Genomic DNA, 246,309 nt, shown 5'->3' on the forward strand with positions numbered 1-246,309 from the left:
CCTGCCCGCGGGCACGGCTGGAGCTCCTCCACCGCCGCTCCGCCAGCAGCATCCCCGCAGCGCAGCCGGCCGGGAGCCGGCCCCGGGAGCGCCGGAGCCGGCCCCTGTGGCCGCGGCCCAGCTAAGAGGCCTTGCTCTGTTTTACCCAAGGGAGCATCTCCGCTCGCCCAGCCCTGCTCTCACGCTTGGAGGGGCTGCTGACTAATTTCCACGTCCCGCATGCTACGCTTGTGAAACGGAGAGAGACCTGTTCTTTACCTTGCCCTTTCTGTATCCGCTGAAATGCGTTGTGCTCACAGATCGAGACCTGAGCCCTGGCTGAATTTAAACTTGTTATTTTGGTCTGCTTATTTAGTCTGCCGTTTTCCTATCCATTTACCATCTTTTTTCCTACCTGGCCATGCCTGCGAGAGGGAGGTTTGGCTGAAGGTCGTTTACACGGGAGCTGGTGAGCTTGTCCGAACCCAGCCCCACGTCACATCCCCCACCAGCAGCTTCCAGGCGACTCTGCAACATCCCCATCACAGCGCTGTGCAAAACCGGCTGCTGGGGGGGCTTCCCCCCCACCCCGGGCAGTCAACCACCAGCTATATCAACGTGCAGTGGGAAGATTAATATATGGAGGAGGCACTTCTAAGGGTAAAATAAGAACTGTCACAGTCAGTGTTGCGGCTCTTACACAGCAAAACTCTCCACTGATGAAGGCTGAGGAAGCAAAGCGTAGGACGTGACTCTTAGCAGAGGAGACTCTTTAAAAAAAAGTCAGATCTAATTGAAACCCTCAGATGCCCTTAATTTTTGAGAAGTGGGCCACATCTTTCTAACACTGAAAACAAGAGCTATGTAGTGGAAGCATGAAATTTAACACTCAAAAGAAGGACTGTAATATATAGTAACTTCAAGCAGACACTGAATTCCTTGGAAAAGCCAGACCAGAAGGATGATTTCCTCCGGGAGCGCTTCCTCCAGACCGCCTGATTGATCCGATACTTGTGACTTAAACGGCTACGGTTTCTGGATGTTACTAGGACTCACACCAAGTGGTTCAAACACGATATGGTTCACAAACAAGTATAAAATATTCAGCTGGACCAAGGCATTTTTGTGGGGGAAATAAAATGTTTAGGGTCGAAAACCACAGAAGGGAACAGGGATAGGAAAAACCTACCTGGCCTCAGGGCTTCCATAGCACAAAGTAATTGTTGGCCAAATTAGAGATGAGATGTCTTTGGTCAAAACACCTTGAGAAAGCTGTTTCTTCTGCAGGAAGCAGTCATGGGAGGGCACTGTGGTTCGTGCAGCCATCGCGGGCGCAGTCAAATCTGGGTTTTGCTATCAGCTTCCTCATGAGTTCACATAATGATTCCACCTGAGGGACACAGACGAGCAAGGACGGCTGGTCACTAGCTACCCCAACTGCTCCCACGGCATTTCCTTGTCGGTGCTGGAAAACAGCATAAATATGAGGTTATTCTGTTTGGGATTGGCACAGCCCAATTTCATCCCACGCACACTGTCCACATCTAGTGTTTCTCTGTTCTCACCTGTATTTGGAGCAACGTATCCCGCATCACTCCATTGCTGCCGCTTTTCGGACTCTTGGCACCTTGAGGCAATGACTTTTTCCATGTGCCGACCAAGACGGGGCCCAGCTTGGCTCTCCTCCAGCCTTTAACATAACGCGGAGGAGTTCAATAAAAATCAACCTCCTCCAGTAAAACGCCATTGCCCACAAATACCCCAGTGCCTCACGCCCCCGTGCACAAGCAGTCAAAAAAGAAACGCAAACAAAAAGCTTTACAGCAGGACAAACCACGTCCCATATACTTTGAATGTGCTTCATATTATAAATCACCCATGAAGGTGATAAATGTGTGCACTTAAAACAAAACACAGGCTCTGCTCAACGGGGCTGTTCAGCATAACAAAGCTGCCTGAGGGCAGCTACGCTAAAATAAGTGTATTGCTCTTATTGGCATTTTTTGTGGTCTAGACGAGTGCACAGCAGTGGGGTTTCCCAACCCACTGCTCGGTTTCTGCTTTACCCTGCAAGGTCTCCGACCAAAGGCCGGGAGCGAGCGGCCAGGCAGGTGCTGCGCGCGCGGCGGGACGGGGCGGCTGCACGCGGCGGGACGGGCTCGCCGCCCCGGCAGGCTCCGCAGTGCCTATTCCAGGCAGCTGGTGACACTTGTCCTTCTGTTACACTGACTCCCTCCCGAGCACCTTCATCTCATTACCTGGAAGGTTACGTTTTACAGGGAAGATAATTACCTGATTCTGTCAGCTGCCGTTTGATTTCTGTATTCCGTTCCAACGCGATTTTTCTTGTAACGATGTCTTTGCTAATGGACTGTCCTCCGTGCTGCCCATTTATAACACCTTTGCTATTATACCTGCTGGACGAGGTCTGACACCGCACAACAAACATTACTGAATTAAACCTTAGCTGTAAAGTAAGCAAGCCTTATTATACCCAATTTTACAGTTGGGTAAACTTACATACTGGAGACATTTAAATGACTTTCCACATTACAGAACGAGTCAGTGAAGGCACAGAGCCTAGAAGGTCCGGCGCTCAGTCACTCACTCCAGAACCCCCTTCGAGAAAGCAAATTTATTAAGGATGTGGTTAATGTTAAGCTTATGAGCGAGGGGGCATTAAGCCGTTACAAAGCTCCCTTCCTCCAACATGCCAAAAACCTGCCGCCAGCCTGCAACAACAGATATTAATCATGCCTTCCACCATCCCCACAGTCAGGAGGCAGCGGTGATTTATCACTTTGCAACAAAAGGATGTGATATTCACGGCTTCTGACCCAGAAGTGGAGGAAAGCACACTGGGTCAGGGGACGTCTGGGGCCTGCTTGACCCCAAAACGTGAAGGAAAGCTACAGTAAAGCGAGCAAAGTGATAAAAAGTCATACTGCTGTCAGAAGCAGCACAGAACATTTTGCAAAATCCAGATGTCCCTTAGAGGGACGCCAGCCGCCCCAGGATTTGCTTTCCTTTAAAAAGCATCGGTCTCCGACAGTTAGCTAGCAGGCACCGATGGAGTCAGAGGCTCGGAGGTGACAGTCATGCCCACGGTGGCCACGGACACACCACCGGCCACTGGGCCGCCAGGGACCCGCTGGGCGGTGGAACCCAGCCTGAAACTGCAGCGCAGCCCGGCAGCAGGGCACCGGCACGCGCTTTTCCATACCCTGCAAGACCGTTAAAAATCCCAACGTTGTCGTCACCAGCCTTTCTGATCAGCTGGCTGGCTGTAAACAGACCCATTTTCCCTTCGAAGTGCCCAATTCTCCCTCTTTGTTTCGTTCAACAGTGCCGCAGTCGCGTCTTTTTGGCATCCCAGGGCACGGACGTTGCCGTCGCGTCACAACCGTCGGAACGCCGTTGTTGGCAGAACGACGCCGAAGGAGCTGGTGGCGAAGAGAAGAGCCAGGCTTTATTCAGTAATAGCCAAAGGAAATGAATAACTCCAGAGGGAATTGCACTAAGTGCAGGTGCTGCAACGGCGGGACGCAGGGTCTTGGGGGGTGTAATACGTGATTGTCAGGATTTTGGGGGGCAGAGCCTGCAGGCTGGTTAGAAAGGCAGATGAGGAAAATAGCGGGAAATTGTAAACTGAAATTATTCCAAACCCAAGAAACGGAGTCACTGGTGTGTTTGGAAACTCCTTCTTGAAATGGGAATTCAGCTTCACCTGGAATCTGCCACCAGACAACAGATGAGGAGCCATGCTCTCACACCTCGTTTTATTAATAGTTAATAACTTGAGAAATTGGGAAAACAAGAACTAATTAAATACTAAGAGAAGGGAGGCCACTGTATAGTTGGAGTAGGAATGCCAGGCCACACTAGAAAGGGAGTTGGCACTTGGTAACAAATCCATCCCTCAAGACGTCCCCTCTACGCCAGATCCCAAACTCAACCTCTCACCTGTAAAGCACTTGAAAAGAGGTCGTGGCCCAGGAGCAGCATTCCTTCCCCCTGGCTCGAGCTTTCTTTTGCTGTCCTAATTGAGTTTTTGTGCTGAAAATACATTTCTTCCGGAGGAACAAGAAAAGGGTAGGACAAATCCTGGCTGCCTTCCATGAATCTCTACTCATTTCAACATCATCCTGAGATTCAGACCCTAAAATGAATTATAAATGGACCAGTTTTGCACTGCTTAATGGAGGCTTGTACAAGGTGGAGTGGGGATTCGGGGTGCAAGGCTGGGACAAAAGCCTTACAGGTACCGCACGTTTCATAACTTGGGAAAAACTCATTTGGGATTCCTTACCAAGAAAGTCAAGGTGCCCGCAAGCCAGATAGTCCTCTTTCTTACACTGGATTAAGCCCAAAATGCATCCACTAACCCATGTGGAGGGAGGGAAAGCAGAAACCAGGTCGCAGTGAGAACTTTGGGGGTCTGCAGAGAGGGGCTGTGCTGAACCCCACTTTGATTTTTAACCAAACCCAAATGTAGACAGGCAAAGGAGGCTTATGCAAACACTGGCTTGGAGCTTGAGCTCTCTTTCCATGACACTTGCTGAGCTGGGTTTAACTAACACCCCCAGAGTTTTGTCGCCCAACAGGACCATTCGGGATGGCTGAGGGCACTGGCCATATGCTAAACAGGGCTGCATCTTTTGTCTGAATCCCTCAGCACTCGCCGTTCCCACAAAATTCTGCCGGATCTGTGAGACCCGCACTTGGGAAACAACCATTCAAGAAATAAACACTCAGGCCAAGGAGAGCTGCCCATCACGCAGGACTGGCTCCTTTTCCCCCCAGTTCAGCAGCCGCTGAGGAAGGACAAGCACCAACACGCTCCTTGCTCACCGAAACGCCCAGGGAAAGCCCTCCCTGCTCAGTCCAGAGGACATTGCACCCCACGTCAGCGTTGTCACACCAAAACTTTCTCAATGCATATCACATAGAGACAACGGAATGAGCTGTATTTCATCACGTGAACTTTACAACCAGAAAAATCAAGCACGTGTCGGTGCCGCTGCAATTTCACCCGCTCTCTGGTCTCCACAGCATATGGTCTGACGGTGCTATTCCATTTGCTGTCCCTGGGAGAGCAGTTTGAAACGGAGAGAAATAGCATGGTACATTTGAGTTTATGGGGTATTAAAAGGGCTACAGTGAATGGTAGCCAAGGCACCAAAGTGAATTATTTATAATGCAATTGCACTTTCTCCTAAACTACCCTTCAGACGGGTCAGGCCTCGGACATTCACATTAAGGTCTTGTTAAATCCAAAGAAGCCAAGGCTGTACCCAGCAATGCAGATATCCCAGTTTTACATTAAATTGTGTTCAAGTAAAATTCCTTCAAAGTAGCACTCTGAGAATGACATTACTCAGTTCTCTGGTTAGGGGCAGACAGAGACTTTACATAAACCTCCCTTCACCTAATTTTTCCCCTTCTTTGGGTGGGATCTCCTAATGTGCCATGATCTCTATATTTTCAAAATCTTAGGACAAAACCAGACTCCATTTTTTTTCCCCGGCAATACCACATATAAGAGTTAGCCAAGGGATCTCTTTGAGGTCAGGTACGAGCTAGGTCCGTGAAAATCTAATTTGCACACAAAAATGGCACCAGTTCTGCACTGCAGAGCGCTGCAGTGATTTGCTGCATCATTTTTGTGCTGTTGCAATGTAGACCTTGTGGTTTGCAGGAAAAAGCGTTAGCCTTCCCAGGCTGGCAATGGAGTTTCTCAGGTAGAGGAGACCTTCCCGAACTGATGCAGAACCAGGACACTGCTCAGCAGCCTGCGGAGCCCTCTTCTTTTGTGGGTAGAGTTTGCTTTAGCTGGGCTGGGAGAAAAAAACAAAACCTAAGCAGCCTAGCAAATTAATCAGGGCTCTTCATGACAGAGGTACTACAGAAAAGGGATTGGAACAAAGCCTTAAGTGTAGTCAGGCCACAGTTCTCCAGGAAACACTAATATTAAGGACTGACTTAGCCTACGTTTTCTATCCACCCGTGGCTGGTGACAGCTCGTCTCGCAGCCCTGCGGGCAGGTGCTTCGGATCTTTTCTTCGGGGCACAGTTTTGTGGTTAGAAGAGGTTAGGTTGTATGGTTAGATCTTGTAGCAGGGCTGGAAATCACCGCTTGCCCTGGCCTCCCAGGCGTCCTGCACAAAACCCATCCCAGCTGATCGACGCTCCGCTTGAAGGATGCGAGCCGGACCTTGGCCACCCGGGCTCCCGCGCTATGGGAAGAGAGTACCCCGGTGCTCCCGGTGGTGAGCAGCCCACACGCTGCTCCTCTGCTTGGACGCAGGCAAGTAGAGCAGAAATACTGTCTCAGCAGCAAACTAATGGGTACAGATTTTTATGAGACTCGATAGCACTTTAATTGATTTTATTGTAATTTATGGCATTTGCATAACGATGTGAGTCAATATGAAGATAGTGAAGCAGGAGGTGATAAAAAGCATTTCAGACTCTCATTCTCAGGGACCTGTATTTTAAGATTTCAGTTTTCTTATTTTTGGTAATGCAGTTGTTTTGCATAATCCTGAAGCAAGTAGCAGCATTATGACAATACACTGACTGGCAACAGCATCTGACAGCGCTACCTAGGAAATACCCGCTATCACCAACTGATGGAATTAAACCTCTAATTACAGGATTTTTAAACCAAGAAATCAAATTTACCTTGTTAAGTGCCTCTGTAAAGGGCTTCTCCAGCAAACCATAACCAGTGCCACCGTACTGCTCCAGCCAAGCCACACGCCTCCACCAGCTCTGCCCTGCAACTCGTGCTCTTGCACCGGGGACGCGGGCCATCTGACCGTCCAAAGCACAAGACATGAAGATAATTAACAGCACAATATTATGGCTTAGATGCAACTAACGAAGTTCTCATCTGTGAGCAATCCCTTCGCTCAAACAGTATGCAAGAGCTTATATGTTGAATCAATGCAATTGGAGTCCATTCGAATGGTAGACTTGCAGGTAGGTAAATACAAGATTATCGTCGTTATTAGAGGGTTTTTTCCAGCACTGATGGCACAGCAGCCACGATCTATAACTGCATTAAGAGCAGCACTCAGTAAACAAAGCTTGGCCAGCTTCATGCAAAATGACTGCTGTAAATGGGAGCGTTGCCCACAGACACCTCATCCGACGGACCTTTCTACCTTGGCAAAAATCAAACAGCCCCAAGAAGGATCGCTTTCCATCGCGCCGTACAATCTGCTGGCTTCATTCCATTTGCTGTCAACACGGCTAAACCTGGAGGTTTTTCATGTTCTCCTAATGGACTCTAACAAATGTGAATTGCTGGAATGAGAATTCTAGTTATAACAAATAACAACAACAACAAAAAAGGTTTAATTAATGCTTGTTAACAAACTTGTGGAAGTTATTAGACAACCTTTCAGCAGAAAACATTACATCTTGTTTTCGTTGTTGCTGTCGTCGTCGTCGTTGTTGTTAGTAATAATAGTAATAGCAATAGCAATTATAATTATAAATATAAACCTTGCTAGACCCTCCTGCTTCTCTGGATCTCTGGATCCTGTCCCACGTACAAACATCCAACAGGCCAGATTTTTAGTAAACTCACACAGTACTTCAAGGCCACATTACAGCCCAGGAATTGCTATTTTAACACCAGCAACTAAAGCAATTAAAGTAACAAAACATGAAAGAAGACATAGGAATTAATCAAGTCTAAATCAAACGCAAGTACTTGTTTATCCAAACACATAAATACTGGTTTGGTGCTAAGAGCAACCTGGTAGCAGCTACAATACGGGATTCTTTGAAAATAAAAGAAGCAAAACCAATCCTTTTACGGTAGGGTCTTTTGTTAGTTCCCCGTAGCTAGAACGACACCGGATGCGACCGCTAACGGTGGTTTGCTCTAACGGCAAAACACCACGTTACCGCCGGGCCCGGCGCTGCAACGGCGCGAAGCGGGACTCTCGGCGTCGGCGGGGCAGAGGCGGGGCAGAGGCGGGGCAGAGGCGGGGCAGAGGCGGGGCAGAGGGGGGACGGGGGGCAGAGGGGGCAGAGGCGGGGCAGAGGCGGGGCGGGGGGCAGAGGCGGGGCAGAGGCGGGGCAGAGGCGGGGCAGAGGCGGGGCAGAGGCGGGGCAGAGGGGGGACGGGGGGCAGAGGGGGCAGAGGCGGGGCAGAGGCGGGGCGGGGGGCAGAGGCGGGGCAGAGGCGGGGCAGAGGCGGGGCAGAGGCGGGGCAGAGGCGGGGCGGGGGGCAGAGGCGGGGCAGAGGCGGGGCAGAGGCGGGGCAGGGAGGGCGGGGGCGGGGGCAGAGGCGGGGCAGAGGCGGGGCAGAGGCGGGGCAGAGGCGGGGCGGGGGGCAGAGGCGGGGCAGAGGCGGGGCAGAGGCGGGGCAGAGGCGGGGCGGGGGGCAGAGGCGGGGCAGAGGCGGGGCAGAGGCGGGGCAGGGAGGGCGGGGGGCGGGGGCAGAGGCGGGGCAGAGGCGGGGCAGAGGCGGGGCAGAGGCGGGGCAGAGGCGGGGCAGAAGGGGCGGGGGGGCAGAGGCGGGGCAGAGGGAGGCCGCGCCTCCCCTGCGGGAGCCGGTGCGGGGCACAGCACAGCCCCGCAGCCCTGCGGCTCCGGCAACGCCCGGACAACCCACCGGCTGAAGCCGAGCAGGGGCGCGAAGACGCGTCCATCTCCCGCGCAGCCGCTCGTGCGTGGCCCGTAGGGACAGGGCAGAGGCACAAATACGCGATACCTCCGTCCTGGCCCGCTCACCCGCTTCTGTTCTCGCAGCTTCCTGTGATCAAAAGCCGTCCCAAAGAAAGTTGCAGAATTAATTACAGAAATTGAGTAAAGCCCGGAACGAATACTGGTCAATCCTTGGACTTTCTTTCAACTAACAGTCCAAAACAGGTTCTAATCTAATAATCCTCCCGGCAGCCGTGTGATCTAGATGGCTTTCATTACACTCCTTTTCCAGACGGAAGGTGCGCAGGCATTAAAATAAAGTCAGAATCCCCCAGGAGCCTGTCTTCGGGTTAGGCCACCCGGCGGAAGGGTAGCTGGGGTGGAAAGCAGAAACCCTGACCAAGAGGGACGGAAAATCCCACCCGCAGCTCCGAGATGGCAGCGATTCTCCTTCCCGGCCCCTCGGAGGGGCCGAGAGTTCAAGCCCTTCCGTGCGACGCTTGGGCGTGCTTGTACTCTGCAAGATAAAGTTACAACTACAGATGGTCGAGACAAAAAAGCAGAGCTAATTTTAGCTTAGACAGAACCTCGTGTACGTAGCTGGGGGAATAACAGTAGATGCACTTTATGTACTTCCTAAATTATCAAGAGCAGCTTACTCTGTAAATAAATATCAGCCAAAATGTAATCCTATGCTCTATACGATGCAGTGTAGGTTTTGCATGAAATATCAGAAATAGCAAAAAGCATATTTCCTTCTGTACATCTACACAGACACATTTAGAGCCGGGTACATTTTTGTCTGTGTTGTGAAATCCCATTATCACACAGTAAGGTGTCCCTAGTACCCTTTATAGATTATTTTTCTGCTTTTCCAATTCTGTTAAATAATTAGTGGTAATTGCCCTAAGCACATGGTTACCAAGCAATCCAATACCGCCAGTAAGCAATTTGTGCTTTTGAGATGCCCTTGTCTTCACAGGCTTGTGTCAGTGGAGCCCAGAAGAGAACAGCCAACACAAACACCTACGGCACCGCTCCCAAGGTCCATGGAGGCAATTAGCGGGAGGGTTTGCATCGATGCCTGTATGTTTTGGCATAGGTGGCACTGGAGGAAACGGGGTCAGGAGGGTTGGGGTGAAGGACGGGGCTGCCCAGCTCTGCGCCGGGCGCTGCCGGGCCAGGCGAGAGGCAGGAGCAGGGGGTTGTGGCTTGTGCTCCATCCCCAAACTTGCTCCTGGTGTGCTCGGACAAGTCAACAAGTCTGTGGACAGGAGGGTAGAAAAGACCATGCTCTTGGGAAGCAGGTCCAAAATCAGCATCTGCAGGAGAGCATCTCCAGCGGGGCCAGCGAGGAGGAGAGCGGGAAGAGGCTGTATCTGGAGAGAGATCCTTCACAACCTTCAGCACGAGCAGCGGCTGAATTTTGTGAAGCAACTGTGAAAGCTTCCAGCCTAGGTACTTATTTCTCAAGACACCAGATTCCCTGTTAATACCTGAAAAAGCAGTGTTGTGGTTCTCCTCTGCATACCTCTCTCTTGCTAGTCTGAAATTTTTTGTTTTAACATTTTATAGTACTGGCGCAAGCTAAAAAATAAAAAAAAAGTTGGTGAGAGTCCAAATGTGCTGTGCTTACCCCAAACACACTGGACCACCAAAACATGGTACGTGAAAAGAAAATCAGAGATTTATTACGCCTGTGGCTTTGCCATTCTGCACGTGGGACATCGGCCCCCGCTTACGCAGCCCGGGACGGACTGCGTTGGCTGCTTTAAAGAGCCCAAAACGTTCAGCGTCGAACACCGAAGATTTTCAAGTAACACCAGAAAAATAACGTTAAAGACTATCGAGTCTTTATGCCATTGCATACAATGAAAGAAATCCAGGCTTACCTGGAATACCCCTTCTCTGGGATTAATTATTTTTATTATGGACGGTGATCTTCAAGTTGACTCTCAGCAGTCAGCGGGTGTGAACGCTAATTACAGCCTGTTACACTCCAGACAAAAGGCAATTTGCAGCTTTTGCACAGTGGTATGCAGAATAATGCTACTGTTTACGCTGTTCGGTACCTTTCATATGAAGAATTGGAAGTTCTTTCCAAACAGTAACTCTTAAAAATCCCTCGTGTGGGACATTTTACCTTCTCTTTCCAGATAAGGGAGGCAAAAGCTGTATTCAACTCCTTTGGACAAGGCTGTCAACAGCGATGGTGTCTCTGCTGTGATGCGAAGTTGTCATGCCAAATTGTGGCTCAGGCTCCCAGGACTATTTTTAAAATAATGCATATCCTTCATTTGTCACTGTCATTTTATTACGTAATTCCTCCACACTACTCACTTATTTCATGATCACTTTTTACAGGTGTATGAATTCTCTATTTCATGCAACACCTTTTAACAGTTTACTAAAACATATTAACGCTATTAGTACTTATATAGCCTGGGTTTTCTGTACTGCCACGTGCTACTCTCATTTCTGTTTTGACCCTTCAGCTCTTCAGAGATGAAAATAAAAGCTTTCTAAATCTACTGAATATACTACCTTCTTTAAAATAAAGATATGGCTAATACAATCCTACTCAATTCAGAATATTCTGAAGTATTGCTCATGGCACTGCTTTCTGGATAAAAATAAATGTTCAAACAATTTCATACTTCAGCATAGTGATATCTCTGTGATGCATCATCCCGGATCCACATAATTATGAAGTAAAACTAAAGTGTATTTTAAAAGACCTTTTTCTCATTTCTCATATATGTAAATGTCTCATCACTCATGCATGCACGATCCCTGTAATTGCAGAAGTGGCCTTGTAGCATTGGTTCTTTGACAGCATATTCTAAGCAATTTTTCATTCTCAGGAAGATTATTTTTTCTTTCTTTCTCTTTTTTTTTTTTTTTAATAAAGTAAGACAAATCTAATAACCCATCATGCATTGCTGGTAGCAACATCCAAAATACTCAGGAACGATTAAAGGGAAGCGCTCTCCCAGCGTCGCCGGGGCTTTCACCAAAGCCGGGCGCTGCCGCCCGGGGAGGCTTCATAGCCCACCTCAAGGGCAAAGCAACCGCAGTGCTGACCAAGGCAAAAAAACACACCCCCAAAAAACCCCCAAACCAACCAAAACCAACCAAAAAAACCCCACCCCAGAAATAAGGAGGTGGCCAGGCAGCGGGAGGCTGCCCCCGGAGCCCACCGGGGTGGCTGGGCAAGGCCACCACGGCTCTCCCACCGCAGCCCTCTCCCCCAGCTCTTCTTGTCCCTTGCTGCACGCCAGCACGTTCTGCCTTTGCCACCTGCCGTGGAGTACAGAGCCCCAAAAACCGGGGGGCACGGAGCAGAAGCACCCACCTCTCCAGAGCTGGTGAAAATCAAGGCACAAATGACTGTTCCCAGCGATGCCGGACCAAGGCCAGAGCACCCAAGAGCCCCGAGCATCCTCGCTAGCCCAGACCCGGCGCTGGAGGGGTATCAGGATTTGGCCACAGTGCCACTCTGATACAGGTTAACTGCCTACCAAAGCCACCCATCTGGATAGGTATCACCAACTACGCGGCACATAAGGCACAGAAAGTGGGCATTATCTCACGCTGATAAGTATTTTACAGCTATATGTCCAATCTCTCTTTTGGATTTCAGTAAAATCTTATCAAAATAAATAAGTCATTTATATGCAGGATCGTATAAACACTCTCCACTCTGTCTTTGTCTTCCTGAGAAACCGGCAGGCTACATTTGCCTCTCAGTTACCTGGATAACCAGATTGCTAATATAACCAATATATGTGATAATATTCCTAAAGCATCGTTTTACAAAAGGGCAAAATTATTTGACCCAAACAATTCCCAGTATGCTTTATGTGTTACTGCTGATAGAAATCTCTCCTGCCTCTCACTTTAGCATAAATGAAAAAACAACGACAACAAAAGCCCTTCAAAATACATTTTAAAAAAATAAAAATCTGCAAATCTCCAGAAATTACTTTCTCACTGGCATGAGCAATTTTGACCTCATCACAGGCCTGAGAAGTTCTGGCTCTCATTTTAGAAACTGCTCAGATCTAGAAACATCTGTTTTATCTGAAGTTTGCTGTACCAGATCCGTCCCCAGCTCACAAAGCACTAAGAGGGATATTTGCAGAAGTATTTAGGTGCCTAAAAATGAAGATAGGCACCCCATGGGATTTGAAATGAACGGGCTATTTTTGTCAGCCTCTGTAAGAAATTCATCTGGGCTTCATAGCAGCCAGCACCACAACCGACATCTCCATCAGGCTCCAGCTCAGGTAGTCCAACACCCACCCCTGGCTGCACACCCGCGTGTTCAGCACAGTCCATGCCTCCGAGCTGGTCCTTCAGCTATGGGGCTCGAGGACAGAGCGGAAAACCATGAGCGTGGCACATAGCCAGTAGAGTCCCTGAGCTCTATCGTGCCTACAGGAGAAGCCCCGAGAGGCCACTGCCGTTGCAAAACGGAAACCCTTGGAGATGCGCGTTGCACACAAGAGCCATCACCTTCAGTGGGTACTTCATTAACGGGTCCTGTAAGCTGATAGCACGTTAATCTCTTGACCAAAGACTGGGGCTCGTTTCACTTCATCCACAGACATGTAGATAGATTTTAACAAGTCAAGATGGACCAGGACGTTGGCTTTGCTTCCAATCATCCTTGATCTGCTACCTCACCCCGCTTTCGAAGCTCTCCTGCCAGCACAGGCTCCCTCTCGCACACCAGTTAATACAGAAGCCGACTCCAGTGCTGTATGAGGCCTGAAAAATCCCACTGCAGCTTCATGTGCGAGTCAACTCTAAGAAAATGCTGTCCAGGTCTTTGGCAGGAATTATGTACTTGGTAATCCTAAAAATGCTCGCTGCTGGCTCGTGGTCTCATTATTGGCTTGGGTTGGAGTTCATGTAGCAACAAGCCATAAGCCCTTTGCTGGCTTTCTACTCCGGCACATCGGTGGGGCATTGTCAATCAAAATCAGCCTAAAATAATGAAACGCCTCACTTGCGTTAGGAATACAAACTCATCGTAGGAAGAGGTGAGGCTACGCAATGAAGCCATGGGTCAGGGAGAGCACACGGGCACCGGTCAGTGCGGTGCTACCCCAGCTAGTGGGGCACAGTCCCCCTTAGTTCAGGGTGTGCAACACAGACTTGTCCTACGAAATTTGGCCTTCCCCCCCCCCCAGATCTTATTTAGATTTCACGCTGGAGGATGCCAGCTCACTTTCGGCTCAGCCCAGACACCGCGAGCAGACTAAGCCGCATCTCATTTATTTCCCACCAGCTTTGTTCCTCGCTCTCCGTGCCCAAGAACAGCCTTGCAATACCTAGCTTGCTTTTAGGAAACGTCCACATCCACAACCCAAAACCCTTCTCCTTTTTCTAATTGTTGACAACAGGTTTGTGCCTAAGTGTAGGGCCTGTGCCAAACGGCTCCGAGTTTGCATTTCGATCAGCTGGCCGAAAGATCTTTATTTCTGTTTCATCTTCCTCGCAATGTGTGCCACAGTCCAGAGACAGAAGACGGGCGGCGAGGAGCGCTGCATCCCAATCAGGGGTCTGGCACGCAGCGGCTATGTGGGGAGAATCCTGAACATGAAAACCATAGAAAGGCTAAGTGTGATTAACCTTCCCTTTCCCTACCCTGCAGCCTCCACCGAGGCAAATTTGTACATGCTTAATTTTCATTAATAAAATCAATATGTATGCACTTGCACATGTACCACTGCAAATTAGCATTAAAAAAAATAAAAAAGAAAGAAAAGTCTGTGTGTGAGTGTCTTCTCCACAAATGGACTCTTGGAAAATATTTTCACTAGCTGTGGTTTTCTGGAGTTATTAGATCACCCAAGGTCTTGGCTGAAATGTTCAAATTCAGGTGCTAAGCAGAGACAGTTCAATTTCAGATTTATGTTCAAATAAATGACCTCATTTTTTAAAAGCTAAAGCCAAAAGATCTGAGAGTTATGTTAAAAGGTAGCATTTAAGTGAGAGAGCAGTTTCTCTTAGCATTTCTTTTCGTTGTTGGGAGCATTTGGTGAGGTGTTTTGTCCTTGGCATAATGGCATTTAATAAACCATTACATCACTAATTTGCTCATGTTTCAGGCCAGCCTTGTTCAAAAAGCTCTATTCCTTTCTTTCTGCATTTTGTTAATGAAATAAACTTTGTTCTCATCCTGTCACCTTTGCTGGGGTCTTTCATCTGCTGTTCAGCTACTCTTGAGCTTTTCAGCCCATTATATAAGCTGCAATATAGACGTTGCCAGATCAAAAAATGCTGCATTCACAGAATCACTAAGGTTGGAAAAGACCTTTAAGATCACCAAGTCCAATCGTCAACCCAACACCCCCATGCCCACTAAACCATGTCCCCAAGTGCCACGTCTACATGTTTTTTGAACACCCCAGAGATGGTGACTCCACCACTTCCCTGGGCAGCCTGTTCCAATGCCTGACCACTCTCTCCATAAAGAAATTTCCCCCAATACCCAACCTAAGCCTCCCCTGGTGCAACTGGAGGCCATTTCCTCTTGTCCTATGGCTGGTTACTTGGGAGAAGAGACCAACACTCATTATCACCCCCCAATTAAGCAACCGGGCTAAGTGAACTCACCAAGGGATAGGAGCGTCTTTAGCTCACTCAACCTGGCGTCTCTGCTCCTTTCGGCTCTCAATTTTCCTTTCTTGGGTTGCCACAAGCAGTTGTGGGGACATTATACCGGGCAGAAACACTGCCATGGGTGGTCCCAGCCAGCTGCAAGGGCAGGGGGGATTTCACAGCCCTGCGAGGCCAGCCCAGCTGCTCTGGAGGAAACCCACAGCATGTCACAGCTGCTTCTCCAAAAACCCCACGCAACCAGACCATCCCCGTCCTCCACCGATGCATACGAAACTAAAGCCGCGGAGCTTTGTGTGTGCGGCACTGAGCTTGGTCCGAAATATTAAGCCACGCCGGAGCAGCTCGGTGGGATGCAGAGCGACGGGGAAAGGCGAAGCCTTTTTGGAGATGATCGCTGGTCTCCAAAGGTCTCCAGCCACCGGGCAGCTGCCGACCCCTCCAGCAGCAGGAGAGGGCTTCTGGGCAGGGTCAGAGCTGGCAACAAGCAGCCAGAAAGCGCATTATTCCAGTACTTCACAGCTCATTTGTAAAACGGCCTTCAAAAGGGACCTGCTTTCCGGGGACTCGCGCTCCGCGGACGCCCAAGGGGGTCCCGCTCCGGCCAGACGCCGCGCCCCGGCTGCCTCCATGGGAAGGAAAAGGGCAGCCAAAGTGTAGTAGGAAAGACAACTGTAGCACGCTGTGATCGAGTGTTCAAATCGTATTCCAACCCTAAATAATCCATCGGGCTCAGAGCTGGGTAGGTGCCGCGGGACCGGTCCCCAGCGCCGGGGAAGCCCTTGCACTGTGCAGCAGGAACCTCCTACGGCGGCCGGAGGGTTGGAGCCCTCTCCCTGCAGCGAGACCTAATCTCCACCTGCGCTAATACCTGAATTTCTTTATGTTACGGGCTCACAGGGCTAAAGCCGGAGGTGCTCCCACCCGGGTGGGAGCACCCCAAACGCACCCCGTGCTTTGCCCTCCTCTCCCCAAGGATGGCAGCACCCATCCCGCTCTCGTGGCGTACAACTTCCCTTCTTTAATATTAGCAGGGGTTTTAAATATTCCAGGGCTTTTCTTTGTAAAATTTATAAAATGCCAGCTGAAGTGCCATTCATGTCGAAAAGCTGCCTCTCTCCGTCAAGGCTTCGTGGGCTAAACACAACAATATAACAAACATTGGCCATTAATAATTGAGAAAAACTCCCTTCCTGCATGTTATTTTTCACCGGAATGATGTGTTATTAGTTTATAGATATATATTTTTTAGCTGAAGGCTTTTTTGGCAGCAATTTGGCCTTCACAATAATGGACTTCACTGTATGTAAAGCCTTGGAAAAATAATGTTTTAGAGGGAGGCTTAATAGTGAATGAATCTGGCTTGAAGAGGGAATTTGCTTTACAGTGAAATAGAAAAATAGTGCCATCTTTTGGGCTCTGCCAGCACCCTGGCTGGGTGTCCAGGCGCCCAAAACCGCTTCCCACCTGAACACCTGGGTTTAGGTCTGGCTATTGCTGTCTCAAAAAGTCCGATTTTTCCTAAAACCACAGTAACTTCTGAATTCGGCACACAAGAAAAGAACGTTCGTCCCGGAGGTCAGGACTCTGCGCTTCACCCTCCCTGCCATGCCCAGTCCCATCCACACTTACACCTTACACACACGCGTGTTCGTGCTCCTGAAAAGCGCCGCAACAACGGGACATCGAACTTTTTCCCTGGGATCTCACTTAACTGAGGTTCCAGCTGTAAACCAAAAGGGTTTTGAGCTCCTGAGCAGCATGGAAAGACTTACAGATGTTTTACAAGTGTTTTCAGCAAAAACCACTTATATTAAATACAGTCCGAAGTTTTTTCCTCTCCCTCCCTCTCTAGATATCATATGCATCTCCATCAACCCAGCCAGGTGCTCTGTCATCTTTTTGCCGATAGCAGCAACTGAGAATTTAGCCAGCAGAAGGGTATTTAGCCGTCAGCCCCCCGAGTCGTCCCTGCAGAGCTGCTCCCGCCCCTCGCTCCCTCTGCGAAGAAAACTGCTGATTTTCAGGCCTGGTTTGACAAATTGCCAGGATTAATTCCAGTGCAGGGCTCTGAAAATCAGGGGAGAGAATTTGAGCTTCAGCTCTACATTCAATTGCCCACTGATTAAGGATAGTAGTAGGGCGATAATCAGCTACATAAAGAGGTTACACACCCGAAGCGCAACACATGATACCGAGATATTTTGCATTCCTCACATAAGGATAAGTGTCGTTTTTAATCAGTATTTTTACCTATACATCACCTTTTCCTTTCTGGTGTCACAAATGAGAATGTCCAAATACTTTCCTTTTTATTCTATGAAACTTACTCATTGGAACAGTTTGGTAAATGTTTATTGTACTGAGAAAAGGACCTGCTTTGGAGCTCTTTCTCTGGACCAATGAACATTACTCTACAGCACTGCATTTCACAATGTTATTTTTGTTTCCTAGGGTCATAGAGAAAGCAATATTCTAGTTTTGTTCCAAAGATCGGGAGTTATTTGACACAGAAAAAATCATAGGTGAGCCAGCATCCAGACTTGTCCTGCAATTAAGTTCTTGAGTTATTGACTTTACATTGACATCAGGAAGTCTATTAAATGCTGCCATGGGCAATATGTATTTGACATTGTACAGGTGCACAACACACTGGCAAAGCATCCAAATGAATGACAAAACCCTACAGAGCTGCAAAAATACCCTCCAGCTATAAGAACAGGACAAAACTACATCTTGATTAGTCAGCAAAAGCTGCTAATGGCAGTGGTGGAGAGTCATCACCAGGGAAAATCACCGTGCAAAGACAGATGACATCTATTAAAAAGCCGCAAGAACCCAAACAAATAAATATGTATTGAATTATACGTAGATATATATATAGATATGGCTTAAAGACAAAACAATTGAAGGACAAAAGTCAACATGTATTTAATAGAGTCATTCCAACTGCTGAGCTTGGTAGAGACGTTCATATTCCATGGGGGGAAAGATATTTTCCTTCACAATTTAACTATCCAAATCTTCCCTTTTAATGCAGGCTTTTATTACGTTGTTTCTTTAGACATCAAGGTGAGTTTGGCTTTTTGGTGGGGTGTTTTTCCTTTTACACAGATAAGCTCTTACGGGGAGTTTCCTCTGACCTTGGTGACATTATGACTAGCTTAGCAATCATCTCAGATTTTATTCAAGCTTTAAAAGTGAGCAGGAGTGTTTGCGCAGACATCACCGGGATATAGCGCCGACTTCTGAAATGTTTGTCCTATAAAGGCTCTAATGACATTGTGCTGGTTTTACTACTGCTACAACACTAAACCGTATCACAACTGACAACAGACTTTTATATCTTAATGACTGTCATCTGCCAGCTCTACCCCGCGCCTGATTATCTTGCTTAACCTTCACTTCCCAGCAATTACAAAAAGCAATATTAAAATTCCTCCCTAGGCATTTGCTTCCCAAAGACAACAATCTGAAGCTTCAAAACTGCCGGTAGCTTTAAAAAAAAGAGAAATCAAAAAACCTAAAATGCAAAAGGAGAGAGAGGAAACCCAAGCTGCATCACCCATTTAACCATTTCAGGTATTGCACTGTTTATTTGTTCTTTGGCTAGAACGTCTGAGATTTTTTTTTTAAATACCTACCAGAAGAGGCAGCATTTAAAAACCAACTACACCGAATTAAATGCATCATCTGGAATAAAACCGTAAACAATTCCCCTGTAAGCTCTACACAAACTTTGTGCCACAGAATCTTTTTGCTCAATTCACTGCTCGTTTGAATTTCATGAACATGAATGTAAAAGGTGTGTCTTCTGGGGGATAAAAAAGCCCCAGATAGAGATCAAATATTGTTCTGATGCATGGCAAATACCATCAGCCTAAGTGGAAAAGGAGCTTACTGCGGATCCTGTCCATAAGGCAAGCAAATTCCCTGCAGCTCACAGAAGATATCGCAATGCAGAAGGATTGCATTCTCTACCCAGGGCTTATTTCTCTAGGAATAGAAAAGAAACTCCCAGCAGCTGCCGAGGCCCTCCACACTTTCCAATCTCAGACTTAGAGCTCTCACCCGCACGACCATGGACAACCGGCAGCAGGGACTGTCATTTCAGCCCAGCGCCAGCTCGTCGCAGCTCTCTGCCCCTTCAGTTCAGGAAGCCTCTTGGCCGGTGGCGGACGATGCTGCACGCAAAGCTCAGCGCCGAGCTGCCGCAGCAATCGGGCTCTTGTGTTACGCTCTCATTCTCGTTTAAAAAAATCCTGCTTATCAAGAGAAATTCTAGGAATAGGGTAACAAACACATCTAAGTGGCTTTAGGAACCTCAATTCCCATCTTCAGATGTGGCTTAGTCTTTCAGACCAGAAGTGTTGATGTGCCTTAGGATGCAGATAAGCAACTACGGGGATGCAGAAACCACCGTGCTCCCACCAAAATCGAACACAGGCAGCTACCACGACCAAGTACATTTTGGAAACCCACTGCATGTCCCAAAAGAGCTGACAGGCGTTTACCCTGATTTGACTCTGGCCTTTGGGAGCCTACACTGACTTGAACACCATGGAGAAACCCAAGTTGCTTGTTGCCCTGGGAAATTCCTCTGACACCTGAACCTTAACCACCAGCCGCGTGCCTCCCAGGAGCCTGGCCAGGCTTGACACCGAAGCGACGTCAGTTCAGGATTGGCATCCCCCAGTCCCAAAATCCCCATCAAAACACAGCAAGGCACGCGCAACGGGAAGGGCTTTCACCTTTTGCTGTGCCATTTACCGACTTATCACCCTCCCCGACTGATGTCTGAAATCGAGACAACAAAATCAAAGCGGGAGGATACAACCCAAAACCCTGAAGTGTGTCGAAACAGATTTTACTTTGCCATTGAAACACTTGATTTTTGTGAGAAGCAGAAACAGGATTTAAGGATAGCGCTCCACGATGGCGAACTGCGCTAGTTCTCCTTGACAACTTAGCTAAGCACACTACGGCCTCGCCAGAAACTGGTGCAATTCAGCTGCCCCTCCCTGCCCCTTCCAAAGCGGAGCTGAATCAGGAAAACCTTGACATACTTGCACCTTGCATTTCGGGTTAAGCAGTAGTGAGTATCTGGAGCGAAGCTACCCACAAAGCATCCAGGAGGTGCTGCTGTTCTTCCAGAAGGTGCAAAATGATGGAAAAAAAAAGGGGGGGGGAAGTGGAAGGGGATGAAGATTAGAATCCTCTTAATTTTGTGAGAAGTGGCTTTTCATCCTTCCTCCGGCTGTTCGGGGAAGGATCGCGGATGGGCCCGGGGACCCGCGGCACCGCGGCGGAAGGCAGCCCCATCTCCCTACCCATTCACCAGCGGCTGGCAGGTCCAAGGGGTCAGCGTCTCCTCCTGGCTCGTCAGAGGGGCCACGGGCGCACGTGGCCCCTTCTCCCACAGCACTGAATGGTCACACTTGTGGTACTGACACGGTGACAGAGCTCAGCAACTCAGGCTCCGGTGCTTCTTCGATCCTTTACAATAAGCAGAACAACTCTGTGGGGCTTAATGCTATTCCCAAGCGCTCGAGCTGCCTGTCACTGGGTTATTGATCTGAAGAACCCAAGCTGGCCACACATCATTTGCCCATTGAAAAGATCTGGCACGCTGTCGATACCGCCTGCAGTCCTGGCTGCCCGCGGCGGTGGCGGAGCGGACGCCCCTGCCCGGTGCCCAGCTGCCTTACAAAGAGGAGCCGAAACCGAAGTCAGCGGCAGCGCCACAGGTAGTCCTGGGTTCACACGCACCGGGGGTCTTCCTCCCACAGCCGCTTTTCTTGCTCGACAAGGCTCGATGAAGGGTTGAACGGCGCCTGCAAGTCATTCGTGTTTGCGTTACTCATCCACGCACATGCTGTGTAAATACCTGGCGTCAAACGCGGGCACACAGACCGCAGCACTGAAATTCTTAAACTTCCAGGCTAGCTGTCTGTGGAATAACAATTCAGATTTAAAAAGTTACACCGGAGCATTTCCAAGTCCTCCCCAGCCTTTGCTGTGGCTGGTTAGCTGTGGACTTTCCGCAGGGGCACGGCTGTCCATCACGGAGCTGCGCGGCGCCAGACCACAGGTTGGGCTCCTTTATTCCCATGCGACACCAAATCCTGCAAATAAAGTTTTGAAAGCCGGGGCTGCGCTGCACGTCTAATTCCCCGCGAGGGTCCAGCTCACACCTTCTGGGGCAACATTCAAGCAACCGAGGGCACTTGACAGCAAGCGCCAGCGCCGCGGTCCCCGTCCCCGCTCGCCGCCCGGGCTCCTGCTGGCACGGGTCGGCTGCCTCGGGCCACAGGGGACGTTTCCACGTGGCAGGAAGGGGCACAGGTAATGGAAGCAGCAGTTACTGAAATTTTTGGTCCGTATTTTCCCTCAGCTTGAGGAGAGCCAGTGCCACATTTAGTCTTTTTAATTGGCTAATTTCTAATTGAGCAGGTTTCTGCACTTCTTAAAACCACACTGTCACCAAAGGCCTGATTTTTAGCTTTAAACTGTATAATTGGCTGACAGTTATGTTCTTTTTAATGTGTGCTTCAGTCACTGAGGACCCTTCCAAGTAGCAAAGGTTTTACAGCAGAGTCGGTCGACCACGCGCCTGCCCCTCGGTCCCTCTGCAGGGAGAACAGCCTCCTCCAGAGGAAGGGCAGCAGAAACGCAAGAAATTTCTGAGCTGTCGCTGCTGTTATTTTTAAAAACATTGTTTTGCTGATGATACACAAGGTACTCCAACACCAGCGGGTTTCTCCCACCCGTCACTGGCCAGAAGCACCATTTAATCAAGCTGGCGCAGAGGCACGCTTCCCCTGCGGTGGATGACAGAGACGGCGTAAAACAGCAGCTCCGCTCCGCGCACTCCTCCTCCTTCAAACATCCTGGTTGTTCGTTTGTTCTTCCTGATGCCAAACACACTGTGGGAAAAAACGTACGGCCTTGTTTAGAAGTCACATCTCCAATTACGTTTAATTACTACTGCTGTAAAATCGAGGGTGGCTTCTACTAAATCTAATTACTTCCCTCTGCAGACGGCAGAGGCGGACGGCCGAGCTGTGCCCCCCGGGCACCGCGGCTACTCGGTGAGAGGCGCTGAGCCGCGGCACGGGCACGGTGCCTCTCGTCGGGCGAGCTCAGAGGCGGGACGCGATGCCGCAGCCCCGGGGGGTGAGGGAAGGACGCGCTTCGGGTGAAAAGCCCTTGCAGAGAGCACGAGAGCCTGCCCAGGCGCCGCTGCCCGGCACGAAGCCGCGGAAGCAAGAAGAGCTTTCAGCATCCCACCAGGCGACGGCTGGGAAATAGCACGGGCTAAACGACCTGCGCAGCACCCACAGGGTGCCGGGGCAGCTACGCACAGGGTGCTGCTGCTCCCCAAAACCTCCGTCGCTGGCAGGAGCGGCCCAGAGAGCCGGCGCTGGGATGGGCGTCCGCACAGCCCCTCCGGGGCACCAGCAGGCACCAGTCCCAGCTGAAACCTCCCCCACCACCCCTCTGGTCCTCCAAGCAGGAGCCCAGCACGAGACTCCCCCCCGCATCAGATTTACTGCTAATAGAGAAAATAAAATGCGAGAAAGCAAAGGAGGCATCGCGTCGCGGCCACGCGCTAGTGCTGTGTTCCCAAACACACGATACACCGAGGTGGAGACGAGGCGTGCTCGTAATCCTGGGCCAGCAGCTCACGAAGGTCTCCCTCAACCTCTGCTTTCCAAGAACTGTTCCCAGGTTTGCGGCAGGCTTCCCCGATGCTCTCTAGCCATAATTCCCAGAGGACAGTAAAACACTGGCACCTCGCCGGGAGGGCTGGCGCTGTCGGCTGCCCTCTCCCTTGGGGAGCTGCGAGTTTTGCCGTGTACCAGCGTCCTGCTGAACGGCGCAGCGGGCTGCTGCCGCTCCAAGCGCGCTTACCGTCCCCAGTCGTGCTGCGGCGTTGTTCAACACAAGTCGTGTTTACTAATAAATGAGTTTAAATTTATAACAAACTTGATGGTGCCTAACTGAGAGGTCTAAAAAAAAGCCAATTATCTGACACTCTCGGCTACGATCCTAAAACAGATGTTTGAGTATATAAAATCATGTCGTGAGGTTTGAAATTGCAGATACAATTACAACCTTCATCTTTATTGCTGCTCATAAGTGTTAAATGCAACTACATCTACATTTGAAATTCAGTTATTACCATTTTTCTTCGTCTCTCCCAAGCCAAGATTGACTTGCAGCATTGTCACACTGGTAATTACTCTCCTTCTCTGATGAATGCAGGGGAATGAACAGAAATGGTTGTGGAACCCATTTAACATTCATCTTGTACAAATAACTCGTTTCTTCCTGCGTTTCCAGGAGCGTTGGCTCACACAGAAAAACAAAAGTCTTTGGGGCAATACCCTCGGGAAAGACGCTGCGCTTTTAGGCTGCCAGGGAAGCAGAAAGCCAGCGCCGGGAGCCAGCAGCCCAACAAGAGCCAGGGGGAGGTTAAATAAATACGGGTCTTCGTTTCCTTCCCACTTTTAAGAATACTTTCTATCGTTTGCATTTTCAAGGTTTTCTTCATAGCTACAGGAGCTGCTTTAAGCACCAAAAAACCCGTCATCGGTTCATGTCGTCACATGCCTCCAGGACCCAGATCTTCGAGGAAGCTAAAAATACTGCCAGTTCTGGGACAAGCCACAAGAGCTGATGCCACAGCCTTAAAGCACACAGAGAAATACCACGGGCTCTAAGTGCTCCTGCAGAATCGAGGTCGGATGAGCAGAAATGCTTTTTCTCCAGCCCCAAAAGTGCAAGAATTTGACAGAGAAGAGCACGGTGCAGGGGCGAGGGTGCCCGCTTCCTGTTTAAAGTAATTTTAGATAAACACAGCAACAAATTGTGCTGTGCCAAATCGCTTTTAGAGCCACTAAAAGAGGAGGGGAAAAAAAAAAGTTAGAAGAAAAGCCCGAAATCAAAATAACTCATTAAACAGGAATGCTCGCTAATGAACCTGCTGCTTCTTGATTTGATTTTACACAACAAATTGCTCACCCCTGAGGGTGACGGGTGCTGGCTGAGCATCGCAGGGACCAACCTGCTCCAGCCCGGCCTCGGCACTGGGGATTTCGCAAAGGCGCTGGTAAAAACTCAGGCAATGCTGTCCTCTTGTGGCAGTTTTCTTTTCCCTTTTTTTTTTTTTTTTTTTTTTTTTTAAGAAGGGTAATTTTCAGAAGTTTAAAAGGATTTTAGGAAAATCTAACCACCCCCCAGAAACTGCCTGAAAACAGAGATGCGCAGGCGCAGCCCCACGCACAGGGCAGGGAAAGGGGCTGCACGGGGCGCGAAGAAAACGCCATTCGGACTGGGGAAGCGAACAAGAAGCTGCGGGCTTTGCCCGCCAGCGTGCAGGCCTTACGGGAGTGCCGTGCGCCCTAAGAAAAAAATTTTAAAATGTATTTATGCATACGGCTCCCACGCAGCTTACCTTTTGGATGATCAGTAAATAAATAGAGGGGAAAATGAAGTTACAAGCTGGCCCTGCCAGCTGGGGCGGGGGGTCCCGGCGCAGCTCCTGCTCCCCGTGCCCGTCCCACCCGCAGCACCGTGCCGGGGCTGCCAGGGGCCCCGGGCCACTCTGCAAAAACGAGGGGGAAAAAAAGAGAAAAAAAAAATAGCGTTTTCAGCTCTGTGGTTCCACCCTCACTCCCCGCACACAGCTGTATTTGTATTTTACAGGGTGCAGGGCGCGTTACGCGGCCTGACGGCGCTTCTGCCTCGGCCTTCGTCTGGCTCCGGTCTTTCCGGGGCCGCCGCGGAGGCGGCAGCACTGGGGCAGGGCCGCGGGTTGATGGCAGGCGTCCCTGTGAGCTGAGCCTCCCCCGGGGGCCCACGGGGCCCTCGGTGACCCCGAGGCGACTCCCTGCGCCACATCCCGGCGCCCTGCCGGGACGGATGGAGCTGCAGCCAGGCAGGAACGGGGCCCGGAGGGAAGCGGGGACGGGGCTGCCGCAGAGCGCCCGCGCAGGCAGCGAGAGGGTAGGAAGGGGAGGGACAAGCTGCTCTGGGGTGCGGGACAGGCAGGGAGGGTGGCCAGGGGCCATGGCAGAGAAGCGCCAAGCACCGAGCACCCCGAGGCAGGGAACTGGCCCCAGCACCGCGAGGGAGAGCAGCAGGGCCAGAGGCCACCAATGCTGCAGCAGTGGCTCCTTCCTCACTGCCCTCCGCGTGCCCAGAGGCCATTTCCCTGACTGAGGGAGGCCGTTGTCACCAGCAGGCTGTGTGTCCCCACTCCAGTGTCCCCAGCCACTGCACAGCCAAGGGGACAAACCCCAAACTCGTCTGGACCGCGTCCGACGCCGGTTTTGGAGAGGGAGCCAGGAGCGCGCGGCAACCACCGCCGCGGCGGCCATCACCTCCTGCAGGGCTGCGGGCTCTGACACGACCGGGGCCGCAAAGCCGAAACCTCGCTGCGAGGACAAATAAAGAATAAGAAACCACTGGACGGCTGCTCCTCGCCGAGGCCGGGATGAGCAACATTCCCGCCAGGCTCTCCCCAGCTCCGCAGCACCACGGCTCCCGTCCGCCGCCGGCTGCCAGAAAAGCTCTGCTGAAAACAATTAATATATGTAGATTGTTTATTGATTCCAACATATTAATAGATTGGATAATAAACAGTACTTTTAAACATTCTCTTAACCAAAAATATAACAAATATTTACAATCACTCAGTAAAAATACAAAAAGCATACAGAGGCACTGTCTTTCTAAAAGACATAAGTGTTAAGAGGTATCAAAAAATAGGAGACAAACATTGCTTGTTACAGAATACTTTACAATCACTGACTTGTGCAGTACAATTGCTATTGGAATATCATTACATCTGTGCAGTTTTGCCAATATGCTCACATATTTAGAATTAATACCAAGCTAAACTGCATTCCAGGTATATCAAAAATAAAGATAAAACAATTAAAAGCACAACATAAGCAAAAGCTGGGCTGGGAATCCAAGGTAGATTGCCCCCTATACAAGCGTTCTAAAATATAATGTGTAAAGCTTTTCTAAAGAGAGAGTATCCCTTTTTTCTTCTGTTTTTGCAAAGGCAGTGGTAAGTTTATCCTTTTAAAAAAACTCTAATTCTTATGTTTTTATAAAAACTTAAATGGCAGGTTCGTACTTCCACTGTTGCCTGCAACGAAATGACGTGGGAGATGATGACAGAGCGTTTTGCAGGCTCCTTCTGCAAGTGGCATCGCCGACAGGTTCAGCCCTCAGGGATCAGGGACACCCTCTGCCTCCGGCGGGCACAGGCAGGGTGCAGGCAGGGCGCAGGCAGCCCTCAGCGCACTGTGCACCCCATCCCGAGCAACGGGCTCTGACCAACTCCCAGCTAAACATCGCTCACCTCTGTGAAACTCCTTCTGCGAGTACAGGCAGAGCAAACGAGCCAGGAAGGCAACACGTTGCTCGTCATTAGCAAACACCCCCCGTTCTGCGCGTGCGGATTGCACCAGAGCGTACTGTAAATACCTGCAGACGCTGCCTCTCCATCCCTTTGTACACTCGGGAGATGAAACCAGTACTCAGAGGCTCAGTGATCTCATTTCCCCCCTTCTGCAGCTGGAGGCCAATTCAAGTTTACAAAACCGGACTGCCTTTTCGGGGATTACTTGGAAGTTGAGGATTTCTAAAGCGTAATGAAGACCTGTATGGTTACATCACAAACAGCTGAAACAGAGCTTCCACCCGCAAGCCAAGAGCAAAAAAACGGCAGAAAGCGAAGAAAGCGAGGTACGGCAGCGGAAGAACGCGACACGAGGCGTTTTAATTGTTCATCGAAATCAGAGCCTGAGTCCGAGGAACCCGGCGGAGGTACCGAGTCAGGAATCTGCACTCCAGAAGACATCACTTCAAGAAAGCAGTGGGCAACAGGTACTAGCCACCACCTTACTTCCATTTGAATTACTGAAAAAAGGGATAATGTCTCTTCAAATCCATACCAGACACACTACATTTGGCTATCAGCCCCGATCAATGTGATCGGTTGATTTAAAAACAAATAAACAAACCAACCCCCCAGCAAGGACCAGCAGAGGCAAGCCACACTGCGCGAGGCAGGAGAAGCAGAAGTAGTAGGTCGTTTGTCCATAGTTTATGCATCGCTTATTTACACCAGCTGTATTGGATACTAAGGAAATACGATTAGCAAGACTTTCACTCACTTTAAAAACTTTCCAGTGTCCTGAAAAGCCCTGCAGAACAGACGGATGCTGTTGATGTGCAAACACCACGTTTCAACGGTGTGATTTATTCAACTGCTCTTTCTGGCTGCCAGAGAGGACCCCAACCCCGCTCCCCGGAGGAGCTTTACCGTATCCCCAAAGCCAGCGCTACTGGGTTTTTGGGGAAAAAGGAAGCCACTTTAGCAACAACCCCTCATCCCTTCTGCTTTTGTTCAACGGGCTGAAATAAACTGCAGCTCAACAGCCGAGGGCACGGGAACCGTATGATTTAATTCACCTGGCACAACACAGATTTTCTGATGAAGCACGAAGCCTGCTGCGCACTCCACGTAGAAGTTAACAAGCAACTACAGCTGACGGTGGGATTGCGAGGACTTGGATTTATATCCCACAAAAATATCAATTTAACAGTTATATTACCAACATTACATGTGCTGAAAATAATCGCTCTGCCCTGCATTGCTTCGACACTTATATTAATCTTTATTCATTAAGGCCTGTGCAGCTTCATTATATTCATTAAGGCCTCAAAAAAGCAAAATGCATTTATTATGATATACCTCAACTGATTTTTAATGTATTTTTTCAACCACTTGCTCCTCAGATACTTGTGCCAAAAATTCACACAGCCGACCAATTAGTTATGAATTAGGCATCCCTTCCTCAGCATCGCTGTTCGTTTCCATCTCCCGAATTCCAATCGACCCGGGTAAGTTCCAGCCACACGGTGATACTGAACCGGGCACCGCCACGAACACGGACACAGGCCGGGCCGTACACGTTCACCCAGCAGCATCGGTCCCAAGCTGCTATGGGGAAAGCACATCAAAGGCTTTGGGTTGTTTTTGGTACTTGTGTCATTTTCAGAAAATGTTGCTTTCGCCTCGCACCCCCTGCACACATACGGAAAAAAACCCAAACCTTAAAGCTCTTCACAACTATGGATATAGAAATCATTTCTGAGGCACTGTAAAAATGACCAACATCATCTTTCTAGCTTAGGCTGTAAACATCACAACAAAGATTTACAATTAAATGTTTAAATACATATTCACACATTCATGTCCAATTTTAACACTAGAACGGGGCATCATGTGCTAGAAGAAAGAAAGAAAGAAACTGCAGGTATTTCCAGTTTTACCCCTCTGCGCTCTGGCTGGCTAAGGAAAATCAAACAAGCCATTTATCTGACCATAGTCCAACTGGAGATCGCGTGTTAACACTGGCCGGCTGTAAGTCAAAACTGCACTGACATCAACACCACCAGGATTTTTACCTAGGATTTAAAATAAAATGTTTTGAGATCATCTGTGTTTTCCGGATGAACACAACAGGGTTCGTTAACCCATCATAAAATGCGTTATACTCTTACATAAGCATTATGCCATTTAATAATCAGTTTCACTAATTTTACTGCAAAATTAAAGGTGATTTATAAATTTTTTTTTTTTTCAAGATAACCTTTGCCCCTAAATCCTGTACAACTCTGGTAAAAGGCCAGAACACGTGGGATGATCTTAAAACCCACAACACACGGTTTAGTTTTGGTTTCTAGCAACACGCTTTGCATGCTGAACTCTGCAGGGCAAAACCTGGTTAAAGCTCTTTTGGGAAAGCTTCAGACTCCCCTAACACTCCCATATTTCAAACGGTTACTTACTAGGGGAGGAGAGCACCAACTATCGCCTTAGTTGGCTGGCAGCTAAAAAATTTCCAAAAATACTTCAAGGGCAGAGGGGTTTTGCTGTGTCCGTGTAGAAGGGGAGCAGCGGACAGCAGGGCTGCCTGCCCGACACATGCTGCTCTGCAGTGCTTTGTGCTGTATTTATATTTCATCTAAAACCGCTCTAAATTCCATGTATTTCTGCACCTGATCATGTCCCATTTCTAGTTTTCTGTGTTTATTTTGAGAGCACAACAGTTTACGTGTAGCTAATTTACTATCACTTTGACTAAACATTTATATTAGCCAACCAGAGCACTCCCAACACAAATAAAGGAAATTCCCATTTAAAAAAAAATTAAATTAATAAATTATTTTCAGATACTTCAGCAACATCCTTCGCTTTTGCCAACATTTTGATATATATTTCTTTTAAAGTTCATAAAATAACATTCTTAGGCTTGTAATGGTCATGTAGAAAATAACGACGATGGAAAACTACCAAAGGATTATATGGTATCATACAGAAGAATGCTTCCAATTTTCAAGTGGTGGTGACAAATGGTCCTCCCAAATGCATGAAGCCTGGTCCATCTCCGGATACCAGTGTCAGTATCCAGCTAGTCAGTACGCTCCTTGAAAACGGTTTTCTATTTTACAGGCAGAAATAGCTTTCCTAGGCGGTGGTAGAGTGAAGTAAGGTAGAGAGACGTGATCCAACCCGTCCCGTCTCGTCCGTGTCGGAGGCAGACGCAACGGCTGAGGTTAGTAGCAGCAAGTTGTTAGCGTTTGCTAACAGAATCATGCGGTCCTTCTCTCCACATCCCTTGTGTTGTGAAGCGGCTCACAAAAATAGCCCAATGGTTAGACTGCTGATACTTGTTCATCTTCTGCAAAACAAGAGGAAAAAAAAAAGTAAATTATTCCATCGGTCCCCTGCCTCGGACACAGAGGGTACAGAACAGTACCCAAGCATTCGATTACAGTGGTTCGGTGAAGACTTCACCACTTCATTGTGATGTTCTCACTGTCTTAATTATTGACCACAATATATTCAGTATCACCATTTATCAAATCCTCAAGAAGTCTCAGGTATTGTAGCCATACAATAAAGCTGTATTGCAAAACAGAAAACCCCAGATCCTCCAGAAATTATTAGCATGCAGCCCCCAATATCCCAAAAGCTACTGATTTGCGAAAAAAGCCAGTAAAATACTTTCCAACATGCAGTGAGCACTGTCTCCCAAATAAAACTAACCAGGCACTTCAAAAATAGTAAAATACTTGTATCTAAAAGCGTATGGTTAAATTTAGTTTAGAAAAATTGATATTAAAATGTTTGAAGCAATTAGTTCCTTATTCTTACATCAAAAACATTTAATATCACAACTGAATTAATGCTGGGCAACTTTATGTTTTACTGTAAGTTTGCACTGCAGCACTAATATATATGTTAAATACTGTTTACATATTTTAAAGGGCCAAGATAAGATCATTTTGCATCAGAAATTGTTTTAATCTAAATCCACGCTCATTTTATGAAACTGAAGGAAGCAACCACAACATTCTAATAAAAAAAAATGAGTTCACTAGCAAAGGGGACAGAGAGATCACATCAGTGCATAGGTATTGAAAGCAAATCAGCAGATAAACAATTAAGTAGAAATTCCCCTAACTTGAAGTTAGTTTTGACACAATATAAGAGCAGTCTTTTTCAGAAAAATCTCTTGCGTTTTGGTCACCCGATACATGCCATGCTCGGCAGCATTGGCTGTTGCTTCAAACAAGGTCATGAAGAATTTAGCTAGAAGAGACACTGTCAGGCCACGGTGAGCTGAGAAGTCAGGTTTTATCAAACGCACGTTTCAGAAGACCAGAAATTCACTGTTATTTTGTTCAACATTTTTTAAACCCCATCTCCAGAAATCTCTGTTGAGGAATAAGGCAGCTTTATGCTAGCACGTGAGAATACAAATCTGAAACTAGTCAAGAGTTGTCCAACACCCTTCCAAATTCAAAATACCTGGTTTACGTCATCATCCCGACAACATCCTGAAACAGTGGGGCATCAGTTAATCAACCCCGAGAGGCTGGAGTTTTTCTGCATGGAATTTATAGCCTGACAGTGTCCCTTAAAATCAACATCACCACTGGGAGGGGACAGATTTTAAAGAAAAAAAGATAGTATCTACATGCTCTTAAGTATCTCAGTGTGCTTTGGGAGATCTCATATGTATATTCATATATACATATATATTTATACATAATTTAAAGTCTGTTTGGTGTCAACATGCTTTTTCTAAAGGGAAGGCATTCTTTTTTTTTCCCCCCAACGTGTATATACCTGCATACACATATGCATGTGTATACAGCCATATGTATTTGTATATTTAGAGATTAATCAAGTTTTAATCTCTAGGAATGACCAAGAGAAAGCCCAGAACAACGTTGTGAAGTAAACACTGCACAGACCAGATTCACACAGCAGTTCACTTAACATCTACCGAGTCAGGTGTTGCACATACCATCCTCTTCACTATCTGCGTCAGTCATATCTGCTAGCTTGGGGTTGGACGGCTGTCGACTATGCCACTGAGGCATCTTCGATGAAATACAGGCCACCGGTTCACTACCGAGAGAAGCTGATGAAAGTCTAGAGAGGTCACTGTGCAGCATCTTTGACCTCTGCACTGCCACACTATAGTCTGGAGGTTTTAGGTGTGGGTGGTGGGGCGATCCTTCCTTTATGTCCGCTAAAGAAATCCCCATATATCCCGGAGGGGTGGGCGGTGGCTCCCTATACCTATCGTCCTTCTTAGGTGAGGTGACACAGTACACTGGCACAAGAAATAAGCAATGGAAATGTTAAAGAAGAAAACAAAGGAAACAAAACGTTAAAAAATCATGAAATGTTACAATGGCAAAACAGAAACTGATAACAAAACGCAAATGCAGAAACACTGGTTATAACGAGAGCAGCAGATAATTACGCTTTCATTTATGTTTTCTATTTATTTTAAGGAATCAGAGTAGCAACAGAACCCATGAACTCGTTAGGCAAGACGCCAATCGAGTGGAAACAAGTCTGTAACTTTCTTCTCTACATTCAGTGTGCAATCGCAGTGCTCATCATACGCCCCACTCCTGCGGCACTGCTGCGCCGCGGGATGCCAAGGAGCTCTACTGGATGGCTGGAGAGCCAGCACAGCAACGCTGCCGGCCGAGGCTGCTGCCACTCTCTGTTACAGGCTGGGAAACCGAAACAAAAGAAATTAAGGCAACTAGCCCGAAGTTACTCTGCACAGCATGCTAGAGACTGATAGCAAGAACTGTTGGTTGACTTCAACAACATGCAATTCATCACCCATCAGTGGCTTAATGGAAATTCATTATAATAAAATAACTCTGTATCAATTCACAGGTAATAAGACATTAAACCACCCAATCAGCTGTGCTATAGGAAGAAAAAACCCCTAGTATCACGTGAAACTGCTCCTAGGAGGCAAACTGTATATAAAGCCTGCACTCATTATTTTGCATCTTCTAAAAGTAAACAATGGCTTATCACATCCATAGTTTCCTTCCCCATTCATGGGCAGTTCAGGCGACACAGGCTCTCAAACTAAAGCTTAAGTTTCTTTAAGTTCCCTCCCCTCGCACCCACCCCCAGGTCTGGGGCTCAATGTGCATGTTAAACTGGGCTTTTTCCACGTACATGTTGCAGCAGGAGAATTTCAAAGCTAGGGTAATTTTAAAAATCTGTTAGTTGGGTGAATTTGCATTCTTCTTGTGGATACATTTTAAACAGTGCATGTTCATTACAGTTTCATTTATTTCAGCAACTGTAATATTTTCTTATCTTACAGGAATGTGAAAGGATGAAAATGAAGGAGTATTTCTTATTGTGTTGTGGACTTGTGAGATTCCAGGTGTTGGTATTGGGAACAAGAGCCAGTTCATACCTGATGCCCTCAGTTCATGCTTGGGCTTATAGTAAAATAAACAACACCAATTCATAGCCTGGGTTTTAGCAGATACACATGGGTAAAGGCAGAGATTTATACTGCTGCTTTAGAGGAATCATTTTCATTTAACTGGCCCCTATGAGCAAGCAGAGGAAGCGAAGAGGCTTTCTTCTCCCTGAAGGGTTGGGGAAGGGCTGGATCCTCTGAGCAAACCCCCACCTTCGGTCTCCGTTGATTTTGCAGGAGGACTGACCAGGGGGGATATACTCTCTGTGAAAGGAGAAAGCTACAGGATTCCTAGAGCTGAGATCTAGCCTACTGTAACAACAAAAGGAGGAATAAGGTGCCCTTTTGTAAAGTTCTAATTCATAGTATTTTACAAATTCTATTAAAATAAAATATTCTAAGAGCATTTAATGTCCACAGCATTAAGTGTCCATAACTTCTGCCACCCACTCACAGCCTCAGGAGGTTACAAAACCCTTCCACAACGAACCCTCCTTCCCAAGCAGCTGATTACTTGAATATTTGCTTCATAAAGAAAATGCGGTGAAATTCCACACGGTGGTTAAGGGAAACATAACTAAAAGGCAGCAATATAAATTTTGATGTCTACCGTAGGGAAAAGCCATGAAAAAGGTAAGCTTTTCCCTTTGGATATACAGCAACGGCACACTGCCATTCCACACCTTCTCTGCTGGTAAAGCAAAGGTTCAGCAGGAAATGTCCGAGGCTGCAGAGGGCAGAGACACGCATGAAGTTGTGAAGCCACTGCATTTACGGATTCTGCCAAGACCACATGCTGCCATTAGCATGCAGGCAGTGCCTTTCTAGCTCTGCTTTAAAGGTTTCGGGCAAGAAAGCTTGTGCCAATTCTTCTGGGGGACTATTCAACACCAGCACTCATTAAGCAAATGAACTGAAGATTCTGGTTTTGTTTACAATATTCTGAATTCATGCAGTCAGTACAGACTCTGGCAACAAGCTGTTCGTAGAGAATAAGCAAATGGCAAAATGAAGTGAAAGTATCTTTGGTATATTGTATGATGGTGAATAGCTAACAGATTTGCCTTTGCAAACCAGAAATTATATCCACCTATATCAGATCTTTGCTTAAGTAGACGTATGCATGCTCTACTGAAGCACGTTGCCAAGTGTTTCTTAGAGGGTGCTATGACTGCACAAAGGAGGCAATCTACATGGTGCAGTCTGCAAGCAGAATGAAAAAGGGGAAGAGCTGTGAGCAAAGATAGCATGTACCGAATGGCTAACAGGCCCTCTCCCAAAACAGCTCAGAGGCTCGTGAGCAGCTCTGAAAAGCTACGCGGGCAGCGCACATACCCAGGAGTAAGCTACGAGCAAGTTTTCTGCAAGGCTCCACCATGCTGCCTTTCTTCTACAAAGCCAAGGAGGAGGAACGCAATCCAAGACCTCCACCATATGTGCAATGTTTACTCAGGCAATTACCTTTGATAACATAATCGCCTCTAGCAAACTACTCAGTAATTAAATTGCGTTTCAGCTGCACCCTTGACTTACAGTCTAGAAAGCTTTGCACTCCATGTTTTATCTTGTTTCTAACCCAGTTCCTTTAGTTTTAGCTGCTAAACTCACTAGGACGGGGAAGGAACATCTTGCTTAGTAGAAGTATGCATCTTCGAAAAGACAGAAGTTTTTCTCCTTTCATACTTAGCCAAACTGCAGTTGTATAACCAAATAAATGGCAGTTTAACACAGCAAAGATAAGAAGGGAATCTGCTTTGCCCTTGAGCTTCCAGAGACCAAAGCCCTGTGGATGAAAGGTGCCCCAGCTCCAGAGGGGTGGGAGAGCTGTGTAGCACTCAGCTGTCATGCTCTTCCCTCTCGGGTTCACGGAAAGTCTGTGTTATACGGACTTCAAGAAGCCATGCTCGTTGCTCCTTGCCAGAGGAATGTCTGCAGTTATGAGTGTTTCCAAAATCATCTAAAAAAATAAAAGGTCTTACTACCAAGAGGAACTGCCTGACGTTTTCATGAAGACAGTTCTCCTGCAGACCCATACAGTGACTGGGAAGTGTGCTGGTTTATTATTTCAATTTTCCTAATGCAAAAGAAGGTGGCTTGAAAACATGCTGTCTGTGTAGTGTGCTGATTAAAGCCACATGTAAAGCTGAATTCAACATGCCATCCAGCCCCCAGACCTGCTGATGTCATTTCTTAACAACTTAATATCAAAATGAAAAACAGATGCAGAAGCTTCCATAAGCTGTTGGCTTGGCTTACCTATCAGGCCTTTTTCTGTACTCGAAGTAACAGTTTTGTAAGTTGTATCAGTGCCTGGTTTAGAGTCCAAAACCTCCGTCTGCTCTGCTGTAGAGTTCTCCAGCCCCCTCCGCTTAATTGTCCCGTAGTTTGTTTCGTAGGTGTCTGACAGTGAGCTGGAGGAGGCCCAGCTCTGCCGAGACTGATCGAGCTCCATGCTGGCTTTCGACTGCCTGTTGGTTTTGGAAAAGGCTTCAGAATACAAATAAGCCTCCTCAGAGTAACAGTTTGTAGGATCAACTTCAGCTATAGGTCCATCCAGCTGGGTGTGACGGTAAGAATTGAGGAGATCCCAGCTCTTCGGGTTTGGGATATTCTGGAAGTTGTCATGAGAACTACTTGAGCATGAAGTCCAGCTTCCCCGGCCGCTGTCTGCTGCCTCTACCGTGATATGTTCATGGGAGATCTCCTCGTTGCTCATGGAGGATGTGAAAGCCATCCCTCTGATGAGAGCAGGCCTAGTGATGGACCAGCTACATTTGAAAACAACAGAAAGCAGGAAAAAAACAAACTCATAAGCTTTTAAAATAAGAGTGGCATACTCAGACATAATTATTTGGTTTTAAAGGCAACTAATCTCTGGTTTTAAAACAGGTACACAGCAAGGTTAAGGCACACGGAAGTACTGACAAGAGACACCGTTACACTACACGCAGCAGCTGGGCAGTTATTCCAACGGGATTAACAAGTCTGCAACAGGCATTTACAAGATTGACCCCAAACTCTGGTCCACAGAAGCTTTCCTCTATCAACCACAGCAAGACAGTGCCTGACAGAAATTAGAGGAGAAACTACCCCTTAGCTTCAGGCTACTACCATCTTCTTCTTTCCATTTATAAACTAAAACCAAAATAAATATTTAGAATAAAAACCAACCCCTTCAGTGACAGCAGTATAAAGTTGTTTAGAATGGAGACACTTCTATTTCAAGGACATTTGGAAAGATTGGGCATAAATAACGTTTGTGGAAACGATCTGGAGTGACAGATTCTGAAAGCCAAGCACAAAATTTCTTGTTTAAAGAAATGGCTGCTAAAGGTTCTAACCACTGTCAATACATAATTAAGGGGGGAAAAAATAAAGCCAGGTTTGCATGAATTTAGAATACATGAAGTTACAATTGTTGGACTCTATTCAAGTCTCTTAGCTATTTCTGGTTACGTTAACAAATGCATGGACAGCACAACATTAAAATTCAACACTACCCCTCAGCAGTTTAATGACATGTTGTGAAATCGAGGAACTTTCTCAGATACGTGCAAACAACTTTTTTCCCCTTGTTTTTCTATTCCATAAGTTCTAGCATAAAAACTGCTTTCTGCCCTCCAAAACCCACTGAAACTAAGGCATAAAGGAACAACCATAAACCACGAACAATCTGCTTTTAATTTGCAAAGAGAATAGCGAGTTTGGGCAGCAGCAGCAACAGTCGTCGTTGCAATTCACTGAACTTCAGCCCCTACCAAAGGTAACCCACAGTAACCTGGTCCAAAGGGGTATTTTGCTCAGCACACCCAGACTGCTCTGACTAAACATCTTCTCAGCGCGTGTTATGCCTCTTAGAAAAGGGAATTATTTCGGTTTATGAAGCACATCTTTAACTTCCCATTTCAGCACAATGAAATAAACCAAATCACTCATTTCTTAAGACCTACATCACTTTAGCAAAGCATGCACTAAACCCCTTTTTTACAGGGGAAAGAATACCACAGAATTAAAATCAATTATACAGAAACAACACACATCTCCTTCCAGACTTCAATTATTTAAAAAATTATATTGCTTTAGAGATGAGCTGTAAAGATTATAAATGCAAGGAGCATCTCTCATTGACTTGAATCCACAACATCTGAGGACAGAATACACTATCTCAATTAGATTCCCATGTATTAAATCCTGTGGATCAAGGCTTAACATTTAGTAAGACAAAACCAACAAGTTCCAGTTCAAAGGCTCATCTCAGGACAAGTTCTCAGTGCGCTAAAGTAGCAAGACCTCTTGTGTGGAAACTCTCAGGAAGACAGTGGCAGAAAGTTTCCGGTCTGCCTAAGCAACAAATGACAGTAATAAAAATCCTTAAAAAAAAATCACATTAGAGTATGTTAAGTGACCGGTACTTCTGACTCGGAGAGAACTGATCATATCCTGTTCTTGTTCTGCTGTCTCTTACTACTGCGCTGATTTGTTAAGTACCATCCCAGCTTTTAACAGACTTGCAGTCTCCTGCAAGAGATGTCCATCTGAACCCCACCGATGGGAACCAGCCTTTGTCTACTCAAGTAATACTCTAAGTTTCTGGGGGAAAAAAAGGCTCTTCCCACACAGAGCAGCCAATACTGCAGCTTCTAGCAAGAGCTTAATTACCAGAGTACAGTTCATAACTGTGTCCTGACCAAACCTTTGTTACCCCTTCTGACACCAGGACACCAAGCCCAACCAAAACCAGTTGCATCTTACCCCGGGCACGGCTGGCCGTAATCAGCCAGCGGCTGAGGATTCTCTTTTCTCTCTGCTCCCCCCGAATCCACCACAATGAGAGACTGGGACAAACTCCTCTCGTCCTGCAGCGCTGCCGACATCGAGTCCACTGAGCAGTTGCTCACGATGCTGGACCGGGATGAAATCTCACTGTGACTGGAGTCCGAGAAATTATCAGATTTAGTGGAAGGTATGAGGGCGTAGCCTAAAGGAGAGAAGAGACAGTCTTGGTCAAAGAGCAATTCAAGTTTATGAGGTATGACAACGAAGTATTGACACACACATTTCAGCAGGAGTATTTAAAAGAAAAAACAATCCAACCCTGTTTGCATACAATTGGTCCACTGAAGTTTTTAGGGTACTAAAGCTTTTATCGTCTCTCAGCATCTAACACTAATCTATTAATGCAGGTCTGGTGACACCAATAACCCACCTGCCACTCCACTACTCTCCAGACAAGAAGATTACATCTGCATAAACAGGATCAACAGTTGCAGCATAAATAGTGGGGGGATAGATTAGGTCTCTCCAGTTTTGCAAGCGCTGAGTCCTCCAGTATAACTGCAGTGCATTTCCCACTATCCCTCTGCCCTACTGTCACGTGGGACTCAAAAGAGATTTTGGCAGTGGATGAGGAGATGCTGACTAAGGTAAAAGCCAGCTATTAGCACTCAGGGATTAACCATATGGTCCATTTCAGTTTTATTATCTGTTCCAAAATAACAGAGAAGGAAGCAAAAGCGGGAAATACAACTTTGGCAGGAGCTGGACCAGATGCCAGCGTTGCTCCCGCAGAAGGGAAACAGCTGAAGACTTCACCAGTTTCAGAGCAGCGTTTTTTCTGCGTGGCTTACCCTTACCCTCAAATAACTTCTTTCAAACACAAATAATGTACATAGCCCCACATATCCAACACCTCCTCTTCCTAGTACCTAGAGTGAACATAAAAGAGACTCCTACATTGGGGACTTCCATAGGCTCTGGCTACATATATCCTGTAGACACTTCTGCCAGTATAGCTAAAGTGATGCCTGATGGGATACCTGTCCCCACGCTGCATCAGAAAAAAACCCTTAGTATGGACAATTTACCTAAATAATTTATTCTGATGATCTTAGAGAATCAGGGAAAGAATTGAAATGAACTGAAGTCGGCAGAGTGCATCTGGGCAGGTCAGAAGGAAACCACACTCAGGTCCTTCAAGTTTAGCAGCTGGTCTCCCTCCACACAGGGAAGCCTCAAAGTTGAGGCATGTATCTAAGAGCATCATCTGAACACTTCTTGAACACCCCCCCATGGTTTGGGGCCATGACCACTTCCCTGGGGTGCTTGTTTCAGTGCTTGACCAGACTCTCAGTGAAGAACTTCTTCCCTAATATCCAATCTGTGCTTCCAGCTTTAAGCCATTCCCAGGTGTCCCATCACCACACACCAGAGAGGTTCGATCAGCACCTCCTTCTCCACTCCCCCTTGTGAGGAAGTTGTAGACAGCAATGAAGGCATCCTTCAGCCTCCTCTGGCCTAAGCTGAACAGACCAAGTGACCTTAGCCGCTCCTCTTAAGTCATGACCTCTAGTCCTCTCACCATCTTTATTACCCTCATTTGGACACATTTCAATACTTTGGTCAAGCATTGGAACAGCCTGCCCACACAGGAGGTGGTGGAGTCACCACCTCTGGAAGTATTCAAAATACATGTGGATGTTGCGCTTCAGGACATGGTTTAGGGGGTTTGGTGGCGTTGGGTTAAACGGTTGGACTTGATGATCTTGAAGGCCCTTTCCAACCCTAGTGATTCTGTGTGATTTTTATACCCTTCTTATATTGTGGAGCCCAAAACTACAAACAGCACCCAAGGCCTCATTGATGCTGAATATAGTGGGACAACCTCTTCTTTCCAACAGTTAACTACACATCCAGAATTACATTGTCCCAGGTGCAGAATCCAGTATTTGTTTTTGTTATATTTCGTAGAGTTGGTGACTACTCAGCACTCTCATCTATCAAGATATCTCTGTAAGGCCTCTCTACCCTGGAACAAATCGACGGCTGCTCCTAATTTAGCATTGTCAGCAAACTTACTTCTATGCACTCAATGCCCTGTGTCCTGGTCATCAATAAAAACACTGAAGAGCACTGGCCCTACAATTAAGTCCCGGGGAGCAACACTAGTGACTGGCTGCCAGCCAGATGGTACCCCATTTACTACAGCTCCTTGGGACCGACTCTTCAAGCCAACTGTTCACCCAAAGTATTGTCTATGTGCTAGACATTTTGTCCAGAAAGATACTGTGAGAGACAGTATCAAAAGCTAACTAAAATGCATAAAATCACAAAATTAGAGCCTTTATTTGAACATACTGGATCATCTGCTTCATGTATAGATAAATGAGCATCTTTAAATTAATCAAAACATGGTCTTTCTTTACAGGAGACCATATTAATACACTGTTGACACAGTCCTCAGACAACCATTTTTTCCCAAATTCCTGCCAATCACTCGATTTCTCACTTCATTTCTACCTATATGTGCCTTTGAGCTGGACTGCCATATATTTACATCCATTAGGTGAAAATGTGAAATGACCAGGCAGCGTAAAAGCCATGCCAGTGATACACACAACTTAATACAGAAGATTGATGCCATTAAGTCCGTAAAATATACAGAGGTCTTATAATATGGCATCTGGAGCCACTGGCATACATGCCACTGAGCATACAGCTCATAATTTGAGATTTCACAGCTTAAGCTTGATTGCTTGATTTTAAAAGCAAGTATGAGCATTAAATATCAATATTCTCAAACGAAAGAACTGAACCTTATGAATGAAAAAAAAAAGCGCAGCATTCAAGACCTGCAGTTTTGAGATTAAATTTCAGTTTCCTTTCCTTTGGCAATAATTAATACCTCATATGCTTTACTTTGTCTAGTAGACTCCTTAAAATCAACACAACTGTACTGCAGTAAGAAATATTCTCGCAGTACATCTTCATTTTAAGATGGTCTTCTTCGAGAGCTTCAAAGATCTGGAGAACAAAAGGTCTCTTCTTCATTAAAGAGACTAACACTCTCTGAAAGCTGAGTCATTAAACAACAGCACATGTATATAAACAGACTAAATGCAAGTCTTCGCTGGGCTGAAAAGGTTGGCAGAAGAAAATGCGACCAACGCAAGCAGACACCAATGTTGGAAGTGAGCATTTCATTTACATCATATGACTGACTATCTGGAGACTAATTAGGAGAATGTTGCAGAACTTACTGTTTCGTTGGCATTTGCGAAACACTAACAGAACTGCCACTGTACCTGTTCCTTCATTTTCTAAACTTCACTTTATTGTCTTCACTGCACTGTAAAGGTGATTAGCTATAAATAACTGATACAAGTATCTGGAAGGGAAGCACATTAAACAGCTTAAACACGTAAATGAGTAATGGTAAAATAACTTAGATAAAGTCAATATGTTTGACAGAAAGTGGACATCACGGTCTTCCTTCTAAAAATACATCATGTAGTTTTCCTTCTCTTTCTAGACTTCACGCATAGGCTGTTCCTACAGGTACTTGCTGTACTCAGAGCATCACTGTCTTTCTCCTTTTGGTTTTCACTCCCTTCCGAGGCTTCAACATGCTCCGCTTCCCTTTTTGCAGTAAAAGCTGTTCTTTCCCTGAAGAAGCTTCGTTCCCTAAGTCTTCTAAACCAGGATCCCTTTGTTTTCCTGTGCTCACACTCAGCTTCTGCCTGTTCACTCTCATCCTCTCTTTCTCCCTTTTCCCTTATGTCAGAATGGTCTCTTGCTTTGATAATCATCCAAATTTTCTTTTGCAAATAAGCCCCACCTATTCCATAGCTGCGTTGTCCACTGTTCTTGTTGCTGGTTTCACTGGCGAGTGATGAGGAAGAGCCAGAGAGATTCATCTGACTGCAGTTATCTGACCTTTGGATGTTACCAACTACAATAAAGAACACACAGGCAGATCTCAGTAAGTGATGAGAGAAATAAGAGCAAAAATAGTCCTGATTTTAAAACATTTTTGTTTCAATCCTATTTGCATATCACTTGGGTACAGCTCAAAAGAAAATGATATCTAAGATTAAGTGGAATGTGTTCATGCCTAAAATTATGTCTTTCCGCTGTCTGTGAAGCATCTAATTTTAGTTCAATGATCTGTTAGCACTACACATACAACAGGGTATGGATCACTACAATCAAATTAGATCAGTGCTAAAAATATGCTGAAAGCAAGTTGAATTAATTAATCCCAAAGAAACAAAATATTATTTTCAAAGACCAGATGAAAGATAACAAAAAAACCCAAGTTTATAAGCGATGCTCAAAAAATCTCAGTGGAGCTGCGTTTGGCAACACAAGTAATTAAGCTCCTTATACATATGTTGTGTTTAAGTAAAATTAAGTGGCATTCTCCTAAAGGAAACAGTATCTTGTGAAGGCAGAAGTGGACGGACCAGCACGATCTCCCACTGAAAAGTGTGAGAAGATGCAGTAAGTCGCCATGCCATGCCATGCTAATCCAGTGGCTTCGGGCTGTCAGTGAGTCAAAAGCAGCACAAAAGGGAAGGAGAAATGCCTTACACCATTCAACACTGACCACACTGGCTGACTACAAAGGGGTGTTAAGAGATTTCAAATGAATTCCCATCCAAGGGTGACTAATGATGAAGTGATGCAGGTCTTTTAAGATGAAGACATCAAAAATAAAGGGATTCTCAGGGCATCATGATAGACAGGGATGTATACAAAGCCCTGTGCACAAAAACAAAAAATATGAATAGTGACTTGAGGATTTAGATAGATGCAGTACTTTTGCAGCTATGAAAACCATCTGTTCTGGAGAACTATGACACCATTTTATCTCCAGCTCCACCTAATCACCTGATATTCCAGCTACCTTAGGCAAAAACATAAGACTTCAACAGCCGCAGTTTCTGTGCAACGCTGTCATCTTCAAGAAATCCCCAGGTTTGTGAATCCCATTCATATAACCGGCCACCTAAATCTGAACTGGCGCACTGGTGGGCGTCAGCACTTAAGATCTATTTGGAATTCTGTAAGAAGCATTTAAGCAGTTTTTAAGAAAACAATTATTCCCCTTTTTAAAAAGTAGGTGACTCTTAAGGCTGAAACACATAAATACATTGAAAAGTTACGTCTATTCATAGAAAGACGTGATTCTATTCTTGACATGAATACTCTAAAGTACTATTTTTCTTACATGCCATTAGCAACAAATATTCCTGCCCCAGCCCACCCTGGTTTTAGGACAACACAGGTGCAAGTTCCTGAGACGGACGCTGACGTGCGCACCCTGAACATTCACGCAGCACGCATACCTTTGCGTGGAGAGCCCTGAGGAGAAGCAGGTGGGCTGGAGTGCAAAGAAGATGCCATGGACATAGTGTCATCTGTTTGTTTCTTACTACTGACTTCCTCAGACAAGCTTAATGACTTCTGGGGGGAGCCTGTACCTAAGAAAACAACGGAATCATTTACTGCATATGATTCTTTCAAGTTAATGATACCTGTTTAAACTGCGACAAGCACCATGTTGAACAACCACTGGAGTATTCAGCAAAGAGAGAAGCAGATGCTCAGATGAATTCAGCATGTGGAGGCAGTCTCCATTTCAAATTTAGATCAGATCAGCAGTGGCCACTGCTACTGCTGGCTGCTCATCTGAAGAGTGTTGAAACACCCAGCTCATAACCGGAACCATTGCAACAGATACACTAGCTGTGGTTTTGGCAAAAGGACTAAAAAACGTGTAACGTATAAAGCTTGGAGGAAACCCTTGCCCATGACATTGTTGGGTGAGCGTTAAAACCAATTTACGTCCTAGCCAACAAGTCAGTTCAAGATCTACACAGTCAGGAGTTTTCAGATCGGCGCTCACGGGCACTATACACAACTTAGCAAGTTTAGCAAAATCAGTGTACCACTGTACTTCGCCAACTGATGATTTGCTATTTCTTGTGCACTATTGGAGAACCTTGCAGAGGACGCAGGGCTGAGGAGTTGAGTTCTCAATAGCTTCTTAGATCAACACTGAACACTTAACACGGCGGAATGAAGCAGCACCGCTCAGCAAAGCTTCTAGAACGTATCAAGTTGCACAGGCTTTTAAGAGAAGACTTGAAATAAATACTAACTGGAAACACTATTTTATATGCTGCAATATACTGTTTTCTGAAGCTATTTTAATGGATATTGATGCTCGATGTATCATAGAATCATTTCAGATCGTTCACTGACTGCAACTAACTTCATTTAATAACCCACAGCTGTAGCTTTCAAATGATACAAGTTATACAAATAGGTCAAAAGCATTTTAACACATAGTAATGCTTTGCAACCAGCAAAACAGCATTTTAACACATAGTAATGCTTTGCAAACAGAAAAAAACTGATGCTCACTAGGAGTGACTGATAACATATGTTGCTCCATTTGACAATAATGATGTTGTAATGGTGTTCCAAAGGTTAAAAATATTAGAAGTCTGTGATTTGTTTTAATTATTTCACCTAAATATATTCTACTTCATTTTGTCAATGAAATGAAACAAACAATGTTGTTCTGCTCCATTTGTGCAAGATCCCTTCAGAATGCAGAAATACACAGTAAAAGACTGAACACTGTACATCTGACCTGTTCAAAGAGACATATTAAGATCGCTTTAGTTAGAACATGTTCTTTAGTTCAAGGGGGGAAAAAAAGTGACAATACATGCACTTACTTGGTGACGGCACCTTACCATTAACTGTTTTAAGAAAAGTTATTAAAGACTGTGCAAACGGCTCAGTTAACAGTACACTCTCTTTAAAACACAGTAATATGCTTCAGCTGTTTTAAAGTGAATGAAGTAGATGATGCACAATGGTATCCCAAATAATCCACCCAGCTACAAGCAGCTCCTCCCTCTATTTACTTAGTCTATAAAACTCTCCAGACAGGTGAACTGAAGCTACTCACTGAATGTGACATGATCCTTTGTCAGTCCCTTTTTCCTACTTGGGTATAAATTCACAGTTGGAACCTGAAGAACTTGACTCATCCTGTTTTGTTGATGCTGATGGGCTTTAGTGGTTTGGCCAATTGATCTCATGGGTACTGGAGACATTTCTGAGGATTTCGCTCCTCTTCTCTCACTTAAATTCTTTGTCACTGTTACAGAAAAATTCCATATAAATATCTCGCACTTTGAATTGCAGGATTATTACAGTCATTCTGAGTACAACCATCCAGACAAAGCAACCATGAAGCAAACAAAACATATTTGAAAGCATTTCTATTCCAAACATGTCTAACTCGTCATACTGAAGACGCTGTTAGACAAAAAATGTGATATATTTCTAACTCAATTAAAGTCCGTATTTTAGATGTTTGTACATAAGGTGCAAAAGCATAACAGCATCTCCTTCAAAATTACATAATGCCACCAAAGGAAGAAGGAACAGTTTTGCAATTGGCATCAAACCCTTCACTAGGTGGCACAATTGATTTACAACACAGGGCACTGATTCAGTTTCTATGTTAACCACACAGCAATTAATAAACTCTGAAGTTAAGGCCATCTGACTTCTCCTTACATTCCCTTGGAAAAGTCTGGATTGCAGCATTACTGCTGCTCATTCCTCCTGCAAGCAAAGCCAGGAGAACCCTACTACTGAGGTAAGAGACCGGGGAGCTGTACCTCCTACTCTTCCGGGCACGTGCAAAGAGCCTACCTGCGAAAAAAAATCGTACCAGGCTCCCTGATTCAAAGCTACTTGGTCAGAAGTTAAATGGGGGTAAAGGCACCAAGTGCGGAGGAACTCCTCCGGGAGCGGTTCAGGGCTCCCACTCCACTGGAACAAAAACCACAGGGGGGCTGGCAGCTCCCTCGTGCTCTGCATCGCTCCCCCATCCTTTCTGCTAGCTCTGCAAACTACGAGTATAAACTCAACCAGAATGATTACCGGTGGTTTTTGGTGGGTTTTCCCCCCTGCCCAGATTTTAAAAACGAGTACTTTAATAATACTATATTCTACTATACTCCACTCTACTATATATATATATGTATATCCACTTAACCTTCATTTTCCATTTTTGAAATTAAAGAAAATAAAAGGACGTAATTTGCTTATATGTAATTATACATATAAAACATATATATTTATGATATATATTATAAAATATAAAACCTTATAATTAATTATACTTATACTATATAATTTGCTTATATGTAACTACATGGAGTAAAACAGTCAGTATATACTCCCTATTTTTACTTCCAAAAACCTACGGCTAGCATTGTGCAAACAGAATTTTAAATTATTTATCTCAAACAATTGAAAAACAACCTCATAACATTGATGTTTGTCTCCCGAGCATAGTACAGCCACCTGTTACATTTGCACATAGACCATCTAGCAAGAGTTCATCCTGACATGCTTTAATTTATTGTTTCGGTGGGGGCAGGTGCGTACAACGTAAAACCCACAATGGTGTTAACCTCCAAGTAGAGGCACACTCTGCGATTACCCATCTGGCTGGCCACAGCACAAGCAGAACACCGCTACCAGCAATGCACAATGCCGCGCATGTTTCTGTTCAGAGCTACCCGTGTTTTCCCGTGACCTCAGGCACAAGGCCAGACTGAATATACAGAATTTAGCATTGTTAAAAAAGGAATCAAGTATGGCCACTTCCAGAATTCCTACAGCAGTGCTATTTAAAAAGGAAATGTTAAAAAAATTTGCATAGGAAGGCACCTTATGGAATAACAAGGGTTTGCATTCTTAATGCTGAATAATGGAAAGGGCTTAAAATTTTATCTTCAAGATGCCATCCCCTAGTCATGCTTTTAACTTAACTTGTCAAGAGACAAAATGGTACTTGAGGACCAAAAAAAAAAAAAAAAAAAAAAGGTCTTAAAATGTTGCATTTGGAAAACAGACAAGCATGAAACATTATTTCGATTAGCAAGTTTGCTACTCTTCCACTTTGAAACGAACCTACCTTTCAAGCAAATGAAAATTTCTAAGGATCAAAATAAAATGCAATTACCATTTCTCATTTTTAAATAAGAATTTACTGAACTGTGCAAGACAGCAGGTCAGGTAACAGTTTTAGTTAGACAGTTGCACAGGAGTTCAAATTATGGAAACTGTCCTGCTGTCGCCATCGTTTTTTGACTGTCAAGCCACGTCAATCACATCAGTCAATATTGACCTAACTTCTCCTTCTCAACAATTTTGCTTTATTCTAAGCTGTAATCCATCGCAGTTTCTACATTGATTTTTGTCACTCTTCATTTTCTTGCTGTTCATACGGTAAACGTTACTTTTATCCTTCCTAATTCTGTACAAGGACAGCAGGGCAAGAATAGAGCTAATGTACTATTGCATTTCCTTCCAGACTGATTAAAAGGCACACAGTTTAAGAACTATAGGTCAAAACAGAAAACATTACTGAAGTTTTCGGAGCTCAACCAAGATCAGAAGACAAACGCTGGCTTGCTGAAATTGTTAGTACATGAACTGACAAACAAGCACTTTACTGGAGTATTTTTTCTTGAATGGACAAGAGAAAGATCTTAAATGAATATTTCTAGGGAAGGAACAAGATTTTTCTCAATATTATAGATCACGCCACCGTTCTAGATCACCGTACTTACAAGTGCTATACGCAGGCTCACACTGGAGTGACAATATTTGGATCTTTTCTTCGTCTGTCTCTACATTCAGGTTGGACAAGTACTGCTTCACCTTCCTCGCCATCTGGGCATCCTCGTACAGCTTCTTGGCATTCAGAAGCGAGCTGCGTCGGGCACGTTTTTTGTGAGCACCTCCCTGCACATCCAGCATGTTCGAGTTTGTGCTACCCTGGCTCAGAGACCTATAAAAGAAAAGAGCAAAGCAGTAAATGTTTAGTTCTCAGCAGCAAGGAGGAGCTACAGTAGCACACGCCAAAGCAGATTAATACCAATAATCTTCAGTTAGGGCTAGTGCATGCTGATGCAACGAGTTAAAAAGATGAACAGCATTAAAACAACACTTGTCTTAAAACGTTCTGGTAAATTGACAGCAGCAATTTGAGTCTAGAAAAGGATCGCGTATGAAAGTGTGGAACTAGCAAGAACGAGGCGCAACGCTGCGTAAAGTACCCCTTTAGCTCTGTTGATGAATCACAGTCTTGTGCTGCAAAACCCACGCTCCCTCAGCTGCAGATTGTAAGAACGGACACACTTTGTTCCTTTAAGGCATTTGGTCCCCACTGGTTGCACCAGGCTTACAACAGAAACTTCTTGCAATTCAGCTGAGTACAGAAGTGAGTGACTACTGTAATCCTCTTAGAAAACTGAGCTTCTGACAATGTTTAAATAGGGGGGAAATTATGTTAAATATGCAAAGTACCTCATATTACACACTTAACTTCTCTCTCCAATTAAGTAAAAACATTCACAGAAGAGCAGCTCATTAAAAAGTATCAAATTTTTGATTATTAAAAAGTATCAAATCAAATGACAAAGGTCAGGGAGGCAGTGATAATGTACATATGCCCAGACTTGCATCTATGAAAGACGATGCTCCTCAATGCTCCTAATTTTGAGCTACCAATTCTATCAGCAACTGAAGCAAAAATAAATAATCCCCAAACAGTTCACGTACATCAGTTACTCTTCCTGACAGTCGCTCCTATTCACACTGAATCAGTGACTGAACAACTGATGTTGGTACAGTTCAAATATACACATCACCTCAGTTTCAAATCCTATGGCCACACCAGTCCTAATCCACTTTTTAATAAAAGGCGATCACAGTGTATGTTACACGTAAATTCTAATGGAAAGGGTCAATAAAGTTGTTTAAAGTCTTTTGTTTGTGGTTTGTGTTTTTTTTTTTTTAACAATCGGAGTAATAACTTTATTTTTAAAGGCTAAATTATTTGTAAAGATGTTTACCAAGACCTTGGGTGCGTTTACAAATCACAAGTGGTAGAATAAACAATCTCCACCACAGAAGAGCCATAACAGCCAAAAGAGTCAGAAAGAAACATATTGTTTAAGGAATTCTAAGGAATCACGCACAGGGAGCTTAGCGGGTCAATCTAAGAGAAAGTATAAGCTTAAAAACTGGCAGAAATTTGTAACTTCATTAAATAAAAATGTAATGCTTTTATAGGCAACAGGAGCAAAAAGCATGCTGGACTGCTCACACCTGGTCAAACCAAGGGGGTACTCCTACCTCCCCGACGAGAACAAAGCTACTGCCTATTCTGTAACGAGACAGGCAACTACATTATGTTTATTTTTAACAATAGCAATACTTTACTGCTTATGTACACACTGTTTTTCTTTTAAGTCTGGGCTTGACTCTTTAAGTCAATTTAATTCCATTTCCGTCAAAAACAATTTTTCCTTATTCCATTGTGTTCACAGTAGCCCCAAGGGTTAGAAATTACGGTGGCTCCGGTTGGGTCCTAGGTATCTCTCCCCTGAGAGCTGTTGAGCTCTCCTGCACCAAGGGCATCTATGAGTTGCTCATTTCGCATCAGGGACCGGCATCCAAACCTGCTCCTGCCTAGCACAAGTCCTGGCGCCGACCCCCTCACTGCTGGCGGGGTAAATCCGTTCTCCGCGCAGAAGCGCGCGGGTACTCTTCGCTGACAAACGGCACCGCCGCACCAGGTTGCCCCTGCGGCTTGTAGGCAGGGGAAAGCACCGCGAGCGTTCCTGCCTCCCTCCTCTGTCCAAAGTGCCGACACACTAACATGCAGCTGGCTTGAGACCAGGTGCCCACCGTACGAAAAGAAGCAGAGTTTCAAAGTGCGAAGGCACATAGGCTCGGGTCCAGAGATAACAGTTCAGGGGCAAAAATACACATAAGAACACGTAAAATGTCATCTTAAAATCACTGCCATGTGTCAGTCAGGAATTTGACTGGCCAATCTTATTCGGCTCATTTGTAGTCAGTTCAATATTCAGTCCTTGCACAGTCAAGACTCCAAGTGAAATCAATGAGGATTTTGATGTATGAAATATGACATACATTTTAAATATATACTAAAAATAAATACTTTGAAGCTTGAACTCAAACTTCAGAGGGGAAATTACTGTATCATTACAATTCAATGTGTCCTCATGGTTTAAAATGACTTAAACCTTTCTGTTGCGTGTTAAAAAGCAAGTTATTTGATTTCCCAAAATAGTTTGCCTTCCAGGATAACTGCATAGCAGGTTTTTTTTATGCATAAAGCCAAAACCCAAACTACTTATCTAGTACACAAAAGCAACTCAGAATTCTTATTGCTGCTGTATAACGTTGACTGTAAGCCCTTATTCCTGTTTTCCAAAAAATACGTATTGCAGGGTTAATAAAATGCATGCTGTATTTCAGATGCATGCACTAACGAGAAGGATGCAGTATGTTAAGAGTTGCATAATCTTTATTTATCTTAGTTGCATTCATCTCTACACTTACCCCAAACTTCTCCACCTCTTCTTCCTGTAAGCAAGAGCCATATACATTGAAGCATGTATTTGAACAGAAAAGCACAGGAAAAAAATAAAACAGTTGAGAGTCAGGAAGAAAGATGTAGACAGGAAAGAACAGAAAAGAAAAAATTTCTCTACAGCAAAATTCTTCTCAAACAATAACACAATGTTTTAATGGAATGCAAGGGCAGGACTTGCTCAAATACTTTAATATGGAAGAACATCTATCAGTTTTTTGTTTATTTTTAAGTTTAACCTATGAATTTAAAAACAAAACTCGCATTAAATTTTCTTGTTAAGTATTTCTCGCAAATCAAATTCAATTTTGATGGAGCAAGCAAAAACTGTTTAACTTATTCATATTGCAGAAAGTGTGATTAAATTAATTTATTCTTTGCATTAGGACTGCAGTAAGCATATGAGAAATCATCATCAGTATTCAAGTTTATGATGTTGTTCTCTCTTGATTGCTTGCTGGAAAACAAGCTAGTTGCCAAACAGACGCTGAAAAAATAGATGCTCTATATTAATTGGTAATAGACTTGCTAGCAAGTCTCATGTTAGCACTAACAAACATCTTTTCTTCTCCATTTTTAATCTTCAAAAGCAATTATTGATGCTTCATAACACAAACTGATAGATCAAACACCAGAGGCAATGAAAATGAATATAAATGATGTGAGAACATGGAATTATTTTCTTCTAATCTTTGGCACTATCTCTACTATTAGATGCCTAAGCACTGTATGTCAGTGTGCATAATTTAAATTACGGTCATTAAGATTTATTCTGTAATTCTGAAAAAGATACTAAAGGTAACTGTTTATTATTAAATTCACTTAATGATTAGACTTCATTAGGTCTTAGTAAGTGCACAGAGCATCAGGGAAATTTATTTATAGATGGATTTTATCTGTGAATGCCGAATTTTCTGAAAAGCATCAGCAAGTAGCTTTGTAACTTCATGTTAAAAAGTAAGTGTTACAGATTCAAATCCAATAGCATGAAGGTGAATCTGCATTTTTAAACGAATCCACCTTTAAACAACATTAGCAAGGGATCTGTTATTTTTGTCTCAAACCTCGACTGGACCAATTTTAAACAAAATACTTATGTTTCGTGATAGTCAGCCTTGAAAACAAAAACCAGATCGCATTCATGATCGTCTGTGAATCCTGACCACTGGAAGACCACAGGGAACCAAATCTGCATGCTCTTATATATGCTACGTATCCTTGCATAGGCTACTTCCTTCCACTGCACAGATGTAACAGAATTCACGGGCCGAAGCCTATAACAACTGCCCAGGTCACCTATCAGCTGGAATTCAGCCAGGGCTTGTACGAAGCACAACTCCGCCAAGAAACTGTCCATGAAGCTTCCTCTGTGCCCTGCTCCCTCCACGGTGCTCGGGGCTGGATGCTGGCCAGACGCTGCTGCGGAAACACTCGCAACAGACGACTCTGATAACTCTTCCGTCATTTTTGGAAGTAGAAACCATGCAGTGATTCAGCACAGGACATCACCTTGTCACCAAGTCCCCACCTGAACGGTGTCCTGCGGGCTTTTCGTCTGGCCCATTAGCCCCAGAGACAAACTAAGAGTGCAAGGAAAGGACAGCACCCTTCTCGGCAGGGATCTACGGGCATTGTGACCCCGCACGGGCACAACGGCAGCGCCACTGCTTTCAGCTCAGCCAGTGGGAAGCAAGACAGACGCAGGAAATTTAGTTCCGCTGAAGATAATCCGGAGCTGATCCGTACCAGTTTAAAAGTCATGGTGCTTTTACTCTGCAGTTTGCTAACACAGAGCCTGATGACTTTATGCATCAGGAAAAAAAACCAAACTCTAAAAAAGAAAACACTCTACCTGCTTACATGTAGCCTGAACATATCAAACATTACATAGGTGGGGCAGGCTGTGTTTAGAACAAATAAAAAAATATTCTGTTGGGTTTTAATATGTTATCAGTGGAGTTTTGTTTTGAAGCAACAATTCAGACTTATACATGGGTGATTTAGGTTCTTTTTAATATATATATGATTTTCTCTCTAATATTGTACCTCTCCCAAAACTCTACTGATACTAACATTTTATTTAGCAAAAATATGAATCCTTAAAATTAGAACCTATTCCTCTTTGCTTTTTAAAGACAACAAATTGGTTTAGTAGTCATTAAAAGCAGGTCTTGGAAGCATGAACTGTATTGCCATAATTTGATAGAGATTGCGGTTCTGATGGTACATGTCAATGGTAAGTTACACAATGAAATATTAAACATACTGACGCACACACAGACCCAGATCCCGACCCACTCTGAGACACCTTCAATCCTACTGTCTTTCTAAATTGCACACCTTTGTCTGAACATTACAGCTGGATCCATGTTTGCTGAGGTCATCCTGACAACTTGGCGAATTTCTTTGGCAATCATTCTGAGTTTCTCAAAATTCACCAGGCCATCCACTTTCGAATCATTTCCTGCATAATTGAAACACACACATGAAAAAAAGAGAGTAAGAAATACTTTTTTAATGGAGAATGTGTTTCTAAGTCCCCCACATCACCCTTCCTCCCTCCCTGCTCCTCCATCAACAAAACTGCTTTAATCAAAATAGCAAGAAAACAGGAAACTCTGGCAAAATGCAAAGGACAATCAGGCCCACTCAGACTACCTCGCACTGCTCTTGCTAATCTATTTCTAAAGTAACAAGTACTAGTAGGAGGAAAAAGGAGTAAGTGAAGTATGCCCAAATCCACTGGCATCGATGTTAAAATAATATAAATATAGAACCGACATCAACAGCGTTCACATTCTGAAACGAGTTCAAATAGTTCTGAAACATCACAATCAAGAACTGGGCATATTTGGAAATGCTTAACCTTAAACAACTGTGAGCAGAACTTTGTGTAAAAGGAACAAAACAGAAATGCTTAATCAAAAACCCTTGAAAATGCAAGAGTAGGAGGTGTTATATCATCGTAGCTATCTGAAAGCCACAACATAGAACAGAAACGTAGGAATACCACAGCAACAAGTTTTTATACAAGAAAGATATCTAAAGTTGTGTAACTACCACTGAGCACACTCACCTACTCTTCCACCCTAGGACAGCTGATGAAGATTAAGCATTGCTTTTAGAACATTAAAAATGTGCATTTAATTTTTAATTTTTGTCTAGGATCAGTCTCTTCCATTATGCATTCAGAGTTCTATTTTATTCTATTTACTCCTACAAAGGACGCATCAAAAGCATCCTACTGGTGGCAGCTTCTTTTAGACATTTGTTGAATCACAAAGCACTGAAGAAAGGGCTAAAGCATATTCAATGCTTAGTTTATTATTGCTCTCTGTTTGACATTACCTTCATGCAGAAACGTGATATCCTTCTTGACAACAGGAAAAAGTGGAATAATTGGAGGCTGCATGCTTTGGCTGCTAAGGATGTTGCGGTATTTTGCCATGTTTCGAGATGGATCAAAAAGATCTTGAAGGTCTTTGAGGTGCTTTTCATATTTGCTCGGTAACTTTTCCCAAGTGCCTCTGAGACGTGCTACCGGTGCTAGATTTAACCCACTGTAAGGCAGATACGTTTCGTTATTAGCTGTTCACAGAATCATTACCTTTCACAAGGAAGTAAAGGGTTGGGGTTTTGTTTTAAGGATTAAAAATAGCTTTCACAAGGTTAACTGTAAAGCTGGGTGAAGGCCACGCTGCAAGTTCATCACAATAAACCTCTGCTGTTCACTCTTGCGAGCAAGCAAAAGAGAACTGTAAAAAGCAGGACTGCTTCCTATTCACAAGGCACAAATTTCAAGTTTGCCTGCCAAAACAATCTCTCTGTAACACAGTAGCGATGCCCATTTAATTTAAGAACCACTTCTCTCCTGTAAAAATGTATACCACAATAAGGACAAAAAGGGTGAAAAATGAATGAGGCCAATACACGGCTACAGCAGGAAGGGAGAACAGCGCACAGCTTCTCCCAAGCAAAAGTGGCAAGACCCAAGAGGAGTATGTTTGGAGAATTTGTAAACGAGCACCAACAGACTGAAAATTAGAAGCAGCAGATATGCTAAAACTTGTTACTGTGCCCTCATTCTCATTAAGTAAAATATATCAATAATTAGATGGATGCAATAACAAAAATTAAAATAAATTAAATCTATTCCTCCTCCCTATCGTAATTCGTCACCAACTTTGCTCAAGAAAGGCTGCAAAGACTGCAAAGTCCTTGTAGCTGCAGAACTGGAAAGTGATATTCTCCAGCACTCATGAGTAAATCCAGAATCACACAGTTACTGAATTTGCTGTTCTAAGAAGATTTTTTCTTCTCATTTGGAAAGCTTCAGAAAGTTACTTTGTATTTATTTTTCAATACAGATTTCTCTCCATGCTATTGTCAAATCACAAAAAAAGCCTTCTCTCATGTGAAAAATCAAACATGCCACCACACAGCTCCTCTTTTACATGCTACATTAGGATGGTTTTCTTCCTATTTCATGAAACATATGGCATCATACTGATATGCAAGGCAAGGCAAGGCAAGAAAGAGAACCCCTGTGGCATATGCTAACAAAAACATGTACCTCTGGAAATAAGGGAAAAACAAAAGCTCATTTATTTGCTTTTTTTTGATCAAAGACCATTTCAGTTATGGCCTGATTAGACTTAACTGAGAAGCAGGAAGGCTTATTTCTCCACCTACAATAAAACATGAGAAATTAGGGAGCAGAATATAGGAATTAGATGCAGCATCCACATGTGTATTCACCACGAAATGAGTAGTCACAGCCCCAGTGGTTGGCCAGTACCCTTTAAGGAAATTCATAAATTCTTTAATGTATGACTAAACAGAAGGCAGACACGGCTACACATGGAAGAAAATATTTTAAAATGGTATTTTCAAAGATAGTGCTGGTGCTGGGATACAGCACAAATCCAGATCTTTGTCTGATGAATGGGAGCACTTTTTTTTTTTTTTTAAAGTAAAACCTGGTTATAAGATAATTGCAAATAAAGGAAATGCTGAACCCATGCTGTTAAAAGTAGCAGCATCTAGTATAAATCAGAAGAGAAAGTCTAAATGTGCAAGTGAAGAGGAAAAAAAATAGAGAAGCAAGCAGATGAGAGGAAAGAATGAAAAGAAAAATTAAACTAAACCAAGACTGATTTGAGGAAGCCCTTACAATGAAAGGAAGAAATAAAGTAATCTTATCATCGCAGATATGACTCAGTGCACACTGAAAAAGTAACAGTGACTGAAAAAAAGAAGGGAAATTGGGTGCCAGAATCATGGAAAATGACCACAATGTTCAGGTAGGTTCCTGAAGTTCATCAATCAAACACTGCTTTTGCCCAAATCTTCTCTTGCCCTGCTAGGTAACAGTTAAAAAAAGAGACAATCACATCAGCCACGGCAGCAAGACTGAATTCTGGGGCTGAGGAAGGAAAAGGCCGCAGTGACAACACATCTCTTTGCACAGTGTGGCTTTTGAAAAGCTTGGTAATTCCCTTAAAACCACCCAGCCCCACCGGTAACCTGTTCAGGATACACCGATTTCTTGTCTTTCTGTTTAGATTAATGGAATTGCCTTTGACAGCACAAATTGCATCCGACAACTGGGAAGTATTTTACCTTATAACCGCGAACATGGAATTGAAGTTCTTGCATTCTCGACAGTGGAGGGCAATTTTAATGAAATGCTTAATAATCTTCATTCTTTTGAGTTGGTTGGGCTCTGCTAAAATTTCCATTGCAACCCAGAAGGTCTCTTGATTTATGACATCTTCAAACTCTTTCAGGTGAGCATTTCCTGTTTTGGAGTCCAGCTTATAAAGGTCATCGATGTATTCCGTAGGCTCAATATTGCGAAATAATTCAAAGTCTCTCATGGAAAGCTGAGTGGCGACCTCAATGGTGCTCAGCTGCAGGAGGGAAATTTGGCTTTCTCTCAGTAGCTCTTGAGCATCCTCATCTGAGCATAAGGTCTCTGTCTCCATATTGTTTTTTAGATAATACCTAAAGAATAATTGAGTTACAATAAAACATCAGAGATGCCCTTCAGAGGGTTTGTGAACACAAAGACACTGAACTATACCAATCAATGCGAACACCACTGACACCGCAGCGGTGTTTACGCAGGAGTATTTCCGCTTTACTGTTGACAACCCAGTGTAAGAGGCAAGGACAGAGGCAAGAAGGGACAGCATAACCTTGTACTTTAGCTAGTATAAAACACTATCATTACTGAAGTAAAAAAAAAGTTTCAAAAGCTGCTTTAATTTACCTCTTTGCTAGTATTTTCTATACTGTACTCTGTAATATGCTGTAGCTTTCACCTTCACAAAAAGGTCAGTTACTTTTCCATTTGTAAATTCAGCAGTGAAATAACATATTAAGTACACATTAGTCCTAAGAAATCTCTTGTTAATGTATTTCTCCATTTCTTACACATATCTAGTGTGGTTTCTTACATAAATTTAGTGTGGCATATTAATATTTACATGAAGCATATAGTATTCAGGAAATGAAAATGTATCTGGAAAATTCATTTCTATGGTCCCAAGCAGATCACTTGCAGATATACAAACGTTTATTCCTCATAAATTCCCTCTGTTGCCTCGCAAAGACAACTAAAGAATTTTTTTACTTAAACTTTCTTCTGGTATGGATCAGGTCATCAAACAAAACTGAAGCACTTAACATTTCACAAACATTCGTAACAGTTTACATAAAAATGGAAGAATTTATCTCCAGTTAGTATCAGTTCATTGCAACATGACATCACTGAGAAAGAAATTAATTGTATGCTTTAATCTTGAAGTACATGTGGAAAGTGTCAGAACAAATACTATTTTTTCCTTTTTCAGTGTAAGCCACTATATACATTATCCTGATCTGTTAAATTTAGTTTTCATCAGGCAAGCTTCCTGTAGATTTGGGGAGGGGTTTTTTGGGTGCAGAAGAGGAAGGTGAAACAAGGAAGAAAAGCAGAGAGGGAAGTTCAAGCTACTGACTTTTACTTGCTTGTTCTTCTAATAGACACCTGTCTATTTTAATTAAAACATCCCTCCCCAGTGTTTCTTTTGGACATTTCAATGCTAAAAGACAAATAAATCCAAACCAAAAATCACAACACGGGCCCATTTACCGTCCGTTGAGTTGAATTCTGTCGGCCAATTTTGAGAACTGATCCGGGAGCCTGCGCTGTTTGATGACTCCCTCGGGGCTGACGGACACTTCACAGAGCGAGTAGGTCTCCGGGGCCCCAGTCAAGTTGAATTCGTGGACCGCGTGACTCACAACCTCTTTTGCTGTAGTGTCTTTGCTGATGATAATGTAACAACTCTGCTGATCTGCTTTGAAAACTCTTATTACTTGATCCGGAATATCTAAAATTACAGAATAGCACCTTTAATGTATGAAGTTATTTGTCCCTTGAAAGGACACGAGGTCCTTTACCGTCTCATTTGATAGCCAGAAAACAAAAAGCAGCTAGCAAGAATAAAAGCCATGCTGGACTTGATAAACATTCATTAAAAAAATTTCATTTGTTTCCTTCAACTTTGAGAGGAAGAAAAAGAGGACTCTCTCTCTCTGCATTTCCACAACTCAATTACGTTATCAACCCATGACCTCAATCAAAAAGTACACGACACCTAGATACATTACTAAGCTGCACGCCGTCCTTCTCAGCATGACTCAGAAACTTTGGCAGCATCGTTCCTTCTTTGGCTCTCTTGTCTTTGCGAGAGCCAGAATCAACACACGTGCCAGGGCACCCTTCCCGGGGCCGGGAAGCCATCGAGCACGTGTGGATGGGCTGCAGGCGGGAGGATGCGAAGAGGAAAGACGACTTGGTTGCTTCCATAACTAGCTGCAAACTTTTACACTCCCTCTCTCACCCCAAAGGAATTAAGCTGCTGCCAGCAGTTAATTCTTTGGCTAGTGTACTTATTTATAGCACATTTTATGTATTATAAATGCATTAGAGAGCAGTTTTATCTGAGGCAGCCTGCAGCAGGAAATAAGTATCTAAAGAAACACACGTTTTAATCTACAGCTTGATGATTGGAAATAATTTGCTCCATTCGTTATTATTTCAAAATAAAACTGACTGGAGGAAAAAAAGTCAAGAGTCAGAGTGCACACTAATTTCGAACTCAAGGAAGCACAGTTTTTCCCCTCCCTAAACTCTGAAGGCTAAAACTTCACGTTTTCTGCAGACCTGAGAAGGTGGGAGGCTCTTGCCGAACCCTCAGCCACATCTTCACAGCCTGCAGCTATTCAAAAAACACATTGGAGGCAGATGTGCCATTAACTCCTGCATCAGAGATTCCCAGCAAGAGAAGCAAAGTGCTGTCATTACAGCAACAGCCTCCAAAAGAGCTCTTCGCTTCTCTCGCTGTTCTTTGACCAGCCTTTAAGAACCGCGGCGATAAGTGCCAAATCCGTGGGTTGAGGTAGGCAACCTGCTGCCCGAGGGGAGCCCCTGGATTACCGGGCAAGGCAGCGAGCGCCACGGGGAGGTGACAAGCGGGCGTCCCGTTGCCCGAGCCGAATCGGCACGTCAAACCATTCTGCTGGGCTCTGCATCGAGGCCCCTCCAGCAGCAGCTCTCTGAGCACTGAGTTGTACACACTGCTACCCCATCATCTAGACATTAACTTTTCCCTGTCAAAATCCTCTAACTGCTTAGGAAAGAAATTAAGATGTCTTTTAAAGGCGCAGCAGCCTTGGGGTTGCTTTTTCTTGCATCAGGACTTAATGGTGTTATGGGGGCAAGTAGCAGGAATTTCAGGGCAAAAAGCAAGCACGTAATTTATGATCCACCATCAAAAGCTTCTGCCCATTGGAAAAAAGAAAGCCTCAACATCAGCTGTAGATAAATTGGAAGAGGGGAGGAAACCGGGTGTTAAAAATAAAAATCTGATTGAAACCTAATACTACTAACAGTTTCATTATTATGACTATCACATTACCAGAATAGTCTCATCAATAGGTTGGGGACTAGTTGAATTTGAAAAGCTCCATGCGCACATGAATGAGGGCAACAGAAGCAAAAACTAAATATTATGTACTTATTTCAGGGTGTAAGTGGTGAAAATGACATGTTGAATAATTTTGGAATTGCCTGAACTCATGAAAATCATAGTAAATCAACAGAAGAGGCAAACATCTATACCTTGGTATCAAGATACCTAAAAATCAGAACACACTCAAGGTATAAAACCAAAGACTGAAAAGTAATTTTGGGGAAAAAGAAGGCAAAGAATCACTATGCAACAAAAACTTAGTGTAACTTTTGACAGACGAAGGAACCTTATACTACAGGCACATGTCTGTTTTCATGGTCTTTGCTTTTAAGCAGTTAAACATTAATAAAAATTATTTTCTTATGCATTATTCAGCTTGTGTTGACAATACAAAACGCATTTCAAGTTTGCATGCACACATACAGAGTCCAACAGAAGAACAAACTAAATCTCAAACTACATTCTCATCTAAACCTTCAGTTTCTATAAAAAGGGATGTAAGCAACTTCATTCCTTTGAAGCAAGGTCACAGAGACACGAAGTAACCTGCCAAAGGTCATTTGCTGTGTCGGTGGCAGAAATGGGAATAAAATGCAAGTCTCAGCCTCAGTCCAGCACTATGCCCCATAAAGAAAACCTACCCATTTTTTTATTTAAGGGAAGATTATGGGGCACGGGACTATCTAATGCCCTAACAGTAATAACTATGTCAATGCAACATATGAAAGTGTTAAGTTTAACAGGCAAGCCATGCAATATTAAGGTCTACAGGATGCTATACATCAGGATACTTACAGTAAAACCCAACAGCTGCGGGCAGGAAAAAAAGAAAAAAAACTGTGTCAACACCAAATCAAGATTTAGATGTTTACAGAACTTATCAAGTGTATGTAGTACACTGTCAGAAATACCTTGGTTTTCTCTGCCATTCAAAAATGACAGCATATTTGTCATAGTAAACTTAAAGTAAAGAGGGACTAGTTATCAACATTTCATATTATGCAGTAACTTGTACGGTATTAAATGAAGATTCTTAGCGAACATGTGTGTAGCTCTCACGCAGACTGCAAGAACCTGGATTTGCAGCAAAAAGGGAACTTAATTGCTATGGCTAGTTATGCACCTATCTACATCCCTTTTAAAGGGGAAATCTGCAAGTTTACATAAACATAAGTCATAGCCACAAGGCACCGTACAGAATATGTAATTATGCACAGAACTTACACTTGAAATAGGGAAACAAGATTCTGACTTGACATGCTTAGAGGCAGCTGCATGTAACAACAAATGCCTCCTGCAGCCACCCCATAAACTGTATTCCTACAGCAATAGCAATGAAAGCACAGGCTACACATCTCAAAACATTCTTCCATTTTTCAGACGTACAGTTGAAAATATGTAATGTTTGTAAAACATTAAACATTAATATCACTACGTTGGTACCACGGCAGTCCTATCCTACTCACAATACTGCTTGTAATATATATTGAAAGATGGTGGATGGACAAGTCAAATCACCAGAAGTACTGGCAATAGGAAGAGATGACAAAAGAGAAAAGTGCAGACAAGGACAATCTGCTTCCACCAGAGCTCTGGTAAACTCCAGTAAATCAAAGACTCTCAAAAGTGGCAAAATACATTTCTTTGTACAAACACACTAAGTGTCACATTACAAAAAAGCAGGCAAGAGAAGTTTAGGCAGTTTGGATTTTCAGCAAATCTCCAGTTTGGACCTGTTAGGGCCACAAGATAAACAGGTAACTGCATTCGGCATGTTTGATGCTGGTATGAGATGTAATCTTCCCTCTGAACCAGCTGCCTTGTAATCATCCTGTAAATCAAGATAGTGCTGCTGTTCTACCTGAAGGATTAGAGAAATCCAGAATGCTGGTTGTCGGCTGCAACAGGTCAGGGCTACTGGATGAGAGCGTTCCCGGAATAGGCATGATAGCCAGGCTGTGTCTGCACTGCCGCGTCCCAACAATGCTGTCGTCCTGCGACTGGCTCACGCTGCCATCACTGCAAAACAAGTTTGTTTCAGTTATGTGCATTAAACTCCTTATAGTCATCTTAGGATTAATGAAACTAGGAAAAATAATGGCACTCATGTTTTAATTACATGTTGTAGACAGGCTTTCAAAACAAGGATGGGGAAAAGCATGTTTGAAAGCGTTCACTGGGAGAGAAAAGATATTTTGGTCTTGTTCTGCACTTACGGGTCAGATTTGCTTCATGGACAGCAATGATTGCAGCAACATGGACATAATGATTGAAGATATGAAGAAACTAAAATATAACAACTTAATAAAGAACAATTACTGGTTGACGAGAAGAATCTCACAAACCTGAACAGTTTTGGAGGCAAGATGCTGAATCGGGTCTTGTCTAAAATTTTCCTGATTCTGTTTCTCCCACCAGATACAGTGTTAGCTTTCATTTTCTTGTTTCCTTTTTCACGGGGAAACATCTGTTCCACATCTCCAGGCATATCTGGGATGGAATAACGGTTGCTTTTCTTTTCTGCAATTTTTGGAATATGTGGAATTCCATTCTTCTCTTGCCCTATCCTGCAGAGCAGCTCCTTAAACACTGTAAGAGAAGATACAATCATTGTGATTTACCTTTGCACACTTAAAACTTCACAGTGAGTTCTTCTTTCCCCTCAAACCTTTTGCTTCCCACATCCCCGTAGAAAAAGCAAACCAAAGAGTTACAAATGAGGCGATATGCTGCATTTTGATTTTGATTTAAGAGTGTGGGTCTTTTCCCATTTCTGTTTTGCTTTTGATTACCCAGGCAGAAAGACTAACCCCTAAACGTTCAATAAAAATGATCAAACATTCCGTAGAGCAGAGTTCTCCTAACTACTTTTGAAATTAGCATTATCACAGCAAATTTAATAGATCTAGTCTACCATTACTGGATAGATAATAAGGAAACACTGCGTTCACAGCAATCAGCTCTACGTATTTGTTGACGACTTTGCCTGCATCTCTCAGGTAACAGAGTGCAGATGTATTTCTGTATAGAAAGTCCCAGCCAAATCGCATGTTTCTATTACGTAACAAAATTTAAGGCTACAAGTCTTGATAGTATAGGTTCAAATATAAGAATGGGAATTGCTCATCGTCAGCACCTATTGAAAAGACAGGGCAGTAAGTATCACTGTTGAAAAAAGTTTCAAGACATGAATTCATTAAAATGCAGGGACATCACCTTGAAATTATATCAGCTAACAAGAAGAGAAGACGTTAGAATCCACTCGTAAAGGTATGTTGCTTACATTTATAATACAAATGAACACTCTATTGCTGCCTCAGTTACAGTTATGCTTTATTTTATGTCATCTCACATTAATCTGAACCACCGGTTACTGTGGTTGCTTTATGCTTTTTTTTAAATTATGCCAAGAAGCAACTGCTAGGATCTTGAAACTTTTTACCTGCACAGTGATAAACAGAAAATAGTAATTTATAAGAAAATCAATAGTGAGCAAGGGCAAGTAGCTGGAGGAAGAAAAGGAGACTCTCAGAAGGTCTCAGATACAGCTACAGAGGAAGGAGCTATCTTGTGCAGAGTCCCGTTCCTTCTGTAGCTATGGTTATTCTGTTGCCTGAACAGGATTATGGAAAAAGAACAGATGGTTTGACTGAGATTTTTAAAGAGGTATTTATGTGTTTATGTTCACATTGACAATTAAAAGCCAACATTTATAGGTCATACTGCTTTTTATATCCCCTTTTCAACGTTAGATATAAAGGCAATTTATCCTATCGTTCTTACAGCCATTCTAAAAAGTTTTACAAAAGCCCAGTTTTACATTTTTGCTGTTTCTTGGCAGAAATATTTTGGCCCAAATCCCCTGGCTCTGTTTCAGCCATATCGCATGAAGGGACACTAAAGCTGCTTAAACAGTCATTTGAGGATTTCTCAGGGAGTAAAGAGCTGGCTATGCTGGCTTTGTGCCGCCCTTGGCACACAAGGACTTATCCGAGCAAATGGAGGCACAACGAGGGGACTTCTGCACAACTTTTCACTTCCAGAGCAAGTTGGAAAAAAGGTGGAATCTTATTATCACTTCTAAAGCCAGAAAGACTGGAGTTTTTCTTCACATACACAAAAAACCATCATAAAGTCTACTCACCAAAAATGTTTGTTTTTACAGTAATGGAGAGATGAGTGTTGTTTCTTAAGATTTCCAGAGCTTTTACAAAGGTAATGTTCTCAAAATTCTGTCCATTTACCTCCATTATCTTTAAGGAGAAATAACAATTGGACTATTATGAGAATAACTGTTTATGACAGACTTAAAAATACAAAGGTGATAATACAGGCACAATAAGAACTTTCCAGAAGTTATCATATCATCTTTACAGCAGTTGTGGAATGCAAACATTCCTTGTAAAATAGCTATTTTCATCATGTTGGTGAAGTTTTATCCTGTAAACGAGCCAGGACCGCAACTTCTACCTGACAAATGCTTTAATCAAATTTATTTTCTGTGGTAACATGACATTCTTGCAATTAGGAACTGCACCTAAATCAAAAGTGGTGGAGCATGAACTGCAGAGCCGATATTACATCAAAGGCTGGATCTTCACCTGGTGTGAACTGTCATTGCTCCACTAGCCTCGGTGAACTGGGATGATTTACACTAGGCAGGAATCAATCCAACAAAACAATCTGATGGCTTCAACTTAACTAATGGTTATGGATTCTCCATTCTCCAATGGAGATCTCCAATCTCCGTATCAAAAAGTTTCCTAAAATAACCACAATTTGGTTTCTCTTCCCATGCTGTTTTTGAAATATTTAAATATTTTAACTATTTTGAAACCTATTTAATGGAAACCCATTTAACACAGGTAAACTGAAGCTGAACTGTGGCATTCACAGTAGAATACTAACCAGTTGTTTGCTTTTAGTAAACAGCATAATCTTTTTGCTGGAAACACTACGGTGGGTTAAACCGGAATTTTTTTTTAAATAAAATAGGAGATGGATATTTTAAATCAACCGTATTCTTTTTACCTGATCACCACGCTTGAGTCCAGCTTCTGCTGCTTTACTGCCCATTTCCACAGTCTCTACAAAAATACCAAAACCCTTGTCGCTTCCTCCAAGGAGGCTGAAAAACAGTGGCGAATCTCTAGAAGGTTTTTGCAGAGTAATTTGTCTCCATTTTGCTTTGGCAGCACAGGCAATATTCAGCAATCTCAGATGTCCTTTCATTTTCTGTAACACAGAAGACACAAAATGGAGCGCAATGTTTCTTCTACTAGAAATAGAAAAACAATTGGGAAAAAATCCCCAAGTGATGCCATGTATGCAAATCTTACTAAATAAACCTTGTCCTCTTTTGCAGTAATGCAAAAAACACACCAATGAGTGCCATATGTACTATTTTATATGGGCTTTATACCTAAATATGTATTTAAGAACAAATAAGCCCATGTTAAAAGCCATCTATTGACTGTTAGACTTACAGACTACAACACGTTAGCCACTAGTAACATACTGGAAAATGAAAACATGTAATATCAGAAAGTATGACAGTCATTCTTTTTTGCTCCTACCGTATCTTCCAAGTTCTTTTCAAATTCTTCCAGAAAACGAGTCATAGCAGGGTCTCCTTCAAAGTCATTAAAATGATTGTTCACCCACAGCAAGACCACTCTGGTAACCTGTAAAAAAACCAAATTACGTATATATGAAGATACCTATGATTACTTTCCTACAGGGTTTAATCTGTAAGGAAAGAAGAATACAAGGACATGGCAGAATAACACATGACAGATCACTGCATCTGCTAACAAACAGAAGCAGAAGACATTTACACTTGAAACCACCTTCGCTTTTCCTTTATTTGTGGAAAATCACCTGAAATTGAAATCACCTTCTCTTTTCCTTTATTTGTGGAAACAAATGAAAAATGAAAAAAACAAACACTTGTGTACCTAATTGGCTGCATCAGCCAGTACGTACTGGTGCACAAATTCATCTTCAGTTAACTCTTCCTTACGCTGTTTATAAAACTTAGCTTTTTTAAAGCATCCTAATGACCTCCTTGAAGAAAGTTCTAGGAAGTACATTGTGATAATAAAAAGCTTTCTTTTAAGAACTTTTAGTTAAACCTTCAGATTGCTTTTGTACGTGCTACAGAGTTACCACCATTCATGACAAAATCAGTTTGACAACTCTTTATGCATCCATGTTATAAATAAAGGTTAATCTATAGCAGTCTCTCTTTTAAAAATAAACAATTTCCTCTTGTATTTGCTGTGACAGTTTTCTTCTACTTTACTTTTCTCAAAAAACAGTAGTTGCCAAAATGAACAGTATGGGAAAAGGTAAGAAGAGAAGCAGTAACCACAGGAAAAGACCCCAGAATTTCCTACACAAAAAAATACAGTGTTTTGATAGTCTGTTGGGTTTCCTTCAGCTCAAAGCAAGAACACATAAAACCGCTGGCTAAGAATTTTACTGCCATAATTTTCAACAAATTGGACATGAATAAAAGTTCCAGACTTTGAACAACATTTTTTTATATATATGTGCATACAGTTACACAGAGTTGAACCTCGTTCTATTTACGGAAGCATTTTTATCAACTGCACCTGTCTTGAGCAGAGTTTAGTTTAAGTACAGAGTTTGTAATAAGCTGCTCAAAGAAAACACGCTCAATACACTGAAAAGCTCTACAGCAGCAAATCATGGAAGACAAGCACAATGCTGTTGTGAAAAGAAAGATGGTATGTCCAAGAGATCATGAACACAATTTCACTGCATTTCTGGTGAAAAAGGATTTCGGAGACTGGCATTTACCTCTTCAAACCAAATAGAAAACAGTATTTATCATTCTGCAGAACAAAAGCAGTGTCACACCGAATTAGGACAGTACACTGTACACATAAAACACGCTTCGAGAATTCTTTCTTGATACTAGTGAAAAATACTTTTCTTTAAAATAGTTCATATAAAATAGGTGGAGCATAATCCTAGTTTAATCAGCAACACAAAAAGGAATCAATTTGGAGATATTTTCACCAGAAATATTAATGTTTTAGACTCAAACCAACCTTATCTCTGAGGCTGTCCACTGTGAACCATTCCAAGAGTTTACTTCCAACTTCCAGGGGGCTTGTTAGAAATGTTCTGTACGTTAAAAGGAAATCTTCAATGTAGGTTGGATCCACAATAGAATGTTCTTCTATCAAGTGCATGATGAGTCGCTCTGGTGTTGCCTTAAAAATTAAATGCAAAAATAACTGATATTTCTTGTCACTGCATCTCTCTAGAGAGTATCTTAACATAAAGCCATGTGAACAGTTATATTCCCTTTTCATATTTCAGTTATGGCAAACTCAGGAGAAAACACACTAATGTGTTTAAATCAAATCTTCATGCTTCTCTCAGCCCAAGTGTTTTGCATAGGCTAAAACAATTAGTAAACTTCCCTTAATTTTATTTTTAATAAACAGTTTAAGTTCCTCTTCCAGATTACAAAAAACAGGTCAATACACAAAGATGCACAAAGGGTGCTCCCAACACAACTCAATGTACGTACTGAAGCGGTCTAACTTTGTTAAAAGGCAGATCGAAGTAATTTGTAAAATAATATAAATTCCTTCCAAACAGTTTTTTTGAGCTGAGACAGATAAAACTGAGTATGCATTCTAGAATCAAAACAAAATTTTATTTATTAGTAAATAAATACAAGTTTAATAGATTTATGGAAAGCATAGGAAGAAATTCACCTTGATAACTATGTGTCCCTTTCTGGTTCCACTGCGATCCAGCTCTCTGTGTTCCTTTACCATAACAATTTCTCCTTCTTCCTCCACTTTATGAGTGTTTTTTTCCACGTGGTTCAGAATCCTCCAGTAGTCTTGCTGGGCTATACACACAAACTGTCGCCAAACAACACGGAATTGTTAACAAATACCCAAAACATGAATGTATCCCCATCTTTGGCCTGCTTCAACACAATGACAACAGCACAGCATTTGATACCAACCCCACTCTGTTCTGCCCAACTACACGAGAGAGAACGTTAGAAATAGAAGATAGATAGAACTGGTCACCTTCTTACATCTCCAAAAGATTGTTTGAATGGGCTAAACAAACAGAGGACAAAGCGTGTAAGAAGTGGAAGTGGCTATTTTCTTTTTATCTGTTCTTACTGAATGTCACTCACACACACAGCATGACTGGCGTGGACTAAACTTACATTTCAGCACAAAGCTGAAGTTCCTGTTCCTCACACAGCAGCAGCGTGAAGCAAGTCCCAGCTACCAAAGACCGTACAATTAACATGAGCAGAGCCCTTGACCCGTAAAATACCAACCTCTTTTTTCTGCTCTGGGAATAGAGATGCCTTAAGATGAAAGTAGTCTGTTTTCTTTTATTAGATGCTTAAAAAAAATGAGATAGTTGTATAGAATTGTACTCTTACCTGACAATCATCTACTTTAGTTCTGACCACTCCATTCATGTACTGTTTGTCCAGAGAGGGAGTAATCCCAAAACTATTTCCCATACAGAGACTCTCACTCTTCCCATCAGGATAGCTGATTTCCACTGTGCCATTTAAAATGACATACCAAGAATCAAGCTAGAGGAAGTAAACCACAAATTTTAGAAGTGAAGCTAATTCAACTTTTATAAGCTGTTCCAATTCTCTTAGCTCAGAAGGGCTTACTCTTGCAGTCTCCACTTTGTTGTCACAACAGTTCTGCAACATTTCATTCACTAAAAATGTGCACTGTAAGGAAAGCAATAAAGATGACTGGAACAAGAATGTTTTTCAGCATTCTTCATTCATTCAGAACCAATTCAGTAGGGAGGAATGCTGATGAATAGATTGCTTTTTTAATCAGCAGGCTAATTGCTACAATATATTTATACCACTTAGTGAGAATGAATACCCTTCCCCTGGGTACCCATTTGGTCACTACCAAAGACGAGTCTACGTAGTCCTCTCGGAGGGATGACCTGCCATGACCATTCCAGATGTCTTGATCCAGGGACGGAGAGAGATTTCTGAACAGTGATTCAGAGCACCTATGTTGGGAGCCTGACCATTGACTAATTTGAATGTCTGTCTTCTCCCACTGAATATGTATGGAAACTGCTCCTAATTTAGATGTTTATGTTATAAAACCCACACTGTTGGGCAAGGATACCTCTCCGTGTTAGTATTTTGAAAAACTACATTGTAAGAAGGGAGTTACTTTATCAATGGAAATGATGCATTCTTCCATGCTACAAAGAACCTTTGAAATAAACTCCTCCAGATGTCAGCACTTACCTGGTAACAACACACTGAATGCTGTCCTGTGTCTATGCCTGGCCACTTTGAAGTCTTAAACAAGGTAATAATACACAGGCAGAATCTCCCAAAGGGATGGGCTAAAGTTTGAGGATTTTGGTTATGGGTCACGGTGAGAAAAGAATTCTCTAACTTTCAGGTGCAGGAGAGTTGTGAATACGGGAAAGAGATTTTCCAGCCCTTCGCTCTCCAGCACTCTTGCTAACCTACTGCCTGTAGCACTCAAATTGTGTTGTAAGCAGTAACTTACTTCTTGGCCGTCTTCAAGTATGATGGCTCCCGCTTGCTCTACTACTTCAAATATCATCACTGAGCAAAGTTCTCTTCTCACAGACATAGTCATGTTTGCAAAGGCAGGGAGTTGATGCATAAATTCCAATAATTGCTCTGTTAGACAAAGGAAACATTGGTATGAAGACTGCAAGGCCCAGGGGTTCCTTAGGTACCTTACCCTCCACAGGTATGTTAAATCTCAGTTAAATTCATTGAAAAATTGCTCAGCGGTGTTACAATCCTCATTAGTGCCTGTGGCTAAATGAGCCCAGTATGCATTTTGTCACCAACAACCGGAACTCGGCTCTACAGTCTTGATCACGTTCTGATCGACTCATGGCAGCAGTCTGGCTAGATTGTAAAAGCACTTCAGCTTCAAACATTTAGAAAAATTAAAAATACCCTTACAGTACAGTAATTATAAGCCTGATCGGCGCATGAAATGACTTTCCAGTGTTTAGAGAAGTAATGTGAAGTATAGCATAACGCAAATTTTACAATTAAAGTAATGCCAATTTCTAAACGCTGCAGTAAATTATTTTAATCTTAAATGCTTTCCAGTTTACAATTATATAAATTTATAGTGCAGTAACAATATATTCTCTTTGGCATTTAATAACTAATTCAACAGTTTCAGGCAGTCAAAATTACCTTGCTACCTACCCCTCCCTTATATCAACACATACAATGACTGTAACACTTAAGATCTTACGCATCTCAAAAACTGTTTTTTAAAATACTTTGTTTCTCAGAACAAATACTCTCCCAGATAGTAAGAAGAGAAATCATTAAATTAACAATGTCACTAGAGCAAAGTGATCTCTGGAAGGCATCATTCATAATTACGAGGATATACATTTAACATTAACTCATTAAACAGTTTTCAGATATGCTTCTCTTACAGATGTTATATGATATAGTTTTACATAAGGATTTTTTTTTCCTCCTCACCAATATCATCATCGGTTTTATCTGCAGGCTCTTTCTCAAGGCACTCTCGTACAACATCTCGCCCTAGAAGCGGATCTGAAGTTCTGTCAATATCTTCATCCTCTTCTTCTTCTTCATCTTCAGAGTCTACAGGTGCCTCTGGAAGACCTGTTAAATCAACGTCTCCCATCTCACTTTCTGTAGCCTACGAAGAAAACATCCATCAGACAAAGAGCTCAATGTCTTCAGTTTAATGATTTACAACAAAAGAAATCCTGTGACCAACAATTCAAAGCAGAAATTGCAATAGCTCCCTTTCTGAACACTGAGAAAAACACGTTACACTGAAATCTACAGTTACAGGATGGTACAAATACATACCATTGGCATAAAGCAACTCCATGCTAGAGACATTATGATCACAAGTTCTAAAAATAAAATTAACATACTGCAATATTTGTTCTCTGTCTTTACTTATACCCCTCCCCAACTCCAATAAACTACAGGCAATAGAAACCCATCAATATTAACCATGTGACTCTGGAAAAAACACAGCAGATTGAGCAGCTAAAATGAAGGGGATTTGATCTCATTTTTAATTTTGGTATTATAACAAGGATTTGAATCCTGGAATAGAGCAAGTATGTCAGGTGGAGTATATAAATTCAGGGAAGAGATAAGGATGACTATTCTTTCTTCCACTGGCCGAGTCTCATTTTATAGCATTTACTCTTTCTTGCAAATTCATGTAAACAAAATGTTTTTTCCACAGTTTGAGAGTCTGTATTATTAATGAAATAATAATATAATTCAGCAACACCGTTGGTTACCCAGTGCCTGTAGACACATTTCTACTGTCATCCATAGATGGCAATATAGACATCACACCGAGCAGACACATGAAGAAACAGTGAAAGAGAATGCCATACTGGCAACAAAAAGCAGAATCACATCGGAATCATTTGCAATAATTCCTTATGTAAAGTTTAAATGATGTAATTGCATGAAAATAACCTTCCAAACAGATGGAAGGAAAAAAAAAAAAAAGTAGTTTCAAATTTCCAATTTCCACAGAAATTCCACTTTTTTCTTAGTTTAAGCCAGCATGCAAATCGTTTTTCTGTTCAAATTCAAAATTTTGAACAGGATGTGTCACTAAGAAGTATAAGGCAATTATATAGAGACTTGCAGAAAACAGAGGCTTTTTTTTTTTTAAGTGAATCATATTTACAATATTAATTTTCACTTTAAAAGAAATCCTTGAGGTTTTACAAAAACACTGATGACAAACTAACATATCAACTACCCTGCACGTTCACAAAACTTCCAAAATAAAGGATGGGGTCCTGTCCAACCTGACTTTGAACACTACCAGTGATGGGGCAGCCACAACTTCTCTGGGCAGCCTGTTCCAATGTCTCAGCACCTTCATTGTAAAAAAATTTCTCCCTTATATCCAAGCTAAATCTACCCGTTTGCAGCTTAAAACCGTTGCCCCTTGTCCTGTCACTACAGGCCCTGGTAAAAGGCCTTTCTTGTAAGATCCCTTTAAGTACTGAGAGGTTTCCCCAGAGCCTTATTCCCTCTTCTCCAGGCACTGGGGACTTCACCTGGCTGCCATGACTTTTCAGAGAAGATGGAAGGTGCCTTAGCGCCTACACCAGCCAGCTCCCTCAGGATCCTGGGACACACCTCGTTGGGTTCCATGGACTTGTGCATGTCCGGGTTCCTCAAGTGGTCTCAAACCCAATCTCCTCTTGCCATGAGAAGGATTTTGTTCCCCCCAGTCCCCACCTTGAGGGTCAGGGAATTGAGAGATGTGGGAAGACTGACTACCAGTGAAAACTAAGGCAAAAAAACTGCTGAGTACCTCAGCCTTCTCCGTGCCACTAGTTCTCCTGTCTTCTTTATGAGGGGAGGGGAGTACACCATCTTTAATCTTATTTTTCTGACCAATGTACCTGTAGAAGCCCTCTTGTTATTCTTTACATCCCTTGCCAAATCCAGCTCCAACTGTGCCTTACCCTTTCCCGATCCCAATCCTACCCATCTGGGCAGTGTCCCTGTACTCCTCCCAGGATACATGTTCCTGGTCCCACTGCATGCATTTCCTTCTTGTGCTTCAGTTTGACCAGGAGGTCCTTACTCAGCCATGCTGGTCTCCTGTCTTCCTTGCCTCATAAAAAACAAACGCTCATTTTAAGTGATTTAATCACAGCAGACTGCCCTGCCTCCATCTTCCTACACACTCCATGTTGAGCAGCTAATGCAAGCCCCAGCACTTTGACAGATGAGCAGCATCTCCTTCTTTCACTAGACATAAAAGAACTGGGGTTTAGATATAACCTTGAACCTTTGAGCTTCTCCTCATTTTAATAATTAGCCAGCAAACCTAATAAATAAGGCCTGAATGATTTAACATAAATATTTCTTTCAGAGGAGGGTAACAATATATATAAGGGTTAAATCTGTTTTATATTACATCACTTTACTGATTTATGTAGCTCACATTAACAGTTTTGGAATTAAGCCCAAGTGCAAATTGTGCTTGGAGAGTCTCAGCAGCACACAATCAGTACAGCATTTTATTCAAGGACTTTTCTAGCATTTCTTCATCTAAATGGCCACAATTTATGTCAACTTCTTCAGGCAGAGTAAGACAGACAACAGTACTGATGCCCACTAATGCCCACTTCGATAACCTCAAGCTAAGCAAACAAAACTGAGGCTCCAGGCTCTACAGAAAAGTGGTTCTTTAAAATTTTCATTGTATATCCTATATAGGCCTATAAATGAATCTTCCCTTTTCTTGATAAATAAATTATAATTTGATCAAGCTGTGAAGTAAGAGAAGGTCCTCAAACTGCGTTTCAAAGATTATATGCAGATGGTTGACAAAACGTTGGCAGGTCAGGCAGTGCTGGAAGGAACAGGAAGGATTTTGCTCATAAAGCTGTCTGCAGAAGTAGCTGCTCTTCCCAAGCATGATGCCCCAGCTGTTTCCATTATCAAATACCTAAATCATTCTTAACGGAAACGTTTATGAACTACTAAGTTACAAAATGAAACCAGAAGCTGCAATCCTCAAATCTTACACAAATACAGATTTTCAGGATTGGGTCTCTAGGGCAGGAATATCTATCGAGAAGGCAGCAGGAACAGACTCAAATGGTGTGTGTCACGTAGATCATCTGGAACGTTAACACCGGTTTACTGTCAAAATACTTCTTTGCTATTTTAAAATCATACTATTATTACTGTATATATAGCACTGCAAATTTTGCCAATTAACACGTTTCAGCTATGTTTGCCAAATGTTGGTCATGGAGGTGTCTGGTACGCTGGCTTACGCTTTGGAAGCCAAAGACGTGAGAACTAGCCCTCGCAAAGCTTTGGTTATAACGATACGTATTCCACTACAGTGTGTATCACTGACAGAAAAAAAGTATTAAATACGCCTCGTGGGAAAGATTTCTTGTGCCGGAATAAGTCCATATGGTAATGTATTTTAGTACTCATGACTCCTGATGCAACCTGCTATTAAGAGCCAGGGGTTTTTTATCCGCTCCCCTCATGTCAATTCTGTCAGGGGAAAAAAGTCCAAGCCTTCTTTCAGCATTGATAGAAAAGCCCTCCGTAAGGTCCACTCCCTGATGTATATTTTATAGATAATCCATTTTAATATCAAAACTTTAACCACTGCTGGAATTATTGTTGGGCAATAATGTTGCTGCCCACAAATACTGCCAAAGTGATAAATGAAAGATTTTTTAAAAAGGCAAAGAGAGAGAGAAACTTTAAGCACACCACTGGCAGAACTACACAGATAAGAAAAAACAGACACAAATTTGTTGGTCATTAAGAGAACAGCATTGCAAGTTACTGATACAGGCAACTAATTCCTTATAGCAGAAGTGAGACCCTACCCACCTATATCTAGAGAGATGAGTTGGAGTACCTATGTTACCATGGCTGGCCTCCTTAAAGACTGTCCAGTGAAAGGGCAAAGAAAGATGTATCCCTTCTGTAATACCTGTTGCATTTTTTTTTTTCCCTGTATCAGGTCAAAGCAGCTATTTGCAGAAGTTATAATCCCTCATTTCAACTTCTGTACGCATAACCACACAGCTTCCCCTACTTCTGTCTAAACACCGTAGTTCTGAAACTAAGCATAATGTCAGTAATGGGTTGAATAAAAAATAAAAAATCCACTTCAAGCAAATTAAAGAAGTTGTTTTAAAAATTGTAGAGAGTAACTGGTTTTTTCCCCCCTATATTTAAAGAAAGAAGTCTACAGTCCAACAGAAAAACAACTGCTCTGCAGTAGTCAAAGAAAGTTGGACTTCACAATACATACATTCGGACATTTTACCACACGAAGACTGAAAGCTCCAACAGGAAGCAGCAACGGTACAGGAGGAGAAAAATATCTTCATACACTTTCTTTTCATAATTTTCTGCAGTTAACTGAGGGTTTAATACAACGGGTTCATAGCAGTGCTTACAGGCAGGACTCCTTTTCTGCTGATCTCGCCTTAAGCTTTATGTTCATCGTTTCCTGCTTAACATCCTGGACTGAGAGGCAGCTGGAACAAGTGAAACCTCATTTCAACACTATCGATGAATACAGTATACACAGATGAACGGAAACCCTTTCCAAATCTTAATAAAATTTGTTTCATTCTTTGGTTCTACCATTCTAATCATATTTTCCTGTTCTGGAATTACGTTTACTACTTACTGTAAAAATTAATGTTAAGATACCATTAATTCAAAAGGTCATTTCAAGGCTACATTAATCAAAATTATTCAAAAATGCTCTTCCTCTGCTGACATTAATGATGCTCCTAGAGAGTTTGGCATGTAATAGATATGAAGTTGACTGCAAAAGCAAAGCATAATTTTCCAAGTACTTTACAAAAAGCTGTATTTTAATGTACCAAAAATGCTTTCAGCTACTGAGCCAATACATTAGTACTCAAAATGTAGGTTTATTGAGTATCAAAGAGGTTCTCTGCCTTCGTAATATCATGATGAATACTGGGGGAAGCACTTTTCTTTTTCTTTCCAATTTCAAAATCTGTCTATACGGATGTGTCACGGCAGTATAATGCTATGCTAAATACCGTGCCATAACGTTATTACACAGTATCTATCCATGCACTTATAATGGGGTGACAAACACTAAGAGACTTCTCCAAAACTGTTATAGCTACTGCAATAATGGCCATAAAATACCCAGCATCTTTTGACAGGTTACTATTAGCACATTATACATATGAGAGCAAGATATGAAAGATTCATTAAAAAATGTAAGGAGGGAAACACACAACCCAAACATTGGGTTGTTGGTGTTTTATTCCCCCTCATGACATGCCTCTTCTGTATCTTCTCTTCACCCACAATTTATCATATGCTTGATACTCCAATGCTATCTTTCAGGATTAATGTCACCATAGCTATGGTCGTACATTGCGGTAATTTTATCTTTGAAGATCTCAGTCTAACAGTGGTAACCTGCCCCAGACATCACCCCAGATGGCTGGAAATTCTCAGCAAAATTTACACACGTCCATGTTCCCTGCAGGATATGAAAACAGACGGGCTAATGTCACTGGAAAGGAGACTCCAACCTGAAAGGTCCTCAACTCCTCAAAATTAATTAAAAAATCTGCAGTCATTTTCACATTAATAAATTAGTAATTCCTTAGGGTACAAAAATAAATTTCACCACTGTTTATTTGCTACCGTGCATATAAATATGCTACTCCATTATTTCTTTTATTTATGTAATTCTTATTTGTTTAGCATTTATGCTCCCTTGGCATTTTCTGTAGAGGAGACATAAGGCATTTCAAATGCAATTAATCACACATGACAGAATATTCACTCATTACTAGAATGATATTTTCATTATCAATAATATATTTTAAGTTCTTTTCACTTAGAGGAACCTCTCCAAACTACTCAGGTAGACAGGCAGGCAGACGATGGCCAGGGAAACTGTCCATCAGCATCCTAACGTACAAGATGTTAAGGTACAATAAACAGACTAGTTCTGCTGACTCTGACTAATTAAATCAATTCTGTTGACTCGGAAAATTTAAAAAAATAAAAATTAAAAAAAAATTTAAAATCAAGATACTGAACAACATCTTCCAGCACTGCCCCTTCTAAACCAGAGAATTCCCAGAGCTTTTTGAAAAAACATCATGGATGCAAACTACTCCTGACCTGGATGGCAGCAAGCAAATCTAAAGTAGTAGTAAGGTAATAGGTTAAACAGGACAAAAATGCAGAGACACTCAATGTTCTAAAAGGATTTTTGCTTTTAATGCTTTAAAGTTACCTAGCAGTATTTTGCTGTAAATAAGATGCATCAATACTCTGTTTAGTGTATAGAAATAGTACCCAGACAGTACCCAAGGGAATAGGTGTCTAAAATCAAGTTACACCTACGTCATGCTCAGTAATTGCTACATACTCAGTACTGTAGTCAGATTTCAACTTGAAAGTGGAAGAGCTGTGAAATTACTGATCAAGCCAAACCCAAGATGAGCACCTTCATGAACCAGAGCAAAGGACCCCATGAAACCAGCTTTGCAATTTGACACGAGACAGGTAACTTACTAGGTATATCATCTGTAAACAAATGAAGGCTACCCCTGCATTTCAGATGACTTCTATTCTAAGCATGCAACACCGGAATTTCTGCAGTCAATTAGTGCAGAGGGCGTTTATTGCCCTGCTCTTGTTTGCAGAACAGAACATCTGTTATTAGCAATAAATACAAATAATCAAGGAATGTATTTGAAACACAAGAATGATTTCATGATATTTGTTCCATTTCAGAAAGAAGGAAAACGATCCCATAAATCTCCAAATGTGACTTTTAAAAGCCACAGCATCCGTGTTGGCGTGTAAAGATGTGAAAAGCAACAAAAAAAGCTTTACAAGAAGTTTGTTTCACTTCCGTGTGGCTGAGGAGGTGGAGAGTCACACGAGCAACACAGGGAGATGCAGAAGCATCAAAAAGGGAAGTCTTGGATAAACGGGCACTGGTTTTGTTTATGGAATGTTTAACATCAAGGAAGGAAAAATAAGAAACACATGCAATTTTACCTGATAAATATCAGACAGGCTGCTGCTCCCAGAATCACTGGCAATGCTACATCCCGACTGGCTTGAGGGGACGTGAGTCACCTGAGGATGAGGGTTGTCGGTAAGATGCATCTTGGTAAGATCAGCTGGAAGCTGTAAATAAAACAGATTTGGGAAAGGGAGAAAAAGAAAGAAAAACAAGACATGTAAGTCTGATTTGAAGACAAAGTTATTCATAAAGTTTTTGTCACACATTTTAATATCCATCTGTAACGTGAGATACATTTTCAGAAAAAGCTAATTTAGGTTAGGCTTGCCCAATCACATTCAGATGTTATACAACTGATAGAAAAGGATGCACCTTTCTATAAAGCCAAGGTCTAGCCTCTTTACAGCCAACTGGTGTAACATCAACAGGCTTAAGAGTGCATAAGATGGCAAAGAGATGATGCCAGCCAAACAGACCACGGCCTTAAACATTAGCTTATGTTGCAATCCAATACGAAACAGGATTCCTGTTTATATTCATGTCTCAGTTCAAGAATAACCTTTAGAAAACATCAATACAAAACAGTAAGTAACGTAATCTAAACAAAAGTTTTAGTCCAGAAAAAGCTTTTAATTTTCTTTAAGAAAATGAGTACACAGAAGGGCTATTACACATTCTTGGTACATGTATGTACAATGGCACTTCTGTAAGTCAATCTGTAAATGAACACATGTATGTAGATATACACATTTTAGTGCATGACTGAAGCCTACAAACATGTTCCTTCTATTGAAAAAAGTAGTAGGCTTTTGAAGAATCAAAGCCCCATAGAATACTATAAAATAACTAGTCCTTTAATTCAGTTGCTCATTTATTTTCTGCCAGATATATTTCTAGTCTTTTTTAAATTTACATTGAACTATAAGGACCATCCTATGGGCTCTAAAAACCAGGACAGATTCTTACTTGCAAAGTAACTCTGGGAAATGAAAGACTACAAAAACTATTTTTCACTATCCTAACACTTACATTATTCTAGTTTTATATACATCTTACTTCCAAAAAGAAAGTATAAAATATCCAACCTGTAAATTAATATCTATGTTCACATGTATTTGGAAAAGGAGAAAGTTTGAAAAGTGAGAGATTGCCAACTTTCACAAAGTCCCGTTAAAAAAAACCCTCCAAGCAGTAGGTATGAAATAGTGAATTTCATCCAAATACAAAGGAAACACAACACTTTGAAGCCTACGTTTAGCCACCAAGAAGTTTTACAGGCTGAAAACAAAAGAAAAAAAAAAAACCTCTTTTTCAGGATTTGAGAACAGCAAAGAGGTCAAACCATTCAGCTGACAGAATTCAATCCAGTGGCCAAAAGGTACACTCAGCACGCACGGCAAGAACCGATGTACACCGAGAGGTGACCTCTTCCACAACAACAAAATGTAAAAGCAAAGCAGGAAATTTGAGATTTAATTCTGGTCTGGAGCACTAGCTGGGTACTTTTTAAAGCCAAATGAATACGTCCTACAGCACACATAGAGAAAAGCACTATCCGGACCTGGCAGCGCTAGGTTTACAGTTGGGTCTTGATCATCTTAAAGGTCTTTTCCAACCTAAATGATTCTATGACCTACTGCAGACATGAGGCAGAAAGTGCTACATCATCTTCCTTAAAGCCTGCGACAATTTGGACATGAGTTAAGCCACTGGTATTTCAACGATGCCGACCACGTTGCTGATGGAGGTCGTTCCCCTGGCGTTCCCCATCTGCTGCCTCCATCGGAGCGTTTGGCGCCCACGCCGCAGGGTGACACGGCTCTTCTGCTCCCTGGAGGTTCGCACGTCAGCCGGCTCCACTGCAAGCACACTGCAGTGCTGGCGTCCACGCGAAAAGACAGAAAGGCACGTAGGAGCAAGGGCAGCGCATGGCTTACCAGGGAGGACGACACCCAGCAGCAACCCAGCGCTTGCCAAATTACTAGGCAGGGCTCCTGGCAGTCACTGATACGCTGGAGGTCAACGCAACTGAAAAATCCAGGAGTTTTAGTAAATTACAGAACAAATCAACCCATATAGATTCATTACCCCTACCTTAACAAGACCACAGTTTTGCCGCAAACTCCTCAGCCTGAGCCCGTTTTACAACCTCCCTATTCCAACAAACAGCTCTGAGTCCAGCTTCAGATTTCTTTCTGTCCCTGTGCAAGTCCCACACTGACTGCAATAATACAGACACAAGGAAATCTAATTTAAGCTCCCTGCTATCCAGATTCAGAATGATTTTCAAACTTTCAAAACAGCTCCAGGGAAAGAATGACCAGAACCACAAGCAGAAGCAATTCTGCAAGATTTCCCAGGAGAACAGGGCAGATGCCTGCTCTCGACCAAAAACTGGTGCTATTGAAGCCCGTTCAGGGACACACACACACACACACACATACACACTGCCACATACAGTTTTTCTTCCTTAATTTAGTTTAAATTTTGAGGTTTTTGTGACAAAGGCTGTTCTAAACACCTAGGTTGAGAAGTACTGCTGGAACAAGACATGGCTTTCAAAATAAAAAAAGTTCTGTATGTACTTTGTATGCTATTTTCACAAACACACATTGAAGACCAACCCACACCACCACCAGCCTTCCCAAAGGAGTATTTATCAACTCATTAATCACTTACAACTGATCTTCATTCCCCCTGCCAGCACTCCCATTCATTTCCATCGCCTATAAAGCACCTGGGCCTGTATGATGCTCCTGCTGGACTCTGCAATATGTTCTTGTAAAAGACATTTAATGCAGGTTAGATGCAAGGAAACACTGCAGTATCTCTTTAAATTTGAGAGAGATAAGGTTTATTTGAGACAAGTGACCTTTAAAGTGCTGCTTGCCACTCTACTCAATCTCCCAAAATAAATCACAGCTTCTGCCTTTTGTATGTCGTTTTTATTACCCAAACTGATTGGTCTTTCTTTCAGAGCTCACTAAGCAGAAAGACAGGGACAGGGTGTTTCTGTAAAACATGACAGCGGACGCGGGAAGGACTTGCAGGATGTGATTGTGAAGTTGCTGAAAGTGCTACAACATTGCCTTAACTACTGGTGAATAATATTCACTTATTATTTGACTATGTGTTTTTTTTTTTTGTGGGAGAAACTTAGAAACTGTTGTTACAATTGCATCAATATCTTGAAAAATTATGTGTTAGGGAAGTAAGTTCAAAATAGCAACATTCACCTATGTCCACGTTAGAGGTTTTCAGATGCAGACATACATACCTGAATTAATGCCTCTGGGGAGACCTTACTGCAGCCTTCCAGGGCTTAAAGGGGGCTGGTAAGAAAGATGGGGACAGACTCTTTAGCAGGGCCTGTAGCGACAGGACAAGGGGTAACGGTTTTAAACCAAAAGAGGGGAGATTTAGACTAAATACAAGGAAGAAATTTTTCACACTGAGGGTGGTGAACCCCTGGCCCAGGTTGCCCAGAGAGGTGGTGGATGCCCCATCCCTGGGAACATCCCAGGTCAGGCTGGACGGGGCTCTGAGCACTCTGATCAAGTTGAAGGTGTCCCTGCTCGTGGCAGGGGGTTGGACTAGACGGCCTTGAAAGGTCCCTTCCCACCCAAACTATTCCATGAGTCTATGGTTAACTTCTGGCTAGTTGTGTGCCTCACAGCCACGGACAGGAAAACCCCAAACATCCACGAAATTCTGATAAACACTCAATACAGAAATAGATTACTTCCTTGCCACTTTAAACCATAACAATTGCATTTTTTCACATGAAAGGACAATCTGGAATTCGAATACGAGTGCGTCCGACGTGCTGGCCAGTCCCTACATCGGTGCCAGCACATCCTTGTGACTGACCTTTCCCAACAAAGGAATATTTAGCATCAACCCCCCGCTGAAACGCCATACTGTGGTTCAGAGCTGAAAGCGAAAGGAAGTTAAGAAAACAGAAGTGATGGTCTGCACAGCCAGCTACAGCTCTGCCCTCCCACAGAGTCAGGGAAATACAGTCGGTGATTACACCCAAAAAACCTGAATCAACAAGGGGATTTTTAAAGAGATATTGCAAATTGCAACAGGAAAAAAGGAAAGAAAAAACACTAAATCCTTCGGAAGCTCGTCCTAATGGTAGCATCAGTCTGTCTTGCCATACAAACCCAGAAGCGACAGCAGCCCAGGCAGCTTTTTGTTAAACGCACGTGAGATTTCTGAAGGAGGTTCACAGGGTCCAGCCCATCCCGCTTGCCGGGACGCAGCCAAGGCCGGCTCATGAAGCGGCAGCGCTGGGGAGAGGGCAGGGGAGGGCAAAGTGTAAAAGGCGCTTCTGGGTAACAGTTAATAAAAATGACATGCACAGAATGCTAAATTCTACCCACAAGCACCCTGAAAGCACCCACAAGGTGAAGACTCCACCAGGAGCTTGGCTTTTGCTATCGATCTCATGGGTGCAGCCATCCCGCACTGAAGCAAGGGGCAGCAGCACTCCTGCTGCTAAACCAGAGAAACCCCAAAATCCTCGCCAAGCCCCATACCTGTCTTTTCTCCTATTACACAATACAATGCAGAAACTCTCACATTCAAAAAAACAAACCAACCACCAAAACAGAAAAAAAAAAAACAAAACAAAAACAAGCAAAAAACCCAAACAAACAAACAAAAAAAACCCCAACAAGAGGAGCAGTACACGTAAGTGCTTTTTTGTCCTATCTGGACAGTAAGGACACTCAAGTCTTGCACGTCACAGAAAGCAAATTGCATTGAGAGACTGATTGATAGGTTTGAATGGAGCGGCAGAGCTGGGAGCAGCACTGCTGCTCTGAATGGCTGGAGGAATCGGAGGGACATGAAGGGACAGCAATGGGACACTATAAAAGCAACGAAGTGTGGGAGAGAAGAACCTTTGCTCATACTCGTCCTTGGTCATCCTTGGAAAAAAGGATGGTCCTTATGAAGAGTGTGGAGAAACCAGTGGATGTCAGGGCTAAGGGATGAAACCCAGGGAGCTTGGCAGGGGAGACAAAGAACCAGAACAAGGAGGGAGGAACCAGAAAAGGACACAGACCCTATAGCATCCACTACTGCCCAAAGGTGTCCCAGGGGAAACCGCTCAGTGCTTTGCATGACACCAGGGGACATGTATGGGGCCACAGGGACCCGCGACCTGAACCAGCACAGACGTTCTTCGGTTAGCTAAAATTACCAGCTAACAATAGCTAAAGATAAAAGAAGCACTAAAGTTGGTGAGAACCAACTAATACAGCAAAAAAGCTGCAACCTTCAGTCATGAGCAATTTATACTCTAATAGCCAGTATATTTTTCAAATAAAGAAAAACTATACACCCAGTATTCCAAAATTATTGATTTCCTAATTAACCATTCCAAACATGCAATGCATCTCAAGAAGTTATTTATTACAATCCATTTGAATAAGAAAAGAGTGAAGGAAGAGCACACAGTAAGCTTACAGCAGTAACCCAAGATTACGCTTAAAAGCAGAAGGTTTGGTGGGCTGGACCGCTCCCCAGATCCCAACTCTATCCTTCCATTTTTCAACAAGGTGTACTTGCAAAGAGTATTTGATTTGATTTTTTTTTTCCCCCCACAGGCAATCAGGATAACTTGGTCTAACATAGAATTACCAACTTTCTAAAACTAGTTTGATAACAAGGACAGAGGTATTTAGAGCAACGGCATGATGATTTCTCCCAGAGACTGCTGCGGTCTCCGGCAGTTCCCTAGCAAGACCGTATGAAGTTTAACAAAGACAAGTGCAAGGTCCTGCACCTGGGATGGCATAACCAGAGAGCCCAGTACAGGCTGGGATCTCTGTGACTGAGGAGCAGACTTGCCAAAGAGAGACCTGGGGTGCACAAGAAACCAAATATGAGTTAGTGCGTCGCTGCAGCAATGAAGGCAAATCAGATCTTGGGCTGCATCCACAGGGGCATTACTTGTGGAGACAAGAGACATGAACATCTCATTCTACCCAGTACTTGGAGTAGTCTCCAAGCCTGGAGAACTGCGTCCAGTTCTGGTTCCCACAATTCAAAAAGGAGGTGGACAAACTGAAGAGGGTCCAAAGGAGGGCCACAAAGATGATCAAAGGGCTGAAGAACCTGTCCCATGAGGAAAGACTGAAGGAGTTAGGTCTCTTCTCCTTGGAGAAGAGAAGGCTCAGGGGGGCGTCATCACAGTATGCTGGTACTCAAAGGGCAGCTACAAAGAGAATGGAGGGTCTTTCTTCCCAAGGAGCCACACAGAAAAGATGAGAGGCAACAGGTATAAAGTTTCACCAGGAGAAGTTTCATCTTAATATAAGACAGCAATTTTTTTTTACTGTGAGAACCATCAGTCATTGGAACAACCTCCTCAGGGACACGGTAGAGACCCCACCACTGGAATTTTTCCTGATGTAATTTGACAGGGTTCTAAAGAATCTTATCTAGGCCCCCTTTCCAAAAAGGGCCGTGTTGGTGCAAACACTGCCAACTGACACTGCTGCACGATTACCAAAATCTCATGGGTTATTCAGCATTTTCTGCACCAGATGAGTATCGGAAGGGAACCAACCAGCCAACCTCCAGCTCATTTCCTCTTGGATAGCAGGAAGGTCACGTTCTTCAGTTTTATTACTTCACTTCCGTCACCAAAACCACCCCAAATTTGCAGTGGGGCAGTACTTTCCCTCCATAGCCACAAAACACTTTGCAACAATTACACTGAACTTTTATGCATCATTTTCAAGCTATCCCGTGCAGCAGACTGAATTGCATCTCACTGGATCTCATCCGAAAGTATCTAATTTTCAAGACATCCAGTCTGAGGTGTCTGAAAATAGCAAAGATGCAGGCAAGACAACAAAAACTGCCATTCTGCTGTGACACGGGTCTGAATAGAGATTTCCCAACTAACACTAATTTTCTAAATTAATACTTAATTTCGCTTTGCAGTAGTATTTCTATCTACGCCTATGGCAACACATACTATATACGAAGTGATGTGCCCATTTTCACCAAGTCTTGTGTCTGTAATTTTGACATTAATTGGAGTATAAATTCCGATACGTGGTATATCTCATAAGCTAACAGACCATTTCTACAGGCCCAAGCAGAGTGCGTCTGCAGTGACATTTACTTCCCACATAAACACCATTTACTCTCAGGAGCAAAGTCGCACAGAATACTCAGGAATTGAATTAAAAGCTAATTTTGGCATAATAGATTTTTAAGATTGCACATGCCCTGTACAACAGAGCAAATTACGTGATCTTTGACGAGATGACCACCAATCAACTCTTTTGCAAAGCACACTAAAAACGATTGCTAGCCTGAGGACAACTTTCCTTTATGTGCTCTCCAGGAAGGTTTTGCTAAAAATTAAGGCTATAGAAAAGTCATTGCAGAGTTTGTACAGAGAGGAAAGTAACCACAGAAGTCGTAAGTGAAGTTATGCCGTAGGAGGGCTAAACTGAGACTTTTGTCTTTCTATTCCCCATTCTTTCCAGGGAAAGGAATCGGAAGAACCTCTTTTGGCACTGGGACCGTGCTCTTCATGCCGTTATCTCCTATGTGGCTGACTTTTGGACATGCTGGTATCTTTCCCCCTATAGAAAAGCCACATCTGCGTCTCTGTGCCACAAGTTTTGAAAACAAGTATCAGTGTTTCCTGGTACAGTTTGGATATCCAAAAAACACATGCTGAAAAGGCACAGACAATGTGAATCTGCAAAATAGTCTTGACAGATGGAAACAAGACCTATGAATTATCTTTTTCTACGTGTAAAAGCAGCTTCATAAAAGAAGCCCCAACCTGCAGTAAATGGCATGTTTATTAAACACATTCAGAAACATCCTACAAGGAGGGGCTGACCAAAGGACTCATCAGAAACAAAATTACTAGAGTAAGCACAGACTCTGTGATTCTCCCAGTGCATAGTATCCACTACAAATTCAAATTAATGGAAGGAAAACGGGCAATAATGAAGAAAAAGTTTCACTTCACTCCTTATCCTTGATAGCGAAGTTCTTCGTCATTTTCCTCGGCCCCGGTATGGACGTTTACAACCAATCGATCTAGTCTGGACACAGTAGAAGCATCAGCCTCCTAGGGAACAGCCTGTCCTTCCGTAGGCTGCGTAAGCAAATTTTCTGTCCTTGGTTCTTACAGATTGTCAGTAACCTTATACCTCATTTGCATTTCTCAAGTTCCCTGAAACGTTGCCAGCAAGAGTAATATTCAGAAACAACACGGGGTTCATTTCCATGAAACACCTGAGGCCAAGCACGACGCGGCCCCACAGCGTCTGTGCACACGGACGCTTGCTGCGTCACCGTAAAACCCCCGTGCACCGCTACCACCAGCTCTTGCGCTCCAAGCCCAACAATCCCAACTTCAAGGCACATACATTTATTTTGTTTATTGCTTCAGCTTTTCCATTAAGAGGTTTTCACTGTTTTAAGCTGGAACCCATTAACGCACCCTTGAAGTGTGAACTATGATTACACTTGGTAACCTCTGAGCTTTAGGAAATGCTCCCGCTCAGGCTTCACTACACCCCAGTGATTTAAGGGTAGCAATTTTCCTTTCTCAGCTGATACAGAAAGTTTAGAGTGTTATGAACAACCAGTTTAAAAAAAAAAAAAAACAGAACAAACAAAAAATGTGTTTGCCTTCAGTTTTAAAAAATTAAATTAAACAAAATCGCCAAACTAAAGAGACCACTTGATCAGAGCTGAACGGGACCACAGTCCTGCGGACCCCCTGCCAGCTCCCACCTCTCCTTTTTACTGACTATATCCTTCCCTTCGCTTCATAAGCCTTTTTCTCTTTGACGCCCTTGATTCAAAACCCTTCATATAGTTCATGTTAGAATGAAATAGTTCTGCCCAAATTTCTGCCTTTATCTTTTCCGCTTGCAGTTCCAGTCTTTGGGTACCCCCAGTTTCCAGCAGCCCTGCCGGGAGCTCTCCTCTTCGCGATGCCCGCATCCACCTCCAATACCTTTGCTATCTCCTGTACGCCAAGCCCCTGCCACAGCAGAGGGAAGCTTTGTCCCAGGAGCTAGTGGGCCAGATGGGTTTCCAAGGCGGCTCATTCCAGAACACCGTAACTCCAGACACAGGCAAACTCTCCAGCGCGTCCCAGGCAGCACGCCCATCCTGTGCCAGGCCCCTGGCCTCCCTCTGGCATTCCAAACAATCCAGATCCGATTATTTTAAACACTTCATAGTCAAAAACTCTACCACGTTACAGAGGCTCCACGTAGAAAAACATTCCCCAAAAGTGGCGTTTCCATGGCCTGTACCAACCAGCAAGAAGCGGCTGGCAAGCCTGGCTCAGCACTGCTACTCCCGCGGCTTACCGCTACCGTCAGGGCCGAGCCCCAGGCCTCCAGCCTGCCCCTGCTTTCTCACAGAATCACTAAGGTTGGAAAAGACCTCTAAGATCACCAAGTCCAATCGTCAACCCAACACCCTCATGCCCAGTAATCTATGTTCCACAGCGCCACGTCCACGCATTTTTTGAACATTTCCAGTGATGGTGACTCCACCACCTCCCTGGGCAGCCTGTTCTGATGCTTGACCACTCTCTCCATTAAGAAATTTTTCCTAATATCCCATCTAAACCTCCCCTGGCACAACTGGAGGCCATTTCCTCTCGTCCTATCGCTGGTTACGTGGCAGAAGAGACCAACCCCCACCTCACCACAACCCCCTTTCAGGTAGCTGTAGAGAGCGATAAGGTCTCCCCTCAGCCTCCTCTTCTCCAGACTGAACACCCCCAGTTCCCTCAGCCGCTCCTCATCAGACTTGTGCTCCAGACCCCTCACCAGCTTCGTTGCCCTTCTCTGGACACGCTCCAGCACCTCAACGCCCTTCTTGTAGCGAGGGGCCCAACACTGAACACTGGATTTGAGGTGCGGCCTCACCAGTGCCCAGTACAGGGGCACGATCACTTCCCTAAGATTCTAGCATCTTCTGTGCCGGTTGTTTTGATGGTCTCGCTGTGTGCCTGCGATTCCATCATCGGTTTGTTCATTTTCACAAGCTAACTGATTTAATTAGTTCAACTTTTTTTTTTTTTCTTTCTACAAGCTACTGCAACAATGCTTACTCCCACCGACATGCAGCCAGTCTATCACCAAGCAAACCCTTCTGCATCCCACTTTTCACTCTCATCCATCCCATTCATTCCATCTACAGAAAAAAAAAAGCCCAAACTTCTCAGATTTTTTTTTCTTGGTATCAGTAAATATTTTAATCATTTCATATATCCTGCCAGTAGAATAATGAGAAACGACCAAAACCAAATGGAGTTCTCTAAACTTATTTTCCAGAATTTTAATTAGCCTTTTTCCCCAAGATTTATATAAATTAACTCTGTTTTATGTTCACCTTTTACGTATGAGCTACAATTTTGCTCCAGTTTAAAAACATTTAAAATACACTTAGAGCTGTGTTAATGGGAGAGGAGAAAGTTGCTCCTCTGAGATACAGAAAGAGGCCACTTAGGTATCCACAGAGAGGGTAAGATGAGCCCAGCCAAATTACCTATGCTGACATCAGTCCTCAACTAACTTAATGCAAACAAAAACATTTCCTTAAAGACCACAGATGTTCCACCAGTGGCACAGAAGAAGATTTCTTCAGATTTTTAAAGAGCAGCAATGATGTCTTTTTTGTTTGTTTGTTTTTAAAGCCAACTGATGGGTCAAATATTTTCCCCAACAAGTTCAGATAAACTCCTGTAACTTCAGTGACATGATGCAAAGAAAAACGCTGCCTATCCAACTATACAAACTTCAGATCATTTCCCTCTTCAAAACATCCAGAAGAAGGGCTTGCTGACAATATTTATTTCAAAAATTGTTTCAATTCATTAGCTACAGCACCTACTCACTCGAGTTGTTGTTAGTACTACAGACATGAATCTCAAAGAAATAAGGACCAAGTTGCTACCATCCCACGACAGCCTTACAGTGCCCTGAAAACTATCCTTGTAGCATTCCTAAAATAACCCCAGGCTTACCAGGAAAAAAAAAAGTAAAAAACCCACAACAAAAAACATCTAAAAAGTACAAATCTCTAGAGGCTGTTCTATGCCTCTGGCAGCCAAGAGCTTCTTGGTCTTCATGGCTCCTACAGTGCGTAGAAAATAAAACCCTCTGAAGTATTCCATTTCCGTAGTAATAATAAGGTGACATGAGGACAGAATTTCAAACAATTCTGGTGTTGCCTTAAACCACACATGTAATGCAATTTTAATTTGGTTTTCATATGTCTAAATTATAGATTACTGCTTTGCCTTAACTCATGATAACGCTAAGCATCTGACACGCAAATGTCTCTGCTTCAGAGAAGTGAGGACTTCAGCTGTGAAAATCCACCTGTGAAAAAATGTACCGGTATTGATGAGAGCTCCATACGACTTGGAATATCCGATACATAAACATAAGCTGCATTTTTTACAATGATGAATTAATACGGATCAAATCTTCTCTGGTCTATCCACAGAGTAACATTTTTTAAGCATCAAGAATTGCGTTTTGTTATTATGAAAATCTAACAGGAATGTTCAAAAATACTTATTTTCAGTGCCAGAGTTCAAATATTCTACTGTTTGTTCTCACCACTGAAACTAATACTTTACAAGACTGAAAAGAGCCTTGTCTAAATAATTAGAGCAGAAAACAAACTGTGGCGGTGGCTAGTGATGCTATGAGTTCTGCACGGAAGTTTCTCAAGTCATTAAAACTCCGGCAGCCACGCGGGCGACAGCAGCCCGACGTTTGGGGAGCTCTCATCCCGAGACAACACTGCAGGGCACGTGAAACTCCTAATCTACATCAAGTTTCATCTCAGCTGAATAATTTATAAACTCTTATATGCACTGATGGGTAAAATTCCGTGGTGGTGATGGTCCCTCATCACACATCCTCAGGCTGCTACGACCTCACTTCACTGTGATGACATGCAAGTGACAATTGGCTCCAGGGACACACTGAGCAGGGCTACAAGGGCGCACGGAGCGCAGCATGAGCACGCCAGTGCCTCAAGCAACGCTCGGCAACATATTGCCTCTTGGCTAAGAGCTGCGGAATGAGGCCCTCAGATCCTGTGTATGCATAAAAACAAAGGAGCACCAATCTTCCATCTACGTTTTCTTGCTGTATTCATAAAGAAATGCATTCGTGGAAGTGAGAGGAGCAAAACAAGGTGGTCCCGAACTAGGCTGTAGCTGTAAGCAGAACTGAAACAAAGCAGGTTTAAAACAAACAAAGTCTAGGAGGAAATAAATGAACAGATAGGTGTTTATTTGCATATTAAGAGCCAATTTCCAATAAAAACAATACTTCGGGAAAAGGCTTTTTCTGTTGAGAAGTAGTACGATGCGTACTTGCATTTAACCTCAACATACTATATACTGGAGTATAAGAAAATCCAAGCTTTCTGAAGTAAGTGGCCACACAGCTCATATTAAACCATTTTTATCTTAATAAACTATCATGCAAAAAAGTGCATTTAAAAAGTTTTACAGAAAGTATCCTGCAAGTTGTTACAGAAAAGAGAGTTAAACTTTTAACTAAGCGTCAAGAAAATCGCTGTTGGTCGGTCCAGGCACTCACCCTCTAAGGGCTCAGAGCCCTGAGTAACCAAGAGGCTGTGCTCCTCCAAATAAATTAAGATGAAGAAACAAGGCAATCCTTCTGTTGCAGGGGATGGAGGGGAAAAAAAATCAGAAAATATGAAGTAGGAGAGACCATAAATACTCTGAGGAGCTGGCTGAAACTCCAGAAACACAGAAGAGAGCTAAACCATACAAGCCAAAGCTTGTAGGAGGGAAGAGAACCATCAGGAACCAGAGGACAGGAGCTCGCAGGGCAACCACCCGCTGCCCGCGCCTGCACACAAACTCGCACACTCAGGTGATGAGCGTCCACAGGTCCCACTCCAAATGATGACGGGGTGCTCCGCACCGCAGAAAGTTGGGCTGGAAGCTACAGGCATGGACAGAGAAAGACTGGAGGGAGAGGCAAGGCCAAGAGGAAGAGAAAGATGTGAAAATTGACTGAAAAAGAGAAACCAAAGGATCAGTTACTCCATTTGCACAGAAAACGTTTCAAACTCATAGTACCAGGGCTATGTTCCATATAAGTGCATTAGCAAAGACAGGGATGACATCGAATCAAATCAAGGACACACTATCCAAGATCTATTTTTCTTCTGAGGAGCTAAAAAAAAAGAAATTCTTTAATTGCATGGAGGTTTCAACTCAAGATCTTGGAGATCAAATTGATGCCACTTGAATCAGAAGATGGTGTTACAGTGATATTGGTTACAGATAACTAAAACTTGCATCATGTGCCTGTGGGACAACAGCAGAAATAGAAATGGGACTGAAAAATGACTCCAAGTCTTCTGCTCTAACTCAAACACAAACTTTTACAGAGCCAACATATCTTGTTATTATGCTTAGCATTATTAGATTTTATCTAAACAGCAGAAAGAAGAAGAACACAGAAGTCTAGAGAAAATAAATTACTGTCTACTGTCGTAAGCCAAGTTTAACATGCACCTGGGATCTTAAATTAAACTGTGTTCCTTCAGGAACAAACATTTTAGAAGCTTAGACGTTAATTCAAAAACCCTTATTTTCTATAAAAAGCACATTATCTCAAAAAGCATCCTTTTTTAAATATCCTCTATAGATACATTACCCAAATACTCTGTATTTTCCCCATCAGACCCTCCTGCTACACAAACGGGTAACTGTATGCATTCTAGGACTGGGAAATTGTTAGGATGTGCATAAAATTTCTATTACAGGAGAACCATATACATCTAAATCGTTAAGTTTAGAGCTCGCTGTCGTAGTGACTTCATAATGCATCTCCATTTAAGAGTCTAATACCACAAAGCGCATTACAGACAATTTAACAGATACTGAGAAAGTTATCATCAGAATTACAAAAACTATCAGAATCTTGCTGAGATACATCTGAATTATTTGATTTTTTTTGCTTTAAAATGTCACATTGGTATCAGAGGAATTTAGTTTAACATAAGTTTGAATGCTGCTTCTCCTGACAAATACAACCCATCTGTGGAAGCAGATCGCCGCAAGACTGATGCGGGGTCCTCTACTGTCCTTCATCTTCCTCCAGAGTCACAGAGGCTCGACAGCTGGGACTGCTTTCATTACTGTTTTCCACACTCCTCATTGCTTAGCAATATTCACCACACTTCCTTAAGGACACCTGCATCTATCTACCTCAGCTTCTACAGTTCACCATTCCAGAAAGCATATGGTCTCCAAGGCAGGGACCATTTCTTATGATGTGCTTCCAGCGTGGGATTCTGCCCCTGTGCTGGCACCTCCAGACACAACTGACACAGGAACAACCATCATCTTCCCGCGAAGGAGAATCGTGGTCTCTCTTGGACACGTTTCCAAGTATCAGCATAGTCTTGAGAAATGCTGTTGACCTCTACAAGAGCCTGCACGGACGAGCGAACGGCTCACATACTGATCCTCAGGTGCGCTGCGGAAGTTCACAACGCTGGGCGTCCTCTCTCGCTTACCCGCCCTTCAGCAGCTCTTCATGCAGGAAGAGAGACGCGTCGATTACTTCACAGGCATCTACGCCGTCCCTTTCGCCTTCTGAAGCCAAAAGCAATGGAGTCTCTGGGAGATGAGGGGTGCGTGAAACACCAACCGGTGTGTGCAACGCAAACCGCTGCGGACACCCCTTGTCCTCAGAGAACATCTTCCAGGAGGAGACGGAGCTCTGAAACCTGCCTTCTCCTGCGGGTCACTCCACAGCCACAGAAAGTACCCCCCTGCGTTAAGGCTGACCTTCAGAAGTATTCTCCTTCACGTACCCTCAAAGCTTACCTTTCTGATTAGTCATAGGGAATATGACATCACTGTGCTCTGATTAAATAGATGTATCATTACACTGTCACATTCAGAACAGCTATAATTACAACTGAGTCAACAGCCCATTTTCAGACTATTGTCCTACACCAGTTTAAAAGCAACTAATTAAAAAAATTCTGGAACAGATATCTACATAAATCTAAGAAATTTTGAGTATAATCACAGAGAAAGCAAATGAAAAATCAGATGTTCACTGGTCTATGGCAAGAAATGGTTCTAGTTTCAAAACAGTATAATGAAAATAATTGACTTTTTCAAGTTAAAAGTAACAAATTCGCCTATTTAAAATTCTGCCATCAGTTATTTTGCTGTAATATGTATTATTACAAAACACCTGTCATAGAAACAGACTTGTGGTACAAAGCTCAGATATGAACAAAATGGAACAAACTCAGATATAATTCAGCCCATCGGCGTGTTTAACCCTATGCACGTTTCCCTTCAGAGTTGCAGAACATCATGAACAGATCAGTTTAAAAGTTTGTGGGGGTTTGCAGGAGTTTTGGGGGGCTTTGTTTTGCAGAAGGAGGCTATAGGTGCTTTTTCTTTTGTGGTTTTAAAGAACTTTTAGCTATGGACTGGATTGCAAAAACAGTTAATTGGTTTTCATCAGCCATTACAAAACATAAAAGGAAAGAAAAAACTAACGTCCCCCTCCCCAACATTTTATACCATTTCATTTATGAATAGTAAATGAATGAATAAATGGCTTGACTGCTATGGCAGCAATCCACTAGGTATCATCCACAGAGCTGATGCAGGGGGCCGGAAAAGCCTTTACAGGTTTTTTTTATATTATTATTTTGCCCCTGCCAAAGCCTTATGTGAGTACAGGGTTTCTTTTTTGTGGTTTCTCACTTTGGCCCAGACTCTACAGAAAGAGCAGTCTCAGCTGAAGAACCAACGTGACTAAGCATTCCCATTTTTTAAGCCATGTTCCACGCTCAGACCTCCTTAATAAGGGTGATGCAGGTAAGCCCAGCTTAAGTAAACTGCTCCTTTCATATTTAATGTCTACAGAGTAAGAGAGGAAGAAAGCAAGAGCCTACACGCATACTTGAGACACAGATGACGATACAAACGGGCCAACATTTGCCAGCAGGAACTCCAAGGTAAGGAGCTGCCATTCCTTGGCTGAGCACACGGAGCCCATCAGCCCTTCAAGGCAAGGAGTACCTGCAGCTCCACTTCACCCGATGACGGGGTGGACTCAGCACACGTGAAACAGCCAAAATTTGGCCACACATCCACCCACATTTTTACACACTGATTTTGGCAACTGCCTACAGAAGCCCCAAAGCCCAGCATTTTCGCCCCTGTGCAGAGCGCGCTGCCATTTACATTTTTGTCAGACATGAAAACCAAAGAGGGAAAACCATCCCACGCAGGGGCTCTGCACACCCAGCTGCACTTCTTGTGCCTCTCCACACTGTCATGCTGCTTAGACTCTTAACTTTCTGGGACCAAAGTCAAGAACAAATGTCTTGCTCCAAAGTCAATGCTGTATCTCATGATGTCAAGAGCAGATGGATTTTGCCCGCTGCCTTCCAACCCTGCCGGCTTTCACACGCAAGAAAGTTGCACAGTCTTTATTCTAGCCTGTATGAGCTGCAGTACAAATACAAAGTTGTAATAAATGAATACATGCCTGGCCTCAGGTTTATAAGGCAATTCCCACGTCTTAGGTGACTCCTTCACAGCAGCACTAATAAAATACCAGCAAATTGGCTATTTTCCTGACCAAGCATACCAACTAGTAAGAGTTTGATAAATAGTGTATTCTTTAAAATTTCTTTAAAGGCTTTTATCTCAATAGATGGGTTTCCTCAAATGTTCTAGATTTCATTAACTCCTTTAAAAGAAGCAGCTTTCTTTTTCACACATTTTTTCCACAAAAATACTGCATCTTCAGACACACAAAATAATTTGTGTCCTTTAAAGCTAATTGTAATTACATAGTTCAGCTAAATAATTAACCAATTCCACAATGCTGCACAAAGGAAACAAGCAGTACAGCTTCATGCAGCTTGAAAATTAGAACATCAGTGCGTTTGTACACCAGTATTTTCAAGTTAGCAAAATATGCATGCAGTCATAAAAATGTTACACTTCAATAACACTTGCTTCATATTTATAGGCTAAAAAGCAAGCTTTACACATTTCATAAGCAAACGGCATTTTTTATACCTCCTGTTAATTTGTAAGCTATTTGTATATAAAACAATTCCAAGATTTCAAAGTCCCCCCTTTCCCGTTTAGAAATGATTCCACGAGAACAGTCCATGCCCAGCCAGGAGTCCAGCCTCCCACCCAAGCAGCGCTCAGGGTTTGGGAAGCGAACATGCAAATAGCACCACGGCTGTCAATACATGTCAGAGAAATGCAGCACCGACAAAATCTTACTTACTTTGGAAGCCCATGGTTGCAGGCAGTTGGCGTAACATCGAACAAGAAAAGCCATTTCTTAGGCTGGGGAAAAAGAAGTTTCCTTTCTCAAAGAAAAGCCACAGAAGAAAAATAGAGAGTAAAATCCCTTCTGGATTCTCTTTAAAAAATCATAAACCAAAGCAGCAAACGTACGTGTGTGCAACTTCTCAGGCTTGAATTTCACACTGAATTCAATTACAGCTTCCACTGTATCTGAGTAGTTTTCAGTATAGCAGTGAGTTAGCAACAGCAGCAGCAATTCCTATAAAAATGTTCCCATTTTAACAAGCACATAAATTCAAATCAAAATGTTTCCTAGCTTTTCAAATACAAATATTCATACGTTCCCCCAGGCAAGAGGCATGTACCCAAAAAGTGCTGCTAAAATTGAATTAATTCGGAAATGGATTAGAAATGCAGGTTAAAGCAACAATACATTAAAAGGTGAGATACGAATTCTTCAAATTCCTTTCTTTTTTTTTTTCCTCTTCACTAAAATGCATTTACAAGTGGCTTATTTTCGGGTCCACTTTTCGGAAACTTCACATTCGTATTGTAGATGAAATTTTGCAAAGGTTCTTCAGCATCTTAGGCGATTCAGGAATCCCACGCCCTGGATATTAAAGTTTCTTCTTTATACTCCTTGTCCATCATAACTGCAAAAATGGAATTAGTGTCCAGATTGTAGCTCCAGGATATATGATCTAACAGGTTCGTACAGTGGAATGTATTAAAAGCCTCTGCAATACAAACCCTTTTCTCTTTTGCCCCCCTCCTCCTTTTTTTCATGCAGTTTACAACTCTGCAGTGTTGCTTAGTATTCTAACGCATCAGTCGGATGCCACGGTTAATCCACGCCTAGCCTTTCCAATTAAAACATTTCTGTAATGCACAACAAAACAGCACATCCATGACTACAGCAAGACCGGCTGCTGGAGTCCTAATTCCTACTATCCCTGCTTGCTTCTCAGCAGCTCCCTCAGGAGAAGCTCCCATCGATTGGATGCTCCGCAGCAAGATGAAATATCTAATAAGGAGGAAAGAGAGTGGGAGGGGAACCGAGCTAAAAGGATGACATCACCTGTATAGAAAGCCTTTAGAAACTGCATTAGATCAATTGGCTACTGTATCTGCAGATGCAGCCAACAGAGCATCTTTATTGACCTAACATAAACACGCACGTCGGTACAACAACTGCTCAGCAAAACACCCCTGCTCCACATTACCTTTTATATCATTTTATGATCTATTCATGCATATACTGCAACTCTGCAGATTTTTCTTTTTCTAAGATTTTTTTTTTAATTAATCTCATGTATCTATTAACACTTGCAACAGCATTTTGGTGGATTATTTCTCATCTTTGCATCCACATTTAGAAATAAGCAAAATAAATTTATCTGCAGACATTCACATGCCTGCACACACAGATACACCCATAATCAGTTCAGAACAAAATAATTTCTGCTTTCATGTATGTGACTCAAGAGCCTTAACATTTTTACCTCATCCTATACGCTCATTAGGAGATTTCTGTCTCGAATGAGAAGTAAATTTCTTATTGAAAGGTGATGTTTATAATTCTCCTAATTTTCATGGTTTTGAAACCATGTTAAAAGTTTTGGTGGGTGGGGCTTCCCCCCTCAACCCCCTCAAGACCAATTCTGTTTATAATAATCAAAATTGCCTTAATTCTGCAGTCATCAATCTCGTTTTACAATTTCTTTTTGCAAGTGAAAACTGCAGTTTTTGCAAGCGGCTTACTACCTTGGACGGCAGCCCAGCCTGCTGGAGAGCTGCTCCGAGGAAGCACCTACGAGATCCCACACCTTTGAGCTGGGACTGCCGTGATGCTTTCAATTCCTCGAAGGCGAATGACTCCTGCTACTCTGCAAGAAGGGAGGGACGCGCGGAAGAGAAAGAGAAGGGACAGAGGGTGCTGGCGCTGTGAAAGCCATTATTTCATACTCTGGATCATTTACTTCATCTGCAAGAAGGGGAACTCACTGTTTCCGCTTTCCTCTCTTTAGAAAGGATTGTCATCGCCGTATCTCTCATTATTCCCAGTTTGCATGAGACTCCAGGGTCACTCTCCAAAGCCAAACTAGCCCCTGCCGGCCATGCCTCCCATACAGGAGAGGAGCTTCCAGGAGTGGCCTGGTGCCAGCGAGGGCCAAAACCCCCATTTTTACTGTTTGTTTGCTTATTCTTGAGTGTTGAATGGGGCAGTTGAGGCAATCCACAGCAAGTTGGTTTTCATCCACTGTGCCGAGGGGCAGGTGGAAGAAGATTCTTACATTTTGGAAGCCAAGTTGCACCAACAGGACACCCCACCCCAACTCAAACCGCAAGCTCCTTTCAGCAGTCATCCAGAAGTCGAATTCTTCCCAGCATGTAACCCAAGTTACGACAGGATTTGCGCCTGAACTAAGAAAAAACCTTCCCCGAGCACCTTCCAAAACTCCCTTAAAAGAAAAAAAAGAAAAAAATGTATTAAAGGTATTGATGTCTGAATTCACTTAGCTGCTATCAGACAATGAAAATAATAATAGATGCAACCAGGCTTCATAAATATTACTGGCTTTAATTTGCATTTAAACATAAAAGAAAAAATGAACTTCATTCCTGCACTTGCAAAATTTGCAAACCCGAAGTCTGTTTGATTTTTAAAAGCTGACAGAATTTTAAATAACTACTTCAGATTTTTAAAATGCACTATACCAGCTACATAAGTAGCTGTTTCTTTTACTGTTCCTTCAATAGTGAACAATAGGCTAGAGATGTCAGCTTCACCTTACGTATAACGGTATTGCATCTTTTCTAATAATTCACGAAATTGTATTTAGAAGTATCTTAAACATCAAGTATAATGCCACACTGATAAATCTTCAGCAGCAAGGAACATCCAAATACTTTTATGCAGTGTTACCTGTACTGTAGTTATCACCATCACAATTTATATCAAGGAGAAAAGAAAACCCACCCAGCTAAAGGAAACCTCTCCCTGCCTGCACGCACACCGATAGCGCACAAACTCCATCCCTCAGCAAACCAGGCAGATATTCATCTCCCAGCCGCATTTTAAACCCGACGCATCGTGCACAAAATCCAATCCACTAGAGATTTTGGTGTGGATGCCGTATTTTACAGCTACTGTAAACACGAGCTCAATAATGGGAACAAAATTCTATTTCCTACTAGTTTTGCCTTTAAGTGAAGATGACATCATCCCTCTGCCCGTCTCGCCAATGAGCGTGGCGGCGGTCCCGGGGGGCTGCAGCCGGCTCTGCGCAGCCCTGCCCGCCCGCGTGGCCCCGAGCGGGGGAAAACCTGACCTAGTTCCACACCCCAGCTTTTGGGGCAACCCCCCTCCTCGCTCCTGGGTCTGTCAATGCGCTCAGCGCTGCAGCCCAGCCTGCAGCACAATGCTGCAAGTTTTTGTAAATCATCTGTTTAACAACAAATCTTAAAACTAAAGCAACTCGGAGATGAAAAACAATCCGATAGGAAGGCTGCTCCGCAGGGATCGCAACCGAAACACTTGTGCGGAACCAGGCAGAATCACAAACAACAAATCGCCGGTCTCATTTTAAGCCAGACTCATAGTTTTCAGAGAATCTTAAGGAAAAAATCCTTTGGTCTACAATCTCTAAATTAAAGGTGGTCTTTGTTTCTTAACAGCGGGTTTTTTCCAGGCTTGAAATCTCTCTCTATACATTTTTATGCATCACATTCCCTTTATCCTCCCATAATGCCATCTGAATCCTGCCGACTGTTAAATAAATCCGCACGTTCCAATTGTCTAACAAGAGTAAGTCACTGAAAAATGGGATGTTTTTAAAAGGAAAGTAAGGCCTTTCATGATTTAAATGCACATTCAGTTAAGCAGGATTAGGGTCTTATTTAAGGACACACAAACCAAAGTTCTGCAAAAGCAGAGAGCACTCGCAGCCGACACGGCAGGTACCCGTCAAGCAGCACTACTCTTCCTGGGCGGTCAGAGACAGACAAGCCCATTGTGCAGCGCCGGCGCGGAGGACGCGTGCCGATCGCAAAGCTGTCATGGCACTGGCTGAAAAGGCAGAAGCCACCGGCGTGCCAGCGAGCCGAGGGGCCTGGGCTCGCTGACTTCTGTCCTTTTTTTGTCCTCAGAGCCAGGCGACCGCTGGCACGCTGTCCCCCACCAGGTCCCCCCGCAGCGGTGCTCAGCTGTCAGCAGGTATCCGAATTTGCTCCCCGCCTTGTGAGAACAGCGGCTCGGGCAGCATCCTGCCTCCAAGCCCACGGGGGGGCTGGGGAAGGAGACCAGCTGCTTGGAAAGCAATCTGTCCTTTCACGCGCGGGCAAAGACGTTTCAGGCTAAAATAACTCATTTTAATAGAGTTTTGCAAGTGGGAATTGCCAAGCGCAGCAGCCTTAATGCGGAAATATGTTAGCATTCACGGCACCTGCATCAAGAGGTTATTTCAATGTATTTGAGTGCTTTAAATCCTTCTGGAAAGGCAGGAGACGGGGAGCGCGGGGGGCAGCGGGCAGAGCCGGCTGCGGCACGAGCCGGACGCAGCCCCTGCTAGGCTGGCACAGCCTGCTTGATCCCATGTCGCTGGCATGCCACTCCGATTTCTCCCCGCCATTTAACTGAAGCATCTTAAATGCATCAGTGTACTTTGCTGGCAAGCTTAGCCCCTCGTTAGGGCTTCTTGGGAATACCTGTTTAAAGGAAAAAAGAAATAAAGCGGGGGGGGGGGGAGGGGGGAATCCACCTCTCCACCCTGTTCCTGACCCTTTTAGCAAGCGGAAGCAGGGAAAGCGGCACCGCGAGCTCCCCTGCCCTTCAGGGGACATTACGTGGTGCGACCACATTCTTACGTACATCGCTGCCCACGACAGCACTTACTAACGGGCTGCAGAAAAATCCTACCGAAAGAGCCGTAGGACTCCTAAGTGGTATGAAAACACGATCCATCCTAAGGGAAGGAGCGAGGAGGAGCGGGAGGGAGCGGGAGAGGGAGGGCAGAGACTGTCATCATCCCTGAAGTGATGTAAGCTTCTAAATATAGCACCAGCAACACAGAAGGAACAATAAAAAGGCACCATGGATTCAATTTCTCCATCGCTTTCGCACTACCCCAACCATCTTTTTTCAGCTGTTGTGTTAAGCACGGAAAGGTCATCTCCTATTTGCAGCGATTCAGATTTATACGGTTTATAATTTTTTTTTTTTAATAGGTTTATAAATTACCGCTCCCTCCTGCGGATCTCTGCTGGTGCACGCTCTCTGCGGAGTCGGGCAGCAGCATGATCAGCATCGCAAACAGGGACGGCGCCAGCATGGGGGGAAGGGGGAAGCCCCCTCTGCCACGGACTCAAAGAAAAAAGTTCATTTCTATGGTTTGAACAGAGATGAGTCGTATCACGCTCCTCCCTTCCTTCCTGCCATCTCATTTCGGCAAGGGGTGGGGAAGTTTAGAAAGGTACACAACCCAAAAATCCCTGGTGGTGAGAGGGGGTGGATACCAACCCCAGAAGGGTCAGTTTGCAGGACTGAATCCACCCGAGGTACCGAAAAGACAAAATCTCTAATATCCCACAGCAAAATTTCCCAAACGCGTTTAGAATTCTGCTCACTAAAAATATTACCTTAATCTAGTCTCATAACTGAAATAGCAGCCCAAACCTAGCACGGACCTGGGCATAATTCCCTCAGGTGCCACCTACCTGGGAAGCCAGTCGGAGCTTCAGTTCGGGAACTGCAAAGCTCACCAATGTATGTATTCATTTTCATCCCCAAAGAGCTGATAGGAAAGCCACCAGAAAATACCACTTTTTCTTCCCTCTTTTATAAAAACTGTATCTCAAGCTAAAACAAGCAGGTTAAGACTATTTAGAACATAAGGTACCAGCGCACCTCTCGCTAGAAAAAGGCCTCCGATTAGATGACCTTGAGAATAACACATTAACTCCACAGACAAGGCTAAAAATCATTAAAATGCCAATTCCAACATTTCTTCTGTCATTTTTCGTGAGGATTAACACCAAATGGGAAGCCTGAAAGCAGGAAGGAATCTGAGCCCTACCAAATTTCAAAAATTCTCTCTAAGCAAGGGTGATTTTCAACAGCCAACTCTCATTTATTTGTGGTCAGGGCATCCAGCTTGAAGAGCGTACGTGACACGAGCATCATCTCGGCCATGACATCTCCTGACCATTTTCCTCCCAGGAACAGACCCGTGTCTGGAGGCACCACTCTGCTCTTCTGTGTCCAGAGTCTACACCGACAGACTTGGCTGGGCTCAAGCATCTCAGCTGGCCCTGGACCCAGGCTGGGACCAGCCAGGCGTAGCATGGCCCGAGCCCGGTAACAGCACGGGCAGGGGAGAAAGGGGCAAGGCACCGGCAGAAGTGCTGAGGGCTTTACTGGCAGGGTGACCAGAGCACAACACACAGATCTCCAATTCCACCGCGTCAGGGGAGCGCAGCGCAGGCCCTAGAGCAGCTCTGCAGGGCTTCCCTCGTCAGATGAGGCATTGCAGCATAGGGATTTCCAGACTTCCTCGTTTGCTGGTATGATCCAGACCTTGTTGCCTTTAAAAACAGAAAGCTGAGTATGCTCTTGGAAATTTCTCCCCAGCATCATTAGGGGTCCCTCCCTCCACTGAGAGCAAAACAGCAGCAAAAGGCCAGTTATTCTCACCCAATCTGGGAAGCTGATCTGAACAGATAAAGCTGTGGGAGGGCCAGATGCCATACCTACGCTTCAGGTTGACAAACCACAACTGTTAACAAAGCTTTAAAGGAAGCAAAATCAAAATCATAAAAACAATTACAAGCATTGTGGCTACACTACCTCAAACTAAAAACTTAATCACATAAGAAAAAAAACAACTTTGATACTCAGCAATAGAAAGTGACTCTGACTTGCAAGAACGAAGTAAGTATCAACAAGGAATTAAGCTACCGTGATCGTCCCATTTAGCCAGAGACTTCATTTAATCAATTATTTCAAGTATTTCAGCTGTCAAATACATCCCCATTAAGAAAGTTTCCACATATCAAATGTAAAATTACAAATGCTGTTAAATGTCATTAGATAGCAATTAGTTCTATGCCAAAACCAAAGATATTCTTCTAGCTATTCTCTTGTACAGATAGCGGTTTTCGTGCCAAGTTTTTCAAGGAAAACAGGGCATCCAAATGCTTGCATTATGTACTGACATTTTCTGATGGTGATTTTAGCTGAAAATTGCTCAGGATATTCTCAGTCCCTAGTTTGGTCCAGAAGGCTTCCAGAGAACATGGCTGAGTTGATGCGAATTTCCATATTCTAAATTAGAAAACCATTTTAACTTGAAAACAAAGCTGAAGACAAGATCATCACAGTCCTTTAAAGAAGTCTTCAGCATTACGCGACATTCAACGCCAACGACTCAAACTTACAACTCTTCAGGCTAAAATACAAAGCGACCTTTCACACGGCTACTTCTCTCCAAGGCATGATAAACCCAAACCTAAGTGAAAGGTTGAGTTGGCTACAAATGAGAATACAACCCGGCAGCTACACTTCAGTACAGCATATTGAACAGAAACAGCCCAGATGGAAGACAGGAAATAAAAAACAGATCTAGGCATGCTACCATCTCCCTGCACGCAGGCGACCAGCTTGCTGGCTACTACTTTATCCGTTTCCTACAAGAAGCCACTCAATATGTCATTTCAAAAGACTCCAACAGTAACGTTAAAAAGAAGGATCTGACAAAGAACTGTAACTCACACACAAACGGTTTTTATGTCCCTTAAAAAGCCTTTCTCAGGTGCAGAGTGCCGCTTTTTACCATTAAGCACCTGAGTGACATGATACAGTGACACGCAGTGGGCACAACCCTTACACATCATTCTCAATCTAGTTTGCATAAGAGGCTGCTTATAAAGAATTAATGACTTTGGAACTGCCACCCAACCCCTTAGGGTCTATCAAAACAGAGATTAACACTCTGAACTTGCTACATAAAAATGTTTTCTCAGGCATTTTCCAAGGAACTGAGTTAACTTCCAGCATGGTGTAAATTGTCTACAGGGTGAAAGGAGGAGGAAGAAAGAGATAACTGATTATTGTGTGGAAAGCACATTAACAATGACCCAAATTTTTATTTCTTGTGCATGATAATTTGCAAATATCTAGAATTTTTGAAAGGTTCTTTGGCCACAAGCCGCCATGGAGCGACAACAGGCACAACAGTACATGCTTCCCACTGTACTGCCTGCACCAGCTTAGGTCAAGGTCCGAGAAACGATCCGGTTCAATCCCAGCTAACGGAGCGGGGAGGTTTCCCTGCGAAGGGCGGACTATGCTCAGGGTTCATTTCCAAACAGTTCCAGGTTTCCTGGTGAAAGCGCTCAGTTGTAAAAACAGGTATGTTTGGACTGCAAGGAGGAAATAAGTGTAAAAATATCCACAAGTTTTTCTTGAATTTTCTTGAATTATCACAATCAGAAGTGCAGTTCTGCTGTCCGCTGCTCAGCTGCGCAAGGGGAGGGTAACGCACACACTGCGGCAGGGACAACACGGGGGCCATGGGGCTGATCAGCGCCCCAACCTGCACCAGCACCTGGGGAGGGAGCAGCTGTACAATTAAGTGCTCATCTCGCTCGAGACAGAGGCAGGTTTGAAAAAAGTCTTTGAGGCAAGAGAAGGGTATAGGAGCATAAAATTACGGTGTAAGTACTGGCGGGGGTGGGAGAGAAGAAAAAAAATGAGAAGAAATTTCTTTAAAGCTGTTGGCAGATATGTATGTGTCCACGCGGCAAAAGTTAGTTGCTTCTTCAGCTGTATAAAAGGTGAAAGACGGGCAAGTCAGCCCTGTTAGCAACCTCAGCGTAGCTGTCCCTAACTGCAGCTCGGTATCTTGCTCCAGGACCGGAGCTGGAGGAGCCGGAAGATGTCCGTCTGTCCTGCGGGAGAACGATGCCTCATCCAAACACGGTGCTGTCGCCCACCGCCGCAGGCCCTCCCACAGGGCCGCGGGACGGGCTCAGCACTGCTGCCAGCACCAGACTTGAGTAAATACAGGTGCTCGCTTAAAATAAATCCTCCCTGGTTTCAGTCTGATGTAGTTTCGTTTGTGCACCACTCTTAAACGCTGTTAAACAGCTGCACGTGTCACCTCCAAATTGAGGTGATTTCTGTAGTTCACAGTTTATATATAACCTGCTTCTCAAGTCTGTAAAATCTTCAGGGAAACTCCCGAGTATTAGTGTTGAATAACCGCAACAATCATGGATAAACTGGGGTTTACGTGTTGCATACGTTCTTTTTAAAAAAATACAATTTTAATCTGAAACACACAGATTTGAACCAAAGGGCAGTATTTTCTAGAAGTATTTTCTCATTGTGCGTGCAGCCTATCCAAGTCACCACTCTGGAAGCTGCAGATGCTCACTAACTGATCTGGGAAGCACCGTTGGTCTGCAGCAGTCCTAGGACGAACGTTGATGCGTGGCACGCTTGGAGGATCGTTGCTTTGAGCTGACGACCACGACCTGCGACAGACTTTCAAGGAGCCCCTGACAGTGACGCTGCTGACGCAGCGAGCAGACAAAAACAATGCGCAAAGTGAAATACAAGCGAAGGTGCATTTGGCGCTTCTCCCCTCGCCTACAGAAGCAAAGGGAGGTGCCCCAGGGCAGCCGTGCCACGGGCCCCGGCAAGCTCCGGGTGCCCGGCACACGTTCCCATGCCAGACGCTCCGCCAGGAAGCGGACACTTCTGACATCATTAGTTAACACAGCTGCTTAACTGCTACGTCACTCTCAGCCTCTTCCCTGACCCCCAAAGATCAGCCTGGCAGTTTGACAGGAATTTCACTTGCAAAAAGCCGGGGGCTCCAGCCACGTGCATTCCCCGCCTCGCCTGCCGCGGCTGCACCTACGCACCCGCCCCGAGCGCCGGCACACCGCGGCTGCCTCTGTTGCGGCGCGGGCCACAGCAAACCTGAAGCCGTCTGCTCAGGAAGTGAACAGGCTGCAGATGCGGCTTCTTTTTCATGACAGAAGCGAGAAAAACACTTAAAATGGCAGGAGTTCAACACAGCTGCACACAAGTGACTGCAGCCTGCGGGCTTTTACAGCGGTCGCGGCCTGGCCGGGTAGGCCGGCTCGCGGAGGCTGCTGCGCGCGCCGCTGCTCTTGCGCACATACGACCCGCGAGCGGGATCCAACCTAGGCCACGCAAAACTTAAAATGGAGTTTAGAACAGAGAAAACCCTCACGTTGCAAAAACAGTGTCAGGAAGAAGGAACTTGCATTCTCTCTCGACGCTTCCAGAAAGCTATCAATGACATAAATTTCCTACCCACCAACTACTCACGGATTACAGCAACAGCCAAATTTTCTTCTGATTCGTTAGTTAATAAAGCTAAAATTCTGTCAAGCGGTTTTTTTGAAGCGTCAAAAAGAGGAAGCATGGACATAAACACATTAAAAAGCAATGAGCTGCAAAGAGAATCATCCTCCAGCTCAAGAACGAATGATTTTAGCCACTCACAGATTAGCCACAGCCGCATTAAAATTAACCAATACTCCAACTAAACAGACGCCAGCCGATGCTGCATCCAAGTTTAACAGAAGGCAGCTGGAGGCACGTTGTAAGTCGGTCTTAGTTGGTTTAGATCAGTAAAAGGTACCATTTCAGCAAATTTACCTGGTAATTAAAAATAGATTATAAAAGACCCATAGTGTATTATAGCATTAAGAAGGGAAAGGATTAGCAATGGTAAAGAATATAATGGGTTTGATCCAGTATGTTGAAATATAACTTACATCCTACAATCATGAGATACTCTACGCTAACTCCAGCCTCTGACAGGATTACATTAAGTAATGATCAAAGAACATGAAACTTGCCACTCAAGCAGTCTTCAGTGACAGACTTCTCTGAAGATAAATGCTTCTACAAGGCTCCAGGAAAATTTTTACATGATGCAAGTATTAAGATACTGTCCGTAAAACTCAGTATTATAATAAATGTTTTAAATCTCATCATCCTCTTACAGGAGTTATTTTAAAAAAAAAAAGTAAATTTGCATCTCTGAGAAAGGGGTTTACTACTAAAAGTTTGGTACCAACTTCTTTATTCTGTTCTACAATGAGCTAACAATTGAAAAAATTCAAAATGTTGTCACGACTCCATAGAAATATGCATTACATCATACATGCACTATTTTTAGAAATGCAAATATTCTTTATTTGAAAAAAATCAGAGAATTTTCAAAAGTGTATGTAGGTAATAAACAAGAAAAATCTTATTCATATGAAAAAAGATTTTAGTTCACAGGTTTGAGGGTCATGTAGAAATTTGTATCAAACTGTTAAACCCCATCTGGTTTTGATCACTGCGAGAAATGGAAGTGCCAAACCTACCATCTCAGGTTTTATTTTTTAATTGTGAAGATAAATACTTGAACTGTTTACTTTCTCAATACTTTATCCATGATCAAAACAGCCATTTAACTTTTATGAAGCACCAGAACTACCAGAAAAAAGTCATCTGTTGCTAGTCTGGCTGTAGTTCCGTAAGGCGCCTGCTTGTATGGTCACACAAGTCTGGGACACAGTTGAACAAAGACCATGACAATTACTTTTTTCTTTTGTAATTAAGAAACACAGTTGCATTACTTCTTGTGTCGAGAACTAGACTAAGAACTAGAAATGACCAAGTATTTACCCTAGTTGCGATAACGCCCTGCTGCACGACCCTAGTTCCTGCCTGGATTCTTGTCTACATTACAGACAGCAGCATGCACAGGGTGCGTATCTCCAAAAAGATAAGCAAGCATACTAACAAATGAGATTTGAAGCAGGAGCAGGCATAATTAATACCAACAACGCACTTCTTTCTAATCCATTAAGTTTGAGCAGGAGCCTTCTCCGCATGCTTGCAGCCTGACTTCTCGCCGCACAGGCGGGACATCGCTGCGGGGGTGACACACAAGATGCGGACCCTTACAAAGTGACAGACATGAAAAAAGCCATCAGAGGCCAGAAACACTCAGGGATAAAGAGATCCCAAGTCATCACGGTGGATGCTGAGACCTTCCCCAGGTAGAGAGCCCGTCAGGCTGCCACCATGGCCTTCGCCTTGCACGTGACCCACCACAACAGAGCTACCTCCTCCGTCACTTCACGGGCAGCAGGGCTATTTCACATCCCTAAAAACCTATTTTAGTGTTTTGCCAAATACACATTTATCCCCCAGATCTTGCTGGCTAGCTGTGCTGTCAAACGGTAAACCCCAGTGCCAGCAGAACCTCGACGTGGCTACTGGGCACCCCTGCAAGTGGAAGCCAGACCTCAGCCTCTTCACCTACCGACCGAGAGCGAGTCTATCAGACTTTCTTGCATATGTATTGCGAGAACAAATTCATGTCGTTACGCACTTTGAAGATATAAACAGAAATATAAACCTGTTCCATCTGAGTGAGAAGAAAGAAGAACATTGTCAGCATATGTTCACTGTATTTTACTGGAAGAAGGAAAAAAAACCCAACTACTTTAAATACTTATTTTGCAGGAGACCAGTGCTCTTGTGAAACAACACTGGTCTATGAACCACAAAAACATAGCAAAGGAGTGTGAATGGTAACTCCTCCTCCAAAGGAACCAACCAGATGACTCACTTTTAACATTAGTTCATTCGGCGGGTGGGAGGACTGAAGATACTCACAATAATTTGAATGTCAACTATCCTGAAGATACACAGTTAAGTAAAAGAGCCCTACTACTTAATTTAAGTCAAAGGCATAAAAGAAAGGATGAGCTTCAAAGATGGTAGGAATCATTTAAAAATATTATTTAAAGTATCTGCATACAAATCTTCATTTCATGGCCAATCACAGGGATTTCTACAGAATGAATTCCAGCAACAAGCAGGGAGCTCCACATGCGAAGTAGAGGCAAGCTCATGTCACAACCTAATGGGTAATGGTTTATAAAAACAAAGATTAACCTGAATCATAAATACTAATCATAGTATATCAAATGCGCAGAGATTTACATTTTAAGGAGCTAATGGGGATTGCATAGATAATTCCCCTTAAAAGCAAACACAATAAAACTTCTATTTAATCATGAAAGAAGTGAATTCTGAGCTGGGATAAAGCAATGCCAAATTTCAATACTTATAGGATCTAAGTTTTCTTTAGAAAGCAGAAAACCACCTGTGTCCGAGAGATCAGGCATTTAAAAACTTAAAATGTGACTTAGTGTCCCATTGAGTACTCCAGCATCGTACCACTGGAGCCTGACTGCAGCCCTTGCAGGCTGGCTGGAAAGCACCGAGCGCTCCTGCAGCGCGCACCCAGGGTCCATAGGGCGACATTCGGCATCTGTCAAAGAGCATTTAGCAACAAGGCTGGCGAGTGAAACACAACACTGCGTTTATTCATTAGCATCATGCCAGAGAGGAAATCTGCTGGTGAGTCTGTAAACAGTTTTCCCACTCTGGCAGGAACGTTATTGCAAGTTCTTGTCAAATAAAAGTTTCATTAAAAAACCCTCCTCCTTATCCTGCCCATTCTCACATGGGCTGGCATGAAGGGTAGCATTCTAAAGCCTGTTCTTCAACACCACTGGGAACCAACAGCCACGTACGAGCAGACTCGTATAGCTAAGAGTTAAACCTAGGCACAGAGCAAACCATACCTCAGAAAAACTCATTATTTTGGCAGATTATAATGGAATATGCAAAAATATAGGCACACAATTTTTATTTACTTGTCAAACAGGCAGCTGGTTATCTGTTTTGATTTCTTAGTCATCTGTTGAGTTACAAATTACTTTTCACTACACTAAGTACTGTGAGTATGACACTTTCCAATTAGGAGCTTACAGTCTACAAAGCAAGGATTGGTATTTCAATTTGACTGCTGAAAACCCAACAGCTTGCAAATTTTCTATCAGAGAGGTGGTTGTTTACTCCTTTTCACTTAGCACTCACTCATCCAGGAAAACACCTAGCAGTGTTAACAGGACTCTTTTTAGATATTCCTAATTAACTGAGATAAAAGCAGATTTAGGAATGTACTGTTGATTTGTCAAGTTTATACCATTTCCCTTCAAATGATGTTCAAAATAGATATATTCATAAATCTGAGGAAGCCACTGGGTTTGCAGCAAGAAACTACACGTGCAGAGACACGCATACCCTCCATGTCGTTGGTAACAAAAAAATAAATCAACATCATGAAAAGTCCTAATGGGGACATCATTTCTTGACTAATCACAATCCTGCGAGCATACCACTCTGACTCCTTGCACCCATAACCTCTGAAATCGTTCAGGAAGCTGTGTAACTTGGCCTTTCTTAGAGCAAAGATGCCAAGTCCCTTCCATGCGCTCCTCCAGGCAAGCGTCTGCTGTTCCTGGGATTCTGTTCCTCTTAGTGAGGTCCGAGAATTATTTTCTGCGTGCTTATTCATTGTCACAAACACCAAAGAGAAAGAGACAGATTTTTTCATACACAGATTGGAATTTAATTCCTAATAAAGCCTTATGCACAACCGCCCAGAATATGAGGATCCAGGACCTCATTTCATCACTAGCTAGCTCAACGACTTACTAATGACAAAATCCAACACATGTGACAGTTCTTGAAATGAGATGGCAGAGGACGTTAAACTTCAAGCAGCATATTCTCTTCCTGTCACAGCAACGAGAGCTCTTCTGCTTACAAGACAAACGCCCAAATAACCTCTACTCACAGACATGCTAATGCTGTGGAGAGTCTGAAATCATCACCTGCGATCCAACAGCTACCAACATGCAGAAAAAACAGCAGTTTATTCCGAAACAGAGGAAATCTTTTAAGTTTTTATCTAACTGCACACATCAGATCTTTTGAAGTGTATCAACTAAGAGAGGCTTTGTACCTCTCGAGGAGATGACGAAGAAGATGGGAAAACAAGGGGAGAAATCTAATTTGTTTTTTTCTCTTCTGTGGACGAACACGACTCAGGGTTTGTGTACTTCAACATTAGTACTTTTTTTTAACCTTTGATTGTCAAAGCAAATCAAAGTATCCAGAATAATTACTTTCAGTGAAATAATTTGTCTAGATCACACGTATATCCTGCTACCAAGCAGGAAGTTTGTATGTGAAAAATAAAGAGAAACCTTCACAAAAGCCTTGAAAACCACAGCTGTATGTGCCTTCACACAGTGCAGATTATATAGTCTGTGATGTTATTTAAGACTAACAAATGAGTTGCCATTACTCTTTTGATGCTTGAATTACGACTATACTGTTTTTAAGCAACTAAATATGACCAAGTACGATAATGGTAATACTGTACTGACCTGCATTTGTGATTGACTCAGTTCCAAACCACAGTTCAAATTTATTAAGGAAAAAAAGAAAAAACACCAATTCCTACATCTTACCAAAAGAACTCCAGGTAAGACCGACAAAACCCAACAAAAACCAAGAATAACCATTTCTCTGTCCAGCCAACATGTTAAGATTTATTCATAGTGCTCAACTGAAAATCCTTAAACCAAAAAAACTCTTTTCTAACTAGTGCTTGAATCTTCACTTCCACCTATGGTGTTCAAATCCAAAGCACCCTACTGCTCCCCAACAAGACAAAAATTGTTCTCAAAAATTACAAACATGGACTATTTAATTTCACCAGCTTTTCTCAATAAAACAAAAAGCCAGCCAGCCACGCAGACGGCACAACGCCAAGGAGACTGGCCAAGGGAGAGCAGACTCACCGACAGGTAACTGCTGGAATCCACGTTGTCAGTGATGGTCTGACGCTCGCCCCTCTGGTTGATCTTCCTAAACCTCCGACGGGACTGCCTGAGGGGGACTTCTCTTTGCAAGATATTTTCCTCATTGTCTTTGGAGTTCTCCACCTGAAACACATGTTCAGGCTCCTGGTTAAACATCCAGTTCTTCCATATCACAGAAAGCCGATGGAGCCGTATGAAGCTCATGAGGAAGGAACAAACATAACTTCAGAGCAGTTAAACTATTCTCGAGAAAACGACTGCGGACATTTCAGAGAACCACTGTTGCATGTCTCAAAACTACGTTATTACAATGAGCCGGAGGCCACAGTTTCCTTCCAGGAAACAGGTTGGGTTTTTTTGGTTGGTTTTTTTTTTTTTTTTTTAAGTAAAAAAGGCACACGTATCCTCTAAACAATGTCACTCACCAGCAGAAACCCTTGTGCACCCACACGTATCATACAACGCAAGTTACAGACACTGCTCGTTTCAGGTGCATCTTCAACACAGAAGTTACGATTTCTGTGGGTATTTTCAATCTGGTATAGGCACTGAATTATACCCTATTTCTATTGGTGTGATTTTTAAAGAAATAACTCATTTCTAGTACCAGTCACAGATAAACAACTTTAAATACTCCAGCTTTTTATAAATAGCTACCTCACCTATGTCATACTGACTTCTAATCGCTTCCAGCAGATTATGAAGAAATAACTGGAACTTGATTCATATCTTGATGTCAAATACTATTTGTGCTGAACGTTAAAAATTAGATAAATTTATCTTGTTAGTAAAAGCCAACATGAAACCTTTTTATCTCACTAGTTACAATTCCTTTTTTCTATAAAAAGCAGTCCCATCCTTTCCCATTTCCTTTTGATGTTTTGGAAAAATATCTCTTAGCAGGAAGCAGAACAGACATGCATGCAAATACGCTGCAGCCAGGCAAGAAGCTCTTCTACATTTAGTGTATTGGAGTTTCTGCTGTCCACAATTATTCCCCCCCTCCCCCCTCCAAATTTCACTTGAAAATCCGAAACATAAGACTTTAGTACTGGAACAGGAGAAGAACCTCTATGTGGTCTTATGCAGCCCCCTCTTCACATACTTGGGTAAACTGTCTCAAAATTACAATTCAAAAGGTATAAAGGAATGAAAACCAGAAAGACTTAACAGACAGGAACAAGAAAGTAACCAAAATATCTAAACCATCACAAAAGCAAGATCACATCTACTTTCCACATCACTTTTTCCAAACAGCTAAGTCTGTCTGAGGTCAGAGGAAGGTGCAAGCAGCTGGGCTTGCCTTGTGAGTTATTTTTAATTCCATAGGAAAAAATATACATTGACAATATAGGTTAAAGATACAATAATTAAAAAGGAAGATTGTACCTCACACCACAGCGTTGTCAAAAAAGACAGCAGAAAAGCAGAGTTCCCCTAGCAAGGGACAACCACACTTTTCATTAGAATTTTACGACCTGTTTGCAAAGGAACAGGACAATGAGCAAAGATATCTAGTACCAGTTTGCTGTAAGCACAATAGTATATGGATTTTAAAAAATACAAGGCATGCACGCAGACAAAAAAACACCCCAAAAATCCTTTTAAACAGGTCATTTAGTATCATCCAAAAAAGCAGTGAGACACTGGATTTAGAAGTCCTTCTTCACCCAGCATAAAATACAGATTTATAGTTAGCAATAAAGTTGCTCTCAAATTATACAGAAGGCTTCCAGAAATAAGGAAGTTTGGTTTTGTACAGTTACTCTATTAAATAAGCAAAATTCTGTTGATTTCATTATTCATTTTTGTACGTGTGCTACAGTACATGAGCTGCTTCAATAAACGCATTATCTCCTTTTTTCTCTAGGTTCAATCTTATAGGATCAGAGAAACTAAAACAGACTGACCTGCATGCTAAGGGCTCACTGACGTGGCCGGACAATGACTCTTCCAATACTGAGGACCCTTATTACTAAGGGGTCCCAAAATGAATAGGTATTTTTAAGACTAAAGTAAAACAAACATTCAGTGAAAGATGAAGTTATTTTTCTTCTACAATTCTAACTGAAAACTAAGAAGCAAGCATAAATATATTATTTGTCAGCACAAAGACAAAACAACCAGCTGCTACTGGAAACTCAGAAACTGAGACCAGCTGCTTCCTTAATGCCACTGCTGCCGACAAAAACCAAAATCAGAAACCCAGGAAAGACCCCCATACCACAGAGCTTGCAGTTGAGTACCACCAGCACCATCAGTACGTTGAGTCGAGCTGACCATCAGATCACTTACACTGAAGACGTACGAGAAGGTGTGCAGATGGGATTTGATACGCTGTGCGTAACCGCGTGGGCAGGCCAGGGCTCCCTCACACTGCCCATCACTCAGCCGTGCTCTCACCTGGTTGAAACTAAAAATCTGTTGGCAGAGAGCATGTTCAACCTCCTCGCAAGCCCCTGAGCAGGATGAACACTCCTACGGAGGAATCCAGCACCTCTGACGATCCTGCGAGCCAGGCCCCAGCGTGGGAACGGAGAGAGGATGGCGTCGCTGCGCCAGGGCGGTGGCGTGGGGACCAGGCTGATCAACGTCTCGTCTGAGCTGCTGGCCTGGCAGCCACTCAAGGCCAGGCTGGACGGGGCTCTGAGCACCCTGCTCTAGTTGGAAATGTCCCTGCTCACGGCAGGGGGTTAGACTAGATGGCCTTGAAAGGTCCCTTCCCACCCAAACTATTCTGTGATTCTATGACTGCTGCCCCACAGACTTCTTCATATTATTTCATTTTCAATATGTTACAAGAAGTCCAGAATAGCGTGTTAACTGAATAGTTTCTAATCAAGGGTGTTCTTTTCATGAACCTTGAACACTGGCAACAGCAGAACACTTCCATACGGCCAGCTTCACCCACAGCACTTGCTGCCACGTAAAAATCGAGGAGGATTGTAGGAGTCTCCTCAATTTCACTCTACAAGTCCGTGCCAGCAGTGAAATATTTTCTACCTCCAAATATCATGCTGCTCTTCTGAAATCTTATGCTTAGATCTGAAGAAAATGAAAGCACCAAGGAACAACAGAAAGGAGACCTCAGGAGACCTCAGTACACTGAGATATGCTGCAATTTGTGCCATTTTCTTAAGTGATAAATGGACCTATTATTAATTCAATAGATTGCTCAGCCTCCAAAAATACGAGCTACAATGCCCATTCACACACTATCTGTTATCCTCATTAACTTAAGTTGACCACATTTTATGGCCTTTAAAATGGGTCAGTTCCCAGAGGATTCCCCTTACAAAACTGATTTACATTCTAAAAAGAGGAAGAGAAAGAGGGGGAAGAAAAAAAAAAAAAAAAAAAAATCTGTCTGCAGCAGAGAACGATGGTGTTCTTTAACAACATTAAAGTAGCTAATTCTTCTGCTTGAAGATAAATACTCATTATGTAATAAACCTCATTAGTATGTTGCAAATTAAAAAAGAGAGAAAATAAAAGAATTAGGATAAATTAATAAGAATTAATCATGAAAAAATAAAATTAAACTCAAGTACACCTTGTGTCAGTGCAGATCATTAGAGGGTGCAAGCCACCACACTGGTCCTTTTTTATCACCCCATTTGAAGTCCTACCTAGAAAACTGACAGTTAATAGTACCTTTAGCTACATTTACTTGTAAAACATGAACACAGAAATAATGATGTTAATGATGTTAATTAACAAAATAATGAACAAACAACCTTGCACTTTTAGTTCTCCTATTTTCCTACAGAATAATATAGTGAAGTTCCCGAAGAGGATTTAAGGTCCTTTCAGGTATCTCTATATGCTCAGTGGGATTTAACTACTATTACAGAGTAGTAGTAGTAAGCAAGCAAGCAAGTTCAAGAGGTTTAAAATGCAGAGGACAGTCGTCCAGGTTGTGCATCTGTCTGCCGGAACAACCAGCAGCATTTGAGACTGGCTGACACAGCCAGCGCTGGCTTCTCCAAAGACTGTGACAATGTGCTCCTCTCAAAAAGACTCTGATATCACAGTTTTGGCTACTCAAGCTATACACATACACAAAAATCTCTAGTTTCCTGATAGAATATTTTAATGTCATCCTCTCTCCAGCAGCACATGCTACACAGAAGCTACTCTTCTGTTTGCCCCCCCCCCCTTTTTTTTTTTTACAACAATGGTGATAAGGCCAAACAAGGACGTTTTCCAAGAATTTCGTATTATTACATATTTTGCCCGTGGAATATATTTCACATAGACTTGCAGATGCATTTGCAGCGAGTCACCAGCCAGCAAAGCAAAGTTGTGTGTTTCCCATGCGCGTTTCAGAGGGCTCCCACCGCAAGCGGCGGCTGCATCACCGTTGTTTGGCTTCTGCAGGCAGCAGCACACCAGGTCTGGTGACGTCCGCAGCACCAGTTACAGAAGTTCAGAGTTTTGAGACTGGTTTGTTCATGAAATTGGTCCGAACAGACCAAATTCTTCTCTCAGCTTGGAAGGATTAGACATACAAAAGGTCTATATATGATCGGGTAAATGAGAGTGTGTCATTCTGGGCTGCAAGGTGCCAGGAGGGTTGAGGAGCTTGCCCCAGGCAGCGGACACAGGCGTACTCAGCACACCAAATCCTCGGCTGCAGCAGTTAACAGGCAAAAATGCGAAGCAGCAGTGGCAAACCAGAGTGCCTGGGGCATTCACGCGACATGGCTGCACATCCCGTCACCCAGGCAGTCCTGTGGCATCCCTCAAGGCAGAAATTTGTCCCCCAAAACTCCAACTTTGAGAAGAGAGACTGGATGATTGGGAATATACAAGTGAACTATTTTCACTCCGGAGGACTGAGACAGGCTTCCTGCACTCTTACCTGCACTTCATCACATGGCAGACACTAGCTTACAACATCTGCTTGCAGCAAAGAGCCTATTACTGAGGCTACCAAAGCCCACGAGCAGAATCAGACTGACACTGCATGGAAAGAATGGCACAAAGGACAGCAAGCGTTCTCGGTACAGGACATCTCTGACGTCCACGGCTGTTAGCGTCCTGTGAGAACCAAATTTCTCATAGAAGCTGAGAAATACTCACATACTCAATGAGTAAGGGATGTGATCAAGTATCAGTTTTAATGCTACCTTATCTAGATACAAGGAAGCTAAATCAATTGCAGTTTGGAGATCTAAGCCTGCTTAACAGATACGTGGCTTCCCAGAAGAACAAACATTTTCGTTCCAGCGCCATTAGCAGCATCTCATAAGATCAAAGCTGAAAGGGATTGTCCCAAGTCACTAGCCACAGTACTAGGGTACAACATCAGTCTGCACTATGGAAAAGCAGTCCTAATATTCCAGCTGCTGCCAGTATGTGTGCACCAGCCTGGAAAGGACGTTACAATAGATGATTACACATGAACTTGGAAATATTAGTAAATATTCTGAAGAAGCAGAAGGAAAGCTGCACGTGGAAAAGGTCAATGACAACTAAGCTGGAAGCCTTATCCTTCCGGCTTGGCTAAACACTCTGACGTTCCTTCTCCTCTTAGCTAAAGGCCTTCACACTGTGTGGAATGGCAAAGGCTAGGAGTAAGAGGGCCTTTCCTACCAGACCCAGCATGGCTGGCATGGCCAGTAAAAGCAATGAAATGGGGACTGGGGGTATAAATAAAATATTCAAGGTAGCAGTCTGTCGTTGCCTGAGTCAGGAATGCTTAACTCAACTGTAACTGGTAGGCTTTTGAAACTCAAGTAAGCATAATTTTAGAAAGATTGACCTAATCATCATGATCTACCCATCTAGATTAAATTTACATAGCTATTGCTGTTATAATAGCAGCCATAGGTATAATTGAAATCAAGGCAGTTTTGCTGCAATTTTATAGAATACTTTACAATAAGCTTTCTGCTATAAAACAGAAAGAATTTGCTGAAACCAGCAATAGATTTAAATACATTTGAAAAATCTGTCTTACCACAATCATTTCTGAAGGCTCCAATATGATACATTCGCATCCTCGTTTTCCTCCAGACTGCTTGCCAAAACTAGAGTGGGATGGAAAAAAAGGCAAACAAAAAAGAGTGAGATGAACAGCCTATATCACCTTTTCAGTAATAAAAATAACTGGCAACAGTGCATGTTACAATATCCTTAAAAACACAGAAGGACAAAGAAAAATTGATGAAAACTATTGTGTGAAAAATTCTAACCAGATAGTACCATTATCATAATTCTTTAATTTACCTCTAATCATAGCCTGCTTTGTAAAGCCTAAATATAAGGAATGTTCTTTTGTAAAATCATTATTACTTGCAGATACTCAAAACCACCCACAATCATTTCCGTGTTGACAAGAAAACATAAGTAAATGTTAAGTAAGCACTAAACAGACTTTCTAAACACCAATATACATAAAAACCAAAAACTCTGAAGTACTTCTTTGCACACAGCATTTTTAACGAGAGCTCCCTCAACTCCACGTCGCTCGTTCATCCTCCCAAAGAGGAGGACAGAGAACCTCTTCTCTAAAACTGAGCCTTAATTTGGGACCTCTGTCTCTATGTTGCTTCTTATACCATCACAAGGAGCCTATCAAGAGGACAGGTTCTGTTTAAGAAATATGAAAACACACAAATGCAACAAAATGTGATGGGCAGTGTAACACAGCAACTAAGGAACGAGGCTGAAAGCAACCTGATGAGCTTCCCCTGATCAACTCTAAAAGGCAACTACCTTCAGGGTACCAAAAACCAGAGGTGACCTTAGGGGAATCAACTCTGGAGAAGGTACATGGCAAGCAGATCTGAGGGTGCTGGAACTACCAGCAAAAAAGAACTCAGCTAGCTACTGCTGGGGGAGTGCGGGGTGTGTTACAGACCAATAACCTCTTAAATCACTTGTGACTGTAGTAGCACCTAGAACTGAAAATATCTGGCTTCACATACTGATTAAGTTTGTCTTCACTATAGACCTGTTAGCTTGAGTTATGTATGCTTGACCTAGCCCACTCAAACGAGCTCAAGCAAAAGCTATCTCATACAGATGTGAAATTAGAGAAAAAACTACTTGATTAACAGCATCGTGGCCGGATTAGCAGGTCAGTAGTTGTAGCCTCTGTTACAACCTCAGACTGTCAACAGCAATCACATTTTAACATGTATCAGCAGGTGAAATAACTGAAAAATCTGTTAACTCAAAGCAGAGATTAATGTGCAAATTAAAAGGAAGCTAAGACAAGTGAGGAGACAAATCCTAAAGTGGGTCAGCTCCATCTGTCTTCACTAAGGTTCCGTTTGAAAAGTACATCTGAAATGTCAGTCACAGAAAACATCTGAGTTACATACACGGTCATCTCTACAGCTATCCACTGAAACAGGACCACTTTGTAGAAAACACTTAAGAGATTCGTGCTTATGAACTACATGTTAGGGGAGCATACAAAAAACTTCTGATAATACCTGCATTTTCACAAAAGGAACTTAAGCAACTAAACTGTGAAGTTATACAAGCAAAACTTCAGATTATTCCAACACGGAAGTTATCAATGTAATCCAATTAGAATAAAGTATTACAGTTAACAGCAGCACGGCAGTTTAAACTGTCAAGTTTTGATTTTGATAATAGTCTCCTGAAAGGAAAAAAAATAATCTTTAAATTACATGATTGCCACGGAGTCATAAACTACAACTGAAATCTTCTCACCTCATGCTGTAGCAGGCCAGAGAAACACAACTTTCACACAGAAAACTGGCATTTTCACACATCTATAGTAAGCAACTCATAGCTAAAATTTTCATGCTTCTTCCACACAGCATGTGATCCAGGCATGACAGTCTTGTGTATTTGCAATATAGCAAAAAGAATGGCTGAACTACTCCGACTATTACAACAAAGTTAACTTAGTTCAGAAAACACAGAAATGTCCTCTTAAATGAAAGGTCTAACTTTGATGCAAACTGAAATTCCATGTTATGATTTCTCCACAAACCAAAAACCAAAGTGAAAACAACTTTGCTAAGGTATCATTTGCAATTGCAAAAAAAAGAAGTTAAACAGTTCTAATTCTATTTCATACAGCAGAAAAATAAAGACAATAGATTATTTTTTTTCCCCAAGCAAAATTCTAAAGGAATTACATGAAATTGCAAGATTCCTTTTTTGCAGCTTTTTAAAACAGAAATAATGATTATCAGTTTTATCACAAAATAGATTACTGCTATTGCTATATCCCCAGGAGTTAGGAAAAAGGTACAATTTTCTGCTTTAGGTTGTTCAAGCACAGTATTTATTGTATAACATTTTATCAAACTACTGGAGGTTCAGGGAGGGTTGTTTTCTTTTTGTTTTTGCACAACCATGAAATTCAGCTAGTGTCAAGCTTATGCTGAAACATTTGCTAATTAAGTAATGGCAGTAAACAATAACGCTAGGAAAAAGAATACTGATTGTAGCAAAGGTCAAGCTCTTGGCACTATCATATCTGGTCCATCAAGCACTTTACAACCACCAAACACTCAGAAAAGGATTATGTTCCAAAGACAAACCCCATCCTTCTAATCCTAAAGAATAAACTACTCATATTTACAAGTCAATAGGTCAAGTTTAATTACTTCCTGGTGCACATCATGGGATGTTTTATCGATCATACCACAACGGAGCTCTAGTGTCATAGGGTTTTTTCCCCCAGACATAGCCACCAAAAAAACAATTTTTAACGTTCTTCTTAATTAATGTACCAACACATTTTAGAAACACGGATTTTAACTTTCTTAATGACTTATTCCATACTTTTCTCTAGAATACAAATGTGTAGCTTCTCTCTCATTTAAGAGGTTTGCTGACATCAGTGTATTTCACGAACCTGCCAGTTTTAATCAAGGCTTCAGAACGATGTTTATTCCTAATTGTCTTGTAAAATTACACAAGGAAATGTTTACAATAAACAGAAACTCAGCCCTGAAACCATTCACCAGAGATGCCTCTTTCTTCACTAGTAACATCCACTAGCACTAAGAACAGACAACAAGAAAATATCATTAGCAAATACGTAAGCAAAGATGTTCGCGTATTTGTCTAACTGATAGATGGTGGTACTGTATGACATTTGTCACGATTTATTTTTTTTTAAAACTGATGACTACTAATCAACATTGAAGTTGAAATATTTGCTTTATTGGTTTATTGTCACAGAATTAGAGTCTTAACTAGTTCAGGAGAATACATTAGAAAAAATTAAAAATAGCCAGAAGCAGAGTGTGTGCACATCCCAGGGAAAGAAAAACAGAGAGAGGAGACACGGGGAGGAGCAAGCAGCAGCGTAACAGTCCCAGACTCATCTAAATCTGCTTTGAAGTGATGGTTAAAGTCTTTGTGGGAATTTTAGGCAATCAGCAGTTACTCAGTTGTTTTTGTTTTGTTTTTTTAAGAAATAATTTAAAGCATTAAATGAATTCATAACGAGCATTGCAACAGTAAAAGAACAGCACAATTAGGTTTTGGAGTTACCTAGTCATGTCTAGTATTAAACCCGCCACCTTCTATTTAGTAAATGTTTACATTCGAAAAATTAACAGTACCGTACTTACGAAGGTATGAAAACACTTTAGAGATTTTTGTATCAATATGTTTGGAAATGGAAAAGGTTAAGTTGAACAAAGCTTTGAAAATGGAGGAGAAAAATCCTACTTGGAAAGACAAGAGCAAGCTTTTGTGCCGAGCATGCTTCCAAAGGAGAAGGAACATTTCTGTGACAACAAACTATTCAGGTAAGTCTTTATAGTTGGCCATTGAACACCCAGCCAAACCTAAAATATGCTCCTTCTCACAGAAGGGAGCTCAGAAAAGTTGCACATCTAATTCTGGAAGAGATAGGGCTATCTCTTCTTTTGGGACTAATCCTTCCTTTGCTCTAGTGCAAAGAGGACGTGGTGTGGCTTGCAGGAGCTGTCGTTCCTTACTCTTAGTGGATACCCAACTCGGCACTTCAACAGATCACCACCTTCCCGTGAGACCGTGACCATGGAAGTCATGTCACCAGGCCAGGTTTGCTCCCCAGGGAGGTCCGAGCCGACAAGCCCATTTCAGCTGGCCACCAGCATCTCTGCTTACAAAGCATCGCAGCAGCCTCTCCAACGGTAACGTGCCCCTAAACGTTAAGTCCTCTTGATGTCGTATGCGGGGAGATACGGGAGAAAAGCAGGAAAGCCTCACTAAGGTACAGCATGTTACGTGCTCTTTAGCGCTTTCAAGCAGAGAGTGGGAAAAATGATCCAATTAAGAATTTAAACTAATACAAATACTAGAAGTGTGAGAAAACATGAAACTACTGTAAATTAAGCTCTACTTAGAATACAGTAAAAACTATGACAAAGGACATACTTTGGTATGGTATAACCATTAAAGTTTTAAATGATCCACCAATTAAAATTTTGCTTCATCTGTATATTCAATTGTGCATATTTTAACAGGGTCTTAAATTTAACATCATTATTCTACAGCTTCCCACTGTTGGAAGTCCAGAAAAGTCAGTACTATAAACTACATTATGCTTTTTTAATTTATAATTTTATGGTACGCTCCTGTCACTTAATATTCATCTATTGCATCTGCATCATTAATTTGCAGACACTCACTCGCTGGCTTGCAACACTGTCATGGGAAAAAAATGTCTTCCACATACCAAAGGTAGCTTTGTTTGACCTTGATTTATGGATGCCTCATTTGCAAGAAACCTTGTTTTCCTCCTGATTCACTGCTATTCATAATTAAAAACGCTTAAGCAATTGCATCATGTGAGAAAGGAATGCAAGTTAGACTGGCATGGTATCACATACCAACCACTAATGGGCATTGAGGCTGTGGGATCAGACTAGAGCCACCGAAACATAAAAGCCCAGAACTGCAAATATCCCAGGTCTCTCTATCAGCTGTGTCACCCGGTTCATCTTTTCCACTGCACAAATTGCCAGCACAGAGAAATCCTTCCGTGATTGCAGAGCTGAACTCCAAAATCTTAAACGTGCAAGCACTTGAGTACATGCTTGACTTCACTGACACGGGATGGAACAAAACTGTTCACTGGAGAGAGCCTTTGGTATCCGAAAAAACTCACAGTTTTCAAACTCACGCCCACCCCCCAAAAATACTAGCATTTTAACACGACCTAACAGTATACAAGAAGGAAAGGCTTTAAAACTGCTTTAAGGCACTGGAGCTGTTATAACAAACCTTGCTTTTACAAAGCAAGCTACCTACAAAAGACTCCAATATATTTTGAACATAAAAAAGTAGTTCTTTAAATAGGATGTATACAAATACTTAAAGCTTTCTAAACACAAGCCTGAAAAATGCTTAATATCCAGCTGTTAAGCAATCTGAGCATTTGATGCTGAAATACATCTGGAATTTCAACACTGACAAACTTAAGGAAAGGCAATCACATTTAACTTGAGAATTTCTTGATATCAGTATGCTGAAGTTATTAATTACTGATGGTTTCTCATTATGCAACACTCAAAATACAGTACATAAAGGTACACACATGAAGTACATACATAAAGGTAAAAACACAGCCTGTCCTGAAGAGCTTTCAGCCTACAAATAGATGGAGATTGAGATTGAATGCCTTATTATTTGTTTGAACACTAATTAGCAGGCATCTTCAAATGTACAATATTCTACTACATCCCGAAACGGTATTTTCAGATATTTCACACATCAAAGACTTCAATGATGAGATGTCAGGCACTTTAAGATTTTTCTATATTTTCCAGGAACTACAAAATCATGAAATTATCCTGGCTATGTAAGTTGGTATCAGTAACGCACGTCGTTATCTGCGGTTGTCGATAAAGCTCTCCGCAGCAATACTCGGTACTGTATTACTTGTAGGACTGGACTAGGACACCAAGAAACCAGTTTATCACTATAGCAAACAAAGGGTTTGCAATTTTTTGCAGGTATTTTGTTCTTATGAATATATTTGTCTCTCAAGCTGCCAGTCTGCCTGTCAGGCTGCTTTAGGAACATAAAGATGAAGACAAATTGTACTTTTTGCCACTGCAAAGAGAACCCCGTGACCCCACGCGCCCAGTAACCTGGCTGGATTCTCCAGCGCAAAATCATTTTGCATGCAAGTGCAGAACCTGGCCTGGAAGAGTCGAGCTGCATAAGAAATGGACATGTTGGGTTGGCTGGTCTTTTAACAAATGAAAATGCTTCATTGTGTGGGTGTTGGGAGTTTTTTGTTTGTTTGTTTTTCCACAAGTCAGGGCTTACCCTTCATTTGAAAAGCATTTCACTTTTCCTCTCCTCAAAGAGTGCCTCTCGTGCAAAACAGCTCCTCCAGCAGCCACCCGCGATATCGACTACAGTGTCACTGCTGCTCGGATCCAAGACAAAATCAATTCAGTTACCACTGAGTGTATTGTACAAGTATATTATGAATAGCTTGGAACAGCCATTACTATTATTAAAGCCCAATCCAAACACTCTAAAAAACATAATTTTACACTTAAATTCCTTGTCATTGCTGGGGAGTAAGAACAAGGGGAAAACCTGCATAGCCACATAATCGGCAGCAGCACGGCCACGCTGACTGCGGCTACAGAAGGCAGAATCTGCCCTTCTTCCATTGCAGTCGTGGCATATGAGTGTAATCGACACTGAAATCCTCACGGGAATAACTTGCTTTTCTGGGCATCTGCACGAAGGTCTTAATTTCCTCTAGATTTTTCTCAGATCGACCATCATCTGAAAAACAGGGCCGCCGGGGAGTCCCTCGGCTCCCTTCCTGCAGCACGCAGCGACAGCCCACACGGTACCGTCAGGAGTTCGCAGCGTTTCCCACGGCACTGCAAACCGCTGAGCAGCCTCCAAATGCACTCTGTTTGCAAAAGAGAGAACGGAGACGGGGGAAAAAAAGTTACATGAGCGCAGACCAAAAGTTTCAGCAAATGCAGGTGGCAGGGTTTTCATGATGCTACATGAAAAAGTATGCTCAGCGCACATCCTGAGCATTTCAAAGTAACTTAATTATAAAAATATTAGAACACTTCACTCCATCAGAAAATAGTTTAAAGGAAACCTGAAACCACAAGATACACAGCTGAATGCAAAATACCGATTTCAATTAATGCTCAGGCATCAGAAACCATTTTTGCATTAGCTCTTAATAACAAGAACATTTAGCAGGTTTCTCTACTAAGCTTGCTGGAAGTTTTAATTGGGAATGATTTTGGAAGCTGCATAACACGCTACTCAATTTGCAGGCTGCAAGCTCAAGACGTCTATGCTAATAACTTTATACCCTGAACACGATGATGCTTTGAAGCAGCCTGTATCTGACCTACCGCTTTCTGTGAAGCTTTGCAGCTGTTCCAGGCCACGGGACTAGATAGTCTTAGTAAAACTATATTTTAGATATAAACAAACCACACATTACCCTTTGCTTCTAATCTTACATCTCTTGGACTTTTTTAGTTTAGCCAATAAAACACTTCTGTGGTGCGACAGCATCCCCTGCGCTCTCTAGAACTTCTACAGAGCAGCTGTTAAGAAACTATGAACGGAACAAAAGGCAATTACTCAGGGCTGGGGAACTGCAGACAAGATTATTTGGTCATTTAGTTGTGACAGGTCTGGATACAGTCTGTCTTTATTATGCTCCTCCGTGTCAAAAAAGATGCACCATGTGTTTGCAACTTTCCCAGCCCTTACTCAGTGGCAGCACCTCCGGTACGAGGAGCTGCACCCCGGCAGACCGGTGCGCTGCCTCTTCTCCATCACATTCCCTTTTTCCCCTCAAGAGTACCTTCATCACAGCGCTAGCGCCGCCAGAAGAATTTCAATATGAACAACCATACCGGAATTAATTAGCTTTACAAAATACATTTATTGGTAGCATTCCCACATTGTCTTACAGCGTTAGTTTACTTACTGGCTGTCAGGCAATGCTACGAGTTACAGCCACCACTCACAGCAACACCCAGGGAGAACAGCACCTCATCTACAGCCACAAATGCACCGAATAACCACTGCTTCTTATCCAGCGGCAAGTATAAAATCTATCTGGTCTTGCTCAGCACAGGGATGTAAGCCTAAAGCTGTTTTCTTGAAAGCAGAAAAATAGTCTACAACAGTTAGTTGCAAAGAGCTTTGAAGTCTGAAGCAAACGCACATCAACGAAGTATCGTCCTAAGACCTCTGAAATTTTTACAGTCACACAGAGAGATTTAAATTACAATTGTTTCAATCAGCATCACAATTCGGAACCTTACTGACAACAGCACGTTTGTCAAAAACTATGTTTACTGCATGCAGCAGCGGACTGGCATGCATATGTATCCAGACCTCAGCAGCTGACAGAGGAAAAGCAATATCCCACACTACAGCCATTACACCCCAAATGGCAGAGGCTGGGATAGAGACGAGAAAGAAGAAGAAGGACAGAGGCTAAGGAGGCCTGGGATGGAGCTTGGATACAGCAGGCACACTCTAGGCAGAAAGCGCTATTTAGGAAAGTTAAATCTGGAAAGGAAGGAACAGTGGGAGAAAAACGCCAGTATACCTTTTACTGGCAGAAGCTGGGAATGCAGGAGCTCCAAGTCGCTCATTTAGTTCTTCAGCGAATGGCACAACTTCATGAGGGTTTGCAAAAAAACAGCACTACAGGTTTTAGGAATAAAACTGATCTGGTTTTAGATGATACATTCGAGGTATAAATATATTTGAAAACAAAGTTACATACATCAAAATTTAAAGATTTCTAAAATACAAGAAATTTAAGTTGGGCAAATTGCAAGTCTTTAATCCTGCATTCTTATTTACCAACACAGTCCTGCCAAAGCACAGACTTTTCTGTGCTTCTGGTACTTCACACAGAATAGACTGAAAAGCTATTAATAGCCACAGTAAGTTTCAAAATACATTAAAATATTGTTATTCACAAATATTAACTTAATACAAAATAAGCTAAAATAATTTCAACCCATAATGCAAAAATGGAGTTCCTCTTTCATTATGACAATTTTCTTGTTCTAAGCATTTACATCTTCTCCTTTTACCCATGAAGAGAAAGACAAATGGCTTTATTGAGTCAATTGACACGCCTACAACTCTCGTGAAAAGATACCACCATACAACCATGAGTCCATTTTGGCTGGAGTGGTTTTAGCCAAGAAATGCACTACCTGAATAGGACAGTGATATCAATTTTCTCCACTTGTGAGATTTTGGAAGGGCTGTTCCTGAATTTCTTGGAAGGGCTCGGAAAAGAGGAGTGTTTGTTTTTAGTAAGACTACATCTTGAATGTTTCAAGACTTTGTATTTTCCCCCTCGAGGTTCAATTCTCACAGCTGTAGGAGGCTGTCATCCACATAATTGGCTTCAAAAGTTCCTCCAGGCCCTTGATATATTTCCTATGGCTAATCTTGCTGTGAGTAATCTCCTTCAAATATCCTGTTCACATGAATTATCTTGATTAACAAGCAAGGTTAACACAAAAATCTCTTTAACTTGCTGACATGATTTTCCTTCCACAAAATCCATCAATCCTGTTCTTTTGTTCCAGCCATCACTTTCATGTTAGAAGCAAATTCTTTTCCTACTATGCCAAATCTATTGACAAACCCATTCTCCAGGCACTAGGGTAATCAAGGTTATGCCATCTTTGTACCCGATATTACTGATTGATCTGCTTCTTACCTTAAAAATCTTACACGGCTTTTCTCATCATGATCATCAGCGTAAGAATATTGACTAGGTTTATCATACCTGGATGCAAGTTTTACTCCTCCAATTTTTAAGCCGATTTCTGAATTATGGCTTGCACACAAATTCATCCAAGTTGCACAAAAAGCCCTTCTCAAGCACAGCGAGCCACAGCTTACGCTATTAGTCATTCAAATACTTACAGAAAGTCAATAAAGCAGTGGCTGCCCACCTTCTTACGCATCCGTGGGGCTACACCTCCTTCAGACTTCAATCTACAGAATATCTTATTTCTAAAAGACCTGCAGAAGAATATTAAGGTTTCCCTGAAGCTCTGTTGACTCTGAAAATACCGAATGGTAGACAGTGGATGAAACAAGGCATGTAAACGAAGGAGAACTTAACCAACATCTTAACCAGGTTAAGTTTACCATTGACTACTAAAGCCTCCTCCTATCTGTCAAGGTAATCATAGGGCAGATGACAGAAAAAGGACAAGTATTGTGAGGACATACCAGGGAACAGTCAGTAAATCATCATCACCTTCCAGTCTTGTTTGTGGAGATTGAAAGTATCTCACTAACAATCAGTTCTAACAGCAGTTTCTCATATAATTATTAAACAAAAGTTGCTAGGCAGTTAGTTTACAACACAAGCCTGAATTTTGAAGAATGACTGCCAAATAAAAGAGATTAAAAACAACAACTTTACAAGAAACAGGGGCCTTAAACCCCCCTATTGCTCAGGAAACCAGCTTCCTCTAATGAAAAACACCAACATCCCGCTTCTCACATTTTATGCGGGGAGAAAAAAAAAAAAAACACCACACAAAACAAAGTGTTCCAGTATTCCCAGCAAAGAACCCTGAAGTTCTTTAAATATGAAGTGTTTGTCAAATGCTCCAAAGAACAAACATAAAATTGAAATTACCATGTCAACATTATAAAGGGATAACTGAGAAGTGGGGGTTCTTACAACATATACACAAGGACTGAGTTTCAAACTAGAATCCATTCGCTATTATCTGTTTCAGAAAATGCCTCCATCTCCCCAGTTCTTCCAGAACGACAGTTACTCAAACCTGGCTCTTGACCTTTTCGAAGCACTAGGAGGTCTCCAGATTAAAGCCTAAATTCTCACCTTTGGTAGTTACCACCTTCCTCACATTAAGGATTCTGTTTTGGTCCTCATCCATTTTCCCCCAGGACGTCTCAAAGCCGTCTCAGCCTCCTGCATCGTTTCTGCGCAGATGGCACCCGTCTCAAGCTTGTGCACCTCTGTTCACGTGTTGACACATTTCTACCATATTCAGCAAATCAAACAGCTAAGCTTCATCTGACACCAGGGTCTGAGCAGCAGCGAGCTTACAAAAAACTTAGCTGGCTGGGAGGATGTCCCCATTCCCTTCAGCAATCTCAGAACGCTTCAAGCGTGGTTTTCTCTTCATTCCCTACACTTGCCCACCACTTTCCTGTTGTGGCAATGAGATCAATCAGTATCCCAAACAATGTCCTCTTCCATAAAGTTTATTTCACTAATATCATATGGGTATAGGACCATATGCTCCTTAGGCATAGGGAGCACAGCATCAAGTTCTTCATCAAAGATGAATTCTTTGAATGGACAAATGTCCTCCATATCCTCTTTTAAACTCATACAATTTTTCTTCATATTACAGTAAATAGTATTTCCAAAGACGGTCAGGCATTATTTTCTAAAAATCAAAGCAGAGAGCAACACCAAGCTGCAGCAAGAGATTTTAAAAACAAACAAACAAACAACCCAACCAAAAGTCAATTCAAGTAAATAACTTTACTATGTTATCAACATTGAATAGAAAATTTTCAAAAATAAAAAAACCTGTACTTCAAAGACTATTTACACCCAATGGTATACTGTGGATCATTTCTACTGTTACAGCTTAAGTAAAAAAAAAAAAAACCTGAGACTTATTTTTGTTTCCTATCAAAAAGAATAGCTCTGTAATACCTGAGGCAATTAGAACGAAGGCAATGTTGCTTTTCCTTGCAGACATGTTTTTAACCATCCTTTCAGAATGACTCACATAATCAGGAACTTGGTTGGGGACAAGGAATAATGCGTAACATTAAATATTACTTTAAATGTAATTAAAATGCTGCTAATTACAATTATAAAAGAATACTACTAAATTTTCCAGGACACTGTTTCATATGAAAATAATCTGTAAGTGATTGGTGACTGTGCAGCTCCCTCAACTAAAAATGTTATACGAGGTATTCAGGCCAGGGAAATAAGTTTATGCCACTGCTATACAGCACTTGAAAAAAAAGTAAATTAAAATAAAATATCAAGAAAGCATTAAATTATAAATTAAGGTTGGACAATACATGTGTTTAACTTGAACAAATCTTCCTTCCCCTGTCCTCGTGTCCAAGTGGCGATTCTCCTTCCCCACCCATGTGCGTGCCCCAGTGTCCCAGGGAAGAAGCAAGGGGAGGAGGAGTTTACAGGTGGCCCCCGAGTCAAAAGCATTAGGGGAAACAAAAAGGTTCAAAGATTTTCAGCATCCTTTTGCACTCCTTAACTAATTAACAATAATTTTAGTTTATCTAATTGTACTTGTGTGCATTTCTCGTCCAAACCTTTAGCACATCCAAGCTCCTCTGATATTTTAATCTTCCATTTTTTCCCCCCATTGCAATGAAGACACGGACAGGGAACAGCCTGGCTACCCCACAGAGGAGTGCATTCTCTTGCTTCTCACGTGAGCTCGCTACGTAAGGAGACAATACACCCCAGGAACCCCTCCATGTATATTGTGACCTGCCAGCAGTTTCATCTAACAGAATTCTGTGACCCTTTCACCATCCAGCAGCTATTTTTCATCACTATCCATAATAAAACTAGCTGTAATCTTGTGAATTAGCAACAACAGATCTGTTTGGGCTTTTTTTTTTTTTAAAAAAGACACAAAAAACCTTAGTGATGTGCTAAAGTGACTTATTCCTCAAGTTAAGCAAAACAATTTTATCTAGGTTTTATGCAAATATCAACTTGCCATGTCCTCACTTCTGGCTGAACTTCAATCACTCACGGAGCATTAAGAGTTTAACACCCAGCCTACAGCTAACCAAGAACTGAGTTGAACAATTCAATCCTACATGTTCTTACTAGTACTTACCATGAAATTCAAGTATATGGAAATGTATTTGAGCTGGAGTTGACATTTTTAAGTCTACCAACTCATGGTCAACTCACGATGATTAAAGCCTCACCAATTAATCCAAGTTTCACAGACAGCTCAGTGTGGATGCATTTACGATGAAAGGAAAGACATTCACATTAAGTTGGTACCCACTCTTTATTAACCTCATTGTGCCGTGTTACGGCGAGAAGGGAAGCAGCCCTGCTCCAGCCCGGCAGCAGCAAGGCACCACCAGAGAGGAGACCACGCTGGCGAGCACGAAGGCAGCATTGGCTGCCGGAGTGAGCCAGTGCCCCACTGCCCATGGGAGATGGAGGCCGTCACAAAACCACCAGGCAGGGGGAAAACCTTTATTTAAGGGGCAGCAGTACTTTTGTTAATCTCACCAAAAATCATTCAAACTGGACACAAAGGCAAGTCTAAGTTTTGTTTTTTTTAAAACCACGCCTGCTAACCTAGAAGTGCAGCTTCAATACAAATAAGTAACATGCAGCTTCAAGACATAGTGAAGTAAAGTTTCAGTGATGTACAAGGTCAAGCAGAGTATTACAGTGCAGCAAGGTCAAGCTCAAGTACTAGGCTTCAGTGAAAGCATGTCACAACTTTCACTGTGCTTCAGCTATGAGATGCAGTCAGACTCCTGTCATATGCTCCCTGTAACCGATACTGCTGGTCTCTATTTTCGTGCTTTGCATAAAAATCATGTATGCCATTAAATAGCTTCTACCATTTGGTTGGAGGCTGTATGTGATCTATAATCATGTTTTTTGAGACACAGAACTCGACACAAAAGAGTTACACAACAGGAATTATTCAAAGAGTTAACAAGCTAACTACAAATTCTCTTATAAACTTAAAGCCAAATGAGATTTAAAACCCATGAAGTGCAGTATTTCACACAGACATTTCAATGCGCAGGAAAAGTGAAAGGGAATTTAAATGAAATTGGCAGAACATTTCTTCTACTAACAAACTTTTAAAAAACAAAACAATAAAAAAAATTAAAATTGTGAAAAATTTACAGTAACATGAACACGTAAGAAAGCATTTATTAAAAAAGAAATCTTGCCTTACCTTCAACAACAACTATTTCACGTACCTGCAAGGTGGTAAAAACATGGAATCCTTCATGAGCACAGATCCAGAAAGCAGTATATACCAGCATCTTGCAATAGTTTCCGAGCTGTAAGAAAAGAAATCATCAGTAACTACTTTCCTCATGCAGCAGCTCAAAAATACATTATCCAAAACGTTATTATAGTAAAATAATGATCGATCACTGTACCAATTTGGTATGTGGACTGGAAACCTAAGAACTTTCACTGAATGCTACCAAGAATTAACTTTTTAAAAAACGTCTACATCCAGAATATTTCTTATACCTTACAGTGTGACATTCAAGTCAACTTAAAAATTTTATTAAAATGAAATTATTATTTTTCAGTAAAAAAAAAAATTCATTCCAGTGAAAGTGTACGTAAAGCTACAAATACAGGAAAATTTTTATTCCGTGCTAAAGTTGATTAGCAATTCTACAGAGACAGTAATATTACATGGACCTGTCAAGTGTTACGGATAAAATATGAGACTCATACATCTGATTCCTGCTTTGCATTCCTCCATCTGTGCTCTTGCACCACATGCTGTATTGTCTCCTGTTGTGCTGCCCGACCCCAGATGGACGTACAGGGGATCTGCTGACATTTCAGCCCAGAGCTATAGGTCTGCCCAGAAGGCACCGCGTTTTACTGCAGTAGATTTTGCCTCTTCCTAGAGCACTGCATTGACACTTCCCAGCTACAGCCTAACATCACCTTCCTTCCTCTTCCAGCAGGCAACCCCACAAATACACATCGACCCGGTACTGGAACAGGTCCGTGTCACACATACCCACCACACGAACTAGTAGGTGGCACCTCATTTAGACTCGGGTGTACTGGAAAATGTGTCTTATACAGAAAGCTAAGATTAACTGTGAGAGGATAAATACACCATAAGCAATGGTAAAATAAGGGGGGGAAGCATATTTGCCTCCCAGCAAGAACCCAAAAAGAAGGCTAAGCTAAAATACTGATGCTAGCAATTTAGAAGAAGAGAGAGCGTTTGCGCCCCATCACTCCTCCAACACAGGATAAGCCTACAAAGCAACTGGGCTCCTGGCACTGCAGTCGGTGCCAGCTCCAGGGGAAGAGTGCCACCTACTGAGTCCTCACCACGGCTCCCACGACCCGAAGAGGTGACGCTACCTGCTTTTTAATTGATCCTGCATGCTACCTGCTTTTTAACTGATCCTGTATGCGCGCACGCACACACTCCTCGATTGTCCATGGGAGACGTGCTGGTAACTCCCGGGCACCTCTCAAATGTCAACACTGTACTACTGTTACAACCACCTCCTGTCAAAGCTTTTAACCAGCCTGGCCAAGCTTAAATGTTGTAAACGCTTACATTTACAATTACTGAAAAAGCAAGAGATGTATTATAGCACGCAAAACAGCGGTTTTGCTTACACTTGTACTGAAGAGCTCCAACAAGCGATATGTACTTACCAAAAGAGAACTTGGTTGCCCTTGTACCTCTCATAGCGGGCACTTGATGACATTATTCTGAGGGAGGAGGAGAAGTTTAATTTCAATTTTAATCCCCAAAGATCATAAGCCATTAGTCACCACATTTCAGCAGAATCACTTTAAGGCTCCAAGACCTCAAACTCAACTACTTTTTTTGTTCTAAACAAAGGATGTGCTTAACCATAAGATTCAAATTATTACAGTGTTCTTCATTATCTAAATAGATAATATACAGCATGTTCTCGAAGTGTTTAAATCACTCCCACACATCGGAATTACCCATAGCAACAGAACTGAAGGAACTAAAATACTTCCAACACACTTTTTGTGCTTTGTTGGCCTCCCATTTTATGTATTCTAAGATCATCCGAACGTCTGAAGCATTAAAAAGCTTTTGTAATCTAGAGTTAGCATAGGGCACTGTCTACACAGTCCTTTGTAGACAAATGGGAGTAAGCTCTGCCTTCATTCTTAGGAAAGCTAATTAGTTTAGATTCCATGCCACGTTATTGCAATGACTTAGCTCAGCAATGAACTTGGATAATGCTCTGCCTCTAGAACTTCAGGCAGACAGAAGCTTTGCTCATCTCCACAAAAATACAGCCATAGATACCAGTTGTGCTAAGCAACACTAACTACCTCCATAGTACTTTACCTTAGCTGATGTTCCCTGAAATGTGAAAGTATGTCCAGTCCATGAAGGAAGGAATAGATAGTATTTAAGTCCTAAAAAGAAAAAGAAAGAGAAAAAAAAAAAGACATGAGCAACTTCATTCACAGCATCTGATCACTTCAGCATTATCTGAGAAGGCAGATTCTGCAATGTCTCTCGAATTATGAGACATAATTCGAGAGACAGAGCCCAAGTTACTAGATAGGTCAGGACACACGCAGAATTGAAGAACCCTGTCCACATATAAGCTGTGGAAGTTAAAACAGTGAAGTCCACCTGATGCATAAACAACTGAAAAAGATGCATTAAAAATATCTCTGAAAGTATTATTTACAAGAATGGATACAGCAGCAAGCAACATGTGGAATAAGCCAAATAGGACAGTCCTATTCATCCAAGATAAAAAAAAAAAAAAAAAATCTCTGAAGCCTTGTAACACCTCTTTAAAGAGGGAATTTTGCAAAGTTAGTTTTCTGGTGGCAAAGAACCCTAGCGAAAACCTAAACCACATAGTCTAGCCACTATACACGGTGCAGAGAACCACATAGTCTAGCCACTATACACGGTGCAGAGAACCATAGTACCTTTTCATAGTACAAGTGTAATGTTTAGAGAGAAAAAGCTATTTCATGTCCACCTCAGATCTAGCTGGTAGCCCTACTACAAACTCTGCTCCGTCCTACTGCCTCTCTAACTCAGCCCAGTCCGTGACTGGAGGGCAACATTAGCAGTTACTACAAAACACGCTTTGGCGAAGATGAAGACAATGACGTTTTAGATCTGTCTCCCACCTCCTGCTAAGACTCAGCATCACATCAGCGCCATCCATTGGCAACCACAGAAGCAAACAACTCGTTTGAAGCAACAGTATTAAAATGTGAAGATTATTTCACTTTAAAAGTGGGACTTTACATAGAAGCTGTAATTAGGAGATACAGCTGTTTAAACTTCTCACTACACAGGATCCTCTTCAGTCACAAAAATATCTGTGCTGATGGTGCAGACCACGTGCCAGGGAAAAGCTCACTAGGGCTATTCATCATTTAATTTACTATCCTGAACAGGTGGGCTGTTAGCATTAAATACATGCACAACAAAATCATTATATACCACACAGCAGTCTCTCCAGCTTGGCCTTGGAAAGTATGTTCTGAATTTTCAAGTGCTGCATTCATACAGTGTTTACAAAAGATAAATCAATATGAATACTGGCCTCAGAATTTACAATGGATTTACTTTAGAAAAGTTCTTCAGCTTAATAGTCAATGTTTAGAAATATAACGGATATAGACTGTTATACCAAATGAAAGGTCATATGTAATTGCAGGCCATGTAAAACCAACAAAACTCCGATTCATTTTTGTGTTAAATGTCATTACCAAAACCCATGAAAATTAAACAGAGGGCCCGAATGCTTAACACATATTTACAAAGATCCCATTTCACACTGTCCAACCTCGTTTTAATCCTCCAGTTGTGAATTGCCATAAACTCGATTTTCCTACCAAGCACCCAAGAGCACCAGCTCCGAATCGGACCCCAGCCACACCACTCGCTCACGGTGATCGTGCTCGAACACCGAAGCCCGTAAGAGATGGCAGCCAGAGGGTCGCTGGAGGCATCGGCCCAGCTCTGTTACTGAGCTCTCCCCCTTTGAGCAGGGAACTGCCTTGACTTGACCAGAAAACGTCAGGCACAGGACTGCAGCGACAATATCCTCCGACCGTACAGTACCCTTGTACTTACGGGATCCACAGAACAACTGAAATAAAACCCCTGAGTCCCACATTCTTCCTCGTCCACCTGGAGGTCCTCCTCTCCCAGGCAGATGCTCAGAGGGGACGGGACGGGAGGACGAGCAGCGGACACTCTCAACTCCTGTTGAAGCTGGGCTGCCAGGCAGCCGGGGAGGAGTTAGTCTTTGGTGTTAGAATTAAAGCTACATTTTCCAGTCTTCATAAGTCGTTGCGTCTATATATGCTTTCCCACATTTTCCGATACTTTTCTACCTAATTGCGACTAAGATATAACACGTCTTCAAAACGCATTTTAAAGCTAGCAGTTCTCTTGTCACGAGTTACAGAAAATTGTAAGCCGAAGAAAAGCTTACGTTCATGTTTAATCACAAAGTGTTTAAGTTGTACATATGACAAATGACCACATCCTTACTCGAGAATTATCCTCCGCATCTCCACAGAGCACAGCCCCTTAGCGGGTAATCCTAGCAGGCTGTCTCCTGCACCCCACCTGCAGCCAGGCCGGCCAAACAGCACTACCGTACCGACCCACCACGCTTATTTAGGAGCTTGATGAATAAGCAGTCGGTAAATTAAAGGGATAAACATTTGCTTCAAGGGATTCATGCCTGGAAAGCATCCCTGAGCTCAGCCTCTGGCTGCCGAGACGTGCGGTGGCAGAGAGAACAGCCCAGCCAGAGCACAGCACTGAAGAGGGAAGGCAAAGCTCCCTATTCCCCCGTCACAGCAGAGGGCATTTACCTCACTCTGGACAGTACTACTGCTTTTAATTATTGATAAATAAGAAACATCACATTGTTCACTAGCCAGCCAGCTGATGCTTCAACAAGCTAAACGCATTAGCTACTCACTCATTTGTTTCTGTAGGCGTTTTTCAATCCGGATCTGTAACACTCTCCCTAAAAACAACTTCCTTTCAAAGCAATCGCCTCTCCTACTGCAGCAGAGTGGGTGACTTTGCCAGGTGCCACCGGGCACAAGGGCTAACTTGGAGATCGCACCTCCCGGGAAGGTCAGCAGGCTGCCTCTTGCCTCCAGTGCGACAAACGTACCCATTCAATGTGTTCTACATGTCATCTTGAAATAGTGTGGGTTGGTTGTTTGTTTAAATAGATTCTTCACAGCCAGCCAGGTGAAATTCTTCCTCTCCCTCTCATGCCACTTCCAAGTCTAACAAGAGAGGTCATGTGCAGCTAAACTAGCCCACTTTTTCCTGATAACAGGAAAATTTCGCATCAGTCATCCTTTGTGAAGTTTCTTCTATTACTTCCATCTTGTTTAAGAATAAATGCTTATAATAGCACTGAAATTATGTTTGAGAGACTACATTTAGAGTCTCGTTTTAGATTTTTGCAAGCAAGGAACATTAATTTTAATCCCACCACAGCTGGAGGCGGCAAGCGGCCAAGGATGGGCCGAGGACCCTGCCAGCCCGGCTGCCCCACGCACCCCACAAATCCCCCCTCTGGTGGGGGATTATTTATAATTCATGCTTTATAAAACTGAGAATAGGATTAGAAACTGTTGTTTTTAAAAACGGGATTTGTGTTGCCACACCAGTTACAAACACCGAACATATAACCACAGCACAAAGGGCACAGATGGTTTTCACCGGTGCCCACTATGCAAAGAAAGGGCTATAAAAGGACGATGCCAAAGGGCAACGATCAGCGCTACAACAGCGGAATGCAAAGTATTCGCCAAAAAGTTCCAGACCCTTTCCATATCCCTCCCCATAATCCCTTCATGTACTTCTTTCTGCCAAAAACACGGTTAGTGATGAAAAACAATTTCTCCACATGCTCTAAACTAGGGACCAAGGTCAAAATTATTTTATTTTGCATTCTTTCTTTTCAGAGCTTTTCATCAGCTGAAATAATAGCTGAAACTAAAGCACAGTATATACTTTTAATGGCATGCCCACACATATTCTTCAATCTTTGACAGAAAACCACCTTGCCCAGGTTACTTAAGCAGAAACTAACTCACATTTTCTATCAAACTAGCTAAAAATGCAGCTCGGGCAAGCCAAGGGAAGGAGGGGAACTGGGCAAAGAGAGGAGGGATGCATACAGAAGTTGTTAATTTTGCCAGGAAGGCAGTTGTTAATTTTCTAGACTGCAGAGCACCAAAACATGCCCACTGTGACTACAGTGCTCCTGCACAAAGGTGCCCAGGATGACTGACTTTCTTTGCCTCCAGTTCTCACGGCACCGAGTCCACGAGCAGAGGTGTTCTCAGCTGCTACCTCCGCTTAAAGAGCGGAGGGCATCCATTTCTTCACGTGAAGGAATACGCTATGTAAAATGGCGTGCGTTTACGCAGAAGTGCAGAAATCAAGGGATCGCTCTGTGGATGGCACTGTTATCGCCCAACGCCAGCGCGTGGGCCAGCACCGATATGCCAGCAGCCCCCAGCTCCATTCAGCAGCAGCTTTTATCATCCCTGACACACGCATCCTCCCGACAAAAAGCTTAACCAGCTGCTAAACCAAAGGCAGTTGTAAAAACATGAAGATTTCAGTAACAATATGTTATATAAATCAGCTTTCTTTTATGGTAACACCCTCATCCCAATGTACTATGAAGTGAGCCACTTGAATAACTAGACCTCTTCTCATTTTCCTGGCCAGATGCTCGCTCATGTAATTACCACTAGATGCCACAACTGTAGAATAAGGGAAAACAAAAGAAACACCAGTAGCCTCAACTAAAAACTCATCACATGAAAGCAGACCTGATAACTACTACCATCACCCATTTACTCCAAAGCACTTGTATTTGAAAGCACTTGTATTTGAAAGTATTTTGCTATTTTTTTTTTTTTTACAAGGATAGCAAAATTTCTTAGTTGCCACGATGTAACTTTTAAAAATAAAGAAATCAAGTCATCCAAAAAAGTCATCATGAGAATATAATCAAACCTCAAAATTGCTGAGGAAGTCGTGATTACCCTTAGTTCCATTATCAGCATATTTTTTAAAATATGACCAAGATCTGGATGTTTCCGAACAAGAACAATAGCGCAGAAGCACCAGGCACTGCTGGAAGCAATCCTCTCCTCCTACGGCCACCTCCACTTCAGCAGCATGCCAAGCAATACAACGGCTTGTGTACCCTTTTGTTAACCCAGGAAACTTGTTGAAGCATAGATTACTAGTGTCCTAAGGCTAGCATGATTTACGCAGCCACCTTTGAAGTCTGAGTTAACTTTTAACAATTTAGTGTCCACCCTCAATAAGGAGTTTATCCTTGCCTCTGTCACTTGAGCTGATGAGCGAAATTTGTGAGTTTGTATCATAACCTTCTGCTTCACCATCTCCCAATCTTTCACCTTCAATCCAAGGAGAAACTTTACAAAGCTTGGAATTAAGGATCCAATGGAACGACAGTGGTCTCAAGTATGGAGTTCTAAATACAAAGTTTTCCAACCAACAACAACAAATCCAGCCAGTACAACTGTAATTCACAGGAAATATATTTGTATGCTGTGAGTGCGCAATAAGGTCCAAGACAAATTCCCCTGCAGCGCTAGAAGTGGGCAAAAGCAGTGTAATGCTCTGGAACGAGGGCGAAACGACTGCATCAAGAGCAACTTTGTTCTTGATAAACACAAAATGAAAACCTGATGCTTTACTTGATGTGACCCCAGCCAGGTGTTCCAGTTACACATGATTATTTTAAAACACTAAGCAGGAAATCTGTTCTATTTCTAAGGAAAGTAAATTGTTCCGAAATTACCTCATAGCTGCAAGTTTTGATAAATCTCACAAAGAGCCATCCTCAGCAACTGCGCCGAGGGAAGCTGAGGAAACCATAAATCCCTGCAGACTCCCTTTAGCACTGCCCGGCGTTACCTACTTCATGTCATATGAAAGGGGAGAGGCAGCAGAGTCCCCGAGCAGCCGCAGCCAGCCACGGCCGCCCTGCACGGCCCGGGCGACCACCGCTCGCTGCGCCGGGGCCAGGACTCCGCGGCCCAGTAGGCTCCTTCCCGCTCCCGCATCCCGGTGAGCTCAGGCTTCATAGATGCTCTAGATCCACACTGAACCTTAAACGAGGGGTCTCAAAGAATGCAGACTAGCCGGTATTATTCAGTCAGTCCAGAGTTTTGTACGCGGAATGAGAAAAGAGCAGAAACTTGCACAGCAATACCAGCACTTCAAAGCCGCGCATAAGAAACAGCTGTGTCAGCAAGTTCCAGACAGATTGCTCTCACATGCAAACCTGTCCCGAAGAGCTGCGCAAAACCTGTCTCTCAATTCCACCCCAAACACATTAAATTCCTGTTGCAAGAACATATGCTTGGCTCACTCGAGGCTCCCCACACCCAACCCACATGGGCTGCCAAGCCACCCAGGATTCCCCGGTTCACACACAAGAACCTGCTTCTTATGGAAGTGCAAAGGGCGGCTGATGGGATTTCGCATTCGTACTTTTTCCAAGGTAACGCAAGACAGCTGCCAAGATGCATATTTTATATGCTCCAGAGCAAAAATGTTCGTATTTTCTAAAGATGTTACAGATTCACCTGTATTACGGATAACATACTTTAAAACACACAGGCACACATTTCTGCCTTTGAAACAACAGTTAAGCCGTACAGTAACAGCTTCCCAAACTCCACTGACATTCGAGACATCCATCAGGTATGAAATCTTCCAGGGAAGGAAGCTGCGTGGCTGAAAGCTGTCACAACCTCCCTGTTTGTTACAGAGCTGCTGCTTTCTCTTCGGTGCTCTGACCAGAAAGTGCCAAGAGGGGAACCAGGCTGGAAACAACCTTCAGCAGAACCAAGCGCTCACTTGGTATCAGGACAAGGACTTTAACAGGCTCTTGGACAGCGGCTGAATTTCTCCGTATTGAATTTGTTGTTTAAAGTGCCTCGATTTCAGTAAAGCAAACGTAAGTAGTTCTTGGAGCATGGAGAGCAGGTTGTGTAAGCTGTAACCAGGAGGCTTTCCTCCAGCCTGCTGCCATTACTTGCTCCACAGTGATTCAGCAGACTCCTTATACAAATTGAATGCATCTTTATTAGGAAACCTGTCAGGCTCAATAAAGACTTTGTCACCCTTAGGGGGGTGTAGCAGAAGAGAGGAAATGTTACTCAGCACGGTTTATGGTTTTCATTGCTTCCCTTCCTGTTACTTCATCGAAGGCTGGAGTTTCCTTTATTCTCTGTTTAAGGCCAATTGTAAAAATAGTACTCCCAAATTCTTTCCTGATAATGTAATACCAGAAATAAAAATACAGAAACATGCCTAAGTTCTCTGATCCACGTTTTACATATTCAGATATCTATACAGCAAATTCACCAACCTCAGCGATGCTGGTTCAAGAAACTCAACCTACGCATCCAAAGCCAGATGACACACACCGTCAGCTACCCTTGAAACTTGTGGGAGGAGCAGTCAACTCCATTTAATGTACGTAGCAGAGTGTACGGTCCCTTGACTAAAAGGAAGGGACGATGAACCAGAAAGCAACGTCTCTATCTTAACTATTTACTCTCCCTGGTCAGTGGCATAAACTTTTGATTTTTACTAAAAGTGCAAGTGATGCAAATTTTTATTTTTAGTAAAGTGCAAGTGATGCAAAAGCACATCAGCACAGGACTCTTCACTATGGAGCTGGACAGCATAGCTAGAGTAACAATTCCCTTTAAAGTAACCTCCTATTTAGCTGGAGGCCTTTTTAAAAAGGCAAGATTTAAATACAAGCACTGAGGCACTACTAGGGAGGAGAATGGATGGATTAGTTAGGTGAATGAAAATGTTCTCAGAAGACTAACAAAATATCTTGTAGAGAATAATATATTTAAGTAGCACTCCTAAGGAATGAGGTGTCATCATGCCATGTAAGAAATACCACCGATGCAAAAAACTTAAAGTGCTTCTCATAAAACACACTGGCAGCAAATTCCTGCATGATCTGAAATCACTGCCTGAGACTGCACCCAATAACATTTGTATAAACTGGTTCAGCCACTTCAGAGCCATCTTCTATTTTTCAGAAAGAATAGCATATATTCCACAAAGAAGTTCTCCACCTATGGCAACAGGCAATGGTTTTCCGGCCTCAGTTGCCCGTCTACTCTCTATAGGCATTTTGAGCAATGCTCAGTTTTCCTAGGAACTTGCTAAAAATCATTATTCATTTATAACAATTTCGTAACATAAGATCACTACACTTGATCTACTGAACAGCTTCAAATGACCAAGAACTTGATTTCTTAGAATTATAGCCTTTCATATGTCCACAATCTCGTGGTGCATACATCCCTCAGACAGCTATGGACCACCATATTGTGACCACGCTACAGGGCTCCTGCCTGAACCCTAAACTCCACATTTACCCATACAGACTGTTTTTTCCAAATGAAGAAGTGTCAGTTTAGTTATTATAGTATCTTTATACAGGAGAAAAGAGATAAAAAGGGACTTCAGTTCACTCTTGAAAACCCGGGAAGCAATTACAGATGACAGCATCAGTTAATAACAGTATAACCACAAACAGGAAACTAAAATCTGGCTTTTGTTTTTGCAGACTGTCAGAAATAATATTTGCATGCTTGGATTTTTACCTTTTTCCCCTGCAAAAGTAGCAAGTCTCTCAATGGGGCTAATACAGTTTCCTTATACATTATTTCCTTACATTTCCTTGTAACATGCACACAGGGCTACAGGCACAGACTTAAGAATCACATTCCACTCCTAGGAATAGAAGTATCCTCAATAAAATTGGAAAAAAAACAGATCTTGTTTAAGAACAGAGGCCCGAGAACCACTATTACAGCTTATTTATAGACTGAAAGTACTCCATTCAGCAGAACACTTGTGAAAATAATAAAAAAGCAAAGTATTTCTACATGAAAATAAAACAAAAAGTTTCTCTACTCACCAATAGCTCCCCACACCCAATACAGATAAACACCTTCCACCTAAGAACCCTGGACTGTGTTGATATAAGACTTTGGCAGAAAGAAAAACATTTAAAGGAATGAGGGAGGGGAAATTTTATATTATTTTTACTGCTGTTTCATCACACAGAGTCAGCATTTCTGGAACCCTGACTTCGCCAGACAAAAAACTTCCTTTGGAAAAGCTGATTTTGCAGAGTGAAATACCAAGGGCCCTGAACTGGAGAGACGGGAACATCAAATGTCTTTGCTTCAAAGCAAGCAGCTTACGGAGAATTCTGAATATCTGAAGCACAGTTCAGCCCTTATCATGGTTCAGAACAAAAGTACAGCTATGAAAAAGTATCTTCAAGTAAAACATTACCATAAAGTTCCCAGACACTCATTACTTAGTTTTAAAATATCTTTCAGACTTACATGCTGATAACAGAAAACCAAAAGCAAGCTGCCTGGAAAACACTGAGCTCCTAGAGTTCAATAGGATGGGAAGGTCAAAATATCCAAAATTAATCTCAGTGCTCACATCTGTCAAAGAGCAGCATTTTATACCAAACATTTTTCAGTAAGAGATCAAAGACCATAAAAGCAGCCTCCTCACCCAGGCTCTTGAAAAGTCACCCAAAAATCAACAAGCAAAATGGGCAATTTCGGGCTTCCGGTTCAATCAACACTTTGCTAGTCGAGCGGCTGACTGCTTGTCAAGACTAACAAACTCCCTTCCAGGGGACAAGCATCCATCAAATAGCAATATTTCGGTTGAACTCTTTTTGTCGTAACTCCAAAAACATCAGTTTGCCTGATTCACAAAGAAACTCCGTGATCTTTTAAGAGATACAGGCAAGAAAGTACCAACATCTGAGATCTCCTTTTAAGAAAAAAAAAGGAATCGTGGTAGAAAAGGTCAGAACACTGAAACACTAAGAAAAGAGATACATTTTTATATAATAAGAAATTTGGCACAGAAGCCTGGGGAATGCGGAGAGAGGAGATGGAGGATGAAATCCAAAGGTCAGTTCTATACTTATCAGTAATGACAACTTGGGAGTACGGCTGTATGCAACTTAGTCGTGTTGAATGTCTGGGTTCATTACCTATTTATGACTTTCCTCTTATTGCAGGGAATGTTCTGGGTTTTGTTCTTTCCTCTCTCTTGGACTAGAGTTCCACACTACTCACAGCGATTCAAAGTCCTTTTTTACTGAAACGTAATCCTGCTAACTCTATCCGAGCTCGTACTCTAAAAGATTAGCTCCAGGAGAGGTGCCGCAGGAAGGCACAGAGGCAGTGCTTCCACCCAAACACAGACTGGTCCCGCGGACATGGCAAGGAAGAATGAGCTACACACAACCACCAGCCAGGTAGATAAACAGGCAGCCAGATAGACAGCTAGTAATAATACATCCAAACAAAGGCAGGAAGATGTGCTGTTCTGAAAAACTGCTTCTCACCCCAAATAAAGTACTAAGCAACTGCTGTTTCACGTTTAACACAGAAACACGCTACACTGTAAGGATTTTCCTCACTCACTTTCATCATGCATTCCCCAACGTACCTTTGCAGCGAGCAAACGTTACCATCAAGGTCCCGTAACTACAGTTCCTGTTCAACAGGTATCTCAAGCAGAGAAAGACTAAGAGACAGAATAACAACACTTTGCTGCAGTTTGTTTCCACCATATTAATCGTCAGATATTTATACAAATGGGCAAGAATATCATTATTTTTATAATGGCACATTCAGGATTTTGCAGTATAGAATTTCATATTTCTTTGTGAATTCAAGCAAGCAAAGATCATATCTGTCAGGAATTACGTCCTGCTTAATACATAATAGCGAAGGCAAAATGAGATCGCCTATCAATATTGTAACTTAAGTCACCCACTCAGCACCTAGGTAATGGAGAGGAATACAGCTCTACAAACTGTCTCAAAACGTTTTGGTGCATCATTAAAATATTACAGTCACCACATGCTTCCAACTAAAATATTCTGTGTTTTCATGGAACATTTGATGACAATGCAGCAGCACATTAGAAAAAACCACGAGGATGAGAAGATTATAGTTGGAGAATAAAGTATCACACAGAAGTAAAGCTCTCCCACAGCATTTTCAATGAAACCACTGGAGGAAAAAAGAAAAATCAAGCTCCAGCTCTTTTATTCCCATAATAATGCCATTACGAACGATGAAGTTGTTCCTGTAGAGGACAACAGTAATGATGTAATTACAACAGTAATTCGTCCTGCATCCTGGTATTAGGGTACCCAAGCGCTACCAAATACAGCAATCCAGGAAAGTTACTGTAATTTACAGTAGGCTCTCTTAGGGAAGTTGTAAGTTATCTTGATGCAGCTTCCCACAATTAAGTTCTACTACTGCAATACCCTCTCACGTGCACAGAAATGCTAACATGCCTGTGTACACGTGCATCCATATAATGGCAAACATATCCCTCACCAAACAGAAAAGCGTAATCAATCTTAGAATCTTCGCTTGTTGCAAAACCAGATTTACCCTAATGCTACGTTTGAAAGCAAGCCACCACAGCAAAACTCTTAAAGACTGACACTCTGCCACTGCTTTAAGATCTACTTTTGTATTTCTCAACAATACCTGTACCAGAAACCAGAAAGAAGCTTACAGATCCAAACGGAGGAGTTATATGCTATGTATACATGTATCTAGGTTAACAGGTTTCAAGTTTGAAATCAAATCAACGTAAGTATCAGAGGTACAGACACCTGTGTGCTTCCCTAGTGATTACAATTGATCACTGATGCATAATGTTACAAAGGGAGTAATTCTAATTAACAGCTTCAACATTAGGAGAAACCACAGAGGAGTGTACTGTCAGGGACTGAACCAACCGCAAGATAACATTGTCACTCAGGAATTTCTAGCTCCAAATCCTGCAGCCTACCCACCGGGTACCCAGCTTCCCAAAGTGCAACAAACTCCATGACTACCATCCACAGAATTACAGACAAGATACAGAGCAACTGCCTTCACCTCCGTGTTAAATCAAACAGGCACTAATTGATTACACGTGAGACACGGGCTACTTCTGTTTGGCTGAGATGAGATGGAAACCTCTTTTACTCCAACCAGCCATTCCCTCCTTAGAGAGACCAAAAACTTTAGAGGCTATAACTACCTTTGAACACAAACCCAAAACAAGCCAATCTCAACTTTCTCATTCCTGTGAAACCATGATCAACACTAATTTGGAACGCAACACGCCAGAGATTCCTCCAACACCTCACTCTTCCAGTGTTATTCAACCACAGCCTCTATGGAGGTATAATAAACCCGCTTTTAAACAAATCATTGTTTCATCTAAAAAGAAGACTTCTGCTTTCAGAGAGCAAGACTACCATTATTCACTGAAGATTAAAAGAAAAAAAAAACCATACTAAACTTAAGCTGAGTATCGAAGTTAGGGTTGGAAGCAGCAATGCATTAATTTAAGACTCAGACTTTTGACTCATCAGCTCACATTAAAGGAGAAGATTCATACAGGGTGATGAAAGTCTGGACCCAGCAGCAGAATGCTGCAATAGAAGATTACACCACCACGATCTCTGGCCAGCCACACTTGTGACTACAGCCACTGAGAAGGCATATATCCTAGATCCCAGCCCACCCCCCCAGGAGAAACGAAAGGACCCAGTATTGCAGTTCAGACATCTTACACAATAATACCGAAAATTAAGACATCTCTGCTGCGTTTTCTTGAAAAGCAGTGCACCTAGAGTGTATTACCCTCTCATTCAAGCAGACAGTCCACTGCAGTACTTACCAGATGCACCCTGTATGTCTCAGGAGTGGAAGACCTGTTATCCAAAGGTTCTCGCTTTATTACATAGCTCTCACAGTTGTGAATTCTTATTTCAGATAAAAATACATTAAAAAAAGAAATGTTTGACTAGAGCTTGTGAAAAAAAAAATATCAAAGCAACATTACTGTTGGCATACCAAACACTGAACTCCACGACCTCCAAATTCTATGTAGCCAGATTTTCTGGATTTGGGACACCTAAACTACATGCAAGGGAAATTCTTAGTTTTTCTTAAAAATACAGTTGTGATCAACTCTGACTAGTTATGCAGCATCTGTTACCTATATATACACTATATATACTATGCTATATATACTATGCTATACTCCTCTTCTTTTAGCTAATGTGTACAGGGGAGAAAACAAAACAAAGTTCTCTTGAGCTGTGAACTCCACCCAAAAGTGCAACCCAACAGCACGGGAGTCAGGCCGACATGGTAGGCTAGCACAGACACGCAAGCTAAGAGATCTTTCCTAATGATCACACCAGCTGGATTATGCCCCATAATTTCTCTCCTAAGACTGCCCATCAGTTAGGAAGAACCAGCACATTTTGAAGACTCCACCAAACATCTTGTAAGTCACATATAATGACACCTGTGGAAGAGTTTGCTGAAGGAAGTCTCCCCATCCAACACAAACGGAAGCAACAAATGTATTTGACAGGAGGTCATTAGTCTACCATAGGACTGCCCGTTTCCTTCCCACTTCAAGTGGGAAACAGGAACAGAAACTCCTTCTGCAACAGTTGGAAAGACCACTTCTACTTAGCAAAACCCTACTGTAGGCTGGACAACGTTACACAGAACCCTGAGAATGTAGGGTAAAGTAAATCACTTAAGGAGAGTATCCTCCCTAGATAAACCACGAGATCTAGTAGCCACTGGCAAGCACAACCCTTTGTGACAAGAGCATAGAAAACCTCCCAGAATCAACGTGCAACAGCAGAAGTGATCCTATCGCCTTTTAAAGCTAAATACACAATACAGTTTACAAAGGCAGCCCTCACTCTCTAGCTCTTTCAAATGCAAATTGTCAAGGTGAAAAACATTACAACAGCTCTGGAACTATCTCTTTATAGGAATTCATATTTGGCCAAAAGACCAAATTGTATGTGCCTACAACACACCACCACAAGAATTCTTTCCCCCTAGACCAAAAGGACCAACATTTGAGGCTCATTATTAATTAGTCCTTGGAGTACAGACTGCTTAAATGTCAATGCTTTAATCACACACAAAAAGATTACAAAAAGAGGATCCCTCAAGGCAGTTATTTTTGTTCTATTTGTCAAGAATTTGCTAGACTCTCTTAACATGCTAGAAGATAACCAATAATTAGCAGAGCTAAGGAACCTCGAGAAACCAGACACAGAATGCTAAGTAATTTGCATGTGCTTCCCTGAACTAAGGGTATTTCCAAAATACTGTATAGAAATCATCAAAAGAGGAAGAAGGGTGTATCACAGTTTCATCAAAGGAAAACCCTCTATATTTTAAGCCTGAGGTCACTGGAACAAGACGGCCTCCTAGTTTCAGAAAACTGTCTGGCAATATTAGCACAAGCAAAACTATTTTATGGTTAACACTTGGCATCTTACAAGAAAGGACATCAGAGCTCTGGACATCAGATCCGTTCTCCAATACGCTTCTCAATGAAAACTAATTTTTGCACATGCTTGGGGAAAGAACCCTGGAACCTGGAAGTTTATCCAGAATGCATGGTCCTCAAATGTGCGCAGCGTCTTTGCCATTGACAAGACCACCCCAAGCCACCTTTTAATGCCCAAAGACTCGTTTCCACCTGAAGATTGCCAGCTCCTTACACTTTTGTGATGGGAGTATAAGCACAATCATGGGGCAAACACCAGCAACATGTCATCTATGCTTGAAACAGCAGCATGTCAGGGATGCTTAGACAACTGCTTAGAGATACTTGGCTTCCCGTCTTCCCCTCCTGAGAAGCAGTGCCTGGGCACAAGTGGGCGATACCTGGGCACTTTCATCCCAATTTCTCCCCCAACAGCGCAAGTATACATGCGCAAGTTTGTTAAGACTGAGTATTATTTTCTTATTCTTATCTGCGCTATAAACTGATACCCCGTTCTCCTTACACAAAGTGATGCAAGAATCAGTTTTGTCAAAATAAACATTACAGGAAAACTCCTCTGTAAAGCTTATACAAAGTAAGTTTTGGTATACTATTTGAAGAGATTTTCTTTTAAAAAAAAATTTTTTCTTATGATTACTTTTCATTAGTACAGTATTTTGGGGCTTTAATACTGTTTCTATAAGGAATTTAACACCTACACATCTTGACCACTTGTCCTCCACCCTTTGCAGTTTTGGAGAACAAAAGCAGAAAAGAAGTGTATTTTTCTTCCATTTGGCAACTTTTCTGAATGCCAAATGTACTTGCTGTTCTCGCCCACCTCCTTCCACACCCTTTTCTCACCCTTCTTCACTATTCCAGTATCTCCAAGGAGTTCCTACTGCAAGGTCAGTAACAAGGCACTGGGCTTGCCTTTTAGCTCAGATTAACAGTTTTGTAAAACATACCCTTACTACCTAATAAGTCCCTGAAAGTCACTGTTTAAATTCAGATAATACAATAGAAAATAGGTTTTTAGAAAAATGTTACATTACATACATAAATTTTAATTCACCAGTGAAAAATTTAGTTAAATTATCACTCTCCAGATGAAACTAAGTGCATGACCCCACTGCATGGGGGAAAGGTATATACTACAGGAAATAAATACGTTCCAATAAAGAATTCCAGGACTCCATCCTAATTTCTGGTTTCACTCTCAGAGCTGTCACATCTACCATTAAAATGAAAAACCAGTTTTTCAGGAACAGTAATTGGAAGCAAGGATAGGAAAAGTAATCTTAGAGCAACAGCACTTCACACGCTGCCTGGAAGATCACGAGGAAACAGGACCCTGATTAACTTCATTTACTCCTTTAGCAAGGTTTAAGGTTCATATGAAGCAGCAGTCTTAACTACCTTCTGAAAAGGACCAAACAGAGCTTGATACTGGAAAGCTACAGGTACTGGACTGCCTGGTCATCAGCCTGACCTTAGCAGACTGGAGTACAAAGGAGACCCTGCAGCCACTAGCTGCTTGCTGGCGACTACTGCGGCACGCTCGCCAGCACGCAGGATCCCCACAGCTGTTCCATAGCATTAAGAATCTTCCGTGACAGCAAAGTTCAGAAAACGGGAGTTATTTTTCAACCTCCTACAAGCTAAATTTACCACCACCCTATCGTCACAGTTTAGAAAATCAGGCCTCGAAATATTTGATCAATAATAATGTCGGGCCTAGCCTGCAAAATCACATCTGTTGAGCCCTAAATCCCACATTTACTGTGACAATTATCATGAAGCAAGCTGCTGTGATCTGTTCTTTAGTTAGTTACTTTGGCCAATGGCTAGAAAGAGATCCATGAATGCTATCTGTGTAAGACGCTAGCATGCTCTGACAACCATGCAGGGAAAACAGACAGTTTCTGTTTTACAATAACCTCCCAGATACAAAAGCCTTGTTGACAACTACATCGTCAGGCCAGAAAACCCTAGAACCGCTGACTGCATCTTCTAAAGCCAGCTTCTTGGAACAAAAACTTTAAAAATGCCACCAGGGACTGAACCAACCGCAAGATAATATTGTCTCTCAGGGATTTCTAGCTCCAAATCCTGCATCCTACCCACCAGGTACTCTTCCCATTGGAAGGAAAAGGATTCCCCTTTCAAGACATCCCCATAGTGCCCTGAAAGCTTGCTGCTAGAGAAAGGGGCTGCACACCGAGGCTCCCGCAGGCAGATACACGACAGCGTTGCCACAGCCCAAGTCAAAGCAGAGGCCACCAGAAAGACCAGCCCAAGAGAACAAGTTCCCCACCGACCACCGAGGCAAGCCATGGCGTGGGAGCTCTTCCTGGGGGCTGCTGTTGAGACAGACGGAAAGCACGAGGCGGTGAGAGCTTTTCACACACTGTGCCTCACAGGCAGCGGCACCAGCAACGAAATCCTTCCTCAAATACAACCGGCCCTTGTCAGAGGCCAGGCTGCAACACCGAACCCCCCGGTTGCACTTTCTGGACTGAGGTGAAGGAAAGAGGAGTGAAGGGTGGGAGAGCTAGAGAAGACTCTGTGCTCTGAAAATAATGTCACGGGAAGACTAAGAACTTGATGTATTCTGGAGATATTTGATTAAATATTCTTACTTACACCCACACCGGATTCTCAAATTCCTTTAACCAACAACCAGCACTGAATCAACAGGCACAATACTAATGAAATCAGAGCTGGAGTTCTCTCTCTGCATTGGCACTATAACAGAATGAGGAGCTTAAAAAACAAAACAAAAAAGCAACACAGAGATCAAAACACACCTGGTACAGGGGTTTCAGACAAAGCTGCTCCTACACATCCCAGGCTCTGGAGCCGTTACAGCATGACACAAAAAGAGCATTTCTTTTAAGCTGCGGGCGAGTGAAGACATCGCCGCCCACCATCACTGACCAGGGGAAGTTCCCCCCCCAGGTCTGGCAGCAGAGCTCCCACAAGCACCCTTGATCTAGCCAGCAGAACTAGTGACACACGCAGACCACGATCATCGTCTTTCCTCCCATACAAGAGTGTCTTAGAATACAATTTCCTTTAAAAATCCTTATGTTTTATATCTCTCTTCCAGAAAAGATACTGAAAAATCACATGCATAGGGTGTGCGGTGATACATATGATGTATACCCATACATACGCAGACACAGAACAGTCATAGAACGCAAGCGACACTGACACACAAGTACAATGCCAAAATGCTTTGTTACCGCTTTTGTTGTGGCCCTGCTTCCTTCAAGTGAATCCCAACAAGCAGGAGCAAGTACAATTAGGCAATAGCCTCCTACTTTTTTGTGTAACTACACAAGAGATACGGTATGTTCATTACACCTGATTAGGATGTTCAGATTCAACAATTCCAGCAAGTTTTGGACACAAGTGCTCGAAGCCACAAGACCAGGCAGCACAGGCTTCATCAATACCACTCCTCAAGCTCCACGAGGCTCAGACTTGTAGCTCTGTCTCAGCTAGACCTAACTGCACACTCTTTCCTTCAGGTAAGCTGGACTAGCACCTTGAGATAGGAGCACCACACGTTTCAAAAGGCCAAGACAATGCTTGAAGATATCCACTCACATCCCACAACAGAACCACATTCCTACTCACCGCTTCATTTTAATGAATCAGAATTGGAAATTACATCCAGTGGACAAACAAGGATGGTGGAACAGCTTTTCACCCTGTCATGTTTAACTTAGTGACTCAGTTAAGCATAAACCCTGAACTTTCTGCAAACAATGCCAATACACATGAGCCATTGTCCACAGAGTTATTAGCACACTGTAATTTGATCTTCTCTTTAATACATCCATGTTCTGTATAGCAGACTTTGCACTACATGAAGGAATTTGCTTTAGTCATGACCCAAGAGCAGCAGTTGGGAGTCAAAAACGAAGCATCAAATTCGGCTGGTTCTGGCTGGCTACCAAGCAGAGCGAAACAGGTAGGAAGAAAGGGTCAGGGCAGACAGTTTATAACAACCCTTCCAATTCTGTACACAAAATCAAGAAGCATCACGTGTCACAGAAGCAACACCTGTACACTTCTGCTCTTGCAAGGTCAAAGAGGTCAAGATCCTCCACAGAGCTGTATCAGCACAGATAGAAGTTAAAATCTGCCGAATTTCATACCAGTGAGGACCAAGATGTTTGGTTTGGAGAAGCAGGTCCGAGCGGCCACGGCAGACAAAAACCCGAGGCTCTGTCCACGCTGGGGAAAGCGGCATCAACGCAGTCCCAACAACCCTACACAGCCCCGAATTTAGAGGAGATGCTTTAGAAACCAGTGTGAGCATAATCGGTTATACCACACCGCACCAGGCCAATCGCTGCGACACGTCCAGGAGCAACGTGGGTTACTTCACATCGCAATGACGTAAGCACCAGGCATCCACTTAACCGGTGAAAAAGCCTGGACTGGACCTCAGCTGCCAGGGAGATCAGAAACCGTGAAGTCACAGCTACTAGGTGGAAGCACTGTAAGCACATTCCCAGGTTATTAACACTGCCTTAGGTGACGAATAACGAATGTTCAGTCTAATTTACTTTTCTGAGTTTTTATTACAAGTTTACTTTCTTTGTCATTTCCTCACCTGAAAGATGAAAAAGAAAATAGTTTTTTTGGGGTGTTTTTGTGGGTTTGCTTTTGGCTTTTTTTTTTTTTTTTAAACCCGCTTTGGTTCATAACACTCTTCCAAGAATAATTAATCAGGAGAACTCATACACCTACTTCAGGGCACCTTAAAGAGTCACAGTGGTTCCCTGTTTCCATCTGAATTCTTTTACTCCTTTCACTCCTGCCGGAGTTCTCCTTTCCAGGACAGTCTTTGATATCCTTACCCACAATATGGGTTAATATGGATACCAACTCTAAAACCAAAAAAACCCTCACCAAACCAGCAACATTCAAGTTATTTTCTCTACTTACTTAGTATTAAATTCTTCAAACAGGGAAACTTTGTTAGACAGATTCTAAATTTAAGAAAAATCTATTTGTCAATGACACTTCAGTAAAGCCAGTATATGTACTCAAAGCTAAAACAGTGTCCTGAAACCTGATTTATTTTGTTGGAATCAATCTGTATTCGACTGAACTTAACAGGCCTTAACTGTTAAGCGAGCTGGAAAAAATATTTATTTCTGCAAACCGCTAGCAAAGTTTCCTTGCAGGTATTCCAGACAGACAACACCTGCAGAGCAGCCAAACCTGAAGCTCTCTCCTGTGAACGCGGTACCTTGTCCAATGCTCAACATAACGTTATTTGTGTCTCCGAGACATAAATAACCAAAAGACTAATATGAGCACCATATTCAGTCTTGCTGCTGAAAGTACAACGAAAACAAGCTCAAAAAAACTGGTCAAAAACAAACAAAAAACTCCTCCCAAGACAGATATTGAAGCTCTTACAGCTGAATATTTACATATATTAACATTTGGTTAAAAACTGGTAAATGCTCCAATATTGTATTTTAGTTCATTTGAAACAACAGATGGATTTTATTTAAGTGCAACTAATTTAGGGCTGATTTCAGCTTCAGAAAGTGTGTTGTACTTAAGGTTGCAAGTAGTGATAATCTTAATTATTTGGGTACTAAAACATATGCCAAGTTGTTGAGCACTTCTGGCCAAGAAACAGGCAAACGGACTGTGCATCACAAGCGCAAAGCCATGTCCCCATGTCCACACGGCAATGAGAACAACTGCAGTAAAACCGCCAAATTCCACCCATCTCAAGTAAGGCTTTGTAAATTCAAAGTCAGTCCTACAATCAGCCACAGATTAATAATGCAAAAGGAGGTTAATTTTAATTCTCTCAGAAGAGAGGTTTGACCCTGCCCAGTCTCGGGAAGGGGGGCACCACATTTTACCTGCGCTGGTTTCCCAGGGATGTTTAGTAAGACTGACCAACTACCAGCAAACATGCATGGACCAGTATTTCTTTGACCTTTTGGAAGAAAAGATTGAGACATGTCTATCGAAGACCATAATTCTTGATCATCTCGGAAAACAAGATGCAAACACAAAGTTTATGAAAATGAATTCTCAAGAAACATTTTACTGAGGTAGTACAAGAGTTTGCATGCTTGGCTTTTTTTATTACAGGAAAACCACAGGTCTAAACGAGATGAAGACTCACGATACTACACTGTATTAAAAAATAGAATAACAAGAGACAACTGCCCACCCAAAGCACTCTTACAAGACAAAATACAGGAAAATGTAAGCACTAAAATCTTCCTAGCTCATCAAGCTGGCAGCTGAAGAGACGCAGCTCTCCCAAAGCTCCAAGGCTTGTCGGACAATCCTGCAGGATTGTCCACGCTGTATTTATTACGAGCTTACGTACATTAATTTAATAAGCAGCTTGGAAAAAAATGTGTTTTTGTTTTACCTTCAACTGAAAGCTATGTGGCAGGGAAGCACAGGAGGAAGAGAAAGGGTTTATTACTGTTTCATTAAAAGTAATAAAGAATTTCAGGATCTGCTTCATTAACAAAGAAACTATATTCTGCTTGTGAGTAAGACTCAAGAGCTGTCAGCCACCAATATGATATCCATCATGTCACTCCTCAGGTACTACTGTTCTGAACTTCAATTTTACCAGACAGCTAAAAAAAGAAGAACAGTTTTACAACTCTCTTATTTAAAGAGAGTAATCCAATATTTAAGAACACCGCAAAATTCTAGGTCTTTCCTAGCCTTAGAGAAATGCTGATAGAATATGGTGTCAACGAGGCAGCACACAGGACCGGAGTGCACGCTCTCTCAAGTCTTTAGAGAACGCGGCAGTTACTCAACATTTTTGCTAATAAAACAACTTCTTTTTTCTGCATTTGATTTTTTCATTCATACAGAACAAAAATAAAACTATCTGTCGCCTTCACAGGACTGCTTATCAAGTATTCATAATTATATTACAAAGTTTTATGGTTTTGTAACTGTATGTAATAATTGTCGTCACATGAGTACAGAAAGGCAATCTGCATAAGGTCCACAACAACCCAGCCAGGAATTTATTAGCATTAAATTGCAGGCATGTCAGTACGTGTCCGCAATCATTCTGGTTATAACCCAATGATAACCAATACATCAACTTTAAAGGTCTCTTCCAACTTCCAAGCACAGCCACACGCGAAGCGGGAACCCAGTCTCCGGAGCGTAAGGGATAAAATTTACCTAGCACTGGCGAGGTCATCTCCGACACGCAGTTTGGGGAGGCTCTCTGGCAGACACCCAAGCACGGAGCTACAGAACAAACTCGAGTATTTCACACCAGGCAACTGCTGGTCGTCTTCAGGTTGAGCCCCAGAACGGCTGCTCGCACGACAAAGCCTTAGAAAGCATCAGCTATTAAAGAATAGATCACTAACAAAAAAAAAGGGGAATGAAGACGCAAGACAGAAGTTAGGTAGTAGAAAAATATGGCAGGAGTCAGGTTTCCATCACTCCTCTTTCCCTGTTTTGGAGGCCCACATACGAACAGTAAGGAATTTTTATTAAATACAAACCAGCATCTGCAACTTCATTTAATATAAATTTCTTTTCAGCTTTAAGATAACTGCAAGTATCTAGATTTTTGTAGTGATTCTACCATTCTGATTACATTAAATGGCTATCCAAAAGCACCACCGTTGTTACATTAAAAGCTCACTGTGAACTACAGAAACAATGGATTTTAACAAAGGCTAATCCCCTGTTTCACCTACCGAGTTTACAGAAAATTATTAAAAGATGAAAAAACCCACTTCAAAATACCAGTTATTTCTGGAAACAAGAAGCAGATGTTCTCCTCTGTTTGGCTCAGCTGTGCTACAGTACAAGAGTGCCTTTGTTATGCTGTCAGCAATAATTTATTTTATTTATTACAGCCATTTTACAATGCCCATCAATGCACTATTTGTGCATGATTTAGGTTCATGCAGATCTATTTCTCTCTATATAAGCCGTCAAGAAGCATCACATACACACTCCAAATAGCAGACCCTGTTATGACACAGTTGTGCAAACCAGGTTTTTTTCTCTTTCCACTGTATTAATAAAAAGGGAACAGGAAGAGAAGGAGGAGTTAGTATTGCCAAATAAAGTTGAATTAACATTTAATCGAGAATTACTGAAACGAGACAAAGTTAGGAAAATACAAGAGCTTAGAGTACAAAAATAAACTCTAATTCTTTGAAGTCCAATAAAGGCGAAGCTTTCTGAACCACGGAAAGGAAGTACTGTCTGGAACAAAGTCATGAAGAACTAAAAGGAGACTATGTTGGGAAAAGGATCCATTAAAAATGGAAGACAGCATGCTCACCGGGGGGGGGGGGGGGGGGGGAAGAAGAAAAAGAAAAAGCAGCCTATTCATTTGCTATTTTGTCCTATCAGCCACTGAGACGTTATCTGTGGTAGGCATTAAACCACTCCTCAAAAGACTAACATCACAACCTTTGTATGGATCTGATAAGGAATTCTGAGCCTCAACAAATTAAACCTTTAATAAGAGAGCATACATGGTGGCATAAACATTCGTCCTTCCCTCCTACTGCTTTGAACAAACAATTTCCTTTTATGAAAATATCCCCAAATTAGGAATTCAATGTCCCCACCTGTGACACAAGAAACACGCAGGATGATGCGCGAGACAAAGCTAAAGCGCTGCGCTGGAGTCTGTAAAGCCCCTATTTCCGACCTGCAAGAACTGGAGGATCTGCAGGTATAAATACACATTTACCACCACACGGACATCAGCATAACCCTGGAAGACAACTGCAGATATTAAAATATTAAATAAGTGTGTGAAATCCTATAGTTTAAATATAGAGATGATTTTTTTAAGTGTTTAAGTGTCCAATTACTGCACAAGTTTCCTCTATCTGACAAGACAGTGCACACAGAAGAGATGATTTGTCGCGATAATCTGCTATCAAAACTAACGTCTGACAGAACGCTCGCAAATTCTGCGCTTTCAGGCTGAGCCTGGGAGACAGACAGGTTGATGTACAGTGTCAGCACACAGTCGCAGCCACGCTACGTAACCAACAAGTCTCAGGTTTTGCAGAAGGGGACTGGCATCCTCGCGTGGCAATCTGCCACGTACTTGGGTATCGGTCCATAAGCAAACATTTTGAAAGACCTTCCACAAGAAAGGCCAGCTTGCGCCACGTATCTGCACAATCTTATGATGTACCACGGCAGAAGGAAAAAAGAAAATAAAAAGAAAGGAAAAAAATTTCAAAATATTTCCCGGACTTGGGTAGTACTAAAGAAAGTTTCTAAATGCAGTAACAGAACAACAAATAACATAAAAATGTATATACCATTAAATATTAGCTACAATCTCTAGCAGTTCATCAAAATAATTCCCCCGCCAAATAAATTAAAGATTATAACACATGAAATATCTGAGCAACAACCACCAAAAAAAAAAAAATCAAGTGTGTACATGTCTAATATGCATAATTTATACACTTTAACAATTAGCAAACATTGGAATGTTACCACAACACTGAAAACTTGCCCTAACAGGGATTTTTTCCAAACAAAAATATTTGTAGCATCAAGAATTAAGATTTTTACTTGAGCAAGCCATCTAGATAATTCCCCAAAATAAGTAAGTTATAAAATATTTTAATACCTCCTTGCTTAGTTTCTTAGCTTTTACAAATTAAAACATTTTGTCAAGAGAAAGTCCTAAAAAACAAAATCATATGGATAATTTTACCACTCATGAGCAAAATTTCACATGTAGATTCTTTATCTGTATTTTTCCAGAGACTGCTGTACAGATGATAGTTATGAAGCACCAGACCACGCTACTAATCAGCGCAGCCCCAACCCTGTAATTTGTAATACCCAGGTAAACTGCTCCTATAAACTGCAGCATCAGGAATAGAGAGGGGGGCAGAAAGGGACTGAAAGCGATTGAGGCTCATGTGGTCAAGCAGCTTTGGCTCATCATAAAATACCAATCATGGTTTGGGGAATTTCAGGGGGTTCCCTGTATAAAAATGCAGTCAAAGTGCACGAGCAGCTCCACGCAGCTGATTTCATGTGGGAGGAGCTGATGATACCTTTCTACGAGAGTAGGAGGGGAGAAATGAAGCCACACTTTTCGTCTGTGCACGACCAGATACTTCAAGACAGGAGTCACCAGCTCGTACAGCCTGCGCAGGGACACCCGAAACTGGGGTCTGACCCTAAGGGCCGCGCTAAGCAGACCTAAGCCTTGCAGCCTACAGAAAAAAGTTGACAAGTCAGGATGCTTAGCACAATCTAAAAAAAAAAAAAACAACAAACAAACAAACGAAAAATTACATTGCAATTGTTTCCTCCCGTTCCCTCATCACCCTATATCCAGCTGTCATCACATCTCAGGGCATATGCCTGGGAAATCTGGCAGAGCACGGCCACGCTGGGGAGGCTTGGTTTTTTGCTTCGTGTCCCAACAGATAGTATAGATCCAGAAACGGGACCCCCAGCTACACCGTGCTATTGAAACGGAGAAGTGCTTTTCTTGAAAGCAGGTTAGTTTCTAAATGTATATAAGCAAAAGAACCCCAAAAAAACAAAAGTGATTTGACTGTAATTATCCACTCAGCAACAGGCAACAAGAACAGAGGACCCAATCCTGCCAAGTTTTAAGTACATGTTTAACTTTAATCACGGATAGTCTCACTATTTAGTGTCTCTAAATGCCTGCCAAAAAAGGGCCAGATTAACAAAGGTATTAAGATTATTTTTTTTAAATCATTTTAGAGGTGCTATTAGTTAGATTAACAAAGATTAGGTTGGGGGTTTTTCTACAATTGAGATACCCTGGCAAATTCAAACCTGCACGCAACCCTGATGTCAGTCGCAATGGGAATCTACACAGATCCACACGACCCCAGGAGCATGGTCCCATGCAGCTGGACATCATGGTATCTGACAGTTTAACGTTACAAGGTAAAGCAAAGTATTTATTTTAAGGCAGTCGTAGCCAAAATAAGGTGACAATCCTAAAGAATTCCTTGGCAATTGCTGGGGGAGAGTAAGGGATGCCTAAAAAAAAAAAAAAAAAAGAAAGAAAAAGCCCTACACAGCCATGAGATGTTGGTATTGCAAGAAGCAGCAGCAGGCAGATGTTTTGGGCCAGGCCAGATTACCTATTGCCCACAGTCAAGCCCATGACGAGCCAGGACGGTATGCGAGCTCATGAATGACACTTCTGTGATGAACCCAGTTGCCCAACACTGCAAACCACACGAGCAAAGGAATTTTCCGAACTGAAGACTACAGCTGAAGAGAAAGAAAGGTCTGAAGCAAGAGGGGAGTGATAAAAATAAGAAAACAGAAAGAACAGAGGGACAGCTCTTATAGAGACTGGCTCATCATTAATTTAGGGAGCAGAGACACAAGTAGGAATGTACCAGATATCCCCACGGCAAGTAAACATGGGGATTGAACACGTGTGTTTCACTCCCTCAAGGCTGACTCGAAAGGGAATTGGGGGCTCTGCCCTGCTAGGACGTTCCCTGAAGCACTCTCTGCAGCAGTTCTCCCCGAGTAGCCTTTTGATAATTAACTTATAAGGAAGACCAGGCAGGACATTCTGCTCTCCATGAAGTATCAAGGGAGAACAGATGTTTCCCGGTCTCAACAGGACAAACTCAAGAGTGTATCATTTCATACCAGTAATTCTTGAGCACATGAGAAGAAGAGGGGGCAAAAAAAAAAAAAAAGCACAGTAAGGGAAAGAAGTTTAAAAAGGCAAGGGTCAGCAAAGAAACTCCAAACAGCCTTTCAGTGAAATGCAAATACTATCAAACATATTCCATTATTAAATTAACGCTCCATGACATTACCATTTTCAAAAATACATGGCTGATTACAGACTAGCTTGTGGGGAAGGGACAGAGAAGGCAGTTAATTGGACAATGTGTTTTATTGTAGCTAACCGGCCTCCCACATTTCTACACTCCCACTCACTGCAGAAACATCTCTTTATGAAGTCTGCGGAGCATAATTAGTTTGGTTTTGTTTAAATCTGCATCACTGTACAGGTAAGCGAAGTCTTTCAGCTCGCTGACTTTTCCCAGAAGTTTTGCATCACTGAAATATGCATAATTTTACTTTTCAGTGATCTACCTCTTCTTCCTACAGCCTGCCTGAAGCAGTTCATAAACCATCTCACGTCCATCTTCAGCGTGTTACTGCTTAAAACAGTGCCGGTCTTCAAAGGTCCAGCTTTGCAAAGTGGAAATAAGTAAATAACCAGACTGCACCTAGAAAAAAAAGTTTGCGAGCGCCAGCCTGGCCGGGAGCAGCAGGCGAACGCCGCGAACCACGCACCGAGCCGCAAGCCTGCCGGCGTACAGATTTAGGCAAAGGAAAAATAATTAAAAAAAAAAAAAGTAAAAAGACCCAGCGGGGAAGGAGCTGCAGCCCGCTTACCTCCGGAGTCCTTTCCGACGGTTTCTTTCGCAAAGCCTGTTTAATCCTGGGGTCCACAGGAGAGGTCATTCTACTGCTCTGCTCCCCCAGCCCCGTGCCTCCTCAGCACTGGTGGGCGGGGGCGATGCCTCCAGGCGAGCCGGGAACACCAAACGCAGCGCCGCGGTCAGCCGAGACTCCCGCCCGGGCTCGCAGCGCCGGGCCGGCCCCTCTCGCCGCTGCCCCGTGGCGGGGCGGGGACGCGCCCCGAAACTTTCCCCGCGCCGGTGGCCCGGGGGAGGCCGCGCCGCCCCGCACGCCGCCGCCGGACCGGGAGAGGCGAAGGCCGAGGCGGGAGAGGGGAGCGGAGCCGGCGCGGCGGGCAGGCCCGGGGCCGGGGCGGGCGCGGTGCCCGCTGCCGGGCTGGCTGCTCACCAGGCGGGCGGCTCCTCCGCGGCGCTCGGGGCGCCTCCGGCTGCCGGCTCAGCAGCGGCGCGCGGGGCGGGTGGCGCCGGCTCCCGCCGCCGCGTTCCCCCGGCGGCCGGCGCCGCTCCCCATCGCGCGGGCCCAGGCGGCGGCGCGGCCCCGCCGTGAGGAGAAGTCCGCGCGGGCTGCGGGAAGTTACCGGCCGGAGCGGGACTCCCTGCGCCCGCCCGCTCCCCGCGCGCTCGGCCCCTACGCCGAGCGGCTCCCGCCCGCCGGAGCCGCACAAAGCGGCGCGGGCGGGTGAGGAGTTTCGCGACGCGGGGCCAGAGGCTCCTTCGCCTCGCCCCGCGCCCGGAGCCGGAGCTTGGCCCACTCTCCTCCTCGCGCCGCCAGCAGTCACCACCGCCGTCCCGGCCCCCTTCACCCACCGCACATCCCCCGCCCCAGACAGAAAAGCGCGAGAGCGGGCTCTTTAACCCAGAGAATCAGCAAGAAGGACGAGGGGTGGGGCTGGGGCGAGCACCGCCCCCCGCCTGCGGTAGGGTGGGGAGAGGGCGGTGCCAAAGAGCAGCGCGGAGGGAAGGCTCGCGAGGATTGGGAGGGGCTCGGCGCATGCGCCCTGCGCGGGAGGCGCCGGGCGCGCCGTGTGGCGGGAGGGTGGTCCCCGCGGCCGGGCGCGGCCCGGTGCAGCGAAGCGGGCGGCCCTGGCGGCCCCGCGGGCACCCGTCGGGGACCCCTTTGGGGTCTGGGGCACAGGCGGCTGGTCAGTGGCAGCCGGTAGTCGTTCGAGCGCGGCCCGGCCAACGCGGGGTGTCGCCACGCCTCCTTCTTCCTCACAGACTGCTGCCCGCAGGCCACCCGCCGAGTTTCTCCTAAAAGCACCTTGTGTTCCACCTTTGCACTCGAAATAACTCATTTTCTGCATTAACTGCATTTCGACGTCACATGGGACATACTTCTCTAATGAGCGTTTCGGTGGGCAGGAACGCTTTTGTCATGACACCAGGCGTTGGCGTTTCCTCACCGTTACTCCCGTACTTTGCGCGCGGTCCCACCTTTTCCTCCCAGTTGCAGTCGGAGAATATTCACCACCTCGATTCTTGAGCTTCTAAAAGCCTTCGGCTTCGGGCCGGACATGTGGGGTTGGGCTTCCCCGGGCGCGTGGCTCCGGCCCTGCTCTGCCCACCGAGGCCTGGCGGGCGCCAGGGTGCAAAGCCCAACCTACCGAATCTGGATCTCAGCCTTAAATAAGCAGCAGTTTTGCCGCTCGGAAGCCTTGTGGGGTTTTACAACATGGAGCTGGGCTGGTTCCCAAGACGCCAGCTCCTCAGGGACACCGGGCAGCAGCAGCGTATCAAACACGCCTCGGAAGATTTCCTTCCTTACACCAAGTCCAATTTTCTAAATTTATGAGATCAAAGCTATGCAGGCACACAACTTGTGTTTGTCTTTTTTTCCCCCCCCCCCCTCTTTCCTTCCTAATAAACAAGAGTGTTCTTGTTTCTTCCCTTTCTCCAACTATTCCTTCCCGTTCTCTTTACCACTTGCCCTTTATGGCACAATTCTTTGTTGTACTGAAGGCCTTTATTGGCCATTCCAAGTTGTTTTATAATATTTCTAGTGTTTCCTTCAAAGAAAAATCTGAGGAAATTTGACATTTCCTCAACTGTAGACCTTTTTGGTGCAGTGCCTAGTATCATTGCAGGCACAACAGCAGTGGAACGGGTAGCCCGTATCTTAAAAACAACTATTCTTAACACCACAAAGTCATTGCACTGCTGCTGCTAGAGAGACAAGATAAGATGCTCTCAAAAATGACAAATCAGGTAAGGACACAGTTTCAGTCCTGTAAAGTCTATTAAGACAATTTTTTTTTTACTTAGTTTTGAACTTCCATGGTAAAATTAACATTTCCAAATACCATGTCTAGTATTGCTCCAAAGGTCAGAAGTTTGTACAAGTTGTTTGGCAGAACATGTTATCCTTTTTCAACTTAAGTACATAAAATCTTATTTCCAGTATTGTGGGAATCTTCTGAGATTCCCTGCCAGGAGCCCAAGTCGAAAAGCCGGATATAAAAAGATCTCCTGAGTAATTGAGGAGAATCAAGTAGAGAAGAACTGAAGCATGAATCCTTTATTAGGAGAAATTTTTTTCTTATTTTTCCTTCATGCTTGCTTTTTTTTTTTTTTACCAGAAATGTAATAGCAAATCAAGTAATTTTTCTTCATCAGCTCAGCTTATAGTTAAAGATCATGTAAAAGATTAGTCAATACTCCCCAAGTGGAGGTGGCTGGAAAAAAAAACTTAATGGAAGACTAGAATAAAAATGTAACTGAAATTTGTGCTATGACAGTTCTCATGGATCTGTAATAATTTAATCCTAATTCCATTTTTTTAAATGGTAACTCATTCTAACACCTATTGTAGCTGTTCAGCGTTCCTGCCATCAAAATAACGCAGAAGTGGGCACTCAACATGGGAATAAAATTCGTAGCCTAAGAATTCCTTTTTCTTTGGCACACAAATTATCTTAGTTATTGTACATCAGCCAACAGACACACATCGAGCAGTAAGGTAGACATGGGAACAAAAGCTGCTATTCCAATTTAATTGCTTGGTTCAACTGACCCATGAAACAAGACTTTCCTCACTCCAAAAATACCTGAATTTGGGTAGGTAATGGCTCTAATAGCTGCAATTATTCCAGGGGCTATTTTAGCTGTCAGGTTTATTTTCCCAAATATCTGGAGAACAATGGAAACGAGTGTCATGATCCTAACTGCTTACTGGTGTTACAGCCTATGTCTCCACATGGTAAAGCCTGTGTAGTTAAACACAATTAAGAAGCTTTCACAAGTGAGTAATTTCAGGGCTGGGATTAAAGGATGTGGCCAAGCAGGATGCCTATTGTCTGTGCGGACGGGAAAATTTGCTTCCCTTTTGTCTGGATTGTGTCACTCTGCCTGAAAAGCGTCATTGCTTATCACATCGTTCTTTATTTATTGAAAAATAACAGTATCTGTAGTCTAACATATAAGAATCGAAGATGTCTTGCTATTTATACAGATGAGTTGCAATCTCAGGAGATTAAATGTTTCTGCTTCAAACATCCGTGAATTTGAGAAGATCAGCTAAATCACGAAGTACATCTCCTCCTCCTGGTATGTTCCTTCAATTGTTTGGGTTTACTGACACTCCCAAAGATGTCTTTTAATCTCACGCCTTTCACCACCATGTGCACATTCCAGATTCTTCAGGGTAAAACTCAACTTCCTCACCTCTCCCAGTGGGAAAGATAAACAATCATCATACGTTGAAATATTTTTTACTTGTATTTTCATGTATTCTATATATTGCTTGTTCCTGTGAGTTTTATTACAGCCTGGCAATTTCCTTCCTCTCATCGTCCAATACGGCTGTTAGGCTATTGTTTTTGATTTCTTAGCTTTGGAAAAAAATTTGCCTTCAGAGATTCATTCACATCATTGGCAACGACTACTAGCTAAGTATGTGGTTAACATGCTGCAAGGAAGACATACAAACTAATTCTCTGCCTGACCAGAGGAGAACAAAATGTTCTGGGATCCCCCCATGGGAAGGATCTCTTCAGACTGTTTTACCATATATGCTTATTCTGATGATTAACTTCCCAAGTAAAATCCTTGTGACAGTTCAGTAAAAGCAGGTGAAATTGGGTAATTAGTACTTTTGTGCAAGTGCACCTTTTGCAGGAAAGTTGCATTTTTGCAAATGGCACAACACTGATCAGGTACCCAGATAAGAACATTGATCTTATTTTAGATATTGCTGTCTAAAACAGCATTTTGCAGCTCAGAATTTCAATTTCTGAAATTATGTTCCAGAAAATGTGAAATACCAAATTATTTTTGAAAAATCGAAAGCGAGACTGAAGTGGTCATTTTGTATTGTACCACTAAATTTGCTCTTTCTGAGGCAAAGTTCCCCACTGTGCATATTCCTAGAGCTTCAGTGCAAAGGATAATGGTAAAATGTAGAAATGAAGCATACGAATTGTGAGATCTTTAGCTTTCTGCTGTATCTTAATAAATTTTTTTAAGGTAAATCCCCATCTCTTTTCTTATCTTTAACTGAAGGCTATCATGGCTTTCCTTCCACGTACAGATTTTTCCTGAAGGGTAAAACTGGAAAGCCATGTAGACATAAGCAATTACAGAGGTCATTGTGACAGTCAAACCCTTATTTTTCAGCCTTAATCAACAAGACTGAAACAAATGGCAGGCCTAACTACTTTTAAATGCGGGGATAGGGCGCTTTCTCTACTTACGCTTTGCCTTCAGCGGCAATTTTCCTTGCTTTTCACGTTCCCTGTCACACATCTTTGATGGTCTCTAATGTGCTGAGTGCTGGTGTGAATGTACTGTGAATACAGTCAGCCTTAAGATTGAAAGGTCTTAAGATTATATTAACATGCAAAGAGAGGGGGACGACAAGCCCCAGCTGCTCCCTGGAGCAGACTGAACCACAGCTCCAGTGTGGAGAGATTAACCATTTCCTACGTCTTAGCTCCTGACTGAAGGGAACATCTCACTGAATCACAGAATCACTAAGGTTGGAAAAGACCTTTAAGATCATCAAGTCCAACCATCAACCCAACACCCCCATGCCCACTAAACCATGTCCCCAAGTGCCACGTCTACATGTTTTTTGAGCACCCCCAGTGATGGTGACTCCACCACCTCCCTGGGCAGCCTGTTCCAATGCCTGACCACTCTCTCAGTAAAGACATTTTTCCTAATATCCAACCTAAACCTCCCCTGGCGCAACTTGAGGCCATTTCCTCTTGTCCTATCGCTGGTTACTGGGGAGAAGAGACCAACACCCACCTCACCAGTCTCCTCTCAACTGAAGCCACTTTATGGGACGTCCATGGGAAAGGCTTCAAGGAGGGTAGGTGGAAATGCTGAAATAGCAAATATTCCATGCTTGAAATTGCATAGCGGGCTAGGAACATCGCGCCCTGGCCATCGTGTCAGGTAATGCCCGCCAGTCATGTACTGGACCCCTTCTGGAGTCCTACTTCTCAAGTTAGGAGCAATCTGCTAAAGCAAATAGTGAATTAGGTTATTTGCGAGTCATTTACTAAAGTTTCTATGCAAACAAAGACATGCATTGATACGGACTCTCTGAAAGTTGCCAGTGAGGACAGTGAAAGCTATTTATGCTGAAACAGCACCGGCTGTCCTGTGACGCTTACATGTATGTTCTCATCTACCTCATTTCCCCTCCATGTCCCAATGTGAAAAGACACGTATCCAGAAGAGCATTCCTCTCCCTTGCAGGCTGCTGAGTGCCTTGAAAGGTGCAACTGAAGTGAGGAATGGCTGTCTGCCCGTCCTGCGCCTGCCGCCACCCCGCCGCGGAATTACCAGGCTCTGCTGAATGTGAGTGAGTGGGATCAGGAGTGGAAGGACTCCTGCCAAGCCACCACAGCATCCCCCAGGCACGGTATAGTGCACAGCATTATCAGAAGTGTCTGATAAAACAGAATAAGAACTGACAAAAACATTCAAAATTGTTATAAAATACCACCTAAAATAAAAACAGCTGGTTTGCTCAAAGCTGGAAGTTCTTGCCCCAAACAGACACACGCTCCGCAGTGGAACAGCTCTGTCTTTCTGTCTGAAACAGGCTCTTTTGTCAAATGGTTTGTCTGTCTTCTGCCATTTTATTTTCACTACGCACAACCTACAGATATTTGATTCCAGCCCCAGCACTCTGTTGGCAAAAGCTAAAAGAGCATATGGACCTGTCTAGATATTGGAGGTATCCAGCAACAGTATACAGATGTCCAAGACTGAAAAAATTGTAGATGGGGGCTGTGGGGGAAAACCTGCCCTGACAGGAGGCAATCTGGAGTCTAGTGACTACCCCATTTGCATTTTCTTTGTTGTTATAATCAGGTTAGAACTTTAGCTGCGAGATTATCTTCATTTGTCATAGGAAACCTCATGCCAAAAACCATTAGAAAGGGGCGGGTGGGTAAAAGAATGGGCTGGGCACAGATAAAGATGAAGACTTAAAAAAAACCCCAATGAACAAAACTGAAAAGAAAGAACACTCTTGCCATGGGAAACTCCCCATCAGTAATCTGGTCTCCTTCATTAATTTTTTGGCGTCCACTTGAAGTTGTACAACTATAAGTTGCAAGATGATTTCACAGACGGTGGGGATTTTGTGACAGTGACCAGAGAGAACATGCAATGGTGTTTGTATTTTTCTACTGAGTAGCTGTTTTCAGAGGCAAAAAGCCAAACATTTACATAACGCAATATTACCATTCTGTGTGTCTATGACATTTGTAAGTGGACAACACTTTGGGCTGGCAAAGTTGAGCTAGTAAAAGAACGGGGCATGCCTACGGAGAGGAGCCAGTTTAAATATGATAAAGATTAGCGTAAATAGGATTTCAGTCCTCCCCCTTTTTTAAGTAAATGGAGTAATTCTCTGAGCATGTGGAAAAATAATAAACAAGCTCTCTGCTGCCAAATAACAGGCCAACAGTCTAGACTTTTTCTTAACTAGCAATCAGCTAGGTTAAGAAATTGTGAATAAACGCCTGGCATGCTATTTCTCTGCTTTATGCAACCGAATACATGCTCCTTGTTTGTGAAATCCTACAAGAACCATTACAGCATTTGAATCAAGGCCAAGGCTGGGGAAGACTTGCAGTTCTTACCATATTCTTACTGCTGGTGTCAGTGTCAGGGTGCTCTGCAACCATGAGCATTGCTGTCGTGGCCGAGACCAGTGCAACAATTCAGCCAGCATCACATCAGCTTTCCACTGTATGCATATATTTTGTATGTTTGTAGGAAGATACGTGTCTGTGTGTTTGTGTTTCTCTGTGTGTGTGTGTATAAACTATAATTTAATTACGAAGAAATGTTGCACAGTTTAGTAGACTCAGTTCAGGCCTGGGAGCCAGGAATGCTCGGTGAACTCATCGCAAAGTTATGTAGGCCAAAATTCCCTGTATCATCCTCTGGTTTTAGTCACATTTCGATGCTGTCGGTTGATTTTTCTGATGAAGAGAGTATAAACAGCTCCCACTGACATTAGTGAGTTAGCAAGCGCACAGCTCCTCCACGCTGTTAAACTGGGTCCCCTCGCGTTGAAGCTCTCGGTGTCAGAGGCGGTTGCTTTTATCATCTGTCTTTGCACAATGACATACATCTTTATTATTCCTTATGATCTGTTCTCCGGCTTCTAATGACCCTACAGAGCTAATGAGATGTTTAGTTCCCCCACCCAAGCACAACCGTATGGATGAGATGATATCAGGCGGTTCGCTGAAACCATTAAATCTCAGGCATGCAGAATATCCAGAAAGTTCCCGTTTTCAGCGTGTCGCTTTCAGTCTTCAAATGCAGAAGCGTACAACATGCTCACATGATGTCAGCAGCGTAACAGAACAAACTGTCTTCTGCAGACAAAATCCTGTCTATTTTTAACTTTAGAGAGATCTGCAGATGACTCTTCTTCCACTCGGTGTGGTTTTCCTCCCCTCCTTCCAGAGGCCCCGGCCTTGGTAATGTCACGCGGCGATTGTGTGTCACGGTGGGTGTGATGGCAGGGGATGCCGATTCACAGCAGTGTCCCAGAGCCTGTGGTGGCCTCTCCCCACAGCCCAGAAGCTCTCCTGCAGCGGACAGCTGAGACGCTCCTGCTGAGACACCCCCAGACTTTCTTCTCCCTTCATGCAGCAAAAAGCCAAGACACCCGGGGCGCCGGCCGTCCTCCCTCCGTGGCAGGGGAGGGACGCGAGTGCGGAGCCGGGAGGAGCGGCCTCGCTAGGCGCCCAGCACCAGCTGCAGGTACAGCACCGGCAAGAGCCAGCGCGTGGAGTTGGGCTCCTCCTGGAAGACCTGCTTGCTTCTCCTTTCGGCACACGAGGTGGGGAGGGACCCTCTGCAAACGCTGTCACCCCAGCCCAAGGGTCTGCAGCGTCTCGGGGAGGGACCTCACCCAGGAGGGGAGGCTGCGGTAACGCAGAGCAACTCCTGGAGCGTGTGTGGTGGGGCGGGGAGTAAACGTGAGGGCAGAGGGAAGTGCTACTCCATCCTGTGCTTTTCAAGTGGATGATCGTACCGGTCGGGTTTTTAAATGCTAGAAGTGCAACCGTTCGCAGTCTTCCTTGCATGAAAGGAAGCATTGTGTCTGAAGCACAGGAAGAACTTCCTTACTGTAACTGGTAGGGAGCGAAGGAAATAAAAGCAGAACAGCAGCTAGATGAAGGTCAGATGATCGTATGAATCATGCGGTGATGCAAGTTATCGAGTGCGCGGCTCAGTGCACCGCCCAATAAAACCAGATGCCACCTAAGCGCACAAATACCACTTACCTACAGTCACTCACCCCGCGTGGAAGTCAGTCCTCTTGCCCAGAGCAGGTTTCTTACTATGCTACTGTGAATTCAAAAATCAGGAATAGATGTATCAGGTCGGACAACAGTGATGGTATTGAGGCAGAAGCAATTTCTTTCGATTTTTAGGCATTTCATTCCACCTAGGTGAAAGCTGAGATGAAAGCCTTCTCCAGTCTGAAATACTGAAGAGGTGCTGTCGGCTGCTGTCGGGGTATCGGTATCTCGAAATGGAATTGCCATTGCCATTAGAAAGGGGAACACGAGAGAGAGAGCTGCAGAGAGCTGCAAGGCCTGTGGGAAGCACACGGACTTCCAGAAACACCGTGACACCAGGAACGTCAAAGGAAATATTATTTTTAATAACTGCGTATGAAATGACTGCGCAACTTGAACCGGCAAACTTTGACTTTTCTGGAAAGCTGAATGGGGCTCACTGTGAACACTCTCGGTGCCCCTGGGAACACTCTCCGTGCCGTACCAGCACGGTAAAAGCTGTGGATGGTACCGGCAGGTATCTCAACATCCGAATTTTTCAAACTGTTTCAGTGACTAATATTTTTCTCAGAGCTTGGGCCAGCGGGCAGATTTTTTCCAGAGAGGTCTGCGTTGCGTTTGAACAGTTGGGTTTCATTGCTGGCTTCATCCAAGGCCTTTGCACTAGAAGTGTTCTCTTTTATGTAAACAGTCGCTGTAGCCGTTGCTATTTTGTGAACTACTAATTGAGCCCGTCTCCGGGAGGGTATTACAGCCCTGCTGCACTTTTTAAAGAAGGTACCAAGACAAATGGAAACAGTTTGTGGGCTTGCAGTTCAGGAGACCTTGAGGTAGCAGGAACCACCCCAGAGTCTTTTCCAGCTGTGGTCTGAAAGAAGGATGTGCACACAAATGGCAAAGAATCTGCAACCAAAACCGGCCGAGAGCGTATTACAGTAGGAAACCAGGAGAGCAGAGCTCAGCAGAAGCGGCGCCCAGGGTGGGAATCACCAGCAGCTGCAAAGGAATCGCCGGGGGACCGGCCAGCAGCTGGCTCGGCTGGATTGTGCGTGGAGAGGGGTGCCGGCGCCAACGCGGAGGTGAGGGAGCGGCGCCGGCGGCACGGCCCAGCAGCGCCGGCAGCCGCAGCGGTTGGTGACGCCCCGGGCAAGGAGGGGGTTACAGTTCTGTTGGCAAAAGTATCTTCCTCGCTGAGACAGCGAGACTGCCACGTGCTCCAGTGATGGTGCTCAGCCGCCTCTTTAGTTGACAGTCTGAACGGGAAACAGCCGAATCACAAATTAATTAGAAACGCTTAATGAGCGCTGATGCTTTGACTGTAAGTGATGAAGGCGGAGGACAGACACTGCTGATGGAAGACATTTCCTCTAAAACCGGCTCCGTTGTACGCGTTCTGAAAAAGAGGAAATTCACCCCGTATTTCTGAGGCTGATGACTTGCACCGGACAAATCCCGCGTGGGCTCCTGCCGAGCGCTGCCCGAGCCGGCCAGCCTTTTGCAGACCGACGGGCGACCCGCCGCAGGACCCTGCGATCCGTCGGGGTCAGCAGCTTCCCAGCGAGCAGGCCTGGGAAAAAACAGACGAGGATGTGACAGTGAACTACAACGTATTTGAAAAGTTGTATTTAGGCTAAGGATTATTTTCGCCCTAAAAAATGGGAGTCTGAATTCGTAGCTGTGAAGAGCTGCAATTGCCAGCAGGGACAAGGCTGCCCCAGGAGCAGCGGAGCTTCTCGTTAGCCCGGGACGGGGCCCTTGATTTTAATACTAAATCAGTTCAAGCCTACGGTTCTTAAAAAACTGTATCTGTTTCCATGGGAAGGGCCTGCTTTCCACTAACCTATAATTTAAGAAATGGTTCGCAGATTTAAGCTGTATTTTGAAAAATAAATTTGCCTCCAGGCTGATGGCTTTTACAGCCTCACCAGCCTCCGAACAATGTCATGTGAAATGACAGAGATCAAGACCTTTATTTAAACTGTTGGAGCCGTACAAGAAAAACAAGCTTGGAGAATAAAGCACACGATCATTAATTATTGCGGCACAAGCAGCACAGCTGTAATTATCTTGTTCACCAAGAATGTCTCCTGCAAATTTTATCAGTCATATTGTTAATACATGGAAACAGGAGCCCTTATTCTTTCTGCTCTTTCGGTAGTGATCAAAATTAGACAAGATTTCTAGTTACAGCTGCTATTAATAAATCTACTCCTTGAAAATTTGGTAGTTAATTTCTTAGGATTCAGTGCACTCAATAAGCTATTGAAAAATATAATTGCTCGTGGCTGTAATTTTGAAATAATTATAGAAGAATTGCTGAATGTAGTCTTTTCAAATGCATCGAAGTTCTCCAAAGTGAAAAGCATGTCTGGCAGGAAAAATCAAGCGCACAGACCGATTTGTACCCCTTCCCAAAGTCACTGTTTACAGACGCCTTTGTAGCGTAACGGCCTTTCGCAGTGCCCACGCCAGAGCCTTTACACGAGGGTGTTGGCTCAGGAGAGGCCCCGCGCGTTGGAAGCAGCGGTTCCAGTGGTCCCGTGTCAGCGCCCGGAGCCGACCAAGCGACTTGCCGTGGTCACCCCGGTACGGACTTGAGTTTTTCCTCCGTGCGCTCTCACGCTGCCTTCTGTGCTGGCTCTGGGCTGCTTATAAACCACTTTTCTTTTGGGCGCATCAGTGGAAACATTCTAGAAATTCATTCTATTGGCCAAGAAAACTAAAGTAGTACGCCTTTAGGGAGTAAGATGCTCACTTCTCAAGGAAATGCTCTCGCCCATCTTTCTCAGCCCGACTCCACACACTTCCATTAGAAACACCGGTTTCGTTTTCTACGGCACTCAAGGAAAACAGTTGCTCTCCTTTAAGAGGCTGGGACAAACTCTACCTTCAGCTCTCCCGCCCGTCCCCAGCGATGCCACAAGCAGCGTATGTGCATCTCAGAGCTGCCACGGCAGCCCACCCTGCTCGAGAGGGAAATAACGACGAGAGCAGCCCCGCGTCTCGCTTACCGCGATTGCTGCAACGCAGCAGAGCCACGATGGGACATCGCTGCAGCATCCCACACCTCCTTAGTGGTTTTCCTTAAGAAAAAAGCTGACTCTGTCCCACCAGCAGCACAAACACTCACGCTAAGGAGTTAACAAAGAAGAAAGAGTAAGTTCCAGATTAAACAGACGCTCTGGTTACGGTGGTTAGAAACTGAACGACAGGAGCGGCCAAAGGCATGGCAGTCAGGGGAAGTTCTCTCAGCAGTTTAGAAAGCACAGGACAGAAGAAATCTTGAAACAAAAAAAACCCCAGCATTGAACAATGTCTTTACCGGCGAAAAACCTGGCAGGCCCAGGGACAGCCGTGACCTCCGGCACCGGCGGCACCGCGGGGGGTCCCTGGCCTGCCCGGGGCGCGAGCCGTGACCTGCGTCGGAGGAAGCGGCTCTCTGGCTCACGCAAGGTGCTGGTTTTGTAATAGGAAAAAGATGAGCCAGGGCAGGACGTTTCCCTCCTCTCACCCCGAGATAATAGAAGTTGAAGATGTTTCTTGGTCTATAACTTCACCTGAGAAGACGTATCTGCAGAAAAAGGAGCCGGGTTGTGGGTCCGTAAGGAAAAGAGCAGCAAACAGAAAGCACGAAGGCATTCGGGGAGCGAGGGGTGGATCACCACAGGAACCCCACCTGCACCCGGACTGAGGCTCTTCTCCCCGCCCAGGGCCTGGCCGGAGATGGGGCACAGGCAGAGCAGCTGTGTCACAAGAAAAAGTCATCTGCTTATCTCCTGGGCTGCTTTTGAAACCCGGGACCAACCTACAGCCCCAATCCTTCCTTTGGGACGTTGTGCTAAGGACGTGCCGGCCGGTCCGGGGTGCCTCATTGGTGCCGAACGGCAGCGCAGCTGCGCCGTGCTTCCCCGCTCTGCCCAGGAGCCGCGGCTCCTCGCCCTCCCTGGTGTCGGAGCACCCAGCGGCCGGCTAGATTGCGTTGCAAGGCTCCAGTACGGAGCTTTAGTGGAAATCTGGCCTCAAAACGAGTGTCTGCAGCAGGAGGAGCGCCCGAGCCCCAGCGTGAGCAAGCCGCACGGCCGGGCTCGCCCTGCGAACCACCGGGGCCGGTTATTCAGCCCCGCGCCCGCCACAGCCCCGTGGGGCTCCCGTGGGGCCGATGGGCCGGATCCGCGTGCAGAAGCTGCCCTGCCCGCAGAGCGGCCACGCTGGGCATTGCTCAAACCCGCAGGGCCTTTGAGCAACAAGTACCGGGCAGAGGAAGCGCCCGCGCGCGGGCGCTCAGCTGGCGCGCGTTAGCGTCACGGCTGGGGGAGGGAGCCCGTGTCGCCGTGCTGTCCTCCGAGCTCGTTCGGGAGATATGATCTTGCGGCAGAGGAGGTGCTGCCAGGTGCCTCGCCACGAAACGCTCGTGATGCTCTTCAGATAGCCTTTCCTTCAGCAGTAACGCCTCAAACCACAGGACCAGCAACTTACTGTCGTCTGTCTGTCTTCTGCACCTCCTTCTTCCATGCAGTAATTACGGGTGATTGGCATTCAGAGCTCTTCGTGCCCTGTTGTGGCTGGTTGTCGGGAGCGCAGCGGAAGGCAGGAGCTCGGGTGGTGACTCCCCACCCTTGGAGCAGATGTCTTCAGCTCCAGCTGGGAACAAACAGCTGGAACAGCCAGCGAGGTCTAGAAATCAAATTCTGCCGCTGTACAAATATTTTCAGTAATGAAAACAAAAACAGACATGGGAGTGACATGCTTCCTCCTGCTACTCTGCTTCCTAGGAGGGCACAGGCTCTAAGAGAGCAGAGGACCTGCGCAAGCCCAAGCGGGTGACGGCTCACACGAAGCTGTTCATTTCCAGAGGCCACACAACGTGTCCAGCCCTGCAGGACGGCCAGCAGACATTGCTGAGGCAGAAAACGCTGCCCAGCAGCGGTCCCTCTGGGAGAGGCGAGCCCAGCGCCGCTCCGACACGCTCCGGCCCCTTGTGCCGGCTCCTTAGCCGGGTCCCCGGGGGATCCACGGCTCCGTGGGAAGCTCCGTGCCTGCTCTTTCTGTGCCGGTCAGGGCAGGACCTCATGCCGCCGTACGTCGGTGCTGAGCGAGCTGCGTGTCCTGCAATGGCCCTGACAAAGCTGGCACAGCACAGCTGAAACCTGGAGGAAATACACTTCAAATCATGTTCTCCTGGTAGGGAGAGCGTAACGGTGCCTGCTCTAGCTCAGCTCTGCTGCTTGGGAGCTGCGCGGCAGCGCCGGAGCTCCCCAGCCTGTCGCAGTAACAGAGGATGTTACCGTACCCGGGCACGACGGGAAGGTGGCACGGCCGGTGCACGAAGCCTGTAACTGCTCCTGTAGCCCACGAAGAAAGGAGGGGACGGCTGGGACAGACTGCGCACGCCGCGGCACAGAACCGGCGGCGTTACTTTCAGCACAGACGCAGGCTTGGAAGGCGTGTGTGTTTCTCCAGCGTGAGTGCTCGTTCTGAACTCCAGCTACAAGGCCACAGTTTTTAATGATAAATGTTTAAGTCACATTTGCAGAGAGAGAAGCACCAGCGGCTCGGCAGCGAGCGGTTTAGGAGCTCTGTGCATTTATGCAGCCAGCAGCGACACGGCGAGCTGCCTCCCGCCCCGGGGGCCCAGAAACCGTCCTGCGGTTACTCTGCGCTAAGCTGCGCAGAAAATAATCACCTCCTCCTCTGCAGACCCCCCGGGAATCCCGCAAGGGAGGAAGGACGCTGTGGTACGCGGATGGCTGCGGCTCGCTTCCCTGCCTCTGCCTCGGCAGAAGTGAGTCAATTTTCCTGAAAAAAGGGGGAGAGCGAAGGGGATTACAGAAAAGGAGTAACAATACATGACAAGCATCGGCTGGCAAACGCTGTATCCCAGCCTAGCTGGAGAGTTCAAAGGAAGTCAATTCTGGGCATTAACATCAGCGTTTTCTGGATGCTGCAGCGATTATCCTCCTGCATTTACTGCTAACATCATCGACACGCTCGCGCGCCGACACACGTCACCGGCTCCCCTCGCACATCCCGCGTCGGGAGGACGCCTCACGCCCGTCTCCTCTGGTAAGACCAAGCGCTCTGCCCTCCGCGAGGTGCACCGCGGCCGGCGGGGGCCCAGCGCGAGCAACGCCGCAGCAGGGCCGACGGCCCGTTTCGAGCAGCGGCGCAGGGGCGCGCAGCACCGGTGCCCCAGAGCGGAGCCCCCGCCTCTCCCCCGGCGCCGGCCGCCGCGCGTCTCCTGCCGCAGACGGTGCTGGAGCCGCGCCCGGCTCTGCCGCTCCGGCGCTGCTGCGGGGTCGCGGGCTCTGCCTTTTGAATCCATCATGGCACAGGAACACTAGGCCAGGCAATAAACCCCTGTGTTGCAGTTATTAAAAGGCAACCGATTCTCTACCGATTGCTTTTACATCTCCCCACCCACACGGAGCACGAAGCCGTTGGGTACTGAGCTCCTCGGGACAGGCACCGAGCACACACGGCCTGAGCGAGCCATCGGTTCCTGCTCGTAGGGGAAGCTCACGGTGGTGTTACAGGACCGGTTTAAACACCCGCGAGCGGCTGTCACGGCTTTCATTCCTCCTGGAGACCAAAAAACCAGATCTGCTAACAGGGATCTTTTTACAAGAGGGGACTTGGCAGGTGCGAGTGGAAATCCTAGAAAGCTCGGGTCTGCGCCGTCTCGCTGCGCGGCCCATCGGAGCCGCCGAGTCTCCTGGCCAGCAGGAGGTCGGGGCTCGGGGTCACTTACCTCCGCCCGCGCCCCGGCTCGTCCCCGGGCCAGCCCCGCGCCTCCCGTGGGGAAGGCAGCTGGGGAAGGTGCGTACCCGGACAGCGAACCGTGAGAAAGCTCATCAAACACGGCAGATGCAGCTGCTTCAGGCAAAGGAAGGTCTCCATCTTCTGCCGATCGTTTATTCCCTCTTACACAGGACCTGTACGAATCTGAACGCTCTAAAAGCCGCCGTATGTACACTCTGCTGCATCTTCCCAAGTTGTGTGTGGCTACCACTTCACTTTCCTTGACAGCACTGAATCGTAATTTGAACTTAGATTTAACAAAACCTTACGAAGACTTCTTGATAACCTTCATTCCTGAGCCCAGAGAGACCGAGCAGGGCTTGTAACCGGGCGGGTGGGCACAAATACGGTACCTCGTAGGAGGAATTACAAACACTCACCAACACTCTTGTACTGTAAGGATAAAAAACGGACGCAAAAATGTACCAGAAGTAAACTGACATACTGTATTTATTGCACAAATTTCCCCTAAAATTGGGAATGGTTATTATAATACAAGTGCACATCTTGGGAAATATATATACAAAAACAGAAGAGAGAACAAGTATGTACATTTTACCCAGCATTTTACAAGTACCACCATCTAAATAATTTAGAGAAAGCAAAAAATTGTCATAAAACATCTATAATAACTAATAGGGAAAACATACGCAGGGTGTAAAATCCTTTTAAATATTTTTTGTTCTTAGCAGCCCAGTGTTTGCCAATTGCAACAAAACCAAATTTGCTAATTTGTGTGCCTAGTACACTTAGTTTTCAGCCAGAAAATTAAGACATGTTAATGGAGACTGGTAATAGTGGAAACAAGAAATCAAACATTAGTCTTCTATTCACATAAAACAATCGCGATATACTTTTTAAAAGTCGACGCTATAGTCCTGTAGAAGATCCCTTTTCGCGGTTTAACACAGACGTACCACATCGTTCCGTACCCTGGAAGTTAACTTACAGCAAATCCTCCCATCACACGGGGTTTTGGCTGCGTTTTGACCACAATACTGCTGGAGAGGGTGCCGCCGCGCCGAGAGCCGCGCCTGGCCCCGGGCCTCTGCGGGGACCGGCACCGGTGGGCGGCCGGGGAGGAAGCCGCATCCGTGGCCGTTTCGTCCGGGACCGACTGAACGCATCGTTACGCCGCCGTTAACGGGCTGTGTTCGGCAGACGCCGGCAGAGGAGGACGCCAGCGAACAACCAGCTTCTCCTCCTTCTCGGGTGAACGCTAACCGCAGGCTGTGCAAGGGCCTTTCTTGAGGGTCAAATCCGTTTCAAGCAATACCCGCGCTTGGCCTCGTAACCATTAAACGGAGGAGAACGTCGTGGTTGCCTGTGCGGATGCGGTACACGCGGAGTCCTGGGTGCCAGCATCACGCGGCGGCGCTGCCCCGCTGTCTGGGCACGTGCTGCGCGTGACGCCCCGCAAGGAGCGTACCGGAGCGCACCCTCGGGGCTCCTCAGCCGGGACCGCAGAGGCAGCAGCACTAACATCATCAGGTTACAACTGCAAATCTATGTACAATGTTCAGAATCGTAACTATTGGCTATGTAACGTATCGTAGCAAAGAGTTAAAAATTCGTATTCTGAGCTCAATCCTACATTTCATTACAAATGTGTTTACACAACTGGGCCCCTGTGTTTTGTGCTCATTCCAAAAGCCAGATGTAATAGAATTGTGTGGTGAAGAAAGGACATTTGAAGAATAGGGGAGAAACATATCCTTAGATCACATACAAAACACAAGTTTCTTCCCTGCAGCAGTCAGCGTGAGATTTTATATACACGAGAGTTTCAAATGACACTGCCTATATTAACGTTTGGTTTACTTGCTAAGGTAGACTCAGTCCTACATGGAAAGGGGTGCGGGTCTGCCATGTAGATCTTCCCCGGAACAGAGTCTTAAGTTACAGATTTTAAATATTACTGAAGAAACGCTCTGGGTGAAATCCTGGCCCCGGCGGAGGAAGGGAGGAGAGCTTTGTGGTTGACAGCGGTGGGGCAGGGATCTCTCCTATTGTTTTCAAGTTTATCAAATGGTTAAAATAGATTTGTATTTAAAATAACTCTGCAAACAACAATAGCAGGCGTGCTATAAAGATGATTACAGAATGACATATTTATAGAACTGTTTATGGAGTTTAGCGACCACGTGAACACGTACCTCCTGCTCCTGTGGCTAATCCATGAATATACTGAATGTATGATGAAAACAGGACCTAAAAATCAGCAACGTTAATTGGCTGCTAGGACAAATACGCAGAGAAAAGCCTATAATGAAGTGTCCAGTTAAACTGAGGTAGTAGAGCCTTTGAAAACATAATCCACCTACCACTGTATATTTACATTACTTACACCAGATTGGGTCCATCAGCTATTCGTACAACTATTGTATATACAATGACAAAACAGGGATGGCTGAGTCGAGGAGAAATGCTGAGAATAAAATAAACAACATTTCCTGCTGGTAATTACACAAGTGAGTAGAAAAGGGATTAGAGTCATCTGCATCAAGGGTATATTTGTCAAAAAATAATTCTGATATTACTATACTATGGTGTAATCAATGTTCATTTTTTGTAGAATGGTTTTAAAAAATACATCAATTAGTTACCTGAGCAATTAAGGGTAATAGTCTATTCATTTTTTTCCCCAATGCTTTGGTACAATTATGGTTCATTATTTCAATAGCTGACTGACTGCTGTAAAAAGAATATGATGTTGCAAGAACATTACAGACCATAGAAAACTTAGAGGTAATAGTCATGTCATTCTGGGGACCCTGGGGGGAAATTTTAGTCAACATTCTCTTTAGATTTTTTTTTTTTTTTAAAACGTTTTGACTATGTTGTGGGAGGAAAGCATCACTTAGTATAAAGCAACATTCGAACATTATAAACATTTAATACTGGTTACAACAACCGGCCAAAACAGAGAATCTCCGTCGCTACTTTGTCTGTTGGCCACATCCCCGCTCTTCCCTGTCCCCCCCCCGCACCCCCCCGCTATTCCCTCTCCCCAGGAGAAAGACCATAAATAAATTTTGGAGCCGAGTGTAATAAGCTTTTTACAAACCAACCCAACCCCCCCAACCCCTGTTCTTCCTCTGGGAAGTATCCAGAATTTGACTACGACATGAAAAAGCAGAAGTTGTTTACAAATCATTGCAGCTTGAGAATTCCAGATCTTAACGAGATCCCAATCAGCAGAAGCCGGTCTGAAGACAGCTGCTGCATTCTCTTGGTAAGTTTATAATTGGCGATGGCATCATGTATTTCTCAAAGTCGATCTTCCTTGCGTTCCCCCATATAAATTAGTTACTCATTGTGGCAGAAGCTGATAAAAAAGGCAGATCTTCAGCTTTTGCTAAAATCTGTGGTTGAAATCTCGGGCTTACTCATTTTTCTTTTTTCCTTTCTTTTTCCTTTTTTATAAATGACCGAGTGGGAGAGGAAAAGTCTCCAACTGTTTGCATAACGTGTAGTCATATATGGAGGTGCTGCAGCTCAACGAGCAGTTTGTTTTAGTTGTTTCAAAGAGAAAGGAGCCAGAACAAGTTGTCTTCCCCTTCGTTTCCAGAGGGGAAAAAAGTCAACGTCTGTGGCCTCTGGCATTTTAAAGAAGTATCTGGGCAACATACGGAGAGTGAGTGCTCGCTACAGCTGCCAGTAAAGGGAGGTCGCTGGATTCAATCCTAAAAGGAAGCAGAAGAGTCACATTTAATCTAACCCGAAACGTAGCCAGGCCGAACACGTGCGCCGGTAACCACATTGCCTGCTCAAGCCCCAGCGTCTGCGCTCAGGCCGTGCGCGTGCCCAGCCCCGAGCGGCAGGACGTTCTTCAAGTAGAATTGAAGCCAACCGCGCTCCTCTCCTGACGCAGCGCTGCCAGCTGGGTTACAGGCTCCAGCCACCCGACTGTTTCTAACAGCCCCTCCAGACGCGCCGACGAGCGACAGCTCTGCACCGTCAGCGCTGCCTTCGCTCCGACCTGCCTGGTTTGGATTTTTCCACGGGGCCGACAAACTGGTGAGAGAGGAGACGGAGGGAGGACAAGCAGCAGATTCCTTCCTACCCCCGAAGTAAAGGGAGCAAGAGCTGGGGACAAAGCGCAGGAGCGGAGGGGTAGGCTAAACTGCTGCTGCAGCTACCAAGGAAGCCCCAGCACCGCGCTGCAGCTCACCCCACCGCAGCTGCTCCCCCATCTCCAGCTCCACACGTGCTCCGTGTGCCTTCCTGCTCACCCTGTACTCCTCTGCGTAAAACGGCATTCGGAGCCTTCCCTATAAACACCCCCGAAATAGCGTCTCTGCCTGTGCCCCGCACCTGCAGAGAGGTATTATATGCCTTACGTGACACAGAGGGTGTTTTCTGCCCCGTAGGCAAAGTCAACCTGGAGGACTCAGGTGCCCCACGTTGTCCAGTGTTGACTGACCAACTAAGGAAGGAGTCTGGTAAGCTCTGGAGTGCTGAGCCCATCTTCCTGCCCGGAGGGAAGACAGAAAGGCTGGGGGATCCTCGGGATCAAGCAATGGCTAAGGAGAAGCCTGCGGCCGTGGGTGATTTATGCCACACCACGGTTCCAGTCCCGTTTAGGAATCCATTTCGCCGTGCTTAGAACAAGCCCAGGCGGAGGATTTGGCACCAGGAAACCCAGCAGCACCGCTCGGAGGAAGTCTGTGATCGTACCCCAGCACCACGCCCAGCTCCTTGACGTGAACTCTCATCTGGCCCTTGAGATACTCGGACAGCATCTTGCTTTTGAAATAGAGCTCCTGCAGCCGATCTTCCAGGTGCATAACACACTAGAAAGCAAAGGGCATTGCGTCAGGGAGAAGACACGAACCGCGCCCGGCCTCAAAGGAGAACAGCACAGACCCCACACGTCTATTGCCTTTTCCGTGGCCATGTCGAGGTGAATAATGAGGAGGATACACACGGCAGGACTCTTACTGTTGAGCAGAAGCCTTTGATTGCACATTAAATCAGAATTAATGAGACAGCTGTCTTGATCAGCGAGCAGCGTTTAAACAGACAGCTCGAACAGCTACATCAGGGGATGCACTGGCTGCTAAAATTGTGGCTATGGATAAACAAACTAGGCAGAACCTTACAACCCCTTTAAGCTATGAAGTGAAAGGACACTTTAAAAACATCACTCTCTCGATTGTCGTTCATACTTACAAAGTTTGGAGATAAATTATGTTTGTAAAGCTGAAGAGTGGAATGAAGCAGGTTGGAGACGAGACTCGAGACTAACACTTCCTTTCCCAGCTTATTATCAATCATTCGCCTCTGGCTACTGGCCACTTGCACCGTCCATTTGTCCGTGTCTGCAATAATGCAGACAGCTTCTGCAATCGGTTCATCCAGAACAGGATGCTAGAAACAAAAAAATGAATAGCAGAACCCTGAGAATGACAAATGACAACCGTCTGTGCACAAAACATCGCCATCCTGGATAGCAGGGATAGCATCCCAGACACTGCTTCATCTAAAATACAGTAACATGCGCTAACATCACATTCCATCTATTAAAAACAGCTTTATTGTAAGCAAGGCACAGCGTTAGAATTTTACATTTTTTTTCCAGGCTTGAAAGTGCGTCACTGGCTGACAATTGTATCTTTTGATATTTGATATAAAGAGTTATGACATAGCTGAAGTATATTTTAAACCCTGCAAACAAAGTACCAAAAGCACAACTTGCTGTTCAACATGGCTGTGTTAACGAGGTCGGTTTTATTCCCCGTTGTCACTGGTTTCCCTTTAGGGGAGCGCCAGCAGAGGGAGTCAGGAACCCGGCCTGCACCCAGCTCCTCCATGCCTTCCAATTAGCATTTCCCCTCTCTAAAGCCATGGAAGTTTTAAACAGGGAGTATTTGAAACCCCACTGTCCTTCCCCAATAGATTTTTGGGGATTGACTGTTAGGAAGTGTCTCCTTCCAACGAGTCCCACTGGCACTTCACACAGGGCTAGGCTGCAGTTATTATTTGACTTGAAGATAAGCGCATAAAAATCTTGCTTGGTCCTTTTGTATCCTCTCAATCTTTGATTTTTGCAGCTGAAGTTGAAGTCTGCCGATGGACGTGCACCGCTATTATAGTTCAGATACCTCCGATTCATAGCAGCAGCTGCCTCACGCTGCCGCCTCTGTTACCTGAAGTTCAGTTACACTTGACACACGGCTTAAACATTTGGCTTAAAGCACAATGGCTTAAAACAGCCCCTAGAACAGCCGTGCAGGGAGCAAAACTGCCCCCCGCGGGGCTGGGCAGAAGGAAAGGCAACCATGACGCGGGGAACGGCCGCAGGAAGGGCAGCCGTGCCACCTCTGTACGGTGCGATGCGCGTCGTTAATGCGACGGGGCGGACGGAGGGGACATTTCGGAGGCTCCCGGGGGAGCGCTCAGAGAAGCAGACTGCCTGCTCGCCAGTCTGTGCGCGGGCCTTTCCCCATTCCCTTGGGAATAAACGAGAGGGGAGCAGCATCACGCTTCCAGTGACAGCCTGCTTTCCACTTGTCTCCCGGTGACTCTAAAGGGGTAGGGAATGCCACACTTCCCAGGCACACCCCAGTTCACCTAAGGAAAAGGTGCTGTGGAGAATAGATGATTTCCAGCACACAGGAGAAGTGTGAGTCCCCTTAGGACTCTTACGTTGTACTGGACTCTTTTTACAAAACAAAGCTGGCGCTATCGGACACTTTGACTGCAGTCCTGAAAACGGGGTAGCGTCCCCAACACACTCAGAATTCCCGATGGCTTCGCCGCAGAGAACACGTTCTGCCCCACAAGCAGCAGCCTGTTGGTCAGACGTGCCCAGGAAAAGAAGGTGTCCTGAGGGAGAAAAGGGAGCTTCTGCACAGCCTCTGCAGCAAGACGCCGTGCCCAGGAAGAGATGCACAGCAACCCCAGCGTTTGGTCTTGTTGAACATCATCTCACCCTGTGCGCGTGCAAACATCAGCAGGCTGCCATGTCTGCAGCAGATGATGATTTCTCTACGGCTTAGCACAGAGATCCACCTTCCCAAGGGCATGAGCCTCTCAGCTGGCTTCAGCGGCGTCTAAGTTTTTGTGGTCCAGATTTGCAGTGAAATAACCACGGCTTTCAGATACGTTAATTGAGAGAGGAGAAAAAATTGGTGACCTGGGACTGGGGAAACCTGAAGAGAGCTACAACAGTAAATATTTCTGCTTCCAGCAGGTTTGTACATTCAGAAACATTTGCCTTTCCCTACTGCGACAAATACATTTACCAAATAAAGCTTAATTACCTGCACAGCATGGGACAAATCTGACACCAAACAGTGCCTCAGCTTTTCATCACTTCCTATTCCTTGCAAAACAAAGTCAGGGACATAAGATGAACAGTAGCCACCTAGTAAGGATCTTCCAAAATTGGCAATACTGGGCTGGACAGAGTTCACTTCAACTAATTTTGACCTGCAAGAAAGGCATATCAAAGAGATGTACAACACTGAACAACAAATTCAGCCTGCAACAGAGAGGTTGCACCTTCACACTTATCATCTCTCTTCTAGCTTCCATTCAAGCACTTTTGAAAAAGAGTAAGTTTAAAGTCGGCTTTTGCAGTCAGACTATTGTGGAAGAAAAGGATATGAGCCAAGACTGCGATGCACAATTAATATTTTTTTCCAGACCACTGATCTCTCTATATTCTTTCAAACCAGCACGCTGAAGAGACGCTTTTTCAACCACTGATGCCAAGTTAGGCTACATTCCTCCAAACATGTGACATGAGAAGAGGCTGTATCTTTTTTAGGCTATATTCCTGCTGAATAGTACTTACCCAGGAAAAGGAATCTCGTATTCTTCTGCCCAATCTTCTTGCTCTCCTCCGTAATAGTTACCACTTGGTCTAGTTAGATCATGACCTGTATCCTCACTTTCACTGTCACCCAGGGCACTATCTGAACTCTCATTTCTTGGAATGTCCCAATCAATTCCCGGGGCAACTTTTTTCTCTACGTTTTCTCTGTCCCCATGGGGGACACGAATAGAGATTTTCTCTCTTTGGTCCTGCTCATTAAAGCAGTTTTTGTAGGTCTCTTGTCGAACAGAGTCCATAAATTTACAAAATTCGCTCGGTGGTTTGCTAGTCTTTGCACACAGCTTTTTAGAAAACTCTAAACTACTGTTGTGAGCAAGAAGGTCTGTAGCTGCTTGCCCTGGAATATCATCAATAGTCCGGGTTTCAATTGAACTGTCATCAGTAAAATACTCATCAAACAGACTCATGCTCTCAGTGTTGTATGGATGTGGATTCCAGCTCTGATGCTCACTAGCAGCTTGAGGAAAGGGTTCAGCTGTCCCACAGTCTCTATTTTGGTCCTCAACAGTTTGTTTAGCTTCACAGTTCTGATCAGCAGACACTCCTTCCTCCGTTGCTGGCGGGCTGTGATGCCTAGCAATTTGTTCCACTACTGCCTGACTTCTGAGTTCGATATCTGAATCGGGTGACATGGAATCTCCGATGAGGAAAGTCACCTTTGTTTGAGCTTCGGCAGCACTGCAAGGAAACGCGTCGCAGAAGAGCTTATCCGGCGGCTTCTTCTCCACCGCTATACCGGGTGACCTTGTTACGCTGACCGCCTGGTTGCTTGATTCCAGCGAGTCTTCGTTCCTCCACACATGTGCTGTCGGCTCCAAACCAGATTCTGTCACTGCACGTTTTTCTGGTGAAGCTGACCCTGTGCACACCACGATCTCCAGTTTTGTGTCCAGGCAGGGTCTCAGTTGCTTAACGTCAACAGCATCTTCCTGACAATCGTCAGGAACAATAGTTCTGTTCTCATCTGAAGAAGATTCCAGCTCTATCTTAGGAGTGTTTTGTGTGTCTTCCCTCTCTTGCTGTGAAATACCTTCTATGTTTTGTGCAAGGGAAATCGGACATTTGCAGTATTTACAGCTACAGTTAGGAGCTCTCATTTCTTCAGACTCCGTCAGTAGCAAGTTGCCCCTGTTCTTGTGCATTGTGACAAGCACATACTCAGATTCCTCTACTTCTCCTTTCTCCAGCGTGGTAGTTATAACAGTTCCAGGCATGACGATGGCTTCATCTTCCCCATTTTCTAGAAGATGCGTCTCTTGAAGTTCAGAGCATCTGATGAAGTAAGTAAGGAAATAAAGCAACCTCTGTACCAGGTCATGCCTTTTGCCAACCACAACTGTTTTTGCTAATCTCACAGGTGATCCAATAGCCCCATAGAGGTCACCTAGAATAGGAAATAAGAGAGACAATTATTTTGCATCTTTCAAGTAAGTTATTCTTCTAACAGACAATTGTTGTGGCCGGTTTTCAAAGGCCAGGTCTACAACAGGGAAGTACCAAAGCAGAAGAGTGAGGACAGCTCTTTCAATACAGAGAATCCCAAAGATGCTGTTAGTATCGTATGTAAGGTGACACGCTGGTCAGGGAGACATCTGATCTCACGTATTAGGGAGTATTTGCACCACCTAACTTCAGTCCCTAGCTTTGGAGGCTCATCTCCTGGGTTCCTTATATAGCCACGGCAGAGAGGAGGCATCTGCTCTGAATTACCCTGGATAGTCTGGAAACTGGGCTGAACTTTTACCCACCGAGAGAAGGCTGTAAGGAGAAACAAACCTATGCCAAGAATGAGGGCAAAAAGTGACAGTGGCGGGTGCATAGCTGCAGCCAACCTTCTTCTCTTCCCTCCCCTTGAGCTCTACTATGGGTTGGATGGGTTGTTTTGACTGTACTCCAGATCTACCTGGGGCAGTGCCTGTGCACGTGTTGTTCTGGAGATATTAGGGCACTCCATGAATGCAGGGATGGGGCGACAAGGGATCCAAGAGGCCTCGAAGGCCAACCTAACCACAGTGGATCCCTGGAGTCCCATGAACTCTGAAATCAAGTCTTCTTGCCAAGCCCCTGGCCATTCCTGCCTATACCAGAATAGGGCAACATCGCAAAACTTTCCTTTCCTTCCCTTCCCTAACCAAGTTCCATGAGAGTTTGTGTGCAGAGCAGGACAATCTGCCAGAGAGTAGAAAGCTCATCTCATCTTCTCTCCTCAGCAATCGGAAGGCAGTATGACTAGCTACTCAGTCGACTAGGCTTTCAGACCTTACCTAGGGGGTTGCCTAGCATGATATCCTGTACCATGTTGCTCCTTTGCCTGTTATATTCAGAGTGTGTTCATTTCTCATCAAAAGATGTGATTTCCTTGATTTGCTCCTTCCAGAACCAGGCTCACTGATAGCAGCATCCCAAAAAATAAAAATTGATTTTCCTTACAGATGGAGGACCAGAGGAGGACTGGAATCCTCCATCATCACCAGGGCAGGTGACCTTAAGAGACCTGCCATAGACAACTAAAGAGGGCTTTACCTTTTGGCTGCCATTTTGTAATTAAGAAATTACAGCACATACAAAAACATACAGTGATCACCTCTAAGCCTGAAATAACACACTTTTGTCTCATTTTGAATTTTTAAAAAAAATTAACTTCGGAGGGGAAGTAACAAGCATCCATAAAAACCACCGCGCGCATACCCACTGATGTAAAGCTGCTGGGTGGTTTAGAGATGTTTGCCACATACCGAGCTGTGCCCACAGTGGGTTGTATGGATGAGTTTTGGCCAGCATGTCCACACTCTGGGAAGAATGCTTTTCCAGAAAGATTCTTATAGGCGGCTGGCCATTCGGCATGACAGTAGGGACCCAGGCCAAGTGGTTAGTCAGGACTGCAGTCAGTAAAGCTGGTAAAAACCTGAAAGCAAAATGTTCAACACTGGGTTTTTTTCCAGGTACACACTCAGGATGTTACGCTGACAGCAGTTCTACAGTCTCTGTGGATCAAGGATTGCAGAAACAACCTAACAAAGTCAGCAGAGATCACCCCTTTGGTCTTCATTCTTTGGGGAGAGAAGGGAGAGCTGTATCCTCCCTCCCACCCCTGCAAAGCTCTTTTTTAGAACACACTTTTAAAGTAAAATGAAATATTTTAGACTTGTGGCATCTCTGTTCCTCTGTTTGGCAATAATGGTAAGACTTCCTATTTTGCAAGCTTTATGTTGTAAAACATCTCAAAACCAACTTATTTTGCTCGCTGTAAGAAAACAGTGGCACTGTGTGGCCTCTGTACACCAAGAAGGAGATCCCAAGCCCTTGAGATCTGTGACTACTGATGAGAAGGAAGGCTATTGCTATCAAACCTGTAACATAGCTAGGTGCTGTGTTCTTTCATATAACTGTTATGCAATTTAAGTACATATGGCTCCTCCTTTTCAAAAATAAAACCCCCAAAAGTTCTGCAATACCACCAACAAAAGAAAGGTAGCTCAGCCAGAGTGAGCGTGTCCTTACACCAGCAAAACAGCTTCCACTAGCTAAGCAAGTGAGGCGAAAAGCTTTCCTGAAAAACGTTAACTATCCAATTTACTGTAATGATAGAGCGTGGTTTCTGCTCCGTGGAGGGAAGGCTTTCCTGCCCAGTCCCCTTCCATGGCAGGAGGAGCGTGCAGGAGCGCGGCCCAAGGGCGTCCCGCATGCCAACAGATGGTGCTGGCGGCCGCCGCCGCGGCTCAGGTGCCCGGGAAGGAAAACACGAACGCCACTGTGCCTCAAAATAACGCCACTCGAATAGTTTACAAGCATCAGGAAGCCTACAGGCTACATTTAGCCCCATTTCCTCACTGGAGACAGCTGCAGGAGGAAAAGAGGAAAACTGGATTGAAAAGGATATGTGGCTTGATTTTCGTCCGGCTTCCATCAGTGTAAATCTTACTGTATTTAAAACAAAGCAAGCAAACCAACCCAAACAAATGACCATTTAAATTTAACCGAGACGTACAGGGCTCAGAATGGCAGGAACCAAAGGGGCTAATCCCAGGAAAAAGCTTCCACTGCAGTGGCAACTTATTTTAGGAAAATACGTGTGAACGCCTCACAACTCCCTACGCTTCCTCCCACTGCACCGAGGCAGAAGAAGGTGGACCTCGTGGACTGCTAATTGTCACCCTCCCATCTGGGGGAGTGAGAAGATGACAAAGCTGGTGGCGAAGCTGGAAGCTGGTAAACAGCAGCCCCTTCCCCACCCTGCAGAGAGCAGTTTCGCCAGAGCCAACAGCTGGGCTTTCAGTGCCATTTTCACTCAAACTTCACATGTTTGTGCTCGTTTTAGGACTTCAGTGGAGCCAAACGCTTTAAAAACTTCCCCTATTCATGCCCTGAGGAAAGAGGATGAAGTGTTGACAAAAGAGTAAATTTATCAGATTCTCCCGAGTTTATCAAAAACATTCTCTTTCCCAATTTTTAACAACCGCTCACGGCTCTGTCCTGAGGGCAGAAAGATGAGTACTAATGAAGCACAGAATTTCTTTAGTGGCATTTTACAGAAGTCGGGTTTAACAGCAATTTGCGGTCAGACAGTATTACAGACACGGCTCTTACTGAATGTCTAACCTTGCTCATCATATGATAACTGATTTTGAAAGGTAGATTAATGCATTTCATAAGGTATGTTCACCCCCTTCCAGACATACACACCCATCACGCGCTTCCTATGGACATGTTTCAAATGTTTAGCCTCTACCAAGATTTAGAGGATTGTGGAGAAGAAGGCATTTAATGAGATACTTTCTTTTTTTGTTTTGTTTTGGTTTTTTTCCTTTTAAAGAAGGTATTTACGAGTGCTCTTTTGAGTCTTTGATTACTCAGATTTTAAAACCAGATTCAAAAATTGGTTTGAAATAAAAAGGCGTAAACACATATGTAATTTAAAAATTAAAATCCACCATACTGGTTTTTAGAAGCATTTTCCATCAAGAAAGTGAATTCCTTCATGAAGCGATGGCAAAGCTGGTTCTTTTCCGGTGTCCCCGACATCATAGTAAGCCAGACAGGCTCCCCAATCCGTGGCATCGTGTAGAGATTGCAAATAGTTGTTCTAGAAAACAAAACCAAAAAATCCATGAGACTCAACACAACAACAAAAGGCAGAGATCCCTGTTCAAAGAGTTCATTTCGTTCCAGATGTCATTTCTATCAGAAACAAAATTTCTCTCATCAACCATTACCCAAACCGTGCTGTTCATTAAATAGTACGAATTCACCCTTCCACCTCGGAGCGTTAAGCCTCGCAGGTTCTTTGTGCATCCTCCTGAACTGATCCCAAGCGCAGTACCATGCACTGTCTAAAGTCAAGAGCTGCCCTGTTCTCAATGGAGAAGAAATGAACCATTTGTTGTTGTTGTTGTTACCTCCCTGCTTTCTCTCCATTTCATTCAAAACACGTAAATCCTCTATAGTTCTGCTTGATTCATGACTAGGGCAGGTTTATGTGTGTCCGACTTATCAAAATACCTTAACTTCCTCCTTCCTTTAAAAAATTGGTGTATCTCCAGGCCAAACCCACCAAAGTGTGGATTTGTAGAGCACGGGACCAGGTTATTTCTTTAGCTTTAGATACAGTCTCTGAGAGTCAAAGTTACCCCACGGTTTCAGGGATTATACATCTACCCACATCCTTTTTGATTTTACAGAGGACAGTAATTGTACGATTAAAATTTTGGCTCTGCAGTAAAACACCAGATTGAAACCCCTCAGATTACTGTTAAACTCCTCTAAAATCTAAACCAGATTATAGCTTGAAGTACAATGCCTGCATTATGACACAATAGGAACATGTATTTCCATCACAGTAAAAACATAGCCTGAAAAAAACCAAACCAACAAAGGAAACGACTGACCCATTCGGGTTTCTCCCCACGTAATGCACTGCTTTTTCTAGACAAGATTATTTTTGTTTTACAAGACAAAGATTTACATTATCCCTAGTACCAGCGCTGATTTATAGAGATTTTCACTGGATACGTTGGTCTAAAAATTTATAGACACTTGCAGAAGTAAAGCAACGGCTGTGCACATCAGGCAGGCAAACACACTCGAGCTGCCAAACCGTCCGTGGTTTGGTGTTTAAAGTGAAACTGCCTCGAAGTGAGAGCCCGGCACGTCAGCGGCCCTCGGGGAGGAAGGGGCTCTTCCCCGGCTATTCGGCAGAGAAGAAAGCAGCTGTAGGGTGACAAGACCCCCAGAGGGAAGCGAAGGTGACCCTGCGCCATGCCGAAGTCACCGGCACTGCTCGAGAAGAAATGGGGGGCAACGGCATTTCTGTCTTTTTCTATGAGTTTTCATTAACTACAACGCCCATCCTGTGTGTTCGCTACAGTCAAAATCAACCCCGTTGTCCTCAAAGGTGGGATTTTCAGACTCTTCGGTGCCACAAGCACGATGGCAAAGCCAGACAACAGTCAATGGGCTGGAGGGGGGGAAGGTCAAGTTACCTCTGCGGTTACAGGCCCACGGCCCCCCCAGGGCTCGCTGCCTGCGGGGTCAGCTCAGAGCGGCCTCGGAGCTGCTCTGCAGTACCCTCTGCTGCGGGTCCTCCCTCGGGAGGAACGCCCAGCCTGGCTACGGACCTGGCCACCACAGCCCTGCCATCTTAGACCCGGGGGGGGCACGCAGCCGGGCGGCACGGCGCCGCCGCGGGGGGAACCGGAGGGTCTCCAGCAGCGCTGCGCTCTTGGGGCACCCGGATTTCATGCCTTGGCAGCAGGGAGCAGAGGTGGGGTTATTAAGGGAAAGCTTCCTGTTCACAGCCCATTTACTGGAGTGGATGTTAAAGAGGCCCAAAGAAAGGGAGAAACCCCAAGACCAGCGACTTCAAAGCTGGATGAGATTCAAAGCTCAAAGCAAATATCAAAACTTGCACCCCCCAGACACGGCTGACCTTAGAAGCTAAAGATAAATCGAACGACTTAATGTAAATGCCACTTACTTCTCCTGCATATGCAAACTAACCCAAGCCAAGCATCTCGCAGCTCGGCTGTTTTGAAAAAAGAAACTACTTCTGTACTAAAACCAACATATTAAAATATTTGTTTTCGTTGAAAAGATAGACTGAGTCTTGTGATTCGTTATTTACTATTCTGGTAACCCTGGCTGCATCTGCAACTGATAGTGTTTCCTCAGAGAGAGATCAGATTGCCCTGGCCAGCGGCCAGCAGGCATGTGACTGCAGTGCAGGGAACCCTCCATGCCAGCACAGGCAGCAATGGCACAGGAACCAAGGGCAAGGATTAACTGCTTTCCAGCTCTGCAAGCACGGAGGGAAACGCTCTCCTTGCATTTATTAAAGAACAAAAACAAAACAAAACAAGAAAAACGCCAAAACAACAACAACAAAAATAAACCCAGAACACTAATGGGAAGTTAACAGGATCTAAAAAATAACAACCATTAAAAAATCAAATTGACCCCTCTCAGCCATCCGCAGCGAGCAGCCCCCTCCCCTCCGCTCGCCGTCCCCCACGCACACCAGCATCGCACAGCGATGCGAGGGAGAGTTCAGTTAATGAGAGACTCGGCTCTTCTGAGCGTTCCAGTACATTTAGAATGGTTTATATTTGGAAATGCTTCTGGGAGGCTGAACTCCAGCCCGGAGCTTACAGGCACCACGGCACCAGCGATGGGTGCTGCAGGCACAGGGGCCGGGGGAGCTCCTCAGGAAACACCTTCGCTTGGAACCAAACGAAGCCCCGAGCAAAACGCCTCCCGCAAACCCTCTGGGGTCTGGCTGCTCTGCGAGCGCCGATGGCACCAGGACGGCGCTCGAGGTGCGCGGCAGCCGCCCTCCGCACGGCACGGCACGGCCACGAGCGAGGTGGTGTGCTGCTCTCTGCTTCCTGCTTCACCCTCGCCCAAACACACCTGCAAACCTCCCCAGCCTTTGTCCTGGATTTTAATACCAGTCTGAGACGTCTCCCCCCCAGTGCTGCACAAACGGGCCGAGCCGGGCGGCTCCTCGGGGGGAGAGCACCCCTCTGCAGCCCCCTTCCTCCCCACGGGGAACGCTGCCCCGCTCAGCGCCGGGCTGCGAGCGCGGCTCTGCTGTTTAAAAGCTGCAATACGTCGGCAAAGCTTAGCATCTCTTCAAGGGATTGTTTCAAAGAAGAAAACACATCAGCAGTTTGTAAAACTTACTTTACATGCATTTGCTCCCTAACCTCATTCCCTCCTTCCATAGGCGATTTTTCGTCAGAAAGGAAAAACAATGAAGGCAGTAACGGCTGCAAGGAGCGCAGGAGCGGGGCTCGCCCGCGCAGAGCCCATGCAACTCCCATGCGGGCACGGGGGCCAGCCTGCAGCGCTGGGCAAAACGCACCGCTCCGTGCACAGCGGCGCAAGCGGCTTAAAAATTACTGGCATAAAATAGGATCAAATTCAGCTGCCAGAAAGCAGAGAGAGGTGTTTCCCGAGGCCTTGCGCTCCGCGTTTCCTCCTCAGTCTGCGTATTTGCCACACAGGTATTAGTCAGACGCATAATCTGTATTAGCGATGTGCTGCATTGGCCTCGGGGACCAGGGGAGTCAAAATGTTTATGCAAGTACAGTAGCTTATTTCATAAGTCATGTGTCTGCACAGCTGACATCTGAAGAGAGTTTTAAGCCTCTAAGCCAAGTGTTAATAGCTAAATCCATCAGTGCTTTAGAAAATTAGAAATTGCTGTCAAGTGAATAATGATGCAAGGGTAGGCCTGGAGCTGGGCACCAAATCGATGGCAAGTTTATCAACAGCATCAATGTGCAGAAGCAGCCTAGGCCTTCCAGAGAAGGCAGCTTCGTTTTCCCCAAGCTGAGACGACAAGAGCAAAGGAAGGGTCTGTTCTGCTGTCTTCTCTTCTGCCCCTCGACCCCCAGAACCAGCAGGTAAATGCCTGTGAAGGCCTGGCTGACCCTGCAGCCAGCTCCTTTACAACAGCCCTCCCAGCCAGCTTGCACCTTCCCTGCAGAGGGGGACTTCTGGGGGGCAGGAGGCTACGCTGCCGACCGTGACTCCCTCCTCCCTTCTCTCATCAGCACGGCAGTGTGTAGCCAGCCCCCCATGCCCCAGTAATTGGAGGTTATTCTAATCACCAGAGGAGCGCACATCAGCGGTGCTCGAGAACCTCAGAAAGTCTGGGTGTTTTTTAAAAAAAAAAAAATTCTCAAAAAACCAAACCCCAAACAAAGACTGCAATGAGTTAAACCAGCACGAGATTATGTTTTAGAAACACCAACCCACTGAAGTCAGCACCCTTCTTCCCTCCAGCACAATTTGCTAAGAGGCCAGGAATCAACGCAAGTCTCAGGTTCACCAGAGGACTCGGGCTCCTGACTTCCCCGTGACTTCAGTGGGAAAGCAGACACCTGAAGAGATAATAGTGGCCTAAATGGATTTGCTGAACCTGTGCCAAAGCATCTTTGCATCCAGCCTTCACTATTTAAATATGCCTTTTTTTTTTTTTCTTATATTGCATTGCTTTGAAAAGCAAGTGGCTCTTGCATGTTACCGAAAACGCTTTTCTTGATGGCAGCACACACTGCCACCCCGAGACACCGCGGCGGCACGAGGACCTTGCCCGCCTGCAGGACCGGCTCGGGCTGGGGGCACCGGCTGGTGCGCACCTCTGAATGCACTCGCTTAAAAAAAAAAAAAAAAAAAAAAAGACAGAATTGCCAAAGTCTGCTGCCCCGGGAAATTCATTTATATGAAATTAAACTGGATTTAATTTACCTCGTTACACTATTAAAGAGTAATATTTATATTGCCATGGAAACCTCTGCATAGAACTGGTAGTTGGACACATGCTTCCAGTGGTGGTTACGCAATGGCCGTGTCATGTGAATGATCGCGTCTTAGAGCGGCGCAGGAGAGTGCCAGTCCTCCGACGTCCAGGGGGACGTTATTTTCCTCCTCAGACCGAGAAAAGCAGCCTCCCTCGTCCCACCCCAGCTCAGCACCGCCGACCCTGCCTCCAAGGAGGAAAAAGCTGGGAAGGAGGATGTGGCATGTGTTTTCAGGGTTACTTTTTCTACATTTGACATGGGATACGCGCCCCTCCCCACCGCTCTGCAACTGTTTAACTTAGAAGGACAAAGGAGAATGGGCAAAGTCCGCCAAATGCATCTTGAGGGGGAATGTTTTGGGGGAAGTTTTGGGAGAACAGCTGGGGAAGTGGTGTTATCAGGGGGCGGGAATGCAGAGAAATGGCTCTGGGTGAGAACGGGGCGGAGAGGCAGAGAGAGCTGGGGGGAGCGGAGGAACCACTGCGGCTGCTCAGAGTTGCCGAACTTGTCTCAGGCCCCTGGGCAGGATCGGCGGCTCCCAGCAGTCACGAGCTCCCTCTACTCCTTCTCTTGGCACTGCTTATCCCATCCACCTCTCACCGCAGGCCCACGTGCTTGCTCTTCCCTGCCTCCTGTCCCTACCGAACATATCCTCTGCCCTCCCTCGCAACCGCCTGGAGGTGAGGTTCTAAAAAATAATAAAAAAATTAAATATACTGTGCCTTCATCCTGCAACATGACCTAATCCACGGCCTTCAGGTAGTTAGTGGCATTCTAGAAAAATAAGTGAGCCCTCACAGTCCTTCACTGTTCGGTAAAATACATCCCGGTGTCAGGATTTTCTTTTTACAACATCAGAGCACTGTCTTCTATAATGTCTTTAAAAAGTAGCTCTACGCCGGTTGTAAAAGGAAGCACCCTGCCACTCCCATCTGAGAGGGGATGAATCACTTAAAACAGAGGGATTTCATCTTAATTCCCTCCCCATGACTGAAACTATGGAAAGAAAATACAGTTAAAATGCCAGGGATGTGCTGATCTGCATTACTTTGTGTATTAACTGTTGAATAGAGACGCTCTGCAGATACCGATAGCACGAGATTACAGGACTGCGCTTCACTGTATGAAAAAGATAACCAGCTACCAAGAAGGAGCACTATCTGAAATGCCTTTAGAGTAGAATTTAGAGCAGGGTAAAGGTCTTCCTCAGCTCACACATCAGGAAAATATACACTAGAGGAGGATTTCCCTATCGTGGCTTTGCAATTCTTCTCCCTCTCTCAACAGACCATAAAAGACAATTTAAGAGATTGCTGGGAGCTCCATTATCACCCAAAGCACAAAAAACCTTCATCAACTTTGTCCTGTTCACACCAAGCCCTGATGGATATACGCACTTGGCGAAATCTAAAAACACAAACAGATTGTAACGGCTTGCTATCACCAACACCTTTATTGTACTTACTTTTTGCAGAAGACTTTAGGCGTTAGAAGTTACTTATCCTGCACTAAGATGATCCTTCTAAAACAGACCTGAGTGCTTTTGAAGAAACAGACACAAAAGAGAAGAGACAAACTGCTCACCTGAATTCATTAAGGGCGTCAACAATTCTGTTATATGCCAAACTCCGCTGACTGGCATCAGCTGATCTACGACTCATTTTCATAGCCTTGAAAACAATCATTAAACAGATAAGTAACACATAGCTACAGAAGCACAGAAAATGGAAAACAAAGTCATGTGTTTGCCTTTATCTTTCATGCAACTAGTCATGCAAGTAATTTTTTTTTTAAGTGATAAAATGATGGTACAAGTGCCAACTTTCATATCTGAGGAAAGATAGGTGAGGCACATGCATCTGCAGCCTCTGCTGCTTCTGTGCTTTTCATCATTCAAGGCATAAAAGACGTCAAAGTTTTCACTGCAGTGCCAGAGTAACCGCTAAGTATTTCCTAGAAGAGGGATTTGTAGCAAATCTAACCACACATTTGAAACTTCAATCTTTGAAAATTTCCTACACATCAGAATCAGGGGGTAAAATAAAGAGAAAGAGAAAAAAACTCAGTATTTATTTGCAGCCTGGAAGAGCCTAGAGATAGGTTCTGACCACTAAACTCAGATACAGCTGAAGCAGGGAGGTAGAGGTGGCCTTAAAAGCACCTTTCCCCCTTGGCTGATCCAGGGCTTGCTGGGAGCTTACACAGCCTAGTGACTGTTCCAGCTTTCAGCAATCCCTGCAGCATAATGCAGCATGCCCCGTCCTCACCCTGTGTTGTGCTTTTGCCAGCAATAAGAAACATCATCAAAGATGCTGTAGAGCAAAGCTCTTCTCTGGTGCAATTCCAATACCCAACAGCAAGTTGATCCCACTTTTGTACACTAGTAACAAGAGTTAGGAATTAAATCTGACAGGGCTGGGCGGGGGACATGCAGCAATACAAGCGCAAGAATCAAAAGAGACTGTGTTTACCTGTTCTATTGCACTCTTCAGTTTGTTCATGTGACTCTCAAAAAGAGGAAAGTGCGAGAAGAAGAACTCATTAAATTTGTTGTTTTCGTCTTCATCTCTTGAGAGTGAAAAAATAACTCCAATTGCTATCTTTTTCTTCCTAACGATTCCTGGGCTAGGACCAGAGCTGTCATCTGACAAGTTAAAGCTTTCATCCATGGACCTTGAAGCATGGAAAAAAATAGAAAGTTAATGTAATCCACTGCTTAAAGTTGTACCTTGGTTTCCTGTGTAGTTCAAGTCTTGAACAGTTACCTTCAATAAACACCTTTTGTTTGCATGTGTTGTCAAATCATGACCTTTGATAACACCCACTTTGCAACTTTTTACAAGCAACCATTAATTGATCCTGCAATTCACAAAAGCTGGAACCAGATTCAAAGCATTTGTGGGATCAGAATACGGTATTCTAGTTCTCTCTCATCCCTGCCAAGAATTCTTGTTTTGAGTAGGATTTTAGGGCTTCTTATCCTCAAAAGTACAGCCTACAGGTTTATGTTTTGCTGAAGGCTTTCTAGTTAGTGCAAAACAACGAATGCCATGAAGAAAACAGATACTAAAAAAGATCAGGCGTTGAAGTGCAGCCTGACTCACACCTCTGTAAATACCCCACAGAAAGCAACAGCAAGAGCAGATGTACATATGCAAGAGCAGAATCAAGCTGACGATGGTGGAAAATTTATGGGCAGCAACCAGCATTTTCATTCCCAGCTCACCATCGAGGGAAGACCCCATTCTCCAAGCTGGTAGTCTGACTGCGACGCCAACGCCGCTGGTAACTGCTAGCACAGCTTTTGTTAAACGAAGAGCCCGGAGATGGAAACGGAGTGATGAGCAGACTGCTAAGAGATGCTGCAATAATAAGAGGAATAAATAAAAATCTCTCCAGAATAAAGATCATTTGGAAAATAATACCAGCAACTAAATGAAGCCCCTCAAGATAAACTGGTGTTGCTTATCAAGTGCCTTCTCTTTTGCTTACCTATGGTTCTTATCTAAACACAACCAGTTTATAACAACATTAACAAGATATACAAGCACTACAAGGGTGGGACAGTCCTGCAGCTTTACGTAATACGCAACATACAGGTTGCACCTTGCTCATCAACCCTGAGTATTGGGAAATAAATTCTTTGTGGAAAGGAGTAACGTTAATCACATCCTTTAACAGCCTTTCCAATCCTATCCTTAAATGCCCAATATCCTGAATTTGGGGGGAGGAGAGGGGTGCTGTGGAGGCAAATTCATGCTTTAACATTAGCGTCCTCCTCAATTTGTAAAGGAGGTGGCAGCAAGTATCGTTTAGGAATCCTGCAAACTCATTTCAATATTTAATTTGGCTTGCTTATTTGCAGCATGCTTTACTAAATCGTGCTGCTGTTCAGATCCCCTCTGTGAGGTTGCTAATGGAGCACCCTTGACGCCTACAACATTTGTACGCTTACGTATCGGTTAATGCTTATACATAACAAAACAGAACAGTCACATTTCAGCACAGGAAAAACCATTTGATGATGTCTAGACAATTCAGTGACAACGATTACTGAGTATTTTTGGAGCCTACAGGGTTAACACACGGAACCGACATTACCAGATCTTGCTATACCGCTGTCTCTGTCCTCATTCTGCTCCCTCCCAGGCATATCCATAGGGTTGCTATGAACTGTAAAACAAGGAATACCATTTAGCAGGGGAATATACAGTTCCTTTCTTGTTGGCAGATCTCCATGTAATTAATGAAACAAAAACATGCTCATTAATTCAGATCAACAGCACTGCACAAGGCCATCACCAAGAAAGGCTGCTTAGCTGAACAAGCCAAAACACTTATCTGAAAAGCTTGGATGTATTTTTCTGAAGTCCATACACCTATTTTTGTACAAACTAAAACTAGTACACTTTGTTTCTTTACACAGATATTTTTCAAAGAAAATGTAATGTACGGAAAGGATGTTGGTCACGTACATAGTACTCAGTGTACAGACAAAACACCCACCAAAAAACAATATAAATACGACTTCATTCATATACCAGCTTTCTCAGGTATTATCTACATAATTTTAAGAGGATGTTACAATGCCATCTTCAAGAAAACAAATACTTTTAAATTGTGAGCAGTGCATTGGTTGTTCAACTAAGGCATAAGCTGTCCAGATTCATAGTCTGCATATACACAAGATCGAAAGTGTCTCAGGCTCAATAGTCTTTAAATGTGATATATTTTACAGATATGTGTGTGAAGTAAAAGCTACTCAGCCATGGAAATAAGACCCAGCTGCTAAAAGCAAGAAACGTCCACTTTAAATGAACCTAGGTTAGCTTTAGTTTTTACAGTTTGGATGAAACAAATCCAGATCAAAAGAGCTTATTATTTCCAGAAATATGAAATCCACCATTAAATATAAGTTTCCAAAACAAAACAACACAACCAGCCAATCCCAAAGAGGACTTTTAAAATGCCTGCTGTCCTCTGGGGATTTAAAACATTTAAGGAGAGCAGCCATCACTGTTCATTTTGTACTTAAAAAAAAAAAAAAAAATCTTATTTCCAGGGCTAAACTACAAATCCACATGGTTTTGTCACACCAGCTAGACTAGCCACACAGCACAGCACACAGCACACTGCAAACCTGCAAAGAAAGAGGCGCTCCGGATCAGGCGGAGCGGACCTTGCTCTGAGAATGCCCGCCTAGGGCTGCAAAGCTGTGAAAGACCTACATGGCAAAACGTAAAATACAGATGAAAGAATGAGGTTAGTAAAGCAGAACAGTCCGTAGGGAGGGGGCCAGGGCAGGGAGAAGATATAAGCCAACATAAATGCAGACTAACATATGCAGGAGAACAGCTCTTAGGCTTAACAAGAACGTTGATTCAAGGATGCAGCTTACAGTTGGACTATACAGTATTTATAGAATTAAAATAATAGACCCAGCTTTACACTGTCTCCCATACAAGGATGGGGTTTCTCTCCAATGGCTTGTTTTGTTTTTAGTTGAAAAATGATTAATTTATGCAGGCTCAAAGCCTAACTTGATCACAAACAGGAGATTCATCGTGGAGTACAATGTTTGTTTTAACATCCACACTGGTGGGGTGGCCAAGGAACACTGTTACTGAAGACGATGGGGAGAAAGAGGGAAAAGGCAGGCAGAAATTTGTCTTAGTAGAACCCACAGAAAATTATAGGCTGAAGAAGTTGTTCTGAGAACAGTCAAGTACATCAGTTTAGTGAAATGATCATACAGAAAATCAATGTTAGTAGTCTTAGCAGTCCATTTTAAAAGTAATACTGGATCGTAGATATACCGGGGAAAGAGCATATTTACTGTACACAGCCAGGAAAAACGCATGGGTATTTTTAATCAGTTAAGTGTCAGTCCCTCTCCTAAATTTGAACTACTGCTCTCTCAAAGTTTCCTGCTTATACAAAAGACGAAGGTTGCACCTCAACAAAGCTCCCTTTCATTCTCTTAGGTCTTCACTCATTAAAGGAAAGGACCTGACCAGTGTTGCTTTTATTTTTTTTTTAAAACAGTGTATCTAAAAAAAGCAGCTTGTAAATTGTTCCCAACCAAAACACACAGACTCTTCTGCTATCACGGGCTGGCGAGAGGCAGTGAGTCCGGAGCAGCCTTTGCCATCGAACGCGGTTGGTAGAAATGCTGCAGTTACAGATTAACTTCTTTACCTACTTTACCCACGGTTCCCTCTGCGCTGAAACAGGAACTGTAAACAAACGCAGCCGAACGGACTGAGAACTTGTGCAGCTCAGTTACAAAGAACGTTTCAGCATCCTCTTCCAGAAGGCAATCTCATCGCTTCCCGTTGCGCGCGCTGGCACCAAGGTGCCGACGCCTCCCGGCCAGCTCGCGGGGCAGTTATCCTTTCTGCTCGGTGGGCAAGAGTCACCATCGCTACGGAGTCGGACACAGATGGACGTGTGGCACTGGCTACACCTAAATCATACTGAGTCCACGCCTAATAATCGCATTATCTGAATTTGGACTTCCAGTGTAGGTCACACTGGTGATACAGCAAACTTTGCCAAGCGCAAACCGCAGCAAAACCCTGCAAGTACACGAAGTGTGTTCCTCTCTCTTGGATCGGGCACCTCACTCATTCATGCACTGTGACAAACCACAACTGGAGTCTGAAAGGAGTACTGGATATTAAGAAAAATGCATCTTTTTAACTTTTCTGACTTAGTAAATTCAGGAAGCGTTTAATAGGTAATAGATTCTTACAACTTTAATTGGCTTCCCTTATAGATGGAATGGTTGGGAATGATTTTAATGAGGTATACAGCTTTTGAGCCTGAAAAACATTTAAGCCCATGCTTAGGCACAATCTTATCAAAGTCAGTGTGAAGGAGAGAAGTAAACACACCCAACGAGAATTAGGACCATGTCAAAGCCAGAAACCCAGTTAGAGGAACAAAGTCATCAAATTAACTCCTTACTTCTGACCCTAGAGAAGTGTCTTTTACACACAGCAATATTCTGCAAAGCAAATGTAGAAAGAAGCCCCTTATTCTACCTACTACAACAGACATTCACTTGGAAAGTCAACAATCTAAACCAAGAGAAGGGGAGGATGTGCTGAAGAGCTCGTCAGGCTGCTACACTGGACAACCAAGCCCTAAAGTATAGTATCTTTACTATCAGTTCTACTGTTCCCACAGGGAAAAGCCAAGACTTTCCCCTCTCCCTGTAATCTAATGTTCACAGAGTCTTCACCCACAGCATTTCCAAGAAGGCTGAGAACCAAAGATGCCAAATGGTTTTTCAAGACTGCTTAGCTTCCACGGTCAGAGAGAGAGAGAGAGAGAGAAAGAGGGGAAAACAAAAAGATACTCTGTCTGATCTATCAAAAACTCTAGTGCAGCTGTGCAAGGTTAACTTAGACTAGTATGAAACACATGGCCACATGTACTCAGATGGCCAGAGTACAGAACAGAATGAAAATTAACCAAAAAAAACCTGGGGAACTGAGCGAGACAGAATCAATCCTGCCTGATCTGAGATACACTGCTTAGAAACTTCTACAGGCTGTTACGTTCCAGCATTTTCTGTATCTCAACTTAAGTATATCTAAAAATTTCTATTACGTATTTTATACACACATACACAGCTGTATATATGGAACCACTGCTAATTCCTTGAACTGTCCAATTTATTCTCCTCCAAACCCCACCACGAGTGATTTTCTGTTACGTCTTTAGCTTGTTTTTTTTTTTTTTTAAATTTGATTCTATTTAGAAGACTTTCACATTCTAGAATCTATGATTATTCAGTTAAAGATTGCAGGAAAAAAAATCTGTTTATAATTACCTATATTCCCAAGAAGTCCATTCATAATTGTACTGTGGTCAGGCTTTAATGTATTGCTGTCTTGATTAATGAACTCAAGACTGTCCTGCAACCTATAACAAACATAAAACATACAAGAAACCAGTGATTTGCATTTCAGTAGAATACAGTGTTACTTCATTATAGCCTGAGTGGAACAGACAAGATAAGAATGCAGGTTTCCACTAGAAAAACCTTTCATAGCCTAAGCCACTTTCTCAGGTAGGTTAATACACAGAAAACTAAACGCTGAACCCTCTGAAGCCAGATGTTTTTGTAACACCTTTTTCTTCATCTTGGACTGAATTCCCCAACTCCAGTGTTCTGTCCTCATCCCTTCTCCTTTGGCAGCTGCAAGTACTTTGTACCTTACAATATCAAGCTTTACCATATCAGCATTAAAGGAATGGTTCATTCATTCGCTTAAAGCAAACTGAGGTGAAGACAACTGCAAGGGAAAGGTGAGGACACTAGTGACAGGATGTAACAGATGGGGAACGAGAAGTTATTTTTCTACAGAAATAATCTGGAGGGTCAAAAAAAAAGTTCTTCTGTGTTTTTACATTCACCCCCTTAAACGCATTTGTAATGGACTCACGTATTCAGGCTTCCATAGATGCTGCTTCCAGTGCGAGCTGTGAAAACCTTGCTGAGCATGAGCTGAGGAGGTGAGCTAGAGGACAAAAAGGAAGATGTCAGTCAGAACACAGTGCCAAGACAGGCTTTCCTTTCAATTGCACAACCGTCCAGATTTTATAGTCCTAAACACAACATAATAGCCTTTTGTGTCAAATGTGACATCAGAATAACTTTAAGGCAAACCGAGAAATTCCTTTTACTCTGCACTTGTGGCATTCCATTCATTACGTATTAGCACTAAGGAGTAAGTCTTCTGAAAAGACAAGAAGTAAAAAATTAATCTTACCGGATCTGGTGAATTTTCAACGTGGAGCCCTTGTAGCTCATGGCCACAGAGCCAAACATCATCTCTCCAAGCATGTTAGCATCTGAGGAGCACCGAGAGCCCTGCAAAAAAAACCCCACCAACATTTGTTTTTAAGCATTTCAGAAGCACACTTCTATCAAGGCAATGTATGACTAAGGAAAATATTCTTTATTAAAAAATAAACATGCAAAATATACCTTGCTGTAACACTGCTGAACACGTTAAGTTGAACAGTTCAATGAAGAGAATGCTAGCACAGAAAGTGATCTTCACATTGGCTGTGAGCTAAACCACTAAAATCATCCAACAAACCTAACCCATCTGGGGGGGGGCAGCAGATTCAAACTGTGCTGAGTCAGGGGATTAAAAAGTTTTAGAGTGTGATAACACACTTTACTGAGTAAGAACCATTAAGCCTAAACCTTGTGTCTGCTTCACAAGAAAAATCACAAGTTCACTTGAGATCTTACACAGACTGTACACTGGCGCCCAGTTGGACCAGTGCTTTCTTGACAAAGACCGATTCATAACTTATCCATGGATGGTATTTTGTATTTGATGCATCTTTCCCTGGTGCTCCTGCTAGTACCAGGAAAGAGCTGTAGCATCACGATGCCAGGCTTAAGTTGGGCATTTCCTGCTTCTCAATTGGTGAGAGCTTGCTGTAAGGCATACTGGCTAAATACAAAGGAGGAATGTCTCCATGCAGCATCACAGGCTAGACCAAATACTGCAAACAAAACCTTAAAATTAAAATGTTACTCAGGGTAATCAACTGGAGACGACTGCTCAGCTGCCAGTCACCTTATTTGTGTGCTGTCAATGACTGAGATTACTGTCCCTTTATCCAGGGCTGCTTCTCTAGGCAAGCAGAGTATTAGTGCTGGCTCTCCATTTGTGCCTTGCCTTGAATAATTTAAAATATCGTGATCACTTACTCACAGAACTCAGGTAAGTCATAGGTAAGGTACTTTGGTACTGTGCGAGAAAGCAATGCATTTCTTTTGAGGTGTGTGATAACTGCTAATGCTTCTTTGGCGTAATCCTTCCAAAAAAAAAAAAAAAAAAAGTCCCCTAAAACCAGTTGCAGAAATAACCTTGTGTTTGGAAAATGCTAAGTGCTATTTCTCCATATCTCTTACCCAAGCTCTAAACAACCAGGCTCCTCACCGGATTCCTACACAGGCTCGGAATATATCTAAATGTTTTGGCCAGCGTCAGACAGGGAGCTCAGAGCAAGACCAAGGACAGGGCGTCTACTCCACGGAATCCCACCAGGAGTAAGGAGTGATAGGAAAATGACTGCTCAATGTTTCTCCTCACGCTAGCCCACAGAACAAGGGTAGGAACAAGGAAACGCTAATCAGCCAAAAGACAACACACTTATAACACTTTTCAATTTTTAGCTCTTCTCAAGCACTCTCAATTAAGATGATCGTATTTTAACAGACATACTATTAACCTCTGAAATCTGCTATCAGTGCAAGAAAGACAGGGGATGACTAAAAGTAGCAACCACAGTTCTAAAAATGAGGCTACAATGGCAATGCTTGTTAGTGTTCATATGACAGGGCAAAATGTGATCATTACTTGGGTCTCAGAGAAATTTCCATCTTTACCTCCCAGGATATCATACTGCCTAGGTGTACCATAGGACGTACTGGAAAAACTAGACTTTAAAATCAGTCAGTATAACCAGCAGCTCCAAGGAAATATAAGCATGGATGTTAATGGCTCTAGGAAATAATAGGTCTGCAAGCATCATGAAATCTTGAAGCAAGGACATTGCATATTACTACAGCCAAATGTTATGATTAAATCTGTTGCAGATCTCCAATTGAAGGACGCGTTCTGAATAAATGTCAAGGCCTCGATGGTTGGTTTTGGTTTCAACTTTCTGTTCCTGTGAAAATCTAATTCTAAAGCTAAGGAAAAATACTTTAAGAAAAATTATTGATTCTCCTTGTCAAGCAACCCAATTAAAAAAAGAAGTGAAAATCAACTGCTTTCAAATTTAATTATAGGGGTTTCCCTTTCCTCTGAAAGGCAGCGACAAGCAATGCTGAAGGCAAAGAGCATAGTAAGATGCACCCACGGCCTGTTTCAGTCTGGCTTTTCATCTACACTTAATAGCAATAGTTTTACCATGCATAACAGAAGATGTACATATTTAATGCATTTAATATGGAAACATTGCTACAACTCAGCCTTTGGGCCCTTAATGCTGCAAAATAAAGGCCACTCAAGACCAAAGTAGAGTGCAATCAACTGAAGAAAGGGGTTAAATATTAAAAACTCAGACAAAACATAGCCAAGGAGCATCTGGCAAAAAGGGCACAACCGCCGGCACCAACAGCTTGGACGCAAACCAATTCCCTAGGTCATATTTATGAGCTCACATAAAAAGTGATCATAAAATACCCACAAGTGTTTGTTAGTGCACATTAGCGTTTAGAGGTAGAAAAATCTGTGTGATTTGGAAATTACATTTCTGAATATTTACAGCATTTAATATTCCACTTACTGTACATATTACCCTATCAATAACTAAGTGCATATGTAAATTAAAAACACAGTACAGAAACAAATGTCAAATGTCATGATCAACAAATCAGAAAGACTTTCAGTCTTGACTATGCTGGTCAGGACAAAGCAAGTATGGAGGTAACACTGGTGTCATAATGTGCAAATAATTGTGGGCAAGCTTAGAACCATATTCAGCTTTGTCTTCATGGTTTCTGTTCACATTTGTGAGGGATCTGGATAGGACATAATTAAAAATATGGAAGCCTGGAACAAACCCCTGTGTTTCACCTTGCAATTAAAGTTGCTCACATATAGTCAAAATGTATTTAAACAAGGAAACATAAAGAACTATTTTTAAAGTCCTATAGCATTGTATTATTTGGACTTCCACTTTATAGCTTTAAAAACAAACAAAAAAACTTATAAATACTGCAAATACATTAAGTAACTTCTGAGGTTGCCAGACACAGTGGTTAGCAGATAGGAAACGTCAGGCTGACTGACGTCTGGATAAACTTACTCTGGCCCTTCTGCATACGTGATACAAAATTTTATTGTGCAGTAAAGAACTCCTGTATTTATGGCTCTCTGCTCACTTGCTGGGGAAGCCTGGAAGGAGTACAGGGTACACAGTAGATAGTTTACAACAAATAACACTGTTGAAGGCCAACTTAAGCCGAAAGTTTCTCGCACACTTTCTGAGCCGGTCACATAGCCACCGATCATTTCAGTTCAACTCAGCAAGATTTTGACTAAGTGATATGCATGAGGAAATGGGGACTTAAAAGGGAAAACTTTCCACAGCTTTAAAATATACTGTCATGCCAACCACCAAAATTAATCTCCTTTAATAACATTGACCATTGTTTGCACAGAGCCTGCCCAGTAGGAGAGACAATTTCTGGATAGTGGGAGTATCGCTTTTCTTGGTCACACAATGCATGAAGGAGGTTATTTTGTGCTGGAAGGAAGATGCTGACAGAAATGTCTCTTCCTTTCATAACGGCAGTTAAATGCCCCTCCAGGAAGGGAGGAATGGAAAACAGATCTTCAGCCACCTTACTAAAGCTGTGGAAAAGCCTGTGATGAGAAGGAGAAAACAAGAATATGCAGCTCACCAAATATAGCAAGAGCTAATGTGACAGTGGGAAAGTGAGCACTGAAAGGTTCTTCATTTATATCTACGGTAGATTAAGACATCGGTAGTACTGTACTTCAGAATAGGTTGTGGAGATAGCAGCTTCCCTCAAACACACAATTACTTCATTACAAAGAGTGGAAGGGCTTAGTTCTATTTTAGGGTGGCTTAATATAAAACACTTGTGATCCATGGAAGGAGAGATGACAGAAATATATCCGTGTCAGATGACTCTAGCTACTCCCATGGCCAAAATCTCTTATGTAAAATGTAACTCAAGTGCACCAAATCCCTTGTTATAAAGCTGTTACACGGACTATCCCTATAGATAGCAGGTTTCTCTGTTACTTCCCTGGCATTTAGCAATAAAGCAAAATAAACTACCACATCTATACCAAGATAAGATGTTTGTGCCAAGTCTGATTGTACCGAACGAGTGTTATCACCCGGGTCATAAGACAGAACAAATGCCCTGGAGAAATCTCTGCCATTCAAGACACATCCCAAGAGAACCAGCTGGTTGGTTTTAGACTTGTTCAAACCCAAAGCTACAGTATTAAACATTACTGAGTCAGAACCAAAATCTGATCCTCACTGAAAACTGCTCTCCACCGCTAGCCTCTACTTTCAAGCATTTTAAACATTCAGTACCTCACCTGCCATTAGTATTTGACATGGGTTACAGAAAAAAAAGGAAGAGTGACTCACCTGGTATTTTGGGCATTGTTCTTTTGGATCTGAGAAGGAGGAGGATGAATTGATTGAACTATCCAAGGAAGAAGAACTGTCTCCTCCAGGCTTCAGTTGGCAACATTTCCCAAAAACTCTCACCTGAGCATCGCTGCAGAGTTTCTGAAATACAGACAACATACGTGACACACTAAGACCCACAACCTGAAATCACTGCTTAGCAGCATTGTACTTACCTGTTGAGGTAAGATATTTAACAGCTGAAAGGCTTATGCCCCAGGAAAAGTGTGTCTCCTGCAGCCTGGCCGTACGAAAGCAAGCCGAGCTCTTTTACTTCCGATTAGCCAGGAGCTAACAGGTCACTCCAACTCCATTCTCCTAAGTAGCCATCTGTCTCTGAAGCTTTACAAACGACTTTTTTAGACCCAGGATTAGGAGGAAGGATGGTACCAAAGCGTTTAAAGGAAGGATGGCAACAATAGGCTCCAGCTGTCTTCCTCTCGCTCGCTGTGCCCACAGGAGCAGAGGTGACACAGCAGTGTGATGGGCACAGCCCTCCAGAGCGGCAATACCCGCCAGATCACGACAAGGAGCAGTTCACGATGTACAGAAAAACACAGATTAGGAATAATCAAGCAAGAACAACACAGAATTCAAGAGAGATTGATGTTACAAGGGTAAGTGAAGAGAAAAGATGCTATTTTTACAGATCTCTCCCTAGCTGTGTCCAAATCCCCTAGCCTTTTTGAAGGGCGGCACAGAAGTGACATGTTCCTCTCATTTTCAGTACAAGGGAATTATAAGGCTGAAAATGGACAAAGCTGAAAAACACAGTTAGCATTACAAAGAAGTCAGGAAAGTTTCACAGAACGATGAAGAAATGGTCCAAGCGTGATTTCTGATAGAGATTCAGACAGAAAGCATAGCAAATAAGGCAGTTAGGAGGGCTCAGATGGAGCTGGAACTGATGGACAGGATGGGTTGGATCTGTGTCCACTCCACACATGCAGTATTATCAACTGCTGGCATGGGAGATGCTCCACTACTGTTTCATTCACCATGTAAAAACATTTGCGATTTCCCCTGCGAACCTCTGCATCCCAAGCAGAATCAGCATCCATGTTAGTTAATGCCATTTACACTAGCACTAGGCAACCCTCTTGACCTAAAGGTCTCAACATATTTTTCATATACCCATTACACCCATGTAAGGTTGGCATTATTTACATGTGCTAGTGGCAGCACTAGGAGACAGAAATAGTCTACATTGCTCAAAATGGCATACCAACTCTGCCCTAAGACTTTGATAATTAACATTTCCTACACAATCACCAAACCAGTAAGAGCAAGCTGGAAGCAAATCCTACTGGAAGCAAGGTTCAAGGGACAGATGGAAATACAGAAATGCTCTTGTATGTCACAGCTTCCTCTCTGGACTCACAGGTCCACATCCAAAACCCCCTGTTCACTCAAAAACATAAGTAATCAATCTTTAATAGCTATGAAGAAAAGGAAAAGGCATAAAGAAAAGTGTGAAATACCCAAGGCACAGGGTGGTAACTTCATGACTCTGCTCAATAATCAGCAACAATTGTACAAAAAGATGACTGCCCTTACTGCTGTGGAGGGATTTTGATGAGGGACAAGATGGGAATCCCATGCTTCTGTCCTAGCCTGTGCAGGTCACTTTTTTTTTTCCTTTTTGGCTAAATATTACCTACAGTTAGGACAGGTAACTTCTGTTTGGCCCTAACTGTGGGTGAGATTTAGCAAACCAGCAGAAAATGTCAGGGATTATCGAGCTCCACGCAGCAGTCTGCACTGCTGCTCCCGTCTGCAGCTGCTGCTGCAAAAAGCCTCAAGGAAAAACGTGCAGACAAATCAGTAATTCTGTGGCCGAGGGGAAGGAAGCATTCACTAGCCGCTGAGTCCTGTGCTTTACTGACATACGCAGCCTCCCATAGTAGTATCCTCTCATTACAACATCGTGGTGAGTACGTTGAATTCATGCAATATGTAGATTTGCTAATGGCTAGTATCTGCGGCTTGAGCACAGTACACAATGGCTGGAACATGTGAATGATCATCATATGACTTCAGTAGGAACTCGTGAACTAGAATTGCATTTTATCTCTGACACAAACAACAATGTCCTAAGCTAGGCAAGCATCATGTGATAAAACCACATAAAATCCACAGGGTTACAGAAGCTTTTGCAGGCAAACCACACTTCAGCTTGCATTTTCCATCAGATGTTGAAAGTTCCTTCTAAAAAGTTAATTACAACTAAGCTTCCTTGAGACTGTAAAGCCAGTAAATGCATTTCTACAGGTGAAAAACATTTCTAGGCATTAAAAAAAATAGGCTAAGTTATCAAATTACTTTTAATTCATTTCTTCTTATTAACACTGCATTTTTCTGCAAGGCAGCTTTCCCCAGATCCACTGGGTAGTCTGGATCTTGAAATAATAGCTGCCTAATTTAAATAGCAAACCAGGAAAATGGCTGTTTGGTCTTTGCAGTGGAGTTTAACGAACCAAGACTCCTGCAAGGAGTCTGTAAAGGAGGTCAGGATCTGTCGGATACCACTTTTCAGAACCCTTTGAACAGCAAAACTCTCCTAAAATGCAGATCACTGACAAATTTACAAACTTAGCATGTGCTTAAGAATAACCAGTTGGACAACGAGATCGAGTACCTGCAGTGCCCCTCTCCTCTGCAGTTTCTGACTCCAAATGTCAATGAAACTTTAGATGCTACAAATCTCAAGACACTATGCATCAAAGGAGTGGGATTACTTGCCTTTTTATATAATATTCCCAAGATATTCAAGCCAGGTTTCAAAAAATAAAAAGGTAACCTAATTATTTAAGCACTGCAAAAGGGAAATTTTCAAAGTTGTGGATCTTCTTTCCAAATAGACACAGTTGCAAGAAATCAGATCCCTAGGCAAAGTGCTGCTGCTGGAGTCCTCCGAAACGCTCACTTTTGCTGGAGAGCAGAACATCTGCTGGAAGGATGCCGCAGGCAGCTGCTGCTCCTGGCTGCCACGCTGCTCTCCCTGCCGTGGTCACACTCTTTGTCCTTTCCCTGCCAACTCGCTGCAGATACTGCCCAGCTCCAAAGACTTCCTGGCAGTCACAGTTTTTACATTAGAGGTCATCATTTGCTGAAAGTCTTGGGAGACCTATCAGGTAGTACTGAAGATAACTTAGAGTAAAATGTCTTTATAGTAAGACAGGGTACAAAGTAGTTTTCTTCTACAGTTCTGCTTCTGGAATCTCTTTTCTCTGCCTCTATCAGCAAAGAACTTTAACTCTTTGCCACAAGGTCTATTAATTCCTCAGTAAGTGGAAAGAACATGCCCAGTGCTGTGAACAGGAAGAGGAATTTCTGCTGGGCAAGTTTTGGTTTTGGGATAATAGGAAAGTTGAAAGGCGCCTGGTGTGTCGAACTAAATCCAAGCTGTGTGCACGTGTGTTAGGGCTGTGAGTGACAGAAGGAAAGAGAAATGTCATCATATGCTTTACTCTTTTCTACCTCTCGGCAACAGCAGTTGCTCAAATACCACCGTGGTGATAGTGATAGAGAAATCTCTATTTCCAAGCAAAGTTGTCACTCTTCAAGAGCTCTGTACCTCACTTCTAGAACAGGTTTTTCAGCAAAGCTGAAAAATTATTCCAAAATAGATCAATTAACTCTTTTGCTTTATTAATATGCATTGGTCTGAATGTGTAATTAAATGTATGCATCCACCTAGGATGCGAGAGTAACCTGAAGAGGCATTCATTCCTTCCCTTCAAGTGCTGCTGTGAAAATCCAGGTACCTTAAAATGCAGCTGTCACATGCTGTATTCTCCCTTTGTGTCCAGAGCTGTCAAGTTGCTCTATTACTCAGAGGTCAGTGGAAGAAGTAGAAACAACCCTATGCTCCTCCACTCCACTAGTATTCTTCCATTTAGGTTTAGAGAGAATAAGCAGAGCTAAGAAGGTGGGACTCGGTCTCTCACAGCTTCATCTCTCTGCTCAGCCTGGCTCACTGGAAACCTGTCCACTGAGAGCCACATAGAGACCAGAGTCTCCATTTCACACAAGTCACCTAAAAGCAAAGGCTCACTATCCAATTACTAATCCCTCAAAGCAATTTGCTGTTCAACATTTATCCAGTGCTGAAGTGTATTAGAACACGTGGCTAATCCTGGCTTGTTTAAAACAGCATGCCTTTTTTCTACTTTGGGATAAATATGACATTTGGAGTGCAAGAAATTGCCACAGTAGGAGATCAAATATCATATGACCTTTCAGTTAAATTATCCCAACGATAAAGACAACTAGGTTACATGGCAAAAGTGGATTTGGGGAGCGAAAAGTTCAAGTCCACTGTTGCACCTCTAGATCTCAAGTTCTGCACCCTGAGCCACTCCTTCTCTTTCATTTCTTCAAAAAAACAAAACTAACCCTGCTTCTGAAAGTCCTCTTCTGCCTCTGGGTCCTGGGAACAAGCCACTGCCTTTCTCTGCCTCCTTGTCTTTCCCCCTTCCCAGCCAAACCACCCAAACTCTAGATCCCTGCTCAGCATGGTTCACAGCTTGGCTCTTGCTTTCCTTCCTCCCTCCTCTTCCTCATGGTCCCTTGACACCCCCTCTCCCTCCCTGGCCTCCACGCCTTTCTCTAGGCTGATTTTTAGACTTAGGAAATCTTTTAGCTTCTTACTTATCCACCAGCACCTCTCTTCAGTCAAATCCCAAACGATAACTCCCGTCTTGCCATAAGTCAGCAGGGAACAACATAAAAAGGAAAACGAGCAGTTAAACAAGACAGTTAACCTCCATCCCCGAACTCCTTCAGCCTGCTCCGAGGAAAGCCCTGATGTAAGGTTCCCCTTCCCAGCTTCTTCTTTGGTTTAGCCCCCTCTTCTCCCTCATGGCACCCTTATCCCAGTCAACTGCCAGCCCTTGGAGGAGAACTCCTCATAGTTCAGCTGGCCTTTGCACGCTGACATTTATGGCGACATAGCTCACGTGCCGCACAACAGCAGCGGCACAGTAAAATACAACACAGCCTTCACGTCAGCTTAGCGTGAACGCAGTGTCAAGGTTGAGAAGCCAAGCACACAGGGGTCAGGAAAGGCAAGAGCCGAGACTGAAAGCTCAGCGCTGGCCGGGCCACCTGGCCCCTGCACCTTAAAAAGGAAAAGGAGCTGCTTGTCGTGCTCCATTTGAAATTCAAACCAGGGCTGGTGTCACAGCTCTTGGAGTGTACCTGTGCCCACACGCGGCTCCTGGCTTGGAAACGCGGCACTACCTGAGGGGGTGGATGTGTGCCGGACGGCGAGCGGGGCTGGTGGTGCACGTGAGCGGAAAGCCGGCCGGGAGGTATTGGAGGGAAAGGAATAGACAAGCACAGAAATGAGTCTACTAGCAGAAATCAGCCATAGGTCGTCACGCTATCCCCTGCAAATCAAGTAATACAGTCTCATTAGAAACCAGACGCTTACTAGGATGAGGAACAAACTGAAGTAACTCCCTACAGGAGACAGTGGATCAAACCCACGAGCTTGCCCGTAGAAGTACTCCGATACCCAAAAACCCAAGGGATGTGGAGGTTTGGGTGGGGACCGAGGCTTTTCGGTAAAGGCCTCAGTAATGGCTACTTCTCGCATCACGCGCTGCCCTGGTACGCTCAACACGCAAATGCCTGCTCTGCTGCATGCGCTCACGCCCTCGTGCCACAGGGCTGGAAGGGGCAGCCACCCTCCTTGGGGTAGCCCGGCAGAACTCGGGCAGAGGAGTCACCCGGGTTTCTGATGCTCATCTTTCAGCCCTGCTTACAGAGCGCGGCTGATCAACAGCCCATCCCCTGGAAAGCCAGGGAAGAACCTCTCCTGCTTCGCACCAAAAAAGGCATAGGACTGACAAAGGGGATCTCTCTGCCTCCCCCCATGCCAAGTGCCCACAGCTGCCGAAGGCGGATCTCTGCCTGGTCTCGGTGGAAACGCCTGGCACAGTCTCCGGCCAACATTCCCGCTGCGGCGGCCGCCAGCCCTCCGAGTCACCAGACTGCTTCTCGGCTTTGTCCGCCAAGTATAACCCTAGCAAGACCCGGGGAAAACATCGCTTCTCCTGTGCAATTAAAGTATTTTAATGGCCATACTGCAAACCCTCAGCTGCCTTCTGTCTGTCTCTGTGCAGTACCCTCCCAAAATTCTTGTTTGCCTAATATTTAGCTGTGTTGAAGACATGAAGAGGCTGATTTAATATCCAATGAAAACACAAAATCCTTATTTGTGTTATAGTCACATTTCCCTCACGGATAATATGAACCTAGTAATGCTTTAATAATTAGAGCCCAGCTCTGCAGTCTTCACTCACCAAAAAGTCAGAGCCTACTGTTATATTTCTTGAAACATCTGTGTCTGGAAAAGTTGCTCTGACGCTTCTTAAATTTTATAACCATACCTCCCCTTACGGGATTCGAATGACTGAGCCATGTTCAACCTTGGTCCACCGCACACAGCTCTTGACATATGTAGAGATTAGATATAGAAAATAGAGCGAAGTATAGCTCACCTTGCTGTAGGCATGAAACTTTTAATTGTAATTGCTTTCATGTCTCCTAAGCAACAGAAAACGGGAACTGAAGAGCACAGCAACATAAAGCAAACTGAAACCCTCTCGGTTCTCCACATTAGACTGATGAGACTTGAACCAGAACAGTCTGGCCACCGACAGGCACTCTTGCAAATCTCCCCCCTAGTGCTACTCGTAAATCCAGAGGTATAAATCCCGTTAGGAAATGGGTGGGGGGAGGATGCAGAAAGCATTGGCTTTGGTCGGGTGGTGAACAGATACGCTTTCAGAAGGGAGAGTGCCCAGCCCACACACATGTCCTGCTGCAAAAGGGCAAGAGTGCCCTGGAATGTGCTTAGAGCCAAGATCTGGCTTTGTATAGGCAGGGTGTGTCTTTGGTAATGAAAATCATGATAAGGAGCAAGAAAAATAAACAATGCAATTCCTTGAAAATGGCCAGTACATACTGCTAACTGTGCAAGCCTGTACTGAGCTCACACCAAGCCGAGCCGAGGACTCTTCTGCACGTTTTTACCTGCATAATGTTTCTGCTACTGCAAAGTTTTGTTTTATGAGGGAAGTTTGCCTGCCATGCCATTATCCCAGTGCTGCACAAGGCAGACATCATGGCAATCAACTGTTTCAGTATATTCTCTTTCAAAGTCTCCTAATACCACAAAAAAGAAGAAATATATCAAGTTACCGGAGACAAGCACTGGGCATTTCAAACACCCTGGGAACAGTCTTCCTCCACCAGTCTCACATACTCATTTCATAGAGATGGTGAACACAGCTATTTCCCTCCCCCCTCCCTCTTAGCAAAGAAAAATAAAGGAGAGATTAATATGGAACTGTATTAGCTTCATTATCAGCCATTTATTCTGTTGCTGTTGAGCTGCCACAGTCAACAATCTTTCTGAAATAAACCAAAACACTGAAGTTTGTGAGTTCACTGAGCAAGTACAGATCTATCTTAAAGAGGTTTTAGGCTTTCAAGAAATCAACTGAAATATGGCAAGAGAATTTTTACTGTAGCACGTCTTCTTTTATTAATGAAGTAATACTTTAGAATTAACGAAGTAACAGTAATAAGCATAGCCAGCAATTCGTACCAATAAACCACTTCTAAAGACATCACCTTTAAAAACCTGTTTTCCTGGCAAGAACACCTAGAAGAACAGGAACTTTTCAATTATAAAGCCATCCTAACAAGTTAAAATTAAAAAGAAAGGTGCATTTTAGTCAACATTTGTGAAACTTGCTTTACTTCACAAATTCTCAAAAAGAATGAGGAAATTGGGGTCTTGATTCATGGCTATAAAAATGCTGGAGTAAGCGATGGAGAAGCCTGGAAGTTAGTGCCTGGTGAGACACAGGCTGACTCCCAGAGGTTAGGATATGTGGGCTTAGGAAGTACCCAGGACCAGGATGAGAAGGGTCAGGCTGGCAGCATTCAGCAATAGGCCGGAAGAGTTTACAAAGCTGGATGAAGAATCTTCTGGCTGTACTCCAATACCCAACGTGAAAACCAGAGCTTGGGGATAATGTTATTTTGTGTACTCCTGCTTACGGAACTTAGTAGGTCCTACAGGTAGAAGCAACTGGGATCATAAATTTCAGTTCACACAGTGCTTTCTGCTTGCAGAGCTTAAAATGGTTTGCAAATGTTTTTAGAGATGGTGAAAAGGAAGTTCAAAGCAGCGACGTAAGTTGTCCAACCTCACACAACGACCTACAATACCACTGTGGCTAGAAATTAATCTTCTGGCCAGAGCCCTTAGAAGGAAGTATCCTCATCTGACTGCATCCATTACAGTTTCAATTAATAGATTACCATGCAGACCATGCCAAAAGAAAAAACAAAGGAAAAGTTTTCAAGTAACTTTGTGTGAAAAAACTGCCAGCAAAGCACAGAAACTATTGGCAAAAGCTAACCAAACAGGACAGAAGAGGACGCAGGACTGGGAAGACCTTCTGATTAAGAATGCAGACCCCACCATGGCATAAAAGCACATCCATAAATACCAGTTTTTGCCCTGCTCAGCCCCCCAGCACTGCCTGCTGCAGGAAGGAATCCTCCTCTCTGAAAGAGCAGAAAATAGATGAGCCTGGGAATAAAGAGATCACTATAGTACTTAAAGCTGTTAAAGGGTGAAATCACTGAAGCCTGAACAATTTGCAGCTTCACAGGCATTTAAATATAGCCCTGCATATAATTGATATTTAAATCTTAACGTGAATAAAACAGAACATTTGTGATTTATCAATCTTGCCATTTTAAAAAAATGTAGACTATAACCATGTAAATTAATAAAATACTCACCGACACCGAAACATCTTCTATTTTTCTCTTCGCACTGGAGTCAAATAAGACATTCCGTCCTCTTCTTTCGCAGTCCTGGTACACAATCAGTCGGATCTGACTTGGGTCAAACTCCGGCAAAGGCCAGCTTTAATTAAAAAATAAAAGAGCAGAAGGATCAATTACCACAATTCTTTATGACACTGTTCTTTCTATATTATCTGTATATTAAATTTTATTAAAACAAAGTTGAGCAAATGCAATGCCATTTCATCAAACCCTTTGATCCTGTAGCCAGCACTATGCCTTCTGTCTTTTTCTTTCCCCTACGCTTGCCAAATTACGCTGGCATAAACGGCACCAATCCACGACAACTATATACAATGATGTGCGCGGCATTACTAGCTCTTATGCTCTGTCTTGTGATACTTAATGTTTTCTTCAAGTACCAGCTTTTTTAAATGAAAGTCATAGAACTCAGCTTTTGTGTTTAAAGACAAAAAAAAACACCAAACCCACAAACCACCAAAAGTCCCTCATCATTGCAAGCACCATCTTGAAAGCATTCATCATTCAAAAGCCATAACATACGGGTGTAGAACTAACTGCAGTATTATAAACTACAACAGTCATACTAATAGACGTGCTTTGATGCTGGGCAACAGAGCACTACGTGTTGCTTGGTCCTGACTATATACTCAGGTCCTCGCTATGCTCAGACTTAGAAATAATCTCCACTTAAGCCACTGTGATTCCAGGCCACGCCGCTGCACGGGTCAGCAAAACACACGCAGCATTCCCCTTCTAACACCTACTCCCAAACCCCTCTCCAGTCAATAACAAGCAAAGGAGCTTTCCGGAGCCTCTGCCCTCCTTAGTGCCACTGACTTCAGAGGAGCCCTGCAAAGGGAGAACTTGCAGGGCTCAGGCTTGAATACCATTGCATAACCTTGCCTTTAAGGGTGCTTTGACGGCATCATCTTCAATTTCCATTTTAAAAAGCCAGCCATCACTTTAAAGCCCAGCAAGCAACCCATGGGCTTGGGAATCCATTTTCATCGGAAACTGCTCAGTTCTTCGAATATAGGAAACAAGATGCCTGATCTATCCATGAAACCAAGAGGAATCCTCTTTCAGCTAGTTAGAAGCCATTTCCTACATCAAGTGAAATTCTATCTTACTTATCCTTGGCTTTTAGGCAAGCAGCATTAGCATGAAACCCCAAGAAGTGAGAAATGAGGCCCTGGAATTTTCCAGTCATTAACGAAGGAGACAGGCTACCAGTTTACAAGAAGGACCATTACATTTATTTCAGAAAAAAACCCCAAACCCGTAAGTGATAATATGGATTAAAGTATATGGCATGCTAGACTCCAAGGCTATGGTAAATTTTCCTCTCCTCTGTCCCTCTAATTCACCAACCAAAAAAAGGTTTCCTTCTCTGCGCCTGTGCTTCATGTGATGAGCATGCTAATGACAACTTGTAACCCAACAACTTCTAGAATAGGTCACAGCAGAGAATCAGTTTGATCACTAAAGCCATGGTTGCCTGCCAGAAGTTTTTAAGACTGCCCAATATGGATCCACAGGCTTTACAACTAGTGTGGTCCCAGCAAGGTGAAACTAAGCACCAAGACATACAGCCACTTGGTCTGTCTCGAGAGGAAATCCATTTCCTAATCTGCTCAGCCCCATCATTTAGCAACAGGAGAGAAAAAACAGAAGCTGCAGAGAAGATAGTGTGCAACAACTGTCAAAAGCAACTTATTACAAGAAAAAAGCTTGAGCAACTTGAAACTGAAATAACTTGATGTCTAGATTTGGGGGCAAAGAGCCGCACACCTTCTCTGTTTGGGCACCTAAAGCCAAGCATTGTCCACAGAGGGACATGCCCACACGAAGAGCAGACTGCGAACCGAGCAAATCCTGTACCAAAAACCAAGCACAGTGACAAACTCAGAGCAGAGCTTACATTTACCAGGGGCTCTGCTAATGAGCCCCATCTTGCATTTCAGAAAAAAAAATCCCTATTGTTTGATGCATATGTGGAATCTTATCAACCGAAAGGCTCAAAGGCACTAGAGCTGGGGACGGTTACTTCTAAAGACCCTGACTTTGGCTGGAAGTGAGGAGGCAAGTGAGACCGCTGAATCAACTGGCTTCCTGGAGGAACCATCTCCTTAGATTTTTAAGTGAAATCAATGGAAGTCTGGGAACTCATTTTGTTTCCAGATAGGCCACTGTGGTTCCTATAAAGAAACAGTATGTGACAATAACAACGAAGTGCTTGCCAAAAAGGTGCTATCACTTGCTCCACCCTTGCAACGCATTTGAATTTCCTTCACACTCAGACAAAAGCATGTCTTCCATTACCTAGTGCTTTTGATATTTGACTTTGAAATTACTGGCAAAGAAGGCCAGTAGCTGTTCCAGATCTTAGGAAAGTCTACTTATAAAAAGCTCCAAGAGCAGATTACACACTAAGAGGAGAGAAAGCTAAATATAAAACTCTTGCTGTATTCGGAAACATATTTGATCAAGGTAACGAGAGCTTGTTTACTTCTCATCTTCTTCGCGTGACATTTTAACTTTCTCTAGACAAGCATTTAGTAGATATTATCCATCATAATTTGTGATAATTCCAACTAAGCGTTATCTCTGTTACATAATACAGTCCTTAAGCACATTTCAGCCTTGCAAAAACATTCCCTGGCAATAGCAGGCCACTTCCCAAACCAGAAGAAACTCTAAAAGAGCTGGGGGAAAGTTCATTTAGACAGACAGTAAACAGAGGCAGACTGGCACCTCCGACTCAGCCCCGCCACCTCCCAGCCAGGAGGAAGCGGGACACGGAGTAATTTCGCTTTTGTTGTTAGCAGCTTTAAAATACCGTTAAGCTTGATATCAGGATAGATTATCCCCAGAAACGTACAAATTCCTGCGTGCAATACGCAGGGCGCGTTCTCAAAACAAATATAACAGGGCAATACTCCAGCGCTGCTCTTCAGGCAGATGAAAACTGACCTAGATCTGAATCGAGTTGGTTCTCTTTACAGAGGGAAACTAACTTTGACATTTAACTGACATTTTCTTGATTCTTATAGGAAAACCAGGGGACGTAGAATCAAACGTGCTAGTAATGTTAATGAAAGGTGAGTCTCCATCTCCCACACTGTTCTGGAAATGATGGTTCTCGAAATGAGGGCTTTTTCCTGCATGACCTAACTACCACTCTTTGAGCTTTCCTTGAAACTGACTATTTTTAAAGAAAAAAACAACAGAAACAAACCCAGAACAAACAAACAAAAAACCACCACCGAGAAAACCCCAACAATCTTTTCACCCGTGGAAGTGCTTGTGACTTTGCCACGTAGGGCTGTGAGTTCACACGTGGGAAATAGTGATAAATTACTTCTGAGCAGGACACCAGTCCCGGGTAGATCTCCACTACACAAATTGTGATCTTTCTAAAATGAGATGTTCAGCAATACCTATATGAAAAGAATGGGGTAGAAATCCGTTGATGTATAATGCTGTGTGGGATGTTTCTGAAACAAACGACGTAAAACCAGATCTCACACAATCACAGGCTGGTTGAGGTTGGAAGGGACCTCTGGAGGTCATCTGCTCCAACCCCCTGCACAGATGCTAACGCAAGTAGAAAACACCAGAAGAAAGGAATTATTTGGGACAGAAAGGCAAACTTCCACTTGAATAATGATGAAATTATTAGAAACTAGTAATAATGAAAACAAGGCCTGAAAAATGGTATTTTAATGCATGTTCACGCTTAAGCAGTGTTCAGCTCTTCTTGCTCTTCCACCTGTTTTGTTTTCCTGCCTTTTTTACATTCACCACCAGGAGTATTATTTGTAGTTTCCATTTCCAGATCCGTTATACGCTTCCTGACACCTCTACTGCGAGTTGCATGGCAATCCAGAACTCCGAATTCTCTCCAAGGATGGATTTGCTCGTGTTTCTAATTCCTGGAGTTTATTACTGCCATAGATGTTTCTCAGCAAGAGGCAACTGCATGGCTTCAAATTGGTATTACTACATTCTCTGCAAGTCTTAATAGATGAAACAACAGACACCGAAATCCTTCATTAGCACTCCACCAATTAAAATACAAGATTTTCCCTGTAATTGAAAGCAAGTACATTCCTTCCTCCTTGTTTCCACTACAACACAAACAGCACTTCTTCATTACATTAAGCATTTAGTTTAATACTGTTTTTCCTCCTGCCCGAGACTTTACTTTTAAAACAATTTCATACTAGCACAGCTTAGGTATTATCCAATTACTGTTTAATAATTAACACAGATATTTTAGAAGTCTTAAAGAAAAGCAAGGGAAGCAAACTGATCGAGATATTAAGCAGGTAGGAATTGTAAAAGAGTTTGCCAAAAAGTAAAGTTGCTCAAAAGCAGAATATGACTACTCATTGAAAAAGTAAGTTGAAACTATCAGTGAAACTATTGTTTTCCTACATCATGTTACCCGTAGTTATAAAAACTGCCTGGTGATGAATCACTTCCAACTATTTTTAAATGCATCTACGCAAATGATATTTATAGTTTATGCTAGCTTATCTGTTCTGCGTGTTTTTCATGTTAACACCTTTTTAAAAGGCTAACAGGAACAGTGAGGGCAGAGCAGACAGCAGGTCCACCTTGCCCCATGCCCTCCTCCTGGGGCTCCACATGGAAGGAAATGTCTTGCTTTACTCCTGTTAAGATGAGCACCAGAACAGCGGCATAGCGATCCCCAGGGCGTATCTCCAACTCCTGCAGATGATCGTCTTCATGTCCTATTGTTGTTATGGTGGTGCTTAGACCCAGCCAACTTCTACACAAGCGCTGGACAGAAACCGTCCCTGTCTTGAAGAGCTTATGTCGTAAAGATGAGACTGTTCCACTGGGTGCACTGGGATATTTAAGATGCAGATTACCTCCACGTTCCACAGAGATGTACCTCACATCGAAGCATGCTCATCTGTACAGATACAGCCCAGCAGTATTTAGGATCCTGTGGTTCCTTTGTTATAGGGAAGGGTGATCAGAAGCAGAAGGAAAGCGGTCCTTGCCTAGTCCAGCCATCGTATCGTACACCTCTCACCCCTGAGACGCCTCTTCCAACAAGGGATTCCCTTCTCCTGCCCAAATTCCTCTGCACATTTCTATTACCTGTTACTGGAATTTTTGTCTTTTGGCTTTGAGAAGATACAACAAAACTTGAGTATAAGGACACATGGGGAGGCTATTGTATGTATTTTAATACCTTCTTACTGCTCTTCAATAATTCACTTATTATGTGACCATTATTGTACAAATACAGCTGTGTAAACCTTTCTGAAAGAGCACAACTAATTTGGAAGCAATGAAAACAGCAATGTACGGCATGTTAACGATGCTTCCAGCTTTGGAAGACAATCCATTAGCTTTTTTTTAGAGAGGCATGGGCAGGTTATTTATTTTTTTAATACTACCACCTGAAACGCAAAAGAACTTTATCGAGAGTCACATGATAAGGATGATCCAGACTGCACTGCCCATTTGCAAAGTTGGCATTTTCAGTGGGAGATTCCATTTAAATGCTGGTGACATAACATGGCCGTAAGGCTGTGAGGAGGAGGAAGATCCCTAAACTAGAAGCCATGGGGCCTATACTTAGAAAAAAAATTGTGCAAGATAATTGCCTTTACAAGAGTTGAGGTCACTCCAGGGTTGTGTGACTGTTGTGGTGAACGCCTGCTGATTCTGCAGAGAAAACCAACGTTTGTGACTTGGCCAAGGCCACGGAGGGAGCCTGTGACGATCGATTGCGAAGGAGTTTACCCATCACTTTGGGCGACGCTGCGCTCTATCACTTTGACCTCGGTTGGGGTTTCGCAAAAAGTCAACAGAGCTGTACTCTGGGTAGCTTAGGGGAACTGATAGACAGTGGATCATCGCAGGGACAACCACTCATGACGGGTGACTGCTTGTAGCAGTTACATTTTTAAGGTTTATCACAAGGCAATAATGTTTCTTTAAAAAACATAAATAAAAATCGAAGCCACCCCTTTTCATTTCTTGGAGGGCGGCACGTCCACAGGCACTGCAGCACCGTAGAGGTCAGCTCCACGCTACACCTGTAAATGTGTCTCTCTCATTTACCAGCTTAGCAATCCTCACCTTGACTAGCTGTACTACTTGAGCTCCAGGAAACTTCCGCTGCTCATACTAAGCACATATTGTACACTAGGCACATCTTCAGTCAGCCAGATACTTCACACTCAGTGTAATAAACTTGGACCCAAACTTCAGTTGGCTTCCAAGGTCCTTGGCTCTGTCCAATTCTTTAACTGTATATGAAGCTGACTTTAGTTTGCTTTCAGTTTTTCTCCCTTCTACCAAGTCACTTGGCTCTCTTTTAAGAAACCTAATTTATACTCTGAAGTCCAATACATGAGCCAGATGCCTTTCCACAAGCAAAAGACATAATATATACAGGTTAGGTACAGTCTAGTCAACACATTAATCATAATCTGGAGTGTGACATTGAAAATAAGTCGGTTAGAAGGTTTTGTTAAAGACTGCAGCATGTTGAGCAACTTTGCAATTTATACAGCTTCAGAATTCACAATTAGTATTAGTAATTTCATAGACCATGCTTGGATCTACTTCATGTATGTCATTTCAAAAAGTACCCATTCATCTTTTAGCTGATTTAAGCACATATACACAAGCAAACATATGCACATACGCGTGCACACACACACACACAAACTCTGTGCTCTTTCGAAACACCTGTTTTAATAAAAACCACACACAAACAAGACACAGCTCCTTTCAGTTAAATTCACTAGCACGGAACACAATGGTTTATATTATTCAAGCAGACTGCACTTCCCTTTGCAAAATTACAACAGACAGAACTAATTCAGGGGAAAAAAAAACGCAGCAAAACACATTCGTGCCATTTAGCACGTAACTGTAAGAAAAACCATAAAAAAATAAATCTGTAAAAGCTTCCTATCTCTGGAAAAGGAATACTTTCATCACAGTGAAAATATTAAGTTTTCAAATAATTAAAATAATCTCAAGAACTGTGCAGCGACCGTACCTGGGAAGCATCTTTGTCCCCCGAGCAGTTCCACTTTTCAAAACCCCTGTAAACTCCTGTTGTGCCCGGCTGCCAACTCAGGTTAATAATAGCAATGAGCCATATTCATCCAAAACCACAAGACTGTCAGGTGACATATCAAGAGGTCTGAATTTAACTCAAACAAAAGACTCTCCATGCTGCAATGCAAAAGGCTTAATCCTAGCAACAGGATCACAAAAACCACCTTAAAGCAAGCAGTTCGCTGGAGCACAAGATAGGCGTTTGCACCAGGCTGCGTTTGCACTGCCCTGGAGTTTCATAACCTAAATCCTGCCCCTCCATTCTCTGGCACAGCTGGGATTTCGCCCGTCTTCCCCGCTGCTTTGTCTCTCCCGTGTGCCGCTGCAGAGGAGATCAATCTAATTCATCGGGAAGCTAAGTGCTGCTTTGGCAGCCGCCGGAGCGTACATGTCAGTCCCATCTATCCTCCTCCTCCTCCTCCTCCTCTAGCGAACACGGTCGGAGTTGAGTCTCATGACACGAGTCCCCTGGCAACTGTGGCTGCCGTCCTGCACCTCCATGAGCCGTGACCGTCGGGAACTCAGCCTGCTCGGACAAGAAGCCGGGGCTGGGGGGCAAGGCGAAGCGGCCTCCTTCCAGCCTGCACCCCCAGCCTTCACATTCCTGGAAGCGACGGGATGCTTGTGCTGGAGCCCGGGAGCGCGGAGGCAGAGGGGTGGAAGAGCCAGCGCTGACAGCCATCATGTGACCCAGCTGTCAGCGTGTGCCACCTGGAGCCGCCATCCGCCGCCGCCGACCCCAGCGCACGACCTCACCCCCAAAACAACGGCCTTTCCACGCCTAACTGCGCGGGGGCTCGCCCGCCCGCCTGCCGGGAAGGGGGCAGGGGTGCCCACAGCCGCTCCCGTTTGCCGCCTGCCTTCGCATCGCCGGTTCGTGGTTCTTCGGCGCGTTTGCAGGCTTAAGTAAAACCAGCGCTGCTCGGCGTGTCACGGCGGCACCGCTCCCCCGCCCCATCATCTCCTACAAGGACAAAGAAAGCACTGTACGCGCTGCGAGGGCTCATCAGTATCACAAATGAAGCATCAGGAGCGTGCAAGACAATTGGATGGCAATGTATATGGGGTTGGGGGGGGGATGTAAAATAACGCCCACAAAGAAACCCTGACCAACCTGATGGCTGTTAAACCAGGTTTCGGGATTGCCCTTGTGGTAACCCAGGCCATGCTAGGAAGGCTGCCCGGTACATCACAAAAGCAAATTTGCTTTTTAAAATCTTGCTATTTAAAGAACTTTTTTCTCGAAATTGTAGGGGAGGAGCAAGAGAGATGGACAGGGAAGCGAAGGAACCGAGCATCCAAAAAAGCAATGTACATTAAAAGCCATCAGGTATTGTCACAGGCATACGCGGGGCTAATCATTCATACTATTAATTTTGTATTAACTTTGGACAAAGATCAAGAAATAGATAAAGGCAGGAGACTGTAGCATCATAGCTCCTACTTCAGGTTTTTTTCAGTGTCTGAAAACCTACAGGTTTTGCCAACATTTCAAACACAAAAGCAGGAAAAAAAACATTTCTCATCAGGATCTCCTGCTCCACTGCATCCCACAACACAGAGTTTAGGGCTATCGACGATTGCCCTGTATCACAGGGTGGATGAGCTGATGCGCTTGTTCCTGGGCTCTGGCCCCAAGGCCCAACAATCCCAACAGCCCAGATGATGTTTTGCCTGCCGGGATGGATTCCACCGGAGAACACTGACCTCCCTCTTCTGCTACACGTCTCCTGGACTGAGTTCAGGGAGAAATCCTTAATCTGTTGACACAACAGCAGTTTTGCTGGTGACTAACAGAAAAGTAGTATTCTTATGTTTGGTGCTGGGCGAGCGTTTTAACACAAAAGCAGTAAAACTAAGAGAGAGACACTTACTTGGCTCCAAATCCAAAACCATTATATCTTTTGTGACCATGAATGTTTTATAGGAAATTTCTCATTTAGAAATGAAGAGTTGAGGCCCTGGCCCCACGCAGACATACATTAGAGACCTGGCTTTTCATACGTGACTAGTGCCAGGGAATTCAATGGAATTACTCACATGAGCAAAATTGGGCACGTGCTGTTTACAGGACCCTTGCCTTAAAACCAAATCTTGCCTTTAAAGCGTCAAATGCCAAGCCTTGGGAGTTGTAAGCAATGACGTTTGACCTCTGCTACCTTCTTGATCTAGTGAAAGGAACGTGCTGTGCACAGTCGCTCTCTTTACCTGTGTGGCAAAGGCAGCACTCTCTAAAGGTTACTGATGTCAAAAGTGACCTTTTTTTCTTAGGCCTGCAATGGTGAGAAGTTTGGTGCAGCGTATTATGTAAACATTTATTTACAGGAGTAACATCTAAGGTTTCCATTTTACCGCAGGGTAACCTGATGCACATTAAAGACAAGTGCTTTGAAAGCAGACCCAGCCTCCATCCAACAACTGACCAGGAAAAACACTGGAAGGAATTTCCCTTCAAATAGAGACAGACTCAGAGCGTATAGAGAACAAATAGTTCTTTAGCCAGATCAGTGAATATTTATTGCTTGAGGAAGGAGTTCAGATACTCAGTGTTGGTTCATACACACTGTCACCACTCCCAGATCCAAGAAAATACTCGGACCTCTTTAAGATTAAGCATGCACCATCCTCTTCTCTCGGTATATATCCAGGCACAGAGAACATCCTATTTACTCATCTGGAACAGAGGAGGTATGTTTCCGAAAACAACATCTGATTCTAAATATCTGAGGACACCGAGATTTTCTGGTCACACCAGCATGTACCTATGGTATTTCAAACCTGGGTCCAAACCTACTGGCTGCCAACTGCAGATGCAAACCCCATGCTCGGAGAAGGTCGAGGCTACGCAGGGACGGGGAACGCAAGGCGGGTGCGCAGAACCGTAGCCCACCCTGCTCGACTGACACAGCCCCTCGGGCTCGCCTCCTCGCTGCTTATCTGCACTGGAGGGGGGAATAAAAATAAAACCCAAAATGGGCCACTGGTTAGTAAAAAAAAGCTGTAATTAAAATACTGGTTGTATTCCAGATACAATAACTTGTTTTCACCTATGCTGTGAAAGCTTTATGGGGTCTGCAACAGGCCTAAGGCACCTATTATTGAAAGGTATCTCCAGAAAAGCAGCTTTTTTTGTGTTTCTCCCCCACCCCCATTCCAAGAGAGTCCCTCATTTACCACCTAGGTAGTATTTGGCTTCAGCAGGGAATATGATACTCCATCTCTTTGAAAGGGTGCAGGCTTTTTGTGTGTATGTGTGTAAATCTGAACTCGGAAACCAAAGCTGATAATATTATCTAGCTTCAGAAAAACACTTAACAAGTTCAAAAAGTAAAGTGATCAAAATCTCCTGCCTTAGCTCATCACCTTCCAGAGAGATCCTGGGAGGGCACTTCCGTGTCCATGCACATAAATCCGACTGCAGATGGGAAAGATGCGGGTGATGGTGTTCAACAGCATCGAACAGCCCAGAGGGTGAAGAACACCCCACCCAAGGGGCTCTGTGCAGACTCCGATGCCAGACTGCGGCTGGGGCTCGTTCTTAAACATACAGAAGCAAAAAACCCAAATCCTCAAAACAAGACGGCACCAAAAAAAGAGTTACTTTTTTGATTTCTTCTCATTTCAAAGGCATTTCTGAAAACATTTGGAATTCCTGGAAATGCTCACATGCACCTTTTGGGTATAAATCATCTGATTTTAAACCAAGGAGACAAGTTTGCTCCAACCACAAGCTGAAAAAGTAATGAAATTATTAATTTTTGTTCTCTACTGCCTTAGCAAGTTTTTTTAGGCTTTCTCCTGAAAGAAGGCTTCCCTCACACATGTTGTAAACACACACAACAAAGAGCCATTAAGTAAGCCAAGAAATGTTTATTGCTTAGTAATGCATGAAGGTAGGAGCTGGAAGCGACACTAGACAAAAAGAGAGAAAAACAGTTAGGATTTTATTTTAAATTTGCCTAGAAATACTTGGATACCGTTCCTCTACAAAATACTTGCCTTAGTATGATTAACACTGAGCTAGACTTTTAAACAAAACATGCTTTCTGCGCATTTTTGTATCTCTGCAAAAAAAAATTCTACTGAATTCCTCGTTGCTGGAGAGGAAGAGTGGACAGTACCGAAGCATAAACCCTCCGTATACAGCTGGAGCACGTACAGATACCTGAACACACCATAGATATGCACGCGCAAACATAAGCCCAGCCAAAGGTCTGCAAGAACCAAAACGATGAGAAAGATCACCGCAAGCAGCCTGCAGGTTTTTCAAAACCCAGGCCCCATTTCTTTAAGGGAAACCAGATTCTAAAATACAAAAAAAAAGCAAGCTTTTCCTATGCAATAGGAAAAAAAAAAAGTCAGAGAACCAAAGTTTATAAACTCTCCGTACACAGGATTCTCAGTAGCAGCATGAGCTCTCATGACTGGAATAAACTGTCTCTACGGGCAGTGTAAAGGAGCATCAGCATAAATACGAATCTGCCCGAGAGCATTCCTGGAGGGTGCGACATGGAACATTACCTTTCTTTTAAGAAGGTGGATGTTAAGACCTCAGCAGATTCACTGTCCCTTCACTGTTGTAATTTTTCAAGTCATGATAAAAGATGCTTAAAATAAAAATAACTATCAAAGTAAAAATCTGATGCATGGTTAAGCTACTGGAACATTGGTGTTTGTTTTGTATCACATTTCCAATTGCAATCTACTATAAATAAGACACCAAACAAACCTCCATAATACCAACTGGTACTGCAAGACAACAGGGCATTTTCCCCTTGCCAAACAGTTATTTTATTGTGCGCTCTCGGGTGTGCGGAACAGAATAATCTTTCGCTGTAGCTATTAAAAATAAAGTGTAAATAGAAAAGTTGGGAAGAAAAAAACATTCCCATACAAATTGCTTTTGATGCACATAGACAGTTGATGGAAATAAAGAATTTTCTGAAGCCACACAGAATTATGTAGCGTAGCAGAGGAGGGTTGTGGGGGGTAGTCTTTTCTCCCCCCCTTGATATGTTGTGTAATTCTGGAGATGTCTAGATAGATTCTTCAATCCGTAAATCCACACAGAAAATTAACTTCTGCTTTCCATCCCCCTTCAAAATGTGAATGACAACATGACACTCAGTGACATGTAGCATCTATTTTTGCCCGATACATGACAGCTTCCGGTAGACTATAAAGCAAACTTTGCCCGTGAAAACCAGAATCTACGTTACACCTGAGCTACCACTGTTGGGAATTACTAATATGATAAAAAAGCACCCGTTTCACAGTGCTAGACAGAACAAAAACAAGCCCACAGGCTTAGATGTATCAACTGCAAAGTTTATTGCTTCAGTAACTTAATGGTGAATTGCTGCTTTTTATTTTGGAGATCATGGATATTAATAGATGATACAATGAAGAGAAAAGAAGATATATCAGAGTCAAGGTTGACTGCAAGAACTCTGTCGTCATGAAAATGAAGACATCTTAGAGGGATCACTATAGCTCCACTAGTGCTATCAATTTTAGTATTAATAATAAACCCTTCAATGACTCCTGACATGACAAGAGTACGTTGGTTGAGGAATCCTGACATTTTCATTTTTTAATAGACAAACACTGAATTCCCTGTATTTATCTTCAGCTTAAAGAATCTTCAAGGCTTTTATTTTCACACTCTTCTCAGCAACTGCAAGGACTACGCCAGTTTTCTTCTTTTTACACAAGTGAAAACTGAGATTCTCAATACATTACTTCAGGAGATTAAAAAAAAAAGCTGTAAAGTGCACAAACAAATTGCTAGTGTACTGTAGCTATGCCCGACATGCCCTGCGATTTCTGCACCAATACAGAGTAAACACATCTAAAAGAGCATTTTTTTTATCAGATAGGTATATCAAGACATAAATAACTTTTTAAAAGCTAAAAGACCAGAATGTAAGCAGCTGCCTTTTTTTTTTTTTTTTTTTTTTTCTCCTTTTCTTCATTTCATGCTCTTTCACCCATGAGCTGGGCAGCTGTGCCGGGACGGGCGATGCTGTGCCGGGGTCCCCGGAGGCAGCTGCCCAGACCCTGCTTTCTCTGGGGCCGAGCGGAGCCCCAGCCCCGCCGGCCTCGCAGCAGGCAGGCCAGGATGACCCCCGGAAACACCGCGCCACGGAGCACCCAAACCACCGGCGCCAGGGCGCGACGGCGACGAAACCCACCCAAGCGTCCGCTGCACTGCCCAGCGCGGCCCCGGCGCTACCTGGGAGCCCGCCGCCGTGCCGGGGTGGAGGTAGCCATCTGCTTATGCCGATTAAAACGTCCCGTAGTACTTGTTTCCTGAGCTTTGTAAGGGGAAAAAAATACTGCCTTGGTGGTGAAAGCCATACAGCGCGAGCAGGCAGCGTGGGGATTCGAGCATTCCTTGGCTGTAGGCCACGGCCGGGTAATTGATTAAGGTGGCTGCACTTGTGACTGAGTGATAATTGAGAGCCCAATAAATCTCCACACAAGTATTTGCCACTCAGAGATGGAAAGCAATTGTTACGGACCCTTCGTAAGGCGCTGCCAGCAAAAGAATGACAACTAATATTAAAAATATGAAGAATTCCGCCTCCCCCCAGACCCCTCGGAACTTCCTTGCCCAACATTCACATTTTCAGTTAGATTACCAGGAGCATCAAATGAACAAGGACTACAACTTTGAGCTTTTGGCTAAGTCATCTCCAGCACTAACTCAAACCATTCCGATTTCTCAAAATTTTGTCCGGTACTTCCAAGTCTTCTCTTTCTCCTACCCCAGGTCTCATCTGCCCAGACAGCACTGCTCTGGCCGAGGTTTACATGATCTTTTTACCCTTGGAGGGGAAAAAAAAAAAAAAGGAAAAAAAAAAAAGCAAAGCTGCAGCTGTTCAGGGTTCCTTGGGGAAGGAGGAAGACAGATGTAAGTAGTTACTCTCCAAAGATTCACAATGATCAGTGCCTGAGCAGCATTTTACTCTGTCCCTCATGTGACTGTTTAATTAGGTGTTGATTCACTCAGTCATGAGACACAAGGAAACAGGGCTGCAAGCCCTAACGTCAAAGAAAAAAGTAATGCCTGTTCTGCCAGTTTCTGTATTAGCAAAGCACAAAGGGGACATCCAGTTCTGAGAAGCAAAACTCATGTTTCCTTGCCCATAAGCCAAACCATCAAATCACTTCAATCTTTCCATATGAAGGGGGGGGGGGGGGAAGACATCTCAACGATTTCGGAGCAAGATGCTTGTGAACTCCCCGACTACTCTCTGCGCCAGGAGCTGAGACCAGCTCGAGCGTTCGCAAGCCCTGCGAGCAGGGTGTGCCCTTCCAGCTGGTAAGCCGGGTCCGAGCTGCTTCGGCCCGGGCTTTCTTCTGGGGCTGGTTGGTTTGTTTGCTTTTGAATTAAAAAAAAAAAAAGAAAAAGAAAAAGAAAAGAAGAATACAAGCTGTTTTGCTATGGCTTTATTCCTGGCTGTGAACTGAATTTCTTAGCCTTCTTATTACCAAAATGCTTTTCTGTTATGGGGTCCAGTTGCCATAGCAACAGGCTTTTAAAAATATCAAAGAAATTTTCGGCACATGGTAAACCAATTTCACGGCGGACAATTATTTATATGTTCAACCGAGGTTTGACGCAGGGATAATCCCAAAATGCTGCTGTCAGTCTAAAGCCTGGTGTTGTAGAAGACTACAGAGAACTTCAGCTTGCTATGTTACTGGGTCATTTATCAAGACAGTCACATAAAATTAACAGATGATGATAATTTTTTCCAACAAAGCCGACATTTCAGCTCAGCGTGTCACTATAATACATTAAAAGCCAAAAGCTTTTTTTTACTACCTTAAACCTTTGATTTGTAACATTATGAACATTGCGTGTTTGTAGTCTTACCTTCCTCATTTGCGTAGATTTTACTAAAAAAAAAGAAATTAGACTCTGGATCAGCAACTTATTTAAAACACATGCCTAATGCTAAGCACATGAGCTGTTTCATTGGGAGCAATGAAACTACTTATATACTTAAAGTAAAGCACATGGCTTAAGCAGAGTGCTGACTCAGTCTTAGTCCCCCCCTCCGATTTCACCAAAACCCCATCTCAGTTACACAGGAACAACTGCAAACTAAAGACAGAGGATGATTGTATAAACACGTATAACAAATTAACATCTATGGAATGAAATCCCAGTCTGGCCTATCCGTGCACGATGCTCATTTATACCGATATCCCCCGAGTGCTAACGATAGATATTCCCCCTGAATCAACTCCTGTCTGACACCACTGTGTGCGTCACTAAGCATCCTCCAACACCTTCAGAAGCCCGACGTGATGCTTGGCCCAATTCTGCAACCTGTCTGCACGCAGAGCGGTTAGTTAGTTTGCTTCCGTGACAGCTCTGCGCCGGGGAGCCTTTAACTAATCCCTGTAGTTAGCCCCCAAAACTGCTAACCAGGAACTTCACTGCATTTCAAGACCACTGCCAGGCTCAGAACCAGGAACAATTAGGAGCGCTTTCATAGATCTGCCAAATAACATTAATGAACACCTAAGTGGACTGGATCTATCCTACGGCTACTTTTCAGGAGGGAAGGCTTTTCTAACTTTGCTCCAGCCCACGGACTGAACATCCCTCCCTTACTGGCTCTACAAGTTGAATGGGCCCCTACTTAATTTGCAGAAGGGGTGAAATCTGGATTTGCGTAGATATTGCAAGAGCCCCAAGACTACTGTGAGGAGCCTAGACTGCTCAATTCTCCAAGGCCAGAGTCATGCTGCTCAACTGTTTTCCAAATTAAGCATGCAAAGGTGACCTGAAACTATTTCAGGTAGATCTATATAGAGCAGACACTAAAGACATTGCTTGACTTCACTTTTATGTAACTCATAAGGACAAGAGGACAAATAAAAATCAGATGCTTGAACAAGCCGCATGGCCATACAACTTCATTTAATATCTGAAAAAAAAAAAAACCCACACTGACAGAATAATGGAACAGCCTGGTAAACAAACGTACTAAAACTGTGAGGTCCTGAATACTTCAGTTCCCCAAAGCAGACGGGCACTTAAACATGCTTTTAGCTGTCAGCCAGCTAGTAGTCCCTCTGATTTTAAAGGATGTCCTCAATCTTTATGAAGTGCTCTACAGGGTTTGCAGTGGAGTGCTTTGCTCGCTGCCATACCGAACTCTGTACTCTCAGATTTTCTGCTGTCCCCTTTGGTTTTCTAAGTCTCATTACAGGCTCACAGTCTTGGGTTTCTAAGAATGGTAAGAATGGAAAATACAGTGTAGGACTAGCCATTGCCCTGTGATGATTAAACAAAATAAGATTTTCAACACAACTATCCACCTAGAGGGATTTTTTCCACTGCAGAACAGCTGAACTGGTCAAGTCTTACTGAAAACTCCACAACACAGATACATGCAAGCTCTGAGCATCAGCTGAAAACAGCCCCTTCATGTCCACATAGCTTTTCTTGCTGTTAAAATCTTGGTCTGTGATACAGAAATTGCAGGTTCAGCTCAGCGCGTCCTCCCTGGGTATCAGCACTGAAACTCACTCCAAAGACACACCTTCCTTATTGCGGGATTGAGCTGGAACACACACTCCACACCACCCCTGCCTCACGGCTCACAGAATCAACAGAAACACTTGGTAAACCCCACGTTGTTCCACTGGGAGAAGCTGTACTTAATCAGAATATGTATATTTAGCGTACGTTCAATAAACCCCTTTTGGCCAGTGGTAACGGATTTGATGAGATGCTCCCAGCCAACACAGCTTGCGAGCAGATGTGGCTGGGGCAACTCCTCCCTGTCTCCTAGAAGGACTCTCCTGGGGTTGCAGCAGAACAAGCCACTTCTGACTAGCTCCGATCAGCTCAGCATCAGCTCTTGCATCTTCTGTAGTTCACGCAGCACAGTCTAACACGAACAAGAAGTCCCATTTATTGTTTCCTCTTTTCCTCTCATTCCTGCGGAGTGGCAGACTCTGCTTTGCTTTCTCATTCAAAAGCGTTTTCTTGCCTCATCTTTTTTCTCCCTATTCAGCCCATCCACACGAGCATCTGCACGATGTGGGAACGCGAAGCAGCCTAGTGCTGCAGGTATCCTGCTGTGAACCAGCAACAGCACCACATGAAGCTATTTATTCTGCTGCATTAACAGGAAAGAAAGGCTCACGTGCTGGACAGCAATAGCTGTCAATGCCACCAGGATGTTTTGGACTGGGTTGTTTTTCTTGGATTTTTTTTTTTTTTTTTTTTTTTTGAAAGAAGCTGTTGGCAAAGCTCACTTGGCTCTTCGTTTCCCTTTCCCCTTCTCATATGAGCGCATGTCATTTGAAGTGACACAGCAGTAACCCCAAACAGGATGCACCCTACTGCTTGTGGCAGGAGGAGGAGGGGATAGCACAGCACCCAGGGGAAACCTTCAGAAAGGAGAGGCAGCACGCAGGTCTCAGACAGGACAAAACTAAGAAGAGAACAGAAAAATGGAAGGGAAAGCGAGCTGGGCTTCAACTCTTTTCTTCCTCTGTGTGCAAACACACATGCGCACACACGCAAAGCACAGCACCAAACAACAGGGACAGGGATGATGAGGGAGAACATTACGAGGCTCAGGGAATACCAAGCAAAAGAATCCTGGAAAATGCACCCATTAAATCACAGCAGCACCATCCCACCTCTTCCAGCTACTCTCGCACACGTATCTTTGCGTCTTTCTGAACACAGGGCAACTCCAAAATGCTACCACTTTATACTCATCACGCTCACTTCACACCCAGCATTTCCAGCCCGACTTTTCTTTTTTGTCCTTAGCAGCCGTCACTGTTCATGTTATACCTCCCAACTAGAAGCCCACCGCGCCGCTCGCCCCTCTGCTTCGCGGCCGCCAGAGCTAGACCACCGACCAGCCCGGCCCCTTCCCTCCGCTGAGACTGGTAAGCGGTGGTCTCCAGCGGCCCCCGGGTTATTAATAGGGAACAATCATCATCTTGTCCACAAGACATGAAAAGTGAAAGAAAATAAAGATTATAGTTTTCAAAAGTCTCTCCATCTCTTCCGCTGCCAATATCTTAGCTTATATTTATACGGCACCTATTACCCCCTAAATACTAACACAAAAATCTTAGAAGCAAAGTCTGTCCGGCATCATATTAAAACCATTTAGGCCTGTCTACACAGCATACACGTATACTGCATGTATCTGCCTCACTGCTGGGGGAAACACAAAAGACCTTACTACAAAGAGGAGAGCCAAGCACCATGCCGGACAAGGTAGGTAGGCTTTTGATTTACGGTCTGTAAGTTTATACAGGTGTACATGCATTCAGAGCCCTGACGGCAAATGAAGACACCTGGGTATATTTTGAAATACAGACATGTATCTCTACACACACATATTCGTATACGCATGAGACAGATCTGAGTAGGGTCTGTCTTGCGCTCAGGATCTCTTTTCTTCCAGCACAAACATCCTTTAGCAAAGCTCAAGGCTGCGGCACTGACAGCCTTCAGACCCCACTGAGTTATGCTGAGGGTGCTCAGCACTTCATAGGACTGTGCCAATTTGTATTTGCCTCCATTTCTAAACTTCTCTTATTTTTTAAAAATCTATATAGAAACAATCTCTTGTCAAACTCCCTGTTCCCTGTACATTTTGTTTTCCTCTGTTTTCTCTATCCATACAGATGAGAACAAATGCCATGAGTGAATTTTACTTTACCTTGCATGGACTAATGTCATCTCTTGAGTGTCATTTAGCTGATTTGCTCTGCTGGCTACTAATAGAAAAGAGCAGTCTTTAAACGAATACATACCAAATCCAGATGGGGCAAAAACCCAAACAAAACCCACACACCCAAAAAACCCCACCGAAAACCCAAACGAACAAAAAGCCTAATACCTGGTGTCTTACCGAAGACCCCAATGTGAAAAAAGAAGTCTTACACAACACATGAACACAAGCTATCTAGCAGTTTTGTGAGGATCCTTCAACTGAGAAAGAAAATCTGATGACACATTTTAAAATAGATACATTATCAGACTAACTAAAATAATTCACTTGAAGATAACTGTACATAAGACACTATGAAATAAACACTGAAATTTAAAGCAAGTAAAGCGGTCTTATACCAAAGTGGTATTTCTGCTTATCTGAAAAAGAAAGTTCGATAGACATTTCTGTCTATATAAAGATACAATTCTGTCACAGACCCATAAGAATTTATTGTAAGTTGCTTTGAATGTGATTTTTTAATTTATACTTTTTAATTATGTCTGTTTTGGAAAAAAAGAGGTTATAAGTTCATGATTAGCATATGACTAGAAAATACACATAGTTAGGAAACCAACATGCACATTTTCACAGCTTCTTAGCCCTTCGTGCTGTCAGTAGAACAATTTCCTTTTCTACTAAGAAAGTAGAGTAATTTCCAGTAACTCACAGCAGCTTAAATATGTTTAAGTACTGAAAAAAAACCAACCACCTTTTTCTGGCTGACTATTTAAGTTATATGCCAGAGTTTAAAGAGAAACACAGTTCGCACTGTAAGCCAATTCACTGTCCTAACATTTGAGGCATTTCTTTAGCTCTGACTTTGGGGGTAATACTGTTATTTTTCCTGTAGGAACAAGAAAATTCTGGCAGACTTCTTCCTTAGCTTCTCAGATGTTCAGATAATGTCATTCAACTAGAACAAGCTTCCGAGGAGAGCGTGCTCACCCCGTGTTTCGCAGCCTCTCCTCCCCGCACACACAACCATACAGCTTATCATCTGCACCTATTTTTCACTACCAGCAGAACTAACACCATTTTTCTACCAATCTCTGGTATCAAGCTTCATGAAAAGGAGTAAACAAACCATTCAGCCAACTCTTCAAAATGGCAAGAAGATTTTCTAGGTAGGTCTTCAGAGGGGCAAAAAAAAAAAACCCCAACCAACAACCATCTCATTCCTGTTTGATAGTTCATTTCTCAGCTAACTGCTCGCACATGCTTCCTTTTGATTTACTGTCCTCTTTCATAATTACCCCAAAACATGGCAAACTAAGTGCTGAGTCCACAGTCTTCAGAGGCCTTTTTTTTTTTTTTTTCCCCTTGGGAGAAAGCTGTGCCTGGAATGCACAAGAGGCAAGAGCAATGTGGGTATGTAGTAGATGGTGTATATTTTAGTACTAGCTAGAAAGCAGAATAATTCAGAGATTTTGATATTCCAGTATTCACAGTAGTCAAGGGCTGGCCTTTCTTGTGGTCACACTATAGCTGTTTCCTGAGCAAACTATGAAGCCACATGTCTACTGTCTTCTGCAATATGCCCATACTCTGGCTGTCTCCATGTCTCTTCTGACATGCCCACTGGGAAGAGCAACACGACAAGACGTAGCCAACTCCAAGTTTCAGGGGTAGCAATGGGGAGAACCCAACAAGCACATGCAGGATTTTCACTGAACTTACAGAAATTCAGCTCACTTGGACTTCTGTTCTCACATTCTCCACCAGACACGACTGAAGTAGATCAAAAAGTTTAGAAATTGCTAAGAGGGGAGCATGAGACCGAGCACAGCACTGCGCGAGCCACCATTTCCATAGGTACCGAGGCTAAAATAAAAAGCAAAGAAAGCATATAGCAAAGGAACTGCTCCTATGGGCGATGCTCAAACACACAATATACCTTCTCTCTTGAAGCGTGAAAGGACACAGGAACTGGGGTGAAGATATGGCTCTGGCTTAAATAGGCACAATGCCAGGACCTTAAGTCAGGGCTGAATTGAGCCCAAAGTTTCTTCATTTATCAGCTGAAACAGATGGCAGAGAACTGTCATTTGGCTCCTGTTTCTTTCCAGTTACGTATCACACAAACGGAAAGGGTAGAGAGTTTGTGGTGCTATTAGAAGTTTTATGTTTTGTTGACATTTGGGCTGGAGCAAGGGAAAGACATCTGAAGACGTTGCTAATGAGGCACACGCAGACTGGAGGAGTATCAAATACCACGAACGTGCAGGGCACGAACAGTACCCATATTAAAGGAAATACAATTGTTTCTGTGATGTATTTTACTCATTTTAGGCCAAAATCACTGCTGACAACGTTGTGGAAACGTCCTCGAGAAACAGAGCTGGATCAGCGACGTGTGCTGGATCATTTCCATGCCTCAAGATCCCCGCTTTCAGCAAAGGCTGCCTCCCGGGTCCGCACGCACGCTACAGCCAACCGCGGAGTACTGCTGGCTTGTTCCCTTGTTCAGGCTGAACTGGACAGGAGGTGTCCACAGCCGAGCTTGGTGTTCCGAAGCGACACGGGTGTTACTGCAAAGAGCCCTTCACCTGTGCAAAACGGGGGTTTCTTTCAAGACCGTAGTTTCAAAGATAGAGAATACACAAAAGCTGGAAGATACCCAGATTATCACCCCAAAAGCATCAGGCAAGACTGTTTAAAATAAAGAGCTTTTACATTTAGTCAAACTGCTTAAGTCCAAAACTTTAACCACTTGATAAGGGCTATGAAATTACTTTTTCAGAAAAGACAGAAAACTTTGCACAAACGCATTGTACTCATGGACGCGTGCTGTATGCGCGCACTGTTAATGTGCTATATGTAGTTTGTGTAGTATTTTGTGCTGCAATTCACATGTTTGAACAAGTTTCTTTGTAGCGTATTGTATTCTGAATAATAGTATCTGCAGAAGCTATTGTTTTCAAAAAAGAAAGAGGTCGTACTTCTTAGGCAAATGTGCAGAATTACCTCAATTAAAAGCTTCAGTTGAGCACTAAGCAACAGCACAACACACTGTTGTAAAAATAAATAAACCCTTTCCGATACAAAGACTACATAATTCACACTTCTACGAGGCAGAACACATTTGGGCATGGATGTTTAGAAATAAGTGATTAATCCTGCAGAGAGAACTGCCCCTTCTGGATGTAATCCTTATGGTCACATTCCTTAGGCACAGCAGAATCGCACGTGTATTTTGTGCAAATGAGTTTTTTCAAAAGGAGTATTTCCCATATATGAATTCTGTTACTACTCAGCGTAAAGCTGGAGTAGCTGGTGCATTAGCAAGTCATTCACAGATGAATAAAATTACTTCCTGTTTTTAAGGGGCAAAACTTCTTTTTCCTGCAGCAGATACTTTACCAATTAAGGTTCTCTGTCTATACCACCAAGGCAAAATTTTTCAAGCCCTCAGAGACAAATTCTGCTCTTGGCCGATTCTGGAAGCCCAGCACAACCACGCTGTGGATTTGCTGGTGCAACTGAGCCCTGCATTTTTCCTGACCTTACTCACGAGCATGTGATCTTGCAGACATTCTGCTCCAGATGTAGCAATAGGAGGGAACACAGCTTCTGAGCATGAAACCACTGTGCGCGTTACTTTCCACTCGTAAAACACACTTCTCAAGCGGTCACCTCCAGCATTCAGCCAAAATTACAACACAAGTTTCAGGCTCCAAGTCACACTGGACCAGAACAGAAGCCTGAATTCATCCAAGCCATCACCATGAGCATACGCTAAGTCAGAAGCGTGCGCGCAGCAAAGGATAAAGCCCTTTGAAACTGATGGAGGGACAATCCATCAGTCAACCAGAGGAACTGATCATCCCAAGAGAGCAAGGTTTACAACGAGACGTGTAAACACACCTTCAGGCACCAGAAAGCGAATGGCAGAATTGTTTCAGAAAAGGAGAAGACCTCACAGTGGACAAATAGGTATGTACACCCCACGCTCCCGGCACATCTTCATACCCCTGTGACCTCACCTGGAGAAGGAGGCGAAAAAACAGTAGCCTTAAGTTTGCAGAAACACCTTCTTACACCACCTGCCAGCGTAACCCAAGTGTAAAGAAGCATTTTTACTCTAGTACACCTACACATACATTTTGAGACACACAGAAACCATGGCAAGAAGTGAACATATGCCTTCTCCCACAGTGGAGATGATGGGCCAGCTCGCCCTGCCTCCTGAGAGCAAGCATGGGAGCAGGGTCTGTCTCAGCCTTGTTGGGTCAAACCCATGGAGAAGAGGACGGTAGACATCCGTGCCTTCCAGAGGGAAAACTGCCATGCTCGCTTGTCTGGCATGTACAATCGGAAATCCAGGAAAAACTCAAAGTAAAATCAAAGGATTCACCCGATCAGCTGGCAAGATACGAACTCAGTACCGTGGCCTGAAGGCCCAGCCAGCAGGTCCCAGTGGTCAGAAGGCAGCACGTGATTCACTCACTCCAGCCTCTCCTCAAGAGGATTTCTAACCTAGAGGAAGGAGTTGAAACGCTGGAAGGGGAACCAAGAACGCGACTGTTCCAAGGGCAGCTCAGCAAGGCAAGAGACCTCTGACAACCCGTGCCATCCCACGGGGAGGAAGCGATGTCGCAGGCTGGAAGGAAGCTGAGCGCGCACTGACAGCGCCGACCTCGTGATGTCCACTAAGGGCAGTGCCGTCTCATGATGCCAAGTTCTCAAGTCACCGCAAGATCCCAACCAACACAGGAGATGCCAGTGTGAAAGGCAATACGGGTGACCCTTAACCTGCGCGTTAGCTCATTTTGTATCTTTACCTCCTTCTAAAAAAGTAGAGAAAAAAAGAGCAGAGGGCTTTTCCACCCCACCGTTCACGTTTTCCCTGTTCCATGGGCGACAGGAAGACGCTCAAGCGAAGCGAGGCCCAGGCAGGGTGCCCCACCAGGGCAAAGGAAAATTCTCCAAGGCACAAAGTCAGTATTTAGTCGTGCTCTGCGTTCGCATGCGCCTAGCATGATGGGGGTACCGATCCGAGTTAATTCCTTTGGATCTGACGATAGTTAGAGTAAATAACAATCGCTCCCTGATTTGCGGCTCCTGCAGCCACTGTACGGACCCAGCTCGCAGCGCTGCCTTACTCAGAACTAGCAGGTAATTTTCAAGGACTTGCTGGATCTTTTAGCAACACGTGCCCACCCGGCGAAGCACCTGGAGACCTACAGAGTAGTGTCAGGAGAGTGGCCCCTTCAGCAAAATTGTCAAAACTTTCTCCATGCTCCAGAGGTGCTCACTGGAACCTATTAATTTGTATGTCTCTGCTTCCAAGATGAAAGCTGACTTAAAGCACTTCTTTCTTCACACAGGAAATGCAAAACAGAATTTGGCAAAAAGAAGTGCTTTAGAAAACAGCAATGTATTTCAACATACAGGCCAAAGTCATCATAGCGATAGAAAAAACTGTGCATAAATCAAAGTGAAATATTAAAACTTGCTACACTCAAGCTAATGAATACAACCAAAAGGCCAAAAACTCTTCCAGAGATATTACAGAAGAAATTGATTTTTTTTTTTTGTATAAAAAACACAACTTAAGGGACATTAAAGGGCAGAAATGAGCTTAATGAAAACACAAGAACATTTCGGATGTTTAAGAATCAAATAGTCTTAAAAATTTATGGGACAAAAGCTTTTTAATTTCATCAGATAATAGGAAATAATGAAAAAGCTGGAGCTATTACAAAATGAAGTCCAGCTAAAGCTCCTTTTGAAGACAGACTTTGAGGCGGTGAAATTCCAGGAATTTTACGGCTACTGGTTAAGGACTTGCAGAATGCTAGAAGCAGACAAATATCAAAACACGCTATTTCATTAATATCAGGTGTTGGTCAGACTGGCTTGACGCGTTGACAGCGCTGTTGAGGAACAGCTTTAAAAAGCCTTGTGCAGTGCTGTTAGGATACTGAACTCACTGGCTGTATTGCTCACAAGAACTGACAACAGCTCGGTAAGAGATCTGCTTCCCTGGGCTCAGGCAGGCTGTAGACAAAGTTACCTGCCGTTGACAGAAAAGCCTTTGACTGGGTGGAGTGGGATACCTTGTTTGCTGTGGAAGGCAAATTCCGTAAGAATCTTGGCAGTGGTTTTCTCTGTTCCAATTGTTTGATGATACTACAGTGTCCAGACACCACTGGCTCTGAACTCCTTCGGCATCTCACGAAGCCGTACCTTAAAAATGGAAAGCAACATGGCCATCTGTGGTGGTTACCCCTGCTCTGAGCACAGGAGGAACAAACAGTCCCTGTAACAATACCACGTAATTTATGTCACCAGTGCTAGCCATCTTCAGAAATTATGTGAAAACTTACCAAGAAGTTTTGTGGGTAAAACTTTGACTGGAAAAAATCAATGTAAAGACAACTTTCATGTTCCTCCTTCACCTTACTCCAGCCTCCACTTTAAAAAAAAGTCCCCAGCTACACGTCGTTCGGTGTCTCCAAGTCCCCTCGCAGTTTATTTCAAGAAATTAGCTCCTGGTTCAAGAAGCAATTAGGCCTTTGTAAGAAAGCATATAGCTTTTTTACTGTGCAAGAACAATAGCTCGGCAGAGGAACTGGCTCGTGAAGCATCTTTGTGTCATGCTACCCATTTCCAACTCTATGTTTATTGCAATTCCCTTGATGAATCCCGCTGCCAAAAATTATGTGAAAGGAAACAAATCTCAGGATACCATTTAAAGTCACTGCCACAGAGAACAGAAAGAGTCTGCGCTGATGGGGGATACTTGCCCAGACAGATTTCAGGAAATAATACTTTGCAGCCAGCCTTAGGCCTTTCATATCTCAGGAACCTGGCAAACTATTCTCTCAGTAAAGTAGCAGCACATATTAGAGGAAGACCCCAAGAAAGCACGCTTCCAGGATGACCGAAAATTGCCTTCTCCATAAGTAAAGAAAAGAACGTTTAAAGTTGTTTATTCCTGTACGTTCCCACTTGGAAAACTGCGCTCATCCTCAGAAATACCCAGATAACCAAAGCAAACCCCTAAAGGAAGAATGTGCCCAAAGATACTCCACACCGTTGGTAAGACTCGAAACTGGAAGGGGTTCTTTCAAGCTTGAACAATTACCACACAGCTGTACCTCTACAACAGGTGCTTTAACGAGAGCAAAACCGAGATTGCAAACATTGGTGGAATGCCCCTCGGGGCGAGACGGTTCTTTAGAGCTCCCTAGATTAAAAAATTTAAAAAAAAAAAGAGAGACACTGAAACTTTTATTGAGCTGTAGTGCAAAAAGAACTCCTAATTAATAATCCCTCTATCCCCCAGATAGGTGGGAAGGGTGTCTAGAGATACAAGGGAACTTTATACATGAGAGGGAAACACTGAGTTTCCCTCCTACGTACAAGCCCGAAACGCACCAGTCCCATAATTAGGTATTACAGGAATATCCCTCTCCCTCTGCAACAGGTTAGCAGTGCTCCAAGCCCAGCTACTCTCTCAGCAGAAACACTCTCCTGCAAAAACTCTGCTGCAGTCCTTCCAGCTGTATTTACCACGGGAAACACTGCCCACAAATCTCAACAACAAGGATATAAACCTGAGACCTCTCGGTAATTTACTGAGCTTTGGGGCTCATGCTACTGAGCCCATTTTGAGGAACAAAAAGCTGGCTGAGTTAGCAGGGGTTTAGCAGCTCTCTCTTCTCCAAAGCACTGAAGCAGACCCCTAGAAAGCCAGAAAAGAAATAGTAGCTCAAAACTGGTATCTGTGGCAGTCGCTAACGTAACTGTGCAGTGGAATACTTCGTGTGCCCATATAATATTTAGCAGAAATGTGTGGCGGCTTCTGCTTAGTTTAAGGAAGTTCTTCTAAGAACGTTTCCATTTTACTGGGGAAATGGATCAGAAGATTCTGGAAGAGCATTCATTTAATTGCTATTTAAAAGCATATATATATTTTAGACACGTACAGCACGCAACTCATGTGAACAGCTTTATGTATTTCTACAACAGGAAGACTTTGATTCTCAAATTCTAGAAAACAACATACCTGAAATCTCGTATTCCTAATAACTGTAACAGCCCAAGCCTGGCTGAGCTCCCTTTGTCACCAGCAGCCGCCAGTGCCAGATGCTACAATATGGCCAAGAGCTCCTATTTATAGTAATAGTTACCCTCCGGGAAAATCCACTCACGTGAGTATTATTTGCAGTAGGCAGCAGGTACTCTACACCTTGGAACTTAAGGGTTTGCCTCTTCTCTAGAACACTTGCAGGTGTTTCTTGTAAACAGATTTTACCACTAAAATTTTGAATACACATACGTGAATGTCGAGCTGAACCGAGAGATTTCAGTCCATGGCCAAGCCTGCCAGTTGCCCTCGGTTAAACAGAAGACCTAAAATACTAACATGCAGTGCGTCTACTGTGATTTCCTAAGGCTTCTTCTGTAAAATAAACTGCTTATAGGTATTTAAAAAAACAAAGGCAAACTGGTACATCAGCAAATACTTTACAGTTGCTAATTTACTGGTCACATCACTAGAACTGTCACCCTCTCCAGCACCTAGTTCTGAAGGATTTTACAGTTTAGCTAGACCCAGACTCATAAAATTTCACACACCCACAGCATAGAAAGAGGTTCTGGGCAGGTAAAAAAAAAAAAAAAAAAAGGCAACAAACAACAAAAAAAAAACACATTTCCCCTGAAAAGTATTATTTCACTTTTGAAACAGTGTAAACTCAGATTAAGCAGAATTTCTGTCCTGGTAAATTTTCACAGTAAGCCTGATGGAAATGCAAAATATATTCAGAATTACACAAAAAAGAATGAGCATCAGAATCATCCTTAAATGTTCTGCTATACTGATGTCATTGACAGAGTAGTTGGACTTTTCTCTCTAAGTACTTATTATTCACAAAATATATTAAGAGAATTTATGTATTTTTTATTGTTGTTCTGCACAGTCTCCCCAGTAAGAGAACCAAGCTTTCAAAGTGAAGACAGTCAGAAATAACAGCGCTCAGAATATTTGGAAAGTATTTTATTACTCAGAACATAAACATAATAATATATCAAACATGATAACCTTGCCCCACTGAAACCGATGAGGCTGCTGCCTTCAGGTTTACTGGAACCAGGAACAGTCTAAACATCCACAGCACTTGTTTCCAGGCTCTAAAGACGCAGCTGTAATAAATAACAGTCTTTATTTTGTGTATTACCTAAAAGTTTCACCAGTAACTGATAAGGCCGTGCATAGCGAGGTTTAACTAAAAGCCTTATCCCCATTTGGAAAGTGAAAGCAGCCGTTAGGCAACACGCCTAGAAGGCATCTGTATTAGCCTGCAAAAAATAATATTTGGCTCTCCTAAGTGAGAGCCGGGTCTCCCACCCCCCCAGAGCCTCAGTCAGAAGAGCCGCCAGCCTCTTCGGGGATTTTATACCCATGGCTCCGCCAAAAGAAGAAAAAGAACTTGCAAATTCACTAGTTACAAGTTGACAGTTCACACCACAAAGTGAACCAGCACTACAGAAACGGAGGAGGGAAGAGCAGACGGCATGACATCTTTTTTAAATTTCATGTCCTGTTTGGCACAGAACAACGCAGGTGAAGAGGAAAGAAGAGCACCTGCTCTCGCTCCTTTCCACACAGGCACGATCCCACGTTTCTGCCCCACCGACCGCATCGCAGCTGTTGAATTAACCACCAGTCTCCATCCGAATTCGTCGCTAACAAACGTGTTAACAGGGGAGAAAAGGCAAGGCAATTACACAAAGAGCCCTCGTGCCCCTTCTCCACCGAGGGGTATGATCCTGGTATTGAGCTGATTTAGAAAATTAGATGACACGGACATTATTAAAACGTTTTCTCTCTAAAAAGAGATCATTAAAAAAAGGAACCAGCTTCGACATAAACAGCCGAGGTGTGCGAGCAGCTGTGACCAGTGTCTTTAAAAGGTGTGCGCTAGCAGTTAAAGCGCTGGGCTTCAGGTAACGTCCAGGAGCGTGTCCTGACTCTACAGGGACACAAAAAGACCCATCAATATTCTGTGAAAACTGTGACGCTTAAATTACTGCAGATATACTATTAAACCACCTAAATTGCTCAGTTGTACCACTGCAGTTAAAAGGACCAGACATAAAATTAAGCCCAGCAGTCAGAGATCTCCCTCCACACAGCAGCCCAAGGGCTGATCATTTGTAGGTAGTAAGTTCAAGGCAGCGGGTGGGAGGGGAGCTTTACCGCACCGTTAGAAGCGTTCCAAGACGCGCGCAACTCTTACCGAGGAAACAGATTGTATTTGCATCCGAGTCGCAAACTCGGCGCTTTAAAATGCTTCTGCAGGTTACCTCTTCGCTACGCCCGCCAGGCCCGGGGCTGCATCGCCTTCGAGCGTAACCGTGACCCGCTCGTGGAACGACACTTACTTCACAGCCACAAAAACTACCTGTTTCCGAACTAACCACCCCCCGAGGAGGCCCTGGGTGATGCCTCGGCCCCCCCGCACCACGTCCCCACGCAGGACCGCGAAGCGGAGCCACCGCCGGAACCCCGCCGAGGGGTTTGGTGACCCCACGGCCGCCCTGCTCCGGCGGCCCACCCGACCCGAGTGGGCAGGGAACGATCTCCTGGAGCAGGGCCGCCTTCCCCGCCGCCCCGCGTTGTGCTGGGCGCTCCTCGGCGGATCCCGCTTTGTTGCGGTTAGAGCATGACAGATTTCACCAGAAACCCCACGCCCCTCTTGGCAGCGGCCAAAACTTCACGTTTTCTCCCCCCTTCCCCCGCGTTCCTGAGGTCGCTCCCTGGGGACCGCCTGCCCGCCGCAAGCGGAATGGCGCCTCGCCCCCCTCCCCGGCCCGCAGCATCCCCCGGCGGCAGCCGCGGGGGGCCGGGGCCCCACAGCCGCCACGGGGCCCCACAGCCGCCACGGGGCGCTGGGGAAGCTGCCGCCGATCGCCACCAGGCGAAACACAAGGAGGCGGCGACTGGCCGACCCAGGGCCGAGCCCCGCTCCGCGGCGGGCAGCCGGGGGCCGCTGCGAGAGGGGAGGCAGCCCGGGGCGGGGGGAGGCACGGCCCAGCCCTGAGGAGAGGCGGCCCCCGGCGGCGGGGGAGAGGCAGCCATGAGGGCAGGCGGCCGTGAGGCGGCACCGCGGCGGCCCCGACGTGGCGGCCCCGGGGGGCTCCAGCCCAGCGCCCGCCTGAAGGGCCCGGGCACCCCAGAGCCGCCGGGGCTGCCGCGGCGGGGCCAGGGGGAGGCGCCAGGCTGAGGAGAGCGGGGGCAGCCGCGTCAAGCGGCCCCTCTGCAGCACGCGCGGCCGCCCAGGGGGAAGCGGCGAGGGGGAGACGGGGCTGCCGCCCGACCGCCCGCCTCCGGGGCAGGGCAGGCGGCGGAGGCCGACGGGGAACTCGGCGCAGAAGTTTGGGTCGGGGAAGGAGGGCGGCCCCGTCCCGCTTACCTGAAGACACAGTCGTCCCTGGCGTCCCTGGCCGGGGAGATCAGCCCGTGCTTCTTGTTAAAGAGCTTCTGGAACAGGGTGGGCGGCATCTTGGGGCGCCGCCGCTGGCCCCCGCCGCCGCCGAGGCGCTGGGCTCCGCGCAGCGCCGTCCCCTCGCCGCGGCTAGTTCCGCCCGCCCGACTCCATTCGGTGTCACAGTCATATGACAGACATTAGTCACCGGCGCTGCCAGAAGGGGCGGGGCGGGGCGGGCCCGGCCGGGCGGGGGCAGCCAGAGCCCCGCGGGGGAGCGGCCGCCAGCGCCCGTCAGCGCCCGCCGCGGCCGGGGCGGGGGGTCCCTCCGGCCCCGCCCGCCTGCGGGGGGAGGCGCCGGCTGCCCGCCGGGACCCGGCGGCGAGCAGGGAGCCCGCGTCCGCGGTGCCGTTTCCCTCCTTCAGAGGGAAGCTGAAGGCAGAAGCACCAGGAAGGCGGAAAGAGGGCAAGATCCAGGCATCGGGTGCCCTGTCCCGGGACTTCCCGAGCAGGTGACTTTTACCCCGAAGCGAGGAAATCCAGCTCCTGCCCCCGTTCTTCCCGCTTCGTGAAGTGACTCTCCCCCAGCAGGAAGGGGCGCTGGATTCAAAACCTGCACGGAAGGTGGACGACGGGTCTTTGCGGGCAGAGAACGCCGTCATTACAAATAAAACATCCATCTACAAAATAGTATTTAGGACATAATACGCGGCAGGTGACTACAGAACAAATTATACGCAAAAAAAAAAGTTGTGGTAGAATTTATAAAATCAAAAGCATCTGTGGATTTTTGCAAAACTTTTTATTACTAAATGTTTAAATGAAACACTGGTCACAGTTAACAGTCATCTTCAACGTCTCACTGTTCAGATACAACACTACTAGAAAGTTTAATTAAATACTGACAAAACTGACTCATCTGCTTTCCCTAGATAATGGAATTAAACAGAAACAGTGTATGATGTAAGATCAAATTAAGAAGATTATTTTAAAAAGGCATAATTTAGTGCATGTGTACAGATCTATATAATGATTCCTCATAATCGGCCATCTGTAGGTACTTTGTTTTTCATCTACTAGAAGTTGAAGATAATTATAATAGAAAATAGGAATTAATGTTTAGATGCATCTTTTTCCTCATGTTCTGTATGGAAGACACACCTGCCTGCCACAGATTTACAGGTGACAGATCTTTACGTCCTTTCACCACGTGAAAGCCTCCTAGCTTCAAGATGGGCATGTGAATACAGTCTCAAATACAACAAGCTCTCAGGGAACACTACAAAATAACAGAATTTGGGCCAGGATATACAACTCAGTCTTCAGTAGTTTCACAATTGACAGCACTGCAGATTTAGCTAATCTCAAGTGCATTGCGATTCAAGCTAGTAGAGTCCCTTTAAAAGTAAATATTAAACTGTTCCAAAACTCCTAAATTAACAGAAAGTGATTCTGACAGGCTTGATCAACATCCCTTCATTGAGGGAGCGGAGGATGGACACTAAGAGAAAAAGGGATAAATACAAAAACAAATAATTATCCATTTTCCTGTAAAAACCTCCCTGTAGGCAAATCTTCCTACCTACACAAAGACTATGAATTTTGCCTTATGTGCCCACTCAGCATGCCCCAAACCTCTCCTTTCTATGTTTAGAGATTATGAACTGAACCAGAACCATTCTCCCTCCAACAGCTAGCACACACACCCTTATAGCACCCCGCTGC

The 246,309-nt window shown here is 43.9% G+C and overlaps 2 protein-coding genes across 4 annotated transcripts; both read right to left on the reverse strand.

Moving 5' to 3' along the window:
- Positions 1-57,546: 57,546 nt before the first annotated feature.
- On the reverse strand, positions 57,547-159,195 carry RAPGEF6 (Rap guanine nucleotide exchange factor 6; the record flags this gene model as incomplete). Its single annotated transcript, XM_082006259.1, has 18 exons — positions 158,918-159,195; positions 132,338-132,408; positions 131,662-131,718; positions 130,212-130,295; positions 116,191-116,260; positions 110,205-110,348; positions 77,092-77,223; positions 69,991-70,174; positions 69,017-69,153; positions 67,891-68,049; positions 67,193-67,345; positions 66,515-66,679; positions 65,012-65,119; positions 64,467-64,670; positions 63,580-63,688; positions 61,781-62,024; positions 61,297-61,454; positions 57,547-57,791 (listed from the first exon to the last, which is right to left on the reverse strand). The coding sequence occupies exons 1-18, from the start codon at positions 158,984-158,986 to the stop codon at positions 57,547-57,549; spliced, it is 2,493 nt and encodes an 830-aa protein (XP_081862385.1). The 5' UTR covers positions 158,987-159,195.
- Positions 159,196-177,011: 17,816 nt separating this feature from the next.
- Positions 177,012-244,661, reverse strand: FNIP1 (folliculin interacting protein 1; the record flags this gene model as incomplete). Of its 3 annotated transcripts, XM_082006260.1 has the most annotated exons (18): positions 177,012-178,210; positions 179,205-179,320; positions 179,700-179,897; positions 181,793-181,961; positions 182,329-183,754; positions 185,106-185,275; positions 187,307-187,453; positions 193,758-193,843; positions 194,645-194,846; positions 195,400-195,535; positions 196,275-196,346; positions 197,314-197,397; positions 200,014-200,105; positions 200,630-200,704; positions 200,957-201,057; positions 205,350-205,493; positions 214,224-214,350; positions 244,573-244,661. In XM_082006260.1, the coding sequence occupies 18 exons, from the start codon at positions 244,659-244,661 to the stop codon at positions 178,132-178,134; spliced, it is 3,513 nt and encodes a 1,170-aa protein (XP_081862386.1). In that variant the 3' UTR covers positions 177,012-178,131. The 3 variants fall into 3 exon arrangements, with proteins under 3 accessions (XP_081862386.1, XP_081862388.1, XP_081862387.1); XM_082006262.1 differs by lacking the exon at positions 205,350-205,493; XM_082006261.1 differs by lacking the exon at positions 197,314-197,397.
- Between the last annotated feature and the right edge of the window lie 1,648 nt (positions 244,662-246,309).

Source organism: Phaethon aethereus, assembly GCF_964289735.1.
Source record: "Phaethon aethereus genome assembly, chromosome: 14".
Taxonomy (NCBI): domain Eukaryota; kingdom Metazoa; phylum Chordata; class Aves; order Phaethontiformes; family Phaethontidae; genus Phaethon; species Phaethon aethereus.